This window comes from Aristolochia californica, unplaced genomic scaffold (genome assembly GCF_029961685.1).
Source record: "Aristolochia californica isolate CCGP_79_NKW_82.1479 unplaced genomic scaffold, dmAriCali1.0.hap1 SCAF_12, whole genome shotgun sequence".
Taxonomy (NCBI): Eukaryota; Viridiplantae; Streptophyta; class Magnoliopsida; order Piperales; family Aristolochiaceae; genus Aristolochia; species Aristolochia californica.
The window spans coordinates 27,897,497-28,158,325 of NW_027181793.1; the positions used below are offsets into that span (position 1 = coordinate 27,897,497).

Here is a 260,829-nt window from a genome sequence, read left to right on the forward strand (position 1 = left end):
AGGGTTTAGGGTTACCTTCTAAAATTTGGGAAAAAACCAAACCCATTGAAGAAATCAAAGCCAATTAGGGAAATGAAGGGAAATCGAAGTAGAATCGAAGAAATTGAAGAATATTGAAACTGAAATGGGTTAAATCGAAGGAAATCGAGAGGATTTTTAGGGTAAAAGAGAATAGCAAGAGGGAGAAGGGAGAGGGAGGCCAAGAGAGACAGGGAGAGGAGATGTGAAAGACAATGAAGGGAGAAGAGATGCGAAGATGTTGAAAAGGGAGAAGAGATACGAAGAAGACGAAGGGAGTGCGAATACGAGGGTAAGAATAGAGTGGGAGAAAAAAAAATTGGGGGAGGAAGGTTAAGAGGGAGAATAGAGCGTGAGACAGAAAAAAAATCAGGGAAGGAAAGACGCGTTCCAAACGATGGCTTCAAGTAGATGATTCGCAATTTTGGGCTAAATCCTGATTCTACAATTTTAGAGTGAGACAATTACCTACATTTTTCAGATGATGTTGGCTCATTGTTCAATTGCTTGCCCAAGCCATATGTTTTTCCCAAACATAGCTCAAGTGTCTGAGTCCAGGAAGATCTCAGGTCAGAAAACGGAATGAACGCTCTCGGCATACTGTATAAAGTTTGGAGGAGAGAAAATAATCCAATTACACAAGCACTAAACATTGACACCTCACATGCCTTCGAAAGCCAGAACCTCGTTTCATAAAGATGAAGAAGAGAAGGGGTACAGAAAAACCCTAATTTGATGTTATTTCTTTCCACTACATTTCACAGGTAGAAAATAGAGAAAAAAACGAAAAGAAGAAACCAGATAGCCTTTTATCCAACCCCCTCCCCCTCCAGATATCAAAACCCAAAACGATAATGATAGAAATTACAGTATGGGCTTAGTTAGAACACTTCTAAAAACAATCTTGCAACTTTAGCCCATTTTGTTCTTTCCATCTCGTACTCACGTTTTCTTTCTTCTAGCGTTCATCAGTTGCTTGTGTCTCACACTGTATAATGCTGCTGGATGGTATCGATGTCAAGCCCCTTTAGCTTCACAACTGATTCCACATGGCCTTTGAGTGTGTGCAGCTCCCGAAGCCTATACATATACGGCAAGTAGGTTTAATATACAGCTTCCTTGTGGAAATACACCCATTCAATCTTCATATGTATTTTAGGTGGGCAAAAGTTTTACCTTGCTACTTCAGCACGCCTCTTAGCCTGCTCAGCAATCTCTGAGAGCTCCCTGTAGCTGGTCTTCTCGTTGAAGAGAGAGGTGGTTTCAGGGGGCTGAAGACCATGCAACGTCCTCTGAGCGTGGGCCCATTGTGCTTCCCTTTCTTCTCGTCCATAATCCTTCTTGGTTGTGAAAGCAGTCTAGTTTATTCATCACAAAAACAACAGCCAATGCTACCATCAATATGTGCCACTATTTAAGACAAGAAAATTTTCTCCTCTATATGTAATTCTTAATTATTAGAAATCTTTGACCTAGAAAAAAACGAACCTTTCTCTCAAGGAGGTTGTCCCATGCCTTGCCACTCAGGATGTACCGCACGGCAAATTTGAGAAGATCAAGAGGGATGTAAAACACAATACTGTAAAGCCACACAACACCGGCCCAGCCCCAGCCAACTCCCTTGATTCTTGCAAAGCCCCAGTTGCAATAAACAGCTAGTACGGTCGCCACCTGGTTACCCAAGCAACACAAATTGTGAAGAAAAAATCAAGTCAAATAATATTGATCATTTTTAAAGCCAAAAGACATCCATTTAACAACTCAGGCATGTAATTCACAGACGAGAGGTTTGTCATGTTTCCTTACCAGCTGTGCGACCATGAATGCAGACACCAACAGGAGCCCTGGACGTTCAGCATAGGACCAGCTACGTGAGCGAGTGACAAATATAAGAGCCTGGCTCACAATACTAACTTGTAGGTATAATGCAGCCATCATTTCATGCTCACTCTCCCTAATTGATCTCACACCAAACTTATCCTGTGAAAATACAGAAACATGCACATCAGGGAATAGATAAAATAATATAACTTACCACTAATAAAAATAATTTTCATTTATTTCTTTAGAATAAATATTTCCCCCAGATAAAGTAGAAAAAGAAATCTGTAATTTATAACTTCTTGAGTATAGCAGATTCTTACAGAGAAAAAGTCGGTTTTATGCATTGCCCAAAAGAATACGACGGTCATGAGAGCCAAATAACTACCAAGCACCACTCCAGTTGTGAAAATCTCTTTGAGCTTCCAACTATCAGGCGTTGGAGATGCCTTCACTCTATCTTTGGAAATGGTCATTATAGTTCCTTTCATGCACCATAATACGTGTAAGAGCCAATTCATATTCACAGCAAAAAAACAGCATCATAACATAAATTCAGTGTCAAGCTTATTTTATATCAAACTCACCATCATTTAGTATGGCAATGATCAAAACCATGAAAGGAGAGAAATCAAACCTCCAAATCAGAGCAATAAGCAGAAACCCAAGCTACAAGCAACGTAAGTAAAATCATAAAACAAAAAAAAATTTAACAATAGAGAAAATAATGAAAAATAAAATATAAAACACAGTTCTGACAGGGCTCTTGGAACACTTACAACAATACGAATGGTAATGGATACTGCATATATCTGTACGTCCAAAAAAAAAGGGAAACACAGAGTCAGGTAGAAGCAAACACTTAAATGCTGTTTGTTCAAAATGCTAATAATAGAAGAGCTGATTCCTATGTCAACTAACAGAATTTATATCAACACCTAAAAGTAAAAGGAAACTCACTACCTTTTTTCTTTATTATTGATGTTAGTTATATATATGATATCTTTTCTTATACTAAATTATACAAATAAAAAGTACAAAATTATGTTGCTAATGCATGGAAGCTACACATACAGTATAGTTCTTCATTCTCTGGAAAATAGCCCTGCTTGTCAAGACAGCACTAATGATGACGCTAAGTCCAGGTTCAGTGAGGACTATGTCAGAAGCACCTCTAGCTGCATCAGTGGCATCAGCAACAGCTATACCAATATCAGCCTTCTTCAGAGCAGGTGCATCATTCACACCATCTCCAGTCATTCCACATATGTGTTTCCTCTCTTGTAGTTTTCTCACAATTTCATATTTGTGCTCTGTCACAAAAATAGATCACAATACCATCTCAATAAGGGTCAAATGCTAGTATGTCTTTCTTCCAGTTAGAAAATATTAAAAGAAAGTGTGCAGACAACCCCACCTGGAAACACTCCAGCAAACCCATCTGCCTTCTCAATTAGCTCATCAACAGGCAGCGAAGCAATAGAAGCATCCTTATCTTGACCTAGCAAAGACGATGAAGGATACATGTTTGTTCCCATTCCAAGTCTTCTCCCTGTCTCCTTAGCAATGGCCAGTTGATCACCTAAAAAAGTATAAGAAAGATAGAAAAAAGAGATACAGTTAGAACAAGAAACTATAAAGCCCAATATAAGAATAACAAATACAAAGAAGTGACTGATTACCAGTAATCATCTTCACATTAACTCCAAGATTGAGGGCTCTGCGAATGGTTTCAGCACTGTCATGCCGAGGAGGATCAAAGAGAGGTAATAAGCCAACAAACTGCCATGGAGCTCCAGGACTATCCTTTGACTTCTCTGGCACTTCCTGGAAAAAATAATGAAAATTGAAGAACTCCATTAGTAACAAAATTTGCAAAAAAAATTAAATGCATAAACATATTAAGAGACATTAAATATAAGAAACCTGTCGTGCAACACCCAATGATCGCAGCCCACGCTCTGCAAATTTGTCGATCACAGAATGCACTTTTTTGCGGACATCTTCCTTGCAGTTGCAAAGAGTAATTATCTGTTCCAGTAGTTCAAAAAGTAAAAGTATATAAGTCACAAGAAGATAAAGAAAACGGCACCTCTTCTTTTACTATCCAATGTAGCCCGTACATTGTAAAGAAAAGGAAAAAGGTTAAGTGGGCTACCTGCTCAGGGGCACCCTTGCTAGCACGATGCCAATTGCCATCTGCATCAATATAGGTGAGAGCAGTTCTCTTGTCAACAGGGTTGAAAGGGAGGAAATGCATCTCCCTGACACCAGCTCTCGCCTGGAAAGAGAGAAATATTAACACAGAGTCAGTTCATTTCCTTCAAAGAAAAGAAATTCAAGAAATAGAAAAAAACAGAGTTGAGAGATACATAAAGAGAGTAAATACCTCCTTTGGATCTGCAAGCATCCCAACAATGGCTGCATCGATGGCATCCTGATTTTCAGTCCTCGAAGCCCTTGCAGCGAGAAGAATCACATGCTCCTTATCCACACCCTTTGCAAAAACTTCAATAAGATTTTTGTCCACACTCAACTTGTTTAGTGTCAAAGTCCCCGTTTTATCACTACAGAGGACATCCATGCCAGCCATCTCTTCAATGGCCGTCATTCTCTTTGTGATAGCTCCCTGCTGTGAGAGCCTGTGGGATCCAATAGCCATGGTCACAGACAACACAGTAGGCATTGCAATTGGTATCCCACCAATCAAAAGGACCAATAGGTTGTCAATTCCATCCCTGTATTTGCGGTGTTGAATAGGGTACATAACAATAATCTCCACGACAATCCCAATCGCAATGGAACAGATGCAGAAGTTACCAATTGCTGTAAGCACCTTCTGGAAATGGCCAACTTGGTTCGTGCTATCCACAAGATGGGCAGCCTTACCGAAGAAGGTGTGAACACCAGTTGCAATGACAACAGCTTCAATTTCACCCTGCTTGCAAGTAGACCCTGAGAATACTTCATCACCTGGGTTCTTAGTAACGGGAAGAGATTCTCCAGTCAAAGCAGATTGGTCTATCTTTAATGGGTCACCCTCAAGGAGACGAGCATCTGCCGGGATAATATCTCCCAATTTGATGCTTATAATGTCTCCAGGAACGAGAATTGCTGCATCTTGCTCAGACCATCGACCATCACGGAGAACCTACATACAAAAGGCTAAACTTAGTAAAGCATGAAACGCCATTTTATATGTTGAAAACAATGGGAAAGAGAAGATAAGCTACAAAAGATAAAGTGCAAGATTTCAAATTCAGAGACTCATTTTACCTTAGTTTTAGGGGCAAGACCAGCCATGAGTGCGGCTGCTGCATTACCAGCATTGTTCTCTTCGATGAAACTGATAGTGGAGTTGATAACCAAGAGAACAGCAATACCCACAAAGTCTTGCCAATCCGGGGGCTTCCCACCCCCGTTTGCCAACGCAATGGCCATAATGGCAGCCATTTCCATCACCCATGATAAGGGGTTCCACATGAAACCCAGAAACTTCAGAAATTTGCTTTCCTGTAGGCGAGTTTGACCAAAATACAAAAGGTTAACTCGAAGCAAGAGATGAGAAAGGCAGTCGAATTATCAACTTTGATGACAAGTTACCGTTTTCTCTTCGAGTTTGTTGGGCCCAAAAATTTCGAGCCTCTGGACTCCTTCGTCCGCCGTCAGACCCTCCCTTGAACATTTCAATTGCTCAAAGACTTCTTCGATTGGAATTCTTTCCTGAATTCACCAGCACAGATGCAAACACCTTTCCGTTATAGTTGACCAGTCCAATTCCTAATTCATTGAAACGACTAGAAAGAGATCGACTGGAACAGTACTAGAAATGTCTTAACACTTGGAAAGGAACGTTCTCTTCATGAGAGACGTCAGAAAAGCACGAGCAGACAGTTTTATCAAACATGGACTACAGAGAAAAATCACCAAACAATTACTTTGCGAATTTTTATTCACACAGTCGAGTTTAAGAAATTTAGATCAATTGCTAAAGTAATATTGATCCAAAACCTCTTCTGAACCTGTTACATTTAATGGTTGCGGCAATCAAAATATGCCCAAATATTCTGATTCCGTAAAAAATGTGTACGGCTGACAGATTGTTAAGATATCGTACTGTTTATCTCGGATAATATATGAAGAAAGTTTTCAAAATTATATCGGATTAGACACTTTTTGTCTGATTTCAATTGTTTTGATCTCCGAAATGTAGAGATTAGGGTTGAAAATTGTCTTTTAGAGTAGAGACCATTGACTATAATCTCATATAATAATAACATAAGATTTTTCAGCCAAAATGAATAAATTAGTACATCAAGCTACGCCATGTGCACCGAGATCTGTCACATCCGCGGAAGCAGGAAGTCACTGGGCAGCCGAAAATCTCGTATATCACCACATGACACGGCGGGTCCGCAAACCCAAGGTACGTTTTTAAAGCAGCTCGAGAAATTGCGATTACCGATCATATCGCGCGTCCACGAGAAAATGGAACGTACCACGGAAGTACCCTTAAAACGGCCAAATCCCAAATCCCCCGAAATACCAAAACCCAAAAAACGTGGTACTTTTTTAAGGACGAAAAAGTGGCGGTAAAAGAAAGATGATGTTAAAGTAGAAAAAAACAGTCCTTTCCCAGAGCGTATCCTTGAACAAAATTTGACCAAAAAAAAAAAAAAAACAGAATTTAACATAAAATATTACCGGAATTACCGGAAAATATCATTGAGATTTAAATTGCAAGAGAATCACTTAGTTGTCATAGACAAAATAAGAAGGAGAATATTACGTAAACCAGATGAGGGGGAGTTCTCGCAAATTCATCTTTTAAGTATTAACAGACTAGCGTAAGGGTATCATGATTAACGCGAAAAAGATGGAAACTAAAAAGCTAAGTGTCTCGTATCGAATGGGAAGAGAAATAGGAAACCAATTGACAACTCCAGCCGAAGTCCAGGTGAAAACGGACTCTGCGATCTTCGGGGGAATCGATGAGTCTCTTTTCAACGAGGAGAACTCGGAGGCCGGAAGCGAGGAAAAAAGTGGAAAAATATAAACTGAAACAAATTTCCCACTTTGCCTGATCGTAAAGCAACTTCAAAGCAAAGAAAGATCCAAAAATACCAAGAACGAGCGAGAAGACAACTCAGCCATCAGATAAAATAATATATAAAAAACAAAGGCAGAAAGGCAACTCTCATACACCAAAAATTAATGTTTGAAAGGAAATTGAATGAGAAAGAGAGAAAAGCTAAAACGTAATGAACCGGGACACTTATACAACAGATCTCATACTATCGCTCCAGATGGAAAAGCAGAACAGGAAAGACTAGCTTTCTACTTCAGATCTCTCACAACATCGCTAAAGCCGAAAAACCAAAAGATAAAAGAGCTCTATTTCTCCAATACGGTTCATGAGTGAACCGAACAAGACTCCTATACAGGAAGCAGACATCAAGTTGAAAATCGCAAAGCATTAGAAGAAAGTAATCAGGAAAGCAAAAAATAATGGAAAGAAAAATTATTCCAGAACAGAACTACCGAGAATCAAAGAAATAATCACAGAAACTCGCAAAAAAAACTATCAAGTACACAATAGAGAACCCCAAAAAACCTAACAAAAGAGTGAAAAAAAGTAAAATAACAGAGAGGTTAGGCCAAACAGTACCACGATGATCAGGTAACTTACCAGATCGACGTTCTCATTCTTAATCTCCTCGAGACTGATCGCCATATTGTCAGGAAATCAAGAACCGAAACTCCTTTCAAACACAAAGAGCTGAAACGGGAATCAGAAACCCTAGAGAGCTAAAGAGCAATAGCGCAACTCATGGCTTCTCCTCTCCCACCCAAAACCAAAATGCAGAGACAGAAATCCCTGTTCCGCTACGCTTCTCTTCCTCCTTCCCCGATCCATTAAATAAATACCCAGCTCAACTGACCGGGCCCACTTCCTTCGGCCCCCACCATGCAGCGCATATATGCCTTCGGCCATTGTCCTTTTACCGGTGACGTGTCGGTCGCACTCCCTCCTCGAGAGGTGAACCTTCCCCTGCCCTCGCCGTCCCAAAGGCGATGTCCTCGAGTGGGCCCGATTCACACGTGTCGCACTCTTTTCTTAATTGTTTATTTTAGAGAAAGATTTTTTTTTTTTTGTTTTCTCGCTTTCTATCGACGTGATTGACTTCAAATAAACGGGACCCACCACAAGCCAAAGTCTTCTCTCGGCTGCTTAGTTACCGCGTCCCCCGAAATAATAGAATGGAACAAAACAGAGTTTCCCACACAAGTCTGGATACCCTTTTGACCGTTCGATCATTCCAAAGCTGTTCAGCAGTTAACAGTTTCTTTTTGTATTTTCCCAAATTCCCACAAAAAATTAAAAGGAAGTAACCTAACATCTTAAAAAAAAAACTCTCGATTCTTTCGTTCAAAGTAACGGTAGTATCTAGATTCCCGGATTTTATCTCAAATATTTTTACCTGTTAATTACAGCGAAAGTTCATTTTAACCCAAAAATTTACGGAACCCTCGAACGTCAACCTCCGGAATGATGGAGTCTTCGATTATGTTTTCATTTTCCACGAATTGAATCCCTCTTCTGTTCACCTCGTAAGTCTCTCTCCCACGCTTCCGGTCCCACCATCGCGACGCAAGCCTCAAAATTTCGAGAACGGAACGACGTCCTTTCTCAAGTCAAAGGAATAACGGAAACTAAACGGGAGTCGGATTTGACACGTTACAAGGGCACTTAACAGAGTAAGCGTACCATCATTATTAAAATAAAACTATCATTAACGTTAATATTATCCTATTTTAAATTGTGCATTATTCGAGTTTTTTTGGACTAAAAAAAGTCCGTACCTAACGCCCTCACTCTCTACAGTCTACGCTTGCATTATACCCCAAGGAAAAATTCGAGTTCATTGACTTTCATTTTTTTATTTCTTAAAAAAAAATATTAAACAAAATCTTTACTAATTACCCGAATTTTTAACCTAAGAATCGAGTCATTCAGTTACAGAGAAGAAAATAAATAGGTAGGCCGCGATCTAGTCGACTTCCGTGGTCTGCCCAAATAAATCGTAAAATAGATAGACGTGATGAGCAATACGTATAGTGCGAATCGGATGAATTTATATTGAACTGAGTTTAGTATTCGCTTTATTCAAGCATTTCATGTCATTGAACTAATCGATGACCCGGTGGAGCATGAGAAACCAGAATCTTAACGGAATAGAAAATTCGGCAGTTATTGTATACTTCCGGTGACGTCGAGAAATAAGCTAAAGTAAGAGAAAAGCTGGGTAGGCCTAGGTTGAGCATGTAGGCAGCGCAGAGGTCGTCTCTGAGGAAAATAATTGAAGCCCGTCTATAAATACACTCGCAAAACCCTATTTAATTACCTCGTTGAATTCCATTTTCGGGCCATGTGCCCGTGAAGTCGCCTGTGAGTAACTGCCACCGCCGTTACTGCTCGTTAGACCCCGTCAACCTCTCCCCCTTCCATCGTCTGCCACGTTTACCCTACCGTTTGAGACGTCACGGTCGATTTATTCGGCCTTTTACAGTTGCCTTTCCCCCGGGAACCTCACCTCCCCCCGCACTGTCGCTTTCGAGGCTCCGGCTTTTTCTAATCTCTGGTTAACAGTTAATAATCGTAGCCGATGGGACCCGAGGCGCAATCAAGGCCGTCAATGATGGCCCTATTGAATGAGATTTCCGCCCTTCTTTCTCAGTGCGGCGACGTGCTTCTCTTTCTATTTTTTTTTTTTTTATAAGATTGATTGATTGAAGTTGAAGGAATAGAATAATGGCGACACTCGGTGAATAATGGCCATTAAAGCAGTCTCCAGTATTGTTGTTTAAGGCTTTAAGCATGATATTATCACTACTTATTTCATCCCGAGACGTTACTGTTACAGTTTGTATCTTTGTACAAGATTGAATAGCGTAAGATTCGCGTGATTAAAGGAAGATAACAGTGATAGTGGGAAACAATATTAATCCTTGGATCAAAGTTTGGCCTCTCTTTGTGTGTGTTTTCCAAGGGTACGGTACGAAGACAGCCTAATCCGATTCGTTAATGATAATAAACAATTAGAAAGAGACAAGGGTTTGGACATGTCCCTTGCCCCATCTGCGTTGCCAAATCGTGGTTATTGACAAGTCAATGGTCCTTTGGCAACTCATGGTGGCACGCCATGTGCCACTTTTTATGAAACTAACGTTTTCTTGAGGATGATGGATGATAATTTAGGCAAATCAACGTGTTTAGACGATTATTTCTGATTCGTTGTCAGTTGATGACGAGCCGTAGTTTGGCTTCTCGTAATTGTCTGGCACGAAGGGGGAGTATTCACGTGTCAATTCTCATGCGCGTGGGAAGATTAAAAAGGTGCGGGTGCTCTTCTTCCGTGCCCCGTGGGGTTGCTTTCCGGGGTCTATTTCACGTTCCAACGGGCCAAAAGGGCGCTCTATCCCTTTCCAGTCTCTTTTTACCTCTCCGTAACGCAGAGAAGCTGCGTCCGCAGATTTGACTTGGCTTGGGAGAGACAGACGACAAATCCATCTGACTTTTTGAGTTTTTGTGGCGTGCACAGGTTATGTCATCCCCTCCGTATCTTATTTTCGTCCTATGGTTTAACGGTTACTCTTATGGTGGCTTATAGATTTTATTATTATTATTATTATTTTGTATTTACAAAGGATGTCAACTACCATAAGGACCCCATAGTGATCTAATCTTGTGCCAATTAGTCCTATTTTTTAATGGATTAGGACACATTCTTACCTATCCAAAAACCACTCGATTGGGTCAATTGAATTGAGGTCCTCGGACCATGAGAGCTGTTGGCTGTAGTGGACAGGGCAGATTCACGCATGTGGTTCCTTTTGCGCAAGCGAAGAACTCCGACCACCTCCCAATGCCCTCACATGGGATTGCCATTTGCCAACCGCAACAAGCAGGCCCTCCCCACCCTTAATATTCCCATTTATGAGCAACAGAGCAAGCCTTTGGCTGGCTTCACCCACCATGGATCTCACCCGCATCAGATTTACCGTGACCTGACCCATTTTCTTCGACTTGAACACTACTAGTCTAAGTTGATTTTGATCCATTGGCTGGGCCACGCAAAGCAGAAAAGGGCATTCCTTAGGATTTGCCCTGTCTTGTCAGCTTCATTGGCCTGTGGACATTGGACAGTCCTGTCAGCTTACACGATTCATGTGTACCTTCTCGTACAATATGCTTTCTTGTGGCAGCCTCACATGGGTGTGTTGTATACCGATGGTGCCCTTGAATCAAGACACCGACCAACATGTATATAAATGTTAACCACTCAAGACCAGCCAGCTCAATCAATATCGACAGTATACTCCACTAGTGAGAGAAAGTGGTGGTGACTATTGCACTAGTTGGGTTGAGTGGTTCATGATTCAGGTTCCATGGTCCCACCTGGAGCTGTTGTCAAGCCTCCATGGAGGCGCCTTTTGACCCTTTTGATGATACACAATGAAAGAAAAAAACCACGGAGAAGAAGAAAAAATAATAATAATAAGGGAATCATTTCCAACCATGACTCAACTAGTGCACCTTTTGTTTTTTATTTATGGTTTGCGATGGCTAGAACCATGCCCCGTTTACAAGATTCTTTAGACAGGCATGGGTGTGGCCTTTGTTGGTTCTGCGTTCGTTTGGAAGAAAGACCAAAAGGAGGTAGGCTTCTTTCTGTTTCAGTTGATCTTTCTTTGATTCCTTTTCTTGGTTGAAGAGATCTCCCTGATAGGGACTAGAGGGACTTAAAAAAATCTTAATGGGTGGGTTGAAGTGTGGAACTGTCAGGAGAAGGTATGTGTTAGGGGTGGGTGTCCGCATGGAACTCTTTCTATTCATCTCTTTCTCCCTCAAGTTCATCACAAACCGGCAGGGACCATTACGAAAAAGCCAGAAATCCGAATCCAAGTTGGATACAAACTCCCAGAGTTTATAAGGATAGTCCTGATTGAGAGTGGGTGGTTAGTGAATATGTTAGTAGTTACTGATTTTTAGGGATAACTATTATCCAGTTAGCAGTTCCAATTTTTCAGGGATGACTCAGTTACCGTTAGGTGTAGATAAAATAAACTCACCCTTTTGATGAAAAAGAAGAACTCAAAAGAAATTTGATCAAATTCTGTGCATAATAATCAAATAGTTTACTTGGAAAATTTTCTGTTTCCTCTGTAAACTGTCTACTAACATCACTGATTTTTCTTAATTTAAGATTTCATTTGTATTTAATAACAGTATCTTTCTTCTTGAAGCTCTTGAAGCTTTTTCAGTCACGTCTAACAACTTTTTACAGATGCGAAAAAAAGAACAAAACTTAAAAACGATAACATGATGAACAGTAGTTGATGTGAGGTTTTGGGTGTGAAGGCTCAACTGTTAACATACTGTAATGGAGATGAATAACAAAATGTGAAACCAGACAGCCGGTCGGAGAAACTGTCGGTGACTCGACGGCGTGAACGTAAATGGCGAAAGGGAGGCAGAAACAGGTCTGGCGGAGGGCCCCCTGGTTTTGGTTTGGTGGCAGCTTTTCTCATCTTTGGGAGGACATTCACATGGCGAAGCAGGTGGGTAAGCTCTGAACTGGGTGAATGCTCACCAACCCTCGGATCCCCTCCCACCAATCCCATCCAACGGCAGATAAGCCGTGACGGCCGTCCGGCATCACGACCTCCTCACTGTCAAAGCTTCACATGTCTGAAGCATCCGCAGACATGTCACAAGAGAGCTCCCAGAATTCAAACACCCTTATCTCAATCAGGAGATTAGCTGGTTTTAGTGGTTGAAGCTCATCTCATGTGAGCTCTTCACATCAACTCTCTTTCGCTTCTTTAGCTTTTGCATGGAGTCCATCCAAGATGGAGAAGGTCATCCAAGGCATGATTCGAGAGAGCTTCCACCACTAAAGAGAAAAGCTACTTTCGCTTTGGACTTTTTCTGGGTAGTGGGGAATCTGAGTTAAGAGGCAAAGGATGGGGAGGAGGTGGAGAGTACTGAAGGGCGGAGAAAATAGAGGAAAAAACCAATCCACGAGTCCATGTCTTGAGCAGTAAAAGCAAAAAATAACAAATCGAAAGAGCTGCTGGGAGTATGAAGGAATCACAGGTTTCATAGCATTATCATGTGATTCTGTCACATACTGGAAGATAAGGAGAGAAAACAACTGATTTTAGTCGATTAGGTAGTGTCTTTCTTCCACCCTTCAGGGGACTTTTTTTCCTTTTTCACACTAGTGGTGGATGCAGTAGCAGCCCTGGTTCTGTTTGCCCTTTCAAAGAGCAGGAAGAAAACCTTTTTCCTTTAAAAGATTTCATTAATGCGAACTAAACTTTACTTGATTATCAGTTTTTTTTCATTATTTTCTTTCCTATAACGACACGAATAGTCCCATTCATAAGACAAAGATTACTACATCAAACTTCAAAGGGATTAAAGACATTTTTAACCAAACGCATTTGTCTAACCAACATTAGTGAAAAAGGTAGACACATTCTTGGTCTAAACTTTTCTTTTTGTGTGGAGAACGGCAAACATTTTCTTTGTCTTCTGAAATATTAAGTACTTCAAAGTGACTATAAACAAATCCAGGACTGAAGAGAAAGAACTGTTCATCCCCATCTAACCACAGGCTATGTCAAGCCTATCTTTGATTGTGAGCAGGGTCAATCCACTCTCTTGTCTAGAATACCAGAGATGTCACCGGAAAATGACATTCTCCAGACTGAATGTCCCCCAAATTGTGCGGTGGAGAGAAATCATGATCATGGAGCATAAAAGTATGCTTGGGTTTGTAAGATTTAATTAAAATCTTTGTAATCACCACGAATTAATGGTGAGAGTTTACATTTTATTTATACAGTAAGATTTCAACGGTTTTTTCTGCCTCTGGGATAACCGGTCTTCGGTCTCTTATTCCGGTAACGGAAGCCTGGTCTTCAGGCTTATGTTACGGTGGGATATCCTATTGATATGGGTAAAGACGAGGGGGAAGGAGGCCTAAGTAGTCATTTACTTGTGTGCGGTGGGGATATTGCACCAAAAACCATAAAACAATCTACATCTATTAATGAAAAAATAGGGTAGAGTCACGGGTGGAACCACATTGGATCACGATGGCAGCTTACCCCTCCTTAAATTTGAGAAACCAAAGCATCTTTGTCCAATTTCTTAATGGAAGATCTGGAAAACGTGGGGCAGCTCCGAATTAATTCAACTGGAATACGAGTCAATGGAAAAGAACTCGGAAGCTGCAAAGTTCCATCTTGGTACGGTTTGGTACCTTGCTTGTACTGCTCGAGTTTTTTTTCTGCATGGAACAAATCCTTGTGAGGAATTTTGAAGAAATGTCGTATATCAATTTAGTTTTAGTCATCGAAGGAGAATTAGTTTGGTCATGCGTTCACATCTTTGACTAGAAAATTGGGTCTTGGCGAAAGTCTTTTGCACCATCATGGCAATATGACTCATCTTGTATCGGATGATATGACTCAAGTGGGAACACGTTGTGAACTTCCATTGCAGATTTTTTTTTTTTTTTATCGTTTTAAGTATCTTTAAAATTATAAAATTACCTTATCTTAGCATGATCAGATTATATTTAAATGGTTCAAGATGAGAATAATAATGTCAAAAAAAGAAATTTTGATCATTATCTAATTTTCACTTAAATTTTCATTTTTTTTCTTTTCTAAGGGTTCCAAACTGACCCCTAATTTTTTATTATTTCTTTGGGGACGTCACATGTCAATTCAAACTTGTGACAGTATTGAAAATCAAATTTCATTATTTCAATATCTCCAAGCAATTCCCTTCAGTTATTCCAATATTTTGGTTTTAGGCATAAATAATGTTTGCTTTCTTAACTTACCCTCGTTAAAATAAAATTCACTTTTTTTACAAAAATTTAACGTCCTTCCTAAAATATTCAAGAGCTAAATGGGAAGAACTATCCTCACCTAAAACCCAAACAAACCCCATCCACCAGCAAAGAGATGAGCTAATTTCCCGTTTAACCCACCCAATGTCCAACCCTCAATGTTATGTACATCCTCAAGGTCATTAAATAGGACATTGTGATAAAATTTAATGAAAGTCCTACATGACACAAGAAGTCTGCTTTACGCCAAGTTTTTCGGCAAGTAAGACCTATCATATATAGAAGACAGTTGACAAAAGCAAGAATGGCATAGACCCATTTGAATTTCAGAATTGAGAATGATCTGTCTACGGCAAACATCAAGATTTCCCCGTTATTTATCGCAAGAAACTAGATTTAATTGAATTTGGTTAGTTTGAAAAGTTTGGGATGGTACATAGGATTAAAGACCTTAAAAGACATCATCAGGGAAAAACCTTGCACAACATTTCGTGTGCTCTCGCTGACGCTTTGCAAAACACTCGTAGAGGACACGTTAACAAAGCATTTGCACTAGGAACATTTTAGTGGACACTCAAAATGCTTCAACAAGCACCCTTAAAGGATTCAAAAGAATAATAAAACTTTGCTAAAGCACTCAGAATATTTACAGAAACATTCATGATACAAGCTAATGAATTCATAGTTCAGGAAGTTATCCAACACTTTTGATAAGCAATCTAAACATTTCTTTAACTAGTTATAAAACTCATCAAAGCATGTGCAGACACAGCACGTGTGAATTCCAATGTGCAAAATTTTAACTATGATCTTTAATGATCTGTATATCAGAAAGTTAGGACCTTTTATTTCAACTCTGAGGTTTAAGCATCTGACAAACGAAATCCTTCAAGAAACTTGAACTCCTCTATCTAACAAGAAAATGTGAAATCAGTAGTACATAAAGACAGTGAACCACCCTTTCATTTCTTACAAAAGAGTTAACTTCACTTTCTTAAAACAATTTAAGAGAGATGAGGTGGAATGATGTCATCATACATATCAGCCTTAGATTTGAATTAGAAGATTAAATGTCCCACATTCAAAATTAATTAACAAATAAACATCCCAATACCTTATAATATATTTTTCTTATTCTCATACTAATGCAAAAAAAAAAAAAAAAAAACAAGGGTTCTAAGATAGTCGACACCTAAGAATTGAGAAACCATACTGCACTTACAACTCTTGGAGAAATAGGACAAATGGCCAGAAGTGGTAGCAAAGAACCATGGTCTTTGAAGCATCTAAAGTACTTGTGCCCACCCACAAAACCATCAAGGAGCATGTCTAAGAAACTTGATTTCTTATAACGTCAAGGACGTATGAACATTCTCAACCTAAGCTGGAACTGTCCAGATTCTTTCTCTGTCTTCATCCAAGAGACGAGAGAATACACAATGAGATGTTTCTAACATACATCAGTTGAACCAATGTTTTCAAGTACACAACTAGAATCTCATAAGTGAGATTGGAGAAACTAAATTAGATAGACAAAAATGACATGGATGATTATGATGGACAAATGATTTTTTTTAAAAACGCAATCGAGGAACCGAACAAGTAGATTAAAGGGTAAAATGGTTGAGGAGCCACACAGTTCAACAGAGTTGGTAAAAGGCTCTTGCACCATTGGAATAGACTATGAGCAGGGCGTAGCAGGAGGACAAACGGAAAGTAGAAAATAGGGAACAAGGTCTAAGCTAAATAAAAAGAAAAGCAACTAAAATAAGAAACAGATAGCAGTACCATTGGATAAAGATTGAAAATGAAAGTAGGAAACTTAAGCAATTTAAGTATGGGAAGAGCAGACGACTGATAGCAAACTTAGTTCAGTTACGCGCCAGACCGCTTGCGGAATGATGTGCGCAGACCCCCGAGTAGAGTAGCAAACCAAGAGTGGCCAGTACAAAGAAAATAAATAGACGAAAATCCCCCAAAAATTATCTTAACATTATCCAGAAACAACAGAGCAATTTGACAACGTGAACTAACAAAAATAAAATAAAAATAGAGCCACGGATTATCCATTCATTAAAGCCTTACAAACTCTTACTGCGGCATCAGGAATAGAACAAAACGAAAGCCCTATAACGACCTCAAAAGCCTAACTTCGTGCGGCGCCAGTGCCTACGCTTAGCATTGTACCTGAAACCAAATAAGCAGAATTCGATTTAGACAACGTCAAAACTAAAACCAAACAGCGAAGCAAATATTATTTGTACGGATTAAGAGAAAACAACAAACCTAATGGTGTTATCGGTCCTCATACGGATCCAGTGAGGAATAGGCCTGTTCTGCCTCATCTTCTTCGCCAGCTTCTTCTTGATTATGAAGGTCTTGTGGGACGGCTGGAGAGCACACAAGTACATAATCAGATCAGATCTAAACGTGAGAGAGAAAAAAGAAAAAGAAAAGACAAAGCAGAAGAAAGGGAGACAACAAACCATCTTCGCTGTGCTCCGCCACAAACCAGAAAAACCCTAACAATAGAGAAGCCCTACTGGCCGGACGACGTTTCCATTTTATACGAGTTAAAGTCGCACGAGTGAATGTGAGACAACCCTACTCGCCGGACGAAGTCCATTCTATATGACTCTGTCCACACGAGTGAGACAAGACAGTTGCGGCGCTCTAGCTCAGAAATAAACCTTCACCGTCAGATCAACATGTGTACCTTAGCACGGGGAAGATCTTTAGCTTGGCCAGCCTCTGGGTGCCTTTTCGTTATGACAAGAGGATTTAATGTTTTATATAGAGATCCTTTGGATCTGTATTAATAATATTGGATATTGTTGGAGATAGGATTTACATATAATAAATATATGTGGGTGCATATATTATTGTAAGCATTTCCAATTCATGGGTACGATGATCATTTGAAAATTCATATATCATGGTGCATCTAAAACTAGGAAAGAAAGGATATTGCAAAATTGATGTCAAAGTTCTTTGTGATCTTAAAATATGGGTCTTACTGTTATTCCCAATATCTTTTCGTTATAAATATCAGCATGACAAGTTGGTATCAGAGCAAAATATTTAACCTAGAGTCGTTAAGCCTTTCAAAAATTTGGAGCAAATAGGAAAAATTGGTTTATAAATAACCCTACACTAAACTAGGTTGATGTTCATTATGGGGGGGTTAGTGTACATGACTCAAGACATGATCGTTATGCGCATTACGTAGTTCATATCCTAGTGTCGTTAGGGAGCGTCGAAATTCATGTCATATACATGAACATACATGACTCAAAAGTTCATATCCCAAGAGTAAACAGCGAAAAATGTTTTTCGCCCAATTTTGAGAATCATCTACATGACTCTCGCGCGGGGCTGTCTCTCGGGGCTTTCTCAGCCGCACACCCTCTCTGCCATTTCATTCCCGCAACCCTCTCTCGTTCTCTGCTCCCTCTCTCGTCTCCACCGTCCCTCTTCGGTCTCCCTCTCTACGATGTCCATCTCGCTGCAAACGTCCTTTCGGCGTCTTGCTCTCTATCTCGGACTCGCTCTCCCTCTGAACCTCCTACTCGATTTTGATATTTGGGCTTCGATTTTTTAATTTCTAATTCGATTCATCATCGATTCCCCCATTCGGCTTTGATTTTAGCCATCAGTTTCGGTTTAACAGCCATCCTCCCTCTCCTCTCCCTCTTGACCTCCGTCGCAGAGCACGGGAGGTCGAGCATCTGTTGCAGAGCTTCTCAGCCTCCCTCTCTTCTCCCTCTCGGCGTACCATCGGAGCGCCGCCTTTGTTGTCATTGCCCGCCGCCGTCGCCTTTGCCTACTAGCCTGTCCCCGTCGCCATCGCCGTTGCCCGCTGGCTCGCTGCTGAGGAAGACGAAGATGGTTTAATTTTTCCTAAGTTAGGAAAAATTAAACTATCTTCATAAAAATCATTAATTTATAATTTTTATTTATAAAAATAATTATTTTTATTTTACAATTACTATATTAAAATAGTGATTTAATAGTCATAATTAAAATATTTTTAAAATAAATATTTGATAAATTATTTTGGCATAATTATCCGATTGCTATAATTAATTAAACCAATGGTTTTAAATTTTGTGATAATACATTATTAATTAATAATACATAAAATATATTATGTACAAATATATAGTGTGTTAAAGTTATGATTAGATCAATTTTTTCTCTTAAATTATTCATTTTTAGGTTATATCATATGTTATTAATAAATTAATAATTCAACGTATTACTTTCGTTTTTTATTTATAACGTTATTTATTTATTATTTGTAATTAATCATATACGTATTTCATTGGCTCATGTAATTACTATATTAATGCACAATAAAATATCTAATTCCATTAATAAATATATTAATATATTTAATTATATATTAAATAACTTGTTCGTGTAGTAATAATGGTTGTTTTACCTAATTTGGGGTTTAAGGATTATGTTGTAATTAAGTGCACTGTAAAAGTTTAGAGATTCTTTTATTTTTTATGTTTTTCTCATGTTGGGGCATTAATACTGGAAACTGTTTTCCAGTGCACATGAAGTTGTCAACACTAACACCAAGTGCGAAGATGATCTTCATGTACATGACTGACATGATCTTCATGTTGGATATGAACTTGAATTTGAAAAATCTATTTGGGGGACTAACCCCCCCTATGAGTTTCATGTCTCTTTACTCATAAAATACAAATCTAATGTGATACTCTTTGCTTAAAAAATATAAATCTAATGTATATCACATTACCGTCCATAAGCCGGTCAAACTTCAAGAATTACCTGACCTATGTGGAACGTCCCATCTACATATTGGACCCCAAAAAAAAAAAAATCCAAAGTAATTCCATTAGATGTGGGAGGTAAAATAGGAAATAGAAAAGCATAAAATTGACCTTTTTGGGAAAACGAAAAAGGGTTGTATATCTTGTTAAATTTAGAGGACAAAATTCTTCTTCTTTCTTTGGAGGGGAGGGTGTCATGCATGTTAGGGATACGAGTGGAATAAGGAAAAATAAAAAGGGTATTTAAGAAATTTGGTAAAAATAGTTGTTTTAAGGAGTTTGTGCAAGGGTAGTTAATGCATCCAGTAAAAGTGAATGAACTAGTTCATTCACTTTCACTCGCTTCAATGTAAAACGAGCGAAAGTAAAATCTGACTCTAAACCCAGTTCATTCACTTTCGCTCGCTCACTTAATGCTATCTATGTCCTCCTCTTTCTCAACTTTCTTTCCATCCTCCTCTCTGCTTCCCAACCCTTCTCGATTTATTTATTTCTTCCACCTTTCGCTCTCTAAACCCTCTTCCTCCTTTCAGTTCATTATTAAGCATTTTTTAAATAAATTATTTTATCATGACTTTAAAAGTATTAACATAAATACCCTCTATTAAAGTCTTCTTATTATTTATTCATTATAATTAATTAAACTAACAAATTTATTTTACTTCATAATTATATTATTAATTTATGCTACATTAAAATCTATCTTATGCTATTAATAAAATACCATATTTATTTATTTATAATATTTATTACTGTTAATATTAAATTAAATTATAAATTTAAGAGTGATAATTAAGATATTTCTAAAGTAAGAATTTGATCAAGTATCTAGATATTATAAAAGTAAATATTTTGTTTGAGTATTATATATTTTATAATTAAAAAAAGTATTAATTTAATTTCAGCTTGTAATTATTGTATTAGTTTAGACTAAACTACAATTTATCTTAATATTTTAATAAAATACCCTACTTAATTATTTATTATGACAATATATTTTAATATTACATAAAATTACTTATTATTAAAGTAACCATGTTTGTTTAGGTTTATTATTTATTTAGGTATATTATAATAAATAATTCATTCTCTAATTTCCACTATATTTTCTATTTTGGGCATTAACATAAAAAATATTTTCCAATACACTTTACATCAATAATACTTACACTTTGTATTTCATGCTCACTAGATAATTCAATTTCACGTTTTTACTTTCCCTTTCTCTTCTTAAATTTTAAGTGCAATAACCCCCAGGGGAGGTTTCGGAAAGAAAGAAAAAGAGAAAACGGGAGAGGGGGAAAGAAGCGTCGAAGAGCGGCGAGGAAGAGGGAAGAAGGAAGCGGTAGGGATAGAAGAGGTAAGTTCGAATCCGAAGTCACCACTTCCCATTTTCCCGTTTCGTCGTTGATTTTATACTTTCCATTCCATTTTCCGCTTCTCATAATTATTTTTTCAGAAAAATTGATTTTTAGTTCAAATCGAGATGTTTCGAGTTCAGATTTATGCTACTAGAGTTATGAAAATTTTATGCTTCGTTCGGTTTATGCGTGATTGATCGTGCATTGACTTCTGATTTCCCAAATGGATGGTTTTGGTTTAGATTAGGATGTTTAGCTTTTGGAATTTCATGCTCACTTCTTTTCACGCATGATTGGCCATGTATCGAATGAGAATTTTTGAAATCGGGGGTTCTGATTTAGATTAAGGGGGTTTAAGTTTCTAAAATTTCGTGTTTTTGTTCGATTTGTGGATGATTAGTTGAATGTCGAGTCTGGGTTTCTGAAATTGAGGGTCTGAGTTAGATGAGGGTGGTTTATGTTCTGAAATGTCATATTCCTTTTAAGTTTATGCATGATAGGTTGAATATTGGGTTTGAAATGCCGAAATCGAGGGTTTCGATTTAGAGTAGGGTTGCTTTAGTTCTGAAAATTTATGTTTCATTTCGGTTCAAGTGTAATTAGGGGCCTACTAGTGCACCACGAAGGAAAGTGAAAGTGAAAACAATTTGACTCTCACTTACCCAAAAGCATTAGTGCACGAACACGGTGGAAAGTGAAAGGGAATGAACTAGTTCATTCACTTTCACTCGCTCCAGTGTAACACAAGTGAAAGTGAATTCTGACCATAAGCCCAGTTCATTCACTTTCACTTGCTCACACGCTCTGCGTCTCCTCTCTCAACCTTCCTTCTATCCTCCTCTCCCTCAACCCTCTTTGCTTCCCAATCCTCATCACTCTCGTTTCTCTCTCTCTCTGCCGGTGAGATAGCCCTTGTTCATAATTGTATTAATTATCATAATTTTTTGTAATTATATTATTAATTTATACTATATTAAAATCTATCTTATGTTATTAATAAAATATTTTATTTATTTATTTATTATATTCATTACTGTTTATACTAGATTAAATTAGTTATTTAAGAGTGATAATTAAGATATTGTTAAAGTAAGAATTTGCTCAAGTATCTAGACATTATAAAAGTATAATTTTTTTAAGTAATTTATTTTTATAATTAATTAAAATAATAATTTTATTTTTTCGGATTTATATTATTAATTTATACTAATTAAAATCTATCTTATGTTTAATAAAATACTATATTTATTTATTTATTATAATCATTACTGTTAATACTATATTAAATCTGTGATTTAAGAGTGGTAATTTAGATATTGTTAAAGTAAGAATTTGATCAAGTATCTAGACATTATAAAAGTATACATTTTTGTTTAAGTATTCTATTTTATAATTAATTAAATTTATAATTTAATTAAACTCGTAATTATTGTATTAACTTAGGATAAACTACAATCTATCTTAATTTATTAAAAAATATCCTATTTATTTTATTATATTTATATAATTTAATATTACATTAAATTACTTATTATAAAAGTAACCATGTTTGTTTAGGTATATTATAAAAAGTAACTCATTCTCTTGTTTACACTATATTTTTCATTTTGACACAAGAAAGTACTTTCCAATGCAATTTTCATCGAGTACTCTAACACAAAAAAGTGATTCACTATCCATTTTACTTTCACTAGTTTGTTCAATTTTACTTTCACTTTCACTTTCCCTTCCCTGCTTTAAGATCACTATTGAGTTTGGATTCCTGAAATTGATAGTTATGATTTAAAATAGAAACAATTGAGCTCTGTAATTTTTTATTCCGGGGTAAGTAGGATTAGAGGTATACTTGGTTGAAGGATTCTGGAATTGAAGTTCGCAATTCAGACTTTGGTAATAGGGTTCTGAAATTTCATAATTAAGCTTTTTAAATTAATGTTTTAAGTCAGTTCAAGATATAAGGGTTTTGAAATTTCATGTAACTTGAGTTAAGACTTAAAACTTTACTCTATTGAAATATGCTTAAGGGAATATATGAAGTGAGACTTCATATATGGTGTAAGTAATTTGGAATGAGATTGTCAAGAGTCTGAAAACTACATGAATTAGACCAAAAGGTTTTATTTGGTCTTGTTTCGAGCATGAATTGAGGAATAATGAGTTGTTGTATTTTGTTTTAAGTACATATAGAGGAATAATTGAATGGCTGTATGAATGGTGGAAAAACCCCACATTGAGGATAAGCCTTTTGTTTGCTCTATTCTCTACGTGCTTCCTGATTTTATAACCTTCAGTGATCAGGATTAAATATATACAGAATTATACGTAACTTTTTCTGATACTATTTGTCTATGGATGAAGTTTCAGATTGTAGGAGCTCTTATATTTATCTTTAATTTCTTTCCTTCCTGCATAACGACCTTGGGTAGAGTTATTAATGATTCTAAACTGACACATGGAAGTAGCCTAGAGATTAATTGCACCTTTGGGCTAAATCTCCTTTTCAAAAAAAATGAAGGATTAGGGTTGTGTTACGTTACAGGGTTGAATTGTTATTCTTTAGCAAACTGAGGGTTGTCTAATTGCATATGAATGAAAGATACATGTATTGAAAACAAATATTGGTTATAAGAGTGTAGGATAATGTGTCAATAACTCGTTAGGTGACTAGATATAATTATGATTGAGTGGGGAAAGCGAACATCTTGCGGGACACTAATTGAGGGATGTGGACTGGGTATTATTATGATTGTGGACTTATTAAGTCAAATTGTGGTAATGTTGTGCCTCATCTCCAGTGAAGAGTAAGGACCTTGTTGGGAAAGCAACGAGGGTATGTGTGTCTGAGTAGAACAACCACTATATAAACTCTGGAAATATTGTGCCTCATTTGCAAGGGTATGTGTATGCAAAAGACAATTAGGATAAGTTTGTCTTACATGTAGTGAGGAGTAAGGACTCCCAACAAGGGTACATGTATGCAAAAGACTATTAGTATAAGTTTGTCTTACATGTAGTGAGGAGAGACTATTAGTATAAGTTTGTCTTACATGTAGTGAGGAGTAAGGACTCCCAACAAGGGTACGTGTATGCAAAAGACTATTAGTATAAGTTTGTCTTACATGTAGTGAGGAGTAAGGACTCCCAACAAGGGTACGTGTATGCAAAAGACTATTAGTATAAGTTTGTCTTACATGTAGTGAGAAGTAAAGACTTTGTTAAATAATTAACAGGCTATGTGTGTGTAATGGAATACAATACATGGGAAAGTGTTAATTGGGAATAAGGAATGGAAAGTTGACATAAGTCGTAAACACGTTTATATTAAAGACTGGTGGGATGCCAATATGCCCATTGGGCCCACCAATTATGGTTAAAATTATTTTATTTTATCTTTCTTGTTTTTATAGATTTGATCAGATAGTGATCTTATCTATTTTGAATTTAAAATTTCTATTCTAATTTTATTTTATCTCTTATGATTTTATTGGATTTGATCAGATAGTGATCTTATCTATTCTGTATTTTAAATTTTAATTTTAGTTATTTAATGGCTGTAATAAGATGTTAAAGTCAGCTTTTTTTTTTTAGAGGGGCGTGGTGCAATTCGAACTCGCGACCTAACGCACCTAATGTAAGAAGAATACCACTAGACCAAACGGCTATCGGTTGTTGAAGTCAACTTTGATGATGACTTTTTGAAATCTCCCTGTTTTTGGTCTCTCCCTCTTTCCATTCCCTTTCTTCTTCTTCTTCTCCTTCTTTCTTTTCTATTCTTCTTCTTGTAAATTATTCTTCTCGATTCTGCTATTTCTCATTCCCAATTTTTCTTTCTCTCTATTTTATTCCTTTCTCTTTCTAATTCCAGCAATTAATTGATATTTGCATAGGACAATTAAAATTTGCGCCTCGTCCCGCATCAGTTTGCTATCAAAGCCGAACAATCTGCTTCTCACATTGTTGAACAGTCCCCGTCCACCATTGAAGCTTCAATCTGTCTCTCCTCTTCCTGTATATATAGAAGTGGCTGATGGTTAAGGTATGCAGGACTTCCTAGTTGGTTTAAATGGTAAATTTTATAGAAGCATGTATAAGTTTTAGGTTTGAATATTTGCCATCTTCGATAGTGATAAATAATGGTTTGAGATTTCTATTTCGTTTCGAAGTTTTTCTGTGATTAGGAGTAGGAAGTAAAAATTCAAGAATAAGGAAGTTGCATGGTTGCTACTCTCTCTGACATTAAATATAAGGAGGCTTAGCCATAAGAGAATAGGGTAGGCAGTGTGTAGGGACTTATATTTTGTTCTATCATGTTGTTATTATGACATGTGAAAATTGTTAGTGCAGACATATAGAGTTATATATGTACATGTAACTATATGGAGGATGATTGTGTTTTGGTCTTCCCATGTCAGTTTAATTCCTACATGTTAGTAGGATTTAGGAAGAGTGGATAACGGTATGGATTCCTATGATGTTGTCTATGATTAGCACGATGTAAAAAAAATTGCTATAGTTTGATGACGTAAGTTCTTTTGCAGAAGCTCTCTACACTGTAAAACATGGTGCTCACAAACTTTGATGGTATGGGTGTGGGCCTTGGTATGCATATTCTATTCTTGTACCTAGCAGGTCATCCTTGAGTGTTGTCTTAAAGCTACAGATAAGAATCTTATGATAATCATTTTGATCCTTTAGGTTTTGGTGTTGGTTGTGGCTTTGGCATTGGATGGGGTTTTGGAGGTACGATACTTCTCTTACTTGCATTTTTGAGAAGTACACTAACCATTTATTTTGGAATTTATGGAAAGTGCACAATAGGAAGTATTTGAAAAATAAACAATGAAATATTGTGTCTGTGTGTGTAAGAAGAGGGGAGGGGGCGTGTTCTTCTTGAGATTTCTCCTCTCCTTAGCACAGTCATTTGGAGAAACTGGAAATCAATTGTTTATATGGCGCCTTAACATATCATAAATCTGGTGGCCTGGACACCTCCTTAAGAAGTATGGTTGAAACTCTATTTTGATGGTACCTCTAGGGGAAGTTTTGGGAGATGGGTGGTGGAAGAGTCTTCCAAAATTCAGGCAGTAGTGTTCTTCTTGTTTTCTCTGTTGCATTTGGGATGTTTGAGTTGAAAATGGTGGAGCTTAGGGCACTCTTCTAGGGTTTACAACTTTTCCATGATAGATTTTCTGCCCCTTTCATTGTTGAAGGAGACTCAATTATAGTCATTTGTTGGGCCCCAGGGGAGATTCTTGGTTTGTATTTGCATTCTATTCATTGGCAGCATGTTCCTAGATTTGCTTACAGTTTGGCACAGACTTGCAAGTGAAGGATCCTCTCACCAGCATCTTTCTATTGACAGTTCTCACCCCTGTGACTTGGGCTTCTGTATCTTAGTTTCTTTTTTGTTTTGTTTTTCTCTGTATACCTCTACACACTATTGCTCCTCTCACTGCTTATAAAAAAAGATGAACCAACCAAAAGTGACATTTTTATCCTATGCTTTCTTGTTATTTAGTGAAAACTGTGTTGCATGAAATGAAGGGTTTTATGATTTAATATATGGTCTGCTGATGACTTCCTGTTACATTGGCTGGGTCACTCAAGAGGAAGTGAAGTGAAGTGATGATTCTGTAGAAAGAAAACATTGTGTAGCTGAAATTGATCTTAGTGTCTAAGATGCTATGGACTTAGGTGCATATGCTGAAAAATCTGAAGCCAAAAGTTTACATGGTACTTGTTAGACAGTCATGCTTTAGAATTGTCAACTGAAGGAGCGCCAGTAGAATATGTGTTTAAGAGATGATTGCGTTGAGCAGGATGTCTGGTAAAAATGGGAAAGACAAAATCAGAAATGAACATATTATAGGGCACTTAAAACCAATAGATGAGAATATAGGATGAGACTTGTTTGAGGTGTTTTGAGCGTGTATGCCAAATACTTGATAGAGGAGCACTTTCTTATGTTGTGTCTAACATAATTTGGGACAAGGTTTTGATGCTGGTGACAATGATTCTTTAAATTTATTTTCTGATGTACTGGTATTGGAAACTAGGAAATCTGATGTAGCCTGTAGGGCAAACATAATTTACTTCAATGTCTGCTGACTAAGAAGATATCATTGTGTTTTTCTTAAATGATGGAAACATAAAATATCATCCTTACATTTTCCTTGTCTTTTTTCTACAGATAAAAACATTCTAATATGTCATGTATTTTGAATTTTTGTTCCTCTGGGTTGTGCTTGAATCCACCATTCTATTGCTGCTGTTAACATTTGAACTGTTACCAATAGCTCAAAATCTTGCATCTGGGAGGTCATTTTTTTTTAAACTGTTGACTTTGAACGTGAGTATCAAGTTGATGAATCCAAGTTCACATCCTAGGCTTAAGTTTATATCTCCTCACCTGTTTTTCTTATTCTACTGCCTACAGTTTCTTATCAACTGTTGTAAGTATATTGCTGATGTCCATTTAAAAAAAAGAAATTACTGAAGTCATATCTTCTCTTCGAGTGACGAGATCTATCTGAGGAACTTTTTACCGATTGTTGCTTTAACTGATTGCTTTATGTCTTTTTATTCCTATCAACAAGGACAACGAACGGTGGGAATTGGTCCTCAGATCTCACTGCTACTGCAGTTAGCGGATCAGTCTTCTCTGCAAGTTGTTGTAGAGTAGCTCTTATTGCATAACCATCTGTCTACCTTCCTGATATTCTGTATGAGATGATTTACTAATATTTCTCGTGTGACTCAGGTATGCCCTTGCATACCCTTGGACTTGGTGCAGGTATACTTTCGAACAAATTTAATTTTGTACTTCGTCTTATACCAGTATTTCTAGATATTAACACTGTTTTATCTGAAGGGGGAGGCTGTGGCATCGGTTTTGGCCTGGGATGGGGCTTTGGCACTGCTTTCGGTAGCCATTATCGAACTTCTGAGGTCAAATTCCAGGGTGTCGATTTCAGTCATAGCCAAAGCAGCGGAAAAACTAACCCAGACCTATCAAGGGACAATCAAATAGTTGAATCCTCTTAATAATTTTAACTGTTAAGATCTCTTTTATATCCAACTCTCGTGCTAAAACTTGTTCAATTTACGTCTAAAAGCTTTTGGAATGATTTTTTAATGCATTTATGTCTTTTTGTGTTTTTGGTTGTTCAGTATGCTAATTGATGTTTTATTTCTTGCAGCAGCAAATAGTCGTAAACTTGTAAAATTACTTCATATTGGCATTTGTATACAGAATTATCTTTTATTTACAAATAAAATTTCTTAATGAGCAGGTTCACATTTTCATTTTGTTTTCCTTTAATCCTTGAAGAGTAACCCTAATTTGGCCAGAAAATTAAAATAATATCATTTAAATAGCTATTGAGCTGTCTGAAATCATTTTCATGAACCTACATGGAATAACTTTCTTACTTCATATTGAACTGTCAAGTCCTTGCCAATGGTCAAAGTATCCTACCTCAAGTCTTTTTTTCCCCTCACGTAAAGTATTGCAACCGTCTTCATTTAACATTTCTTGCACCCGATATATTTACGCCAAATTCTTTGGGTACCACCATCTAATATAAACCTGCTTTCATATCATACTATCTCCATCGGTCATCTCACAAGTGGTATCAGTAGGTATTCAGCATAGAAAAGCTGCAAACAAACCAGAAAAAAGGTAAGGAAATAATCTGGAGATGGGAACGCTGCGAATGAGGTTGACAACTAGGGTGAATGCATAGGCATTTATTTAGTCTTTTCTTTCTAAATGCCAAGTGGGCATGGATCGGTTAATCACCTTCCAAATAAACATGTAGAAAGATGTTATTGCTGCTTTACTCTTCAGGTCAATTGCCTGAGCACGCGTCCAGAGAATCACGGCTAAGATGATATGGCCCAGAACCTAAGAAAGGCAAACCAGAGAATGTTACTTTCCAATAAAATAAGAATGTAATTGGCAACAGCAGCTACGGTGGCATACAGTAGCAACTTTGCTCCAAACGCAGGAGGAAGCTACACCCATCATAACCGCAACACAGTAGGCCATCTCAAGAAGGTAGATACACGTCCAGAACACCTGCTTACAGAAATTTGGAATCAATTTTAAAAAATGAAATGCTTGATAGATTTTCTTTTGTTCTCTGAGACATGAAGCAATCACATACCGACTTTTGACCAAGGCGAACACTGAAGGATTGAATACCAAATATCCTATCACCATCAATATCAGGTATATCCTGCTTGAGCGCCCAGCAAAAACAAAACAAGAATGTATAAATCATAATAATGGTTGAAGCCAGAACCAGTAAACCAATATTAACTTATTTATCACTTCTTCATTTTCCATAAAATCTCTCAGCCGTTTCCATCTTAAAAAATTCTTACAATCTTTTTTCTCTCTTGTACCCAGCGATCTAATCCATTTTACACCTGACGTGTAAATGCCCTCAGAATTTGTAAATCTGTCATACCAAGTCAAGCTGTTTGTTTTGTTTGAAACAGTGTCGAGCTGTATCTTGAACTCCAGAAAATTTACATTTTCTCCTTAGTCTTCTATTCGCACTGAATAAATAGTGAATATGCAACTTCCATAAGTGCTTTACACAGCTAGCTAGCTAACTGTATTTACCCAGTTGAATAATCGCTTATTATTCTGTCTAAAGGGATGTAGATTTGATACAAAATAGAGGACTGGGTTGATAAACTTTTTGTGCCTGTTCACTCAGCAAGTTTTTTAGTGTCACTAGCATGTGGTACTTATTTTTTTGTAACAGGTCACTAGTGGTTACTTTTGTAGGATGATAAGTTACCACAAGATCAATGTGGCTAGGGTTATGCAGAAGCAGAATATTTTAAATTGGTATTCAACAGTGGGGAGCCAGAAAGATTTGGAAGGGTGGGCAAACCATAAAATAAAAATGATTTATTAAAAAAACATTGTTCTCAAAATATAATGACAATTTCAAAAGCTTGTTTTGATAAACAATGTCTCATTAAATTATCTTCTTCTCTTTTTTTTCTTTTATTACAAAAATATGGTCTGTTAGGTGTAAAACTAGTGGAAACACTCATGAAAATTAGTCACAATCTTCATGATGATAGTAGTTATGAACTCAAGGACAAAACAGTATATCACAGACTAGTTGGAAAAGTGATTTATGCCATAGTCACACCTGTCCTGATATATCTTTTTCAAGTATGGTCAGCCCATTCATGGAATGTCCACCCAAGGTACATTTAAAGGTACACAAAAAATATCAAGGTATTTAAAAAGGCCACCTAGAAAGGAGTTGTTCTTTAAACCTCATGGTGCTTTGAAGATAGAAGCCTTTTTCCAGCGTAGACTACGTTGGCTTTAAACTTGACAATTGGCTATTTTGTGTTTGTAGGAGAAAATTGATAAGTTGAAAGAGCAAGAAGCAGAATTTTGTGGCCCGTTCTAGTACAGAAGCTAAGTATAGAGCTATGGCTCATACTATCAGTGAGTTGATGTAGGTGAAATCAATTATTCAAAAGTTAAACCTACATTTTTCTGTACTTATGACCATGTATTATGATAATCAGTCAGCTATATTCATTGTAGAAAATCCAGTGTTTCATGAGGGGACCAAACATAGAAAAGTTGATTGCCACTTTATTCAAGATACAGTAATGCAGAAAGTTGTTGTTACCCCCTATTTTCGGTCTAGTGATCAAGTTAGTGATATGTTTATTAAAGCATTGAGTAAACATGAAAATGTTTTATTCAAGATACAGTAATGCAGAAAGAAGTTGTTACCCCCTATTTTTTGGCACCGAGAGCGGGGGGTGCCAAAGTTTTACTAAATATGCCCAAAATATCCCTACTTTGGCCACATGAGACTATTCTTAAAGAAATAATGACTTCTATCAGAGAGGCAGAGAGATCAAACTACAGAACCAGTAACAAAAATACCCAAATGATTTAAAGTCTGCACATGAGTGCTAAATAATAAATGTGTTTAAAGACCTTTATGTTAAAGCATATTTATAAATCTTGAAAATGTTTGTCCCTTCACCTTTCCCTCCACTCTTTCCCCAAATCACTAGGTCAAGTTAGCAGTCTTCAAAAAGCTGCTAAGATTTCCAATCTTTTTTTCTAAATAATAGGATTTCCCAATCAAAATTTCCTATTTTTTAAATGAGCATTTAGATAATTACCTTAAATAATGCTATAACAACTGAGAAGAAGCTCATAAAACCAGTTGCAAACACCAGTGGCTTTGAAAAGTTTGCTGGCCTTTGGAAAACGAAGGTCTGCAAATTCATAAAAGCAAATATCAAGTACTGCTAACTCTGCAATGGTCAATCTTACAGAACTCTAAACTTTTACAGGTGTGATTAAATTGAACTAACCTGCATATGCAGAAAAAAAGCAAGCTGAACTATCACAGCTCGTACAGCCAAGATGCACATTGCTGCCACCAGAGCAAATCTCTTCCATCTCAAAAAGGGCAGCTGAAACAGATCAGACTATCCACTATTAGAAACTACTGTTTATTGTCATTTTTGCTGCAGTTCTTGCTCTTAATGTCATTAGTAGGTGAATAACTAAGAGAAAAAAGAGAAAGACAAAACAATTTAAGGACAGGAAGATCATAGTACAACTGTATGATCTGTTTTCAGGCATATCTTTATGCATATATTGGTTATGTCTGAGTCCTTTTGTATGAAGGCTCCATCTGGTCTAAGAAACCAACCTGAACTAATTACATAGCCACTTGATTTGGGAAAAGACTTAAATGTTAGTGATCTGTTCCTCCCTCTTCTCTTTAACGACAAAAATTTGTGACAGCTGGGAATCCATAGATGGCTAGGATTAAGAAGCAGTGGAGAAATTGGAAAGCTTCCATATCAAGTATAAACTAGTGCAAGCACGTTAGTGCTGGCTCTTTATGGGAGTGGTTATTGACTTCTAGGCGTTCACTCTAGATCCAAAACTAGATCTTGCCAAAAGGATCTTAAAACTTACTATGGAAGCAATCCGTTTTCTGCTTAGCTAAGTGACAGAGCAGAATAGTGAAAACTATCTACAAATACTACCTAAGCTGAAAATCACACTAAATTTGCCACAAAAGAGATTCATACAAAGGGAATTTGCTTCAATTTTCAGTTCCAACTAAAAAGTCAAAGAAGCAGGCATAATCATAGTTGCCTTGACGATTAACATGGTAATAAGTTTTTGGCAAGAGAATTAAATCTACATGGGTTGCCTTTGAATTAAAAAATAAATGAATAAATGAAAGACTTACATTGATGGAGTAAGCAGTTCCAAGTACAAAGCTGATAAAAAGGGCCCAAAACAATGGCCATGAATGAACAGCCCATGCAATGATAAAACTCTGCAATAAGAGCATATTGATCACATGACATGCTTACAGAACTTTTTGTAATTAAGTTCCTGAAGATGATGCACCGGTAAATCACTGAGCAGTAAGAATACATTGCATAAAAGATTTCTCCACAGAATTGTCTGCAGTTAGCAAGCTTCTCTTTCCATTTGATAAGAAAATCACATGTATCAATGCTTTGCAAGGTGGATATTTAGGTATACCAAAAAGTAGATGATAACGTAGAAGAGAAATAAAAGCTCCAGCCAAATCATTTTAGATGTGGTTGCAAAATTAGAACCCCTCTTGAAGTGTAAGTTGTTGGTTAAGATCCCCATGAGATTTTTTTTATGATAGTAAACACTTTGTTACAAATAATGTACAAGAAGTATGTCTTGCAGCTCAAAACCCCTAAAGGAAATTTTTAGCAGCATATCTATTCGACCGGCCAAAGACCATCTGAACAGCTCATACAAAGGGGACAAGCAACTCATGCTAGAAAGTACACCATCCATCTAGCTTAGCAGCACTGTCTGACAAGACATACACCATCCGATTGGATTAAGAAAGGAATGACTCAAGTTTAAATCTGTTTACCTAGACAATTTTTTTTTGAGAGGGGCGTGGCGCGATTCGAACTCACGATCTGACATACCTAATGTAAGAAGAATACCACTAGACTAAGCGGTCATCAGTTGTTTACCTAGAAAAGAAAAATGAGAAAACAAGGCCACGCAACAAAGGGTGTCTGATTGGACTACCCTCTTCTAATCGAAAAAAAAGAGAAAAGAGAAAATGAAGAAGGCAATTTACGAGGGCCATCCGATTGAACCAAGACCGCCTACTGGTCAGGAGAGAGAAAAGGTGCTAGAAGCATCCATTCAAAGACCTATTCAATTGGCTAGTCCAAAGAAGTTGAACACCCTGAAGAAAAAACAAAGAGGCATCCAAGGAAGACCGTCTAACCGGTCCACAACTGTTTGACTGACACATTCCAAAAAAGTTGCAAAACAAGATTGAAGGTTTTGATTTTGCCAAGATAGATTTCTAAAATGTGTAAGTAACCTATCTATGTGATTTGGCAGCTCTTCACAAAAAATATTGTATTTTTATTGTGATTTTTAATCGAGATGTCGTTGAGATTTGAAAAGGACAAAATGCTCCTTTCCCAGCTGAACGATTTAATTTTTTTAATGTTGAGAAGTGATTTATTTAGATCGATTTTTCCCCAAGATTTTTTTTCTCCCTCAACTTATAAGGCAAAAATGAACACTCCCAAGCACTCGCATACCTTGAAATTGAATTTTGAGAACAATTGCTATAAAGTTAAATATTTGTAAGCTCATACTTTAAAATCTTTATTTACTTAGCATCTCTTATGCTAGAATCTTTCCACTTGTATTTTGAAATCATTCATACATTCTAGCATATTGATTTGTCTGAGCATTAGAAGGGGCTTTCAAATAAAATTCAAAATTTGGGGGCGTATTACAAAATTCAACTCTCAACATGCTTGTATTTTGATATATTTTGATTGAACTTGGTCAAATACATTGAACTTGAATCATTGCACTTCGAAATTAAGTGTTTAAGTTCAAATTACTACTCGTAGACTTATACTTTGATATCAATTTCTATATTGAGTTGTCTTTACACGTTATCCCCTATTTTAAAACCAATACTATTTTCACTAGAGCTGTAACTTTTGAAATCAAGTCATTTAGGACTACTTGAATTGTGAAATTTGTCTATTTAAAGGCTATTGTTGTCCAAGTCATAAGTCCTTGTATAGGCAAGTAGTACTGACAATCTCATTCTTGAGTCTAGGCCTAGTGGGCCCAGTGAGCTACTATTTTAAATCCCTATGTAAGTCTAGGCAAGATTACCTAGTTAACTATTGAAAATCCATTTGTGGTCCAGGCTATGTGCCTAGTTTACAATATTAAACCAATGTGAGGGTGAGCTTATGTAAGTTAGCTATTGTGGTCAATTGAGAGGTGTAAGACCTACTTGGACAACCTTATAATTGGCCTTAAAAGCAATTTGTTGTAAGTACCGCTTGGCAATTTAAACATTGTAGAACTCCAAAGTGCAAAAACATCTTGGAGAGCGAACTAGCAATGCGAGGAAGGATTGTGACCCACTATAAATCATGTGTGTTCATTATATATTTGCTTTCCTGTGTACTTAATTGTTTGTACATATGCTTAGATTGTGATATTTGCATTACACATAAGAATAATAACGAGTGTGAACGCACATTGTATTAAAAACCAAAAGGAGTTGATAAATAGCAGCATAATTTAAAAAACCTATCAACAACAAACCCCCACCCGACTATACACACATTTAAAGAAATTAAAAAAAAAAAAACCCCACCCGACCTAACGTATATGGCATGACTAACTAAAAACTGCGAAGCAAGTATAGGCCAAAGGTGAAAATGGCAAAGGGAAAAAGAATAGAGTTCAATAGCTACAATTACCATCATTTTAAAAAAAAGGTAGCCCTTCGGATTAATTTTATTGTTCCACCAAGAAGTTGTCGCTTAGATACCAACATCTTGTTTAATTCCTAAAGAAAGTCTTAATTGAAATGAAAATACTTATCTTCCAGCACTCTCTCTTAACAAATGTTTATGAAGCAAACATATTTCAACATACCAAAACGCCAAAGGTAGAAACAATTGCCACACCAGTCCTCACTGCATATTCCCCCGATGCTAATGGAAGATTTGGCTTATTTACCTGAAATGACATATGAAGTTACTTGGAAAAGAATAAAGCCAGAGTATAAGACAACACATGGAATCATTATTGCAAGAGAACTAGAAGTTACTTTAGAGGTAAAATAGGGCTAGGCCCCATTGCAAGACAACACACATCAATTCAAGAGAGTCCCCAATCATATGATGCAATAATCGGATCACTGACTTCCAGAAGGGCAGTAAATTTAAGCAGCCATACAACATTTTAAAATCCATCAGATGACCAAGATACTGAATTGCTTTGACCAGTTCAACCTGTGAATCCTACAGGACCCAAATTACTCAATTTTCATGCATGAATTATTTGTCTCAATGTATTTGTTCAATCCAAAACTTGAGATAAAGGGCGTAGTCTGAAATCGTCGTTCCACGCCCATTCAATCTTCATTGGACTATCTTTATAGTACTGGAAATAGTTCAAGGAGCATTAAAAATTAAAAAGGACAAGATACAAGTAAAATAATCAATGATATTTACCTGGTCAATCTCTATGTCGAACAACTGATTTAACCCAACAATGTAAATATTCATGAAAAGGGCAGCCACCACGGCCTACATACAGAAACAAAAACAAAAATTCCTGAACTTTCAATAATATGATGATTTTTAAACAAGACGGATAGAATTTTTCAACAAGGAATGATTCAAAGAATACCTCCAGAAGCCCAACTAAAAATACTGGTGAAAGATCAGACAAGCTTTCAACAGCAAGCAAAGAAACAGAGATTATGCTCAGAGCCTGCTTGGACACAAATTTTGAAAAAAAAAACTGAATCAGCAATGTATCAGTTAATTATAAGGATCTATTTTGGATATGATCATCTAAATAATAAACTTACAGTGCCTATGATTGTATGGGGCCTTGTAAATCGATAGAAAACATCTAAAGAAGTTTGTATTTCTGTCCATGCACTTTTCGAACCACAAGCATCAGGTTCAGGTTCTAAAGTATGTTTGGAGATGGCATTTATACAAAATTTCTTCTGAGATAGGAAGAACACGGGCCCTCTAAAATTGCTTTCAATGTGGCGATTTAAGAGACGCCCTTGCAATGTTACACCATGGGAACCTCTTATAACTTTGCTTGATTGATGATTCGAATGTTGAAGTGATATGCAGCTGCCTGTCAATTCAAGAAATTGAGACAAAACCCTCAGAAGATTAAGATACCTTCTTTTTGGTAAACAGTGAGAAATGCATTCAGTGAGAAAAGGAGGATACAAGATCACACACATGTGGAAAATGTACAGGAAAAAGAAAAAAGGAAAAAACAACATATCTTCTGTAAATTAGATATGCAATCAAGACTTTAAGGAGTTCAGAAATATTACTTGGTTGTTCCAAACTCTTAATTCATAAAAAAAATTTGAAGCAATCATCGTGATGGAATTTTTCATGTGAGACTCAGATGACGAAAACTGTCAAATCTCCCTCTAGATGGAGGGGTTCTGAGAAAGGATCAGTGTATATCCTAATTCCCTTCTCCAAGGGCTTAAAAATTTGCTTCCATGGAGTTAAGGACACAACATCATGTACCATCATCTTCCTGTACTTTTGTACACCAGAAATTAATCTGTGCACCACATAATCTTCATTCCGGCAAGAGTACCTCAGTTGCTGTGAAAAAAGGAGTCTTCCGGCAGCATGTTGTTGTGGCCGATTCCTTCCCAATTGCTTCCTCAACCTCCCTTTTTGTATTCATTCTTGTTTCATGTAAAGCATTCCAAAATTTAAAAAGGAAAGAAAACTGAAAAATCAGCTCCACCTGATTGACAATTTATCAGTGACCCTATTCACTCTCCTTGTCGCAAACTGATTTGAGTGAATCTAGAAAAATCATCAAACGAAGAAGATGTGCAAAGATAACTTGATTTGGCCAACATAACTCATCATAGTTCTTGTCCGCAAATAAAAGCCATATATTATACAAGAGATAACAAAAACTAGTTTCTACAGGAAAGTGCAAATGTCGTTTTCCTTCGCATCCATATGACAAGCGGAAATAAACTTACACGCAACCACACAAACTGGACAAGCATGCAAAAGAATGAAGAAGAAGTAGAGAACTCCCCCCATTGAAAAATATCACATTTTAACCCCGCCAGAGCTGCCTCAACCTTCACGACATAGAAACCACACGCAGAATCATAGTTTTGAAACAAAATAGAAACGCCCATTTTTCACGAATGTTTCAAAAGGTTTGATTTTGAAAACATACCCGTAGCTCTCGAAGCAGATGAAGGAGCAAAGCATGCAGAAGGTGAAGCTCTGAGTGAAACCCTGAACAGAAGAGAATCCATCGAATTGAGCGCAAGAATGAATAGCTAATGCATTCGGAGTCACTCTATTCTCATTTTCAAGTCCAGAACTCAGAGAGACTGGGCGTTTGAAGCATTTTCAATGCCATGCAGATGCGGGTCTTGAAAAAACGAAACAAAAAAGAGGAAAACATAAAAAGGTGAACCGTTTGATTGGCCACCGGAAGCAATGACGAACCAAAAGGCCGCCCACCGTGAGTAGAAGCAGAACTAGTAAAAGACAAGAACCTTTGTCGCCACCGCCCATCTTTACTGTTTCTGCCGGGTAATTTATTAGTTTCAGGAGGAGGCGGTACTTACCAATTTATTATTCGATTTACTTCTCGATAAATAAAATTTAAGACTAAATTTCAAATAAAACTTGAAAAAATAATCAAAAATATAAAATAAGAGTTAAATTTCATATTGCTTATCTTTTTTATAATCAGAATATCAGATACAAAATAACCCGAAAAAGAAAAATACGTTGATTTACCAATTTCTCTAACTTACCGTCAACCTCCAGAAAACCATTTTGGACCTGACCAGTCTTCGCTGATAAACCGACAGGAGGAGGGATGAGGGGAAGCTTTCAGCCAAAGAGGAGGAAAAACTATGAATCTGCAAGGAAGATCAACTAGTCAAAGTGAAAAAGATGCTTGGCCGTAGAGTCCTTGTCAGTTGACAATTAGTACCCGATCAACTAGCTACAAGACGAAGAAGATGGGGACGCCTGTACGTTTGGACTTTAATTGCGAGGACGAAAATTTCATTGATCTGAGAACGAAGGCGAACTCAGGTTATTTTTTAATTTTTTAAATTAAGTATTATAATTTTGTATTTGTTATTTTAAGAAATTTTATTTTACTGTAGTAGGCTAGTTGGACCACAAGAGCACAACTATAACATGTGAAGACTGAAGCCTATCTGCACCCGAATCAGCGAACGGTTCGACCACGTGTCCTTTTCTGCGGAATTCGGCCCATCTCTTGATGTATGTGGCACATGAGCCCCCGGATCACATATTAAAAACGTTTCTCTAAGATGGAGAGTCCACAATCCTGCTCTCCTTTTTCCAATTTTCATCCGATATTCATCCCATCCGTATCTTTCTTGAACTTAATTCTGTATACTCACTGCGGATTTCTTCCATGTGACATGAATCATGAATGATGGACCCCACCACTACGATAATCAAGGATAGATGACCCACGGAAACGATATTGTCACCCCCCGTGACATTGATGTCGAGGGTCATGCTGTTGTTTCTGTAGTAGGAATCTGAACAGGTTCGACCTCAACTTTGAACGTACCCGGACTTGAAGCCACCCCTGCCTGTGACGAAAGCAAAACGCCTTGGTTAAGGTTCTCGTTTTCTTACCGGCCCCTGTTTTTTGGCCTTGTCACGACTCTTAAAAATCCCTGCACGATATCCGTCACTCGTTTTTGTTTGTAGGCACGTTAGGTTGTCCCCGCACGTGAGCGTGAACGACCTCCCCTCCCGTGCAGGTAAAAAACGTCGCCGGGGCCCACTACCCACTTCCATCACCTGCATGGATTCTTTGGCTTCCCCCCTTGTTGCATGGTCAGGGGAGAAGGGAGGGCGGCCACTTGTCCATGTGCGCGCAAAATGGGCGCATGTGACTGACTAGCCACTGCAGACCCTTTTGTTCCTTTTAGAGAGCCGTGGCAGGAGCCTTAAATTGGGCTCTCAACTCTACCTGGGTTTGCATTCAATCATGATAGTGATCCAACGTTCATCCATGCCATTTTCCCTCCAATCACTGCTCCCATTTTTTTACTCTTGGTGGGCCCTTCTCGAGATGAGTTCCACATGGGAGCAGAGGCAGAGACTCTTGGGGAAGGTTCTTTGTTGTAATGGTCAAGGCCTTATGAGGTTGATGGTCATCCATATCTTGGTCTTATATCACATGACTTGCCCGCTTCCCATCATCATTCTAAAATAATTTTTTAGTTTGTTAAAAACCATTAATTTATTTACTGAGACTTGTAGCATTTAATCTCCCTAGTTTTCAAAAATTTCAAAGAAATGGTTGTAATCTGATCACATCAATTACTATCAACAAGTAATGAGAGGGGTCTTATAGAGTGATAATGGCAGGAGGTCTTGATGATGCTAGTGAAGGGGATTTCCAGGAAAAAACACGAAAGAGTGACTGACACTGTGACACATACCCCTGAACCTTGTCATTTTGTAACCGACTCAATTTTAGATTGTAGCTGATGTTTCCTCCCCGCACAAACAAAACTCTTCTGATGTCACTCGCTTCAAGGTAGGACCCACTTCCCACAAGGGGCAAAAAATGATATCCCATGATAGCAGTCATATATAAAAAAAAAAAAAAAAAGCCCTTTTAAATAGTGGTATTTGGTCAGATCAAACGATATCATTCCTTGGGAGTTATCAAAACAACCAAATTCCCACATCAAATTACCTTGCAGGCTTGTTCATTCTTACACCAGAGGGACTGCGTTTGGATTTCGCAGTTTACCTCGTTAGAAGCTGGGTTCACTTAATATTATGGCGGGAAAGATGAGCTGATTGATCAGGCATCATTTGGCACAAATGCTGGTTTTAGATGGACATTAGTGAATATAGTAATGGTTGAGAATATTTGGAGATATTAGTATTTGTTTAATGTGTTTAATTATATTAGGAATCCACCACGGGAAGATCTACTCACAAATTTGGAGTAAACATGGTGAGTAGGGGCTGTTTGTAATTGAGAAGAACGACAGGGGCGGGGGTGTGTGTGCTTCTTTGCTTTAAAATAAGGAGGCAACAGGGTCTCTCCTCGCACTACATAAGGGCCATGTCTCCTTCATTCAAATCCATCAGTGCTTTGTGATACAACCTCAAAAAGGCAAAAGGCAATCAAGTTTCTTCAGCCATGGCCAGAACGCAAAGATTCAGAGGAGTGAGACAGAGGCACTGGGGTTCATGGGTCTCGGAAATCAGGCACCCATTATTGTAAGTTCTCTCCACCTCTCTTCCAAATCGTATCCTGTAACTACTCATGATTTCTTCTAGTTTCTGCTCTTCGGGTTTCCCAACTGACTCACAGTACTCGCCGTTGCACTTACTTGCAGGAAGACGAGAATCTGGCTGGGGACGTTCGAAACCGCGGAAGATGCAGCGAGGGCTTACGACGAGGCGGCGTGGCTGATGTGCGGGCCGAGAGCGAGGACCAATTTCCCCTACGATGCCAACACGGATAACTCTCGGATTCTCTCCGCCACCCTCAGAGCCAAGCTGCAAAAATGTTGCATGGCGTCTCGGCAAGAAACGGCGACGACGACGAAGGCAACTCCAGCCATAACGGCGGCGCCCGAGAGTGTGGAAGAACTCAAGCCGGTGGCGGACGAGGACATCGAGGAGATGATTGAGGAGCTCATTTATAATGGTTACATTGAAATCTCTTGCTCTTCTTCTTCGTCAATCTAAGCGGTAGGGATGTCTAACGTACATAAAAGTAGAAAGCATATGATAGGAGAATTTTTGGGGTAGTTTGTGTTCAGATTTTAAGGCAAATCAATGTAATATCTGTTTCATTTTTGCTTGTATCTCTTTCGAGCTAGATCTATGAGAGTATTGGTTTCTTTGGAGTTTGGGCATACGTGCAGGGTGTAGGGTACCCTCAAGTGGGACAATGGTCCTACAGCTCCAGCCAATAAGGGGGACCATTTTGCACCATTTCCCTACTGCTTTAAACACAAGTAGTGAACAAGTGTAACGATTCCACCACGTGCCTACACATGGAATGTATATAGAAAGTGAGGAAAACCAGCAAATGAGTAGGGTCCAATGAACAGGGTTTAAGAGCTTTCCCATAAGAGAACATCGATTTTGCCAGATTGAAGTTATAAGGTATGAGTGCCTAATGTTCATTCCACTGTAGAGCCAGAGAGTACCTAACCGGAGATCGAAATGACAAGGGAAAGGGGAAGTTGCTTTTGACAAGGTAAAAATTGATGAAAAGCTTGCTTTGCTGCTTCCCATTTGGATTTCATTATCATCAGAATAAGGATGTTGTGACTCCATATTTGCTGGTCAGGTGGGTGATACTGATGGTTTTTATGAGTTACTTTGTCAAATTTTATCCCACGGGAAGTAAATTGGGGTGGGCTCAAGTAACCAAAATATTTAACCTTGTCCATACCCTGTTCCCCTACTTTCCAATTATGTCACCCTCTCTGTCCCTCATCGACCATAACTCATTTCATCTTTAACAAATCTAATGAAAATTATTATAAAAAAAAATTCATGAGAGTGTTGATGAAATGTCATGGGTCTACCAAAACTTTTGCATTGAGTGAGCACATACTCGCGGCAGGCAACAGTGAAAGAACTGTGTATAAATATCACTCTTGAATCAATGAAAAAGGAAGTGGTTGGGTTTAATATCTAATATTTATTGATAAAAAGATGTTGGATAGGCCTAAAATGAATATGAAAGTTAGGGCATTTCACCTAAGAATACTGATGGTTTGTCCTTTGTGGGGAGAAATGGTTTATAATTGGGCTTATCAAGCATGGGGAACCGAATGATCAAGCCTCAGTATCATGTGGTGTCACATGACAAAGGATGGGAAAAAAATTTGAAATGAGTAACAAAATAATGATATTGTGAGCATGATGACCTTAGAAGAACCATGGTACCAATTTTTAAATAAGGAGAGCAGCCTATAGTTCCATCAATCGGTAATCCATTCCTTTGTCATTGTGACACTGGGAATCCTTACTTCTCATGGAAAATCCAAAAAACCAAATAAAAGCAGTCAAAAGGCTCATGCTCAATCATGACCTGTATCAAACTGATAGTCAAATACGAGGCCACGATGATCTTGGTTAGGGGGAGGTTTTTGCTTTTCTAACATGTAGGATTGATTGAAGGTGAACGAACGCATATTCAGCTAAGGACAAGATTCATCCCATCTTGTGGCATGATTTCATAGACGATGATTGTCTAATTAGCCAGTTTCTTTTCTCTAATTCAGGACTCCAATTCTAAATCAATTAATGCTTTGAACCAGCTAAGTTGATAAAAAAAAATTAGGAAAATTAAGTAGAAATAATCAAAAGTGATGTCGGAATGGGGGTGTAACGGAGAGACAAGATGGTAGTGTCACATCGTGGTCCGGATCAAAGTTTTATTTGTCAAAGGTATCTTGTCCAATTACCATCCCAGCTCAAAATATAGATTATAACAAGTTAGTTATAATCATTCTAGGTATTGAAGGATGAAGAATATAAATCCTAAGTGGGATGCTTAGTTAAGGAAGAACTGGGTGGGTCGGTGGTCTGTATGTGACATATCTCATCTCATTCTGTAAAAGCTAACGAGGCATAATTGCTTCATTAGATGTGATCCAGTGAGCAAAACTCCAAACAAATGATTCAGTTCTTTCACTTTTGTTAATGTCACCGAAATAAATAAAGCAGCTTAGAGTTGGAACTAATGATTTTGTTTAGCACCGATGGAACCCGATCCAAACATCATCAAAATTTCTGGCAACCATTGCTTGACTAAAACAAAAAAAGTGCAAAGCGCCGGCTGGGCGGCTGCTCTATCTCGTATGTGCCATCAAATCAAGCGATCCACTCACTGGGATTCTTCTTGTTCATTTCTTACACCTTACTTTAATACGGTATCCGAACTTTTTCGACTAGTATCAGATTCACAGATACTCTAATTCCTTTAATCTTATGTTTTTTTTTTTTTTTTTTTTGTTCTTCATGAGATTGGGCTTCTGGAACTGGCCGGTAAAGAGGCTGAGAACCGGGAATGGAACACCCGAGTGATGGCTTGGCCGTCAGCCGTTAGGGACGCCTTTGTCTGGTCCGTCTGCTCAAAGCTTGTAAATGAGAATAATAAACCAAATTGCATATTTCATTCCGTGTCATTTCTCCTTCTTTCTTTTCTTCACGCGGTAGCACTCCATTCCAACTATTTGTGTAATCTACCTCTGCAAAACCCCATTGCAAAACCCTAATTGTTGGTTTCTCTCTCTTCGGAGGTTTCCATGGATCTCTTTCCTTCCTCTTGCACGATCGCCCAGCAGAACTGGGAGCTCGAGAATAACATTGTGAGCATGGATACGCCGTCGTCAGACTCTGATGCCATCTACTTCTACGACGAAGTAGCTCAGTCCAAAGTTCAACAAGAGAAGCCCTGGACCAGCGATCCTCACTACTTCAAGCGAGTCAAGATATCGACGCTTGCGCTGCTCAAGATGGTCGTGCATGCGCGTTCCGGTGGGACCATCGAAGTCATGGGACTCATGCAGGGGAAGACAGACGGGGATACCATTATCGTGATGGATGCCTTTGCTTTGCCGGTTGAAGGTACCGAGACGAGGGTGAACGCGCAGGCAGATGCATACGAGTATATGGTGGATTATTCGCAGACTAATAAACAGGTGAAGCCTCTTTCTCCCTTGCTGGATGCTATTACATCTGTGAATTCGACAAATATCTAAAATCCGGTTAATTGGATTTGATTTGAATCTTATACTGTTGTCGACCGCCGACATGTTCTTTTATCGGAGTTCAGCATTACTTTACTTCTTTCTGATAATCATAAAGTCTTATTATTTTTATTTTTCTTTCGCTCTCTTTTCTATTTTTGGCATGTATAAACGAAATTCCTTCCATTTCCTCTAAAAATCCTAATTCTAGTCGAGTCAATTTTGTGACGTCTGGCTTCCTGGTTTTGACCAAATGTGAGACTATGAACAGTTCTCTTGGCTTCTGAGTGTGTGACTCAGGAAAAGGTTTGGATATGATAAAAAATTTCATTGTGAACCAATGAATTCTTTAGGCTGGGCGGTTGGAGAATGTGGTTGGTTGGTATCACTCACATCCTGGTTACGGATGCTGGCTATCGGGTATAGATGTGTCTACGCAGATGCTTAATCAGCAATTCCAGGAGCCATTTTTGGCAGTCGTTATCGATCCAACGGAGGACAGTCTCTGCTGGAAAAGTTGAGATTGGTGCCTTTCGAACGTACCCACAAGGTTAAGCCTCCTGATGAGCCTGTCTCTGAGTATCAAACTATCCCTCTTAATGAGATTGAAGATTTTGGTGTTCATTGCAAGCAGGTAACCCAAAACTGATCTCATGAAACGTTTTCCTTTAAGGGAGCTCTTCGGTTGACAGTATGGTGTTCTTTTTATGCAGTATTATGCATTGAACATTACGTATTTTAAATCATCTCTTGATAGTCACCTCTTGGATTTGCTGTGGAACAAGTATTGGGTTAATACACTGTCTTCTTCACCTCTTTTGGCAAATAGAGACTATGTTGCTGGGCAAATTTCTGATCTGGGTAAGACTTTTTTTTCCCTGTTTATGGTTTTTTTTTTTCCATGCTTTCTGTATTACTTTCTTTTTTGAACTGATCCCTTTATGTTGTTCATTTTCATGTCTTTCTTTTTGCTCATCTCAAAGTTATGCTGTTTACATTTTTTAATTTTAAAGTCTATTTTGATGAGTCTAGTCGTTACTGTTTTTCCTGTCCCTCAAGACTTGCTGTGGCCTTTTTATTTTCTGTTTTTTTATTATTATTATTTTTTTTTTTAGAAAAAGACCCGTAGGCAAAATAACAAAACAGAAAAAGGGGGGGTTCTAACAATGAGCGATTGAAGAGAAACTCCCTCCTTAGCAAGGGAATCGGCATACAATTAGCCGATCTATGGATGTGAGTCCAATTACAAACAATGCCAAGAGAAAGGTCTTGAACTTCAAAGAAGGTAGACCAATGCCACCAAGGAGGTTCTTTAGAGCCCGAGCACCCTACAAATGACATCACTTGATTCACCTTCAACATGAAGCGGGCCCTAGGATTTGCTGTGGCCTTTGTTAAATCTCTTTGTGAGAGAATTTTAGTGAACCTTCTTCATCAGGTCCCTTTGCCCCAACCATAGAGAGGTAGATGCTGTTCAAGGATGTCCAAGATTATTCATGCCTATCACTTTCATAAAAAAAAAAAAAAAAAAAAAAGAAGAAGATTATTCATGCCTTTAGATGGTCAATGAGCTAGCATACTATCAGTTTTGTGTGCAGTATTGGAGTCCAGGGAGCAGTTGAGTGTAAGTAGCTGTTGTAGGGGAAGTTTCCATGGCTTCACTGGTTACTTGCTTCCCTAGTTCCTGGGGTTGTGAACACAAAAAACATTTTCAAAATTGTCAAGATGCCCTTCACAAGTTCACCCATGAATGATAAGCCCAATGTTGTTTTGAGACCCCTTGCTTTCGTAGTTGTTTTGTTCATGGTATTGAGAAAAATTCTAAGGACAGTTTTAACCTAAAGCATTATCTGAATCCAAGATTCCTCAGTTTTTTTTTATGTATTTAATTTTTATTATTAAGTTTCTTGAGTCTGAATAACCAAATGATCTTCCCGTGGAATAAAAAAACCTTCTAAAGTTGCACAAGATGTGCGTTTTGTGCTCTTGTCCCTGATATTCTATGTCACTTCAGTACTGAGTACATCATCTGTAGTGATTTTGTGTTGATCATGTCTATCAAGTAGCCACATGATGATGGAAGTTGATTTTGCTCATCCATCCTTCTCTCCTTTATGTAGTTCTGGGCTGTTTTCCTTAGTGGCAATTCCAAAACGAAGAATCAAGCTCTTGCATTTGCTAAGCGCATGGTTCTGTAGACCCCCTGTTAAAGTCTTCCTCTGTGCTTAAAGAGTACTCCATTTCTAGCATGTGTATCATGAGTTTCTAGCTGCGATCTTGGTTATGTGCATCTAAGGAGTTCTATTGAAACCAATAAATGTAAGCCTGCCTGACATCCACACCAGAATAAATGGAGTTTTCCAAAAAAAACATGCTAGTGGAGGAAGACCTTCTAAAGATAAAGAGTCTAATGATGACACTTTTGCTCTAACAATTTTCATCAAAGGAAGAAATTTAATAAAACAATATCAAATGTTCTTATTTCTCATCATCTTAAAAAAAGTTGTTGTAGAAAAAATAAATGAAGATGAAATGTAGAGGTTGGCTGATATTTCCTTATGAACATGGTTGCCCATATCAGGGATATGTATTGTGTATCAGCTAAATGTGTATCGGCTAAATGTGTATTTTGGGCCTACTGATATGGTACATGCCCTATGTATCAGAATAAACATGTATATCTTGCAAAGAATTGTGTTTTGCATGACACACATGTTTTTATGGGATGTACGTGATGCATGTCAGCTCTCGTCCAATACCCCTTATAAAAGTGGGGCAAGAGGTGTGTCTTCCGAGAGAAACCCCTTGAAAACGCCAGATACTGTCAGGCCGATGGATGGAACAACTTTGTTCGTCAGGAATGACTGCCACTTGCATTTACTGTGCTGTCTGATTCCTATATCCCTTTTGTTCTCTCATTTTTTTACAAGATCAGAGCCATTTGGTTGTCTTCTGACTATATCAAAGACATAAGGAGGGGGTTTACATTGACATTTCATATCATCCACCCCATTCCAATGACAAGATATCATCTTTGTCATTTGCACCATCGTTTTGTGTGTGTGTGTTGTGTGTAAGGCATTGTCAAGGTGTTGGTTATTATGGTAGCAATGTGTAATAATAAGGTGGAGGTTCTTTTTTTTTACTTCCTTTTTTGTAGGCAGACTTGTAGGTCTAATTATCCAGATCACTTGTCATACTAGTTCCAATCCTCCTTCGAACTTGTCATATTGTTTACTTGATGTGCTTATAGACTATTATGTTTTTTTTGTTCACGATTGGATGCAATATATTTATTGACAACTTACATTTTTAAAATTAATTATATTTAGATAACATCTCTCATTTATGGTAGTCATTTTATTTTTTAACTTACCACCAAAAGGTTCAAGACCTTCAAATACCAGGTTTTCTTTCTTAACAAACAGGTACTTTTTTTTTGTTTTTTTGAATGGCCTTGCCCCAAACAGGTACTTACGTATATCTAGTGTGTGGTCATGGGGGTTAATGTCTCACTAGAATTTTAGGTTTCACATTCTTAAAAGCAAAACATTAAAGGATTCCTTTGTTTTAGAGAATTTCCATAACTTCGTACTTCTTTTGGGTGACTACTGTCACGGCCCATTTCGTTGTCTGCCTTGATGCCTGTTTTGTCTAGTTTATTGGTAGGCCTGTAATTGGGTTGGATCTGGGTCAGATCCCTATATCTAGGTCTTGTCCTGATGAATTTTCAACAATATTTTTTTTAAACATATAATATTTTTGCTCAAGTATGAACCATGAAGTTATGCTAAGAAACAACAATAGAAATTAAAACAATAATAAATACAAAATTACAGTATATTTGTTTTTATTGCTAATACAAAGTATGCTAAAGTATTAAAACTGTTAAGTTGTGGAGCCTAATTAACACTTTACGCTATGTCTCGTTCCACGATATATTGACTGATGTTTCATTAAGGGTAGTTTGGGGATTTCACTTGTAATTCGGTTGCCCTAATTTTCTCTTTATATTTGGGGGCACCGTTGTTAGGGTTTTATTATCACTGAAGGAGCATCACAAGTTGCGCCCGAGAGAGGTTAGAGAAAAACACTTGTAAGTGTGTGCGATTTCTCTTGTAAATTATTTCATTTTCATAGTGGATTACTACAACGGCAAAAAATAAGGACGTAGTCTCACCTTGAGGCGAACTTGTATAAATCTTGTTGTTTTTCCATGCTTGTTTTTTTCCTTCTTCTGTGATTATTATTGTTGCTCTCGTTAGTTTGGAATTTGGGCCAGGTCTTGGCTTATTGCCAGGCTTTATTTTTGGCATCCAGTATACTACATGATACCATGGTGCCCAACCTTGCTTATGTAGATATTCTTCTGCAAAGAGTCCACCAATAAATTTTTTGAGATGTCAATTTTTCCTACAATCTGTCATTGGATGTGTGGGTCCCACTGAAGACATTCCGCAATTGGTTCAGTAAAAAGCTTTTTTTCTTTCTGCCAGTTCTTCTACAATTCCATCTTTTCATCTGACTTTACATATTCTTTCATTTTTTTAATGAAAACTCCACAGATTCTTAAAAGGATATGAATTGATAGAAACCAACAAATAGACAACACAGTGGAAGTGTTTAACTTCTAGCAAAGTTCAAAGAATAAACTGGACCATTTTTTAAGTTTAGGAATATATCTTTACCTAGTTTCAGCTCATACTTGAGGATTTTACTGTTGTAATTTAATATTTTACAAGCGGTTGTTGGTTCTTGGTTAGTCTTTGTTGCAACCACCGTTTGTTATTGTTTAATGGGTCAGTACTCTAGTTTCAAAATGTAATTTGTTCCATTCATACCATGCAGCGGAGAAACTGGAGCAAGCAGAAAATCAACTAGCTCATTCAAGACTGGGATCTTTTCTGATACACCCACAAAGAAAGAAGGAGGTATGCTGGAATTTTGATGTTGTGAAAGTTGAAGAGCAATGACTACTGCAGCATAAAGCTAATAAAATTTCAGGATGTTGTTTATCAGAAATAATAACTACAGGGTTATTGACTGTACATGAATTTTGGGGTGTGTAGGAGGAGTCTCAGCTTGCAAAGATCACTCGTGATAGTTCAAAAATAACAGCTGAGCAGGTGCATGGTCTCATGTCACAGGTAGCCGCTGCATCTTATTACATTTCACACTGCCTAAGCTGCAAAAGTCATCAGTGTCAAAGTTATTGCTTGTTGACCATATTCTTGAGCCTAATCTGTTACATTTTGTACTGAAGTTCATCAAGGACATGCTTTTCAACTCTGTACATCCCTCTACCAGTGCCCGCTCAACCACCAGTGAACCATCTGGACCCAAACCTATGGTTGAAACTTGATCTGGGCTAATATCGGTAGCAAGATCCTGATACCATTGTTATTCTGAGATGTTTCAAGCTTGTGGCTGCATTCATTGGTTTTCTATGGCCGAAATCCTCGTTTCTGCTTTGGTCTCTTAGATCTAAAGCTGTGTTTTATCGGTTATAGGTGAATTCACTGAGCAACTGCATTTTGTTTGGAATTTATCTAACATCTGTAATTAGGTGCTCTTCAGTATGCCCCCAACAAGAATCTGGCTTACTCAGACAGACTGTCAAATTGCCTTTCTAACTTATAAATAGTCTAACAGCGATGGTATAGAGAGTAGACCACGATAACAGCAAAAGTGTACATATGACCAAAACATGCTTATTATCCAATAACTGTACATAAAACTTGGTGAGTTTTCTCTACCGAATGTCCCCCAGAAATTTGCCCTGAAATAGCTAACCGAAGACGCAATGTGACTTCTTGCCCTCAGTTGAGCTCCATACTTTTTGTTTCTACGCGAGGAACAGCTATCGCCCTGTGAACATTCGTGGCCGCTGTCTCTGTTCTATGGTCATTTGTTACTGAGAAAGCCTCTGTACTACGCTCCGTCTGCTCGTCAGCCAACAACTTCTGGATTAAAAACTGCAACTTATTTTGTTGCAGTTGTCTCTGCATCTCAGACAGTAACATTGGAGTTTGCCGTTACCTTTCAACTAAACCAACTAATTCAAATTAAGGTGAAAACCTGAAAAAATTCAGTACCAATTAAGTCAAGGAGAAGAGTAGCGTAGCCCAGGGGGAAAAAAGAGTAAGAAAACTTCAGTCTTTTCTGGTTCTTGTTTGCTCTCCTGCAAAATGATATCAATGTCCAGATATCCACTGGATGGAGATAATGCTGTAAAACAGATTCTGATCCACCCCGAAAAGCTGATATCAGCGACACAGAAGAACATGACACCAGTCATAGAAAATAAATTTAACCAGGCGATCAATAACTAATTCTTCCCAGCTAACGGCAGATCAACTGATCTTTTAAAATTTTGCCTCCAATCACGGATTCTGCTTCACCCCGGGAAGCTGATATAAGCGAGACAGAAGAACACAGCATCGGTTATAGAAAATAAATTTAACCAGGCGATCGTTAAATAATTCTTCCCAGATAACTGCAAAGAATTGACCTTTACAATTCATGCTCACCGCATTAAGGCCCAGTCTCCTACACATATTGTATTTAAGGAAATCATGGATATAGGTTGCAATTCAATGCAACCTGCACCTGTATATGCGTATATGCATCAACTACCAAGAACCAAAATATATAAAAAATCATTTTGACTGATGTACAAAAGTTGCTCTGCCAAGTCCTGCTCTCCCAAAAATACAATGTTATTAGACATGAAAGAATATATGGTGTAGTTAGGAGTGGCAATTCTCCCTGACACTTGCAACAAGCTTCCGTAGTGAATGGTCATCCAAAGAAGGATCAACCTTCCTTATGTTTGACACATAAATCACTGCCTCTTCGTACATTTTAGCTTTACAATAGCCATCCACCACAGTTTTGTAGGTTAGCTCATTTGGCATGCAATCATGCTGCACCATATAATTTATGACACCAGTCACCTCTGTAAACATTCCAAGGTTAGCATACCCGGATACAAAGGTATTAAAGGTGATTATGCACGGTCGAATTCCTGCCTCAATCATCTCCCCAAGTATCCTTAAAGCCTCTTGCATAAGCCCCTGCTTGCAAAATGCATTTATGACTGTATTGAAAGACACAATATCTGGTCTCACTCCAGTGCTCTGAAGTCGCTTGAGTATCTCTTCTGCTTTCCAACATTCACCATTTCTTGCATACATGTCCATCAAACTATTATATGTTACCAGATCAGGTTGGAGCCCACTTTCACGAATTTCAGAAAGTATTTCATGGGCTTGGTCATTTAGCCGGTTTTTAGCATAAATTGAAATCATTGAATTGAATATAACCATATCCGGTTTGAATTCATTTTTCTTAAGCTCCTCAAATGCTTTCTCCATACCTTTTAATTGTCTACACTTGAAATTGACAAGAACGAGAGTTCTCAACAGCATCCAACTTGGAAATATATGCCGACTATAGATTTTTGCCTCAATTTCCTCTATCCCTTCTCTGTGTCTTCCGTTTGCATAACAGTGAAGCATCAAAGAGTAGGAAGCTTCGTTGGGCCTAAAGCCCTTACTCTTCATGTCTGTCAGAACAGACTCTGCTGCTTTCCAATCACCTTTCCTGGCTATTGCATTTAAAAATGCATTATAAGTTGCAACAGATGGGCTGAAACCGGCTTTAACCATCTCCTCGTACATTTTTGAAACATCCACCTTGGATCCACATCGACCATATGCAGTAATCAAAGTATTAAATGTATCACGATCTGGCTCAAAGCCACTAGTCTTCATCTCCCTAAACACACGATTCACATACTTAAACATACCTCTCCTACCACACATGACCAACATTGTATTCCAAGTCACCCTATTAGGAACACATCCATCTGTTCTCATTTCAACTAGTATCTCCACCATCTCTTCAGACCTTGATCTCTTCCCAAGCATCCCGAGGATGGCATTATATGTACATACATTTGGAACACATCCTGCCTTCTTCATTTGTTTGAACAATTCCAAGGCCTTGTTCTCCTTTCCAGCCTTACCATAAGCATTAATCACAGTGGTGTAAGTCACAATATTAGGCATAATTCCTCTAGTAGTCATTAGATCTATAACAGCTGCTCCTTCCTCATACAATCCAGCTTTAGTGTAAGCCGCAACAAGCTCATTATATGTCACTGAGTCAGGTGTGCACCCATTTTCCTCCATTTCCCGTAAAACATTTAATGCCTCTGTGCAATTTCCCACCCTCCCAAACACATGGAGCAGAGAATTGTAAGTCACAATTCCCGCAGAGTAACACCTTGACTTCAATTTATTGAAGAATTTCAAAGCTTCGTCACACAATCCTTCCCTCCCGCAAGCTGATATAACAGTACTACAAGTGAACTCATCAAATTCAAATCCTTTAGTCTCCATTTCATCCAAAAGGGATAAAATGCTATTCCAAGACCTACCCTTCTTACCGTAAACATCAAGCATCACATTATAGGTGACAAGAGTCGGAGATAGACCCTTTTCCTTGATTTGCTCAAATAACTCAATGGCCCTTTCATACTTACCAGACCGAGCATAAGCATGAAGAATAGTTGTATAAGCTCGAACATCAAGCGAATACTCCTCTATAGGAATTGCATCGAACAACTTTGCTGCAATAGAATGTTGGGATTCCTTACCAAGAACTCTAACAATTGCCTCTATTGTCTGGTCATCCAGTTTGGGTTTTTCCTCATTGGAGTTCGCAGCAATCCACTCAAACAAGATAAGAGCTTTCTCCCAACCGCTCGTGAGCTCTAGCCCCTTCAAGATGCCTACGAGGTCCACTTTTACAATCTCACTTTTTGCAGAATCAAGGAACGCCCTCATTGTTGACGAAGGCTGCTTAATTATGTAATTGAGTATCGTCTTGCCACTTCCAGAGAGGAAATCAAGGTGGGAGTTTTCCGACCCATTATATTCTTCTCCTGAGTCGAATTGTGAGAAGAAATCTTCATTGGGTTTCTTGATGTGGTCTTCTCGGATTTGGGGACTGGAGGCAACGCGCACGGAAGGGTACCTGTGAGAACTTGGAATTTGGTCGTTGTCCGAAGAGATTTCGTGAAGATGTTGGAGCAGGGGATCGATGGGGAAGGAATGCGAGGGAGGAGGAGGAGGAGGTGCAGGAGGTTTGAATTTGAGGGAAGTACTCTGTTGTGCAGCTGTTTTGGCTTGTAAGTTAGGATGAGGCAAGGGTGGCCTATTTGGAAAGAGAGCTCCTTCCATGTAGAAGCAAAGACGTTCCAGGTGAAGTGAAGTTAATGGAGGGAAAGAGCTTAGAATTTAATCCTGCATGTTGTCTGCGGCGAGTTACAGCACCAGCAGACGAGCAGGTTCTAGGTGGATGGCGAGAAGAGAATAAGAGAGCATGAAATCTAATCTTAGATGGTTACGTAGAAGAATCACGGCAGAAGATTGATGGCGGAGAAGCGGATAGAAAGAAGAAGGGCTTATTTGAATTGAACGTCTCAGACCCCCACTTTCTTATCAGCACTACGACGAATCTTTATTTATCACTGTAGAAATCGTTAGCGTAGTCGAAAACTTGAAATGCGTGGAAACTGCTGTCATTCCGAGTCAGAGCAAAAGTTACAGTCACTCTTTGGATGTACAAACTCGTCTCTACCGCTACCAGAACCTTTTCCACATGATGTTCTTCAAACTTTTGGAGGGTAATCTATTATATCGTTATAAGGGTACCCTAAAAAAGTCCTGTTTTGATCTGTGGCATCAAAATGATTAGCGAAATTAAATTATTGTGGTAGATACTGCCTCTGATTGGGTTTATTTGGTGTGAGAATGTTTTGTTAGAAAATTCAAATCAGTCATTGATGATTTTAAGGCAAAAATCATTTTGGGAAGGATAATAATATCGCTGGTCTGTAGCCTATAAAATAATTTGCCTTTACACATCATGGTTACACCAGCGTAGCGTGGATATTGGTACAAATCGTTACTGCTTGTACTCTTAGATCAAATATATGTTACAGAAACAGTTTCAGACACAAAAATTCTTTGGAACTAATATACAAACAATGCTTACTAAAATACAACACAATGGCTTCGATCATTTCCCCCTTCCACGCCGTCTCTTATATCCCACTTCCTTTCGCCTATTTCCATTTGCATGGCCTTTGAACGCATTCGTGTGATTCCTAGTCCGACATCCAACCACAATATCATTACTTTCCAGATCGGGCGGGACTGCAATAAAAGCCTCACTCCCAAGCTCATGGACTTGTTGCGAGCTAGCAACACCTACAACTTCATGGCTCAAAGTGCTTGTCTTTTGGCTCTTCTTTGAACATTTTCCACCTGATTTCGCACTGATTGCATAAAAAAAAAAAAAAAAAAAAAAAAAGGAAAGAGTTGAGACTAAATAAACAAAAGTAATATAGATCGATTCTTGAAACAGATCTATTGGAACTTAATTTATCAATAATGCCATGGGAACAGTCTTTTTAAGATGGTCAAACCTGGACCGTGATGAGCTAGACTCTCCAGCCTCAGCTGTGTTACTCGAACCATTTTGCACTTGATCATATGCCTTTAAATCTGAAGCATTAAGTGAAATTGCTGTGAGTAGCTAGAAGAGAAACTAGAAAACAGAATCAGGAACAGTAATTAAATGAATTTCACAGTAGCAATTATGAAAAAGATCGTTCAAAATTATATCCTACTGGCCCCCAGGGTTTATTTTTTCAAATAATTGACCTGTATCCCACAAGAGACATCTAAAGATTATTTGAAATTTGAAATAAAACCTTCGAGAGAGTTGAAGCCGAGTGATGAACTGTACCAGGTAAAGAGGCTTGATGTGGTTCAATAGCATCATCAACTACTTTTTCTGCAGCAGAACACATCTCCGAGCTTGACTTAAAGAGATGAGCATCCTTATGATCATCAGGACGATCAGTATCACTGTAACAAAGAGCACAATTAAATCTATTTTCAATTACTTGCTACCACTTAAAAAGTTCCAGCCAATATAACACAGATAGAGCCCTTCACAGTGGGTCCTTAACAGTTTGCCCAACTAAGGATTTATTACCGTGGGTCCGTAACGGTTGGGCACTTATCCATCCTGAACATAGATAATAGCCTGTTAAAGTGACTCATACATCCACTTTCAAAACAACCGTGACTCATGTATCATAATAAATGCATACAAGGAATCACTAACAGCAAACATTTTTAATGTGAAAGACATTTTTTTTTGATAAAAATGTATTTATATTAACAAGAGAAAAATTATAAAGGAGGAGAGAGCAGATCCCTAACAATAAGCAATTGCAAGGTTGCTCCCTGCTTGGCATTTCTATATTGTGTTATATTGTGTATTTTGGAGTCAAAAAAGTATTAGTGAGAGAGCATTTCTGGAATTGTATCTCTTAAGAAAGAAATAAAGAAAATTAAGGGTAAAATTTTGCCCACTAATGAGACTTGCTGGACTGCCGCAAAAAGCCAGCTTCATCCCCTCTTTATTTCTTCTCTCTCTCAACTCTTCTCCTTTTCACACGATGCTTTCAACAAAAACAAGTTACCTTTTAGTTAAAACTTCTAACTACAACAAACTATCATTATTTTAGATTTTTTTATTTCAACTTTAATGAAATAGGAAATCGCAGCTAATAGACTTACCAATGTAAGGCTTTCTATTTTAGAAGCTTGAGCCAAAAATAGGAAAGTCAGGTCTCTATAAATTCAGCTTCCCTTTTTCAATTAAACCTCCTCTTGAAGTTGAGTCTACTTCTTCTTTCTTTTGATCAACATGAGTGACCTTGAGGCGATGTTTTGTCCTTAAGTAATCTTCAGCTAATTATTTAACATTATGATGTACTGCATCAGAGGCCCACTTCACCTTTTCTCCCATACCTGGGATAGAAGGGACAAGAAAGAAGGATGCCTCATCTCTCACTTTTTCCTCGTAAAAAAATTGTTCAAATTTAAAGGCATTAACTAGTCCATTATGCTCCTGAAAAAGACAGTTCTGTTCAGGTTATATTAGCTGCATTTGGAGTTAGGTGGTATTTCAAATTCAACACTAAACTGAATGTATTAGGAAGTATAACTTCAAAGAGGATCATATTTAGGGGAAATGGTTCTTTCTTGAATATCCAGAACCCATCTTTAGTGGTTTCGTCTGTTAAAACCACTACCTCAAAAAAACCATTGTGAGCCCTATTTGAAGATATTACTTAACGTTAGCACTTTTTTGTTAAGAAAAAGGAAAAGGGTATAAAAGCACATGAAACAAAAAAAAAAAAAAAAATGAAACAGATGCTCATGGCTTAATTGCCACATCCAAATGTCCTAGATATGAAGGAACTCTGGGTAAAATATATATAAGAAACCAAATAAATCACATTACTAGCTTTTAGTCAAAGTCAACAAAAAATAAGTGCCTGTTAAATAACTTTTGTACCCCTACTAGATTGGGAATGCCTATGAATTCAGCCATTGTGGCAAACTATCAATATTAGGTTGGGACAGTGGTGCTCGTGTTAAAATTTGATCTGAACACTTTATAGAAGAGTAATCACACAAAAAGTAGTTAACATCAGGTTGGCGTGATGATTGCAAAACAGTTCATATATGCAGGAGACTGGATCAAGTTTCAGTAGAAAAAAATCCAGAGAGAAAAGAGCTATAAACATCCTGAGGTGGGCTGATCCTAAAATTACTGTATAGCAGTACTTGATAACCACAAATTTGTTAACGAATAACAGCCGAAAAAACAGCTAACCTCGGCGTTGAACAGCAAATTTTCTGTGATACTAAAACTTCCCTATTAGAGGTAAGCTCCCCTACCGTATTTCCTGTTCATTGAATATGAGCAACAAATCAGTTCTATCAAAATATGAAAAAGATCTGATAATTGAATTGCAGATTTTAGGCCTATATGCTACAAAAAGTGCTAAATGTTGCTGGCAAGCAAAATCACAATAAGGCAAACAAAATGCGCATAAATTCTACCAATATTTTGAGTATGCACAGCAGTTGGAACTGTTGATTCATGAGAAGCTGTTCCACTTCCTACTTTTTGCTGACTCAAGCAAGCATCTCCCAAGTCCTTCATTCATAAAGAAGAATATAAGATTTAATTTCCTATATCAAATGTTTGAGAGATAAAACTATTTTTCAAGCGACACTAAATTTCAAGGGTGATATGGTTTTTTTACTTTTATTATACAAGTACTGTTTACCCCTTTCTCAGATCTGAAAATCAGCAATGTAAGCAATTGTATGTGTGTACTTTTAACAACTTAAGTGAAGTCATAAAAAACAGAAGTGGTGCAGACCAACCCTATGCTCAACTCTCCGTCTCTCCCTCTCAGTCTCCACACCCACCCACATACAATCTTCTCCTTTCTGTATGTTTATTCCTGACCTCTCTTTCTCCTTTTCTTATTCCCTTTCTTACACTCTTCCACTTTCACTCTCATCCCAATGTTAGTTATTCCAGTAAGAAGCCCCAGAATACCTACTTGAACAAAACAACATTAATGGTAATGGTATTTTATGGCCACAAATTTCAGAAAGAACCTTGATTAAAGGATAAACATTTGACAGCTCATTTAAATGATACTGCACATAATAGGTTCAGCTGACCTGATTGTTGTCCTGAAGAGACAAGGTCGGACATGCAGCACGGAGTTCATTCACATGCTTTGAGAAATCATGCTTTTCTGCAACAGCATCTTCTCCACAGTTAGATACAATTTTCAGGAATGATGGATTAGTAAGTGGACCATTGAAAACACCAGTCGCTACAAAGTTCCCTTCCACATCATGTTCATGAGATAAGTTAACTCTATCTTCAGTAGCAGCATTATCCACATCTAATTGTAGAGGCAAGTTCCCAGAGGGGGTCACAGTATTACCAACCTCTGCAAAATCCGTGTTTTGAGAAACACCAACTAATTCTGACCTTTCAAGAGCAACTAGAGTGGTTTCTCCAGACACATTTGCTAACAATCTGGAAGATGATTCATTTTGCTTGAATGGTGAAGGTTCTGATGTACTTTCTGCTAACTTAAGCTGGACTCTTTGAATCTCCTCATGGATATCACTTGAATCAAAACCAGAAGTCCTTTTTGCGGTCTGAACAGAAGGTATATAGAAATACGTGATATAAGTGACACACTTTTACTCATATCAGAAAGAAATAAATAAGTCACAGATTTCCTTTACAAAAAAAGAAAATGGATAGCACTTTTTTTTTCACTCACAACATTTTTGACTCTAAGTAACAAAGTCAAAAACCACTTTGAATAGATTAGGTCAACAGTAAGTCTCTTCCAGGCTCCAAATGATATACATCATGGACCTGCATGAATCCTCTAATGGTCCATTTGGCTAGGAGTACATGAACTTTTCAACCTTATTGAAAATTGTTCATGATACGGGCTTTTAGTAATTAGTATTGCTTTGGCTTTACAACATAAAATGGTTGTTTTCTGCAATTTATTTCCGTTTACATCTTTATCACTATTTAGTAACTTACATTTGGGGTTTATCTGTAATTTTTGTAACTCAAGTTATGTTATAAACAAAGTTATATAGAGGACGATCTGATCAATTGACCACACTAATTGTTTTACGTCCTCCACACAAACTCTTCTGTTTTCTCTTCTCCTTCCTCTCTCCTACCCTCGTCTCTTTTTGCATCAACTACTTTCTCATACTCTCTTCACTACAAATCCTTCTCCTAAGTTAAAGCTCAAAGATGTGTCATGATTAACAGAACCAATTTAGAGTATTAGACAATGATATGCAACAAGTTTGACAGACCGTAGTAGTAAAATTATTATGAAGGGGCCACTAACTTTGCCTGCCAAAAAACATTTTCTATAGACAAACAAGTTGGACAGCGAGAGATCTCTACAAGAAATGCCCAATGAAAATTTTGAAGTGCATTAGTCGGATGTATCATTCAAGATAAGCAAACATGGTCAAGAGTTTCCTACATGCAGTAGTTTACCAGATCAACTCTTTTTACCATAAGAAATGCAATACAGGTGAAGCTTCAAAATATTAACACCAAGAAGACAATATGAAACATTGACAAATCCCGTTCAAATGGTGCATTACTAGGTCTCCATTGAACATGCCAAAACAATATCTCTTTTAGTTTCCTGTTTATCTGTGTGACTTCTAGTGAATCTGTCTTATGCAAATTCTTAATTTGTTCAAGTAATTTTTTTTCCTCCCCACATGCTGATTACACACACTGCACTCAAAACCTCTGGTCAGAGACAATGAGCCAAAGACCAAATCCACAACATTTCACCTCATTGACATATCCAGTCTGAGACTGGCTACCTTTAAACCCTTCAATTCTAAGGCCCAAATCCCTATACACATGTTTATATTATCTCTAAATTTGTAAACCAAATACTAAACATACACCCAGAGAGTTCTTGAATAGGAAAAAAAAATATTTGTTGTCCCTGAAAATTTTCTAAAAACTTTTACACACCTGTATTATCTCAACAAGGGAATATCAAAATTCTTTCTAAGAAACAATATATCATCCAAGAAGCATGAGATACTAGAATCTTGTTCTGCCCAAGAAGTAAAGAAATATCCACCAAGTACATGATGTATACAAAATACTGAAGCTCACTGAACAACCTGACTTTTGGTTATTTCCATAGAAATGTGATAATAAAAGTCAGAAAAAAGGCGCACTGGAGATGTAGCTGAAAGTGTGGAAACAGACTTGATTCAATAAAAAATAAAGTCTTGGCAGAAATTCTGCAACAACTATGCCTCCTTAACAGAAGCAGAAAATAGCTGAAAATGTATTTTTACACCAGTACTCCCCCATGAGAGTCAGTTGCCCGTAGAAATCTTTGCCTGGTTAGATTCAACCTGATTTCCCAGTAAATAGGTATGGCAACAGGTAATAGATGGAATGGGTTAGGGGTATTACCATGGCCCGTTCCAATTACCCAAAACCAACTTCTTTACCTGCTTTGTTTGGAATGGATAAATGTTGTTTGGTTACATATTTATTTACCCAATTAACAATAGAAATCTTTGCTTGGTTAGATTCAACCTAATTTCCCAATAAATAAGGGTAGCAGCAGGTTACCCGTTCTAATTACCCAAATCCAATTCCTTTACCCGCTTTATTCTGAATAGGTAAAAGGCGTTTCTTTACCCATTTATTTACCCAATTACATGTGGGTAATCAGGTAAACAGGTAAATAAATGGATAATAAAACTTCTAAAATGTAATGCATAAAATCATAATAAAATTATAAAAACATAAAATAATTTTTAAATACTGTAAAACATATAGATACCAATTAAATATATAACTAATTTACTTGAAGCAAACATCTTTAATTAAAAATATCCTTGTTACAAAAAAGACGCTTTTTTTTACACTTGCACATGGATGGGTCAAAAATTTACAAAATTATCTCTCCTCATTCAGGTAATCGGGTCATCCTTTTTTTTTTTTTTTTTTGAAACAGTAATAATTTCATTTCAAAGAGAAAGTAAATACATCAAGGGAGGCCTCCCCTAACAACAAGAGATTGAAGAGGGAGGGGTGGGGAGACAATTTAGCACACAAGTAATCGGATCAACCTTCACAAAATAACATTTACCAATATCTATTCCATTTAATAACTGGTATGCAAGTAAATGGGTAAATCTTCTCATGGGTAAAGCTTTTTATTCTGTATCCTTTTTTATAAGTGGACGAGTAAAACAGTAGAACAGATATTCTTCTCCAGGGAATAAAAGGTAATACTGATACAGATGATTTTGGTTATTCACTGGAAAAGGCATTAACAGGATCCTCAAGTCTTTGAGACAATGCAGTGGGGCCTATTCGCCATACACATTCAAGGGTATCATTGGTCACACGTTTACTGAAATATTTAACAGTCATGGAGGCTTTTGAATGTCTAATTAGAAAAGATTATATGATTCGAAACCACATACATAAGCACAAATATCAGCTCCAAATTATTGAAGCTCCAGAAGCATGAACAAGAGTTCAGAAGTCACAAAAATTTAATTGAGATCAGGAATTGGAAATTACCTCCAGGAAAGGTGAATGATTAGACATCGCATGCTGAGCTTCATCGTCAGAAAATTTCAACCGAATAGGTGAAGGGCTTTTCAATGTGATGTTCAACAATGAAGGTGATGCCCAAGGTGGGCGAGATTGCATGTATGATTTTGCTAAATCCACAGGTGAGCCCATGTCCCCCTCATTACCCTACATCAAATGTCAACTAACACCTTCAACACAACCAATGACACTCTCGGTGGGGAAACTTCATCACTAAAAATACTATTTAAAAAAAAAAAAAAACACAACCAATGACATGACAAATGATACTAAACCAAAGCTACTTCTGCATGATCAATTAAATCAACATCATGAGGCTGTGTTAATATGAGCTATTCAATATCAACCGACCGCAGCTAAACATTTTTAAATCCTTGACTGGCTTAATAAGTATAAACAAGCATATAGCTGTTTCAAGCATGACCAACTTCATTATCATCGTTGTCATCATTATCACCATACTTGTCAGCATAAATTTAAATGCAGCTTCAATAATGAAACGATAGAGAGAGATGAGAGACAGAGACAGAGAGATAGTAACTAACATGTGAGGGAATGTCGGTGTTCAAAGTGCAAGGTCCATTGTCAAGATCTGATTTTGAATTCATTTCAGACTTCTTCTCTTGGAGCCATTTCTTCGCCTCCATGATTGCAGTCTTGTAGGCATCAGATGAAGAAGCATGAAGTACAGAAGATTTAGGAGAAAATATGCTCCATCTATTTGCTGAATAAGGAAATACATGAGGTGACTTTCTCGTCTGACTTAGTGATAGATGAGTTTCTGAAGGTGGAGTAGTATTTCCAACACTTGGATCATAGAGCCCTTTCAGCACAGCATCCTTACCATCTTTTATGATAACACCGTTGGTAGGATCGTCTACAACTCGTGATTGAATGATCTTTGTTAGTTTAATGCATTCTTCCCTGGTGATGGCATATTGAATACTATTTTCAGAAGTTTATCCGACATAATATCATGCATTGATACTGATAATATGTTATCTTCCAGAAAGTAGAATAGATGTACACCATGAGTACCCATAACAAGATGTTTGTTACAAAGAGGATTGACTTTTACTTCACTAACCAGGTAACCAAAAACAGTAATCAGTATATGTGTGTTTGAGTGTGGTGAGAGAGAAAAGAGAGCTGTAAAAAGGTTTGGATATCACAAAGACACTTCATCCTATATACCCAAGTAACTATAAAACGATAAAACAAAATTCCAAGTACCACGTGTCCCAGAACATGTGGACTGCAGAATAGATCCATTTCATAGGACTTTGTTCCTGTTAGCACAAGCAAAAAGGTCCCACATCAAAAAATGGTTTGGGATTTTATTGGTTCAAAAGATTGGGAAATAGGCCTCCTAAGTGGCTGGTTAATTTGAGATAGGACCCAACTTAACATGGTATTAGAGCTAGTTTGGAACCCAAACCTGTCAGTTTGCCTATTCTGAACACCATACGATCCATATTGAAGGCCCATCTGTCTATCTTTTCTATTGGGCCTGAACAATAAACCTCCTAAGTACCTCATCTTTTGGGGATGGGACAAGGGCCAACTTCAGAGTTCCCAATGAAAATTAATGCCAATATGAGAATGGAGATTCTCATAATTGTTCACCGGACACTACTTATTAGAGAATAAGAGGATGGAAAGACCAAATGGCCTGTTCAGAAAATCTGTAAGTCTCCTAGGAAAACTTCTTGAAACACATCTAAAATGGAAACCCTGAGCCCCATGCAGCAGTCTGTTGCAAAAACTAATTCATCTCTAACCAAAATATGGTTTTTCAGCATGAGAGATGCATACATAATGCACCTTGTCTCAAAAAAGCATATTTAATTAAAAAAACACCAAGATACTGTATGTTGGTTACCGTGTATATGTCTCTTGCAAGAGTAAGTACTCAATTGCAAGCTTGGTTCTACTCCTGTCCTGTGCAATGAACTGCGACTGCGACTCCTCCTCAGGACTCATCATAGCCACTGGGAGGATCCCGTTCTGGTATTTGCATAGATTATCAACAGCAACAATATCAGAGTCATTTCGACAGTTATTTTCCAAACAATACAGCAGGTAAAAATCCTAAGGATGCAACTGAAGTCTTTTAGCAATCAGACACGTGCATCAATCATGAAAGAGGGCTTTCTACTTGCCATATTTAAGTCGTCAGCCTTTTTAGAGCGGACACAGCAAAGACCATCAACATCTTCGTATTCATCATTTTCCCCATTTCCATCTGCAAAAAGGCAACCAATAAGCCGAGTGAATTAGTTTAATTTTTTCACATTAAGGTGACCACGTTGAAGTAACTAGAAACAACTGATAACTCATCAAACACAAGATTAAGCTGCTAGGGCAACCGTCCGCAAAACTATCACATAGTTCCAGAACCTGAAGTTAAGAAACAGAAAGTCGACTTTTTTTTTGCTGCGTTAAAAATGTAGAAGTAAGCTTACAACGACCCATTTTCATCACCTTAACCAAAATTAGAATGTTAAAGAAAAATCCATTAAACGGCTCACGTAACCCAATTCGAAACAATAGAAACTGAACAAATGGAGGGCAAATTTAAAGTTCAAACTTTAGAATACTATCACCCTCCTACCGACTCTAAAGAAAAAAAAAATAACAAATAGAAGTCAATATAATTTCTTTTTTTCTCGACCAACCCTAAGAATTCTACAACTAACAAAACCAAAAAAACGGAGAGGAAGAGTACCAGAACTTGAAGATGTGCTACTGCTAAGAGACGAAGAAGACGAGTTCTCAGAACGAATAAACGAGAGAAATTTTCCAGCAGCGAAAGCAACAGATCTCGAAGCCGTGAAAAGCCAGCCACGGTTCGGAGAGTCTGGAGAGGAATTGGGTCCCAGCGCCACCGCGGGCCTGAGATATGGAGAGGTTGCTGGAGGGAGGCGCCTAGCACGGCGAATTTTACCACCCGCCCCGGGTGGAGGGAGCGACCGGCGACTGGAAATGGCTGCCATGGAGACGGGGCGGAGGCAACTTTTTGGAATGAGAGAATTTTTATATGTTAGTTTTCAGATGCAGAGGAGTCGTGTAGACCGGCATCTCTAACCCCTATCAGCCGAATCGACCCGAATAAGCTACGATGGACTAGCTTTATTCTAAACCCATCCAACAGTGACCAGCCAGACTTTATATTAGAATCCTGGTTGTTTCATATATTCTCAGTTTTTATGTTGTTTGAATATCTTAATTTATATTATGATAATTAAAATTAATTTAGCCTGTAAATTTACTATTTATAATAATTAATTAATTAAAATTTTATGCGGTCCACTAGACCTGTTCTCTTTACTTGTTAAGTTGTTACTATAAATGATCTAATCTTTTTATTACTAATTATGAATTATTTAGGATTTTTTAAAGTTGATACCAATCCGAGACACACAGTAGAAAAATATTTCGGTACGTATCGGAATCGGAAACATAGGGGTGTGTAATTCCCTCTGAACTCACTTTCATTACCTCTCTCGAAGCTCTCTGCATCCCTCTCTCTGGACGTTCATCTCCCTGCTTCCCTTTCAACTCGCTCTCTCCTCTCACCGATGACTGGTTCTGAGCACCGAAGCCTTCCTCTCGCCCTCTCGCCTTCCTGTCTACTGCCCTCTCTTCACCTCAACCCCTTGGAAGCTTCTTATGCGCAAAACCATGAATTTCCCAATCAAGCAGCAGCTCCTCGATAGATCTCTGTTGTGGATCGCATAAGGGAAGGCAGCAATTGAAAGAAGATTGGGAAGATTTCTTTGTTTTTTAAAGAGAAAAGTGGTTTTGGTGTAAACGTGAACGACATCATCAAGGCTCGTGCTGGTTTGCATCAGAGGGAATTTGGATGTGTTGGTCGTGGGATTTTTTGATTCTTTTTTCGTTTGTTGATGAATGTGCTACTGATCGGGGTGAAGAGGTATTTTGGAGAATGATACGGATACATGAAATGGTTTCAAACAGCGACCTTGGAAGTTTGCTGAATATCGATGAGATGAAAATTATCTTTTGCAATCAGAAAGCTGCTGGTGAGACCTTTGGATGTGATAAGAATTTGCATCATTCTCATTTTCATGGCTTCGTTGAGTCGTGTGGAGGTCTTGGTGTTAGGGAGGGGTGGGGGGATTTTGGTTCTTCCTCTTATGCTTCCCTAGAGATAGATGAAGACATGGTTATGCCTTTTTCTTTCTTTAATTTTTTTAGTATTATTTTTCAAATTTATGTTACTATTTGTCATATAAAACTAACTTTTTAAGTATATTATTTTTTATATGTAATTTTAAAAAAAAATTGAACTTTTTTTAATTAAAAATGATTTTAAACTATCTTAATAAAAATAAATCTATCAAATTTTTTTTATTAATAATCTTATTCTTCACTTTCCACTACATTTTCACTCACAATTTTATTAATTTATTCGTTTTTTATTTCATTTTCCGTTTCACTGTCACTTTAAAACGAAACCCCAAGGCGAGTGGGAGGTGACCCTAGACGGCACGTCTGCCACCGCACTGGACGCATCACCCGCACGCAGATATTTTTTTATGCCTCGGAAGTAAACGAGGAGACCGCACCGTCTTTCGGTTCCTCTAACTCTGTCTCTTCCTTTGCTCTCACTCCCTCCTTATCTCAGTCCTCCGGAAAATTCCCCGCCCTCTGTTTCCTTAGCCCCTGGACCATTCGTGTCTACGTCGAGGTGTTCACAGTACCTTCTCCTTGTTTTATCTCCTGTCTAACATAAACGAAGAGCCTGTTTGGCCATTTTCCCGTTTCTTGATATTGCGCTTTTGCTAGCCAACGTCGTCCCGAGGGAGCGGCGGTAAAGGTCCTTTGATGGGTTGAATATGATGGAGTGGGATAGTGATTCGGAGCTGAGCGGCGAGGAGGAGGGCTTCCTGCTCAATGATGGTGGGCCTTTCGCCTTCTCCGTCGGGAGCTTGCTCCAGTCGGCTCCTTGCGGGTTTGTCGTGAGCGACGCCTTGGAGCCTGACCACCCTATCATTTACGTGAATACTGGGTTCGAGCTTGTCACGGGTTACCGGGCAGAAGATGTTCTCGGCCGAAATTGGTAGGTGGCTCTCGGCGCATTTGTTTATTTTTATGTTTTATCTTTTTTTAAATTTTGCTTCGAGAGTTTATGACCCGGTTCATGTTAGCTGAAGCATTCGTGTTTTATGATTTTTCGTTTCTTTGATCTGGTGAAAATTGTGAATGAAAAGGGGGAAGGGCGTTATATGTTAGGTCGTGCGGTTTCATCTTGATGGCTGCCTTGGTCCTCTTATTTAAGTGAGAGAGCGTATGCAACTAGAAGATGTCTTAAATAAACAATTCTTGAGTTTCGTCTCGGAATTGGGTTGTCTTATGAACCGGCAATTAGGTGCTGTCTGAGATTTCAAATAAGTTTTGTGAAATTTTTCTTGCAACTATAAGCGTCTAGTTGCTTCAGGTTGGTGTTTTGGTTTCCTCTGCGTTTTGCTAGAAAGAAATACATTGTCTGAAAGTATTGAGTTGTTGCTGAAAATTAATGGGCAACCAGTATTGGGATTACTTATTCTAGGAGCTGCGGGGTACAACTTGTCTTGCATGATTTATTGTAAGAACCGCATAATATATAAGCTAGTAAGCTAAATTTACTTTTAGCTGTAGCAGTTCTGTTTATTGTTTTATTTTTATGTTTTCCCTGAGAAATTTTATTGCAAAGTCCAAAGGCCAAGGACAACAAACAACTACACTAGGAAAGGGCCTCCATTACAACGAGGAATTGGAGGGAGATGCCTTTCTGAATCAGCAACTTGGTTAGCTGATCTCAGAACATGACTCAAATTACAAACAAAAGAACTAGAGATGTCCATTATCTCATGAAAAAATGTCAATGTTTCAAGGGGGATCAGTTGGCTTAGAGCACCAACCAATAGTCACACTAGAATCCCTTCAATCCAAATCTGCTGGCCAAACGAAGTCCTGAAAACGAGGAGTCCGTGCCTGAGGGCCAGAGTTTCAGCAGTGCTGTAATCTGAAGCTCCAAGGGGATCAGTTCTGTTTTCTGAATAAATTAATCGCACGAGTTTGAAAACCCATTCGGTACACATTTTTATGAGCATATGATTTGGAAGTAGGGGAGACAGGAGACAGGAGTCAGGAAATGTGACAGCCATTATCGAACCACCATCAATGCATCAGGAGTGAACATTGCTCGCAGAATGTTATCCAACAAGTTTACTGATTCCCAATGCATTATAATAAATCGAGGCTCTGTGGTTAGGCCAAAATGGACAACTGAGATGGTCTCTGCTGTATTATGAGAGTTAACCCTTTTTAGTGGTTAGGCCAAACCACTGTAATGCATCATTCTAACAAGGAATACTCACTTTATGAGGTGCATGCTATATGTTACTGCCCTACACTAGATTAGAAAAATTTAACTTGGAATTCTTTAGCTAGAAGTATATAAATTGGGGAAAGAAGAAGGTTAATTCCTGGGGACATTTTTGTGACAGCGGCTAGCGAATACAACCCAATAGACCGATCTGTTAGGTGCGGAAAGCTATCGCCTATAAGAGTGGATGGAACCACTCTGACACCCACCCCGCCCATTCTTGACCGCCTCTCACGGGATTCGAACGCGGGACGTGGCGTGCCTAGCTCTGATACCATGACTACGGCGAACCAATACAACCCAATAGACCAATCTGTTAGGTGCGGAAAGCTACCACCTACAAGAGTAGATGGAACCACTCTGACAGTTTGGAGGTCAAAAAGTGGATATGCCATTGTGGATTTTGTTTATTTGATTAGATGACATTGTAAGTGTTGCTTTTTAGATTTGTGAATTTGATATTGCATAAGTTCCTTCGGTTCTCTCATTTTCTAGCTTCTATAGCACATATATCAATATGTAGCATTTTCACAATCAGCACTTATGTTCCCGTCTCTTGGAATCGGTTGTTCATATTGCTTCTATTTTGAGAGGAACTTTTGTCAAGTGGGTAAATGATGAGCTAGGCAATCATTGAAGGTGGCTGAAGATTTTCTCTCTGAACTAGGGTTCGTTCTATGTCACACATTTATTTGTGTTGAGCTCACAAGAAAATTCTATATAAAATATCTAGTTTTGAGTATTGTAGGAGAAAAAGAGCATTCACATATTTACTTTTGTGGAAACCAGCGGGTTTCTGCCATGGTATTAGGATTTTCTTTTTTAGTTGATGTTTTGGTGATTCATACTTTTCAGTTTAAGCATACTGTTGTGATTCTTTCTCTAGTCTTGATGAAGGTTCAAGTGTCTCAATTGTCATGGGAGCACTGCTTTTGGTGGTGGTCAAACAAACTTGGTTAATTTTAGGGAGAAAAAAAAGTTTACCATGGACACTGGCTTAAGCTTGAATAAGCTCTCCGGAACAATTATTGGATTCCTACTTTAGGTGGTGGTTAAAATGGAAGAGCTCTGAATTGCATACCTAATGTAGATGATTATGCATTTTGTGTGTATAAGGTATCTTTTTGGTAGGTTTATGTGTATACAATCAAGTTCTATTTTTCTTGTGATAGTAAATAATTGTGCAACGACTCTCTGTTCTGGTAGCAATCCAACCATGATGTTTTTTTGTAAGCTATGCACAAATTGCTTGAGGTTGTTACTGATTGATCGTTTATCAATAGCTTGTATCATCTTTTTGTGTTCTTTGTAGTCATTTTATTGTGCGCATTATATAGCGTGGGGATCTTAACATTGAATCTTGTCCTTTCTTCTGCTGTATTACAAATGCTGTGTTATCTCAAGATGAAGTCACGTCTTCAGAAATATCATGCTGAACGTTATTATTTCTTGTCAGTTTTTTCATTCAGTTGTTAATACCTTTGTCTTTCAATTTCTAATGAAGTGCTGAAACATTTGATACTATGTATTTAATAATTTTTTGCTTGAGGTTGTATTGAATACCATAGTTCTACTGATGTAATGGTTTGTGAGATTTGTTTCAGCCGGTTCTTACAGTGCAGAGGACCATTTGCTCAAAGAAGACACCCATTGGTAGATTCTACTGTAGTTTCTGAGATACAAAGATGCCTTGAGGATGGCATTGAGTTTCGAGGTGAATTACTGAATTTCAGGAAAGATGGATCTCCATTGATGAATAGGTTGAGACTTACTTCAATTTATGGGGATGATGGCATAATTACCCATGTCATTGGCATCCAGTTCTTCACTGAAGCAAATGTTGATCTGGGTCCTCTACCAGGTTCTTTAGTAAAGGAGTCTGCCAGGTCAGCTGAGCGTTACATGTCTGATTTATCCTCCCACCGGCCTGTTACAGTTGGGCCTGGAAATATTTGCCGTGATTATTGTGGGATGTTGCAACTGAGTGATGAAGTCCTGTCTCTGAAAATTCTTTCTAGGTTAACACCCAGGGATATGGGGTCTGTCGGTTCTGTTTGTAAGCGTCTCTACCAGTTGACTAAGAATGAGGATTTGTGGAGAATGGTTTGTCAAAATGCATGGGGCAGTGAAACAACTAAAATGTTAGAGACTGTGCCTGGTGCGAGAAGATTGGGTTGGGCCAGGCTGGCTCGGGAACTCACTACCCTTGAAGCTGTAGGTTGGAGGAAGTTGACCGTTGGAGGTGCTGTGGAGCCGTCACGTTGCAACTTCAGTGCATGTGCTGTTGGGAATCGGGTTGTTTTGTTTGGTGGAGAAGGAGTTAATATGCAACCAATGAATGACACCTTTGTGTTAGACTTGAATGCAAGCAAGCCTGAGTGGCGACATGTGAAAGTTGGCTCTCCACCACCTGGGCGCTGGGGTCATACATTGTCCTGCTTAAATGGGTCTTGGTTAGTGGTTTTTGGAGGTTGTGGGAGGCAGGGTTTACTGAATGATGTTTTCATACTAGATTTGGATGCACAACATCCTACCTGGCGTGAGATCTCTGGAGTTGCACCGCCTTTACCTAGATCATGGCATAGCTCCTGTACACTAGATGGTACAAAATTGGTGGTTTCTGGTGGCTGTGCGGATTCTGGGGTACTTCTCAGTGACACCTTTCTGTTGGATCTCACCATGGAGAAACCTGTATGGAGAGAGCTTCCAATTTCCTGGACTCCACCTTCTAGGTTGGGCCACACACTTTCTGTTTATGGTGGTCGAAAGATACTGATGTTTGGTGGTCTAGCCAAGAGTGGGCCTCTTCGATTACGTTCAAGTGATGTGTTTACAATGGATTTGAGTGAAGATGAGCCATGTTGGAGATGCATAACAGGAAGTGGAATGCCTGGTGCTGGTAATCCAGCAGGAATAGCTCCACCACCACGACTAGACCATGTAGCCGTCAGTCTTCCAGGTGGCAGAATCTTGATATTTGGTGGCTCTGTTGCGGGTCTTCACTCTGCCTCACAGCTTTACCTTCTCGATCCAACTGAGGAAACACCAACTTGGAGGATATTAAATGTTCCAGGCCTGCCCCCACGGTTCGCTTGGGGCCACAGTACTTGTGTTGTTAGTGGAACTCGGGCCATAGTTCTTGGGGGTCAAACTGGAGAAGAGTGGATGTTGAGTGAGTTACATGAGTTATCATTGGTGAGCCAACTTATGTGATCTTATTGTATGAACTCATGCAACAAAGACCATGATCAAGCAATGATGCATGGTTATTTCTTGGGTTTTAGTGGCCCATTATGGCAGAGATGTCTCAGAGGTATTCCTCTGTTGAGGCTGATCTGTTTGTGCTTGCCGTGTGATGTAACTTTCTTGGGGCAGCCAGTTCTGGATGGATGAATCCATTGGTGTGCTTCTGAAGTCTCAACTGGCCCATGCACGACGTTTGTCCTTTTATTATCAGATTATTTGTGTTAAGGAGGTATGGTAGCTAGGGTACTTTTTAATTATTTATTATTGTTTCCACTTTTTTATTTAGTTTGTCTTCCTGTATTGCCTCCTCCACCCCCCCCAAAAAAAGAAGAAAAAATCAATGTTACCTGTATATAGTAAGTAGATTGCTAATAATACTCGCCGATGTGGTACAGAGCTTGTTCTTTTATTATGTTTTTTGTTCTTCTTCTTTGTTTTTGTAGATCTCATTTGGAAGAACTAATTCAGTTAGGGGGTGTTTGGCTGCAGGGACGCATGTTTCTGCATTTGAAAGTCCCCCTCTTTGTCTTGGATAAGTGAATAGACAGCCAGCTGTTGGTTCTGTGCTGTATTGGCTATGAGTGTAGAAAGTTTTTTAAGAGGCCTTAGCTCTGGGAACCAAGCGGCTGTTGAGTTCAAACAAATCCATCTTTCATAGTTTGCTCTCTTATAAACGATTGGCTTTGGACGCATTTGTCTTCTGCCAGGCTGGACCCTTTTCCTTTTATGGATCTTTCATTTCCTCGCGTACTTGTAATGTTCCTAAACTTGGAGATTGTAAGTGGGATGTGAAACTTTTACCTCTGGTTAGAGCTCATATTTGGTTTCATAATGTGCGTTTGGTTTCCTATCTCAGCTGGAGTGTGTTTCAAGTGTTTAATTTTTGCAGAAATATACGAGGGGAAATACCTTTCCCTACGGAGAATGTGGAAGAACATCAAACAAAAGGGGTGTATGAGACCTGTTCTTTTTGTGAGGAAGATTTTTAGTGAAACCAGTGAAAGAGTACCATTTTTACTGTTCCTTCTGGTAGTATAAACTTAGGGAAACCAGTTAAAGAGAACCATTTTCGTCAGGAAGATTTTTAGTGAAAATAATTTTCATTTTTAAGGTGTTCAAATGCTTCCCTTAGAAAGCCATTCTTCACTTGCATGTCTATCTTTAATGGAATGAAATATTTATTTAACGGTTGCAACCAACATTAAGCTTAAGTTTATAAATCAAGCATTTAAAGGGTAAGGATGGTTGTTTGCAAATAAACTTGATGAAAAGCATTGCAGTATACTAATCACATCTTTTTAATTTTAAGATTAAGTTCCCAAATTTTGTTTTATATGCCCTTAGTATTTGGATATATACATCTAATCCATATAAGTTTAAATGCAGCCAAATTTTAATTTAATCACTATATGATTTCTTATTTTTTTACATTTATTTACTAAGTCATGCATTTATATTAATGTCCTTTTGAATTTTATGTAATTTATTAATTTTTAAAATACTAGGTTCCATAACAGTTGCCAAAACTCAACTGGTGACCACACAGATGTAAGGCGCTCTGCATGGACCAGCTTCTCCAATGGTGGTGTTAAATTCTTTCACCATCCCCGTAGGATTCTCCTGTATTGATTTGCGAATCTGGGTGAGGGAAAACGGGATGAGATGCCAACCGCCCTTTTAATTGGCGCTTTTCCTTTTTCTGCAACTTGAAGCAGTCATCTAAATTCTCCACCTTTTGCCCACTTTTTTCTTCTCTGCTGCGGCTCTGCCAGCCAACACGCGGGTCCTATTTCTATGCACACATCGACTTGGTCTTCCCAACCACTGTTTGCTGTTGGGAGTTGGCACTTGGTTCCATGAAAGTATCTCGTCTCTGGGCACGCGGAATGATAAACGGAGCTTTTTATTTTACGAACCGTAACTGAGGCCACCGACGGCGAACGACGCTCGTCTTTTCAGTTGAACGGGAGTGCCCGTCACCGAACTGCCCCTCGCATGTCTTAGAATCATGAGGATGCCCTTTCACCACATGAGGATCGATAAAAACTCTTAATCCGCCTTACTTCCGAGAAGACGTTAAATAGGACTCCTTTACTCTCGTCAAGTTTGAAATAAAAAGACTGCGCATTCCATAGCTAGAGGGCATCATTTTTGGGCAAAATTCTGAAGGAAAGTAAGAGGGTAGGTAAAAGAAGAGACTAGGAGTAGGCACGATATAGTCTGATTTGCTTGACAGCGTTTTACATTTACCTGACTGACTTTTAATTAAACAAGAACAATATAAACATTGGGAAAAAGAATGACAGATGCATTTCTGCCCACCGGTCTATACCTCTGTTCTGTGGAGTGCGTTTAAGGATTGTTGAATGAGACCGGTAAAGGTATTTGCCGTAATTTCTTTGAAAGGCAGTACTCGCCAACACTCTAATGGCGACTGTTCGAAAGCCTTGAGCCCGTTTTCGTTCCACATCTGGAAAAAAGGGTTTTGAATTATCTGCTCAGAAGTGCTCGTTTCGTCTCGCTCTCACGGCTTCCTCTCGTCCGCTGTGATCTCCATTCTTGGCCTGTCTTCCATTTCTTTTCAAAGAAAAGCTTTTTCCTTTTCCGGAATTTCGGGTGTATCCTGCAATGGCTGCAGCGAAGGAAGACACCCCTCCGCCGGTGATCGGAAAGATCGGCCGGTATACTGTATTCATGACTCCCCCGTCGACTCCCTTGCCGGTCCAGAAGCAGGTGGACTCTCCCAAGGTTGTCACGCCCTCGTCGACTCCTAAAGCGGTTGAGAAGCACGCGGCCTCACCGAAGGTTATTGCTCCCTCGCCGGTTCAGCCACCGCCGCAGCAGTTTGATAAACCTGCTGCTCGATCTTCTGGGTCGGTGTTCGGTTTCTTCTGGGATGCCGTTTCCAAAGTGCAAGACGGTAACTTTATGATTATTTTCAGATTTCTGTGTGTTGTAGATGAGTTTGTTGGAGGGTCTAATGGGTTCTAGACTTGGGTCATTTTTGCAGTGCATTCTAGTTTGGACGAATACGTGGCGGACTGGTTGGGGTTGAATCACTCTAAGTATCAATGGGCCTTAAATGATTATTACGAGAGTAAAGGAATGGTGAGTTTGTTTTCGGATCTTTTTTACTGAATTTCGGATTTTGCATATTTGTGTTGAGATTCAAGTTTGTTTAGGAATAGGCGTCTGTGTTAATTTTCCAACTGTGGAAGACCGGACCTAGTATCATTTTGAGGCGAACCTGTATAAATATTGTGTTTTTGTGCTTGATTATTTCTTCTTCATCTAATTCCTAACACATTGCCTTTTTCTATTTGTTGTGTATATATTTTCTTTCATAACTCCCTACCTAATCAAGTATTTATGAATGTTGTGATTGTAAGAATTAGGATTATATTGTAGCTGAATACCTGGTTCATCATGAGTTGCAAATAGACAGCCATCCCTTTTCAGAATTTTCCAGTGTGAAAAAACTAGCTAATGCTTTTCCTCTACTTGGCCATATCGCTTCACTTTTAAGTGCATTAGTGCTTTACCCATGGGTTGCCTGTTTTATGGTAGTGAAATTGATCAAGCTTCTTGAAGGACACCTGCAGAGAGAACCACATTGAAACCTGTGGTAGTAAATTGCAGTTTTCTGTGATGATTGTTGATACTGGACGGAATAGTGAAAACCTTTTTGTTTCTGTTATTGTCTTGCTTTATGTTGAGACAGCCTAGCTTTTTGAACTGTTTTGAAGGTGTGGTTCCATATGGTTATTATTTTCAATTCTTTTCTTGTAAGCTCAAATTAAACCCCAATATGTTGATCATATAAATAGCACAGTAATTGTTGAGTGGGAAAGTTTCCCACATTTATAAGTGTTAAGAAATGGTACTATGTTATAAGGTCGAGTAATAGGCCTTCAAAGTGTTTGCACATTTTGGTATGGAACCGAGTTCAATTCAACCGTAATAAAGTGTTGTTATTTGGATTAGTTGTTACTTGCGAATTTCCGATTACCTAATTTCTTTTGTTTGTTTGATACATATCTTGAGGTAGAAGTATTGGGTCAGTTTCTGTTTAATTGTTCATCTGCTCTTTTTGTTTTTAAGGAAAATATCAAAGATGTTTCTTTAGGATAATTTACTTGAAAAAGTCCAGGATAGGAGTGCTTATAGAAATGAACTCTCTAACGAAATATAGCCATATCCTACATAAGTTGACTTTCATTTAAATGTGCTCAATGTACAATTAAAATGTTTCTCTACAAACTTTCATCGAGGCTTATAAGATTCTTGAGTGGTTTATTGCAAGGAGAGTGATATGCTACCCGAGATTAATAAGGCTGCATTCAAACATGGTAAAAAATTATTGGAGGAATTGTATGTATACAAGGGGCTATTTGGATCTTTTCCCAAAAAAATGAAGAATATGCATTTATGTCATGAAGGCGGCCGCCCCCCCTCTCTCCTCCCAAGACCCCAAAAGAAAAGGAAAGAGGAAAAAATAAAAGCATAGAAGTGTATTATGGCTTTTATTATCCCCCATCATTTTTATTTATTTATGATATTCTGATTAAAGCCAGGTATTTTTAATTGGATTGTCCGGGAACTGTTTGTGCTGCTAAAGAAGATAGATGTTGATAACACATTTTACAGTTTAGGGATTTCTGATAAAATATTTGAAGCAGGCCTGACCTTACTGTGACGACTGAGGAAGATTTTGTGTAGGTTTAGAACAAAATAGTTGGAGCAAGGCTTTGATAATGACGGCAACAATGTTCTGATAAGTTTCCTGTTATGCCATGCTGATGGTATTAGTAAATATTAAACTTACGATAGATGCCTCATGCTACTGCTGTTGTGGATGTGTATAATGGTTGGATATCTTGAGTGAATGTGGTTATCTTGTCCTGCTAACTGATTTGTGTTCACCAACTACACCTTTTTACAGTGCGAGTCTAGATTTTATGATGCTTTAACAATAGTAGTATTTGATATAGAAATATCATGGTGTGGCTTCAATATTTTTAACCACCAAAGAACCAACACTTGCTAACCGTGAAATCTACCTGCCATCAACACATCAGTGGTGATTTTTAAATAATTTCTGATGCTAACAGAGGAGCCAATACTATAAGATAGTGAGGCATGATTCTGTTTTTTCACGTTTAGTTGTCAAGGATTATCTTTTGCGTAATGATATCAACTGAGAAATTTTCTGATGCAGGACAAAGAAGCTGGTAAAACAAAAGAGCTGACAAACAAAGTGCAGGGAGTGTAATGTATACTAGAGACAGGTAGTTGTTCAATAAAGGCTATGTAGTGGCAATGAACCAGTGATCTTGTTTCCAACTTCTGAAGATGCCATCTCATGTATGTGCAGGATTGTTTATGTTGAGGGGGTGATGAAGCTTTTCTTTTTATAACTTGCGAGTTACATCTCTAAGGCTTAATGTTACAATGCATCATGACTTGGGATCAAGGAAGAAGTATGGCTTTGCATTCAGGCAGGAGGTTGGCTGTTTTGCTGCTACCAGCGAAGCCACAAAGGCTGATGGCTGCCCTAGTGATGTTGTCATGTAATTGCACATCATGTATCGGCTGTTGTTTGTTAGCATTTTGTGCTCATTTGGTATGTTGAATACTATTGAACTCTTGGTTGATCAAAAGCCAACAAAATGTTAAGGCGCTTTTCATGTTGGAAGATGCTTCCATGGATTCCATGACAAAATGTTACTGCACTTTTGAGTGAAAGCTTAGCATGGCCGCACTATTTGTTGGAGTATTTATGGTCATCTATCAGAGAATATCAGAAGTAGCTCCCGCTGCAGCAGCACTATCCACTGTGATCGGTTTAGGGCTTAGTCTTCATTAAGAAATACACGCATTTAATCCCAGAAACGCGCTTGGATTTTTCAGAATATCAGTTTCAAAACAAAAAGGGTCAAACAAGGCAAATATCGTATTTTCTCTCAGTCTATCCTTGGGCCTTCTCTTCTTTTACCTTCAGTTCAGATGGATTATGGCCTAATTTTCATATGATTATCTGCTACTGCAAGAGGAAGGCTCAAAGAGAACGTAGAGCTAGACCTCCAGACCCAAGGTTCCGGGCACTAGCTTTGGACTAGTTCATCGATGAGATAGAAAGAGAAGCCCTTAAGGTTCTCCTATTAGCAACTAAGGATCGCCACTGATAGTTTCACTCAATCGTTGGGCTCAGGAGCTTTTTGGTGCTGTTTGTAAAGGAATCTTCGCTAATGGGGTGCTGGTTTCAGTGACAGTTCTTCACGGCAACTCTGACAAGAGAATTGAAGAACAGGTCATCGCAGAACTAACACAATCGGGAGAACCCACCATTTTAATCTGGTCAGGCTGTATGGTTTTTGCTTTGAGAACAACTTACGGGCGCTGGAGAATGGTTCACTCGACAGTCTTCTGTTCCATAAGAAGAAACCATCGACTGGGAGAAGCTTCGTGAGATTGCCATTGGAACAGCTAAAGGGATCAATTATTTACACGAGGACTGCCCACGAGAATAATCCATGACTACATCACGCCTGCTAATACACTGATGGATGGCAATTACACTCCCAAAGTCGCCGAATTTGGACAGGCCAAGCTCAACCAGAAAGCCAAGTATAGTTACCTGGGTGGGCGTGGAAGGCCTATGAAAAAGAGGAGGATGGCGGATATTTGTGAACTAGAGGTGAAGGCAGGGAAAAAGCTGAGATAATGGTCACGGCTGCTCCGTGGTGTATGCAGTATCAGCCAAGAGTTGAGGACCTGCATGAGTACTGTGGTGAAGGTGTTGGAGGGAAAGAGATTCCAGGACCCTAGTTCGGATCTACTGCCCAGTTGAAGACTCTGGGATAGTCAATTCAGCTTGAGAGTCTTCGCTGTTGTCTTCACAGCCTCCTTTAATGTGAGAAATAGCGAATTCAACTTGATTACTTCTCGGGTCTCTTGGCATCTTGAAGGGGTTTTGTACACGTTTTTTCTGTAAAAACATGCGGATTTGTGTGCAATAGTTCTTTTAAACCGACGCCCCGTCTATTTAACAGGAGTCCAGATTTGCTTTTGATTCTGTCTCCTGGGTGCAATAGATTACGTTCCTGGATTGGATTATTTAAGGGGGGTTAGTCAACAAATTAGAAATTTGATCTTGATCTTCAACTTCGAAATAGGTGTTAGTGTAGACAAGTTCATCTTCAAAATCTTCGAAATAAGGTGTTAGTGTGGACAAGTTCATCTTCATCTTCATCTTCATCTTCGAAATTTAAAACCATTGATTTTATTAATTATAAAAATAAGTTAATTAAACCAAATGTTTGAGTTAACAATATTTTAATTACCACTATTAAATTACTAATATAATACAGTAAATAAAAAATAAATATGATTAATAATAAAAAGTATTATATTAATAACATAAGATAGATTTTTTACATGGTATTAATTAATAATATATTTTGACAAAATTAAAATTAATTAATTAATCAAATGCATACTTTAATTATATTTTATTTACCAGAGACTTAAATATAAAGTTTAATATAGTAATAAAATTGAAAAAAAGAATAAATAAATACATATACAACTTTATTAATAACCTAAAAAAAAGATTATTCTAATAATGAGTTCGTGCCTTTAATATTAAAATCATCAAGTTATAAGTTTAGTACATATAAACGACGCATGTTCAAAAGTAATAAGATACAACCATCATTTATCGTTCCACATTGAAGTCGATATGGCATCTCAAAATTGTGCGGCTCTTGTGGATTCTAATGCACTCTGCCTCCGAAAGCATGTTACTTGGCTACCCACATCCTCAAGACCATCGCAATCGTTGTTGTCTGTATACATATTACATAAAATTGGATATGACCTCTACATAAAATTAGGCATAACCTATATATATAATACATGTATAAGACTGGGCATAACTTCTTCTTAAAATTGAGCATAATCTATGTATATAATACCTGTATAAAATTCGGCATGACCTCTACTGAAAATTGGGCATAATCAATATACATAATACCTGCATAAACGCTCCATAAACACTCCATAAAATTGTCTATACATTCCATAAACACTCCATGGAATTGTTTATATACACTCCATAAAATAGTCTAAACACTCCATACACTACATAACATTAAACTCCATACAATAATCAAACACAACAAAATTAAATGAAATATCACTATCAATTTACAATCGCCCAAATAAAAACTATAAATCCATTATAAATTTACAAACTATAATTGTTTCTCTTCATGCTAGTTATTCCTCGCCCATTTCTCCCTATGAACTGATCTCCAAATCTTTCCCTTGATTGATCTTTCTCTTGTAGAGGAGGCAACTCCTTCAATACTGCAATTGTTACATCATCCGCATTGCCCTGACATGCAAGTAAGAACATCCAGAATAAATCCGTGATTATGGTAAAAAAAGGGTCAATTCTTTACTTCTTTACTTTTAACAATCTAAAAATTCTGAATAGGGATATAAATATTGCCCTGATGAGACATTCTCAAGCAGGCCTTCGGACTCAAAAGTCTCCTACTCCAAAAAAATAATATTGGAAAACAAAATCTTAGAACAATGGTTGAAATGGCATTGGTCAACAAGTTCTCAACAATATCAAAAGTAGGATATATCAATCACAAGTAGCTGTCGATAAGGCAAATCAAATACAACACTAAATTAATAATAAAAAAATAGAGTTTAGACTTACCTTATGAAATTTGAGAAAAATCAAAGCCGAAAGGGTTAAATCGAAACCACAAAAAAAAGAAAATACCATGTGGTGGATATGTATAACACCTGAATCTCCTCACCACATGGCAAAAACATTCCATAGCATTTCAAAAATCCTCAACAACATTCTAAAACATTTCAAAATTAATTAAACTATTTTAACTACTGCATATACACTAAACAATGAGAAAACACACACATCAAGTCCAAATTCACCGAACACCCTTGGTAGAGCCCCATATAACTTCGCAGTCACTACGAACTGTACCTCATCAGTGATGGGGGTCGGGTTTCATTGGCTAATGGACGCCAGTGTAGGCGACTCAGCCTTGTTTGGATTGGACTAAAAAACCCCTAATAAAACCTAAACCATAAACCATCAAACCCTAAAGTCAAACCCTATCACCTACTAAACTCTAAACCCTAAACACTAATTCCATAACACAGTACCCTAAACCTTAGAAGCCCTAAACCCTCAACCCTACACCATAATTCCAGACCCTAAACCCAAAAAACCCTAGAGCTTAAAAACACAAACCCCCCCCCCCCAAAACCTTAAAAACCCTATCACCTATTAAACTCTAAACCCTAAACACTAATTCCATAACTTAATACATTAAAAGCCCTAAACCCTAAACCCTACACCCTAATTCCAAACCCTAAACCCAAAAAACCTTATAGCTTAAAAACACAAAACTCCCAAAACCTTAAAAACCCTAAATCCCCTAAACCTTAAAAGCCCTAATCCCTAAAATACCCTAAATCCTTAACCATAAACCCTAAACCCTAATTACTGGACCCTTAAATACCGAGCAGCACACCCTAAAAATAATCCATACACGAATCAAGAATTTAGACTATAAACCGTAACCCCAAATCCCAAAATAATGCACAAATAACCCCCAACCATAACTACTCAACTTGGGGGAGATAGCACGTTGCTGACAAATATGACCTAATTTTGATATGCAAAAAGTGAAAACAACTTGTAGCAGGATACAGTTATGGTCATTACTCTTATACAGATCAAAACAACACTTGTTTCCCTCTCTGTTGACCACAATTTCGATGAATTTCTTTTGTTGGTCTCTACTTCCCCATTTCATTTCACTGTAAACCATCTCACAGCAAAATGGTTCTCCCATTATCTAAGTTTCTTTTTTTTTATTTTGTTTCTTGAGTGGTTAACTAATTTATTAAAGAAAAGAAAATCAAAGGCCTCCAAAATAGCAGAGAAGAAAGACAAATACATCCAATCGAGAAGTGGTCAAACAATAAAAATATGTAAGGAACTTCCAACAATGACATTACAGGTCCATGGGCTAACTACATTATGACTCAGACCTTCAATGTCAAAAGCAGTTACCTGAGTCTGCCTTTTACTTTTATGCCCAAAATGTAACAAGCAAACTGCTCTGCTTTCATAAGACATTGATCTTGATGGGCCCAGATTTTCCACATCAATAGTTGCACAGGAGCCGTGCAAACTTCCATGAATTTCTTTCGATCAGACATTCAATCCAATGATCTCCTCAAGTTTTGTATCAAAGCATTCTCTTATCTAGGAAAAAACAAGAATGGGAAAAGGCAGTATAACCGAAGTCTTGATTATAAACTTTTGAGAACCTCAACTGGAGTTCAGCATATCAACGAATAATGCAGGCAAGATAAAAATTAATTCCTAAGCAAAAACTGTAACTAGAGCTGCTGGTACTTCTTACAGTAATTCATCAAAACCCCAAAAGAGTAGCCAACTAAATCATCACAAAGAAACAAATATTAATTGTACATATTATCTATAGGGAACACAAACACTACATGTCAGCAGATCAAACCAAACAAAAGCAAGTAGCCAATTCTTCCAAAGAAAGTGATGCATCAAACATCAGCTTTGAATGATTAACAACTTACAGTGTAGGTGCTCCACCCTGGTTGTGCAGGGATCACACCTTGAGAAGAAGAAAGAACAACAGGCTGTATGCTGGAGGAACTTGCACATGAGTCCCAGATACATAGGGTGCCCTAGGTAAAGACCATGCAGGAAGCCCACCAGCATAAGGTAGACTAGAAGTAGTTGACGAGCCTGTAGAACCATAAGGAGCATTCCCTGTGACTGGTAACAAAGCTCCTAGTGTGGCAGGCTGTGGATGATTGAATTTGCAGGCAACTCCAAACTTACAAGAGCCAGTTCGCATGTAATATGAACATGATTTCTCTTCCTGAAAAAAGGGTGTAGTACAATATTACCATTGCCTAGCTGGTCTTTTAACTATTGAAAGGGGAGAATAATACACACCTCAGAGTGACACAACTAGCAGCTGCAAGCATATGTAACTCAAAAGAGAATACTAGCTGAAAAGTAGAGGAAAGCGACAAAATATGTGAAGTTCAAATCACCAGGTACCTGACGCATGGGTAGGCCAACTATATTGAGAGGAACCTGTCCGGCATCATGCCTGTCTCGTGGGTGATGATATTTACATGATACTCCAAACTTGCAAGTTCCGGTCTTGAGAACCTCTACAAATGAATACAAAACAAGCAATCCATCACATTTTTTCATAGCACACTTCAAGAAACACAACAACTAGAAGACCAGCTCCCTTGACTGGTAAACTCTAGAACACTAACTCGTCTCTCACAAGTGTCATCACTAAATAAAGTTATGAATCCAAGCCTTAAAGGAAGAACATTATTTGAGATCAGGTGTGATCAATTGCTCATACTTAAGGTTGTAATTCAACAAAATGATGTTGAAAGACTTGACATGCACTAATATCTGGGGAATACCCTAAAGTCACAGAGGAACTATAGCTGATTGTTGCAAGTAATAACAAAAGCATGCTTTTTATAGGGGGTTCCAATCACTCTATTGCTGTACCTTTACCTGATTCATAAAATTCCGGAAGATAGGAGCTGATGGTCCCACGAAGATAAAACAAAAATGTAACAAATACTCATAAAGAAAGCGGTTGGAACTTCATCTAAGTTTAAGAACTTCAAAAGTTTAAGACAATGAAAAACAAGAACCTGACAATTAGGTTGCCCAATTTTCTCCGGGAGTTCCCCTCTTGACTGAGTGGCCTGCAACGAAAACAGAATATGGCATTATTTATAAATTGCTAAGCCTGTCGAAATGGTAAAAAAAACAGTTCATTAGACACAATGGTTTGCCCACATGACCAGCCAATTAAAGAGGCAACTTCAAATCGAATAACAGAAAACGATCACCTGTCCTGCACCAGGTGGATGATGAAAGCGACAATTGTTTCCATAACCGCACTGTCTTGTTCTCACAAAGTATATGCAATCAGGTTCGCCTGGACGGATCGGATACAGGCTCCACCGTGAATCCGGTCCATGGCAGCAGCAACGTCGGGGGCGCAGGGAGATGAGAGAGGGAGTGCGGGAGAGAGGAAGAAAAAATGAGAAATGATGACGCAATGGGGGTGCGAGGAGAGAGAGGGGAAAAACCTAGCGTCGCCCGTCCTTCGATTCAAAGAAGATTAAACAAGGCCTTCTTCCACATAATCAAAATTAAACCGTGGAGACGAAGGACCCTTCATCCCCTGCATCGAGATGAAGCTTCGTATGCGCTCCACTAACGACTTCAACTGTTGAAGGGAATTATACAGTTGAAGATCATCTCGTCCTTCGAGTTGACTAACCCGAGGCTCTCACTGTTTTTATTTCAGCAAATCTCAACCCATCATCTCCTTTGATGGGACTCATCTTACTAAGAATGGTCACTTGTCTCTTTTTTATTTGATGCTTTGGAGTTCTCCTCTAATAGAAGAAGCCATAATTCCAGGAGATGCGAATACAAACACTCAGAAAGACAAGTTTACGTTATTTTCTGACTCACCATTTCTATCTCGAAGTTCTTCGTAACTGGTGTGACCGCTGTGGCTTTCTTCACTCCCTCCTGTTTCTGTAGCACACTGTCTTCCTTCTTTCCGAGATGCACGTTCTGATTTTTTAACCCTTTTCCGCTGTTTCTGTAGCATTTGTAGTTCCGCCGGTGCTGATGGCACATTCAGATTCTGTAACAACTTCCCCAGTTTCTGTAGTATTTGTAGATCCAGCACATTCATTTCAATGGATTCTGTAATTCCAGCACTTGCGCTCCAATCTATCCCGGGAGACGTTAAATGTTGAAATGGATTCAGGGGTGAGAAAAACTTCCGCTCCTCCTTCCAACATGTTGACTACACAACTCATTGAAGGCCTATTCTCCGGAAGCTTTCGAACATACGAGAGAGCAATCTTGCACACTCTCTCTGCCTTCTCAGCATCTTCTTTCCCGATGTCTAGGATCGTTGTCTATTCTTTCAGCTCTGCCTTCTCAAGAGTTCTCCATACCCACCTTGGAAACCATTCTTGGCTTCGGACCGACTATCTTCCATATTTCTCCGTCTTCCAACAATTTCAAACAGCAGCATCCCAAAGCTATGAACATCTCACTTGTGGGTCACAGGGAAGGGATTCCACATTTCTGGTGTAGCATACCCAGGGGTCCCCCAGAATCCTGTCATGGTCACATGGTTCTGGTCCTTTCTCCATAACTTCGCCAATCTAAAATCTGCCACTTTGGGATAGAGATTCGTATCCAGAAGAACGTTTTCTTGTTTGACGTCATAATGGATTACTCTCTGCTGGCATCCCACATGGAGGTAAGCCAGGCCTTTAGCTGTTACAGTGACAATCTCCTGCAGCGTTTGCCGCTCAACTGTCCGATTCTTGTCGAACAGGAATTTATAAAGTGAACCTTCTACATACTCGTACACAAGCGCCCTCACCATTGTACCAAAACAGAACCCATAGAGCCTGACCAGATTAATGTGGTTAGTCCTCCAATGGTGCTTACCTCAGCCATGAATTGCTCTTCTACTCTCATGTCGGAGCTTCTCCATTTCAGGACCTTTACTGCCAGGGAACATGGTTTGGTAGCTCTCCTTTATAAACTTCTCCATAAGCACCCGATCCTAGACTAGAGGCGTGATTGTGAGTGAAACCTGAGAGCTGTTCCGTTGAAAAACGGACAGGCTTCTCTCTCGCCATGTCAATGAAAGATCTCTTCATGGACCGCTTTCTGGCACCAAAATCACGAGTGTCAGAGAAAATTAAAGGGGCTACTACCGTCGTTTCGCTATCGACGCGACGTCTAGAGTAAGTGGAGTAGTTAAATCGACATTTTCATGGTTTCTTTTTTGAAACTTTGTTTCTATCAAATTTCCAGCCTTTGTGAGGCAGTTGATGAACTATAGCGCCACCCCCAGCGATGAGAACCCATTGAATAGCATTTTCTCCTGCTCAGACACCATTGAATAGGCCTGTTAAGAATTTAAGTTGTGACACGAGATTCGGTTTAGAACTTTACCCAGTGACTGCCGAAGTGCCTTTTGTTATACTTTGACTCTGGGATCTCATTATCTCAGCAAATGCATCACCTATGCTTGTCTGTTCTTTACTGAACCGGTAGTCTTTGTTCCAACAGGGTTTGATAATCTTCGAAGAGAACACAAAGTGTTAGAATTTAAGTGGAGTTGCGGATTCGTTTGTGAAATTCGCATGAACATCCTGAAAGGACAAAGATTGCTGAACTTCTGAATCTATTTCTATGTAAGAATCGTGTCGTGAGCTATATGAACCCCGTTATTTTTGAGAGCTGAGTTTCTCCTTTAAACTGGCAATTGGACTCAAAAGTTCCAACTCTTAAGTTTGCTTTAAAGCATAAATATAGTAATATTTCATATACTTTGTATCTATCCATTTACTCTAAAATTGCCTTCTATTATATCAGACCAATTAGTTTGAGATTTAAAAGTGACAGCTTCATAACAGAGCTTTCATTCATATGAAGACAATAAGAATCCTTGGCTTTTTATAGTTCAACAAATCTTCTTTGGTTCCAATTTGTTCCAAATGAAAATCTACTACACTGGGAGATCAGAGTTTACATAGCTTACCAATTTCCTAGGTGGGGATGGTGAGAAAGCGGTTTCCTCCAACATATTAAATTTGGGTCGAAGGCCCAATCCCAAAATAATTAGCCACTTAAGAAACATTTTCCCAACTAATCAATACAAGATTTTTATACTCATTAATGTATGTGAGACTATCCTTTCAACAGAAGATGTTGTGGTGTTAATGTAAGCAGCATGACGAAATGAATATGAAACAACATTTTGCTACTCTCCAAGCAAACCCACATATACTAGCAGAAGCCTCTAAAAACTAGCTTCTTCTGTAGTGGGACGTCTGAGGAAATATCGCAAACTGTTGGCCAAAACCTGTGAACATTATTTCCAAACATAATCAGAACTTCGCTCTAAGAAAAAAGCACCACAGACTTCATGCTGTTTACCTGTTGGAGAGGCTTGATGATGGCTTTGCCCTTGTAGCTAACATGGAATTTTGCTTTGGCCAATAGCCCCTGGATAGAAAAGCAAATTTTTGGAGCAGAAATATGGAAGGTACATTGCAGGTAATTGCATATGTTTAAACGTGTATCACCTCTGTGTCAAACTCCCCCGATTCCACTGAAACATTTATATCTGTAATGATCTTGACTAGATCTACAAGTAGTCCAGGGCGATCTGCAGACTCCACATATAATAAGCTGTGAAGCAAAACCAAATACATTAGTAAACCAGTGCAGAGTCCCAAGAGACAATGAGTCAATATGGATAATGGGTACCTTCGATCAGGACCATCATCGTAGACATGTATGTGTGTTGCAATATCCACGTCAACCTGAAGACAGAATACTGCACATGAGTAAAGTTTGAACAAATGTGTAAATTTTGAAAGATGAAGATACAAGTTAAATTATGGGAGATATAAGTAAGTTAACAATAATGGAAAATTTAATTTCCAATAACAAAGGTAACCACCAAAATGACAGTGTGGCAGATTTTCTTTTTCCTTTCATACATAATGCACCTCGTAGATCATGTAATCAAATTGTCATGATGCATCACTCCGCAAATATAAACATGTGTTGAATATTGAATATTAACCCAGACTGCCAGAAACAGAACATATAAAATAAAAATAACAGACCTCTTCTTTTGGTGGCTCAGCACCAAAGGCCACTCCCATTGCTAGTTGAGCACTAGACTCCTGGACCACCAATAATTACTATTCAGTAAAACATACATTGAAGGATGTAAGGGAAGAAAAGAAAACGCAGCTTCAAAACATAACTGGGTGATATTGGAGCAAATTATTGATGATTGTCAGCCGTATTGCTTCCAGCAACTCAGGGTCTTCAACTTTACGGCCAGTAGACCTGAAAATTTTACCACCACTTATGAACTCATGACTAAACTTCTAAAAGAAACACAACAGCAAGAAGCATTTCCCGTATTCATCAGGAAAAGCAGAAACCTAAGTAGCAATAGTCCACCACAAATATGCACTATAAAAATTTCGACAGTCAGTAAAGTACATACGCCTTGGTGATGGCAAATTTGTTATGCTTTCCAGAAGAGTCAAGGTACACATTTGCCTTGGCAACATTTAGTCCTAGGTTCTTAAGTGCGTGCATCTGTGACAGAGAAAAATAATTAAATATGGACATTAGAATCTGTTATAGAAAATGAAATTCTTCACGCATCATTTAACTCTCAATGACACTATTATGGCCTGCGTGTAAGGAGGTATTCCAATTAAGAAAGCTCAATTAACTTTTACATGGCACACATGCAAGCAAAGGGTAGAGCCACCACTTAAAGTATTACCCAAGAACGGACGGGGTATGGTCCAAACTCACTAACAGGGTAATTCTAGCCATATAAATAACAGAATGGCTGGCAAAACATCAAATGGTGTAAAAAATAAGAAAACCTACTCGTTTGATAAAATTCAAACCTTTCTTATTGGATTTCATGATACTTCCAAAAGATCCAAAATTCTTGATCAATGGAGGAACAATATTACCCTTTTTGTTCTATAAGATACCAAAGTGGATGATAGACTCATTCTATACTAGAAAAAATCGCAGAAAATCCTCTGATAACACAGATACCTATTTCTCAATGATATCTCATGATCGAGACAACTGACTGACTCCCATGAAACCATTTCATAGAAGTTCATTGATGTCTTCTTTTTATAAAGCAAATAGACTTAGATTCTTGAATAATCCACAACACTTATGGTTCTATTGTAACAAAGATACCCTTTTCATGTGGAAAAGACCCATACCCATATATGCGATGTTACATATGGACATTTTCTCAATATCTTATTCATTCGCAACAAAATATCTTCTTCATGCATTAGTAAAAAAATTGTTTTTTTTGGAGAGAGATACTATTTCGCCAATCAGGTCATAGGGACTATGGCTTTGTGCACAGCCAAGTCATTTGACAGCCTATGATAGATCCCAACTGCCTATACTCTATGGAATCAACCCTTTCACTTTAACATACAACTTCCAAAGAGAACTGTACCAATCTTCAATTCCAACAGATGAAGGAGAGAAACCAGGTTTGATACGGGAAAATAATATTTTGAGAATGAAGAGAACTTACTGTATCAAGAAGCGCCCCAAGGCGGTCACCAAAAGTTACCTCCACTATTGTTGCATCAGGATCCAAATCCTGGTCTATTATAACTTTGGGAGTAGGAACCACATCAGTCTCACTAGAATTCCCGCCCTGTTTCAACAAATAATTAAGAATGCCTACATGCAATGTAAATTAATCACAGGGAAGTAAATTGTTGTCAAATACCTCCATGGCAGTTGGAGCAGTAGCATGTGGAAATTTCACAGTGATGTGTGAAACTCTGATTAAGGAAATAGAACATCAAGAATGACTAAGTAAATACCAAATTCAAACAAGAGAATAAACCTTGAAAGTCAAAGATTTGAAGCAAAGGGACAAATGCTAAACAACACCAGACTTAAAAAGGGACTGATGTCTCATAACATGTAGATGTAGAGCTTGAACATTATGATTTTGGACCATCCAATATTTCGGCATTGGCATGTAGTTTGTACTAACTTCATCAAAATACATTACTTCACTATTGCACAAAGAAATGGCCGAACACTTCTAGAGACCCCAAAAGGATGGGTGATTAAACTAGTCACATTATCTCCAATTTAACAGTTTGTGTAGTCCTTTTTTTTCAAAATTAGAGCATCATTAATACACGAAAACATACAACTCCGCCACAAAAAAAAAGCATCTAATTCAATATTGATCTCTTGCTGAGTAGTGCATTTATGATTTCTCTGTTTCCAAAATTGAGCCTCAATAGAGCGTTGCAAACTATCTTAGCATAAGGAGTAGTTGGCTTCTTATAGGAAGTGCGCTGATCTTGAAGCATGAGTTCGAAAACAAACTGCAAATGAAATAAATTGTTGAACCAAATAAACCTTCAAAAAAGTGAAAACGGAAAGAACACAACAAAAAACCCGAGTCAAAAAACATATGTTGCCATTGCAATTCACTCGACCAAAGTGCTGATACTGATAAACATGAGGAAGAGCGAAAAATAAAAAAGTACATCGACTTGTTTGAAGGACATTATTCTGAAGCCTTTCCGCTATCTGATAAAAAGAGAGAAAACTGTTTATGCACTTTGACCACAATCTAGCAGGCAGAGAAGCAAAACTAGAGCTTAACAACCCAAGCACATATCCTTTTATTTTCAGAATCCATAGCGAATCCGATTAAATAAGTCAATTAGGGTAAAAAATAGCATACCGACAATTCAACGGCGAGAAAAAAATGAAAAGGGTCGAAAAAAGGTAATATTCCAGCCATCCGTTCTAATACGTCAAGCAAATCATAAGTTGCTGAAAAATAACACATCTAGATGCTAGCCTCTTAGTTTATACCTTCCCTTGGAATAAAACAGACACGGCCGCGCCTCGGAACAAAAGCGCCGAACTGACAATCCACCAGTGAAGCATTGATTTTCCACTGAGTTCGAAGAGAAAGAGGAGCCAGAAATCCTAGCAGCAGCCATTGACACCACCGCCATTTCCAGACCAAATAATAACACAACCTAAATTATGAAGGAGAAAAAGTCCCACTCTTATTCAGCTGGGTTCAAGCAAACACAAGATCTTAAAGCTGGGGTCTTCTTGCTCTAGAACATCTCCCGAGTAGCTCGTGAACGGCTATTTTCGCGAGATGGACATGCATTTGAAATCCGTGGAATTTGATCAACCACTTCGACTCTACCTCATCGCTCTCTGAAATATCCGCCATTGGAGCCATATCTGTTCATTATCTATCGGTTATCTGTCTGCAAGCTTGACAAAAAAGAGTCCCAAGCCAGTAAAAAGACGAAAATGAAATGTGGGGACCATGAAAATCCAACGGTAGGAGACCATCCCCCGTTTCTCGGGAATTCGGACAGTGCCAGTTGAAGCCGTATTATCGGGAGGAGTAGCGTTATGGTTTAAATTTCTTATTCTTCAAATAATTATTCTTATTCTTGAAACATGATTGATATCTTTAAAAAGATGTGTCAAGAATGGGATTCGAACCCATGCCCTTTTGGACCAGTACCTGAAACTGGCGCCTTAGACCAACTCGGCCATCTTGACTTACTTGTATGAACAAGCTTAACATTTTAAATTTCTACAATATTTATGACTTAGACACTTTAACTTGTCCTTCTGGTTTATCCTCTTCTCTTATCTTCTAGAAATGAAATGAGTCATGGCTACCCGAGGCCAGAACGTCCTCATCCAGTATTGGATGCCGAGATTTTTTTTCAACGATTTGCTGTGATAATTCCACCATCGTCCCTGCCAGATAATTCCAGAATTTCTGGTCGAGACTGGACCACTCTGGATTACTCCGGAACAGTCCTCAGAAAGCAAAGCTTCGGTAACCTAGACTCGGCAGTTCGTGAAGGCTATTCAGATGCACTCATGGTTATGTTATTGATTTATCCTTCAGACTTGTCTGTGGGTGCGGCTCCTTGAATCAATATCGTCCTCATTTTCCTGCTAGCTCTTAATTACTTCTCACTGGCTACTCATTATCTAATGTGAAATGTAAAGAGTCAAGTTCAATTAAGACGTGATTTGGTTCAAGGAAGAAAGCTCCTTCGGCAAGAGACCTCGTCACAAGCACTTTTGGAATGGATAACGATGAAGAGAGAAACAGGTGAACTGTTGCTATCCATTGCAGTTGTGCTACCTGTTTAAACTAATATTGCGTCTCATCAACGAATCGTTCAAGCTTCAACATTGTATAGGAAGAAGCACTAAATGTTCCAAAAGAAAATAAGAAATCAACAATTAAAGGGACAGTGATGATGTGATATTGCACACAGTGACAGTGAATTATTTTTTTTGTTATTATAAGAAAAAAATTGGGTTAGTGTTCATTAAAAAGTAAATAATGAGTTTATTAATAAAATACTCAGATAAATTTAACCTTATTAAAATAGTTTTATTTTAAGTTTTTAATTAATGAATAAGACAAATAATTAAAATTTTCAATAAATATATTAAATTAATTAAATATAAATAATAATATACTTAAATAAACATGATTACTTTTATAATGTCTATATACTTAATCAAATTCTTACTTTTATAATATCTAAATTATCATTCTTAAATTATAAATTTAATATATTATTAAAAGTCGTGAATATTAAAAAAAAAGGATCTTTTATTAATAAAATAAGATAATTTTTTGTTTAGTCTAAATCAATACAATAATTACAAAGTAAAATAAAAAATAATAATTTAATTAAATATAAAAATAATAGTTAAACAAAAATGTATACTCTAGATACTTTATCAAATTATTAATTTTACGATATCTTAATCATCATTAAATTAGTAATTTAATATAATTTAAAAATCATTAAAATAATAAATAAATAAGGTATTTTATTAATAAAATAATATGAATATTTTTATTAAAATCCAACTGAATTGGTTTGGTCTCAGCGTCAAGTGTTGAGTGAAAGTGAATTCACTAGTCTCGTGGAGTTAATTCATTTTCACTCGTTTTTTTACTTAAACGAGTGAAAAAAAATTACTTGTGTAATTCATTTCACCCTCCACTGGAAATATTGATTCAACATGAAAGCAAAAACAAATATGAAATGAAAATTTTGTATAAATAAGAGAAAATATATAAATTGATGGCACAAAAACTAATTAAATGGGAAAATATTAATCAAATAATATAATAAAACACTTAATAAACATAAAAATATCGTGAACCTGGAAATATAATGAACATACAAGACAATAAAACACTTAATAAACATAAAAATATCGTGAACCTGTAAATATAATGAAAATATAAAACAATCAAACATGCATTTTAATAATAAGGATAAAAATGGAAATATTAAATACAAATAATACGATGAAGGGAAAAATGATTACGTAAAAAATTACAAGCAAACATAAGATAAAAGAAATACACAAAGAGAAAGAAAAGTTTACTCAAGAAAACATTGAAAAGTATATTATAAATAATTAACAATGAAAGATTAAAAATAGATTAAACATAAAATTAAAAATAAACATGAAATGGAAGACATGGGAAGAAGGGGAAATGGGAAATAGAAAAAATAGAATATTAATTAAACATAATAAAACTAAAAAATATACTAAATCATATAGTAAAGATTACATCTTCACAAATAGTATAAACATGAAAAAGATTAATTTGAAAAAGAGAATAAGAATTAACATACGAAGAAGGAAAAGAGAAAAAATTTGGAAAAAAAAAAGATGGTAAGAGAAACGACAAAATTAACTTATTTATTAATTTAGTTTTTAGTTAACATAAAAAAAATTAAAAATTTTATTGAATTATTATTATATAAATATATGTAAGTTCAGTTAATATGGATACATGAAAGAAAACCATGAAAAGATTAAATACAAAAGATACAACGAAGACAAATTGATTAAATAGAAATTTAAAAGCAAGCACAAGATAAAAGAAACAAGATAAAGGAGAAACAAAAATTACTCAGGAAAACATTAAAAAGACATACAAGAGGAAAATAAAGATCATCAAAAACAAATTTCCAATAAAATATATCTTTATAACAACATCTTCTATTACAGCTTTCTTCATCATATGAAAGAGAAAAAAAGGGAAATCAAAACAAAATACTAGATAGAAAAAATCGAGTAAAATAAAAATATCGAACATAAAAAGAAAAACTAAACATAAAATATATTAAAAATGCAAAAAATAAAAATAAATAGTAAACACCAAAAAAAACAAAAAGTAATCATATAAAAAAAAATATAAAATTAAAAGTAAAGTTATATACATGTAAACAATAAAATATGTTAAAAATGAATTAAATAGAAAATTTAAAATAAACATGAAATTGAAATTATGGGTAAAAAAGATAATTAGGAATTAGAACAATTAGAAAAATAAACAATCTAAAATAAATTTTATAACACGATAAAATCTGAAAATAAAATAGATCATAAAATAAAATGTCATCTTCATAAATAAAAAAGGTAGGAAAAAATATTAAATGAAAAAGAACCAAAATAAAATTTCAATTAAATAAAATTTTAAAAGAAAATGTGAGGAAATATATAAAAAAAGGAGAACAAATGCATATGTTTTTTTAAAGAATGTGTTTGTATTTAGGGGGGGGGGGCGAGAAATGGGTCCCATGCACGATTCACGTGGATGATTCACAAAATAGGTATGAAACCTAATTCCCCCGTTTTTGCCTAAACACGTTCCATGACATTATTCAAATAAAGAGGAGATCATCTTGGACTAAGGGCCTTACATATGTGGGTGGGCCACTTGCATATATATATATAAGTTAAAGATTTTATGTGTTTTATCTATTTTTTGTGTGCATTCTTCTCATTCAATCTGTTGTTTATTTGTGGACTCACTTGGAAAGCTATTAAGTTTTACACGTCTTTTTCTTTTATTTTTTATTGCAACTCCACGACAACCATGTGCCGACGAAGTTTTATTATTTTAATCATTTAAAAAATATGAAACATGTGAAGAGCTCACTATAAATAAACGGAGGCGGCTTGGGTTGACGGTGTGCCCGAGTCCTCTGATACGTGGCCCTTTGTCCGGTGACAATCTTGGTGGGCCCCCTGCCTCCTTTTGTACATCAGTTATCGTCAGTTGCTCCTTTAACCTGGCCCCACGAATGAGTCCCGAATTTGTTTTTTATAATTCATTAAACTAAATTGGAGTTTTTTGTTTTAATTTAAACTTTAGATGCTTTATGTGGGCCCACTTACCTCACATCACCATCATCGTTCCGCTCTTTCTGCTGTCACCGAGTTTGGGTTCTTTGATTGGCTCAAGACGAAATCCGGGTCGGGTTGGAAAATCATTGCTAGGTCCACATGTCCGGGAGTTATTTCCCGTTTGGGGTCCGAAAAATCCACTTGTCATAGAAAATAGGACACGAGCAAAATGACCTCTCGATGCTTCTCAGTAAGACGCTGTATTATGGTAGCCCTACCAGGAAAAAGCTACCCAGCCTCTAAGCGGAAAAAGGGCGACACACAGGACACAGACTTCCAGAGGTAAGCGGTCTGCGGACCTCCGAGTCCAGATTAGCTGCTACCTCTTCCTCCCGGCAAAGCACTTTCTTTTCGGGATTTAGGGCTTCTATTCTTCTCTGGAAGGCAAGGTTAGTTTCTCAGATTCACATGCTTCTCTATATTAGTTTGAGTCTTGATTTGTAGCCTTGTTTTTTTTTTTTCTTTACTGTCTTATTTATTTGCGCCGATATTGAATTCAGCGGTGGTGATTCGTTATAGCGATACGCTTGATCTTTTTTATATTTCACCTTCTTTTTCTGTGGATGCTGTTGGGAAGCCCTATTTCTTGTGATCGATTCTAATACTAATCTTACTGCGTCCATATAATCGATGGTTGGTAAACTGATTTGTTTTGCATGGAAATGAGTCGTCTCTTCGGTCTGATATGGTTCAACAGGTTTATATGTGTTGAGTATTTTTTTTTTCTTTTTTGGTTGTCCGGCAATATTCTCGTTCACTATAAAGCAAATTGACTTTGGGGTTTCTGATGATGTTGGGTATTCTTTGACTGTTCTCGGGTTGTATTTCGTAAAGAAAATGCTATAGTAGCTGCCCAAAGGAAAATAGTTACAGTCCGAAAGAAGTAGGAATAGGAAGTAGTTTCTGACTTCATCAAATTGGACCTACCAATTGACGATAAGGTGTATACCGAATTCCTTGTCCTACCTACATGACCTTAAGCTACCGGTCACCAGTATTTGATTTCTTACTCATTTCTTGAGGGACATAACATGTGTCTTTTTTAAATAGCATATCACTTCCTCTTCGACTTTAGGCTAATATTTTGATACTCTTATACCAAGTTTGATTTTTGAACATTTTATTTTTCAGTTGCACTGTAAATTAAAAAAAATAATCTTAATGGCAGTTTCAAAAGAGTAGGAATCACAGGAGGCGTCTCTATTTGCCACTTTTCATTGGAAAAGTATGAAAATTAGTTCAGGTAACAACATCAAAAGGTTTTAGTAATGTGCTCCCCTTCAATCTGGCTAATTAAAATGGTGTGAACATAATTATTTCAAATCATCTGAAATATTGAAGTAATTGATAATTTGAACAGTCAAACATTTAATTGCAATCTCTGTCATTGTTTCTGAAATAGATGTCGAAGTAGGCAAAGTCATGTGAAGTGCCAAGATGATCTTAAAATGTGCTCAATGATTTTACTTAAAGTTAAAATTGTCATTTTGCGGAAATGGAGGTGCTTTAAAGCCAAACTAGGTTTCTATGTTATTCCAGGGAGATGTATCGAGTGGGTAGGCAGTGCCTTTCCTGTTGTCTTTTTTATGGGAAACAGCTTGTTCACTTCATCTAAATAAAGGTATGCTTAGTTCCTCCCTGTTTCGTATGCGAGTAGCTGATGTGGAGTCTTGTAGAGATGCAGTTGTGGATGTGACACTGTTCCACGGCCTGAATCGTGTCCAGAAATTGTTCCATGCAATCAGTGGATATTTATTGAATCTGGATCAGTGGTTGCTCTATTTCCATTGAAACCTGTCAGCTCTGTCACATTTCTCAGGTTTATTGGAGGCCAAGCTACTCAAGAATAAGACTGGAAAGTAACAGTGCTTGTTTAAGTTGACCATTTAAGTTATGAAGAAGACTTTACATTGGATCAATTATCATTGTTGCTTGATATAACCACATTTGAGAATCCTTTGTAGACATACTTTAATGGAAGTTTTTTTGCTTAAATTGTGTATTTAAGTTATGAAGGAGAAGGGAGGCTTTACATTGGATCCATCTTTCTAGTTCCCTGAAGTAACTAAATGCGGAAATTTTATTCTATTGCATGTCCTTCCTTTCACATATTTAATTACTAATTGAATCGTTGGATGTTATCAGACATTTGGGGGCTGGGCTTCCTCCCTCTCGCCCTCTTTTGTGATAATGTTTGGTGTTAACACTAAGCTAATCATCATATAAAAAGAATGCAGATATAGTCAAATGCCATCACCTTATGATGGTCTTGCCCTCCATATTGCAATGCATGTGACACGAATTACCCTTCAGTTGTTGTTTTGATATTTGAATTTTTCTCATAATTATGTAGTTAATATGTGAATATCCTACTTAATTGCATGCAGAGGCTTCTGGGTTTGACGTTTAAATAAAAAGGGGCTTCTGGGTTTGTGAAGCTGCCGAAGTATATAGATCCAATGGAACCAGACACATTTAAAGAGGTTGTACCCCATTTTGATTCCCAAATGTTGGAGCAAGGTAAATTGTGTGCCAATTGGGAAGACATCACTTGTCCCATTTGTTTGGATTCCCCACACAATAGTGTCCTCCTTCAATGCTCCTCGTATGAAAAAGGATGCCGGGCCTTCATGTGCAACACAGATCACATGCATTCGAACTGTTTAGATAGGTTTAAAATGGCAAATGGGATGTCCACTGGTTCAGATATACCTACTACATCTGATACAAAAGTACAACCAACATGCCCATTATGCAGAGGGGAAGTCACGGGATGGATAGAAATTGAAGAAGCTCAAGTGTACTTCAATGCAAAAAAAAGGTTTTGTCAAGGAGAAAATTGCAACTATTTTGGGACCTATTCTGAGCTTGAAAACCATGCGAAGCTAAAACATCCTAACGCCCGGCCTTCGGAAGTTGATCCAGCACGAAGACTTGACTGGGAAAATTTTCAGCAGTCCTCTGAAATCATTGATGTATTGAGCACTATACATTCAGAAGTGCCACGTGGTGTCGTGTTAGGCGACTATGTCATTGAATACGGGGATGAAGATACTGGAGATGAATATGAAGATTTCCCTGGGGATGACGGAAATTGGTGGACCTCCTGTATTTTATATCAAGTCTTTGATACGCTTAGAACATCAAGAAATCGGCGAAGGTCGAGAGTCAGTGAGACAAGAAGAGGGCATCCGCGTTCAAGTTATGATGCCTCAAATTCTGATGATGGCTCTGTGGGTTCTTTAGATATTGTAGAGTATAGGATAGATGAAACTGATGATGAGGATATAAGTAGAAGTACTGTTCGACGGGGAAGTTCTAGTCACCGAAGGTAATGTAAAACATTCTTATTTCTTTAGTCTATCACTTGTGGCCCGATCTTAATAGGATATGCATTTAGCATTTACCAATTTGGTAGAACGAGCATTTCTTTTCTTTTTTTTCCTCTAAAAAAATAAAAGGCAATGTTTTCCTTTTGAACTTTCTATGATATTTGTTTTGACCAAGAGACCCACAAAGCTGGGGAGCTAAAGAGGTCCTGTCTTTTGATGAATTCATTTAATTTGAAATTTAAAGTTTAGTTTGTTACTTATATTGCAGTTATCCTTTTCATTTTTTTGATTGTGTTTTTGTATTGCATAATGCAGTTCACGGAGGCGTCGTTCTCGTTTTTATGACAATTAGGTATATATTTTCTGGAAGAATTTATTTGTTAATATTATTTTTTATGGGGTTTGAGAGCTATAAGGAAATACATGATATATGCCAACTTTGTATGGGCCACCCGAAGTCTGGTGATTATTAATTGAATTTAGGCGGTAGATTAGTGTTATGGACTTCAGGTTGCAGAAATGGGCCTCATATTCCTTTCAGAGAGAGAATTTTAACGTAAGGATCAAGGAATATGATGGTCTTCTCTGTTGACTACATGAAGAGGCAATAGCCTGGCTCCCGATATTTTTTTTAGCCTTACATTTTCTTGCTCATGCTTTCAGTTGACACTTATTAGGGTCTGTTTGAAACCCCATGGAAAAAAAAAAGAAAATGAGAATTTGACTAATATTATTCCCAAAAATAGTTAGTGAAAAAGAGAATTTGATTAATATCTGATTTTCACTTACTACTTTTGGAAATAATAATGGTCAAATTTTCATTTCTTTTCTTTTCTATGGGTTCCAAACAAACCCTTAGAACCCATGTCATCATCCGGTGATATAGTTTTCATCTGGCTGTGTGAAGCTACACAATCTTCCAAAGAAAATGATGGGATTTCGCTGTGTGCTTGTGGAACAGGAACTTTAGAACGTTGTAGAGGAAACTGAGAGCATGCAAAGGACAGAAGTTTTGGGCTATCAAGGACTGAAAAAACTTGAAGTAAGTTTCAATGAAGCCCTAGAACACAAGTAATTTGTTCAAACAGGCGTCCATCCATTGGATATCTCAACTCGTTCATCTTCTGTGTCAACTGGAACTTGCCCACCGAGTTAAACTACCATTGAAACTCTGTTCTCCAGCCTGATATTGGTAGATAGTGTAATTATCTGGTTACTTTATTGGAGTTCTGTAGGTTCCATTAAGGTGTTTGTGGACTTTGTTGCCCATGGGACCTGATGAATGCCAATAAACTTGCCGAGTATTTCATGTTTTAGGCGTTCAGTTAGATTCTTATTTATTAATGTTGGAAGGGGCTGCCCAGGTTCAACTCGTTTGCAACTTAATCGGTGCAATAGTTTCTCTCACAAGAATCAGCCATCCTGCAATTCGCTGGTCATATTGTTTGGTCAGATTGCTTCATTTGATGCCCTACAGATTAAATGTTACTGGTCCAGGCGTATCTAGGGGTGTCCAGCAACTTCTTGTTATTTGTTTTGATTTGTTTTCTGATCCACGAACCATATGCAGGCAATTCATTTTCAAATTATTATTATTATTATTTATGATTTTTTCTTACTTTTTTTTAAATTTTTTATTATAAGAATCAAATTTATGTTTTAATTTTTTAAAAAAAAATTATGACTATTTTAGAATTAGAGTAGTCAATACCAGATTTATGTTAAAAATATTTATTATTTAAATGACTTATAAATAGTACGAATATTGTCTTTTTTTAGTTATTTTATCATAAATATATTTTATTAATAAAATTTCATCTACTTTAGCAAATTACTCATTTTAAGCATTTATCCACATAAATCATGTTAATAACTCATTTAATCAATATCGACTTTAGCGTATTACCCATTTCCGAATTTATTAATTCAGCAGGAAGCCAGAAAAGAAGTATTGCAACTGTAAACGAAATGGCGGGAAATACTTAATCTATCAGTGAAATTCACCTCCTTCCCCGCCATTTCAGCACTTCATCTAGCAAGCGTTGGCGCGAAAACGTTTTGCCTCTTCATCTTCAGATCGTGGGCATTTCGTTTCTATAGAGGGTTTCTCAAGAATTAGGGCACTGCGGAGATGTTCGGGGGCGAATATGACAGCGCATCGCTCTTTTCTGGTGGAGGATTTATGCCGTCTCAGGCAACTCAGACTACTGATTCTGGTTTTTCTCCCGCCAAAGTAAAAACTTTATCTTGTTTGAATCTTTCTAATTTTTCCTTATCTTCTTTTCCTTCTGAAGTTGTTGTTTCATATTTAATCCTTTTTTTTGTGGTAGAATCGCGAGAACCAGGCCTTGTTGCCTCTAACGGTTAAGCAAATCAGTGAAGCCCATCAAACAAGCGACGAAAAATCCAGTTTTGTTATTGACGGCGTCGACGTGAATAATGTAATGCATTTTAGAACTCTCGATCTACTTTTTTTAGCCGTTTTTAGGTCCATGCCCCCACTAAAAATGGCTATTGTTCGATATTTCGTTTTAATTATACGCCGTGCGTTCCAGCGGCTAGATCCTCATGTGATCGGTTGATGACATGCAGGACCTATAACGCGATTGTTTACACTTATTCCGATTATAATTTATATGCGTCATGCCACTTTACTTTTTTACAGATTACCCTTGTTGGAATGGTTACTGGCAAGCTGGAAAAGGTCACTGATGTATCTTTCCATCTTGATGACGGAACTGGGCGTATCGAAGTTCATAGATGGTAAGTCCTTTAGCGGAAGGAAGTAGGTCATTGATGTTTCTGCCCGATTCTTATTTGTCGTTGGTGCAGTTGTTGTTGTCACTATCGTTGCTGTTGTTGTTCTTGTTAGTATTATTATTACTGTTACTTTTTATTATTATTAGGATTATTAATTTTGGTGGCAGTAGTGATATCCAAATTTGTTCTTCTTACTAACTTCTTAAAGGCTGTCTGTGTATATTTTCACTTTGATTGTGCACTAAAATGTTTTTTTGGTGGATGTCTAGGGTGGATGATGCTATGGAGTCAAACGCAATGGCTGAACTTCAGTAAGTTTGCACTATTTCTTGCGTATATATTTGTGTTATAATTGTTTTGGTTTCTTCTTGTCCGTCAGCCTAATCATCCTTTCTGCAAATACTTTTGCATTATGACGTGTTAAATTGATTAGAGCTTAGCTTCTTTCTTCTCCTAGTACTTCCTCTTAAATCTATCATTACTATTCTTATCTCTTTTCCAGGTTTGCTGCATTTGTTTATCTATATTTTAGCCTCTGCCATCTTCTTGTTGATTCAATATGTTTTATACGTATGAACTAATAATTTGATAGGACAGTGTATTGAATTTTCCCTATGTCATGGTAGGAACGGCACTTATGTATGTGTTCATGGTCACCTGAAAGTATTTCAGGGGAAAAAACAAGTCTCTGCCTATTCCTGCAGGTATGTATGTTACTTTTTTCTCTTTTACAGAGTTTTATATCACTAATTTTTTGCTTATATTTTCATTTTTGTTGTTCAGTATCTGGTGGTGTATTTTTTTCATTGGTTTTTTTTTAGTTGTTCCGTAATGGTACTGCATTTTGTCATGCATTTATCATGATTGATGCTCTTTTACCAGTTCGTCTCTTGGCTCCTAAGGACAGATTTACTTCAGAATTGATTTTTTTTTTATATTTATCATTTGAGTCATTTAAGATAGACTCATGCTTCTTTGTTTTTTGGGCATGGAGTTTTCTTGCTTATCTTTTTTTTTTTTTTTTTTTTTTTTTTTTTTTTTTGGAAAACCTTATCCTGTATACCTTGTCTATCAAGAAAAGTAGTCTGGATATGTTGCTTTGTTTTCCATGACTGATGGTATACCGACGTGAAAATTGTATTTGAGAGATTTAAATGCATGATAATTGCTTGTACAGGTACAGACTGTCATTAATTGTACAAGAGGGAAGCAAAATTTAAATGATCGATATTGTAAAGTATGCGAGTGATAAGATTGGGGAGAAGTTCATCTACTTATTTTGTTGAGTTTTGACTTCTCACCAGCATTTTAGAGTTTTCTTATCATATAATTGCTTTGTCTTGTTTGGCTGTGAAGTTTGATGGAATTACTTTATTTGTTATATCCAGTTTCAAAGCAAGAGTTATTGAAGTGTAAAATAACAACTTCCACCAGAAGAACCTTGCTTTCTTGCTAGTAGAAAACTCTAGCCAATCTTGTATACCTTGGTCAACTCTATAAGTTGCTACACTGTTTTCTTTGAGAGGTAGCCATTGTTGGGTTTAACTAGTTTTAAGCAACTCATAAATCGCCTTGCCTTGAATAAGCATGAAACTGGCTTACAGAAAATTAAAAGCTTATGTTATTGCACGGATCTTCTTTGTTAGTTCATTTTGTGATAAATTCAAAATTGTCTTGATTAGTTAGCAAAGTTGTCCCTGTGTTCCATTCTGACAGTTCCTCTGAAATGGCTGCTATATACTTCTGACTGCCTTCTTGCGAATGATGATACCATAACTGTTTGACTGTGCAACTTTATAAAGTTTGGCCTCTTGGCAAAACTTGATAACACATTTGTGATTGTAATGATGTTTTATAGCAACTTTGAACCTGACAGGGTAGGAAAAACGACAATTATCTCAACACTTGTCTGTTAAGGGAGTTATGGTATATTCAGTTAACAGAAACAGGAAAAAGGAAATTTTTAATGTTTGTATCCATTTCAAGGAAAGTGTAAACTATGCAGTAATTTCTTGTGTAGCATTTAGTTGGATCTCTGGAAATAATGTTTCTCAGTCAATCTCTTTTCTCTCTGTCTCATGTGCATTGTATCTTTGTGGATATACCATTAATTGCATGAGCATAGCCATGAGTAGACTGTAAAGATTAATCTATAATTCACAAGAATGTGACTCCTGGAGACCTTTCTTGGGTGATTTGGGTGTGCCAATTGCATTCAATGGGCAATAAGTTTGGCCGTCATTAGGTAGGTTCAAAAGCTATTATAAATATAAACCGTTTTTTCTTATCTTTTTAAAACTTCTACTGTTTTTTATGTTTCATTTTAATTCGTTCTCTGCCTGTGTATGCCTGCTGCTATAGCTTGGATACTCCAGTGTGGGACTGCTTTGTTATGTTCTAGATGACATTTTTTCGTTTGCATTATGCTACTCAAAAACTTGTTTGTTTTTCACAGGGTTGTCACAGACTTTAATCAGATTGCTTACCATTTCCTTGAATGTATTTATGTCCATAAGTGCAACAAAATGGTGAAGGTACTTAATCAGTTTGTTTACCAGAGAAACTATTTCCCTTGTTGTATGTCACTTAGTCTCATGCCTCTTATCTACTTGTTGTGGATTACTCGCATTTGATGGCACAGGTTGGAAGTTCTGCCCCGTCTACTGTCACTACAGAGATAAATACTCCCAACAGGAATGGCCCAGCGGTTTATCAGTCTGCTGCTTCTAATCAAGTATGGCCTGAATCTTGTTTTCCTTTTTAACCAAATATAGAGTGCAACTACTGATGTGCTGTTTTTTTTTTTTTTTTGGTTTCTAATTGTTGCCATTTTCCAGTTCTCTTCGCATCCAGGTGTTAGTTCTGGGACTGATTTGCAGCAGAAGGTTATGGCAGTGTTTGATGAACCTAGAAGCCTGTGAGTTAATCTTGGGAGCTCTTGTTATCTTTTTTAAAACTGCTTCAATAATAATGGAATGACATGATGGTTATCTCAATCGTCTCACAAATGATTGAGACTGATTGAGACTAGTTGCTGGTGGAAGTTACTGTTTCTGTTTTATGTTATTTGTAGTAATTTATGATTTGTTTCAGTGATTTATTAATCACAATTTTAACTTTTTTGCCCTAATATACTAGTGTGGCAAGAATAGGAGTGATTTTGGGGCATACTCTGTACACCTTTGTGCTTCCTACAGTTGAAGCATTCTGGCCCACAACATAAGAGGTGTGAAATGGAGTTATCATATTCTAGGTTAAGATTCAAATTGATCAATTGATTTTTGAACTCTATCATTGTCATTGACCGCCAGTTGATGGTGAGTCTGCTCTTTAGTCGTAAGTTTGGTCTGGTCTTGCTTTTTGTTTGCCAATGGTCTGCAGTCTAAACCGTGGATGGTGCTTTACTCATCAGTTAGCTATGACGGAGAAACCATGCTATGCAGCCAAGATATTGTGCCTTTACCCATCTTTTTTTTGTTTGTGAATGAAACAGAGCTGACGAAAGTGGGGTACATGTGGATTATGTTGTCCAGAGGCTGGGTGTTCCGAAGAAGAAAGTCATGTGAGTTCTTCTCATGCTCCTTTCAGTTGGTGTGCCTGTGTGTGCGGGAGTTTGTGTGTTTATTCATATCTCATACAGTGCTTTCATTCGCTGAGACAGGGAAGCAATAGTTTACCATGTTGATGTGGGCAACATCTATTCAACAATTGATGACGACCACTACAAGTCAACACGGAATGGTTGACATGTCTAAACCCCCCTGAGGAAATGATAAGATCAATTCCTATGTTACAAAATTGCTCTTTTCTAGTGACTCTGTATTCAAGACACAACCTATGTATTTTTCTTTGCTTTTCTCACAGTGAATCAAAAGTAATCTTTCCTGCCTATGCGAGGACCTCTTTCTAGTTAAGCTTTGTATAGGCGCTGTGTTGGTGTCACTCAGATAACCTTGCCCTTCTGAGGTAACTACTGCTTGTCTCAGTCGTTTTGTTTAGACTCATATAAAGCCTATGTAATCCCAATAGAAATTGAAAATTGAATGGATTAGCTATATGGGATGTTACATGCATCTGAACTCGTAGTCTGACGATATCATACACGACTAGCCTATGAGTTTTCACAGGTCTTGATTTTCTTTTCTCTTGTCTTCTATTTGGAGTAGTTGCATACTGAGATTTGGTAGGCGAGCTGAAAACAATCGTTCTGGCTACGTTAAGACCATCCATCAAATTTAAACAACACTTCTTTAAGTCTTGCACTGTAATATAATGATGCGATTCTTTAAATATAAGAGCAGCTAACACTGGGAATAAGGTACAGAATTATTATAGAGAGTTGGGATAAATAAGCCTAGTAGCATGTCATGATTAGACACTTTACAAGTGGGTTTGGTGAGACGAGAATCCTGATAGTGTCTATGTTGATAGTTGTCACTTGGCAGGAGGCTTTTATGTGTATGCGAGGGATTTATTGATTATATTTGTAGAAGGTTGATCTGGACAAGACCAGGTGGTCCTCTCTTATATGGACCAGTGGCAGGTGGACATAGTTGTTGGCTTCTTTATGTGCATGAATCAACATTAAAGAACAAGGGGGCTTTGGTAACCTAAACCGGAACCAAAATAAAATTTCTTGGTAGGACTCTTGCTGTGGATATAAAGGCACATTCCCTTGATACATTTATTCTAACTTGTACAGTTGAACTTTTAAAGTGCAACTTTGTTCTTTATGACTTCGTTTTTCAATAGGTTAAGCTCGGAAGAAGTATTATCTCAGAGAAAACACGATTGATAAGAAATGGTGCATCCAATAATGATTTCCATTTAAAGAAAAAAAGTCTTGCGAAGACTCACCTCTCATCTCAAGCTGAATCGGGGAAAAGACAACTGACAGAGTGGAAAATTTGGATTGATCTTCTCACTTGCGTGGAGTGATCAAATGCAAAAGTCCCTTGTCATTCATATGCCTAACATGGAAGAAACTGGAACAAGAGCGACTCCCGGATTCAATTCTGTGTAAGAGCAGACTGGCGTAAAGTTGGAAACGGTACTCCATTTGATCTTCTGATCAACTTTAGTAGATTCTGGCAGGTTAATACGCTCAACTACCATTAAACCTGACAAGAAATATAAAATTGCAGAACAAACCGTATCTAACTTCTTACCATGAGACTTTGATTGAATTTGAATCTTAAACATGAGCAAAACGCATTCGTTGTCAATTTGGATTATGGATGAAATAGCGTTACAAAACTTGGATCGACTTGTTTGTTTTTTAGGTGGATTTAGTTTGATTCTGAGCTGGCGAAGAACAAACCACATAATGGGCACTTGAATAGATTAGCTACAGTGGTGGTCTTTGGCTCAGAATTCCGACACCTTAGCTTCTGTTGTGGCAGTTAAAAGGAGCAGTTGCCTTTGGGATTAGTTGGGTGCCTAAGACCATATTTTGGGTATCGCTGGTTTAGGGGAAAAAGGGATTATATATATATCAATTAAATATTCTCAATTTCAAAACATTCAAGCTTTAGGAATTATGGCTATCTGATACATACATGAATAGAGCAAAAGAAAGTAAAAAACGGAATTATAGTTGCCTCTTTATACAAGCCATTCGTATAAGTTTTGGCAGTTTTTTTAATATCCGACAGAGTGTCAAATTAACTTCCGAAATTCCCTGAAGAAGAGCCAACAGAAACGCCAGAAATCTAATAAAAGGCGGACAGGGGAGGTGACCTCTGGTTTTTTTTTTTATGTAAAGGGACCCTCAACCCTCTTGGCTGTTCCTTGAACTTGCACCTTGGCTGTATCTTTATTTGTCTCTTCCATAATATAACATGTGATGCAGAGATATTTAATCAATTCAGTTGCTTCAGTAGCCGGAAGAGTGCAATTACTGTTATCATATAATATAATCGTCATTGCTCTTGCTATGGAATCCATAACCAAGAAGAGATGCGTGCCTTTTGTTTTGTAAACGACATGAGATGGGCCAAAAACTTGCCTGTATCAACCACTACATTCCAAGGAGTATCAGGGAATGGATTAAACAAACTAGCTGTTCATATCTGAATGATCTGGCTAACACCAAGAACATAAAACTGGGTTCGATTTTTTAATGGTTATAACCTCCATTACTAGTTAATAAATCCAAACTCACCCGTATCTCTTCAAATAAAACAGAAAGCAAGACAGAATAGTTTTAAAATTAGCTCTGATTTCACATATTTTGGCTGCGAACAGCCGAGCTAGAAAATTCTTAAATGTACATCCACGAGATTGAGCTCATATCAAAAGCCTTTAGATACATACAACCTTCAACTCCTTCTCTGACAAGGGTTAGAAATTTCTCGCTTTTGTTTTGGGGGTTTTCGTTCGCTCTCTCTATGAACTGCTCGCGGAGTTAAGGGGTGAGCTTGATAAAGAACTATCGTATTCCAAGTCCTCAAATCCCCAAAATTCATCTTCTTCATCCTGCTCTGGAATCTTCCATCTCTCTCTGTCAATCGTTCCCTCCTCCAGAATCTCTATCACCTGCATTTGGAGAGGAATGAAACAGAAAAAGGTTATTGCCTTCCACGACATTATTACATCTTGCCACAAATTGAATAATGGGCGTCTTCGAGCTGTCCGATTTGACGGGCGAAAGTGAAAGCCATAAATTTAATGGCTGCGACTGCGCGATGTCCAGGAGACGTTTTAGGAGTTGAGCGCCGAGTCGACTCAGGTTGGCTAGTTTAGAAATACAATGACCTTTCATCTACCGCAACCTCCGTCAGCCAGCCCAGTTCGCAATTTCGCAAGAGGCTTTCAGATTATTCACTCGCAGGAAATTTCTATTCTCCATTACTTCAATCCCTTGTAAAATCTACCAATCTTAATACTCTTGATCAGTTCGGGTTCAAGTTTTTTCCAGAATTCAGAGAGTGGAAACGAAAAGAAGAAAATGCTGAGAGAGTCGTACGGTGTTGACTATTGTACAAAGCATTTAGTAGCCACAATTAATGAAGGTTTTGATTAGAGGACCGTAAGGAGGACTGTATACCTCGCTCATGGAGGGTCGCCACGCGGCAGAGGACCGGATGCAGAGAGAGGCAGCGAAGGCCAACCTTGTCAGCTGCTCCACATCGTACTCCTTCCCAAGCTTCTCGTCTACCACCATTTCTGTATCTTCCTCCAACCGTGACCTCGCCTGTTGAAGAAAAAACGAACAGTGGGTCACCACATCTACAGCAATAATTATTTGCTAGAGCTCCATAACCTTCTCCAGTGAATTACAAGATCATTCTGAAGAGAAATGGGTAATCCATGAATTACGAAAAATAATTAATAGATCGATTACCCAGTTGAGCAAGCTCTGATGGGACCCGTCGACGGGTTTCCTGCCGGAGATGATCTCAAGGAGGAATACCCCAAATGCAAAGACGTCTGTTTTTTCGTCAACTATCCCGTGCATGAAGTACTCTGGCGCTAAGTACCTGTAAAAATTTCAGTTTTCTTCTGAAGACGAGAAAGCAGAAATCATACATCTACTCTGCAACTTATCCAGGTCTCACTTACCCGAAAGTTCCTTCAATTGGCATGACAGAGTGATGTGTCCACTCAGACGGAAGCCATTTCGCCAGGCCGAAATCCGAAATCTTTCAAAGACAAGAAGAAATTAGTTAAGAGCATGGAACTTTTTCTTTCCTTCGAGAGGTGGTCTGAAACATGGACCTTGATGAACAAACACCTCCTGACATAATATGTTTTAAAGACAGAGGAGATAATTCATGAAATAAATCGGATCCACCTGGGGCTCAAAATCTTCAGTGAGGAGGATGTTAGATGCCTTTATATCTCTATGTATGATCCGTCTCTGGCAGCCTTTATGCAAGTAATGCAGACCCCGAGCTGTGCCCGTCGCAATCTTATACCTGATTTTCCAATCTATCGGCGGGGAATTGTCATCTACAGAACGATCCAGAGTCTGTTATAAGGGAACATCTTGAAGCCATGAATGGGTATGGATTCATCGAATAAAATAGAGTTTAATATCGGTTGTGTTACCATGGAGAACAGAGGACACGGAGCCTCGCAAAGAGAACTCGAAAATCAAATGAAGGCCGTTGTCTATACAGCAACCGAGCAGGGAAGATACGTTTGGATGTCGGACATGGCCTATTGTCCCGAGCTCCGTTAAGAATTCCTTTTCTTTCCTCTCGTCCGTAGAAGCTTTTGCGAGCCGTTTCACGGCTACCACTTGGCCGTCTTTAAGCACTCCCTTGTAGACCTCTGCATATCCACCTCTGCCCACCAAGTTATCTGACGAGGGAAAGAACTCGAAAAGTCAGAAACTTTTAGGCATGTAATAGGGGAAGAAAAAAAAAGGAGCAAATAGTGGTTCTTTTCCCAAAAATTTCAATGATACATCTCATGAGTGAGGGAAAGGAAAAAAGGAAATTTTGTTTCTTCTTCTAACATACCTGAATCAAAACCATCAGTTGCATCAAAGACCTCCTCGTATGAAAAACATCTCCAAGTGGGTCTAGGGGATGTCTCTTGAACAGGTAAAATCTCCAACGTTTGAGTATTTTCATTCACAGGCGAGACACACTCGGCGTTTTCTTCATCTACACCGCGACGGCCGATGGAAACAGAAAACAGCCGCTTGAAGCTGCTCGTCCGGAGGTATAAATGGCGCATCGTCTTGTCGAAGCAACTACTCTACCCTGGTCTCTCGGTTTTTTAGCTTTCACAGAGGACCTGGTGAGAAATTAGGTTTAGAGAAGCAACAGAGTCTCAAGACGGGGGAAGAGAAGAGAAGAAGTGCATAGTCTCTGCAAAGAGATAGAGAGCAATAGAGACGTCGGATACATTTGCTCAATTAGCAAGGGGAACTTTCTTGTTTGGTCTCAACGCGCCTGCGAAACACATATAACATTTTATCACCAACATATCCAAGTTGAGTACAGAAAAGGCGTGGTTCGTGGCGAAGAGAGTGAGATTCTGAGTTCTGATGTTCTCCTAACTGGGCTTGATTCCTATACCAAAAGAGAGGAGAATTGATTGCTCTGTCGGTGTGCGAGTCTGATGGTTTTCTAAGTCGTAACAACAGATGGGAGAAGAAGAGCATCCCACTCGTCGCTGATCTTATTTTCTGTTACTTTCACTGAATGGGTATGTTGAGTCAGAACTCGGAGAAGCCTCTTCCCTTTCCTCTCTGCAGAGTGGACACCACCCTCCTATTTAATAGTCTCTTCAGAAGGCCTCCTCTGGTTTATTTAATACAGACATGAATCTGAATTCCTGGAGACTCTTAATTAACTAACTTTGGCTGCTTCATTTTCTTCATTTCTTCATGAACAGCCAATCTCAACACAATGGTTTTTAATGTTTTTGGCAAGGGGAAGAAAAACAGGGTGTATTTTTTCAGATAAACAATTAGCTATTCCGCTTCATTCTTTTTCTTTTTCAAAAAATCATCTGTTCGTTGCTACAGCAATGGAAGCAGAAATCAAAGAACCCCTTTTTCTTTTTTTCACTTCTAAGTAAAAAAAAAAAAAAGAGAGAGAGAGAGAGAGAAAGCGGCTCAATGGAACAGCCAAACTCGACAAACACATCTCACCACTAGTACTTGAATGCATTCCACTATCCATGTACTTGTTCGTTGGAAGTATGAAGGGCCTTCCCTGGACCCTTACAATCTGATTAAGAATTACCAATAGAACAGATTTTTAAAGGCATTAAAGTACTTTCACAAACCTCAAGAACGATTCTTTTACGAAGCCAAGGACATTTCAATCAATGCAAACAGGGACCATTCCATGAGAGAATGAGCGGTCAAGATCATCGACTATTTATGGCGGCGGGGACCCCTTGGATGTTATTCAAATCAACTCCTCGCTCTCCTGCCAGTAAAGCAAAGAATTTTGGCGTTCAGACATGGTTGATTGCTTTTCCGGTCAACTAAATCAGTTCGTTCTACGAGGATCGATGGTAGTCGAATCGTCGCATGCAGACTGGATTGCTGTTTGCGCCTTCATGTGATCTCCGGTTATATACGTTTAATAATCGATAATCTTAAACAAAATTTACGTTTTCAGGAAGGTCATTAGTGATTAGAGATAATCTTAGTGACCGATCGATGTTTTTTTTAGTCACCATTGACTGATACTGATAACGGAAGCACGGAAATCAAAATCGGAGAAAAGGAAGAGCAGTATAACTCACATATGCTTCTCAAAATTGATGAAGAGCAGCACTGCAGCAGCGGCAACTCGACTTCCAAAGGAAGCTAGAGCATTTTCGTTGTCGGAGAAGAGTAGAGGAGCGTGGAGTACAATGAAGACCACAAAATGGGTGGATAAGTAGATTGCGGTGTTGTCTTGTATCTATTCCGGAGTCGTTTTAAACCAGAGATCTGCATGCACTGTCGGTCGGTCGGTCGGTGCGTCGCACTGGTTTTGAGGATTTCGATGGCGTGCTGCAGCGAGGAGGGGAATAAAGTAGGAGAGAGAGGGGGAAGAAGGAAGGGCGCAATGGTGGTTGGACGCGAGAAAGAAGAAGATTTTATAGCCGGGACGGTTTCCCGGTGGAGCCTCTTAAACTCGTAAAAGCTTTAAACGACCGGATAGCAATCTGCAGCTCCGAATCCGTTCCGACAACCGATCCGCTTATCATGGGCTAAAAAAGGCTTTAACAGCGTCGTCGGTTTCTTTAAAACATTAATTGAAATTGACCCACCCGACTTCTGGCTAACGAAAAACCAAAGTTGCAAGCTATGTATGCAAATTATACGTCAACTCCTGCTTAGTTTAGTTCAGTGGAAGAGAAACTGGTAAAGGTGGCGCGATGGGCCGTTGAAACGTTGGAGCTACTCTCTCTCTCTCTCACATTCCGAGAGGGTGAAAAGTAGTTCAACTTGTTTAATTTTCCACTCAATTTGTGCATCTTAGAATTTGAGACTTTCATGTGCATATTACACTTGAAAAAATCAACTTTGTCACTCAAAATCTGCTTATTTTATCTCTGTGTAGGACTCAATTCATAGAGACCAAAGAAAGAACAGACGAGTTTGAAGAAGATTTATCCAAAATGATTGAGGACTTTGAACTGAAACATCTTTGGGTCTCAGTGTATGTGAAAAAATGTCTTTTTGGGCAAGAATAATGTTCATAGAAACAACATATTTGAAGGAATTTTCTCATAAAAAGAGGTTTTATGGAACTTTTCCTTATTCCACAAAAGATCACCAATTGATATCGAATGTCCCTACGGAAGAACATGTTTGTAAAGTTTACATAAACAATATTTTTAAAAAAGATTTAAGGAGAAGATAAATTGCAATATTTCACTTATTAGAGGAGAAAGTTTTGTATCTGTGTATGGAGTGAAAAGAACGTGTGAGAATTTGATCACAATAAATATATCATTATGAACATATTTGAAGTAGTTTACAATGAAGGGAAAGTGAAAGTACGGCCCTGTTAGTACGCAGCATAAGTGAAATATGCTGGATAAATGGAGGCAAAACCCGTTAGTGCGCATCTTAAGTGCAGGGAGGAAGTGAAATACCCCCGTTTTAGGCATAAGTGATGGTAAGTGAATTCAGAGGGGTCAAACTCTGAATTCATTTTCCCTCGCTCAATTACATCTTGGGCTCGGGCTGTCGAGAAGGAAACTTTGTCGAACGAGGGTTTCAAAGAAAAAAAATTTTCTCTCTCACTTGCTCGCGACCTTCAGTGGTTTCAATCACCCTCTGTTGTACGACCTTGTCTTCGGCGCTTGACTTTCTTCCTCTCGCCGTCGCCAGTACCGACAACCTTTGGCAACATCTCTCCCTTCTATGCAACCTCTTCGGCTCCTACCTCGCTCCCGACCATCAGCGATTTCAATCGCCCCCTCCGTTACCTCTCCTCGGTGTTTGATTCTCTTCCTCTCGCCGTCCCCAACACCGATGACTGTCGGCGACTTATCTCCCTCTCTGCAACCTCTCTGACTCGATTTGGAAGACCTCCTTCTTTGCATACCTTATGATTTTCCTCATTTCCCGCACATTCAGATGTTTCCTTGTGTGATTTATTGGTATTATTTTCAAGGTAACCGGGTGGAATTTTCGGAGAAATCTGACATTACCATTGTTAATAGTAATTAACAACGAAGGGTTAATTAATATTTAATTTCTAGTAAGTAACTGAAGTAGTTTATAAAGTAATTAATAACTAATTAGTGGTTGATAGTAGACACCTAAATAATTCATTAATGAAATCATGGTAATTATTGGCTAAAAATAATGATTAATGATTGGTATAATAGTGAAATGTGTATTATAATTAATTTTGAATTATGGTAATAAAAATAAAACATAATAATTTTAATATAAATTACTAAAATATGTTTACTGATTAATACTTAAATAGTTAATAAATTATTTGAATAGTTAAAAATTAATAAATAACTATTATATTATGTAAACATTAATAGCTTAGATATTCCCACATGCAGCACAAGGGAGCAAGTGCAATTCCCTCGCACCTCCCAGCCCTGTTTGAGTTATATTTGTATTTTTTTATTATTACGATATTTGTTTAGTATGCTATGTCGTATAATATTTGTATAGTTATTTTATATTTAGATATTACAAAATTAAAATTTGATTACATTTTTAATAATATAAAATAAGTATTTTGTTTAATTATTATATTTAATATATTTTATTTATTAACTAATATTAATTTAAAAATTTGAAAGTCACATATATCAAAATATTTTATTTAATAAATAATTTATCTGCAATTTACACCACACTTTCCATTATGCACACTAATACAAATAAGTAATTTACACTATCCTTACATCGTGCACATAACCCAAACAAATAATTTACATTATACTTTTCATTGCACACACTCATGCAAAATACTTTACGTTCGATTTCACTTTCCCTGGGGAAAGTACCTTACTTTTCATTCCAGTTTCCCCCGGGACCTTACATTGTCCACTAACCCCCCCTCGAGTGCATTTGCCGTTCATTTGAGCATTACTGCGTTCGCGCGCGAGAATTACACATCAAGCCTCCGAGCTTGCTGATTGCTTCACTGAGAGCGGCAGGCCTCCGGCTGCCTACTGAGAAAATGGTCAAACGCGAGGGCTACCGGGACAGAGATCGTGACCGAGACAGAATAAAAGAGAACGAGAAAGATCGAGACCGAGACCTAGAACGTGCCAAAGACCGTGACCGAGACCGTCGTCGCTCCCGTTCGCGCTCACTGGAAAGAATTCGTTCCAAACTCACTAGGTCACCCGACCACCAATCCCGTTTCCGTTCCCGATCTGCCGAACGATCCCGCCGCCGCCATCATCGTCACCACCGCTCTCCGTCACCTGAGCATACCCGCAAGCACCACCGGCATCCCGATGAACCCGAGGACAACCGCCACCGGGCCACTGCCGACGCGGTCTCTGAGTTTGTTGATGACATTGCTCGTGAGCAGCAACAGCAGCAGAAACAGAATGATGCCCCTGACTCCGCTGCCGATGTTGAAACCGACGAGATGCAGATGATGATGAAGTTGGGGATTCCATCCGGATTCGATTCCACCAAGGGGAAGCCCGTGCCGGGGGCAAATGCGAGTGGCGTGAGGGATGTAACGAAGCGGCAGCCCAGACAGTATATGAACCGGAGAGGTGGATTTAATAGGCCTCTCTCTGCGGAACGCAACCGCTAATTGTTTGCTTTAAGGTTAGGGTCCTTGCGCTAGCAATGTATCTCTCTCTCTCTCTCTCTCTCCTTTTTTTTTTTTTTTTTTTTTCTACTCTTATGCTTAATTTTTGCGGTTGTGAATGCGTTCCCAAGATGGTGAATTTGGAGTTGAACTATTTGCATATTTTTGAGTGGCTAAGGCAGTAACTCAAACTTCGTAGTTGGCTTGAGGCGTGCTAGTGTATAGTCAAGTGTTGTGCTTTTGGTTGTGAGTTGGTATACCTTAGTTCTCGGATTATTCCTTTGAAGGCCTTCTTTTAGATTTCTGAGTTTATCACAGGATCTTCTGTTCTATCAGCTATTCAAGTTTAACTTCGGGAACTTTCTGGACTTTCTTATCGTATATTGCTAGTCCTTGTTCCTTCAACGGTAAATAGTTTTTTAAGTATTATGCATCATCCTCTTAGTAAAAATCCCAAAATCAGTAAATGATGCTACAGTTCACTGCTTGTGTCTTTGATCTAAAAACACCATGGCATACTGTATCTAGTATTGTTGAGGAAAATCAATTTCTTGAGGTAGCTTTTTACCTTTGGATGAGGAGTAGCGACTTCTTGAGGACATGGAAAACAATTCTTTAAGGATTATGTGCAAAATGTCTCTTTTTGCACATTGAAACTGCGTTACAATCAACATTCTGTAGAACTGAATCACTTTATATAGTGTTGTCGCATTAAAGGATTTCTTTAGGTGTCAATTCTCCATCTGTGGAGGGGTTGTGGATGGGAGGTGCTTGCTTTTAGATATAGCCTTGCAAACGACCTTTCTTGATGGCATCATTATTGGGAGATGTTTGGTGATTGAAAGACATGGGTTTGATAAACTTGAGGACATTATGGTTGGTTTTCAATAAGTTTTAGTGGCTATTTTGGGCTTGATCTTGTTGTACAACACAACAGATATTTGCGTGCACAAAGTGGCTCATGTGACAGTTTTTCCTTCTTTACCATCTTCAGGGGTTTATGTCTTCAAGCTAATGAATAGAGGAGTGTGTGTGTTAATTACAAATCTGAGTTTTGGACGGTGGAGACACAAATGAAATGGAAAAATTAGCACTTACCACCATGAGTAATCTTACTGGATGTCCTGCAGTGAAGATAAAATGTTTTTAACCATAGCTATTGTATAATTGGATGGCTGTAATCATCTGCATGTTGGAAGCAAAATTAGCGTCTAGCTGTTTTGGATGGTCTTATGTGGATTGATCTTTAGCTCCATGGTCTCATGGGGAAGCTTCTGGTGTGAAGTCTTAGAAGTTTCACCAAGGGAAAGGCATATAACATCCGCATGTTATTGTCCTACAATGAGAAGATAAGATGTTTTAACAGTCCCTATTTTTATAATTGGATGTTTGTATTCACTTGCATCTTCAAAGGCGGGATCATGAATCCTTTAATTTTACCAGGGCAAGATTTCAGACATAATTAGTTTGAATTTTTTTGATTGTTTCAGTTTGTTATAGTTAGGTCTAGGTTCATCCAAAATGACTAGCCTAAGTTAAGAGGTCTTTCCTGATTAATAACCATAGAATTCTTCCAGCACTAACCTATGTGGAATTACCTTTTGAAGTTGGATAGTTGTGTTGAAGCACCTGTCCTTCCAGTTTGACTTGATGCTCTTCCATACCCATATGCGGAGCTGTCGGCACCACTACCAGCAACATTCGAGCGAGCATCCTAGTAAACATCCCAAGCAGTTCTATTTTCCGATCGAAAGCCCGCTGAAAACCCACCGGCATTCCCCCTCACTTGTAAGCCAGCACAAATGGACAATGGCTTGAAATATGTTCGACACAAAATAGGGCATGAACTAGGTGTCTAGGTCCATAAATCGGACGTATTGCTCCTATTCCATGTTAAAGTTGGGTCTAGGTCTGTCAAAAAACGAGTAGTTGAAGTTAGGAGACCTTTTTCAAACTAGTCACTACAGGATATTTACTGAAATTAATTATTTGGGATTATTTACACTAATACAACTGAACGTTTTTAAGGTTTGAGGCATTTCCTATCTGTTGAGTTGTATGCGTAGGTGTTTAAAGTGCTGAAGTATTTCCTATTTGTAGAGTTATATGCATAAGGGTATTTAAGTCGTTTGTGTGATATAGTTTATATTTGTATTTAAGGTTTGTTTGTAGTCGTTTCACTTAAATTTAATCTAGAGAAGCTGGTAAATGAAAGTGTTTCATTACATCTAATACAACTTAAGTGAGTGGATGATGGGGGTCAACCTTTTACCCTGATCTCCATTTGATGCAAACCTATTCTCCTGGTTTCTCTACTCTCTTTCTACTCTGTCTCTGTCTCTTTCTATCTCAGTTCTCTCCTATGGTGCATCTGATTGACAACTTACATTATCAAAACCCGAGCAATTGAAATTGATCTTACTTTTAGACAATCTTCACAAAGTACTCTTTGATTCTGTTTGTGTTTTTCCTGGAAGTGTATTTTTGTCAACATACTGCTTCCAACTTAGATATATTTCTTTAAATATCACACAACATTTATTGCTGATCAGCAAGGCATGCCAGTTCAAATAATTTGTCATATTTACTTACACTATTTGAGGTGGTTGTGCAACAGTCTTACACGGTAGTTCTTGAATTGTAAGCTTAACTAAGTCAATTCTTATGAAATTTCCAATCAGAACAACTAGCCCCTTCCTTTCCCCACCCTTGTGGGGATGGTCTACAGGGTTCATAGCTACCTTCTTCTGGAAATCCTAGCTATTCTTAGTCTCCGATTCCTGGAGGTCAGAGTAAATAAGTTAAATTTTTTAAATTTGGAAACACTTACCTAAAGTTATTGTGACTGTACATTTTTGAAAAGCTCTTTTAGTTGTTCCTGGCTAACAAATTATGTCCTCTCTTAGTCACTACCGGAAATATACAAAATGGGAACAGTTAAGCAAGAAGGTGATGGTGTTCTTTCATGTTAAGGGTTCATTTTGTATGTTGAAGAACCTCACTCATAACATAATTCTCCTTGGATCAAGCATATATTGTTCTCCCATAACTTGCTTGGTTGACATCTTTATCCTAGCAATCTTGATACATGATATTGACCTTTGAAAGGTCTTGAAAGTATCTTCAGGCAAGTATGGTCATGTTAACATAATCAAAGGCTTTATCTTCTATGGAGTAACAAATGCACCCCACCCTTAATTTTTTGTGCACATTCATATATCTTTTATGGTTTATTTTGTGCGTTTTTGGACATTTGCTTAGTTTGCTTATATCAAAGTTTCGTGAATGTTGATTACACACACATAATGTAACCTTTTCCCCTGGTTAGACTTGAACCCAATACCTCTTATGGCCATTTGTATAGCTTGTTTATATCATTTAGTACCCAGAATGAGCCAATATTGAGGTCATTTTTTCATTTAACGTTTTCTTCAACTGAACCCATGTGTTTCACTAATGATAGTATCTAACTGGGATTCATTCGCTGGTAGCGGTAAACATCTCAGAACCCTGTAATGGATTCTAAATAGCTGCCAGATGTTTTGGACTATCCTAATCTTTTTATCTCCATGGCATTCAAGTGAATTACTGGAGTTCTGTTGGTCCCCTTGTTTCTCCTTTGGAGGAGTGGAAAATTGTCATTCCATAGTCTATTCAAAATTTTCTTGTAAGAAATCCTCTATTTTTATGTATTTATAGACTGTCATTCCATAGTCTATTTAAAATCTTTTTTTTTTATATACAATAGTCTATTTAAAATCTTGTTGTTGGAAATCCTCAATTTTTATCTATTTGTAGTCTAGTGTGTCAATGAGCAACCATATCGTAGGTTTTTGAAGACTATTTTACGCCCTTAAGATGTGAATGGGCGTGACTTGGAGTGAATCTTGGATATGAATTGGCATAGTATTTGTCACAATTGTGTTCTTAGACCCAAATAATAGTATAGGGATAAAAGGTTGCAATTGAATAGCCATTTCTATAACTACATAGACATGAACTTATTTAGTTAAAAAGGATCTCTATAGGTTTTTGTTTTCCTGCATCCTTGATTTATATAGCTTTTGTTTTTAAAATGACAAATAAGCCATCCTAAAGTAGTTTTTCTTTGGCTTTTGTTTTAAATTGACAAATGAACCATCCTTAAGTAGTTTTTCTATGGAGAAAGTGCCACTAGGAAAATAAATCATCATAGATGAAAAGGGTCAATCACATCCTCTCTGTAAGAGACCTTTACATCTGCTGCACTTTCTACTAGAGTTCAATGTAACTGTTTACATGATTCATGCCTTATCAGGTCCAATCCATTGATATATTTGGGGCTGATATTATGGATGTTTACTAGTCTGTGAACATTCTTCTATTGCCTTCTCATCTCATTTGCAATTTTCTGCATTTGATACTATAGCTGTTTGGCTTGAGAGGTCTTCATGGAAGCACGGATTGCTCATCCCTCTACAAATAAATCAGTATGGTCCTTCCATTGATGGATAGTTTGCATTACCACTGCTCAGAGTTCCTTTTGTGATTGGAAGATTTACCCAGTGGATATCATTAGCCAACAGATTCATGGGTGCTTCCTGACCCAATCATTCAAATGCCTTTTCCTGTGTAGAGCAACTTGCAAAATCAAGCCAGCCCTTATTCCCTGGTTGAGACTCAGAGGCTATTCTTGACTAAATATTAGATTGTGGATGGATGAAGCCTTTGCTCTACAACCTGGCCTCCAATCAATTCATATCGGGTACTGACTCTTGGCAAATTGATGATCAATACAGGAGCTGGAACTTCCATTTCTGGAGAGGGCTTAACAAGGATGAGACTTTGGAGGTCAGTAACCTCATTACCACCTACGAGAGCATCAGAATCAAGGAAAATGTGGAGGATAAGTTAATCTGGATGATTGATGAAAGCGGGAAATTCATGGTATCTTCAGTGTACAGACACTTACAATGGGTGGAACAATGTCCAGACTCATGATGCTGCTGCCTTCTCGAAGCTGTCCAAACCTCTTAAAGTTCTTTTCTTCATGTGGAGTGCAATTCTTAATAAGATTCTTGTTGCTGCCAATTTGCGAAGAAGAGGTTATGCAATTCAATATAGCCAATGCAATTTTCGTGGTCAGTTGGAGGAGAGTGTAGATCATATTCTCATTCACTGCCATCTCCCATGGCGCATTTGGGCTCACTTCTTTAGCAATCTTGGCCTCACCTTTTGTATACCAATCAGCCTTTCAGTGCTTTGCCACACCAAAAAGGGATTAAATCTACCACAACCGGGTAAGATCCTCCTATCCTCCTATGTAGGGGTGGCTTCAAACCGAGCCGGCTCAGTTCGACTTGTTATCTCTTGAGTTTGAGCTCCGAAATTGGCTCGTTTAAATTAACGAGCCGAGCTCAACCGAAGCCAGGTTCGGTTCGTCGGCTTGCGAGCCGGCTCGAGGTGAGTCGGGAGCAAGAGCGTGAGCGAGGGGGGGGGGGGGGGGGGGGGGGGGGGGATTTTTTCCTCCCCTCATCACCGTCGAGCCCCTCCCGTTGGTTGTTGTCGTCGCCTCTATTGCCGTCGACATCTGTTCACCGGTCGCCTCTATGGCCGTCCGTTCGATTTCTTTCTTTGATTTCCTCTTCTCCTCGTCGTCGCCTCTGTTTCCGTCACTGCTGTCATCCCCGACGACAGGTCGTCCCCGGCACTGTAACCCCCTTTCATTCGCGTCGTCTCGGCGGAAAACCAAAACCAGTAAGTTCAGGGGAGAAATAATCTCCCCCCTCCCCCAGCGAAGATGATTTCACACGTGCGAGATCATAAAGTAAAAAAAAAAAAAAAAAACTTTTTCCTTAAACTCTCCTTCCTCATAGCTCTTGAACAAATTAAAAATACATTTTATAGAAATAAGTTTCGATGAACTATTAATATCTTATGTTTTTTGTAAACATTTTTCTAATTGAAAATTCTTATTAAAAAATCATATAATTTTCTAAGTAAATCATAAAGTAAAAAAAAAAAAGAAAAACTTTTTCCTTAAACTCTCCTTCCTCATAGCTCTTGAACAAATTAAAAATACATTTTATAGAAATAAGTTTCGATGAACTATTAATATCTTATGTTTTTTGTAAACATTTTTCTAATTGAAAATTCTTATTAAAAAATCATATAATTTTCTAAGTAAGATTTTCTTGCCAATATGGGGTATAAAACTGTATAGAAAATTTTTAAATAAGTATGTAATAGTTGATGCCATAATATTTTTAGCATGAAGCAATTTTCATTGTAATTTTGTGTTTGACATTTTATTTGATTAAAAATGTATCGATAAATATAATAATATATTAGATTGATTATTAATTTTTATTTATTTCCCTAGAAGAGGCAATAAGAGGTCCATTTAACTTTCCTAAGAAAAATTTAAAATATTTCTTGTAATTTTCGAATAAGTCACTAATAGTAATAGGATTTTATTTAAAGGATTTATAATTTTTACTTGGGTGATTGTAAATTGATATTGATATTTTATTTAATTTTGTTGCGTTTGATTATTGTATGGAGTTTATTCATAATGTTATGCAGTGTATGGAGTGTATGGAGTGTATGGAGTGTATAAACAATTTCATGGAGTGTTTATGGAATGTATAGACAATTTTATGGAGTGTTTATATAAGTATTATGTATATATGCCCAATTTTAAGTAGAGGTCATACCTAATCTTATACATGTATTATATATATAGGTTATGTCCAATTTTATGTAAAGGTCATACCCAATTTTATATATAATTTATTTTATATATATTATTTGAAAAATTTTAAATGTATGTTGAAGCTCGAGTTTGGCTCAAAGCTCAGCTCGAATTCGGTTAAAATTTTTGGGCTCGAGTTCGATAACAATTTTAGGCTCGAGACAAGGTTCGGCTCGAACATAGGCAGGTTCGGGCTCGACTCTGCTCGATGCCACCCCTACTCCTGCGTTACTTACATTCGTTGGGGCCTCTAGCTTGAAAGAAACAACAGGCACTTTAATGGTAAAAACTCCACAGCTAAGGGAGTCATAATAAGATCTAGGGAGTCATCATCGCTTGGGTAAGTAATAGAGACAAATTTTCCGGTTTTTGCGGGGGCTCTCAAGGAGAATTGGAAACTCATCAACCAAATGTCCACCCCAGCGCAATGATTGAGTGGACCTCCCACCAGGTGTCCTAAAACACAACTTTGATGGTTGTGCCTTGGGCACCTGGGCCTTTTGGAATTGGGGGCATTTTCCAGAACTATGAAGCAGTTACTCTTGCCACTTTCTCTGGCCTCCTTTGCATCTTTGACTGTACAATGTTGAGCTTTATGCACGAAGGTTGATGTTAAATTGGGTCCAAAGCCTATCCCAAAATGAGTAGCCAACTTAGGAAACCTCTTTCCCAACTAATAAACTCAAGATCTTTGTACTCACTAATCCATGTGGGACTATTCCTTAATACTCCCCCTTATGTGTAGGCACGTGGATAATTTGGGTGGAGGCCCACATACGAGAACTTGTTCTGATACCATGTTAAATTGGGTCCAAGGCCCTATCCCAAAATGACTAGTCTTCCTTTTACGTAAGAACATAGAATGATCACAATGACTCTTATAGAACCCAAATTGTAGAACCACATCACTAAACTTTTCAAACCAGGTCCGTGGACTCTGTTTAGTCCATAAATAACCTTCTGCAGCTTACACTCCTTTTCAGTCCCACATGGATTAGTGAGTACAAAGATCTTAAGTTTATTAGTTGGGAAAGAGGTTTCCTAATTTGGCTAGCCATTTTGGGATAGGCCTTGGACCTAATTTAACAATTGACATTCTCATCTTAAAAAAAAACAAGAGAGGCACTCTATGGATTCAAGGAGATTCCAAAGTTATCATAGGCTGGTGTCCCAAAACTAAGACCATCCCTGGCGTCATTAGCAATGCTTTCATGATTTTATTGATGTTTCGTCCCAATTAGATTGTTTTTAGCTTCATGTTTTGAGATCAACCGATTCTTTGGCTGACTCCTTGGTTAACCAGCGGGTTTCTCTCATTGTAATGGGACCCCCTCTATTTAGCTTTTGTATTTTGTTCTTTGGCTCAGCCTTGAATAAATTTACCTTTCTTAAAAAAAAATTAAAATCGTGGACAGATACTTGGATTGGATTAGCATTGCTTTCTTGCCAAATCATTTTGTACTCATTAGGGTGGCTTGTGAGACCCCAGTCATGCATTTGTGAGACCCCAGTCATGCATCTGGATTTCCATAGATGACAATATTTTATTGGAATTTGAAGAGAAACCAAGAAGCAGTACTTTAGAATATATCTGTTGTAAGGGATCATGGAGGAGATAAGACTTTTGCTGACATGTTTCACGTCAAGAGAGTAAACAGTAGCATAGGTCAACACTATTATGCAAAATGATCCGAGTGAGGAAAGCTTTCCATTCACCTTCTGTTGGAAGTTAATTGGGATATCTTTAAGTCCTAGATGTGAATGAAAAGATTTTGATTGGGCATAAGCTCTCAAGCTTCAGTTTCTGCCTCCCAACCTCAAATATTTTTTTCTTGGACCTCAAATATAAATTATGCAATGGCCACTCTCTTTATTTGTCCTTTTGTTTCCTTGAAGTGGATCTATCTGACTAGGAGTTTTGGGTTTCTCCCGTATCGGATTTCTTGCAGCTTCATTAAATGGCTCATAGATAGTTGATGAGGGATGTTAATACTCTATATCCTGATTAATACAACATATTTCAACTGAAACTTAGATTTTGTTTTTGCTCCTTTCTTTCGAAGAAAGATATAACACATACAGTTATGAGTTTCAATTAACTGTTTGGTATAGATATCCTACAAAATGTTTCTTGAAGCTTTTAATAATGGTGAAACGTATCATCTTCTCTCATCCTTTTCTTAATTTCAGTGAAACTTTGTATGAAGTAACAGGTATGTTTTAATGGGGCAGTGAAACTTTGTATGGAGTAACTGGTATAAACTGTTCAGTGGACCACACTCAGTCACTGTTTTGTATTTTTAAAATGGACATTGTTCACAGTTCTGTTAAAAATTTAAAACTTGAGACCGAGTCTAATGAAATCTAGCAGCAATGGAACTGGTAATCAAATGACTTGAACTACGAATTTCACTAACCAGCTCTTGTAAATACATAAATGGTAGGGTTAGCCAGTGCATGCCTTGGGTGCAGATTGGTCGTTTTGGTCTACTGACCTACCTTTCTGTTCTGTAACCTGCTAAAACTGTTTCAAGTAAAACGTGGGCGGTGATGAAACCAAAGGCCAAAACCAGAACCCACCTTGGAGGGACCGTGACTGTCCCCTTCAAAACAGAATTCTCCTCAAACCAACATCACGCTGCCGTCTGTTGCTGTCCTTTTCTCTAACAGTCTCACTCTCTGCCCTACAAAACTCTTCATTGCCCACCTTCTCCGCGTGTGCGTCTAAGAAATGTCTACCGGAATTTTCTCTGCTTCCGTCACTGGATCCGGCCACCTTGGCCTGAAAACCACTTCAGAGAAGCTATTCCCGGCTAAAGACTCTGTCGGGTGGACCCGGAAAACCATCTCCAATGGCTCCAGGATTCATTGCATGAAGGTAGCACCAGCCCCTCTTTTGGAACTTGGAATTGAGGACTCCATTCAATCTCTCCCGTTCCGAGTACTTCTGCTTAACGTTGTCTTTTGCTTTGGCAGACGTGGAATCCGATCAACAACAAAAAGTTTGAAACGCTGTCTTACCTTCCACCTCTCTCCGATGAATCCATCATGAAGCAGATCGATTACATGACGGCGAATGGATGGATCCCTTGCTTGGAATTCGACGAGGTATGTTCCCCTTTTTTGTTTCACCATATTCTGCACCTTTTAAACTGGAGATCTCTAGTGCGAACTGTGGAAACCCAATTCTTCAAACATTCTGATCTTGTTCACCGTTTTCAGTTCATTGTTATCTGTTCGGGACAGAAAAGGATACTCTTTTTTTTTTTTTTTTTAAGTGTTTCTCTTTCTCCTACTATGATTGTCAGGGAATATGATCTGCCGATCATACTGGGAAGATTAAATAAAATAAATAAAAACACTAGATTTCTTTTTATTTTCCTCCGGCTTTGGCCTCTACAAGCAAACTGAACAATATCTGTCTAAGGTGGGGCAAGTCCATCGCACAAACAGCAGGATGCCGGGTTACTACGACGGCAGGTACTGGACTTTGTGGAAGCTGCCGATGTTCGGATGCATAGACTCCTCTCTGGTGCTCCAGGAGATCAGCGAATGCAAGAAAACCTACCCAAATGCTTACATTCGTTGTTTGGCATTCGACAACAAACACCAATGCCAGTGCATGTCTTTCGTCATCCAGAAGCCTGATCAGCCTTCCGCTTAGGCGGCCTCTCAGCAGCTTTTACGTACTTGAATCTCTTTAGGCGTTTCTTTTGTCTTTTTACTATGTTCAGAGAAAGAGCTTGTTGAAAGGGAAACCTTCAATGGGAAAGTAGAATAACAGAGTATGAGCATCGAGATGGGCAGTAGAACTGGTCGAATAAAGCAGAATACTCTTTCTGTATTTTTTTGTCTCTGGCCTGAGCTTTAATTTCATGGAATAGAACATGGTTTCGCTAATCCATCGGGTTTAAGAGGCAGGTTTGGTCGGTGAAGCTGACTGTAATATAATTACGGACTAGGGAATGATAGCGAGGACTAGATTTAAGCGTTGAAGTTTGATAATGATGCTAATCCTCCTCTCAGCCTTGGTGTTTATGGACGATCTCATATTCGTAATTTCAAATATCAAAGCCCAAATTATCGGATACGCACCTCAGACACGTAATTTCAATTTTGAAGATTAGTGTGTTAACATGAAGATTGTGAAATCACACTTTTACGATTCAGTAACGGTGGTATTTATACAATTTAAAATAGAGAAGATAAATTTTACAAGATAAAAGATAAAAACATTGAGAAGCTCAAATGCATCTTTCCAGTGATAGAAAGGTCTGGTTATTATGTGGCTTCGCCCAACCCATTCATGACCACCTCAACAATATAACAAACATCTGAAGCATAACTAAAGAGAATCAACGACAGAACCGAAAGCTACTGTTCTGTAAATGGATTGTTTCAATGACAATGAGTTGCAATGACAGCCAAAAGTCAAATGCCTTTGGCTGTTCAATAAAAGAAAATTTACCCAAGAATCCAAAGAATTACTGATTACATAAGACCCATTGGGTTGCTGAGAAGAATACCTCAGCCAAAAGGTTGCCAGTTTTGGCGGGACTGCTAATTTCACTAAGTGCCAAAGCTTAGGGCAGAATCCTGTTGGACTGCTAAAAGCCACTCAATGCCAAAGCTTTAGGCAAAACCCCGCTGGAGCTGCAGGTGTTTTTTTCCTGCAGACACCCTCTGAAAAAGTATCCACCAATTGCCCTGCTAGACTCGCTGGATCGTCGATCAAAGTGTCCACGTAAACACTTACTATCCTCCTCTCTTGCGGAGTTGCCCTCAGGCTAAACCAAGTCAGGAACTTCACTCTAAAGCTTTTTTCCATGTGCCCTTCACACTCTAGCCATCTGATTACTTTCACACAGTACTCATAGTCCCTCTCCAAAGACTCATCTTGGGCACAGGTCTCTTCGCACCTGACTGCACTTCTTTTTTTTGAAGAGCTTCCAGCTTGTGGCTCCTTCTCGGGCTCTGCGGTCCAGTTCTCACCATTCCTGGTTGGCCCATCTTTGACCTTTTCCTGCTTGCATGGAGTGACCAGTAGCACCGAGTCAGATTGTCCAAGTGTCATTTTCTCCATTTGATTTGCATTAAACTCGTTGTCTATACTCATCTCCTCAAGCAATTGAGATTCAGGATGGTTCTTGTTGTTGCATTTTGGGATGTTGGATGCCTGGTTCTCATCCGATGAATTTGTAGAATCTCTATGAGATTCTGTTTGAATAATCGAATTTGGAGCAGAGCCAGTGGCCCCAGTTACACCTTCCTCATCCAACACTGAAACTGAATCACCAGGCACTTCTGGATCAGAATGTTCAGATCTGTGCATCATGCTGTTTATATCATCACAGGCATATTCTGCCAATTTCCCCATGCTGGGAATTTCTGATTTATAGTCAGAGCTACTTTGAGGCGAATTATTCAGGTCTCCATATCCTGTATCATCAGACTCATCCCCATCTGAAGAAGGATTCGGCAAGGTCTTCATAACATCAGCTGTGGTTACCCTAGTTTCCCATTTTTCAAGCTCTCTCCCATTGCTAAAGGACACTACTTTGAATAAATAATCTGTACTGGGATCGAGATCCATCAACGGAAACTGTCTGTTTTGCTTTAAAAGTGTGCAGGTGGGTTCCACGGGGAAGTCCTCATTTTCAGCATTTCGATGCCACACACTGTAACTAATTAGCTCATTTGACAAGGAATCATCTCCTTTAGAACCCAAGACAATAGTGAGTGATGAAGGGGAAACATCTTCAAAGCTGATAATACATGGAGATACCACAGTTGTGTCTGCAGATTCTAAACAAATTCAAATGCTAAGAAGAAGCACATAAACATTTAAAAACATCCAAAAATTGCATGCATAACCTACTTTTTTCTAAACTGATGAGCTTTATTGAGAAAAGCACAAAAAAGATTAGGAGAGCGTTCCAGTCACGATAAGGGATTGCAGGGAAGCTCTCTTATTACAATAAGGCATGCATAACCTACTGAACAATTGGTTTGCACATATCTTGATAGTTGAATCACCGAGAAAAGACAGGTCAAAGCCCAGCATGTCATAATGCAGACCCTATCCGTCCAACTAAAATAGCTACTTGATAGAGAAGTCACCAACAAAAAATCCTGCTGGGATGTCAAGGATTCTGAGATTTCACAAATTTTGGAATAAAACCCTCCAATAAGCTATACAAACTGGCAGAGCGATGTAACATGCACAAAATAAAATTCATACAAACTCATGACTATTTGAATCAAAAGCACCATTCTTCAAAATAAAACATTATCCTGACTTTTTAAGTGGCAAAAAAAATTTATACCTTCAATCTTGTGAGCTACCATTTGTGGAGATGAATTGGAGAGCATCAAGTCTAACATCTCCACAGCAGAAGCACAGAGTTTTTGAATCTCAGGGCCACAAGAGAGTCTGTTTACAATGCCACGAGCCTTTTTGACTGGTAACCCATCAAGAGCCCCTACTTCTGCTTCAAGCCTTTCAGACACAGCATCCACAATTTCATGTAGGTATATGTATTTCTCTGTCCCAGTCAGAAGCCTGTGGCTTAAAAAGACTCGGTAACAGAGTGTGTCCACACGCCTAGTATCCTTAGCAATCATGAGCTGTTTCCTCCAACAACTGCATTGAAGGACAAAAAAGAAACTTCAGTTGACCACTTTCAGCATGGTGCCCATAAGAATATAGTAGTTTCCGTAGATGCTACTCCAGGCTCTACAAGAGACTCAGTGAATTTCAGGGACAGTAAATGGACCCTCAAGATTGCTACTTTCAGTATGTTGCAGACTCATTAAAGCCCTGTAGGCTACAGTACATAACAAGAGAATTTTACACCAAAAAAAAAAAAAAGATATCTCAACCTGATTTATTAAGTTAGCAGAAAATTGGATCTACAAATATATGTTGTACCTGATAAAGAATTAGTTTAACCAATCAATAAGGCCAGATGGCTCCTACGAACTTTTTCGCTGATGCAATAGATATCCCTTATATGAATTCTTTGTCATAGTACACAAACGCACGCATAGACACAAATATAGAGCTCATGAGAGATTTGGAAATACAAGTTTAGGCATTTTACATGAGAGAGATTAAATAAACTGTAGAATTGAAAACATAAAAGATCACAAATATTTTAAATAATCTTCAAAATAAATTAATATACAAGGTGAAAAATACAATATTTGGGAAGAAAAAAGGAGAGGAAAAAGGAGAAAAAGAGACCTGGGAGAAGAGCGGCCTTGCTGCCTTGGAGAACATGCCCACAAAACACGTCTCCACTCTTTTTAATCAGGGTTTAAGTGGTATTTTACAAAAGGCAGAAATGCCCCTCAATACTCAAAATTATAGATCTCCAAAAATACTTGTCTAAATTGAAAGAAAATTGAACCAAAGATAAACTAAGACATTGTCTATCTACCAGTCATAATAATATAAGAGAAAAATGTAATATAGAAAATGACCAAAATACTTCTGAACAAATATTTTAACACAAGGAATGCACATGATCTAAAATGTTACTCTTTTTTAAATGCCGAGATGAATTACATTAAGATGGGAAAATGCACAACTAAGCCTCTAGATGCAAGCATGTACAGGGAAAGGAAACCTAATATTTTAACAAGACTAGGGCAGGTAAAGGGGCCTCTCCAAGCCAAGGAATAAGCCTAATGATTGACTTCCCTTGGCAAGCAAATAATTATTGAAACTGTAACAAATGGTGTAATAGACAAACAAACAGAAACTACCCCAAAAAAGTGTGTACAGGGCAGGGAAACTAAATTTTAACAAGACTATCACAGGTAAAGGGCCCTCTCCTAGCCAGGGAATAAGCCTAATGATTGACTTCCCTTGGCAGGCAAATAAATTATTGAAACTGTAACATTGGTGTAAAGATAAACAAACAGAAACTACCCCAAAGAATTTGGTTCTATGAATCAAATAAATTTTGTTTAAGTGATAACTGGAAAAAAAATAATTCTATAAAAGAGGTAACAGCCTATGATTCCCAGAGGAACATGAGCTCATCAATGGCATGCAAAGAAGCAAAGCTATAAATCACCAATTTGGATTGAATGACCAAGATGTACCCTATACACCAAGTTAATTCTGTCTTGAATGAAAGAGAGGAAGCTGGAGTCAGCACATTGGTCCACTAAATGAACAAAAATGCACACACTTGATGGTCTTGATAGCCCATTTGCAAACCTTCCATTCTAATCTCAGAACTTTGGTATCAACTATTTTTATTTCTTCTCAATACAAAAAAAAATGAGATCACTAACGATACATAAAAAAAAGATAAAATCAGAAACTAAACTGCATCTCTTTGAAAAATAAGAGACCGATCAAGTATCAGAAACCAGATCAAGATGCAATACAATATTTTTCTCTCTCCCCCTCCCCTTTTTGGCTGTGGTGGTTAGGGGTGGGGGGCGTGGTGAGTTTGTGTTTTGGGGTTAGAGAGAGAAAAGATTGATGATTTGGTACCAAACCTTCTTTCAAGGACCAGATACTCTAAAACTTAATAGAAGAGCATGACACTGTTAGTTTTAAAATAATCTCTGTTGAAATTCTCTAATCAAAACTTTGGAAAATATGCAGGTATGCGCTTCCCATCACTTTAAAGACAAAAGCTGGGCTCTTACTAGCTAGCTTTATTTACTTTGGTATAACGAAATTACAAAACTAGTCAATATGGGGAATCTATGAATGAATTCTGAAATCCCTAGCGAATTCAAAAACAATAAAGCACTTAAAAAGTGAGGACAATGAGAGATCAATTTACCCAAGCAAGTCATTCACTTTCTGGCAAGAGACGCAATAAAAACTCCCGTCCAGCCTTGGGTAGGGTCCACCTATCAAAATGCCAGCTCTCTCATTTTTAAGAGCACATTCTAGATGACATGACATCCCACATGAGTTGCCTTCATTAGGGGGCTCTGAGGCACAGACCAACCAAAGACTTGGATCTTTGTTATCATCATATTTATAACAGATACAGCATGAGCATCTCTTACAAAACATAGCTCCAGACTTTAAGGCAGCCCTACAGGCTAAGTTTTGGCAGTATACAACATTGTCAAGATTTTCGTGTTCATTGCCATAACCGTTTGGTGGTATAACCACTCTTACTGGGTGATCAGTCTTTCTCTGCCTTTTTGAACAGGTTTGAATGTTTGGTGGAAGTAGTGTTGAGTCTGCATCACCAGTTTGATTGGATAAGTTCCTTTTTGACATGACTTTAAGAAGGTACTCAATCATTTTAATCTTTGTCAATCCAGTGTATTTCCTCTCTTTTCCCATCTCTGCACACAGAATCTGTAAAAGTTCCCGGCGGCTCCAAGACTGCAGCATTTTTGGGGCACTTTCTGAACATTTTGATATTTGATACACAAGCTCTCTCTTTTCCTCCATGGTTAACTTACTGCATTTGAATGGGTCTAGCACAAATCCTGTGAAGAAAATATTCTCTGTTAGTGTAGAATATGTTACTGCACTACATATATATATAGGAAATCACCATGCAATGGAGAGAATCCAAGTTGTTGGTTTATAAACGTGTCTAACTTCAGTACAGCTTTACGAATTACTGTATGCAGGAGATCCCCAGAACCAAGAAAAACCTCAGTATGGCATCTACACATAAAAGAAAATGTGATTTTCAAGGTTGTGCAAACAATTGTAATGTTTCCATATTTTACTAAAGCAAGGTCTTAAATTCAAAAATGAAGTTTGACGTAACAAAGCAAGTATATAACACATTCACTAAAAATTAACAACCCAAAGTGTTTACTTTAAAAAAAAAACTACTTAACCACGTTTAGTAACAGGAAAAGGATGATAGCTTTCCTTCAAAATGTTGTTTCTTGGGCTCGTTTTCCTCTGAAAATTTACCATATTTAGCTTAAAAAGGAAAAAAAACGCAGATAACATTGAAAAAGAAAACGCCGGCAACTTCATTGTCCCTTACCAATACAAAAAACAAATTGAAAAAACCAACATTGCATCCCAAGAAAACAAAGAAAGATTCTGCAACGTTATCTGCATTTTTCTCAAGTAATGTCTCATAGAATGTGTCCAAAAAAAAGGAGAAACGTGTCAACAAGGCTATATCCAAAGTTCAAAACAGCAGATATCAAGATAAAAATCATAAATTGTAAAGAAGTGATGACCTCGCAGCCAACATGCATCAGAGTAAATAATCAAAACAACGGAAAATCCAGAAAAGTTCAAACTGAAGGATTACAAAAATTAGTTTTCTGTCTTACTAAAACAGAAGATACGCACCAAGACGTTGTTGAAGTGTTACTGGAAAGCTAACATGCATCAAAGCGGCGAAATAGGAACAGATTAAACAATCAAAACAGCGGAAAAGCCAGAAAAGTTCAAACTGAAGGATTACAAAAATTAGTTTTTTGTCTTACTAAAACAGAAGATACGCACCAAGACGTTGTTGAAGTGTGACTGGAAAGCTGGCACACAAAATCCCAAGAATAACCAAATAATACTCACATGAAACAAAACCCAAAAGACAGCGGATCAAAATACTTCCAGCAAAAAAAAAAAAAAAAAAAGAGAAGAAGAAGAAATTCAAGACACATTAATCAATGAAGCGCAGATAGATAGAATAAAAGGAAACCCGTTAAAAAGAAGAAGAAAAAATACAGAAAAGACTAAACTCGAAAAATAAAAAATAAAAGACCCACCTGCAAAAGATGGCTCCATATCTAAAGCTCAGACCTGCCCGCCTCATTACCACCAAAGCCAGATCTTTCGCCCCCTGCATCGTTTAACATGGAGCACAATAAAACGAAGCGAAAATACAGACAGAAGCGTTACATAAACGGTTAAGAGAAGCGAAAATACAAAGTAGCTTGAACGGAGGCCGGAAATTCTGCGCCAAGGAAGGAATCCATGCCTGACCGGGTCCTCCTTGCGACCTTTTTTCAGGACCCAAGTCGCAAAAACGAGATGGATGTCCTTTCAAGGGCCTTTAAATACCAGGGAGAGGTTACAAGAGTGGAAGCAGAAAGCAGAGAGGGGCAGAAGGGGAAGAGGGCGGTAAAATCCGCAATAAAAACTAAAGATTACAATTCACGAAAAGGGCAAAAGCGGCTGCATGTTATCTACCTTTTTTCCCTCCCCTCGACGTCGTTTTCTATGAAAGAGGAAAAGAAAAGAGAAGGCAGGGAAGCAACTTCAGACCCGCCATTGCAATTCGCAAAAGCATCATCTCTCTGGTTGGTGGCTGCCCATGAACAGGTCCTTCAACAACAAATGTGCTTCCAAGACAAAGCCTCTCTCACTCTGGTCTGACAGAGTACAGATATAATAATTATCAATAACAGAATATTATTAATATCCTCCTCCGGACCCGCCTGCCCCTCTCCTGGACCCACCATTCATGACGCTGCCTTCCATCAGAGCCTTCTCATATCGGCGCTTAATAATTAATGATATCGTTCCCCATGCGCAACTCACCATACTTATATTCAATTCCACTGCTTCTCATAAAACCAGAGCCCCTCTTCTTCCCACTTCCTACTCTCCATTTACTCCAAATCATGTGAATATCAAAATGCAGATTTGCCTTGTAGGGATCAATTTTGATTCAGTACCAAGTCGTTGATGTAAATATGAAAACGCACGGCAATTGAAATGAGTTCCCAGGGCTTGTTTTCGAGTTCCTGGGACTGCAAATTACCACCGGAAACCTGCATGTAACAAGTAAAAAAGGAATACTTTTTTAGTTTTCTTTGGCCTCCGGATCAGGTTCGTGACCACAACAACAACTGCCACGTTCCTCCACAGTGCTCCTGCTGATGCTGCTGCTTCTCCACCGCTTTCCCTTCTGTGATTCTACTAAAGTCTCAATTATACCGGTGGGTGGGGTCCCTTTTGCTGAGGCAAAAGTGAGAATCAAGAATCTAGCTTGAAACAGTGTGGCCTACGCCATGAATAGGTTTCAATTTTTTCCAATTCCACCACAAGATGGACCCACCGTTCTCTTCCCCAGACCAGATTTTGAGTCCATCTCCGTTCCTTCTCCCTTGAAAAAGTTCGCTGGAAATTGACTAACGCCAGCAGGCAATTAGGCGTAGTCAATTACTCTGGTTTGTGATATTCAGTTCTGCTGAAAACGATAAAGAGGAAATGAAGAGGAAAATATAAAGAGTTACTAGTTAGAAAAGTGAGTAGAAAAGATCCTCAATCATTCACGTGGAGCATTTTGGCGAAGATGCTCCATTTCCTTTAATCCCCATCTTTCCCCCAAAAAAGGAGAGCATCTCTCATTCGGCGACATCGACTGATTCCCAATCCTCTCCATATCAGACTTTTTTTTTTTTTGTGCCACAGAAATAATCTGTCTGGGTCGATTCATATTTAGAGATGGGCAGATTAAGCAGGAGGCTCAGGCTCGATCCCTGAGAGAACTTGGATTGTGGGAAGGAGGAGGCATCAAGGAACTTGGCATTAAAGACTGAATTATGAAATAAAGAGAGAATTTGCCCCATAAATGAAGAGAGGCACTGAATATTTGGGGTATAAAAATATTATGCGTAGAGACAAGACTTTTTTGGATATTTTTCTAAGCTAGTGGGAGCAATTCTTCCATTAAAATAGGAAGCTCGATTATTTAAGTTAACAGAAAAGAGTGCGATGCAATCATTTGACATAATTTATCGCAAATTCAAAGGGAATCATCATGGAAAAAGGGCCAAGGATTAAAGAAATAATTTTTCAAGGGTTAAAAAACCCCACTCTTAAAATATTTTTACATATTTGACACTGATTGGAGTGTGTGGATGATTAGGATCTGGTAATGAAAGATACTCCCGTGACTTCTATCCGTAAAAGTGGACCCACATATGAAGCGTTGGATTATATATATATATCTATTTCAAGAAGAATGGAGGGGGTGACACGTTGTAGAAGCTCTTTTCTACTGGTCGGCAATTGGCATCACATTCTTCCAACTTTCTTAGGAATGGGAAGAAGTTGATGGATTGTCCCACAAATTCCAATCTTGTAAGATCTAACGAAACTCGCATATGAGCCTATCAGAGTTCCGTCCACCTCTGATGAGTTTGGTAATTTGCTTTTTGTACTTAATGGACCGGTCTTTTGACAGAGCCCAGACGCCTCTCCTAGTTTACGCAAATGTAGGTAGGGCTGGCATTGAACTGAGCCGGTTAGAAACCTGATCGAGCTCGGTTCGGCTCGATTCGATTCATCTGGATCATTCGAGGTCCAGATAAAGCTCATTTGTGTTAATGATTTGAGCTTGATCAAACCATGGTTCGATTCGATAGCTCGCAAGCTGGCTCGTTAATTGGCTCAAGAGTCGGGACTTGGGACTTGGGACTTGGGGGGGGGGGGGGGGGGGATTCTGCCTCCGTCCGCTACTGTCGCCGTCTATAGTTACTCGTCGGCCACCTTCGTCGCTGTTTGTTCCATTTTCTTCCTTCAATTTCTTCCTCCCCTCGTCTGCCTTCGCCTCTATTTCCATCGCCACCGTCATCCTCGACGACAAATCCTCCCCTCGTAGTCCCCCCCCCCCCCACACATGCGAAGACGATTGCGTACATGCGAGATAATAAGCAAGTGAACAAAAAAACTTTTCTTAAACTCCAATTGTCTCTTCCTCATGGCTCTTGAAGAAATAAAAAAGATATTTTAGTAAAAATGCGTTTCTATGGACTATTAGTGGTTTTTTTTAAAAATGTTGAAAATGTATTTTTAGTAGAAATACGTTTCTAGGGACTATTAGTGCCTCGTGTTATTTAAAAATATTTTTCTAATTACAAAATTTTATTAAAAAATCATATAATTTTCTAAGTAAGATTTTCCTGCCAAGATGGGCTATAAAACCATATAGAAAAATTTTAAATAAGTATTTGACAATTAATATTGTAATACTTTTAGCATGAGGCAATTTTCATAGCAATTTTGTGTTTGACATTTTATTTGATTCAAAATTTATCAATAAGTATAGTAATATATTAGATTGATTATTAATTTTCCTAGAATATGCAATAAGAGGTCCATTTAACTTTCCTAAGAAAATTTTAAAATATTTCTTGTAATTTTCTAGTAAGTCACTAATAGTAATAGGATTTTATTTAAAGGATTTTTTGGAGATATGTATAATAGGAAAAACATTTATAGTTTTTCTTATAATATAAATTTTCAACCAAGGGCACTATGGAGACCACAGTAAATTTATGGCCAGATTAAAAAATTATAAAATAAGATAGACAATATTTGGGGTAAAAAAGATTAATATTGGTGTTTTCTGATCCATTATAGAGATTCAATCCTGAACCTCCACTATCATTTTTTTTTTAAAATGTATTCATAATTTTATATATAATTTATTTGACATATATTTTATATAGAGTATTAAATGTAGGTTAAGCTCGAACTTGTATAAAATTATTAGGCTCGGGCTCGATTGCAATTTTAGGCTTGAGGTTAGGCTTGACTCGAGTTCGAGTTCGAAATATTTAAATCAAGTTCGGTTCGAACATAGGAAAGTTTGAACTCAGTTGAATTCGATGCACCCTTATGCCCAATTTTAATAAGAGGTCATGCCTAATTTTAAATATATGCATAATTTTATATACAATTAATTTGACATGTATTTTTTGAAAAAATTTAAATGTATGTTGGAGCTCAAACTTTGAGACATATATTTGTTGAAAAGTTTTAAATAAATGTTGGAGTTCAAGTTCAAGTTCGAAATATTTAAATCAAACTCGGTTCGAACATAGGCATGTTCCTGCTGCTCGATGCAACCCCTGGATATAAGAAAACTTTACAACCCTGCTTTTGGCAAATCAAATTGGCTATGTGAGAATGGATCGAACCAAGAACGATTTGTTAACAAGTTGGTTCAAAGCCCACCACTGCATTGAACGCAGCCAAGGGCCCAAGGGTGAAGCAAACCGTCTTCCTAATCCGACTTTGGCAGAAACACCCTTTCTTGCAAGGTTTAAAGGGATACGAATTTCAGCCCAACTGGTTGAAAATTTATGAGTGGACGAGACTCAAGCATAAAAGGATTTAACCCAATTCCGAGTTCAATGTGGATTGAACCCCATTTATTTGAGTCTGATCCAAATACCCAAGTTGAAACAGCAGAGTTGTGGATGAACGCGAGAAGAAGTTAAAAAATCACGGAATCTCTAATGTTGTGTTTGGAATACAAAAAATTGAGAGAAAAGAAGTTTTTTTTTCTTGTTTCGATTCTTATGAAAAATTGAGAGAAAATAGAAGATAAATATAATTTCTTTTGTTTGGATACATGTCGAAAAAAAATAAATAAATAAATAAATAATATTTAAAAAAAAAATGATTAAAATTTTATATAAATTTCCTGTTTCTGTTATTTTCTTCTTAAACATTTTTTATTTTGTGAGAGAAAAATTATTAACTAAGGGTTTGTTTGAAATTCTGTGGAAAATAAAAGAAAATAAAATAAAAATTTGATTATTATTATTCAAAAAAGAATTAGTAAAAAAGAATTTGATCATTATTTTATTTTTATTAACTATTATTTTTAAAATAATAATTTAATTATTTTTTTAAAATAATAATAATAATCAAATTAAAAAAGGAAGAAGAAAGAGACCGAAAGTGGAAATGAGGCCCATTGATTAGACATTAGACGGTCAAGAAAAACCAAATGATTTTGGAATCTTAGACCAAAACATTGTAAAAACAATCATTTCCTCTCTAATTTCCATTATCCCGCTCGTGCACTCACCCCCTGTCCTTCTCCCAAATCACCAGAGATGGGCACGTGAACGCTATCAGTATCAGCCGCTGCCCCTCACCCACCGGCCACCGCATGCTCCACGAATTACCCCAATCAAGAGTCACGTGCCCCTGTCCTTTTAATAATCTCCTCCTCATTATACAACCCCGGAGAAAGAGGGGGATAATCCCAGAGCAGAAAAAGACCACGCTCAAGGGTTCCCCCCCCCCCTTGATTCATGGCCGCTTGTTCACCAGCCGGACGGCAAACCAGGAAAAAACGAAAGAAAGACGATTTGGCTGTCAATTTAAGATATATCTAATGCCTCATATGAAGCAAGGTTTGTCCTTGGTCAAAATACCACTGTTGAGTGGAATACAAATATTAGCTGGCAAATGGGAGGCAGGTGATGTGGCCGACACAGACTTGTACATCAAGGGCTCAAAAGCTAGACATTTTAAGGGTGGTCCCGAAAAGAAGAGATAAGAGAGTGTTTCTACAGTCTCCCCATTTGACTATTATTTTCCCTGGGCTTTTAACTAGCTTGCCTTTGCAGGAAATGGCATGTGATTTGCAGTCATTTATCAGATTGGGTCTGAGAAGAAGGAGGAGCTGAGAGAAGCTTTAAGGCTGGGTTAGTGGGTGAAGACGGAGGATATTATAGTATCTTAATCTAGTCAAAAGTTTGGTCAAAGATTGGGGGGAGAGATGGTGGGGGCCCTTTGTGGGCGCCGAAAGCTACAAGACAGCCATCATCCAAAGCAAACACCAGGCCAATTTAAAATTTGAATTGCAGCGGATCAGGAAAAGACAATCTATAAAGTTTCGGGAAAAAAAAATGCTTTCCTGTATTATGTTCTTATATGTTAACGGTGGCCACTGCTACAAAACAACAAAAAACCATCTCTGAAACTGGTTGTCTCTTACCATCGACACAAAAGTTGCCTCTCTTTCAATTTCAATGGGTTTCGTCTTGCTCCTTTTTGTAATTTTCTCGAGCATGTAGTACACATTAAGTGAGACTGTTAAATCACAGACACAGTCTGCGACCGCCATTATTTAATATGATATCGGAGTCACCTTTGACGCGGCAACCACATCTCTCTGTATATATTCCTGTATCTCTTTTTCCTTGTTTTCTACCATGTGTCAAACAGTACAAAGTAGATGTTTTTTCTTACCAAAGATGAAATCAGGTGAGTGCCATTGTGCTGATAAAAGATGAGATTTAATCTGATCGGGGACTCTTTCAGATTGATAAAAAGTGAAACATAAAGACATGTTTGTCTTTCTTTGATCTTACGTTTTTTTTTTTTTTCCTCTCCTCCTAGGGTTTAATTTACCGATACAAATCGAGTCAGTAAATAGTAAAAGAACATGATAACAACCTAGTTTTTCTGTTAGTCTGTCAGTGCAGCTCCCTGTAGCGAGTCAGTTCATATCACCTGTTCACGTAAGTTGCAAATGGTCCAAACAATCATGTCCTCCTCCATACGCCCACATAAGATTCTCTTCCTCTTCCATCACTCCATACCGAAAATGGGTGTCTGGAAAAGATTGGGTTTTGCAGCTTGGAAGCCATGAATGGATGGCGCGACCCAACTGCCATAGCCGGAACTATCGTAACTACCTGGTATAGTGACGGGAGTGGCAAAAGAGATTGATGGGTTCTGCTGTTGAATGATCCCACCATTCAAGAAGTCACTGCTGGTTTGATTGAGGGACGAAGCCGTCGAGAAATCCATGTTGAGATTTGAGAGATTGTGAAAGGCAGACGCGTTAGAGGTGGAAAAGAAACCAGAGGTGGAGGTGGTTGTTGAAGTGTTTTTGCTATCGTTATGCGATGGATTTTGCACTGCCAGGAGGGACCAGTAGTCCTGGTGGTCTGTCTTAATGGGCAATGCAAAGTTGAGGGAAGAAGAATGAGACCCGAAACTGTCTTCGATCTGCTTCGTCTCTAACATCTTATTGTTTGATGTGGAAGAAGATGATTCAGAAGCTTTGGTTTTGCTGGTTATCCCTCCGATCGGGAGATTGCTGTTGGCAATGCTTTTCACGTCATAACGGCTCATGTCGAAGTTGGTTACAGCGTTTAAGCCTCGGAATTTGATAGCAGCAATATCATAGGCTTCTGCTGCTTCCTCTTGAGTGCCTAAATTAAAACAAGGCCAAAACCGAAAGCACGATTACCGAAAATCATTTAAAAAAACCATTAAATATAAATTTTAACATGTTGGATTTCAGTCTGCAACGTCAAGTTCTGCATGAAGCTTAAGTTACTTACTGAAAGTTCCCAGGTAGAGATCCTTATTCCCGGCAACTCTTCCAATGCGTGCCTGCCAGCGACCATGTTGGTGGTGTCTGCAACAAAGAACCCGGAAGATTTTTTCTAAGAATTCTAAACCAGAAACATAAGAAAGGAATTTTAAGATTCAAAAAGTAAAATAAGATAGAATTTCATACCTAGTCACTCCTCTATAAATTGATGCTCCTCTAGAAAAACCGCTACTTTTCCTGTCAAGCAGATAAAATTGCAGAAAATGGATCAAAATCTGCTGTAGAAAAGAGTCATTAGCAAGTAAACGGATAAACTAATAATAAAATAAAGATTCGAATTATGTTGTACCTTCTTAGAGATGCTACAAACTCTTGCCTGGTCATGTTCTTCATTTCTTCGAGTTCCTTCTCATAGTTGGAGATCTTCATCAAAATTACACCGCTTTTTAGCATATTTGCCTCCACAATGAAAAATTGAAAAGGAAAACAAACTCCTGGTGTTTTACGGACTCACCGGAAAATTGGTGGTGGTTGTAGAACCCCAGTACTTGAGAGCTGCAAGATCGTAAGCTCTTGCGGCCTTTTCTTCTTTATCATATCCACCTGAATATCAACACCATCTTACTTTAGACACGATTACAGTGCAACGAACACTCAAACATCGATTGTTCAAACAAATTTACTCAAAAAAAAAAAAAAAAATCTAGTTCTTTCAGAGAATAAGAAAGGAAAATGTTCAACTCACCCAAATATACTGAACAAAATGATGACAACAAGCATCCGTTAATCACATGCCATGAGGAAAACAAAAGAAAATGTCAGATACAGCTAGTAATCATTTTCCTGGCGCATACATAACAGAAATACCGTGTACGATGCAATGTTAAGCCACACACTGGATGTCAAAATTTACCTTGTCTTCCTTTCCGGCTCTGGCCTTCTCTCCGGCAGCTGTTATCCCACAAATGGGCTTCATATCTCCCCGTCCATCTGTGCCTGCACACGACCGATTGAAACCGCATTAGCCCCACCAAGAAAACCCTAGAAGAAAAAGAGACACTTGGATCGATAATTTACCTGGTAACTCCCCGATAGATCGATGTTCTCTGACCAAAAGTGTCGACGCTCTTCTTAGTCTCAGGCTGGGGCGCCGCGGCGGGCTTGTCAACGTCGCTGCAGAGGAAGCCAGCGGCGATGTTCTTCAACTCGGATTCGTACATGGCGGAGTCCGATTCGGAGGGCACCGTCACGGCGGATCCACCGCCAAGGAAGTCTTCAAGCTTGGGCCCCAGCTCCAGCATGGAGAGGTCGGTCGCGCCGACAGTCCCGCTTCTTTCTTCCACTCTCTCCATCAAGCCGCCAACTGAAGCAGAAGCAAACCGTCAATTATGAAGCAAAAAAAAGTTCAAAATTAGGGCGCGCGGGCGAGACGAGGAGAAACTTACTGAGGGGAGAGTTGAAGGCGTGGAGGAGGGAGAGGTTGGAGGGATGCTGATTGGAGAGCGAGAAGGAAAGCCATGGGAGCGAAGTATCCATTGTAGGAAAATTTGAGAGAATGCAGAGGGTAGTCGGGGAAGAAGAAGGGAGATCCAAAGCAGCAGAGATGAAAATGGAGACGGAGATGGGGAGAGAGATATAGAGGAGCAGAGGCGCGGAGATCGAGGCGGGGAGTGTTTTAAAAATAAATGAAGGGAGAGCGGGACTGTGGCAAGTGGAAGCTTTTCATCGGCTACCTTTGGCGGTCTTGACCAGATAGACATGTATTTCTCTGTAGAGAAAGAGAGTAGAGGGAGAAAGTCGATTGAAGGATGGACGGTGAGGGGTAGAGAGAATGAAGGAAAAGACAAGTATTTGGGGCGTAGAGAGAGTGGAGAGCGGTGTCTGGATAGGGGGAAGCAAGAGGGAAAGTCGGGGACACGTGGACCCACAGAAAAGGGTACAAATCATGACATGGCCGCTCCTACAGTACGGAGATAGAGTGACACGTAGTAACTGCGCGTCATTGTGGGGCCAGAGACTGCTCCAGCTAGAATACGCTCTAACGTGCGCTCACAAGCGGAGGATACCAGCGGATCAACATTTTCATTAATTTTTTTATTTTATTCTTTTGGGATCTTAATTATCTCAATTGCATTAACATATACTATATAGTTTTAGTTCTAAAGGTAAAATTAAAAACAGAAAAATTTTAAATTACCATTCATTCAACTTTAAACTTGAAATAACAAAAAAAAAATTTATTGTATTAATTTCGACAACATAGTTTTAAAAATTTTAGACCGATTTTTCGGGTTATATTGATTAAGCGTTTGATATAATATCAAAGCTGAATACCACTTTCCACGTTTGAATCCCGGGTGAATCCTACTTAGTTTTTCATGGCAAAAAATTAAAGTGGATAAGTTCACTACGTAACGCAACACGTCGAAGACATATCTCCCTCTGCATGGACATGTGTAACTTTTGAGTGTAAGGAAGAAGTCATGGCCACTTCCCTGTCATCAGAACTTTCAAGCTGCAACTTGTTTAATTTCTAATTGTCGTCTTCCTTTTCAATGCGTCTGCGTGGTCCTTTCACCCACCGGCCACCGCTCACTGAACCTATGCTCAGGTTTAGTTCCAAGCTCCAGTACTGTTAAATGAAAAAGAAAGAGAAGAAATGAAAGAAATCAAACGCAGGCGCCGGTATTAAGCTTTTACAGAGACCAGCTGGAAACAGAACCCAGTCAAAAAGACCATGTTGTCGATTACTTTAAGCACCAGTGGCAAGTAAAAATACAGCGTCTAACGCGCGCACAGGATGTGAACACTAAACACGGGTAGGAAAGACGAAAGAAGAAAGAAGAAATGGAGAAATCGGCGACGACGGGGAGCTGCTGTGTTGGCCTGGCCCTCGTAATTCAAGCGCCTTTGTCGACGGTCAAAGCCAGGACTCTAAAACCCAAAAGAGAAGAAAAAAAAGTTTGCCGTCATAGTCAGTAACGAATCATTTCTCACGTTCGCCTCCCAATTGTTTACAGCTTCTCAAGCTCATATTTTATACAGTCTCAAAGAAGACGATAATTGAAAGGCTTGAGAGGCTCACTATAAATGAATAGTAGTTGGCGTTCGGAAGGATCCTCCGCCATTTTTCTACGGGATATAGCGCATAGGGTCTCCCTGCGGTGCACGTGCCTAGGGAAAAGGGGCAGACAAAGAGAACGGCTTCCGGCCGCAATGCGTGGGAGACGGAGCCTACTCAGATTAGGATTCGGTGGAGTTTGGCTCCGGTGTTAGTTTGCACGTGTGGGTAGGGGAATGTGCTCAAACTGCACGTGCACTCGTGTGGGTTGGGGGGGGGATCCCCATTCTCTTCGTATAGAAAAGAGCATTAAAGATAATGCACCACCGTGTTCGTGCCGTCCTCCGCACCCGTCTTCAACCATCGAATACTTCCTTCGATTCCCCTCTCCTCCTCCTTTCTCTGTTTCTTCTTCTGCGGCCTCCATGGGGGTTTAACCTACTATAATACCCAGGCCTGCGTGACATTAAATGATCTTCTGAGACTGCCTAAATCTGGAAAGGATATGGAACTGAGGTGGGGAGGTGACCGAGGGTTATCTATCTCTTCAGCCCATGAATGGCGTGGACTGAAAATGCTCGTAGCTCGCAGTAAATTTCACTTCGTGTATCTGAAATGAGGTGGAGAGCACTTCTATTTTGCAACTTAATGCGAAAAGAGGATCCCAGAGACGTGAAAGGCAGATCCTCGTTGGAAAATTCAGACTGGAAGAAATTCCGGTGGTGATCCTTAGTTTTTCTTGTGATTAACAGAAGTAAAGTCCACAGGGTAGAGAGACTTGATAAGTAGTTTACACCTTTGGGTAGAAAATAGAGGTTCCCATGTAATCTAAAGTATACATACATTAACGTAATTGTGCAAATTGAAATCTCAATAATAAATACATAAAACAGATTTGAATGTTACCGATTTACAGAGATCTACATACAAGAAAAAACAATATTTTAGTTTGAAAAGAATACATATTACATGATACTACATCCAATCGCATTTCATGCCGCTAAGCCAACCCCTGCCAGTCTCCAAGGGGTGCAAGCCAGAACCCAGTCAAGCCCTTGAACTCGTGATCTCCTCTTCGAGTTTGCTGCATGTCCGACCACCATTCCGAACTCCGGCGGTGGGAACAGCTTTGTTACTGGAGAAAGGCACCCGGAGGAGAAAGAGGAGGAAGAGGAAGAAGAATCGCGAGGGGAGGAGAAAGAATCCCCTTCAGAGCCCCACAATCCGAAACTATCAGACCTCTCAACGACATCATATTCACTCCTCTTTTCACCTTGTTGGCCTTGCTGAGCCTTCCTGCCCTTCTTCCAAAACCGATTCTTCGACCGGTTCGAACACGGTTTTGGCAGAGAATGGCGCTCCTTGGCCAGGATGGAGCTCTGCACTGCCGGTGGAGGGTTCAGTGGTGGCAGTGGAGCACCTTCTGGCACGACCTTGGGCTGTCCGGGCTGAGCTTCCCATTCAAAAGGGACCTGCCCGGCGACATCCAGGTAGTAGACCCTAGAAGAGAAGCCCTTTGAATTGTCTCTGGAAAGAATCCTGTTAGCGAAAACTTCTTCCCCTTGAAGCAGAGACAAGGAGCGACGGCTGTTGCTAAAGTTCAAGAGCTTAGAACTACGGCTGGAGAAAACGTTGTCTGTCATCATTTCTCACAAGGAAAGCTGATGGGTTGTCTTGTAGATGATAGCACTAGTGGTGAAACTGTAAAAGAAACTTCAGAAAACAGAAAATTGATCTGTGTTGCGAATGGCTGTAGTACTGAAGTTTGAATTTGATGAGGGAAGAGGCTTCAACGGTGAATTATATAGACTTGGATGTAATCCGGGTCTGCAGGAGAGTGCCGGGGAGGACGGGCTGCATGATCCAGCAGAGCAGGCCCCTCAAGCTTTATTAAGTGGAGTGAATATAGAGAGAGAGAGAGCTCCTTCTTCCCCACGGCACTCTCCATTGATGGGAAGGCCACGCTAAGCACTTGAGCGGTATTAGTCGGTTGTATTTTCATGTGCGTTTGGCTAAATTTTTAAGAAAATTGGTGACACTTTTATAATTTTCCTTCTTTGCAACGATCTTTCTCTAATTTCTTGCATGTTCAGCAACTTCTACTTTCAGTTTTCTCATTTCTGAAAAATGTGTACGATACCATTAAAGGGTCATGAATAAACCTTTCACACAATGACTATTTTACTTGTCCCAAAATCTATAGTTCGATGTTCGGCTTTTCAATTTAAGAAGAGTATGAAGAAATCCAAGTCTGAGAGACGACTCTTGCAAGTCGTCCAACAATTTCTAGTTCAGAATGTCGGTCATGTTATTGCACTTGCTCTTCGTTTAAAATCAAGTTGATTGATTAGCAAGATTTTATGAACCTTGGGCATTGAAAAAGAAAATTTCCAATCTTTGCCTTGTTCTCTACGTGACGAACTTTGGGATAATCAAATGGCAGAACCAGGTCCAGTTGACCACGATCCAACCAATAGGCTGGGTCCAGGTCTAATGACATGAGTTAAAAGGAGTCATAAATCAGTTCGTCACTTCTAAGAACAAGCTCTTTGAACGGATTGTAGAACATTGAGTGGTTGATCATCATAGGGTATATAACAGATTACATCTTCATTCATTTGACAACAACAACTGGGAAGTAAAGATTACATTAGAAAATTGCAATGTGCCCACCACTACTCTGGCTGGCAAAGCCTGACTTGGGCCTAAGATGAGCCACAAACGTGTACAATAATTAGGATAACAAGTTGAAGTCGATCTCAGATTTCATACAGCCTGCACACGAAAAAACAAGGTTAGTAATAAACAAGGAACACGAGACCCCTCGGCTAAATTATGAGGATTGCCAATAATAAAGTTTGAGTTGGTCTGTTTGTAATAAAGTCAGAGATGGAATATCAGAAAGTATAGTTAATAAGATGGTTAGTACCTACCTCCGTTGCACCTGGAACAATTGAGTCCCTGTCAGGATCTAGATGGCCATTCACTCTTCTGAAAATTTAGTCACTTGGTCATTTATGGTCATCCCAAAATATTATTGCAAAACTAGAAAGAGTGTGGTGACATTACCTAGGTTTCTCAACCTTTGCCAGATGTTTAGACATTACAGAAGCCTGCATATAAAACTTGTATGAATATCCCTTCTGGTAGAAGATAATAAAGTGATAATGGGTTCTTCATACAGATGAAAGACAAATTCAATTGAAAAGTGTTGTCAAAAGGCTAAATACACGATTATAGTCTAACTCTATTCTCATAACCCTGGTTTTCTCACTTGGCCGGGTCGACTTAGATTTGGGACTGGGTGGGTCAGGTCTAGGGGTCCGATTCAACCCTTTTACAGTGGGTGAGTCCCCTGCGACTTGAACCAAGTCCAGGCCCAACTCGTCTGACCTAACCCAGAAAATCAGGATCCCAACTCGGTTCGCAATTCCTAGTTGGAAAACAATGCTAGTGGAACACTGCAATAAAGGAATAAAAACATTCCCAGATTGCATTGATTGCTTTGGTTTGGAGATAACTAATATGATTACCCAGAATCATCAACCAGGTTACTCCTCTACTCAAGATAGATGTGCAGATGATAGTGCTTTTGCTAAAACTTTAACTTACAATTGATGGACAATTGAAGTTTGTGGACTATGTCGTGACACTAAAATGATTAACTCAATTACTTATTATGTTTGATCAGTCACAAAGTTCAACCACAATCCAGCTCAAAAACTGTAAATTTTATACCAAATAGAAGTTTAAAATGCTTGCAAGCAACGTTGGCCATAAAATTCAGCATTCAGAACATAGTTACATTGATTGAACTTTAAAAAGTAGCATATAAAAGTATCCATTATATTTCATACGGAATTTTACTTGCTTTCACTATTGAATATAGAAAGATAGTTTGGAACAGTATTATAAAGGAAGTAATGACACATCAACCACAAGCTAAACTTTTTCTCTTACATGAATCTACGAAGCTCTTGGAGCTCCAGAGCTTTTCTTTTTCCTTCAACATTCCCTACACCATGATACTCGCATATTGCCTTCCCGAGAGCATAGGTAGGCACTCACAGATTTTCCTTTCATTTTTTTTGGATGTTGAACCCCACACCCTGGTTAGACTTAATCCCAAGGCCCCATTCACTTCCAGATGTATTAATCATCATAATATTTAGAAGACGAAGCTAAAAATAAAAGTCATAGCTGCAAATGCACCTAAAGGTAATATAATCGGCTACAAGAAAAAGAAAATAAAACTAGAAAAAATAATTTTATAATTAAATAAATCAATGAACAAAATACAAGACCTGCTCTTGGATGATGCTTTGCGCCTCGACAAGTTGAGCTTCAAGCTCAAGCTCTCTCTCAGTTGCCTCAGAAGTGACCTCTGCTCCCTTCTGCGAATCTTGAAGTTGCACCATTCTCTCCTTTAAACAGCAAGAAAACAAGTGAATATAATGGTGACAATTAACGAAAGATGGAACAAAAGTCCAACAACTTTATATTTCACGAGTGATGAGAAATGAAAATGATTACATAACAAAGTTCAAACAACTAGGAGCAAAAATTAGCTGTATAACAATTTAAGTTTGTCAATATATAAACTAAAAAAATATGAAGTAAATCAACTCAAGATAATTGGATGCAGAACCACTATGATAAACTATAGATGCAATTCAAAAGTGCGACTCCCGATCAGTAGCTAATACTCGATCACTACTACAATATATTATTAAAATCATTACATTTTAACACTGGTATATTTTGTGTAACACAGTAAATAGTATTTTTACATATTTAATACCTCTGGTATATTTTGTGTAACACAATAAATTGTATTTTTACATATTTAATACCTCTGGTATATTTTGTGTAACACAGTAAATAGTATTTTTACATAGCTATTAGAACCCTAATCAAGTAAAAATTGTCACAGTACATTTGCATCAGCTGCAGTTAAAACTTAAATTTAGACCATAATCTAATTACCTGTCAAATCCAAATCCCAAAACCTGTCGCTGAATCAGGCTTCCAAGTTGATTTGGATCAAGGTAAAACATTATGTGTTTCTAACCCAAATATCGACTCTCTCCTGACTCTTTCCCTCAATATAAACAATTTAATGCATCCTGGTAATTAAACAACCAAGGTATAATGCAACCCATGTTTACCTTTATGGAGACCATTTTAGTTCGAAGGCTTTCTTCTATTTGATCTCTAGCCATGTGAAAAGGTAGGTCAAAGACATCCTGCAGATGGTTCAAACAGTTAAAAGGGCCACCAAAATCTCAAGCAAAATGACTTCAGAAAACAATCAATGCAGTTTCATGCAGCAATAGAAGCAGTTTATCGCATAGCTTGTACCGTCCTGCCTCCCAATGGCGATTGAAGGGGCTCCATATCATGTTTTTCATTCATTGAAGAAATCAGCTTAGGTAGCCCGGATGGAGCATTTAGAAGGTCACGTACTTCCATCTGGAAGAATGCATCCAGAAAGATATTATAATGCTTGTTTGTATTTAACCACAGAGCAATTAAACCATAAGTGTAGTTTGACCAGAAAATTGCAACAATTCAAAAACCTTTTATCCCCTGCGACGTTAAGGGAAAAGAATCTTCAAAAAGATAGCCAAAGACAGGTGCTGATAGAATACTGCTCCACATAATGCCACATGCAGTAGGCACTGCATGAGTTCCAATCAGAAATATAACCCACTGAAGACCCTTCTAGACAAACTTCATTTCTTTTATTTTTCTTTTTGTGTGTTAGACAAACTCGATGGCCATTCTAAAACAAGTGCCAGAGACCACAATCTTTAACTCCATGCTTAATATCAAGCATAGGTAAAAGAGGGGCGTCTTTTCAGGTTTGCAGCAGGCGTGAAGCCTTTTGCACAACTCAAACGGGAAATCTTCATATAGGACAATGATTGGTCAGCAGACCAGCAGGACATGGAACACTGAAATAAGTAATGAAGACAGACTTACAGGAGAAGTTGGGTGGCAGATGATTCAGTGAAAAAGGGGGATTATGTAGGCCAAACCAACATAAATGAGACAAGGCTAAGATCAGGATGATCTTTATTTTTTTTGAAATGTGAGGGATGATCTTTATGATGATCAAAATTCACCTCTTCCAAAAAACCCATGCTACCACTTCTGCTGCTAATGTCACTACTATCTAAGATCCATCGCCACTTACATGATTTCTGGCATGTCAGATTTTATTTGAAACATTCCATTATCACAGCTCCCTCCGCAGTAGCAATGAATTTGCAGTAATAATCTTCTAGAACTAACAATACAACAAAAGGATAAATCTTCCCTAAACAACCGACTCCAAATGAAAATTATTCTTGAAAACTACCAAAAGATCATTTAAGACATTTGCATCAATTTCAAGGTATTTCATGCACTATTACATACGTCAAACGGGTGTTGATCAGATAAAAAATAGTTTCTAATTAAAATTTGAACTATGTAAACAGTTTAAATCACAAATTTCTCCACTTCCATGTAGTGCGGTTCAGATAATACTTGTGTAATTTGTGTTAATTATGTTTTAGTGTCTCTTTGAGGCTGTATGGAGTTCTCTTTTTTTTTTTTTCTTTGGTTTTTGAATGATCATTTTAGTTCCCCAAACGGCTAAATAATGTCTGTGTTTTGTCTCAGTACTTGTGATTGAAGCATGAAGATGGGAATTTGGTTACAAAAAACACTGTTCAGCATGATAGATTTTCATGAATCTCTAGGATGAACTTCAAAAGCTCCTCAACTGGAAACCACCAGAATGTCATTATAAAATCTTATTGCAACCACTGCTATCAGAGAACCCTTTCAATGCATATATCCACCTTCATTCAAACAGCACTCGCATGTATGTTAAGTAATAATTATATCAATATTATAATGCAACCTGTAAGGAACGCAATGAAGCCCTTAAATCAGCATTTTCCGCCATTAGCTCTTGCTTCTTTGCCTCATATGCATCTGCCTGCCAGTCAAACAGTTTTAGAAGTAACAGTTAAAAAATATTTGAGTACATATGCACGCTACACCTCTTTATCTGAATCTAAGACTTCATTTAAGAAACCCCCCCCCCCCCCCTCAATGCTGAGTTGCTGTCCTTTATGGGATGAAAATATTCTCTCAAGAATGCTCCTCTTCCCTGGCCAAAGAAGTAGATTCAGCTGACAAAACCAACATTTCTCAAGAAGACTCCTCTTCCCAATGCCATGAGCTGACGAAAAGCTTCTGATGCTCCCACCTCCCCTAGCCATTGGAGCATGTATACATAGCACTAGTTCGTGTTTATGGCCCCCTGTTTGTCTCATGGAATCATATTTTAAGGGAAGCCAACATTCTTGCAGATGCTTTAGCAAACAGGGATTTATCCATCACCATGTTGAAGTGTGTAACTACCTTCCTCATATATCATGAGGCTCAGTGTTTGTTTCTCCCTCTACTTGTTGTTTCTTGATGATAAAACCAAGAAAAATAATACTAATTTAGAAATGTTGGAAAGCCAAGAAAAAAATTATTTTCTAAAAAATCCCTCTTACAATCATTTTATAGAAATCGTTGTCAGCCTTCTTTCCATTCCAAGTTCCACGTTGTCGTCCTTCTTTCTGTTATAAATAGCACAGTAGACCTTAGCTACACAGAGTTAATCGGCCATTCTTATAAATGACTATTTCAAACTGTTCAGCACCTGAAGTAAATTCATTATCTCCATCCCTGATCTGGATTCCTTCTTTTTTTCCATTAACACTTGATTTAGTCTCTCCTGAAGAAAAACATATGTAATCCCTCTGTTAGTTCAACGCCTCACACCTTCTACCATAAATTGCCACCGCTGTTAATATACACTAACTATTTTGAATTTTCAAGGAGCAGAATGGGAACAAGAATCAAATTACCTGCAATTTTACATACTCCTTTTCTCTTTTCTTCATTTCATGTATTTGTTGAGTTCGGACTTGCTTTTAAAACACAAAGCAATATAAGTCGGTGATAAGATGTCACACAAAAGCCTAATATGGACATACAGTCCAAACCCATTAATGTGGGGAAATGTCCACTTCATTGAAAGAGAAGAGAAGCAATATCCATTCTCTGAATAAATTAGAGGTGTTCAACCTAATATGCACCTCTTCAGGATAGAAGATTCCATCAAAGCATGAGAGAAGCAAAGAGAGAAATAATAAATAGGTGTATAGCATCATCGCCATCCTTCTCATTACTTGATAGTCAGCTACATGAGCAATCATAATACAAGGAGGAAGAAACAGCATATGTGTAATCTAAAGTGCCAAATACATGATGTGTAATGAGAAGATCCATGCATGCAGAGGTAAAAGCCATACCTGGTTACCGATGACCATTTTCTGAAATTCATCCCTTTCCTGCTGGAGCTTTTCGATTTGAGACTTGAAAGCTGCTGTAGCTTTAGCCTCCTGTTAATATGAAATTTCACTGTAGCTATACTAAAGTCCATGAGCTGTAAAAGTGACTGTATTGGAAGCAGGAAATAAATAATTCATCAGACCGTGCGTGTCATGGATGCTATTTCTCGTCCTTTGGCAGCTATTTGAGCCTCGAGTCTCTCAATCTTGCCCTCTAATCTTGATATGTCCGATTGTAACCTACAATAAGAAAGAAAAGAGTAAAAAATGGCACAAAAACATGTATAATTTGTTAATTCTCTGTAAATTAGTTTGGATGTAGCAAAGGATTGCAAGAGACATCAAACAACAATAGTAATTTATTGTATACAAGAAAATTACTTAAGCATCAGTTGACATCTAAGTCCTGGAATTCTAGATCATAACTGAAAAACGAAAATTCACCTCTGCCTCTGTTCATTAGCTGAGTCCCTAAATTCGATATCTCGCTGCCGCTGTTGCAGCAATGAATAAATGCAGTTACAAGTACGTGCAATTGAGACCTTGCAACAGCAAAAAACAATAAATCATGAGTCACAAATTAAGAAGGCACACTGAAGCCCACTCCTGATCCGGCCGGAAAAAAAACATATAAACGAACAAATGCACTCTCAACCAAGTAGACGTATCGCCATCTCACCGGATCATTGGCAAAGAGATCAAGTGATGCCGGAAAACCATAGGTAACCAAAGTCTGGTTCAGATATTTAGTACAATGTTCTAGATTTCCCACATCGGCAAAAGCATACTCCCTGAGACAACCCAGAATCAAAATGCAGGAAAAGGAAACAATAGATGATACTACATTGAGACGGAGTCGACACAAAGTGTAGAGATTTCTCGACGAACAAAGACATTCTCACCCAATTCCGAGTCCGGAATGCGTAGTTGATGTCTGCATCGGTGGAAACTGAGTCATTATCACAAATGAAGAAGGAAAAAAGGCGAAGAGCAGAGGAGGAAGCTAACGGATATACAAATGCGGAATGCGCTGTGAAGAAAATACCGTACCGTTAAACTGAAGGTGAGATCTGTTGCAGACATTTCTGAGAAGTATGCAGTGAGCGATGAAAATGGAGGAAGACAGTTATTAAAAAAAAAAAATGGCGGAAGAGAGTGAGGGACGAGGGTTTGGGTAACTTTCGGTCCTGAGGGATATTGCGTTGGGAAATTTGAAATTTGGGAAGTTGAATAGGATGAGGGAGGCGCTTGAAAGGGAGGTAGCTAGAGTGCACCCTGTGGCGACGACGCGAGGTGGTGCCTATGCGTCGTTGGCATCGAGTCCGTCAGTTGAGTCATCGGTGAGTAGCGCTGCCGGCCCAGGCTAAATTTGTTCGGGAAGTAAGACGGGCATTAACAGCAAATGATGGCGGGATTTGGGTTGGCCATTAAGCGCGCGTACCGTATATGTTACGGCAGCCAAAGATGGAAAAAACCGAGAAGAGCGCCTCCTCCTTGTTATTCTACAATGTCTACAGAGGGGAGGCAACCGCGACCGGCCCGGCCCCCCAATGTGAGAGGTGTCTCACACTCCTTGCTATGGTGTGGAAACTCATCCTGTATATGTTAGCAACAAACAAGTCTGACTATAAAGTTGATGTATAATAATAATAGTAAAAATTATGATAGTTCACTTAGACGTTAATAATCACATGGTCTGACTATAAACGTGCAATGATTTAATGTCACATCATCATACAAATATTGCGTGTGTATAAAACATAAGAATGATCACTTCTTATCTCGCTTATGTTACTCATTGCTTTGTGTATAAGATGCTTGATTCGTTTAGAGTATAATCCATCACATAAATAATTTAGTTGATGTATTTAGTTACATTAAAAAATTCATATTTTCTATAGAGTTGGAAGTTTTGTGTTAAGTCCCTAATTAATATTATCCAAAATACTGTCATGTTAGAAGCAGAAGACATAGGTACTTAACCTAAGACCATAACATCACACTCCACCTTCGCGAACCGATGACCACGACGGCGCAACGACACTAGCCCAACTGCGATAATACCTAGATGCGACCTACCAGTATTTTAATCCAGCATTTGCGCTCGAGGTTTTCCTTTCCCTTTTTGCTCATCTTCTTACTGTGACTGTACTTTGGCGGGACTATTAATATCTATGTAACGACACTACCCCGATCTAGGGTTTATCATAAGGACCCACCAGTAATTTAATCTGGCTTTTGCGTGTCTTGGGACTCGAACTCGTGATGTGGGAACCCGCTCTCATACCAAATGTTAAGCACCTAACCAATACTACCCAAAGATCGCCTGTTAGGAGCGGAAAACAAAAATACTTAACCCAGGACCATAACATTTTGATTAAAAGAGAATATTATCTCATGGGTAAAATCATAATTTTGAGATAAAATTTATTTCTTGTATTGAAAAAGTATATATTTTAATTCTCATAAATGGTTTTTATAGATAATTATTTTAATATTATACTATATATATATTTTTTTTACAAAAAAATACTTAAAACATGACGATGATCCGGTGCAATGGATTCCACGTTGGAATCAAACTCAATTATTGGGGATGGATTAAGTAGTTAAAGTTTGAGTTTAAGTAAAATGTTCAGACGGAGAAAAATTATCTTTACAATCAAATAAATTTAAGTGTTGTTGAACTCAATATAAATATATACCAAAGAGGTCACACCATTCCTCTATACTCTACCCCTATGCCACAAAATATAACAATAATTTTGGTTTGTTTACAAAATAATAATTAAAAAAATTGTAATTTATTAGAATATTAATAAAAAAATATAAAGAATATAAATTATTTAGTTGATATTTCGGCAATTTAAAGCTAATAATGCCTTAGACGATGCTAGAAAGTCACGAATTATTCTTATAATTTTGTTCAGGACGTTCCTACAATTTACTTTTTTGAGACCCACCAAGAACACATGCAAATAATAATCACATGTTTAGGGGCAAATTTCCAGGTGTGGAACATGATCAAACTTGAACGGACCCTCACATTTTTTTACTAGCTGTAATCTTGTGCGAATTGACCACATCTTGTCACCAATGACCACTCGACCCTCTCGCTAGCTTTTGTTCATTCGTACTCGTTCCGCCTTCAATCCGACACTTGAGCTCTCCACCAATAACAAGCGACTCAAAATAATCAACGGTTCAAGATAAAAACACACCCTTTCTCCGGATCGAGGCCTAATCTAGCGGTTTACAAGCCGCTACGCTCTCTATAAAACACCTAAGATACATAGACGCAATGAAAAGCTGAATCTCTCTCTGAAGTCTGAAGCGGTACTTTACTTTCTAGCCGATTACCCTTGCGGCTGAGTTAGATTGCAGACAGGAGGCAAAGAATATGTCCGGCCGTGGAAAGGGTGGCAAGGGTTTGGGAAAGGGTGGCGCCAAGCGTCACAGGAAGGTTCTACGAGATAATATCCAGGGCATCACCAAGCCGGCTATTCGCCGTCTTGCTCGTCGTGGTGGCGTCAAGCGAATCAGCGGTCTCATTTACGAAGAGACCAGGGGCGTCCTCAAGATCTTCCTCGAGAACGTTATACGCGATGCTGTAACCTACACCGAGCACGCTAGGAGGAAGACTGTCACGGCGATGGATGTTGTCTATGCGCTGAAACGCCAGGGTAGGACCTTGTACGGTTTCGGTGGTTGATGTGATGGATCTAGGGTTTTTATGGCTCTGATGTTCTTGTATAGGAAGAAGAGATAACAGGCGAATCTGTAGTTTTTAGTCTACGAATTTCTTTGAATTTAGCGTTTTGTCGGTTCTTGTTCCTTTCCAGTTTCTTGATTTAGGTTTAGGGATGCCGATTCGCGGTATCTAGGGTTAGATCAGATTGCTGATCAATGGAATTGAATGGAAATTGTAATGCCTCGTTTCCATAATGTGAATTCACTTATGTATTTTGCTGTTTTTATTGATGAGTCCTGAGGTAATGAAGGAGGGTGATTGGGTTGAATTGCGTGTTTCGGTTCACCAGAATGGAGGTTTTGGTTTTCTAAACTCTTCCTAAACCTGTATGGCATTGTTTCAAGAAGTTAGGCGATTCTTATGAATCTTTCAATGGTCAATAAAAACAGCTACAAAATCATAATTTGGTTTTTCGATTGTGTTGTTTGTAGTGAAAGCTTCAATTGAACTACTAAATAACCCTGCGAGAAAATTGGTTGAATGGAGTATTTCTATTTCTATTTGGCGGAAGAATAATTTATGGGTCTGATTTTAATGAGCCCACTTTGTGCGTCTATGAACCTAGTGAGTAGTGAATAAACTGCAAATTTGTGCATTGCATTATCTAATGGGTCCAGCCCATACGGTGGGCTTTTCAAGCGTCACCAGTTGGACACAGTTGGGTGGGAGAGAAGTTTGGATTGGGCGGGAATCGGGATTTGTCTCAATTTTTTGCCCGGCGGGAAATGGAGATGTTAGTGGAAATCTTTGGACAGGCCACGTGGCTGCTACTTATTCCCCTTTGTTTGTAGGGAGTAGGCCTAATGGTCAAATTATTGTCAAATTATACTTTCAAAATGCCTAACGGTCACAACCCTGGTTTGCTAAGTAAAAGTGAATCATTTGTTTGTGTTAATGCGGTAGATGTAACAGGCACTAGAAAACACTTTCTTGTGGTAGTATTTAAAATAAAAAAATGTAGTGTAGAGAAGAAGAGAATGAGTTATTTTTGTAATATATTTAAATAGATTATATACCTAAACAGATAATTAACCTAAACAAACTTGGTTATTACCCTAATAAGTAATTTAATGTAATATTAAAATATATTAGTATATTCAACAAGATATTTTATTAATAAATTAAGATAGATTGAAGTTTAGTATAAATCAATACAATAATTACGTGAGATAATTAACTAGTGTACTAATTAATTATAAAAATAGAGAAATAAAAAGTAAAAATATATCATTTAATAAATGAATATAATAAATAAATAAAATATTTTATTAATGACATAAGATATATTTTATGTAGTATAAAATAATAATATATTTTCACAAAAAAAACATTAGTCTAATTAATGATAAAAATAGAATAATAAAAAAAAACTTGATCAATTGCTTAATTTAACAATATTTTAATTCCACTCTTAAATCAATAATTTAATTTATTAATAAAAATAATTAATATAATATTTTAGTAATAACGTAAAATAGATTTTTACATAGTATAATTTAATAATATATTTTCACAAAATGAAAATTCACGAGTTTAATTAATGATAAAAATAGAATAATTAAAAAAATACTTGATCAATGGCTTACGCTAACAATATTTTAATTACCACTCTGAAAACACTAATTTAATATAGTAATAAAAATAATGAATATAATAAATAAATAAATATATTATTTTATTAATAACATAAGATAGATTTTTAGTAGTATAATAATATATTTCCACAAAATAAAAAATTATTAGTTTAATTAATGATAAAAATAAAATAATTAAAAAAAAATATTTCTTCAATTGCTTAATTTAAGAATATTTTAATTACAACTGTTAAATCACTAAATTTAATATACTAATAAAATAATGAATAAAATAAATAAGTAAATAAATAAATATTTTATTAATAACATAAGATAGATTTTTATGTAGTATAAATTAATAATATATTTCCAAAAAATTAAAAATTAATAGTTTTTAAGTTTAATAAATAGAATAATTAAACTAAAATACTTGATCAAATGCTGACTTTAAAAATATTTTAATTACCACTCTTAAATCACTAATTAAATTGATTAATAAAAATAATAAATATGATATTTTGTTAATAACAAAAGATAGATTTTTAAGTAGTATAAATTAATAATATATTTCCATAAATTTTAAAACCATTAGTTTATTTAATTATAAAAAATAAAATAATTAAAAAAAATGTTTGGTAATGAACTAAATTAATAATGAACTAGAGTGAGATCTATTGTAGCGAGCTAAGACACTAGTTCAAGTGGATGAACTCGGATTTCGGTGGGAATCCTGATTCACCCACTTTACTCATGGGTGAGTTTAAGTGGATGAACTTGTTTATCTACTTGAAATGGCACCTGGTGTGTGCACTAACGCATCGGGGTCAAGTGACAGTGTAATTTAATTCACTTTCACAAAATAACGGATATGTTCGGAATTTAAGACAAATGATTTGAGACTGCTCAAATATTTTTTAGGCATTGAAGTACTACAATCCAAACATGAAATCATATCATCTTAAAGGAAGTATGTCCTTGACCTACTAAAGGAGACCAAATTGTTGGGATGGAGACTAGCAGAAACTCCCATGGACTCAAACACAAAATTATGTGCAGGTACCGGAGAAGAGGTAGATGTTGGCAAATATCAAAGATTGGTGGGAAGACTCATTTACCTCTGCAAAACGAGGCCAGATATTTCATATGCAGTCAATGTAGTAAGTCAATATATGCACAATGCATAACTCAGTCATTGGCAAGCACTAGAATGGATATTACGATATTTCAAAGGAGCACTAGGAAGAGGGGTTCTATATTAAAATCATGGACACTTCAACATCTAAGGTTTTTCAAATACAGACTGGACCGGATCCCAGGATGATAGAAAATCTACTTCAGGATATTGTACGATAGTTGGAGGAAACTTGGTTACATGGAGGAGCAAGAAACAGAATGTAGTTACATGATCTAGTGCAGAAGTAGAGTATAGAGCTGTGACACACATAATCAGTGAACTCCTATGGATCGAATATCTCCTTACTGAACTGGGATTTTACAAAGAACCTCCTATGAACCGCAATACACATCACATCAAATGCAATCTTCCATGAAAGAATAAAACATATAGAAATAGATTGCCACTTCATACGAGAAAAAACCACTACATGCATCTTATCTCTTAAGCATGTATCTTTACAAAACCAAGTTGCAGACATTCTCACTAAACCAGTCACTCATAAAACTTTGTCCACCGTTTACAACAAGCTAGACATCTACAATGTTATCTCATCCCTAGCTTGAGGGGGACTGTTACAATGTGGGACCCACTATGACTACACGAGTTGGTGGAACCGACCATGAGGTTGACATATGTCAACAAGGGCCCTCACAGAAGTTGGTTCGAGCTAGGAAATAAGGAATATGAGCTGGAGTTAAATAGATGATTTAAAGATCAAGTAGGACCCACAAAGATACCACGAGTTGGTATCTCTATCAACATGAGCTAGAAGATCATGTGAGACCCACAAAGATAAGACCATGATGTCATGGTCTTGGGGTTAAGTATCTATGCCTTCCGCTCCTAACAGGCCGGTCTTTTGGGTAGTATTGGCTAAGTGCTTAACATTTGGTATCAAAGCGGGCTCCCACGTCGCGAGTTCGAGTTTCGGGATACGCAAAGGTTGGATTAAAATTACTCGTACGTCATGTCTAGGTATTATTGAGGTTGGGCCAGTGTCGTTGCGCCGCCGTGGTCGTTGGTTCGCGAAGGTGGGGTGCGATGTTATGGACCTATGCTTAAAGAAGAGTTAGAAGTTAGTGAAATTAGTCTCTTATATTGATTATGTAATCTTATCATGATAGACTTATCTTAAAGAGTTTTAGTTAGAATATAATTAAGAGTCCTAAGATTACTTGTATATGGACTTTATAACATCCTCAACTATAAATAGAGTTGATTGTAACTCGAAAATTAATCAAGCAAGCCTCTTAGTTTCTCTTTTCTCGTGTGAAACTCTCTCTCCAAAACTCTTTTATTTTTTTTCTCTCTCAACCCGAGAGTCTTTCTTGTTTTTCTCCTTTTCTTTCTCTTTCCCCTAGCTTGAGGTATTATTCAAGGGGTCCTAAATTCAACATATCATAATCATAATAGTCTAATATAACATAATCATTAAAAAATATTAATGACCTAATTATTCATTAAACAACAATATGCCTCTTTGGACATGTGGTCCCCTCTTGAAAAAAAAAATCCCTTCTTTGCTGCCTTTTATCTCATAACTATTATGTGTATAATTAAGCATCAAAGGGAGCAGAAATAAACTATACTTTTGCCAGCAACCAGGTGACGTTGTTATGGCATAGAAATGATCGGAAACCTTGAAGGCCGATGGTAAAAACCAGGTTGGAAGTGAAGAAATGGAGGAAAGACAGCTGGAGGAGGGGAGAAGTTACTGGAATTGGTTGGATTAATGCATTGGAAGGGTCCAAGATCACTCAATCATCTTCTTTCTTCATGCATTTTAATTTTCAGAGTTAAAATTGTACAGATGAGAATTGTAACATCATTCTTTGGCTCAATTTCAAGGTCCAAAGGCAAAACAATGTTTAAAAGAAAGTCCAAAAGCCAAATCACCTATACTTCATTCGATGGAAGTTTGCATTTTGTATATGACTTCTTTCCCCACAATACAGATGATCTGAGACGAGACAAGAAGAATTCAGGCAGGCTGTTCGTAGAAATTCCCCACTATTCACATGTCACATGAGGATTCCTTCCTTTCATCGTCCCAAATCAGAAACGTTAAAGTCTTGCGACCGTTATTAGCCCATCGGAGGTCAACTCCGAATAGAGCTAGCTATCGACGATACAAAGACGGCACTCTTCCCTCACCACTTCTATCTTCCCGTTGAAACAAAACAATAACTTCACCGACAACGTAACACAGAAACCAGTCACGTCGCCATTAATGTCAAACACTTCTGTCTTCTTCTCTTGTATCTGATTTGTGGAGCAGGAGAAAGAAGACAACCGACGCTCATCTCTCCCAGAAAAACGCCGACACGCCCCGCACGACAGGTTCCGGAAGCATGAAAGAAAACCCCACACATGCCGGCCATCCCACCCTGTCACTAATGAAAAGCGGAACGGTTACGTTGGAAACGACGTTGGTTGCAATTCCGTTTCCGCCCGAAATCATTCATTCTTCTCGCGATTGGAGAGAGAAGGGGAATTGTTTGTCTCTTCTGTCTGGACTCTGGCCTGTGGGCTCTGGAACTCTGGAACTATTTTCACTTTTCTAATGAAAATTTCTTGTCCCGTGTCGGAGTTTTTCACATTCCCAAGATCGGATCTGGACCGTCCGTTTTAAATATGAATGAACCTTCTTCCTGTGGTACTCTCGAGTTTCCGACTACCGCCGTAATTTGTCAGACATTGAACGCACATCAGTAAAAATGGATTTTCGTAGAGTTTTCCATTTTTTCTCCGGCTTTTTGTCTTGGTTCTCGCTGTTTAGGTTTCCGCGGCGTCGTTCTCGTGCCCCGTGCGTGTGGCGGCGAAGCCCAACCACCGGCTGTTCACGGTCTTTTCCTCCTCCGCCCGGCGGAACCGGCTGAGGCCGGTGATTTCTGATACGCACCTTGATTTGATCACCTTGCTGTCAGTGTCTTCAGCGTTGTTCGGGTCGGTAGCCGAGCACGAGGCCCGGCGGTGTGCGAGCGAGCGCCGACCGCTCTCGCTGACGATCTTCGCGTAGGGAGGTAGAACAGTTCCGACGCCTTGAAATCGCTCCAACGTGGGTGATTGTTGACGGCGGCCGCCGAGTCTGAGATGACGATCCGATGTTCGAACCGGTCTCGGTCGGTTGCAAGAAGGGTGTCTCTTCGGAGCGTGCGGTCGAAGCAGCTGACGCTCACAGTCTCTACGCCCCGCGCTGTTGGCTTATTCAATCTGCCTATGTCGACAGACCTTCGACTATTGAGGACGAGTTGCAGAAACCCGCTCGATCTCTCCCCTGCCGAGGAGTGCCGACCCGAGACTCGGTGGTAACCGACTTCTAAATCGGTCTCTATTTCGTGCCCGGCCTTGTCTTCTGGCTTCGGTGGTACATCCATGGAGGGTGGCTCTTCTACCAGGAGGACGTCCTCAGGGTCGACCCTGCACCTGCAGAGCGGGCAGGTGGAGCGGGCGTCCAGCCACGTATCGACGCAGTCTATGTGGAAGGCGTGTTTGCACTTGGGCAGAAGCCGAAGCAGTTCGGTGAATTCGAACCGGCATAAACAGACGGCGCATTCCAGCCCGTCTTTCTCACCCTGGAGCGAACCGAACCGAAAAATCGGTAGCGACTCGATTACCACTCGATCAATCCCCGAGTTCCGACGGGCGGCATTGGTCTGGAACGTGGAGCTGGGATTGGAGCCCTCTCCATTGGTCCCACCACGCTTGCAGTGTTTAGCATAGAGAAGGAGAAGAAAAGTGATGGAGAACATGGTGGTCAAGACCCCAACGATTACAGCTATACTGGGCCGAAAAGGAGATATATTGGGTCTCGGACTGAAGGGGCTTCTGGGAGGAAACGAATCAAAAGGCAGCAACGGGGAGTCCACGTTGCGCGAGGCGTTGAGAGAGGGCTTCAAAGGGTCTTCCGCCATTAAAGGCAGAAAGAGGGCCGCAGAGAAGAAAAGGGAAACCCAGATGAAGCAACGTGGAGAAAAGGCCATCTCTGGTATCGGAAAGCGAGATTTCCGAACCAGAGGAGTAGAAAATAGTGGGGAGCTTTCAGAAAGAAGAAGGGTTTGAGAAAAAAAGACTCTGCTACGTTTGGCCCGTCTGTAACTACGACACAGAAGGTAGAAGACAAAGGCATCTAACTGATGCAGATGCGTTATATATATATAATATATATATTTCTAATGACAGGGAAGAGGAGGAACGATCGTTTTTAACCGATTTTCTTCACGGCTTCGTCATCTTTTCATCATTGGTACTGATCATACAGTAAAGAAGCTTCTCTCGATCTCCCTTTGCAGCCAGCCTCCCCGTCTCTCCTCCCCTTCCTTCTCCTTTCAGTTCGGCTACCGTTCGAGCCGCGACGCCACGGACCTCTCCTCCGCTCCCGAGTCAGTCACTACTCACCATCACCTAAAAAGACGCTCACCCAACAATCCGTGAACTCGGCAAACACAAGAAAAGCATCGCTATTGAACTAGTCGCACCACCAAACCGCAATAAACGAAATTACATGAGTGCCCTGCCCTCTTTTAGTTGGCTTTTTTTTTTTTTCAGCGAATCCGCTCAACCATCGTTGTGGGAATATCTTTTGGATTAATTGGTTACTTTAGTGCTGCCGCCTGTCCGATAGCCCGATCTTTCATCGCCATGAAACGTTATTTAAAGTGAAGTGGTCCAACTCACGGGATACCTGAGCAGTAGTTACCGTATTGACTCTCCATTGAAGCTCTATGCATGCTTATCAATCAATTATTGTAAGCGTTAGTTGATCCAAGTGATTGCCCAGAAAACGGTGACAGAGGTTAGCATCGCCGGCTCCATTTGGTGGAACCACAGAAGTCGTCATTCTTCTTATCCTAAATATGCGGTTTCATTGTCATTGTAGCTTAACTAGAATTAAATGCGACTAATTCTTTTTCTACAATCAGAAGTTTGATTCTTCTTGGCTCAGATTGGCTCATTAGAATCTGAAAAGGAAAACTTGCCTATTTCAATACCGGTCATCAGCTCTGTTTTGAAAAGAGAGAATTTTCCGTTTAATCCTTTGTACTTATCTCTCTGTATCTGCCGACAAGTAATAACATGGCGAACCACTTTCAGTTGAAACCAGAGAGGGGGTTTATTAGAATGTCGATAAAAGTCCTGTTGGCTTGTCGTTGAACGGAAGAAAATAAGAAGGCTAAGGCAATCTGGACGTTGTTGACGACGCAGACCCACAGTACTTGATATTCATGTAGGAAATCAACCCCATCATGACTTTTCACAGAATGAGTTCGTAAGGACGGGTAAGTGAAACAGGGTCAGATTTTCACCTTTCCCTTTTGCCATCTCTGCTCGTCGGTTCGTGGTCCTTAAAAATGACTTACTGATTTGGCAGATAGCTCCTTCAAGGGTTGGTTTCTGTCCCTCTCTTTCTCTTTCACTGCTCATTTTACATTTCTAGTAATGAATGGCACAACTGGTAGAGGAAGAGGTGAAAGGGCAAGTGTTCGTTGAAGTTTGGGTATTGGAATCGGACAGCAAATATTGATGATGCTTTATCCAAAAAGAAGGAACAGTTACTCAGTTCCATCTGGAGATGACGCATTTCTGCTATCCTGAGAACTAAGAGTACAGAAAAAAAATTGATAATAAGATTAGAAGAAGCTGTGCCGCTCTGGGAAAGCTTCTACAGTGGACAATCTTCTCGTAAATGTCAAGAGTAGTGACAAGTACAAATTAATCAGGGGTTTTCACTGTTTTTGCAGGTGGGTTAATGTGGTGCTTGTTTTATCCGCGAAAATGACGAGTCGGAGAGATCAACTGCACAGTTGCTTACCAATCCTATTTGCACAGACACTGCAGCGGTTGGAATCAGAGTGGATCCCATAAATTTACATCTGAGTTTTAAGATGAAACTCTAGATTTTGTATAAGATCTATTTTTTTTTTTTTTTGGCAATAACCGGTCTTGTAACTCTTAGCAAAACTTGGTTTAATCAATTCAAGTCGAGTTTTTGCATTGGTCAAATAATTTATATTGCCCAAATTCAAATAGAAGTCAATTCATTGATTTATTTCTAAGAAATCGATGATAGCGGGAAAGAATTGAATGAAGAATACATACAGCATTACATAAAAAATGAAATTGAAGTTCAACTTCCTCGGCAAATACTTTTTATAAGGAAGTTGGATGGGTTTTAATGGTGGAGGGTTTGAGGCTTATATCAAACATCAGTCAATTTAAGTTTCTTATGGTCTTCTTTGGCAATACCATGTTTCTTATTTGGAGCATCATGTGAAGCCTTGTGTCCATTTCAGCTGTTGCAAAAATCTACGCTCTGTCTAACCCTGGTTTTGTTTTTGATATTTTCCGGATTTGACCTTACTCTAATGGCCGGAATGAACTGCTAAAGTTTGATCTCGAGGGATTTCAATTTAGCTGGTCTTGTCTTTTACCACTGTACTAAAGAAAATTGAGGTTGGAAAGAAGTTGAGATTTTTTGTGTAGATAGAAGTTCATATTATAAGTTCAAATGTGTTGAGTGTTATGTATGCATTATGTATGCCCATGAGACCTTAGTGCCCGTTAGTGCACCCTGAGGGAAAATGCTCAGATGAGCTAATTGAAAGAGGAGGACGCATAGAACATCAAGTGAGTTATGCCTACATACTAGTTTGCAAGTTTACTAGGTGTTATGCCTACATACTAGTTTGCAAGTTTACTAGGTGTTATGCCTACATGCTAGTTTGCTCCATGTTCCATCGCGAGGAACCATGCTCAGATGAGCGAATTGAAAGAAACTGAATGTAGGCATTGGTACCAAAAGCTGGCGAAGCGCCATAACTAGAACATTTCTGAAGCTTAGGAATTCAATAAACCTTAAAACCTAGTAAAGACTAAATGTCACCTTCTTTATATTTGCCTTTTCTCCTCTATTCAGGGCAAGTTTGAGGTTTCAATAAGATTTCAGTGACTGCAGCAAAAGCAGGAAGTGTACATCAGCAAGAGGAGTATGAAACTTGCACGCACTTACTCATGCTTAGTTTACTTGTCTACTAGCCTTGATAGTTAAGACTCAAAAGTTGGGTGGTCATGCCACACAAAACTTCTACTATCAGGTATAACAGAATGAGAAATGAAAGTAGATAATTCAGTTTGTTAAAAATACGTGTTAGGATGGTCAGGACAAGTTCATAATTCACATGTTAGATTTATAGCTTCCACATTAAGTGGCTTACATGGATTTCAACATAATTGGTTTTCAATAAGAACAAACCTGATACTATTTTCTTTGTTGTTAATGAACTTATGTAGCCACTGTATCAAGGGTGGATGCGCATTTGGACTTGTTGACCCATATTCTTCCATATGAGATTGGCGTATTCAGGATGATCCACAAAGGGGTTCCTGTTGTGCTGATACAGTCTGCATATTCTGTCATTTCTCATTTTTTCTGCTCTTGATGGAGGATCCAGTTCATTCCATCTCAGTAACACAGACAGAAGTCCCATTTCTCTTTTTTCTACAGGACATAAGTTTGTCATATTAGGAAATAATGTTCCAGATGCTTGGATATGACATTTGCATTAACTTGTAATATCCTATGGGCTATATGTACTCTTACCTGTGTCATGGTTGCAGAGAACATCAATTTCCTTTAAATCACATTAAAGAAGTTGTGGTCAATTTGAATGCTAAATCCAAAGGGCAGCCTCAGATTCATATATGATGCCAAAACACCACACAGTTTTGATTCAAAATTCATAAAATAAAATTTAGGTATATAGGATTAAATGCAAAGGAAGAAGCCTAAAAAATAAGAAACTAAGAAAAAAGCTTCCCTATTATACCCAGAAGATGCCCCAATTTATTGAGGAGCTTGATAGGAGAAATTCATAGTGGATCTGAAAAAAGTACGAAGAAAGAAAGTTGAAGAGAGAAAATGAGAGGGAGAGAAAGTGGAGAAGAGTAAATTTGAGAAAAAAACTGAGATGGGGGACCTGTACGTCCCCCAGCTTCTATTTATAGCTTGGGGTTGAGTATAATTTACAATATTGCCCCTACTTCAAGTGAAAAACCCTAATTCTCTATATCTCCTATTCTACTTGTTCCCTTTACATGAAATTTAGTCCATAGACATAGTTTGACGTGTAGAACAAGATTACATCAAGAAATATAAATAACGCCATGATAAAATAACCAAAATGCTCATGTTCTTGTTTTTTCACACTCCCCCTCAAGTTGGAGAGTATATGTCGAACAATCCTAGTTTGTCACAGAAGTTCAGGAATTCACATTTTCCCAATGCTTTAGTTAGGATATCGCCAAAATTGATCACCAAACAGAACATATGGAGTAATTACCTCTTTCCTCATTATTGCATCTCAGATAAAGTGACAATCTACCTCTATATGTTTTGTTCTTTCATGAAAGACTAGATTGTTTGCAATGAAGATTGCCGCCTGCTTATCATAATACATAGTCATAGGATCCTTCTGATTGAGGCCAAATTCCTGGACAACATATTTTATCCACATTAGCTCACTGACAATGTGGGTCATTGCTCTATATTCAGCTTTTGCATTGGGCTGAGCAACGTCATTCTGCTTTTTTACTTTTGTAACTAACTAAATTTCCTCAAGAAAAGGCACAATATCCGGTCATTGATTTTCTATCAAACTTGGAGATTGCATAGTCATCAGAGAAAACCTCAATCCTCAAGTGATTATTAGGTTTGAAAAGTAGACCTTTTCTTGGTGTTCCCTTTAGATATCTCAAGATTCTTTGTGTAGCCTCTAGGTGAATCTTATGTGGATGCTCCATGAATTGGCTCACTACACTCACTACAAATGAAATATTTGGTCTAGTAACTGTAGCATTGATGAGTTTTGAGTCCTACCTCCATAGGTATATCCGCAGGTTTAGCCCCTAGAAGACCATATTCTTGAAGCATATCAGTAACATATTTCTTTTGAGTCAGCATTGTTCCTTCCTTGTTTCTCGCTACTCAATACCTAAAAAAATATTTTAGTTGACCTAGATCCATAGTCTGAAAGTGATTCATCAAATGGGATTTAACTGTTTCAATATCTGATTTGTCACTCCCAAATAGGATGAGATCATCTACATATACCAGTAAGATAATAATTCCAGATGGTCGTTTCAGAATAAATAATAAGTGATTACAATGTATTCTACAAAATCCCATGGATATAACCACTTGATTAAAATTTTCAAACCAAGTTTGCGAACTCTGTTTTAAGCCATAAAAAACTTTCTTGAGTTGACATACCTTATGTGTCTCCCCTTGAGCAACATACCCTGGAGGTTACTCCATATAGACTTCTTCCTCAAGGTCACCATATAAGAAGATATTTTTAATAACTAGTTGAAAAAGAGACTAACTTTGATGGACTACACTTGAATTAAGTATAAAAACAGAGGACAAACGAGCAACTGAAGAAAGTCTCAAAAAACATCCACCCCAAATATCTGTGTATACCCTTTGGCAACAAGACGAGCTTTATACCGTTTAACTGATCTATTCGAGTTATATTTAATAGTATAGACCCATTGACACCCGACTATAGCATCACCTAGAGGTAAGTCACATAACTCCCATCCCTCTATCAGTTAGTGCTTCGATCTCTACATCCATGACATTCTTCCAATGAGGTTGCAATAAAGCCTCTTGCACTGAAGAAGGAATAGTGCAAGTGGAGATGGACAAAGCAAACTTACGATAGTTATTAGACAAGGAATTAAAGGAGACAAAATGAGATAAAGGATGGTGGGTACTTTTACAAACACATTTCCGAAGAGCAATAGGAAGGTGTACATCACTTACCTCAGGATCAGGAGATGATGAAGAAATATGGTCAGATGTGATGAGGAGATCTGGATCAGAATGAAATGGTTGTTGTTGGTGCTGGTCTACCTACTATGGTTTTTCAGTAGGAGCATCTCGTGAGGCTAGAGCACATTCATCAATTGGAAGAGGAATAACCGGACTAGGTATAGAGGGTTCAGGTGGAACCGACTCAGATTTACAAGATTCAAAAAACGAAACATTCTTGAAAAAGGTAACATCAGCAGATACAAATGTTTTTCTCATAGATAGACAATAACGTTTATACCCTTTTTGTGTTCGAGAATACCCAAAAAATACACACTTGATAGACCGTAGAGATAACTTATCTTTTGACTGATCAAATACATGTGCAAAGCATACACACCCAAAGACCCAAGGTGACATTGGAAACAAAGGTTCAGTAGGTAAAACAATCTGAATAGGAATCTTGCCATCAAGAACAAAAGACGACATTCTATTTATCAGAAAGCATGTAGTAAGAACAACATCACCCCAATAAGTCTTAGGTACATTCGTGTAAATCAACATAGTGCGAGCTACCTCAAGTAAATGACAATTTTTTGCGTTTAGTAACTCAATTTTGTTGTGGAGTGAACACAAAAGAAGTCTGATGAATAATTCCTTGTGATTGACACAAATAACACATTTTACGATTCATAAACTCAAGACCGTTATTTGTATGCAAGATATGGATAGAAGTTGAAAATTGTTCTTTATTTCATTATAAAATAGTTGAAATACATCAAAAGCTTTAGATTTGTCTCACATGAGATAAATCCAAGTACATCAACTGAAATCATCTATAAAGGAAATAAAATACCTATGACCAAACTGACTAGTCACAGGACAAGGACCCCAAACATCTGAGTAGACAAGCTCAAAAAGTTTACTTGTCTTATGAGATGAAACAGGTGAATCAGCCGTGTAGTGCATGTAAAGTACTGTTTGGGTTGTGGCTGCCCAGATAGTATAATCCCCCTCTCTCACGAACGGAATTAATCATCTTCCTCATCACGGGATCCTAAAAGACACAATGAGTAGGGTAGAATGTTAAAGAAAAATTCATAGACTTAGCCACCGGATTGACAGACAACAGATTTAAAGGAATTTTGGAACTAATAGTCTAGATTCAGGGGAAAGAAAATGTGCAAAGGTAACATTTCCCATCATCAGCAAGATTAACATGCTTAACGAGAATAGACTCATTTAAGCCAAAAAATAGTGAGGACATACCTGACATGTGTGTTGTGGCACCGGAATCAAGAACCCAAGATGGGGAATGAAACACTGAGAGTGCAGAGATACCTGCAGGAGGAGTCTTATGTGCCAAGGATGCAGAGGGAGTAGCCAGCTATGCCATATGTTGGGAGATTTGTTGCTATTGCTATGAAATCTATTGTTGTTGTTGAATCAATTTCTGTAATTCACTTGGAGTACCAGGTAGGATTGTAGTTTCAGACTTTGGTGTTGTACCTTCATTTTTAATAGCATTTGCCCACACATGCTTCCCAAAATTTACCCAACATCTATCTGAATAGTGATTGGTACGTCCACAGTGAACACACTTGCGCTCAGATTTACCATCTCCTCGGCCTTGTCCTCTACCGGAATTATCTCTACCTTTGCCTCTACCAGTCCCTGTGCGTCCCTTGGACGTATCAATAGAATCAGATGTTGTAGCTGATGTATTAAGGGGTAGTAGCTTCACCCACTTTAGAATCTTTTTTAGCTCTAGTGAGATGGGGGAAGAACCCATGGTGTAGCCAAACACCAAGGCCGAAGACTGTGCAAGTCCAGTGCACAGCAATAGCACCGGCGGCCAAGGCCAAGTGCAAAGGCACGACCCAGAGGGGCGCACGCATATGGCCGGCCCGGAACCAGCTGCAACGGAAGAAGACACACTTGAGCTTGCCAAACGGATGGCCAAGCAACAAGGTGCACAACAACCCCAACAGCTAGCTCAGACAAAAGGCAGCACGCCAGCAGACACTTCTGGCAGGGCGAAATGGGGTTGGGCGCGACCGGGAATCCTGGCAGGGCGAAATGGGGTTGCTGGCGCACGGCCAGGACTCCAGGCGGGGCGAAATGGGGTTGCCCGCGCACGACCAGGCTTCCAAGCGGGGCAAAATGGGGTTTCCTCAGGACGCCAGGCGCCAACGCGCGCGCGGCAGGACTCCAAGCGCAGGCACGCGAAATGGGGTTTCCTGAGGCGCCAGGTGCCCGCGCGCGAAATGGGGTTTCCTGAGGCGCCAGGCGCCAGGCGCCCACGCGCGAAATGGGGTTTCCTGGCGACCAAGTCGCCAGGCGCCCGCCTGACCAGGGCGCCCTTGTTGCCAGAAACCGAATTTTCAGGATCTGGCGAATTTCTGGGCGTTTTTAGAAATTTCAAAGGGCCAGGACGAATTTTGAGCCTTTTAATGCCCAGGGGAGGATGCTATAAATAGGAGGGACCTCTCCCATTGTAAAAGGAGGAGGAATTTCGGATTCTTAGCATTCTTTGCTCTTCGAGTGTATAGAGAGAGTTTTTAGCCTTGGCCTTCAAGAGTGTTTGGCCACCCTTTGTATTCTCAATACAAAGTAGGCTTTTCTCTTCTATATCTTGGTCTTTTCGTTGTCCCTTTTGGCTTAAAACTTCTTGTGTGAAGCATCGGTGGGAAGATCTGAGGCTCAAGGAGGCTGACTAGTTCTTCGGAAGAGCTAGGCCGCACGGGGTAGATGTTCCGCTGGGCTAGACGGACTTAGCCCAAATCTAACCGCGTGACAACTGGTATCAGAGCAGCATTCCATCCATGACGTCCACAAGTGGAGAAGTAGCAGCAAGAGGTATGGAAACACTCTCTGAAAACGATTTAAGTTTTGGTGATTTCAAGTCCAGGCTTGTTAGCTTGAAAAATCAGCTTTCAAGACTGGAGGAGTTCGTACGTGACATTGTGCATGGCCTACACCCTGTCCCTAACTTGTCCCACAAGGTTTTTGGACAACGTACATAGTGCCATGGCAGTGATGCGAATTGAAATCCAGAGAGTGGACTGAGATGTTAAGACCATCGAAAAAGAAGTGGGGGCAAGACTCACTCTATGCGAGAGAGCCCTTGCGAATGGAGAAGGTTCACAAGGAGGTGCTAAGACCGGTTCTGCTGGGAGAGACAGCAGAGAGGCGCCAGATCCGGTGCTGATTTCTAGAAATTGCTGGGATAGGCAGCAAGGAGGCGCCAGTTCCGGTGCTGCTAGGAGAGACAGCAGCAAGGCGCCGGATCCAGTGCTGTTTTCCAGAAATTTCTGGGATAGGCAGCAGGGAGGCGCCAGATCCGGTGCTGCTGGGAGAGACAGCAACAAGGCGCCAGATCCGGTGCTGATTTCCAGAAACTGCTGGGAAAGGCAGCAAGGAGGTGCCAGTTCTTGTACTACTGGGAGAGACAGCAGCAAGGCGCCCGATCCAGTGCTGTTTTCTAGAAATTGCTGGGAAAGGCAGCAAGGAGGTGCCAGTTCCTGTACTACTGGGAGAGACAGCAGCAAGACGCCAGATCCGGTGCTGCTTTCTTGGAAATGCTGGGAGAGGCAGCATGGAGATGCCAGATCCGGTGCTGCTGGGAAAGACAGCAGAAAGGCGCCATATCCAGTGCTGCGTTCCAGAAACTGCTGGCAGAAGCAGCAAGCCAACCATGAGTGGGTGGCGTACGGTGATGGCGCGCAGACGAGGACGTCTGCATTATGGCGGTGGGAGTATGAGACGAGAAAATTCTGGCTCGACGACGGATACTTCCATGCTAGCAAGCTCAGCCCAAAGCAAGCTCGATGGCAAGTTTTCTTGGCCAAGTTTGAATTTCAGATGAGGTACAAGTTGGGGAAAGCCTATGCTGTTGCAGATACCTTAAGCAGAAAAACGAACTCTGCTATGCCTTTTGATGGAGAAAAGGGCACATGGGTATTGACGCATATACAGTGCACAACACCAGATTGCATTGCTGGAACACACTCAGAAACGGAATTCGTGCGTGCAGCAGAGGCAGAGGTGCGTGTGGCGCTATGCGAACAGCGCTTAGTAACCTCAAGGTGTGAAGCAGCAAGCGGCAGACCTTTCACGCGCATCATGCGCGATGCGGTAGCGGCTGCGCGAGACGGATATACGCGTAGCACATGCGTCGGCACTTGTTTCAACCGCACCACGTGCAGTACGGTAGCAGCAGAACCTGATGTGGCGCACGGCGCACACATAGACGCAGGAGACATGCGGTTTGTGCAAGGCGTGCTTGCGCACATGCAGGACCATCTTGTCGTAGAAACGGAAAATGCGACTTGGCGATTACGAGTTGTAGCAGCAATTACACATGTTAGTGCTTCGTTGCTAGACCGGATTCGCACTGGACTTCACCAAGATGCCCACACCTTCAGCATTGTGCAAGTTGCAACTTTGGGTGAGAGGAGAAGACTATGGCTTGACGACGGATTGCTCAAGACCAAAGGTAATCGACTTTATGTGCCTAAGTACTATTACCTACGGCATGACTGCTTGAGGGAATACCATGATTCCTTGTGGGGAGGACATCGAGGCCAAAGATGGACATTGGCCTTGCTCTTTGGCCAGTACTATTGGCTAGACATGGAGGAGTTTGTGTACACATGTTTTATCTATCAACAAGATAGGATGAAACAAAGAAAGCCCGGAGGCTTGTTACAGCCTTTGCCCATTCCAAAACGGCCGTGGGAGTCTACTTCAATGGACTTCCTTTCTGGTTTGCGCAAGAAAGAAGGGCTTGAGTCTATCATGGTAGTGGTGGACCAAGTTACGAAGCACGGAACATTCGTAACAGTGCCAAGTGATTGTACAGCAGAGGAGGCTGCTCAAGCTTTCATGGCACAAGTGGTGAAGCACTGGGGTGTGCCCACAACGATCATCAGTGATCGTAACCCCAGATTCACAAGAAAATTTTGGACCGAGTTAATTAAACTATTGGGAATTACTGAAAATTTTTCCACTAGTTTTCATCCTCATACTGACAGCCAAACGGAGCTTATAAAGACCGAGAGGAGCGCAAAAGGGGCAAGCCCCAAAAGACGCAATACTTGGCAAAGCGGCGGGGTCAACCGGAAAGTTAGGCAACATGGCAAGACACTGTCGAGTTGTAGCAATCCGAGAAGGAGGTGGCCCACTATCGCCAGGGGATGCAGACGAGGGCATCTGCCTTATGGCGGTGGGAGTATGAGATGAGGGAAGAAGCCATGGTGTAGCCAGACACCAAGGCCGAAGACTGTGCAAGTCCAGTGCACAGCAATAGCAGCGGCGGCCAAGGCCAAGTGCAAAGGCACGGCCCAGAGGGGCGCACGCATATGGCCGGCCCGGAACCAGCTGCAACGAAAGAAGACACTTGAGCTTGCCAAACGGATGGCCAAGCAACAAGGTGCACAACAACCCCAACAGCCAGCTCAGACACAAGGCAGCACGCCAGCAGACACTTCTGGCAGGGCGAAATGGGGTTGGGAGCGACCAGGAATCCTGGCGGGGCAAAATGGGGTTGCTGGCGCACGGCCAAGACTCCAAGCGGGGCGAAATAGGGTTGACCGCGCACGACCAGGCTTCCAGGCGGGGCGAAATGGGGTTTCCTCAGGACGCCAGGCGCCAACGCGCGCGCGGCTGGCAAGGTGCCTGCGCACGAAATGGGGTTTCCTGAGGCGCCCGCGCGCGAAATGGGGTTTCCTGGCGACCAGGTCGCCAGGCGCAGGCCTGACCAGGGCGCCCTTGACACCAAAAACCGAATTTTCAGGATATGGCGAATTTCTGGGCGTTTTTAGAAATTTCAAAGGGCCAGGACGGATTCTGAGCCTTTTAATGCCCAGGGGAGGAGGCTATAAATAGGAGGGGCCTCTCCCATTGTAAAAGGAGGAGGAATTTCGGATTCTTAGCATTCTTTGCTCTTCGAGTGTATAGAGACAGTTTTTAGCCTTGGCCTTCAAGAGTGTTTGGCCACCCTTTGTATTCTCAATACAAAGTAGGCTTTTCTCTTCTATATCTTGGTCTTTTCGTTGTCCCTTTTGGCTTAAAACTTCTTGTGTGAAGTATCGGTGGGAAAATCCGAGGCTCAAGGAGGCTGACTAGTTCTTCGGAAGAGCTAGGCTGCACGGGGTAGATGTTCCGCTGGGCTAGACGGACTTAGCCCAAATCTAACCGCGTGACATCTAGGCTCAATAGTCTATACCCTATTAAAGGTAGTAGAGAGGTTAGGTATTCACTTGAGGCCAAAATTTGTGCCTTTATGCTGTCAAATTCAGCACCAAATCTATTTAGAGATTTTGCCACAAGAAATTGACATTGCTGTTTTCGAAGTTCCCTAAAAGGATGAAAAACATTAATTTCTTGCCAGATACTTAGAAAAGAATTATAGTAATCTGTCATTGTTCTGTTATCCCTTTTTAAGCCAAAAAAATTTGTATATAATTCATAAACCTTGGAAAAAATGCTCTATTGATTCCATACTGTTGACAAGCCAAGTCATCATTTGACTATCTTCAGTCTCCCAATCATCATCCTAAGGAACAGAAGAATCATCTCTAATAAATTTTAGTTTTTTCCAGCCCTTCAAGTACATTCTAATAGATCTGGACCAAGTAATATAATTATCACCATTCAACCTATCAGAGATGATAGTAATAATATTTTTACTATCAAGATAATATGACTCATTCGTTGGAGTATAAACCTCACCAGAATCAACCATATTAAATATATAAGAATACTAAACAGATCAAATAAACCTTCTGAAAGTTCCAAATCAACTAGCTCAAGGGGGCCCCACAATGTAAAATCACAATTAGGGTAGATATAAGATGTGAGTAGATCAAACACTCTAAAAGATCCAACAAGGGGATCAAATTCAGAAGATAAAGATCACTGAAACCTGCACTAGGGCTGACATCAGTGCACAGATGACGTCAATAGTCACAGTTCTGGAACTTTGGCGCACACCCTTGGATCAGCATAAAAAAGCCTCTTTCAGCAGTTTAGAACATCAAAATCTGCTCTTAGAACAGAGAACCAGTAACCCAAGGGTTATGGCAGAAAGAACCAGTAGCCAAAAAACTGAAAAAAAAATTAATTCTTTTATGTAGACATCTGCCTCAAAAAGGAGAAAAACTTACAAAAATCTTCCCAGATGTGATCTACTGCTCTGATACAATGTCAAAAGTAAGAAGAAAGAAGGTTGAAGAGAGAATGAGAGGGAGAGAAAGTGAATAAGAGTAAATTGAGAAAGAAACTAAGATGGGGGACCTGCACGTCTCCCAACTTCTATTTATTTATAGCTTAGGGTCGAGTACAATTTACAAAATTGCACATACTTTAAGTGAAAAATCCTAATTCTCTATATCTCCTATTCTAAAGTGTCCCCATTTACATGAAATTTGGTCCATAGACATAGTTTGACATGTAGAACAAAATTACATCAAGAAATATAAATAAAGATAAGGTAAAATGACCAAAATGCTCATGTTCTTGTTTTTCAAGAGGATCTTTTGTTGTTCCATGCAGCTCACAACGCCAACTTAATGGGCACCATAACTCAAGGGTCTATCTGACATTTCCTAGCGGTGAATCATAAAGTTGGGTACTGAAATTTAATCTTTTGGCAATTACAATAAAGTTGAAACTTGCATGAAATTCAATAGTGGATAATCATTGTATTTACGTATTCATTTAACCTACCAATGTTTGGTGAATCAGAGAGGTGCAGTTGTGGGCCCTCATGTGATTGATGAAATCCATAGCGCACTGCCATGTACATTAATGACCTGGCTATATCCCCACGAACCTGTAGGTTGCAATTGATTCTAATTAAAAACATAATAAAGAAGGCACTCATAGACTAATACATCTCCATAACTTATAACATGTGAAGTAACCTGACAAGTTTGTGTAAAAATAACGTCAGGTAACAAGAAGCTCCAATCAGATCCCACAAGACAGTAGAAACATGTACCTGCATGGGTGGCGCCCATCTTTTATCGTCTGTCTCTGTGTCATAAGCAGCTTCCTTGTTTGCTGGCTTCATACATTCTCTCGAATAATTATCACATTCTCCATAATACTTGTTCCCACGTGATGAATTTACTGCAAGAAAGTGTTTCTACTATCAAAAGTGCAAATTCATGGTATGAATGGCAGCCCATCAAAAACATCTTCAAATAAAAAATACTATAAGAACACCATTTCCAGTAGTATCCTAATCTCATGACAGGATTCCTGTAACTTACCATTGGTGTCTGCTGGCCGAATATTATGTAAGTCAGTTAGTGATGGACCATTAGTTAGACCATAAGAACGTGGCCATAAATGTTCTCCTGTAAAGAAGATGAAATTACACCCAGATGATCATATAAGGCTCAATTACCCTAAGGAAAAAGTAAATGAAACTGCTATGGAAAAATTGTTGAGTTGTAGTGGAGGAAATAGCAGGAACCCACACTTTGTATGGATGGATTCCTGACACCTACGCCACCAGTTAGGCAAAGGCCTCAAATGGAGTAACGTCGACCTTTTTCAGTTGCTTAATGCATTGAATGATGGCAAGATGACAACTTACTACTCATAAGTTATAACTAGAGAAATTAAAAAAACTCACTATTCCATCCCACTAATTTTCCTGCCAACGACTTAGAGACTGCTTTCAGAGAATATATTTCAACTCTGCACAAACCATGAGCAAATCAAGACAAAGAAGATAGAAGGAAACAGCAGTATTGGTGAGTCAGAAGGAAACTAAATAAACACTGGAAGATGGGAAAAGGACAGTGTATATACGACCAGCGTCCAACAAGCTTACATCTTTGAGGATTTTTGTGGTTTGTCAATATCCGCTGCATCGAGAATCTTTAAAGCATCCCATACCTGCTTTATATCAAATTTACTTAGACATCCATTTCAATCGAGTACTATAGAAACATCTAATAGGATAAGAAACTACAGGAGCAAACAATGTACAATGAGAAACTATATGTTATGAACCTTGCAGGCACCTTTTTGTAAGGTATGGATCGATGGCCCGAAACAATATAATTGAGCTTTCTCATCAATGCGATGCCTTCCTCGTTCTCGAGATGGGAGTAATACAGTGAAACATCTTCGCAAAGATAACTGGATAAAGCAGCAGGATCACCGCAGGCAGCAACTAATACAGTGAGAGAACATAAGAAAACAACGGCGGTTTTGGGAGCCAAACTCCGCAAGAAATTGAAACATTTCGGTCCCCTGCAGTAAGCGAACCGAAGAAGAATTTGTCACAAACGAATGTAAATTTTTTGCTTTTACTTCGGACAAAACGCGGGCCACCGATAACAGGATAGGGTTAAAATTCAAAATGACAAGAAAGCAGTCAATAACAACAATTTTAACGGACGCCATTAAAATTTGGAATAAAGAAAAGGAGATTGTGCAACTGATAAATTCAAAATGTTAAAAAAGGAGGAAAGAAAAGTATCGAAGTGCAGCAAGGAGACGGAGACGATGGGTTCTAACCGCAAACAAAATCGAGAAGCTGGTCTATCTATGTGAACATTAAGCTTCAAGACTCTATTTTGGTTTCTGCGCTGAAGAAAAGAGACGGATGCATTGACTCTATGGGTGGCTGTAATGGGCTCTCTAATTTGACGTTGGCGGGAGATGAAGCCACCGTTTCGGGAGGGGCAGAAAAAGGTACAATTGAGGAGGAGCGACGATCGCATTTCAAGATTTGATCGTTTTATTTATAAAAAGAATTACAAACTGTTGCTTGGAGGCCTGGAGCTCTCCCGTCACACAGGGGATTTCGAGCTACACACATGCAAGCGGGGAGGGGGGCTCGGATAAGGTGATGGGCACCAGCGTGCAACGCTGCAACGTTAAATAAGCTATTGGCCGGCCGATCATTTTTTGGAAAAAAGTATTTAAACCTAACTCTACGAGTAGGGGTAGCTTCGAGCCGGCTTAAGCTCGGCTCAGTACCGGCTCAGTTCGATTCGGCATCTGGATTTCGAGTCAAGTTCGGCTCATTAACAGGTCCAATGGGAACCAGGAGCAGGGGAGCGTGAGTTAGGGGGGTGGGGAGTGGAGGGGGGGAATTCTTTTTCCCCTCGTCATCGTCGAGCCCCTCCCGTTTGCTATTGTCGTTGTTGACAGTTGCTCGTCGACCACCTCTGTAGTCGTCCGTTTGATTTCTTTCTTCCCTTGCCTTCGCCTCTGTTTCCATCGCCACCACTTCCGTCACCGTCACTTTTGTCGTAGTCGTCATCCCCGACGACAGATCCTCGCTGGTGGTCGTCTCAGCGTAACCCCCCCTGCGCGAAGATGATTTTCACACGTGCAAGATAATCTCCTTCCTCCTGGCTCTTGAAAAATTTGAATATATATTTTAGTAGAAATAAGTTTCTAGTGACTATTAGTGTCTCATGTTTTTTGTAAATATTTTTTAATTGAAAATTCTTATTAAAAAAATTATATAAATTTCTAGGTAAGATTTTCTTGCCAATATGGGCTAGAAAAACGTATAGAAAATTTTTGAATAAGTATTTGACAGTTGATGCTGTAAAACTTTTAGCATGAGACAAATTTTATTGCAATTTTGTGTTTGACATTTATTTGATTAAAAAAATATCGATATTAAGTATAATAATATATTATATTGATTATTAATTTTTATTTATTTCCCTATAAGAGGCAATAAGAGGTCCGTTTAACTTTCCTAATAAAATTTTAAAATATTTCTTGTAATTTTCTAATAAGTCACTAATAGTAATAGGATTTTATTTAACGATTTTTTTGGAAATATGTATCATAGAGGCACTAAGGATATAAATTTTCAACCAGGGGCACAATAGAGGCCATAGTAAATTTATGGCTAGATTCAAAAATTACAAAATAAGCTAGACAACATTTGGAGTAAAAAAGATTAATATTAGTGTGTTTTAATCCATTATTGACAATTAATCATGAATCTCCCCTATCATTTTTTTTAAATGTATGCACAATTTTAAATATAATTTATTCGACATATATTTTATATAGAGTATTAAATATAGGTTAAGCTTAAACTCGGCTAGAACTCGAGCTCGAACTTAGTTAAAATTATTAGGCTCGAGTTTGATTACAATTTCAAGTTTGAGGCTAGGGTCGGCTCGAGCTCAAATTCGAAGTATTTAAATCAAGCTCGACTTGAACAAGGTTCTTATGCCCAATTTTAAGTAAAGGTCATTCTCAATTTTATGTAAAATGTATGTATAATTTTATATACAATTTATTTGATATGTACTTTTTAAAAATTTAAAATATATATTTGTTTCAACATTCATTTAAAACTTTTTAAAAAAATACATGTTTTGAATTTGGGCTCGAGATCGAGCTCGGCTCGAATTCGGTTAAAATTATTAGGCTCGAGCTTGATAAAAATTTGAGGTTAGAGCCTAGGCTTGACGCGAACTCGAGTTCAAAATATTTAAATCAAGCTCGGCTCAAACATCGTAGATGCCAATAAGTTTTGTGTGACCAGGTTGGGTCAGTTTAGTTTTGACTAATTTTTGGGTCTATATAAACTATAAATCAGTTGGTCCGCTGAACCAAATTCAACTAGCCGGTCCCAGTCAAAACCCAATCGACATAAACCGCCCCGCTCTCTTTCTCACCCAATGCACCTCCAGCCTAGGGTTTTCTCTTCGCAAAAACACATGAACTGTTCACTCGTATGCTAATGTTCCCTCATTCGTTCCCGCCTTCGTAGACACGGCCAACCTCCCTGTGAAAACTCTAACCACTGATGGTTTACGCTATGTCTTTTTCTCTTTCGCTCCATCCATGTCTCCACGAAATTTAGGGTTTCTCTACCGTGTCTTTTCCTAACTTGATTGTCCGTATATCAGTATCGGCTTCGTTTGAAATTTATTCCTGCCTTGGGGCGCTTGATCCCTCGGATCTGTTTTAGGTTTTTATCTTTATCCATGGATGACGCCCTGCCCGGCTCGTCCATAGCTAGGCGCCTCGCCTCCTGCGACAAGCACGTTAGAGACAAAGCTCTTCGCTCTCTAGGCAAATGGCTCGCGTCACATCCGGACGTCAGGGACGAGGAGCTTTGCTGGATCTGGAAGGGGCTTTTCTACTGCATTTGGCATGCAGACAAACAGCACATACAGGTCGAACTCATAAATCGAGTTGCTTCTTTCGTAGTTAGTCTTGATAATTTCATTGCCATCCGTTATTTCGAGGTCTTTCTGTCCACAATGCGCCGTGAGTGGAGTGGGATCGATTTCCTAAGGTTAGATAAGTTCTATCTATTGATTAGAAGGTTTTTGAGTCATTACTTTCTTTTATTGAAGAAAAAATCTTGGGATTTTGAACTTTCAAATAAATTTGCGGAGATATTGGCAGACAAGACTCTTTTGGTAGTAGATAAATATCCAGCGCAGGGTGTTAATAATCACATTTCTGAAATTTTCTTGGAAGAGCTCACAAATTTTTTGCCAGTTCCGGTGGAAATCCTAGATATACTGATCAAACCTTTTCTGTCGGTTATGGAGAAGTTGCCAGATAAAGTTTTGTTGAATAAGATTAAATCGAATATGTTCAATTGTTTGCTTGAGAATGGCAGGATACTTTTGGATCAGAAAAAGAAGGGAAATTCTAATACTCAAGATGAAATTGCCAACCTTGGGAGTATCGCATTGAAGATGGGGTTCGCTAAGAAGTTCTTTGATCTCGCTTCTTCTCCTGATACTGTTCAGGGAAATAGAAAATTTCTGTTTTCTTTGCATGAGGACTATCTTAAGCTGGAGAAGGATTTTGAGAAGTTAGGAATTGAGGTAACAGAGCTAGCTGGAGAGGTTGTAGCTGATTCTAATATATCTTCGAACCAAGTTGAACCATATTTGGAGAATGGTAGTACTTTGGTCTATAAGGCTTCGAAGAAGAACAAAAAGAACAAGAAGGCCCCAAAAGACGCTGTTAAGGATTTTGGTTCAGATGAAAAGCTTGGAAATGGGTTTATCAAGTCTTCTGAGCAAGTTGAACAGACCTTGGAGAGTTGTATTGACTTGGCTGAAGGGCCATCAAAGAAGAGGAAGAAGGTAGAAAGAGCATCTAATGGAACCAGTGGAAAATCAAAGTCTAAAAAGAATGGGTTGTCTGGTTCTGCCACTGGTAAAGAACCAGTGCTGAAAAATGAAAGTGAGAAAGTTAATAATGGTGATGAATCATATGATTCTTTGACTGATAGTGGGCATCCTATTACTTTGGATGAATGTGTTATTTCAAATCTACAAAAGCAGTTTGAAAAGGCTGCAGCAGACGCTGGGATGGATGTGATTTTGTGTCCTATGCCTTCTGGCCCAGTCAATGGTGCCACATCAAAGAAGCGAAAAAAAGCCAAAAATGTGGTTGGGATGGATGAAAAGCAGGCTTCTGTTCAGCAATCTGATGATGAGGTTGAACCTGAGAAGGGGTTGGAAAAGAGTGGGGATAAGAGTTCCAAGAAGGTTAAATTTTCAATGAAAAATAACCTTGTGTGGAAGCCCCATAATCCTTTACCTCCACAGAGTTTGAGATTACCTCCATCGGCCACTCCCAGAGGCAGTGCACTTAAGAAGGGGATACCGCCAGGTCCCATTAATGAGACCCTGGCAGTGAAGAGAAAAGTGAAGAAGAAGGTTTGTTCTGTGAAGAAGGGGATGAAAACTCGCAAAAGTGTTTCCGCATCTATCAAACGTCTTCGGAAATTGCAAACTCTTTCTGTGTAGACAAGTTGGAACAGAACACAATTTTCACATGTTCTAGATTTCAGTTTCATGTATTGTACTTTCTACTTACCACAGATTATTTCTTCTGCAGATGGTGTTATTTATTTTGTATAAGCCACATTTTTAGTCAAATTGTGTTGGATATATGCGTGTCCAAGAAAATTTCTGTCATTCACTCATGAGAAACTATTCTTCTAAAAGTACATGATGCATCAGGTTATTCAATTTGCAAGAGTTTGGTATTTCAATTTGCATAATTTGAATTGTTTACAAAAATCATTATTCTTGTAGGTTTTTCAACACTTGAGAGGGATCTGTTTTTCTACGGTGCTAAAGTTTTTCATTTGCATATCATTTTATGGTCTTGATCAATCTAGATGTTCCATGCGAAGCATTTGATTCTTCTAACTTTTTAGTGTTTTTTATAGAATCTTTGGAGCAATAATTTTGTCTTTTTTTGGGTTACTGACTCTTTTGTATAACATTGCAATGTTGGGCTGGATTCAAAATACTAGATCTCTGACTTGAGCTATTATTTTAGATGGATCAGATGCTTTAAATTTTTTAATGTTTCATTTTTGTGATTGATAGTGATAGAAACTTTTAGTTCCGTCTCCATATCGCATGCTTTTGGTGCCTTTATGGTAAAATTCAAAAATTATGATCATTCTGTTGCTTCGGAATTTCTGTTGTTGTTGCAGTTCTGGAAAAAGATGAGTGGTTACTCAGTTTTCATTCCTCTTGGTGTTGGCTGTATACATATATTTTGTAATAATCTTTAAATTAGAGGGAAATTAGCCAATGCACATAATGATGAAAGAGGAAGGGGGTTTCTTTAGGAAATTAGCCAAAATACGCAATGATGTAAATGGATTGCAGGTTTTTTGTGGAATAGACATACTCATGCGTTTTGGTTTTCCTCGTTTGACCGGAAGAGTGGGTGGGAATAAGCTGAAATTTGGCAGGGGAGATTCATATTGTCTTGTTTTTCTAAATGTTCTTACTATATGTTGACCTTGCCCATTCATTTAATGAAATGAACTTTCTGATGCCCAGAGTTTCTATCATTTCGATGTAGCTTCTGGTCAGACATTTAGTGCATATCTTGGTTTGTTGTGTGTACACAGAGAGTAGGAAGATCCATTCTTCAGTACAGTGTTTATGAAAGGCTTATGAGATGAGGCTTAAGCAAAAACATCTGGAGTTATATCTCTAGTTTGGTTTAGGATCTCAAAATGGTGAATTAGGCTTCAGGGTGAGGTGTGACCATGATATCGTGAAGCAGTATTACTAGTAGAACAAGTTAATAGTTGTTGGTTGTTTTCTTGGAAACTTGATTGCGTGCACATAAGCAGCCATCCTAATACGCCCATCACAGGTGAGACCATTGTGCCAAAGGCTCAGGCTACAGCCTCCAGTTGGTCGAAGCTAGGAGATGCTTCTCGAGATCTGTAACCGTCAGGTAATAAATACTTGGAGTCTTTAGATTTAGAGCTTGCAGCGTTTCGAAACAAGCAATAGATGAAACTTCTCTACTCCCACCAAAGCTTCAGATAATACTATTATACTAGTGACTATTAAATAAACATAAAAAGAAAAAATTCTCTCTTGTTCAATATGAAATGTTTCTGTATTTTTTATGGGTGGCAGAACCGTCTTTGAGGGATGGGAACTAAAAGTTTGCAACAGATGGTGCAACCATTATTTCAGATAAACTGTACGTATGGCAATCATATTTGCTGAAATACAGTTTTTTTTTCTTTCTGAATGAACAAAGTCCTGCGTTTCGGAGGCACGCACTTTTTTTTCTTGTTTCAACAAGTGTCTCTCATCAAATCCCAGCCCTACATTCAGGTGGGGGAATCGGGTTCCTCAGCTTATCGGTACAGTAATCATAAACCATGTGGTTGAGTCGAACCCATCGGTACTTTCGAGCTTCAACGGAGCTGAGCTCTTGGTAAGACGGTCCATCCCACCAATTGTTGCCCATGGTGGTACAGCCGGCCGGTCCGGGACGTTGCAGCCTTCTATGTCGAACTCTTTGTAATAGGCGGTGAAGGGGGCTTTGCTCCAATTGATCTTCTCCAAACCACCACGCGTGGCCCAGTTGTCAGCATTCCATAAGGTGGAGTAGATGCCCATCGGCTGAGACTTGGGGTATGGGACCCCTCTTGCTTCATTGTTCTTGTACACCCTTATCGGTACATCATCCACATAAAACCTGTGACAAAGTGTACATTTATGATCTATAAAGCAATTCGTTGACGTAAATGCTATTAATTCGTTTACGATTAAACCCAGTTTATACTCCCGAGTCCTGACCCCACATCTCTCCCCCTCTCTATCTCTCTCTCTCTCTCTCTCTATCCACCGCCTTGGGCACCTCAGACTCGGAGACTAAAGTGGATGGAAGTGGACATGGAGATAAGACCAGGGAGACAGGGTTCATGTTACACTAAACCTTTCTAGACATGGAATGCTATCCAAGTCCGTGCTTACTTTTGGAATGATGTCTCATCATTTTCCAGGGAAACTCCCTTCTCCATTCTTTAGCTGCGGACTCATCTACAAGGAAAGAGACGCTAGGCTCAAAAGTTTGAACCGGTTGATGAGGACGAGAACTGGACCACATTCGCCGCTCAATTTTATGAAATTAAATGGAGCCATCGGTCTGTCTCTCTCTCTCTCTCTCCACCCATTAAATCGGTAAGGAAGAAGATCATGAATGCGGGTACTCTCTTCATCTCTCTCTTTATGAGCCTCTGTACTTAGGGAGGTTAGAGAATGCCCTTACAGTAGGGTAATGAATAATTCTGCTCTAAAATACTCACACCGTGTGGTGACGATTCCAAAGGAATGAGTAGCCGTGAAAGGCAGCAGACGGGTCGAACCAAAGGTTTACCCTCTGCTCCCTGTCACCCTTTCCTCGCGCAAAGACGTTAGTTTGCACTGTGTAGGGCTGACCTGACCGGTTCCCCAAAAATTCGAAGTCCAATTCATCTCGAACCGTGCTGTTGTCGGAACTCATCTGCGTTTAAACAAAATGGAAGGAATTTAGCAAAAATGCCAAGGGGAAGGAAAGGAGACAGGTAGGGGCCAGTGACTATTAGAGAAAAAGAAACTACAAAGATTTGGAAGGCACGTACATAAAATGCAGTGACTGTCCCGGCCGAATCCCCGGGAACGAGTTTGATCTTCATACTAACTCGTCCAAACATGTACTTTTGCTTGGAAGCGAAGCCAGAGCCTGTATTGATGGAGAATTCAAAACCAGTAAAATGACGGGAACGTAGAAGCATGTAGCAGGAGAAATTAAAATTATAGCAAAAAAATGGTGATGGTGGGTACCGGCAGATTGATCGAGCAGCAGCTGAACTGCAGACCCGTTTTCCATTTGCTTGATATGGTTCCGAGCCCATGTTACCTGGAAATCTTGATAGAAAGAGGCAGGCTTTGCCATGGAAGGGGAGAAGAAGGCAAGCAGAAGAGACACGCAGAGCGCCAAAAGAAGATCAGAAGCCATGCGCGCCATTCGTTAGTATGGGTTGTATAGTGTGAAGTGCTTTCGACGCTGGCATCTATTTATACATGGAAACACGATAGAGGTGCGGAGAACTTCAATGAACCATTAAAGAGATATTTATCGCCGTTTGATCAGAAGATCACAGGATGGCGAAAAAGTAGCCCACTTGCTTCAACTTTTTGAAAAAGTTGATGTTCATAATATAGACAATATTTACTGTTGATTATGTGGACATCACTGTATCTAAAATATGGTTGAGAAAACAAACCTTAATTGCGCGCTTTTTATAATTACGTTTTCGATATCAAGCAACCAAGCAGCTCTCTCCGTTCTAAAATTCACGAACAGTTTGATACCATCTCCTTCTGGTGGGGGTCTAAAAAATAAAGCAGCGGAAGAAATATTCCTTGATCGGCTGGCATTTTGATCTAACCAACGTTGGGCTTCCGTTGATTTAAAACATGCTTAACTGTTGTGTGGTGGAGCTCGGAATTCAATCTTGCGTCTTCTACCACTTCAGCCGCAGCTCCGGCGACAAGGCGGGGAAGGGGACAAATCGACCGACAGCGGAGGAAACGGACAGGACAAGAAGCTCCAGCTCAGTTGAAATTCCAAATTAGGCCCACAGATTTGTCCAGTAATTTTATAGGCGCAGGTTCACCTGGAAGTCACGTAGATGATTGAGACTAATGGACACGTGTCATTTACTGGTAGCTCAAGGTTTTTATAAAGTAAAGAAAAATGATGCCTCGAAAAGGGGTAAAAAAAGATAAATGTTGGACGGATAGCCAATTGTTGAGAGACACGTTTTGGTGTCGGTTGGTTTAATTCTGTCGGGGCCACCATTGGATAGCTCTTCTGTCGGGCCCACGTGTGTCTTCTCTCAAATGGGGTCGTTAGATCACGTGACTGCACGAACCTCACTTTAAATTCCGTCGGTTCGGTCCAGTATTTAAAACAACCCTCATACACATAATTTTATAAACTAAAATAATAACGCGTTAAATGAATAAAAAATCTTTTAAACTAAGCATATGCCAAAAGATATAATTATTACGTTTGTAACTTTTGACATTGATGTAACAAGGTGGCGTCCACTTTTTAGAAAGCAGGTTTCTTATTGTCATTAATTTTTTTTATTTCTTACAACTATGATCAAATTATTCTTAATGTAATTTTTAATAGAATTTTATACAAAATCTTTCTTTATCTTTAAAACGCAAATGAATCTACGGGCTGATCATGTCCAAAACTTCATTTATTACAGTGAAGGAAGAGGATGAATTGAATTGAATTGAATACAATGAATAAATTGTAATTTACAAGAACGAATGAAATGGAATATAATGACTGCATATGGACAAATGCATGGCTTATTTCCGTTTACACTCGAGTGGCAGACCTTGAGGAAAGCGGTTGGAATCAGCGCAGTAGTCGTAGATCATGTAATTCTTCCGCACCCATCTCAACCACTTTCGGTTGTTTGAATCTACTTCGTGGCTCATCCAGGCATTCTCAGAGGTTGAATCAGGAAGCACTGGAGCACAAGAAGATCCTCCAGCTGACCAAACGCAGGCGTTGGCATTGAAGTTTCTGTAAGAGGCTGTGAATGGCGCGTTATTCCAATCGGTTTTCACACGCCCGCCTTGCGTTGCCCAGTCATCTGCGTTCCACAGGCTCGAGTAGATCCTCATGGGCTGGTTCTTGGGGAAGGGAAGTCCCATATGCTCCATATTCTTGAACATCCTTATGGTGATACCATCCACGTAGAAACTGAAAGAAAGAGAATAAATAAATGTAAGAAAGAAATGAATGTGTAATCGTGTAAATGTGTCAAGAAAGTGAGTAAAGTACTTGGATTACTTACATTATGTGCTTTGGGTTCCACAGGATGGAGTAAGTATGGAACGCCTTAGTGGGATCGAACCACAAGTGAAACTGCTGTTCTCTGTTCCCCTTTCCTTGTGTGAACACATTGGTGTGGATTGTGTAAGGTTGTCCACTAATGTTTCCGAGGAACTCAAAGTCGATTTCGTCCCAGGTCGCCCCTTGAGAAGAAAGCTGCAACAGAAATATGTGAGCATCTAATTTCTTTCAAAGAATTAAACATGAGTTAACACCATCCACTCAAATCAGAGAGTATTAAGTTTCAAGGCAGTAATGATCAGAGTCGTCGCTTACATAGTAAGCAGTGACCGTGCCAGCCGAGTTTCCAGGGACAAGCTTCAGCTGCATGTCGATCCTGCCGAACAGATATTCTTTCTTGGATTTGAAGCCGGAGCCGGAGGCCTTGTCAAGGGAGAGAGTCAGCACCTGGCCTCCGTTTAAGATCTTGCCACGACCATCGCCCCATGTGATGTCGAAATCCTGATAGAAATTTCCGGCTGAGCCCAGGTGTAGACTCGTAGCAAGAAGCAGAAGAGAGAGCACCAGCGAGGAACGAAAAGCAGCAGATGGAGAAGACATCATCAATGACTAAAGTCTGTGGTGACAAGCTGGAACGTAGAACTGCAGAGAGAAGGTAGAGGTGAGAAGAGGATGTGTGGACTGATATAGGAAGATATGCGACGCCGAGCAAATATATAGAAAACACTGGAGAAGAAGGAAATATCCATGAAGGTGAGTATGGGCGCGGTGGGTTGAGCTGGAAAACGAGTAATGAAAGCTGGAATAATTGCCGCATCGAGAGGGGTTGACTTTGATGCAGTTCAAAGCATCGGTTAGGCATCATCCAAGTCAGGTGTCAACTGGTTGCACCGGATGATATTGCACTTGAACAGGGTTTGATTCAGGGAATGGTCGAGACGAGAGACTCTTCCGATTCAAAAAAAAAAAAAAAAATGGCTGAGTCGGATGGATTCGAGTTACAGCTTTCTGTTTATAACTTTATATATATTGCTGAAAAGATTACTAAAAACTTCTATTGGATCATTTAATTTAGGATTTACATATGGGGGGGTTAGTCAACAAAATAAAAATTCGATCTTCATCTTCATCTTATGCATCTGCATGATCTTCATCTTCGAAATGGGTGTTAGTGTGGACAACTTCATCTTCGAAATCTTCGAAATAGGGTGTTAGTGTGGACAACTTCATCTTCATCTTCATCTTAGAAATTTAAAACTATTGATTTTATTAATTATAAAAATAATTTAATTAAACCAAGTGTTTGTGTTAACAATATTTTAATTACTACTATTAAATCACTAATACAATAGAGTAAATAAAAAAATTATGATTAATGAATAAAAAGTATTATATTAATAACATAAGATAGATTTTTTACATGGTATTAATTAATAATATATTTTGACAAAATTAAATGTAATTAATTAATCAAATGCATACTTTAATTATATTTTATTTACCAAAGACTTAAATATGAAGTTTAATATACTAATAAAATTGAACAAAAATAATAAATAAATACATATACAACTTTATTAATAACCTAAAAAAAGATTATTCTAATAACGAGTTCGTGCCTTTAATATTAAAATCATCAAGTTACAAGTTTAGTACATATAAACGACGCATGTTCAAAAGTAATAAGATACAACCATCATTTATCGTTCCACATGGAAGTCGATATGGCATCTCGAAATTGTGTTGTTCTTGTTAATTCTAATACACTCTGCCTCCGAAAGCATGTTAATTGGCTACCCACATCCTTAAGACCATCGCAATTGTCGCTGTCTGTATACATTTTACATAAAATTGGATATGACCTCTACATAAAATTAGGCATAACCTATATATATAATACATGTATAAGATTGGGCATAACCTCTTCTTAAAATTGAGCATAATCTATGTCTATAATACCTGTATAAAATTCGGCATGACCTCTACTTAAAATTGGGCATAATCAATATACATAATACCTGCATAAATACTCTATAAATACTCCATAAAATTGTGTATACATTCCATAAACACTCTATGGAATTGTTTATATACACTTCATAAAATAGTCTAAACACTCCATACACTGCATAACATTATAAATAAACTCTATACAATAATCAAACACAAAAAAATTAAATGAAATATCACTATCAATTTACAATCGCCCAAATAAAAACTATAAATCCATTATAAATTTACAAACTATATTTGTTTCTCTTCATGCTAGTTGTTCCTCGCCCATTTCCCCCTATTAACTGATCTCCAAATCTTCCCCTTGATTGATCTTTCTCTTGTAGAGGAGGCAACTCCTTCAATACTGCAACTGTTACATCATCCGCATTGCCCTGACATGCAAGTAAGAACATCCAGAATAAATCTATGATTATGGTAAAAAAAAAAAGGTCCAATTATTTACTAGTTTACTTTTAACAATCTAAAAATTCTGAATAGGGATATAAATATTGCCCTGATGAGACATTCTCAAGCAGGCCTCCGGACTCAAAAGTCTCCTACTCCAAAAAAAAAAGATTGGAAAACAAAATCTTAGAACAATGGTTGAAATGGTATTGGTCAACAAGTTCTCAACAATATCAAAAGTAGGATATATCAATCACAAGTAGCTGTCTATAAGGCAAATCTAATACAAAACTAAATCAAAAAAAAAAAAAATAGAGTTTAGACTTACCTTATTAAATTTGAGAAAAATCAAAGCCGAAGGGTTAAATCGAAACAAAAATAAAATAAAAAATACCATGTGGTGGATATGTATAACACCAAAATCTCCTTACCACATGGCAAAAACATTCCATAGCACTTCAAAAATCATCAACAACATTCTAAAACATTTCAAAATTAATTAAACTATTATCACTACTGCATATGCACTAAACAATGAGAAAACACACACATCAAGTCCAAATTCACCGAACACCCCTGGTAGAGCCCCATATAACTTCACAATCACTACGAACTGTACCTCATCAATGATGGGGGTCGGGTTTCGTTGGCTAATGGACGCCCATGAAGGTGACTCAGCCTTGTTTGAATTGGACTAAAAACCCCTAAACACTAATTCCAGAACTTAATACCTTAAAAGCCCAAAACCCTAAACCCTAATTCCAAACCCAAAACCTAAAAAACCCTAGAGCTTAAAAACACAAAACCCCCAAAACCTTAAAAACCATAAACCCCCTAAACCTTAAAAATCCAAATCCCTAAAATACCCTAAACCCTTAGCCTAAACCTAAACCCGAAACACAAACCATAAAAAAAATACCCTAAACCCTTAGCCTAAACCTAAACCCGAAACACAAACCATAAAAAAAATACCATGTGGTGGATATGTATAATACCCGAATCTCCTCACTACATGGCAAAAATATTTCATAGCACTTCAAAAATTCTCAACAACATTTTCACACATTTTAAAATTAATTAAATTATTTTCACTAATGCATATGCACTAAACAATGAAAACACACACACATTAAATCCAAATTCACCGAAGACCCCTGGTAGAGCCCCATATAACTTCGCAGTCACTATGAACTGTATTTCGTCAGTGATGGGGGTCGGGTTTTGTTGGCTAATGGACGCCCGTGTAGGCGACTCAACCTTGTTTGAATCGGACTAAAAACCCCTAAACACTAATTCCAGAACTTAATACCTTAAAAGCCCAAAACCCTAAACCTTAAACCACCCCCCCCCCCCCCCCCCCCCCCCCCCCCCAAACCTAAAAAACCCTAGAACTTAAAAATACAAAACCCCCAAAACCTTAAAAACCATAAACCCCCTAAACCTTAAAAATCCTAATCCCTAAAATACCCTAAACCCTTAGCATAAATACTAAACCCGAAACACAAACCATAAAAATAAAAAAAAACTAAACCATCAAACCCTAAACCCTAAACACTAATTCCAGGACTTAACACATTAAAAGCCCTAAACCCTAAACCCCAAGCTCTAAACCCAAAAAACCTTATAGCTTAAAAACCCTAAACCCCCTAAACCTTAAAAACCCTAATCCCTAAAATACCCTAAATCCTTAACCATAAACCCTAAACCCTAATTACTTGAGCCTTAAATACCGAGCAACAAACCCTAAAAATAATCCATACACGAATCAAGAATTTAGACTATAAACCGTAATCCTAAATCCCAAAATAATGCACAAATAACCCCCAATTACGCACTAAAAATAAATTTAAATCAAATAAAACACTAATTTAATGAAAAAAAATTAGGGTTTAGGCATACCTTCTGAAATTTGGGGAAATCCGAAGCCGAAGGGTGAAATCGATGCCTAATCGAAGTAGATATTAAGCAATCGATGCCCAAATGTCCAAAATCGAAGAAAATCGAAATGGAAATGGGGAAATTGAACGAAATCGGAAGGTATTTTCTGGGGGAAAGAAGACTAGCCAGAGAGAGAAGGGAGTGGGAGGCCGAAAGGGAGAAGAGAGGGAGAAGACAGAGAAGAAAGGGAGGTCGGGAGGGAATAGAGAGAGAGAAGCGAAAGAGAGCGAGTCCGAGAGAAGAGAGGGAGTCACGAAGATGAGAGAGGGGGTGCGAGAGAGAGGGCGAGGCCGAAAGAAGACCGAGTGTTGAGGCCGGAGACGAGAGGGAACTGAGATGGTGGCTGAAGACAAAGGACGAGATCAACATCGGGGGCGCAGGAAGATGAAGGACGAGATCAACATCGGGGGCGCAGGAAGATGAAGGATGAGATCAACGTCGGGGGCGCAGGGAGACGAGAGAGGGAAGGGAGTGCGGGAGAGAGGAAGAAAAAAGAAAAATGATGACGCGCGATGGGGGGGGGGGGGGGGGGGGGGTGCAAGGAGAGAGAGGGAAAAATTTGAGCGTCGCCCGTCCTTCAATTCAAAGAAGATCAAAAAGGGCCTTCTTCCACATGATTGAAATTAAACCGTGGAGATGAAGGACCTCTTCGTCCCCTGCATCGAGATGAAGCTTCATCTGCGCTCCACTAATGACTTCAAGTGTTGAAGGGCGTTATGTGGTTGAAGATCATCTCGTCCTTCAAGTTGACTAACCCCCCCTATGTGTCTTGTTCTTTCTCTTAAAAACAGTCCAACATGAATTTTTGAGCTTAACTTTCAAATAGGCTATTCAATTGAGCCGCGTTTGCCGATTACTTTCGTATCTCAAATTGGTGTTCAACAAATTGAGTTTTTATATTCAAATCACTCATTACCTAAAGCTGTTTTTAAATCATTATTTGGGTTTGTAGAACTTATTCTAAGCTTCAGATAATCAATTTGCATTCCCGTGAGCTTCAATTGCAATTAAGAAATCTTTAATTTTGATCAATTGTATCTATGAACCTTTTCATCCTCTCTATCCTTCTATGTTTATGCTTTAGGGACCAATTAGCATGTAAATCATCCAGAAATTATACATAGTTAAGCTATTAATTTGCTAAATATAAGCCGTGAATTTGCCCATGGTAAATATGTTTGATCGAGCTGATGGAATTTTTATGTTCTATTTTGGCCTCAATCTGGAGTATAGACAATACCATTTACAATATTGAAGCCCAGGAGGGCAGAAGTCTTGCCTCCACATTTTTTAAGTTCCTAATTACATCCGTAAGTACAGAGGAAGAACTTTTCTTCTTACATGCTTTCATGAATAATTATGGGCAGATTTTTTTTCCTTTTAGTCGATCTTAATCAGAGAGTGAACATTCGGGAGGAAAGCCTTGAGGGAAACGCTTTGCGTCGTGGCAATAGTCGTAGATCATGTAGTTTTTCCGGACCCACTTCAGCCGCTGGGCGCCCCCGGAGTCCAGGGACTGGGTCCACCACCTCCCTTTCGATGCTGAGCAGGTTGACCGTCCAACAGACCAGACGCAGGCGTCGGCGGCGAAGTTCCGGTACGATGCCACGAACGGCACATGGGACCAATCAATCTTCACGAGGCCTCCACGGGTGGCCCAGTCGTCTGCATTCCAGAGGCTGGAGTAGAGTCGCATTGGTTGGCTCTTTGGGTATGGAACTCCCACCCCCTCGGCGTTCCTGAACACTCTGATCGGAGTTCCATCCACGTAGAATCTGTGGCAGAGCAAAGCAATTTACTGTTAATATTGGAGTTAGTGATCATTTGAGGTAATAAAAGTTTGGTATCTTTTGGAGGTTGAGACTGACAATATCCTACAAATTATTCAGGTTACGTAACTGTTTTATTTTTATTTTTTATCCTCTACTTTTCAATTGTGGTTGCTCTATTAATTTACGTCATTTTTCGTGTTTTTAGTATCAGAGTAAGAGGACGAGGCTGGCGAGCAGTCCTGTTCTGGTCAATTATTGTCGCAGTCGTGCGAATCTGCTCCTGTATTTTTTAATCACCAGATGAGTTAATGGAAGAAACAAAGAGAAGACAAAGTAGAAACTCAACAGTATTTGCTGCTGATTCCATAGAATCGAGTAGGTGTGAAAGTCGGCGCGGGGATCAAACCAGAGGTAGAACTGTTGCTCTCTGTTGCCTTTCCCTTGTGTGTAAACGTTTGTATGAAGGATGTAAGGCTCACCGGTGACGTTCCCCAGGAACTCGAAATCTATTTCGTCGTGTGTAGGTCCCATTGAAGATAACTGCACCACCGCCCACCACATAACTATATCAATCATAAAGTCGTTATATGCATAGACTTTCAACGAAGAAGTAAAATAACTTGTTCTCTTACATAGTAAGCGGTGACCGTTCCGGCAGAGTTTCCCGCTACCAATTTTATCTGCAAGTCTATCTTCCCATATAAATATTCCTGTCTGGACTGGAACCCAGAGCCGGAGGCCCTGTCAAGTGAAAGCTGGAGGAGCTGCCCGGCATTGGATATCTTCGCCCGCTCACCTCCCCACTCGATGTCGACGTTGGAATAGAAATTCCCCGCGGCGGCGAGGAAGAAGGGTGAGAGAAGGGTGTGCAGGAACAAAACAACTTTCAACATTTTCATAGTTCTGTTGCAGGATTGTTCCAAGAGGTCGGACTGATCGATAAGGATGTTTGAATTGCGGTCTCCCTGGTGAAGCAACTGGGATTATATAGGGGAAGGATTGGAAGCGAGAGGCAGAGAGTTGCTTGGGCAATGCGCTGCAGCTGGCTTATTATAGGAGTTGGTGGGGGGTTTGGTAGAACGATATTTTTTTTGGAAGGTACGTAGAGACTAGAAAAAGTAGAGAGATTAGAGAGAGACTGAAACTGATGATAATTCAGCGATGATGATGATTGTGATTGAAAGCGTGGGCAATGAGATTAATTGCAGTCGTAGATAAGCTTCAACCATTTGGGCTAGCTGGAACTTGTAATCCCGTCCTGGCCATCTTTTCTCTCTTTGTGCTTCAGTTTTTATTTCTTCCTGTTTGAGATGACGAACAACTTAATTATCAGCCTTTTTTTCCGTTCACCTGTTCAGTTTTTTTGTCATCGGAGAGCAACTCTGCAAGTCTATTCTTCTTTCTTCTTTAGTAGCCACCAATTTAAAGACATGAGAAAGAATGGATAATGCCTACAACCCATATTAAAGGATTTAATTTAAGGTGACTGGATGTGGACTCTGACAAGTGAAAACGAATCTTGTCCTTCCTTTTATTAATCTTCCCCTGTTTGTCTCTATCACTGAGCTGCAATCCATGGTGCAGTCATGGTGGTTCACTGGCAGCTACAACTGGCAAATTTTGTCACTTCAAAGCCTGTTAGCGTCCAGACGGAAAGTTTATCCAAGTTGTGGCACTCCCTGTTTCTATACCCTTCATGGAATTGAGAGACCGTCTCTAGTTTGGCTTCATGTCGCACTCGTCCTGTCCAGGAGGCCTCCACTAAGTTTCCTACTGCGACGGACGACTGTTTCAGTTAGTTACTAGTGTTATTATTATCAACTCTCTATTATCTCTCTATTAGGGAGATAAGGAAATGGGTCACTTTTGATTCTCTTACCTATATCTATCGTCTGATTCCTATCCTCCGTGGTGGCTGATGATAGAGGAATCAAACCCATATCATTCTATTCCATGAGAGAAGACGACGTTCTTCACGGGCGACTAGAGTTAGGCCATTCTCAACTTCTTCTGCACGGATGGCTTTGGTTGGTGAAAGTGAAATACCACTGTGAGTAGGCTGTCTACCGGAATTGGCTGCTCAAACCTGATCTCAATCGTACTTACACGAAGTCTTAATTCTGGACAACTGGTTTCCATACTTTTGATGTCCTGAACATGTCACCAGTACTGCACTAAGAGGTAGAATGTGATTATGTACAAAGAAGATTTAAAGAGATCTAACCAACCACAAAGAAGTTGTTGATTCTGATGTCAGTTGAGTTGATTGCAGAGGAGAGGCAGAAAAGAGAGTGATGCGATAGATAAAAATGATAATTACCAACTAACGAACCGACATCAGCAGGTATAGATAGGATATATATGAAAAGATGTAGATCTCTATTATTGAAGATTCCTTAGATGAATAAACACATTCAATGGATATCAATCCTCGATTCAAGAGCCCTTGAGCTCCTTACCAAACTCCACTTTAGCTGTCCCTATTTCCAGCCATCTCAATTCTCAGCTACTGCACTAGCTGTTGGCGTTCCTCCAAAGGACTTCTTCCTCTAGAATGGTCTTCTAGATCCTTAAAAACAGAGGAAGAAGTTCTCGGTAGTTACGGCCGCCGAGATGATATGAGAGACGGGTTAGGAGTAAATGCAATACTATGTATATAAATAGAGATGTAAGTATATGAAATAAGATGAGAAAGAAAGAAAGATTTTACGAATTTACATGGTATTAGAGTTGTTTGAACAATGTGGCGATTTTTCTCTCTGTAATACCATTTTGCTGAGGAGTTTAGGGGCACGAGGTTTTATGAATCAGTCCATGGTGTTGGAAATAATCACGGATCTGAAGATTCACTTATTCTCCACCATTATCAGATCGATGAATTTGAATGTTGGTAGAGAACTGTGTTTGGATCATCTTATGAAAGGATTGAAAGGTATGAAAGACCTCATCCTTGTGTTTCAACAAGTAAAATCAAGTCATTCGTGTGCAGTCATCAATAAATATGACAAACCAACGAACACTAGACCTAGCATCTTGAGGGGGGGGGGGGGGGGGGGGGGCTCACACATCAGAGTGAATTAAAGAAAAAAGATTATCGCTCTTATTCATACGTAACGGATAATTGACTCGATGACTTTTAGCTAAAATGCAAGTCTCACAGTTAAAAATCCAGAACTGATAAATTCAAAAATAGATCGGGAAACATATATTTCAGATACCTAAACGAAGGTAAGACTCCCCTACAAGTCTTATCAAACTGTGTTTCATTACCCTCGGTGCTCATGCTGCCCCCTCGAATTTTTGGCTGTGTTGTGTTCGTTAATCTCCACAAAAACCAACGCTCGAAGCTTGATCCGTGTGTCATTCGGTGTTTGTTTTTGGGATATGCGGTCTTTAAAAAAGGATATCGCTACTACGATCCAACTACTCGGCGCACATACGAAACTATGGATGTCACGTTTCTTAAATCTGAATCTTTCTACTTGTCCGCTACATCCAATTCCTCTCTTCAGGACGAGATACGAAAAAAAGAGCTAAATTGGATGACATTTGACTGGTTCAAGCACACTAGTATAGCGACCACTATGAAACCGAATCCATAGAAGACATCTTCAGAAATTGAAGATGAAGCAGTACCCCTCTTCTCTTCAATATCCAACGACCCATCTCCTGAGAATATCATTGAGGTAAGTAATCCTGTCACACCTCAAAATTCTAACGATATGGCTATTCCTATTGGTTATGAATTACCTGTCAGACGCAATAGGGGCAAACTACCAAACAGATATTCTCCTGGAGTGAACGAAAACAAATCAAAATACCCTATTGCCAATTATGTGTCTACAAAAGAACTGTCTGAACCCCTCAAGAAGTTTGTAAATGAACTCTCCTCATAACATGTCCCCACAAGTGTTGATGAAGTTCTGAAAGACATTCAATGGGTTCAAGTCATGAAGGAAGAAATGAAGGCATTACTAAAAAATGAGACCTCGAGTCTTGTTCCTTGACCTGAAGGTAAAAGAACAATGGGGTGTAAAAGAGTATTCTTCATCAAATAAAAATTCGATGGAGCAGTTGAACGGTACAAGGTAAGGCTATTAGCAAAAGGATATACACAAACATATGGCATGGATTATCAAGAGACATTCTCACCAGTGGCCAAATTGAATACCTTTAGAGTTTTGTTATCTCTTGCAGCTAATCTTGATTGGCCACTGCACCAATTTGACGTTAAACATGTGTTTTCTCCATGGAGATCTTGAAGAAGAAATCTACGTGGATATTCCTCCAAGATATATAATAAATTATGAAGCAAAGACAGTGTGCAAACTCCAACGAACTTTATATGGCTTGAAGCAATCTTTTAGAGCGTGGTTAGGGAGATTGAGTTTGGCAATGTGGAAATATGGTTTTAAACAAAGTAACTCATATCATACACTATTCTTAAAGCACCGATGAGGTAAAGTAACTGCTTTGATAGTGTATGTAGACGATATGATCATTATAGGAGATGATCTAGAAGAAATAGCAAGACTTCAAGAGCAATTGGTAACAAAATTTGAGATGAAAATTTTTGGATGACTCAAATATTTTTTGGGAATCGAAGTTGTTAGGTCCAAGCAAAGCATATTCCTTTCCCAATGAAAATATATCATAGATCTATTATTAGAAGTTGGACTACTGGAGTGTAAACCTGCAGATATCCCAATAATTCTAAATCATAAGCTTGGAGAATACCTAGACCAAGTGCCAACAGAAAAAGAAAGATACTAGAGATTGGTTGAAAAACTTATTTATCTCTCCCATACATGACCTGATATCGCCTATGCAGTAAGTGTAGTAAGTCCATTCATGCATTGTCCTAGTGAAGATCATATGAATGCAGTGAATCAAATTCTTCGATACCTAAAGTCCTCCCCTGGGAAAGGACTTATGTTCTCAAAAAACTATCACCTAAGGGTTGAAGGTTATACAGATGCTGACTGGGCAGGAAATATTTCACATAGAAGATCCATCTGAGGCTATTTTACGTTTGTTGGAGGAAACCTAATTACCTGGAGAAGTAAGAAATAGAAGGTAGTAGCGTTATCAAGTGCTGAAGCTGAGTTTCGCGGGATAGATAAGGGTCTTTGTGAGATTTTTTGGCTTCAGAGATTATTAACCAAAATTAGCTTTGGCCCAAACTATGAGATGAACTTATTATGCGATAATAAGGCGGCTATTGATATTTCACATAACCCGGTTCAGCATGATCGGACTAAACATGTGGAAGTAGATCGACACTTCATCAAGCAAAACCTTGAGGAAAAGATAATTCGATTTCCATTTGTTAAATCTGAAGGCTAGTTGGCAGACATACTTACAAAAGCAGTATGCAGTAAGAACTTCTACAACTCACTTGGCAAGTTGGGCATCAAATATATATACGCACCAACTTGAGGTGGACTATTGGCGTGAGTTTTTCCAGATGACTTTTTCCTTTGGAACGGTCTTCGAGATCCGTAAAAACAAAGGAAGAAGTCCTCTGTAGCTACGACCTCAGAGATGATCCAAAAGACGGGTTAGGAGTAACTGTAATACTATGTATATAAATAGAGATATAACTGTAAGAAATAAGATGAGAATGAAAGAAAGATTTTACGAATTTACACTAGCAGCGTCATTGGGAAAGTCCTAATTGCAATGTAGGTATGAAGGCTACTTTCTAAGTTTCAGTTTGCCAGAACCATAAAGCAAGGAATTGAGTTGGTGTTCTCACCAATTAATCAACAAAGATGTGAGTGTAGTTCCTTTTTTCATACGAATGAATCGCATTTAATTACCAAGAACGGCTGTCGCCCTATCCAAATTCCAGTTTAAAGCAAACAAGAGGACGAGTAAAGTTAGTCAATATTGTTCAATTCAAGAACATAAACAAAGCGATACCAAAACCCCTCTAACCCAAAATTAACGTAATTAATCTCTTATTTACACCTAATTAACCACTAGATAACACAACAATCACTAAGATAGACATAACTAAATAATAACCTAATTACATAATTGAATTTACTTAATTATTTACATTAACTTAACTACTTGACTAATAAGATACACATAAGTTCATGTCACATTAACCTAATTACCTACACTAACCAAATTAAATTCTAAACCACAAACGATTGATATAGTTGCACGAGTTATAGAAATGTATAAGTGATAAAAACAAAATAATTAATAGATATAATGTATATTATTGAGTACTGTAATAAGTATATAACCAATATGCAATATGCATAAATTAATATCACCATATAAATGACTAAATTTTCATTAATAATAACTTATTAAGAAATAAAATTATTTTTAGATAACAAATTTAAATACTAATTGTTATATCATTTTATTAATATAAACTTTGTTCATACATGTATCATTATTTTAAAATTAAGATAAATTAATTTTTATAATTGGATTTTTATTTATACGTGATAATATTTTTATTAACAGTATTAAATTTTAATTAAGTATTTTTTTATTAATTATCAACTTATTAATTTTAAATTTAAAAAAGAAAGTAATAAAAAATATTTTAAATTTTAAATTATTAAATAAAATTTGAATTCCTCCAACAACTATGTTTAAAACTAATAAGATACCCTTGAGATGTTTTCAAAATTACTTATAAATTTAATAAAATGTACAAATTTAAATAAAGTTATTTAGATTACTTAAAACATAACATACAAATAAGTGATTTTTTTTAAAAAAATTCAAATTACATTGACTATAAGCCACTAGGTTACACTTAATTAGTCACTAAGTTATAAATAGTTAATTAAATCAATGTAATTGTGTCATAGATTATACAATTACATACATTAACTTGAGTGCTTGATTAATAAGATACATATAAGGTCATATTCCATTAACCTAATTACTTACACTAACCAAATTAAAGTCTAAATTAAACTTAATTAATTAGTTTTATAAGTTATAAAAAAATAAAATAATAAAAAAGTATAATTAATAGATAATATATAGTATTAAATAATAATGTTGTAACTAGTATATAATCAATATATAATGTACATCAATAATTATCACCACACAAATTATTAAAGTTTTATTAACAATGAATTAATGGGAAACATAAACTTATTTTATATTAATATAAAATTTAGAAAACTATTATTTATAGCAATTTATTCAAATAAAATTTGCCTATACAAGTATTATTTTTCTAAATGACGAGTAACTAATTTTTATAATAATATTTTTAGCTATATTAATGTCCATAATAGATAGTGAAAACCCCTGTGTCAGTCTAAACAAAGTGTGCTTAGTAAATAAGCTCCTACGAATTCATGTACGAGATGCACTGTCATCAAGCACGGGATTTCTTACTGGCTGCAACCGACATTAAGTGGACGCATTAATCGGTATTGTGACGAGCTATCGGGTGAGCCGAAATTGTTAATATAGTTGAATGGAGGGCGAGACTCGCTGAGTCTCTCGGTTAAATACCGTTTAAACAGAGATAAATTGGACCCGTATGAAAGGAAAGCCAGTGAGTTGTGGAAGTCCGTTCAATACGTGTTGACAGTTGTATCTCACTCAGTTCTCCTAATTTTCAGTTTTTTTACCCGAAGCAGCAGGGAAATGACAATGACGCCGACGGAGGTCCAGCATTTTGCAGAGACCGTCACTTGCGTGACTCGGTGGCCAGAAAAGTTAGCCAAAAAGAAATTGAAAAAGAGCCACGACTCAACCACCCATGCGCTTACAATTTACTTTTGGTAAAATCTGTCGTCAGCTGAAATAATACTTCATAATCTGTCACCAACTCAGACACGGAGACCATTAAAACACGAGAGAGGAAGCTTCCACCAGTTCTTCCGAGTTCCTGCCCCAGTGTATATAAAGCAACCTTCTCTCCAATCTTTTCATCTGATATCCAGTTCCGCATCATCTACACTAACCATCTCTCGTTCCTCAATACTCTACTCATGGCTTCCCCTTTCTCGAATGCTTTTAGTCTTTTGCTGACTTTGGTATTTGCCGGCTCTTTGATGGTTGCCTCCTCTGCTGGCAATTTCTACTCCGACTTTGACATCACCTGGGGTGATGGCAGGGGAAAGATACTTAACAACGGAGAATTGCTTACCCTCTCTCTTGACAAGGCCTCTGGTTCCGGTTTTCAGTCCAAGAAGGAGTATCTCTTCGGAAAGATTGATATGCAATTGAAGCTTGTCCCTGGCAATTCTGCAGGCACTGTCACTGCCTACTATGTAAGTATAACTAGCATGTTTTTTTATGTTTCTTTCACTTCAGCGTATATCTTTACTTTTCCGTAGATAAACTATTATACAGAAACGTTTTGATTTTTGTCCAAATATCGCAGCTTTCATCGAAAGGGTCGACATGGGACGAGATTGATTTCGAATTCCTGGGTAACCTTAGTGGGCAACCTTATACCCTGCACACCAATGTGTTTTCGCAAGGGAAGGGAAACAGGGAGCAGCAGTTCCATCTCTGGTTCGATCCCACCGAAGACTTCCACACTTACTCCATCTTGTGGAACTCACAGCGAATCATGTAAGCCTCCTCCCATTTCTTTATCATTACATATTCACCTCCAATTCCATGCATATGTTTCTCACAAGGTTTTGCATCTCTGCAACAGATTCTCAGTCGACGGAACTCCCATTAGAGAATTCAAAAACGCAGAGTCGCTTGGCGTCTCCTTCCCCAAGAACCAGCCTATGAGGATTTACTCCAGCTTGTGGAACGCGGACGACTGGGCAACACAGGGTGGGCGTGTGAAAACAGATTGGAGTAACGCACCCTTCACCGCCTCCTACAGAAATTTCAATGCTAAAGCATGCGTCAGCTCTTCCGGTGGCACTTCTTGTGACTCGAAAAGCTCCTGGTTGACGGAAAAGCTGGACGAGACGAACCAGAACAAATTGAAATGGGTGCAGGAAAACTACATGATCTACAACTACTGCACGGACACCCAGCGTTTCCCACAAGGCCTTCCTCCTGAGTGTCAGCTATCTTAGAGGGAAATAATGTTCATTTAGCATACGTTAGTGTCTATATTCATTTGTCGATTGTTACCAAGATTTTTAACATGTTCGGATTCTTTTATCATTCTCATTGTATTCAACAAAACATTTGTTCCTTATAATAATATTGATAGATTCTATGATTCGTTTGCTTAGAACAAAGTTTCAGTCTTTTTTTTTTTTTTTTATTGATCAGACATGAGAAAATATGTTCAAGAAGGTCTCGAACTTGCCCCTGTTTTACGACATTTCCGAACACCCACAGCCTTTATTGGAAATATAGATAGCCGAAGGCCTCCAAAGTCCAATTCATAACTTCTACGTTCGTTGAACATCCGCGGCGGCTTCATCTTCAACCCTTCCGAAGACCAGGAATTCCAATTACTTGAAAGATATAAATGAATCCAAGAGCTCCATCCAGAAAAAAAAAAATCCAAATTCAAAGTGCTGAACATGACCGAGTGAAATAAAACCACAGAAATTTGTATTGGCCCGGCGTTTCTTCCGTCAAAACTAGCTTGCTCTGTGTGTCTCCTCGTAATAATTACTGATTTTACCGAATCCGGTCAAATTTTCATTTAGGGAATTTTCCTAAAATACTTATTTAAAATAAATTATTTTTAAAAAACGTCATCAAAATATTTCTAAAACTATCTAACTTTGACCCATCAAATACCTATGTGTGCAGTCAAAAGTGACCCGTAAGCTTTGACTGCTTATGTGTCACTATGTCATCAATACAGTAAACATAGATCGACACGTCGTCTGCCACATCATTATTTTACCACGCTATCTGCCATATAAGCTGACACGTCATTAAATAAATAAAAAAATTGAATAATTTAAAAAAAAAAATCAGATACATTTTTTATTACCTAATATCTACAATATTGGACATTTATCTTTGGGAAAAGTAATAAATTTTATGTCTCGAAGCCTAAAAATTATTTTAGAGTTTAAAAATATAATTTATTTGTATAATTTTTATCACATTATTTAAAAAATAATAAATTATTAAAAATATATATTAGTTAATTAAAAATCTTACAACACCTTTTTTATCAATTAAAAATATTTATTAATTGAAAAAATATCAAAATTTTACTTGAGTTTAAAAAATAAATGTGCCGGTACACTTTTTATTACCTTATATTTAAAATAATAAGTTATAAAAAATCTTACTCTTACCATTTTAACACCTTTTTATTATCAATTTAAAAATTATTTTAATAAAATTTTTTGAAAATTTTAGTTTTGAGTTTAAAAATCAAGTTTATCAATACGTTTTTTACAAATTTATTATTACCTTATATTTAAAATAATTAAAAATAAAAATAAATATTTAATTAATAAAAAATCTTACTCTTACTAATTTAACACATTTTATTATTGATTTAAAATATTTTTTAATTTTTTAATTGAGAGGGGGGGCGTTAAGGGCGAGGTCGAGGCTGAGGCCGAGTGGTGGGGAGTGATGACAGTAGGCACTGCGAAAAGGGAGAGGAGAGGGGGGGAGAAGAGAGGAGAGGAGAGGATAGGAGAGGAGGCCGAGGTTGAGCGACGACAGCGAGAGGAGAGAGGGCGAGGCCGAGTGGCTGCAGCAGGCAATGCGAGAGGGGAGAGGAGAGGAGGCCGAGGCTGAGCTGCGGTGAGGGGGCGAGAGGAGAGGGGGCAAGAGGAGAGGAGAGGAGAGGAGGTTGTGGCCAAGCGACGACAACAAGAGGAGAGAGGGCAAGGCCAGAAGAGGTCGAGGCTGAGTGGTGGCGAGAGGCTGAGAGGAGAGGGGGCGAGAGGACAAGAGAGGAGGCCGAGGCCGAACAGGGGTGAGAAGAGAGGAGAGGAGAAAGATGAGAGGGGACACATAAGGCATTTAAAATAACTTATTTTGAAAAGCAATGCCTATGGTGGAATATGGTGAGGATTATTTAATTTTTATTTAATGACGTGTCAGTTTATATAATAAATGACGTGGTAAAATAATGACATGGCAGATGACGTTGTGTCAATCTATGTTTACTGCACTGATGACATGGCGACACATAAGCAGTCAAAGCTTATGTGTTACTTTTGACTGCACACATAGGCATTTGACAGGTAGTTTTAAAAATATTTTGATGACTTCAGTATTTTTAAAAATAATTTATTTTAAATAGGTATTTTAGGAAAATTCGCTTTCATTTATTAGCTAACTGTATACGTAGGTAAAAGCAGAGAGAGCTCTGTTGTCACGCCACTCCCACAAACTGCAGTGGACTGGCAGAAACCGCGTTCGCTTATTTTTCAATGGAATCAGCGGCACTTTTACACGCTTCGGAGCATCTGCAGTGCAATCTGTCTCCAGCTCAGGAACGGATATCCAGAAACACGACCGAAGCTTCCAACAAGTCCTTCCTCCCTCTATTTAAGGCACCCAAATGCTAAATCATTTTCATCACAAACCCTGCTCTGCATATTCTACACGGCTACACCACTCATCTCTTCCCCCATCAGTCATGGCTCCCTTTTCCTCCAATGCCCTTAATCTTTTACTCGCGTTGGTGTTTGCTGGCTCTTTGATGGCTGCCTCCGCCGGCAATTTCCACTCCGACTTTGACATCACCTGGGGTGACGGCAGAGGCAAGATACTAAACGACGGAGATTTGCTCACTCTGTCTCTTGACAAGGCCTCTGGCTCCGGTTTTCGGTCCAAGAACGAGTATCTCTTCGGAAAGATTGATATGCAGTTGAAGCTTGTCCCGGGCAATTCTGCAGGCACTGTGACTGCTTACTATGTTAGTGTTTGCCTCTCTCTCTCTCTCTCTCTCTCTCGCTTTCAATTCAACGAGTATTTTTCCGCTAAAAATGTCTTAAGTTGTCACAATCCTCAAGTCTTATGATTTTGGTCCAAATATTACAGCTTTCATCGAAAGGATCGACATGGGACGAGATTGATTTCGAATTCCTGGGTAACCTCAGCGGGCAACCTTACACTATTCACACCAATGTTTTTGCGCAAGGAAAGGGAAACAGGGAGCAGCAGTTCCATCTCTGGTTCGACCCCACCGAAGACTTCCATACTTACTCCATCTTGTGGAACTCACGGCGCATTATGTAAGCCTCCTTATTATTTCTTTATCATTACATATTCACCTCCAATTCCATGTATATGTTTCTCACAAGGTTCTGCTTCTCTGCAACAGCTTCTCAGTCGATGGAACTCCCCTTAGAGAATTCAAAAACGCAGAGTCTCTTGGCGTCCCCTTCCCCAAGAACCAGCCCATGAGGATTTACTCCAGCTTGTGGAACGCGGACGACTGGGCAACACAGGGTGGGCGCGTGAAGACAGATTGGAGTAACGCACCCTTCACCGCCTCCTACAGAAAATTCAATGCCAATGCTTGCATCAAGTCTTCAGGGGCCTCTTCTTGCGACCCAAAAAGTTCGTGGTTGATGGAAGAGCTGGACGAGACTAACCAAAACAAGCTGAAATGGGTTCAAGAAAACTACATGATCTACAACTACTGCACTGACACCCAGCGTTTCCCCCAAGGTCTTCCTCCCGAGTGCCAGCTATCTTAAAGAGAAAGGAGATCATCTGCCCATCTGCATCTCTGTATATAAATTTTTTGTAATTTTCAATTGTTTTGCATCGTGCTCTAGTCCGATGTATTGTTTGATTCTTTATTCATTTTGTTTCTGTCAAATTTATTTCCAATAAAATTGAGAAAGGCAAATTAGAGAGTATTTGTGGGTTTCCACTTGTCTCTTTTAACTGATATAATGACAGTTAACTTGTTTAAAATAAATAAATTGGGTTTGCTGTTGTGAATATGAGATTAGGGGTGGGCACCAAATTGGGTTTTATGGAGAATTTGAATTGATCCGAACAAAAAGCCCTGGGTTTGTGTTTCAGGTTTCATTCCATGGATCAGGAATGGAGCAGGATCGGGCACGGGTTTCCTCGAATCTGGACGATGATGAATGGGCTTGGAGTGAAGATGTGGAGATGGAGTTAGATTTTCAGGTTATGGGGGTTTTTATGGGTGCAGGTTTGTGTTTTCAAAAACCTCTGTAATTTGACTCAATCCTCCTGTAGCCCTACAGAACTAAGGAAGTATTGTTATTATTTTTACTGCTTGTTTTAGCATTTAGTCAAGGGGCTAGTTTGTAATATTACTTCGCAAGTTCGTCTGCTTTCATAGCTCAGTTGGTTAGAGCACCCGTTTAGTAAGCGGGAGGTCTTGAGTTCAAATCTCAATGAAAGCAATAAATTTTTATTGTCTTCTAACCTTGTTGACATAATTCCTCTTTCATTTTCATATGTTGTCTCTCTTCCATTGATGTTGAAAACTTTCACTTCTTTGTTTTTTACACCCTCCTGTCTTCTAACCAACCATTATAATTTCGAGCCATTTTACATTACATTTTATGAAGGTTTTCGCTCCCCACTTCTCTTCCATCTCGTCCAGAATTCGGAACACATCCGTTCCATTCGATTACTCAAGCGTGTTTACTGTAAATATGATTGGTTTCTCGCAATTGAATGGATAGGAATGACGATTATCCCATGGAAATTATTTCTAAAAGACATTTTTAATACGAAAGCATGAATCCACACCTAACGAAAAATTTATTCATATGGAGAGCAGCAATAATCTAACAGCAACAAATAATACAATATTGAATGAACGCAGGCGGCGGGCCTCTTATTTTGCACCGAGGAACAGAAGTACATCAATACTGCCATCATTCCCAAGAACTACCGGAATTTGCATTCAGGTGGGAAACTCTGGACGAAGCGCTTCACGTCAGAGCAGTAGTTGTATACCCTGTAATTCTTTCTCACCCATCTCAACCACCTATCGCTGGTTGCGTCCAGCTCTTGGGTCATCCATGCATCCGACTGTGATTGTGGAGACTTTGAAGCACAAGAGGATTTACCAGAAGACCACACGCAGGCATTCGCGTTGAAGTTTCTGTACCAAGCGGTGAAAGGTGCATTGCTCCAATCCGTTTTTACGCGCCCACCCTGTGTTGCCCAATCATCTGCGTTCCATAGGCTGGAGTGGATTCTCATGGGTTGGCTGGTGGGGAAGTTGACGCCCTTGTTCTCCATGTTTCTAAAGACCCTGATGGGAATGTTATCCACATAGAAGCTGAATGAAAGAAAAGAAAGCAAAATGTGAACACTAAATTAAGCAGAATATGCACTAGGGCAAGTAAAGAGTTAAGATCAACATCTTCAGCCTTTAGCTAGGGTCTTACATTATGTGTTTTGGGTTCCACAGGATGGAATAGGTGTGAAAATTCTTCGTGGGGTCGAACCACAGATGAAACTGCTCCTCTCTATTACCCTTTCCTTGCGTAAAGACGTTAGTGTGGAGAGTATAGGGTTGTCCGCTAACATTTCCGAGGAATTCGTAATCAATCTCGTCCCAAGTCGGCCCTTCTGAAGAAAGCTGTTGTGTGAATACGAAGACAAGCAACATGAGATTTGAAAAGAAGGAAAATCATACCATGCTCACGAAACAACGATAACATTTATAGTAATGCAGTAAACTTACATAATAGGCCGTAACTGTTCCAGCAGAATTGCCGGGTACTAGCTTTAGTTGCATGTCAATCTTCCCGTAAAGATACTCGCTTTTAGACATGAACCCTGAGCCAGAGTTCTTGTCAAGGGAGAGAGAAAGCAGTTGTCCACGGCTTAGAATCTTACCACGACCATCACCCCATGTGATATCAAAATCTTGGTAGAAGTTAACAGCAGAAGCTAAAATCAAGTTAGAGCTCGCCAGCAGCAGCAGAAGCACGGCAGAAGTAGGAACGGAGACAAAGGAATCCACCATTTTTACTGATAAGAAAGTAGGGAGAGAACCAGAGCTGAGTTATAAAATGATGGAGGGGGAGCAAGCAATGGTACTTATATACACGAGGGAGGAATGATTAGAGAGGGAAGGGAAATAGTAAATCTCCCAATGAAGGTGTTTGTTAGATGTTCTAATAGAAGTTGTTGGTGCTGTTAAAAAGAAATCTCGACGTTTTTCCCCTCGTTTGGTGGGTTTGGCGGTAGGAAGGGTGGGCCTAGTCTCGCTTGACTGCTTTCGTTACCATAGCTGGCAAAGAATAAATTTCAGTTCCAGATTCTTTGTTTTTGAGGGGTTGTTCATGGCGATATGGATTTGGATTCGCTCTGGCCACTCAAACGCGTAGCTCACCGACGCAGAGTTTTGTCAGCCAAGGGATTGCGTGTTTGGCACTACAGCTAGCGTGCATGGGCAACTGCCAGACAGAAAAATCAAATCCTCATTTGCGATCTTAATCCTTATCTCTATCCGCGGATACAAATTTCCCCCCAGCCCCTGTTAATATAGCTTAAATATAGATATTAAGCACGAAGGTCAACAGTAACTATCCTTTATATTAGAAATCTAACGACGTTTCAAGAAGCTGGATATTAATTTCGAGCAATTGTTTTATCTGGAGCTACACGGGATCGGTTGGTTAAAATGCGTTCAATCAGTACCCGGTTATTGGAACCAATTGTGTTAAAAGGTCGACCTGTTAGAGAGAGGCGCAACGTGAATATTAAAGACAGACAGCCAATTTCAACACTGGTACCTTTGGTGCTGGATAAAACACTAATTAATTAGTAAATATTTATTCAATTTTGTTATTCATTTTTTTCTTATCATGTGTTCATAATTGATATTCATTTCAACTCATTAATAACTTTCCTTGGTTGAATATATGATTCATTAAATGTAACAAATGCAGGTGACGGTAGTTCCATGCCTCTCCACTTAGTATATAATAACCATACGTGCCAATAATATTTCTGTCATTCTGTAGTAACAGGGAATCTCAGGCTCTCGTTTTATAGTGGGTTTCTGCTCTTGGGGAGCTTCAGAGAATGAAAGAAGCTTGAGATACGCGTAGCCTTCGTTCGACCTTTTAGTCCTATTAAAGAGGATGAAACTTGTTACAAATCAACTGACGCGGCACCAAGTTCTGGCTTCCATGACCCGTCACCCAGTTCAATCAGACACTTAAACCCCACCTTCATGGGTTTTTCCTTGTGTCTCCAGGAACGGCATTAGATTTGTTCGACGTCACATCTCTTCTATAGCAGTCCAATCTTTCTCTTCTCACCTCTTCTGTCCACATTCAAACCGTATTTGTCACCATAGCCATTAGTTACTGAAGACGCCTCTTGAGCTGCTTTCTAGTTTTGTATTTCTGGGCTCTGGCGGAAATTTCTATCAGGATTTCGACATCATATGGGGTGATGGTCTTGCCAATATCATAACCGGAGGCGAGATGCTGACTCTTTCCCTTGACAAGGCTTCTAGCTCCCGCTTCAAATCCAAGAAAAATCTCTATGGGAAGATAGATATGCAGCTGAAGCTTGCCCTAGGCCACTCGGCCCACATGGTCCCACCTGGTCACTGCTTACTATGTGAGCGATGATCTGAGTCGACAGCGTTAACTTTTAACATCGTTGTGAAAAATTTACAGAAAGTGATAATCTTGTTGGAAAATAAATGACGCTCTTTTTATCTCTATTTAAAGTCTTTATAAATTTCTGAATTTTCTCACAGAGAGACGGAAGAAGAAAGAACATCATCTATAACTCTATCTGTATTCAATTTTATCTTCTTCTTATCATTTTACATAAATTACCGAGGTATTTATAGACATCAAGAGTAAATACACACCACATAAACCTCTGTTACATGGCAAATTCATTGCTATTCATTTTCTGGTTCTTCAAACATCTTTGCCAGCTCAACGACCTTATCTTTTGGAAACCAACTTAGCTACGTACTTAACTCTTAAACTTGATCCTCAACTCCAAATAGATTTCTGAATCTTCTAAACTTTTTCCTTCCTTTTGTGTTTTTTCTGCATAAGCTTGCAATATTCTTCTCACATCCTTTTAATTTTTTATCATTTCTTTAAAGACAATTATGTTATGCACCTAGCCAATACTACCTTAAAGACTGGCCTGTTAGGAGCGAAAGACATAGGTACTTAACCCAGGACCATAACATCACACCCCTCCTTCACGGGCCGACGTCTACAACGGCCCACTTGCGACGGCCCACTCCGCCAAGGTCGCCCCATCCGCACGTGTGATGGCCTACTCCGTCAAGGTCGCCCCCTCCGGGATTCAAACGCGCGATGAAGGAGCTAGCTCTGATACCAAATGTTATGCACCTACCCAATACCACCCAAAAGACTGGTCTGTTAGGAGCGGAAGACATAGGTACTTAACCCAAGACCATAACAAACTACTACTCCGAACTAGTCTCAAATGCCTACATATGTAAGGATTCGAACTCACCTCTAGGAGACAAACCTTCTTCACCTTCTCGACTCTTTCGTAAGAGGTTTGCAACTTCTTCTCCACCTCTCTCGCGAACGTTGCACTTGAGACCATCATCTAATCTTCAATAGATGAGGTAGAGAACCTTTTTTATCTCTCTTTCTTGAATCCTTCAAAGTTGTCTTTTGCTCTTATGTAAGAGCATCCTTTCATCCTCTCGTTCTGGCTTACTAAAGCCTTTTTTCAATGATGTATCAGACATCATGTGCTCCAAGAAGAGCCTTCTTGGAGGGGTGTCTGACATATTTCTCAATAAAGAAAACTTTTGTAATTTATTTCAAGGTTTACACATTATCATATCAAAGCTCTCGATGATACGAATCCAACGCCTCCAAAATCACCTCAATCGGACGTCAAACGAGCTGTCACGGGCCACAAGAAGATTGCTGAGGCAACTCACCGAATTCAACCGAACCAACAAAGTTGAGTGAGAACCAAAAGACGAACCAGACCGTTGTCTATTGAGCAGAACGGGTTGAACCGGAGTTGGGTTAAGCGTAACCAGACCGGGTTGGGTGGAACGAAACCGCGTTAAGTGAGACAAAACACTAGACCGGATTGAACCGAGTTAAACCGAACTAGGTTGGAATGAAAAGACAACCCAGACCATTGTCTTCTTCCCCGTGATGCAGTTTTTAACAGCGCGGGATGAAATTTTTGGGACCTTCTATGGCAACGGTAGTTGGGGAGCGCACGATGGCGTGAAACTGACCACTGCAACAGTGGGGGGATGCGCGGTGGCACGAAACTGGCGACGGACAAATTTTTTCCTATGTTCTGCAAAGAGAAAATAGAGACTGAGCTTCAGGTTCGACGAGGGCAATGACGTCAGTGACGGCGACGGAACCAAGCTCTAATACCATTGTTGGAAAATAAACGACGTTTTTTTTCTCTCTCTCTCTCTCTCTCTTTAACATTTTTGTAAAATTCTCAATTTTCTCACCGAGAGACGGAAGAAGAAGAACAACATCTATTACTCTCTCTGTATTCAATTCTATATTCTTGTTATCATTTTACATATAGTAAATACATACCACATAAACCTCTATTACATGGCAAATTCATTGTCATTCATTTTCTAGATTTTCAAACTTCTTTGCTAATTCAACATTCTTATCTCTTGGAAACAAACTTAGCTACTGACTTATCAGTTAATTTTGAAGTTTCCTTAAGTTGGGCTTGATCATGAATCATAGATCAAGTTTATGATTTAACAAATCTACTTGTGCTTGTTGCAACTTTCATCACAAGTACTGAGATGGGACGAAATCGACTTCGAGTTTCTTGGAAACGTTAGTGGACAACCTCACACAATCCACCTTCCTTGAGAGAACAGAGAAATCCAAATTCACTAGTGGTTCGACCCCTCTAAAGCATTCCATATTTGCTCCATCTCATGGAACTCAAACACACAATGTAAGTACTCTAACAACATATCGATGTTATTCTATATATATATATATGTGTGTGTGTCCCGTTCTCTCTCTCTCTCTCTTTCTTTATATATAGTTGATCCAATACTAAAAGTCATTTAGTGTAAAACATGCAAAACACTATCAGAATTATCCGATCATGATCAACAACTATCTCAACCATCCGAGCAACTGCTACCTCAGTCGTTTCGCATATTTCACACCAAATAGTTTTTTGTATCGGATCTGTTATGTGTATATATATATATACAAAGAGAGAGAGCGAGAGAGAGAGAGGCAAAAGGTTGCTCCCGTTCGCCTCCCCTTCCTCTTTTCTTTCCCTATCTTCTTCTTTCGAATAATCCCTTGCCTAACCCATCGCTCACCCCATTCCCATTCACACGCCATCGCCTTGCCGTCCCTAAGCTCCGCAGCCTTGCCTCGCGTCACCTCACCGTCGTCCAATCTCCCCTTCCATCAAGCATCACTATCATCCTCTTCCTCGGCGTCACCAGTCATTTCGAGAGGCGCCTAGTCCTTTCTTGGCTATTTCATTACGTTTTTCCTCTTCCACTAAAGCTTCTCTCAGAGTCTCTATCGTCGTCTGGTTGACATTCAATTGCAAGGTATGTATGAATCGGGCTTAATCAAACTTGCACCTTATCTATTTAGTTATTTATTTATTTATTTTTGCAAAGATCTGTTAGAGAACATGAAGATTATTCAGCTAGCTTACATTTTGATTTTACTTTGTCTGCTTAGAATAATTGTTTGTCTACTAACATTATTCTAAGCAGACAAAGCAAAATCAAATTTTAAGCTAGACGAATAATCTTCCTGTTCTCTAACAGAGCTTTACAAAAAATAAAAATAAATATACAAATTGATAAGGTGCAAATTTGATTATGCCTGGTTTGATTCTTGCAATGGAATGGCAACTCGACATCGATGGAGACTATGGGAGAAGTTTTGATAGAAGAGGAAAAATGTAATGAAAGAACAAAGAAAGGATTAGGCGCCGTTGGGAATGAGTGGTAACGGCAAGGAAGAGGACTACGGTGAGGCTCGGCGGAAGGGAATGAGGCAAGGCGAGGCTGCGGGGCTTAGGCGAGGGTGATGGCAATGGCGTGAGTACGGGAAAGGGACGAGCGATGGGTTAGGCGAGGGTGATGGCAATGGCGTGCGTACGGGAATGGGAAGAACGATGGGTTAGGCGAGCCATTAGGCGAGAAATGAAAAGAGAAAAAAAAAAAAAAAAAACACAGAGCGGGGAGTGCAACCTTTCGCCTCCGTGGTGGATCAAAGATGGGACAGCCAGAATAATCGATTCGTATTTTTTTCATGAAACCGGGTTTCGTATCCGATCATCCCTATATATATATATGTGTGTCTGTATTTGGGTTTTTTACCAAAATACTAGTTTTAAAAAACTTATTTATGACAACGACGACCTCAACTTATTTGCAAAACTACTGAACTTTTACCTGTCCACGGTACATGTGGACAGTCAAAGGCGATACGTAAGTTTTGACTGCTTACGTGTCAACACCTCATTAGTGCGGTATGGTAGTTGAACACATGGGCTGCCACGTCATTATTTTTACACTTTATCTGACATGTCATCTGACACAACATTATCAATTTCCTTCTTTGTTCCATCATCTCTCGCCACGTCAACTCACTCCACGTAAGCCCTCCTTTATATTTTTTTCGTTCTAATGTTTTTTCCTCGATCTATCTCCTCTCCTCCTTTCACCCTCGCTCCTGCTGCCGCCACTCGGCCACGACCACCGCCCTACTACCGCTGCTCGGCCTCGGCCTCGCCCTCAACACCCCCCTCTCAACCGCTCTCTCTTCGTCTCAGCCTCATCTCTCGTTCTTCTCCTCTGTTCCGCTCTGTTCATCCTCTCGCCACCCCCTCTCTTAATACCCTATCATTTCACTCTCTCGTAGCCCCTTCTCTCAAAACCGAAGCCCTACTCACCCTCCAAACCCGAATTTGAATTTCATAAACCGATTTAGGAGGGTAATTTTTTAAGGTTTTTGTTAATTGAATCTAATTATTGTATTTAATTATAATATTGATTTGAATTTAGGTGTTTATTTACTGATTTGATTTTTTGTGTTACTGTATAATTTTTTATTTTATGTTAATGAAATTTCAGCCAAATTAAAATTATGCAACACAGGGTGGGCGTGTCAAAACCGATTGGAATGATGCGCCCTTCATCCCCTCCTACAGAAACTTTAATGCTAACGCCTGCGTGTGGTCTTCTGGTGTGTTTTCTTGTGGCTCGAAATCTCCCGATTCAGTGCCTGATAATTCCTGGTTGAACTACGAGTCCGATTCAAACAACCGGAAATTGTTGAGATGGGTGCAGAAGAATTACATGGTCTATGACTACTGTGCCGATCTGAACCGTTTTCCTCTAGGTCTACCAGCCGAATGTAAATGACAGTAATTCCATTTGATAAAAAAGATATATCGTAGTACTTGTATCAATGTACAGCAGGAAATGATGTTCCTAGTATGCACTTTCAAAGGTAACACATAAGTTTTGACCCATGTAATCACCTCACATCAACACGTAAAGAGTTTAACCACGTGTCACCCGCCACATCATCAAGAAGCCACGTCATCCTCACATTGTGTTTTCCATCTCGTTATCTTTCTAAATCTTGCAAAGATTTTACCATTCTGGAATGCAAACTATCGTGTTCATACAGCGTCAGTTAATTAGTTTTTGCTTTAAGCTTACTAAGCCAAGTCGTTCCACTACACTCACCCCTGAGTAAATATTTTAAGAGTTGAAAGAATCATGGCATCCTTCAATAATTTCTCTGAACTGCAGAATGGTTTTATTGATCGGTATATAATACCATATACTAACAAATATGCATATTACAGATGGTATATCTCCCTAAGATAGGTGGCACTCAGGAGGGAGGCCCTGTGGGAAACGCCGGGTGTCAGTGCAGTAGTTGTAGATCATGTAGTTTTCCCTCACCCATTTCAATTTGTTTTTGTTCCTCTCGTCCAGCTCTTCCGTCAACCAGGAGCTTTTCGAGTCACAAGAAGAGGCCCCCGAAGACCAGACGCATGCATTTGCATTGAAATTTCTGTAGGAGGTGGTGAAGGGTGCTTTACTCCAATCTGTTTTCACACGACCACCCTGTGTTGCCCAGTCGTCTGCGTTCCACAAGCTGGAGTAAATCCTCATGGGCTGATTCTTGGGGAAGGGGACGCCAAGCGACTCTGCGTTTTTGAATTCTCTAATGGGAGTTCCATCGACTGAGAAGCTGTTGCACAGAAGCATAACCTTGTGAGAAACATATGCATGGAATTGGAGGTGAATATGTAATGATAAAGAAAAAGGGAAGGAGGCTTACATGATGCGCTGTGAGTTCCACAAGATGGAATAAGTATGGAATTCCTCGGTGGGATCGAACCAGAGATGGAACTGCTGCTCCCTGTTTCCCTTTCCTTGCGCAAACACATTGGTGTGTACGGTGTACGGTTGTCCACTGAGATTTCCCAGGAATTCGAAATCAATCTCATCCCATGTCGACCCTTTCGATGAAAGCTGCCGTATTTTGGACCAAAATCACGAGACTTCAGGATTATGACATTTTAAAGGAAAATGGAGTCTTTCTTAGCTCGAGTGAAATAAACACAGAGAGGCGTGCAAATACTTACATAGTAGGCAGTGACGGTGCCTGCAGAATTGCCAGGGACTAGCTTCAATTCCATATCGATCTTTCCTAAGAGATACTCTTTCTTGGACTGAAAACCAGAGCCAGAAGCTTTGTCAAGGGACAGGGTAAGCAACTTTCCGTTATTCAGTATCTTTCCTCTGCCTTCACCCCAGGTGATGTCAAAGTCGGAGTAGAAATTGCCAGCGGAGGCGGCCATCAAAGAGCCAGCAAACACCAACGCCAGCAAAACACTAGAGGAATCGGAGGAAAGGGGAGTCATATTAACTGAAGGGGAAAGAGATGACCACTTCTGTAGATGACACGGAACTGGATTTCTGATGACAAAGATTTGAGAGACGCGGGCGTTATATAGAGGCAGGAAGGAGTTGTTGTTGGAAGCTTCCGTCGGGTTTTGAGTGCTGGTCTCCGCGTTTGAGTTGGCGACAGGTTATAAGGCTCCTGGTTCATCTTTCAAAAGAAAAGACTGGAGCTCCCAATGATGGCTACGCAGATGGTAGTGGACCATCTGTTGGTAGTAGTTCAGTGGCGTGACGAAAGAGCCCGGTTCTTCTTCTAAGATAATGGCTCTATTACCCACCGACTCTTTACACTGCTGGTGCACCTTGATTGATTGACATTTTAATGCTCCTTAGGCACTTGGCAATTTCCAGCAACGGCTACATGTAAAACTGCGTTCCATCGGATGGAACGGAACCATCTCTTCTTTCCTCTTGATGGTCAACGTGGAGTGAAAACTCTGTTTTTTAAGGAAGAGAAGCTGTTTCCTTGTCGCTTATACTTTTCGATTTTAGAAGTATGTCTCAAGTGTACGAAAGTCTCAAACCTTTTTAACGAATATTAGGTAGAAATAGATTAAAATAATTGGTCGAGGTTCTTTGATCAATTGTCTCATTGAAAAAATTCCTGTGGATAATTGATGCATTTCCTCTGTAAAAAAACTACAGTAAAGTTTCCCTCTGATTCACGAGCTGCTCCACTCTGATATTCTTTTGGCATATACTGTGGTTGTCTACCAGAGATACTCAACTTGGTAGGTTAGAATTAGATTCGTTAATCACATAAATAATCTCTTAAGGTTTAGGGAAGACTAATAGGGTTTATACGTCACATCTCCTCCTGTTTTTGTGCCATTGCACTTCTTTTACTATTGCATGCTTCATCACTTGAATGGAGCATTGACTAATTTTTAATTTTTTTCTAGTTCTGCCACTAATGGGCGTTGAGTTTATCTGAAGTTTGTAATTAGTGTGAAACTAATGAAACCGCGTTTCTCACTAAATGCGGTTCATCCATTAAATGGTAGGTAGTTTTCAAGCGTGCAAGGAAGATTGCAAGCATTTTCGGTTGAAAATCAACCCCAGCATTTGGGGGGGCCCAGCCCGTGTGGGCCTACATGTGGATAATGCGTGACTGAAATAGAGTGAAAGAAAGAGGAGAAAAGGAAGGTAGAGGAAGGGCACCGAAGAGGAGAAACTTTGGTCCCACCAGAGATGCTGCGGTGAGAAGCAGCGTGAAGGCTCAAGCATCGCCGTTGCCGGAAAACAAGAGGCTCCTCACCGTTGTGAGAAGCGAAGTTGTTGCTGGGAGGGTAGCAGGTCGTCGTTGCCGGTGTTGTTGGTCACTGGTATTGCTGGAAGAATAGATCTCTCGGGCTTGGGCTTGCTGTAACAGTGCATCGTTGTGCGCTGTGTGAGTGGAAGAAGCAAGAGGTTGTTAAACCAGAAAGGAGGTTCTTTTCTCATATACTATTTCTGTTTAATACCTTGTTTATGTATTGTGCAGTGAGAATGTATATATGTCAAATTTTTTTATTTGTATTCAGTACGAGAACTGAGCAGAACAATAATTTTAGTGCTGTGATTGTGAAATTTATTCAACAATTGGTATTAGAGCGGAACGGTCAGGGACCATTGTTTGTTTTTGTGAAGCTATCTTGAGTTGTGAGCAGTAAGCTTGTCTAGTTTGAAAATTTGCTTTAGCTAAACAAATGGGAGAAGTCACCAACTTGTTTGTCAAAGCCAATGAAGGAAAACTAGTTATTGTGTTAGTGTATGTGGATGATTTGATCTTAACTGGTGATAATGAGGCAGAACTTCTTCAGACGAAGAAGAATCTATCAGTTCTTTTCCAGATGAAAGAACTTGGCCAGCTCAAGCATTTTCTTGGTCTAGTGGTTGATTGCACACAAGAAAGAATACTTCTATGTCAACAAAAATATGCCAAAGATCTGTTGAAGAAGTTTAGAATGCTTGAATGCAAGCTGAATTCAACGCCGATGGAGCCAAATGCCAAAATGTGTGCACATGAAGGAAAATTTTTTGAAGATGCGACGATGTATCGACAATTGGTAGGTAGTCTGATCTACTTAACCTTGACTCAACCAGACATATCCTATGCAGTTGGCGTGATGATTCGGTACATGCAAGATCCAAAGAAGCCTCATTTGGAAGCAGTTCGTCGAATTTTAAAATATGTGAAGAGTACAATTTGACTATAGTCTTTTGTACAACAAAGGTAAAGACTGCAAGTTAGTTGGCTACTGTGATGCTGACTATGTAGGAGATCATGACACCAGGAGGTCCACAACTGGGTATGTGTTTAAGCTTGGGTCTGGAACAATTTCTTGGTGTAGCAAGAGACAGCCGACGGTATCATTGTCAACCACTAAAGCTGAGTATCGAGCAGCAGCACTGGCAACTCAAGAGAGTACCTAGTTGATACAATTGATGAATAATCTACACCAACCAGTAAAGTATGCAGTCCCATTGTATTATGACAATCAGTCGGCAATTCGTTTGGCAGAGAATCCGGTATTTTATGCTAGAACTAAACATATTGAAGTGCACTATCATTTTATCAGAGAAAAGGTTCTGTAAGAAGAAATTGAGATGAGACAGATCAAGACGGATGATCGAGTTGCGGACTTGTTCACTAAGAATTCGAGTATAGGAAAGTTCAAAAATTTTCGAGATCATCTCGGCATAGTATCATTAGTGAGAGTTGGTGTTGAGGGGGAGTGTTGAAAATCAACCCTAGCCATTTGGGGGGCCCACATGTAGATAATGTGTCGGGAGAGAGATTCAGTAAGGTTGAAATAAGGTGAGGTAAGGGAAAAATAAGGAAGTAGTAGAAAACAGAAAAGTGAAAAAATTCGGGGCTGAAATAGAGTGAAAGAAAGAGGAGAAAAGGAAGGTAGGGGAAGAGTACTGAAGAGGAGAAACTTCGGTCCCACCAGAGACGCTACGGTGAGAAGCAACGTGAAGGCTCGAGTGTCGCCGATGCTGGAAGACAGGAGGTTCCTCACCGTTATGAGAAGCGAAGCTACTGCCGGGAGGGTAGTAGGTCGTCGTTGCCAGTGCTGTTGGTCGTTGGTGTTGCTGGAAGAACAGATTTCTCAGGCTTGGGCTTGCTGTAACAGTGCGTCGTTGTGCGCTATGTGAGCGGAAGAAGCAAGAGGCTGTCAAACGAGAAAGGAGGTTATTTTCTCATATATTGTTTCTGTTTAATACCTTGTTTATGTATTGTGCAATGATAATGTATGTGTCAAAAAAATTTATTTGTATTATGTACGAGAACTGTGCAGGACAGTAATTTTAGTGTTGTGATTGTGAAATTTATTCAACATTTTCATCCCTGTACTTGAGTCTTTTTTCAATAATTAGTGTAAGACGAGAACACCAACTATCTACTGTGGCGTTAGAAACCCTTGATATATATCGACACTGGCGTTTAGGACGGTTTCAACATCGTCGGCGCTACAGTTCTTCGGATTGTTCTTTTGTATTTCGTCTGGGCTGAGTGAGCCTTCCATCTTTTTCCAACACCCATTTGGTGCAGGCATCATCTCCAGGTGGTGAGCGATCACGAAGCTCCTCAGTTTGGTAGATCATCTTCGGGCCCTTTCCGTGAATAGAAAATTTCATTACTTTCTCTAACTGCTTTGTCTGGTATAGCAAACTACAAAAAGAAGAGGTGAAGCAAAAGAATGAAAGCAAATTATTGATGCGTGGAATGAACGACATATAGAGTCAAAGTGGAGTTTGGAATCGAGGAATCAAATCCACAGAATGCGTTTATGGGAACTAAGGACTCGGCAATAATAGAGAGATACACACAATCGATGGAACTAAGAACTAGTGACATGGTTAGTGTAAATAATTCACCACACTGTCTGGGGTGAGATTTCTCATTAATTTATAACAATTACAAAGATATACACTTGATTACAATTGATATGATTTGTATAGGAAAGAAATGATTGGAGCTTAATTGGCTCCTGAAAGGAAGGCCCTAAATGGGCAATGATCCTGAATTGATTCTCAATCAATTAGCCTTAATTGATTGAGAATCAGTATCTTCAATAGTATCTTCAACAGCCCCCCGCAAACTAAGCGTCGGGTTAGGACAGACGTGAAGCTTGAAGCGAAAAAACTGAAAGAGAGGTCGAGAGACGCTTTTGGTGAAGATATCCGCAATCTGTAAGTGAGAGGGCACATATTGAGTGCGAATCTTTCCGGCAACAATAAGTTCTCGCAAAAAATGAATGTCTAACTCCACATGTTTGGCCCGCTTGTGGACAACAGGGTTGGAGCTCAAGAAAAGAGCGTTTTTTTTATCGCATAAGAGAAGTGGCCGCTCGGGAATAGAAACTTGAAGATCTCGAAGAAGATGGGTGAGCCAAATAAGTTCGGCGGCCGTGAGTGCAAGAGCACGATATGCAGACTCACAACTGGAACGAGAAACTGTAGGTTGCTTCTTGGCACTCCAGGAGACTAAATTGTCACCAAGGTAAATAGAGTAACCCGAGGTGGAGCGACGAGTGTCAGGACATCCGGCCCAGTCAGCATCAGAATACGCAACTAAAGATCTCAGCGAAGCAAATGGACGAAAGGAGTTGACAGCATGAGCAAGATCGGGACGCGTGAAGGTCAAATATTGAAGAGCACCAACCAGGGATCGGTAAAGAGTAGGATCTGAAAATAATGGACTATCAGAAGATAGACGCAGAGAAACCACCATAGGAGTGTGCACAGGCTTGCTGTCAAGTAATTGAGCACGGGCAAGGATGTCGTGAGCATATTTCAATTGACTAAGAAAGAGTCCATCAGCGGTTGGTGTAGCTTCAAGACCAAGAAAATAGCTGAGGGAGCCTAAGTCCTTTGTGGCGAACTCTGAGTTAAGCTTGCTGGAAAAGCTATCAAGAAGAGAAAGATTGCTCGTAATAATGATATCATCTACATATAAGAGCAAATAAAGAGTATCAGAGTGCCGATGGGCAGGATTCTTGGCAGCGGATTTGAACCCTTTGGGCGTAGTAGATGTCAAGAGAGCACAAAGAAGACCAGAAGAGCCAGAGTAAGCAAGATCAGCCGAGTGACGAGGTTTGAAAATACCAGCCTTGGCACGTGTAAGCATAGGATGAGACCTCATTTGGATTGCGGCAACAGGAGGAGTGGATCCAGGTGGACCAGAATCTGTGGGCGAACCTGTAAGAGAACCAGTGGCCTGCAAGGACTTATCCAGAGGATCAGTACAAATAACACAAGGACGGGAGCCAGATGGAGTAATGTGCGGGGAAGGAGGCGCCTGAGGAAATGGGGACAGGACTGGAGGAGATTGAGCAGGTTCAAGAAAGTTGGAAATTTGGAGAGAGGAGAGGGGTTGAGCTTGAGAAGCGGCCATGGAGGGAAAAAAAGTCTCATCGAATTGAGCGTGTCTGGTGATATAAATTCTTGAAGTAAGGGGATCAAGACAACGAAAACCTTTATAAGATGAGCAATACCCCATAAAGATACATGGAAGACTGCGTGGAGGAAGTTTATTTGGCATGTAATCACGCAAACAAGGATGGACCCAACTACCAAAGGGATGAAAATGCGCATAATTTGGAAAATGACCATAGAGAAGTTCAAAAGGGGACTTACCTCTGAGAAGCGGTGTGGGCAAGCGGTTGATAATGTAGGCAGCAGTGCTAAAGGCATCAACCCAAAAACGAAGAGAAATATGGGAATGGAAAAGTAGAGCCAAACCAGTTTCAGTTATATGACGGTGTTTCCGTTCGGCACGACCGTTTTGAGCAGGAGTATATGGACAAGATAGTTGGTGATGGATGCCAGATTGACGAAGGTGGTTTTTAAAGCAATTGCTTGTAAATTCTGCACCACCATCACTCTGGAAAATTTTGATATGAGCAGAATGTTGATTTTCCACAAATTTTTGAAATTGAAGAAAAGTAGCATAGAAATCAGATTTCAATTTCAATGGATAAAGCCAAGTAAATCGAGAGTAATCATCAACAAATAAAACATAGTAAACAAACCCCAAAGTGGAATGTACAGGAGACGGACCCCATATATCACAGTGAATTAATTCTAAGACATGAGACGACCTTTTTTCATTACGAGAAAAAGGTAAGCGATGACTTTTGGAAAGTTGGCATGTGTCACATAATTTAGGGGATGGTAATAAAGAAGTAAAAGAAACTTGGCCTTGTTTATTTAATAAAAAAAGAACAGAATGATGCACATGACCTAGACGTGCATGCCATAATTCATAAGAGGCATGAAGAGTTTTGTTTTTCAAAACAGAAAGAAATGCGGAATTTCCACGCTCTAGCACATACAAGCCTCCATCACGTCTACCGGATGCCACCACCGTTCCCGTTTGGCGATTCTGAACAGTAAAAAGGTTATTAGTAAAGGTAACTGATAAAGGAAATCAGCTGTTAATTTACTGATAGACAAAAGATTTTTGGTAAGATGGGGAACAACTAAGACATTTAGCAGTTTTAGATTTGGTGAAGGAGAAATATGACCTGTATAGGTAATAGGTAGGGACGCACCATTCCCGACAATTACACGATCCTTACCCGTGTATAAGAAAGACCGATCCAGCGCTGACTAGGCAGGAGTCATGTGGGCCGAGGCGCCTGTGTCAACAAACCAGTCAGACACATTGGTTTGGTCGGATAGGGAAAGGGTCGAAAAATTTTCAGCGACGTGAGCGGAAGGCTCCTGCTACGCATATCATTGGCGACAGCGATCAACGTAATGGCCGTCTTGTCTGTAAATCTGACACTGTGGTGGTCGACGACGGTGGTTCTGGTCGGAACGTTGCTGTCCGTGAGCAGAATCGAAGGTTTTGCCGTGGCTGGAAAAGATGCGCGAGCCTTGACCGGAGTTACGACCGTCACGGTGTCCTCGGCCTCGATTCGGGCGAGAGGAGTGGCCGAAACGGGAGGAGGAAGCCTGGTTGGCGGTGAATGCAGCGGTGGGGGCGACGGGAAGCTCCATCGATTTCTGAAAAATTTTGAAACTCTCTGCTTTCGAAACCAAATCGGGAAAACAGGGCAAAGGAGTTTGAGCCATCTGCGCAGTGGAGAAACTCGAAAATTCAGAGCCTAATCCGCGAAGGAACCAGTGCACCTTGTCGGTGCCGTCGACAGGGCGCCCAATGGCGTGAAGCTGATCGCATAATGTTTTGAAAGCACGAGCGTAGGCAGAGACCAAACGGTTTCCGCGCTTCATCAGTTGGAGATCGTCCTTGAGACGAATCTCACGGGCTTTGGAGCGATGACTGAAGGAATTTTCGAGGGCAATCCATACCTCATGGGCGGTGGTCAAGCCAACGGCTTCTGCCATGGCCTCCTCGGATAGAGACGACAGCAGAAGGCTGAGAAGGCGTTGGTCTGTCGCCTTCCATGCCAGAAATTTTGGATTTGGCATCGTGGGAGGTTCAAACGAAGGTGGTGGCACAAGAGTGCCGTCCACATGGCCCAACAAACCATGGCTGTCAAGGAGGGGAATAAATTGACTCTTCCAGAGGAGGTAATTTGACGATGAAAGTTTGATGGTGATCATATGAATCAAGGTATTGAAAGGGAGAAGATCGGAAGAAAAATTTGACGCCATTGAGGATCAAGGGATGTTAATCCAGGTAGAGCTCTGATACCATGTAAATAATTCACCACACTGTTTGGGGTGAGATTTCTCATTAATTTATAACAATTACAAAGATATACACTTGATTACAATTGATATGATTTGTACAGGAAATGAATGATTGGAGCTTAATTGGCTCCTGAAAGGAAGACCCTAAATGGGCAATGATCCTGAATTGATTGAGAATCGGTATCTTCAATAGTATCTTCAACAGGACATCAAATGTATGGAAACCATTTGTCCAGAATTAAGACTTCGTGTATGTACGATTGAGATCAGGTTTGAGCAGCCAATTCCGGTAGACATCCTACTCACAGTGGTATTTCACTTTCACCAACCAAAGCCACCCGTGCAGAAGAAGTTGAGAATGGCCTAGCTCTAGTCGCCCGTGAAGAACGTCGTCTTCTCTCATGGAATAGAATTATATGGGTTTGATTCATCTATCATCAGCCATCACGAAGGATAGGTATCAGACGATCGATAAAGGTAAGAGAATTTATCTCCCTAATAATAGAGAGTTGATATTAATAATAATAACTCTAGTAACAAACCGAAACAGTCGTCCGTCGCAGTATGCAATGAACAAGTGGAGGCCTCCTGGACAGGACGAGTGCGACATGAAGCCAAACTAGAGACGGTCTCTCAATTCCATGAAAAGTATAGAAACAAGGAATGCCACAACTTGGATAAGCTTTCCGCCGAGACACTAACTGGCTTCGAAGTGACAAAACTTGCCAGTTGTAGCTGCCAATGAACCACCATGACTGCAGCTCAGTGATAGAGACAAACAGGGGAAGATTAATGAAAGGAAGGACAAGATTCGTTTTCACTTGTCAGAGTCCACATCCAGTCGACTTAAATAAATTCCTTTAATCTGGCTAGTATGCTTTATCCATTCTTTCTCGTATCTTTAAATTGGTGGCTACTAAAGAAGAAAGAAGAATAGATTTGCAGAAAGATTCAAACAACACGGCATTTTCCCCATCTCTTTCTTGTTTTTATACTTTTCCCATGCTTTAAATCAAAAATATCTAATTTTTAACCTTGTTGAAAACTGCCTATTTGATTTAATTAGTCGTAAATCAGATTCCTAGCTAGCTGTGTAGACCTTATTCATACAAAGGGATTGAGATTACAAAAATAGTTTGATCCAAAAGGCAGTCTACCAACCTCAGTATTGTTGACCACTTCGAACAAAAACTCAATAATAGTGGTTCAAATTTGTCTTTCTTCTACCGAAGATTTATGAATCAAGCAGTTACCAAAAGCTACCTTCTCCCAATCAAGCATTAATTTCTTAGTTGAAATCTTAATTTGCTCTCCGGAACAAAAAAAATTGCACAGGGAACGATGAATGCACCACTACTTTTTGGCTGATAATTATGTTGTTCGTCATCTAAAACAAGAAGAAATAAAAACTGAAGCAGAAAGAGAGAAAAGATGGTCCCGTCGGGATTACAAGTTTCCAGCTAGCCCAAATGGTTGGGTCTTCGCAGAAAGAAGCTTATCTACGACTGCAATTAATCTCATTGCCCACGCTTTCAATCCCAATCATCATCATCAGCTTCAGTCCTACTCTAATCTCACTAATTTCTCAAGTCTCTACTTGCCTTCCCAAATATATATATATATCGTTCTGTCAAACACCCACCAACCCCTGCAATAAGCCAGCTGCAGCGCATTGCCCCTAGCAACTCTCATTCTCTCTCTCTCTCTCTCTTCCAATCCTTCCCCTATATAATCCCAGTTGCTTCACCAGGGAGACCGCAATCCAAACATCCTTACAGATCAGTCCAACCTCTTTTCCCACCTCTTGGAACAATCCTGAGACAGAACTATGAAAACGTTGAAAGTTGTTTTGTTCCTGCACACCCTTCTCTCACCCTTCTTCCTCGCGGCCGCAGGGAATTTCTTTTCCAACGTCGACATCAAGTGGGGCGGTGAGCGGGCGAAGATTTCCAATGCCGGGCAGCTCCTCCAGCTTTCACTTGACAGGGCCTCCGGCTCAGGCTTCCAGTCCAAACAGGAATATTTATATGGGAAGATAGACATGCAGATCAAATTGGTAGCGGGAAACTCTGCCGGAACGGTCACCGCTTACTATGTAAGAGAACAAGTTATTTTACTTCTTCGTTGAAAGCCTGTGCATATAAACGACTTTATGATTGATATAGTTTTGTGGTGGGCGGTGGTGCAGTTATCTTCAATGGGACCTACACACGATGAAATAGATTTCGAGTTCCTGGGGAACGTCACCGGGGAGCCTTACATCCTTCATACAAACGTTTACACACAAGGGAAAGGCAACAGAGAGCAACAGTTCTCTCTCTGGTTTGATCCCCACGCCGACTTTCACACCTACTCGATTCTATGGAATCAGCAGCAAATACTGTTGAGTTTCTACTTTGTCTTCTCTTTGTTTCTTCCATTAACTCATCTGGTGATTTAAAAATACAGGAGCAGATTCGCACGACTGCGACAATAATCGACCAGAACAGGACTGCTCGCCAGCCTCGTCCTCTTACTCTGATACTAAAAGCACGAAAAATGACGTAAATTAATAGAGCAACCACAATTGAAAAGTAGAGGATAAAAAAAAAAAAAAAAAACAGTTACGTGACCTGAATAATTTGTAGGATATTGTCAGTCTCAACCTCCAAAAGATACCAAACTATTATTACCTCAAATGATCAACTAACTCCAATATTAACAGTTAATTGCTTTGCTCTGCCACAGATTCTACGTGGATGGAACTCCGATCAGAGTGTTCAGGAACGCCGAGGGGGTGGGAGTTCCATACCCAAAGAGCCAACCAATGCGACTCTACTCCAGCCTCTGGAATGCAGACGACTGGGCCACCCGTGGAGGCCTCGTGAAGATTGATTGGTCCCATGCGCCGTTCGTGGCATCGTACCGGAACTTCGCCGCCGACGCCTGCGTCTGGTCTGTTGGACGGTCAACCTGCTCAGCATCGAAAGGGAGGTGGTGGACCCAGTCCCTGGACTCCGGGGGCGCCCAGCGGCTGAAGTGGGTCCGGAAAAACTACATGATCTACGACTATTGCCACGACGCACAGCGTTTCCCTCAAGGCTTTCCTCTCGAATGTTCACTCTCTGATTAAGATCGACTAAAAGGAAAAAAAATCTGCCCATAATTATTCATGAAAGCGTGTAAGAAGAAAAGTTCTTCCTCTGTACTTACGGATGTAATTAGGAACTTAAAAAATGTGGAGGCAAGACTTCTGCACTCCTGGGCTTAAATATTGTAAATAGTATTGGGGGGTTAGTGCCCCAAATGGATTCTTGAAGATCAAATTCATGTCCAAGATGAAGATCATGTCAGTCATGTACATGAAGATCATCTTCGCACTTGGTGTTAGTGTTGACGACTTCATGTGCACTGGAAAACAGTTTCCAGTGTTAGTGTCCCAACATGAGAAAAACATAAAAAACAAGAGAATTTCTAAACCTTTATAGTGCACTTAGTTACAACATAATCCTTAAACCCCAAATTAGGTAAAACAACCATTATTACTACATGAATAAGTTATTTAATGTATAATTAAATATACTAATATATTTATTAATTGAATTAGATATTTTATTATACATTAATATGGTAATTACATGAGCCAATGAAAAACCTACATGATTAATTACAAATAATAAATAAATAAAATTATAAATAAAAAAACGAAAGTAATACGTTGAGTTATTAATTTATTAATAACATATGATATACTTTAACCTAAAAATGAATAATTTAAGAGAAAAAATTGATCTAATAATAACTTTAACAAACTATATATTTGTACATAATATATTTTATGTATTATTAATTATTAATAAATTATCACAAAATTTAAAACTATTGGTTTAATTAACTATAGCAATCGGATAATTATGCCAAAAATAATTTATCAAATATTTATTTTAACAATATTTTAATTATGACTATTAAATCAATATTTTAATATAGTAATTGTAAAATAAATATATTAAATAAATAAAAATAATTATTTTATAAATAAAAATTATAAATTAATAATTTTTATGAAGATAGTTTAATTTTTCCTAACTTAGGAAAAATTAAACCATCGTCGTCTTCCTTAGCTGCGAGCCAGAGGGCAACGACGATGGCGATGGGGACGGGCTAGTAGGCAACGGTGACGGCCAGCGACGGCGGCGGGCAACAATGATGGTGACGGGGACGGGCTAGTAGGCAACGGCGATGGCCGATGACGGAACGAGAGAGGGCTACGGGAACGAGAGAGGGTTGTAGAATGAGAGAGGGTTGCGGCAACACCAAGAGAGGGCTCCGGAACTAGAAAGGGATGCGGCAACACCGAGAGAGGGTTGTGGGAATGAAATGGCAGAGAGGGTGTGCGGCAGAGAGAGCCTCGAGAGACAGCCCCGCTCACCGAGAGAGAGCCCGCGCGAGAGTCATGTAGATGATTCTCAAAATCAGGCGGAAAGCACTTTCCGCCCGTTACTCTTGAGACATGAACTCTTGAGTGATGTATCTTCATGTACATGACATGAATTTCGGCGCTCCCTAACGACATCAGAACATGAACTGCGTAATGCGCATGAAGATCATGTCCTGAGTCATGTGCACTAACTCCCCCATTGTCTATACTCCAGATTGAGGCCAAAATAGAACATAAAATTTCCATCAGCTCGATCAAACATATTTACCATGGGCAAATTCACGGCTTATATTTAGCAAATTAATAGCTTAACTATGTATTATTTCTGGATGATTAATTGGTCCCTAATGCATAAACAGAGAAGGATAGAGAGGGTGATAGATACAATTGATCAAAATTAAAGATTTCTTAATTGCAATTGAAGCTCACGGGAATGCAAATTGATGATCTGAAGCTTAGAATAAGTTCTACAAACCCAAATAATATATATAAAGTTATAAACAGAAAGCTGTAACTCGAATCCATCCGACTCAGCCATTTTTATTTTTTTTGAATCAGTAGCGTCGCTCGTCTCGACCATTCCCTGAATCAAACCCTGTTCAAGTGCAATATCATCCGGTGCAACCAGTTGACACCTGACTTGGATGATGCCTAACCGATGCTTTGAACTGCATCAAAGTCAACCCCTCTCGACGCGGCAATTATTCCAGCTTTCATTACTCGTTTTCCAGCTCAACCCACCGCGCCCATACTCACCTTCATGGATATTTCCTTCTTCTCCAGTGTTTTCTATATATTTGCTCGGCGTCGCATATCTTCCTATATCAGTCCACACATCCTCTTCTCACCTCTACCTTCTCTCTGCAGTTCTACGTTCCAGCTTGTCACCACAGACTTTAGTCATTGATGATGTCTTCTCCATCTGCTGCTTTTCGTTCCTCGCTGGTGCTCTCTCTTCTGCTTCTTGCTACGAGTCTACACCTGGGCTCAGCCGGAAATTTCTATCAGGATTTCGACATCACATGGGGCGATGGTCGTGGCAAGATCTTAAACGGAGGCCAGGTGCTGACTCTCTCCCTTGACAAGGCCTCCGGCTCCGGCTTCAAATCCAAGAAAGAATATCTGTTCGGCAGGATCGACATGCAGCTGAAGCTTGTCCCTGGAAACTCGGCTGGCACGGTCACTGCTTACTATGTAAGCGACGACTCTGATCATTACTGCCTTGAAACTTAATACTCTCTGATTTGAGTGGATGGTGTTAACTCATGTTTAATTCTTTGAAAGAAATTAGATGCTCACATATTTCTGTTGCAGCTTTCTTCTCAAGGGGCGACCCGGGACGAAATCGACTTTGAGTTCCTCGGAAACATTAGTGGACAACCTTACACAATCCACACCAATGTGTTCACACAAGGAAAGGGGAACAGAGAACAGCAGTTTCACTTGTGGTTCGATCCCACTAAGGCGTTCCATACTTACTCCATCCTGTGGAACCCAAAGCACATAATGTAAGTAATCCAAGTACTTTACTCACTTTCTTGACACATTTACACGATTACACATTCATTTCTTTCTTACATTAATTTATTCTCTTTCTTTCAGTTTCTACGTGGATGGTATCACCATAAGGATGTTCAAGAATATGGAGCATATGGGACTTCCCTTCCCCAAGAACCAGCCCATGAGGATCTACTCGAGCCTGTGGAACGCAGATGACTGGGCAACGCAAGGCGGGCGTGTGAAAACCGATTGGAATAACGCGCCATTCACAGCCTCTTACAGAAACTTCAATGCCAACGCCTGCGTTTGGTCAGCTGGAGGATCTTCTTGTGCTCCAGTGCTTCCTGATTCAACCTCTGAGAATGCCTGGATGAGCCACGAAGTAGATTCAAACAACCGAAAGTGGCTGAGATGGGTGCGGAAGAATTACATGATCTACGACTACTGCGCTGATTCCAACCGCTTTCCTCAAGGTCTGCCACTCGAGTGTAAACGGAAATAAGCCATGCATTTGTCCATATGTAGTCGTTATATTCCATTTCATTCGTTCTTGTAAATTACAATTTATTCATTGCATTCAATTCAATTCATCCTCTTTAGTGTTGTGAGAAAGTTAGAGTGGAATATGAATTACGCTGAACATTTAAGTGAGAAAATGGCATTATATGTGTACATGGAATGTTTAGATTGAATTAACTTCACCAAGAGAAAGTTGATCATTACCTCATTTCTTTATAAAAGATAGAAAATCAAATTCCACCTCTTTAGGTGAAATTTCATTTTCTATAGGTAATTTGGGTGGAATGCCAATATACTGAGTAGTTGTTCTGATACCATGTTAAATTGGGTCTAAGGCTCAACCCAAAATGACTAGCCACTTATGAAACCTCTTCTTCCAACTAATAAACTCAAGATCTTTCATCTCACTAATTCATGTGGGACTATTCCTTAACAGATACTATTCTTTTAAATTTCTTACCAATTTGGATGGTTGCTCTCAATACCTATTGTTCTTGTTAGATGCCTTTATAAAGGAGAATATTGCAAACGTCGGTTTTGATTTTGTTATTATTCACTATCTCATAGTGGAGGCTTTGGCTGTAGAACTGGTTGAAGTGGCTTTTCAAAAGTTGGTTGGAGTGTAAACTACTTCCTCATACGGTTATTTATTATTATTATTTATTGCATGTTGTATTACTCCCAATTTTATACGATAATCGTATTGCATGGATGAAGAGATTGAAGGAGAGGAAGGATTACATTATTGGAGATGGTATATTTGGCCTAATAATAAAAAAATTAAAAAATTCTCTGTGAATGGTAATGACGTCATGACTAAAATTAAAAAAAAAAGAAAAGAAAACACCACCTAAATGCTACATAAGTGTCACACAAACAAATTATTTAACACATATGACACATGGCATTATAGTGACCAAAATATTCATTCAGTAATCTTTAGCATGTTGTGACACATGCCACTAAAACGACTCATAGTTAAAGATCTAAAGTATTGAATATCATACATAAAAGGATCTTACAGCTCAAATACTAATTTAATATGAAATCTGGAAAATCAAATTTAATGGGCTCAAAGAACGAACGTCTACTTGTACGAGAATGGACATCTGCCTCAGCAATTTATTAATCTAATTAATCACTAACCTCACTCCCGTAAATATCCGCCGGCGACGATCGAGGGGTCCCTCCCCTTTCCCTGCGGCATCGCCGAGTCCAAGTGGAGGAAGGAGCGGGCGCCCCTGGCAGGAGCTTCAGGCGAAGAAAACAAAGAGGGAAGTGAAAGGACCCTTATAAATTGGATGACCATGAAATCAGGAGAGAAGAAATTTGTAATAGCCAGACCAATTCGGCACAGCTGCTGCAGATTATAGTTTTCTGCTGTTAATGGCGAAGCATGCCCCACTTCTTCCTGCCATGAGTCTTCGCAGTTCACTGAATAATCTAATGCAGCACTTAGAAAAATATTCGCATCCGAGTACCTCTCCAAGTAGAAAGCCACCTCGGCGTCCTTGAGTTCAGAAAATGCGAACGAGTACATTTCTTTGCAATCCTCTAGTCTATTCTTGTCGTAAGAATCCGAAGCCTCAGCCTGCAACCCGTCGATTTTCTTCTCTGTTTCCGTAACGTTGGCCTCGGCTAGGTTGGTTGTGATGATCCCTAGCCCTCGGAGATCTGTAGAGGAGCTCCGTCGGTCAGCCTGAAGTGATGCAACACAGAAGTCATAGTCTAAATAGGGATTGGAGGAGGCAGCTCTTCTACAAGTCTGTCGGACTAATTGGCTGCTGGTGGCACTCCCAGAAGAGATGGTTTGGTGGGGAAGGAGAAGGAACAAAATGTGGAAAAAGAAATTCGATATACGGTTCCTCATGGTTTTTTTTTTTTTTTTTGCTTTCGCAACGTTTTCCTCTTCCCTTCCCCTCGATGGGTGAAAGACTCTGGCGTACAACTGTAGTTATATGCATCGAGAGCTGAAGCAGAGCTTGTTCCAAAATTCGATATACACGTATTCAGATTCATACTAAAGTTTTCGTTTAGACAAATATAAAACACACGTTCAGACCATTTTATGTGGTTGTGCAAACTTGGACAGCTTCCCATCCTTACTAGGACGAGTTCAAGTCCTCCAAATCAACCTCTACCAAAGGTGTCAATTTCATGATAAACAAAGAAAAAAAAATCGTAATTACACCAAACCCAATCGTTGTCAAGTCCGAGCCTACGACGGGAACAAGAATTAGGAGAGTGCTCTAGTTGATATTCTCGTCCACATTTATTCTAACTTAGTTTGTATTTAGTCGGGTTCATTGTGAGTATCCGTTTTAGAATTGTTAGTCCCTCAACGTATGGCCTATGTTACTTTCGGTAAAAAATAAGTCCGTCACTCTAAGCATGAATTTGAAACCTTATTCATAGGCCAAAGAGGGATAAACCTCATTTCACTTATTCAAATTCTAACCAATAAAAAATTATCAAATATTAACATTATCCCACGTGACTTATAATCAAAGCTTGTAGAAGTGAGTTTAGGGTTCTTTATTTTTTTTTTGTCAAATTTTTAAGACGCAATTTATTTCTATAGTTTTTAAATTTAAATTTCTATCTTATTTATTTATTACCATTTAAATTTTTTTAAGAAATTTTGTTTTTTTTCATTATATTCGTAATATTAAGCTCTGTTACATTTTCTTTCACTTTGGAAGGTAGAGGCCCGGCCCATCCACTTAAAGAGCCCAGGAAGAGAGGGCCTCGTCAAACCCGATTGAAAATGGCCTCGAATCTGGGTTCGTTTCACGTTCCCACAAACTCGTTATTTTCGGTGTTTTCTGCAATAAAACGCATGTATTGAATTATTCATATTTGATTCATGAATTAAAAAAATGAACTCGCTTGACTTCAAAATTTTAAAATTATAAAGAATCATAATTATTTAAATAATTAATAACAGATTAAATTATAGATGAACAATCATAATCTTAAATTTTATTTAAGCTCTGTTATAGCATGGAAGGACTCTCCCAAGATCAAAATCCAGATTTTATAATCTTCTTTTTCCTATGCAATATGTCTATTTGGGTGTTCTGATCCTAGAATTGAATGCTGAGAAACTGTAGTTGTTGTGGAAATGGGAAAAAGCTGCAAGTTGTGGCATTTTATTAATGTGCCAAGACAGGTCCGACTCGATAAAAGTAGCTCACCTGCAACTTTTATTATATAAAGCCGGGCAGCATCATTTGACCATGAATGAAACAGCAAATTCAGTTGGACTCCATTTAAGACTCTCAACGCACCAAAAGGAGGTATGGGTCGCCGTTCCCAAGTTCTACTTCGTCAACGATCCTCAACTGAAACCTAATTTCAATTTTATATTTCTCCCATGCAGCAACAGAAAAGGTTTTTCCTTCTTAACCTCAGACTGTTAATCTTACTGCGAACTTTGTTTGTTCCGTTTTTTCCATTACCTTTATCACGACACTTTCCAATGATAAGTACGTAGGACGTCCCTAGTTCAGAGGGAAGAAAGTAATCGGCCATTAATGGTTACGGCCTGACCTGGCTTTCTCGCTGAACAAAGTAGCGGAGGTCCGGAGGAGGATATATGGATATATAGAGGTGCAATAGCCGTTGGGATGTCATAAGAACCTGCAGCTTGAGAGGGTGGCTACAGGGACGATGACCTGCATTCAGCACGGACATGGAGGGATTGCAGAGGCCCTCAACGCGAGGATGTACGGCACAGGTACCCAAACCCTGGTCCTGGCTCATGGTTACGGGGCGGACCAGAGCGTGTGGCACTATCTTATTCCTTACCTCGTCTGTTACTTCAGGGTGGTTGTCTTCGACCTCGTCATCTCCGGTAACGTCCGCCCGGAGCTCTACGACCAGGACAAATACTCCACATTTGATGGGTACGCGCAGGACCTCAAGGGCGTGCTCGAGGAGCTCAACGTCACTGACTCCATCTATTTGGGTCATTCCATGTCCGCCATGGTCGGATGTCTAGCCTCTACCAGCAGCCCTCATCTCTTCAAACATCTCATTTTGTTGGGTGGCTCTCCTAGGTGATCTGCTTTTCTCCTTTCCTCTCTTGTAACTTTCTGGATGTCATTGCCTTATCATACTTCATGCTTGCCAGGTACTTGAACGCAAAGAATTACGTGGGCGGGTTTGACAGATCAGACATTAACGCCCTCTTCCACGACATAAAGCGGAATTTCAGCTCATGGGCCTCCGGCTTTGCTCCCAAGGCGATAGGCGTAAACGACACCAAATCGGTACAGGAGTTCAGAAGCAGCCTGGATAAGATGAACCCACGGATTGCCTTAGATGCTGCTGAAACTGTCTTTCGTAGCGACCTGAGAAAAATCTTGAAGCAAGTGAAGGTGCCTTGCACCATCATCCAATCGGCCAAGGACTTCGTCGTACCAAAATCAGTGGCTTCTTATATGGCCAGTAAGCTTGGCAGTAGGAGTAAGGTTAGAATCTTGAACGCACACGGCCATCTTCCGCAATTAACTGCTTACCCTTTGCTGTTGAAAGTCTTGAAAGATGTTGTAGCTGCTGATGACCGATAAGCTCTTTTTAATGTACTCTCACCGGTTACAGCAATGGAAAAGAGAACTAATTGTCTGAAATTATTGAAGAAATTCTCTCGAAATAATTAAGTTCCTTGGGAGACGATCACTTGCTTACGATTTCAGGTGACTCCGGTTGATGACAAATTCCGCTTCATCTCCCTTCTCTTAAATTTCTCCAAAAATTAATTCTAGGAAAGACATCGTTGACATATCTCGTGGTAAAAAAACATTCAGAACAATAATGGACAACAAATAACAAACCAAGAAATAGTCGGTTGTAGCTTAGAACTTGCATATGTCTTGGTGGGGTTTGATTTGAATACTTCAAACTTGAGTTCAATTTCAAACTCAGCCTTAAACCTAAAATTGGAATCAAGATGAACCCAAATTTTTTAACTTAGATTTAGCTCAAACTAACTTATATTTAAAATTTTACATAAAATATATGTCAAATAAACTACACATAAAATTATATAAAATTTTTACTTAAAACTGGGTATAACTTATGCATATAATTGTATATAAATACTGTACATAAACCCTACATAAAATTGTTTATATACTTTGCATAAAATTGTTCATAAACACTGTATAATATTATGTATAATTTTATTCAATAATCAAACGCAAAAAATAAAATAAAATATTAATATCAAATTTACAATCACTCAAACAAAAACTATAAATCTAGTATAAATTTATAAACTTTAGCTCTTTATCTTTGTGCTAGAAAACAATATGCTAAGTCTCTGTTTGCATGAGCAAAATCTCCACTTATGACAAAAATAACAAAATAAAACCTATTATTGTTTGATAAAAAAAAACTTCCACTAATAATTACTTAATTTAAAAATATATATTAAAAATTACCAAGATGAGCAAAATATGAAAAATCAAGTAACTGGTAGCATTATCTCTATAGGCTCCTTTTTAAGCCGCAATCATCAAACAAAATTTTAATAAATAAAACTAAAAAATTCACTAAAATATAAAAATAAATAATTATTCAATAGTAGTTCATCTTTTGATTTTTCTTGATGCCGTGAAGAGCTCGAACCCAATCACTGCCACAAATCAAAGCTTGAACTGTATTTGGTACCAAGGAAGCGTGATATGGGTCAATTAATCTACCACTTCCATCAACGAGTGATATTTATCTGATGGAAATATATACATGTCAAGAGGTGTACGAGTAATTTAAAGGTCATTTTCATAATTTCACAAGAAAAATAATTATCTAATTAGTTTTGCCAAAGTAATTCCCCAAAAAATAAATATGGTAGAATTACAAAACCCTAATGAATGAAAACACATTATTGCAATAGATCATAATCATGGATAGCACAAACAAAGAGATCCCAAATAGAAATTCAATGGAACCGAAAACTCGGCTAGAGATATTGCTCTGATTCCAAATGATAGCAATATATCATCATGAATTTCAATAAATTTGAAAGCGGAAGCCCAAAAACACATACCTCCAACTATAGTAAACAAAATCCATTTGTGAGAAAATACAAACACCAAAATTGTAGGAAAGAATTGAGAAATCCTTGTCTAGTCTATCCAATAATTTAATCCATGTAATTGATGGAGATATCAGACTTTCTTAGTAGACCAGAGATACTCTTTTTCTTTGTGAAATTTTCCACATATGTATTTTCGAAAACCTTTTTCCCATAAAAAGAGGATGAGTTATAACTGATGGGTAATTACATAACTATCCCAACATCTAAGGGAAAACTAACTTAACTGTTTTTAAATATTAAATAAATAATAATTTACCGAAATAAAAAAAAGTGACTAACATTCTCCCACTTGCCCCATTCAACACCTAATATGTACCAATTCAAATTGAAGTGAATTAAGCTAGATTGAATCCGATTCGGTCTCTTGACCAGTCTATGACTAAAGGGTTTATTTGGAACTGACAAAAAAATAAAATTAAAGAAAAAAAGGGAGAAAAAACTATTTTCTATTGCTTGGTAGCAGATAATCATTAAAAATAAATAAAATAAGAGAGGAAATCATTCTCTCTTATAAAATGATGGAATTTGGGGAGAAAATAAATAAATACAAACTTGAGAGAAAATATTAATCATCAAAATTTTTAAATATTATTATTTTTTCATTTTCCACACGTATCCAAACAAGATAAACAATATTTCTCTTCCATTTTCTTTCTCATTTTCTATGGACATCTGAACAAGAAAAAAAAACTCTTTTATTTTATTTTTTCTCTTTATCTTTGTATTTTTATCTCCGTTTTCTATGTTCCAAACACAACCTAAATCAATTTTAACATAAGCTCAACAACAAAGAAATTAAGAAGATCCATAAAATAGCATGTCATTAAACTTACACCAATAGTATTCTAATGTGCCTATTTGTATACTATAATTTATATTTTGTTTTTAAATAATTTATTATACTAACTTAAAGAATCGTTGTAGATACGTCATATTAATTGCATAAATTGTCGAAGTCATATCTTATTCTACATTAGGATGTAATAAGTTTTGAGTATTGCACTCTTGTTACTAAAAAGGTAATTTTAATCTCTTCGTCCTGTTCTTTTGTATTTAGGACGGGTGAACACCGGATCTTATATCTTATATCTCGGAAGTTACCCGTTTGCATCACCGTGATTAAAGGGAAGCTTCTGGAACTAGAATCGCGAAGGAAGACAAGACAAAGAACGCGTTTGCTGGAGAGTCGGAATTCTCTCTCGTGGTTCCTGATCTGGTATCTGTTTCTTTGAAGGTACTTTTCAGTTAAAAGTCCCCGTTGTCCATACTCTCCACATTTTGTTTTGTCGAACTTGCTAGGGTTTTGCCTGGACGCATCACTCTCGGTCGAAGCCATTTGTATGTTATTCCTTGTTACCGCCTGTAAACGTTTTATTGTTTATAGTGGATAAGTTCTAATTTTGTTTTCAGGTTTCCATGTGTCAAATCGACCTTTTGATTGGAATATCAGTTTGGTTTGATTCTTTCTTCTATAAACTAAAATGGATTCCGCTGAGAATTATTCTTTTTGAGATAATGAGTATTTTCTCTCCCGGAAAAGATTAATCTCAATACTAAACTGGAACACTTGTGACACTGTCTAGAGTAAGCTTACTATTTGTGTTCAAATATGACTTTGAGGAATCGACAGAAGGAGCATGGGATGCATTTTTTTTCTCTCCATTATATCTTTTAGTACGATCACGTTGATTCAATATTCAAATACCAAAATTTTAATGCTAAAATGGTCCAGAATCATCTTTGTAGCCCTGAACTTCAGATGTGTTCGACATTACTGCCTTTGTTTTTTTTTTTATTACAGTTTTTGCTTGTATGTCTTAATCTTTACTAATATATATGTGTTAGATTTCACAAAAAGAAAATGTTAGAGTTTTTCACAAACGAAGAGTCTTACCAAAATAACTTTCTTCTAAATATGTGGAGAAAACTACATTATCATTCTCTTTACCCTAAAGATGTCCCATTGTAATCAAATGATACTTGTGTTCTCTCAAGCGCCTCTCTTTTTCTCGGGCAGTAATCGCATCCTTTTTCGGAGCTATGGACAAAAAATTGAGTTGGTCAGTTATGATCCATAAGTTTTTGCATCTGGGATGAAGGGCTTTAGTTCACTCCAAAAGTGCCACGGCCACTTAGCTAAGGGAGCTTGAAACAGGAATTTCATCCTTTATATACCTAGGCCCAATTCTTCTTTAGCAAACAAACATCTTCTCATCCCACCAAATGGCTTTAAAATGTGTTGTAGGAGTCTCTCCAGGTGTCTCTTCATAGTTTCAATTCTTGCAAGCACACTAGAAGGAAAAGAGAGGAGGATCAGGAATTACCAACAAGGGTGGATTTTACGAGGGTGAGTTACCCTGTTTTTTATTGGAGCTTGCTTTTTCTTGTTGGCTACAGTTTTTTGAATTTTCCAGAATGGTGAACCAGAGAGTTTTGCAGGGCAATAGGAAATGAGAGAAAGACCAAGATAGGAGGAAGGAAATAGGGAGATTTGGCACCCAATTTTGTCATGTCTGCAAGAGTTTTAGGAATGGTGTCTTACCACATACTAGTGCATTTCCGCTGTTGGCATTTTTTCCTTGAAATAGTTTCACAGGCTTAACAAGACTTTTATGTAACTATGGTCTCATAGAAGCATATGGTGTTATTAGCATGCGGAAGGATATAAATATCTAGGTTAGGGCTATTAGAGGTGGGTGAAGCTATCTGATTGTTTTTCATTGAAATATAGCTTAAATATGCTTTCCAACAAGATGCAATGAAAAAGGGGATAGAGAACCACTTTGATGGTTTGTAAGACTGTTTTAATAGAAGCCACTAGTTGCACCCTTGACACAAATTAAAGAGGTTGAAGATATACACCTCTTGGCCTAAAAGCACAATCTTTGGCTAAAACCTTGTCAAGAATATAGCCAAGAGAATCACAATTGACTTTATTTGTCACTTTCTTCATGTCTAGTTTCACAACAACATGTTAGAGGTTTTTCTTTCCCTTTGTTTGAGGTCAACGAACTCTCAAGCATCTAGCACAAAATCTGTTATCTTGCTTTCCCTTATCAAATTTGCTCTTACTTGGGGCTAAAGACATTAGGATGGGAGGGACACAACTTTTGTTGGCCAACACCTTATTGTTTGAACATGAAACCTTGTTGATTGGTCTGAAGACAATAGTGTTGGATTGAGTCTGGTTCCATCCCAATATGACTAGCCACTTAGAGGTATATTGCTCAACCTTACAAACCGATAACACTTTTAGTACTTATAAACCAATAACACTTCTTAATACGTAAAAACCAATGACATTTCTTAGTACTTATCAATGTCCGACTATTTCCACTCAACACTCCTTCTTGCATCCAACCTTAATTATAATGGGTTTGAGATGTGGATAACACACACGAAGCACTAGGGATGGCTTCGAACCGAGCCGGCTTGCAAGCGGCTTGAGTTCGGCTCGGTTCGATTCGTTATCTATCGAGCTCGAGCTCTAAAATCGGCTCGTTTACCTTAACGAGCCGAGGTCAACCGAAGTCAGGTTCGGTTCGTCGGCTCGAGGTGAGTCGGTATCGGGTCGGGAGCGTGAGCGGGGGGGGAGGGGATTTTCCTCCCCTCGTCACCGTCGAGCCCCTCCTGTCAGCTATTGTCGTCGCTTGTACCGCCGTCGACAGCTGCTCGCCGGCCGCCTCTGTGGCCGTCCGTTCGATTTCTTCCTCTCCTCGCCGTTGCCTCTGTTTCCGTCGTCGCCGCTTCCGTCACCGCTGCTTCCGTTGCAACCGTCTTCCCCGACGACAAGTCCTCCCCGATGTTGTAACCCCCTTCCCTCCACGTCGTCTCGGCAGAAAACCTGAACCAGTAAGTTCAGGGGAGCCCGCGCGAAGATGATTTCTCAAGTGAGAGATCATAAAGTAAAAAAAAAAAAAAAAAAAAAAAAAAAAAACCTTTTTCCTTAAACTCTCCCTCCTCATAGCTCTTGAAAAAATTAAAAATACATTTTATAGAAATAAGTTTCTATGAACTATTAGTGTCTCATTTTTTTTAAAACATTTTTCTAATTGAAAATTCTTATTAAAAATCATATAATTTTCTAAGTAAGATTTTCCTACCAAGATGGGGTAGAAAACTGTATAGAAATTTTTTGAATAAGTATTTAACAGTTGATGCTATAATACTTTTAGCATGAAGCAATTTTCATTGTAATTTTGTGTTTGATATTTTATTTGATTAAAAAATTATCGATAAGTATAATAATATATTAGATTGATTATTAATTCTTATTTATTTCCCTAGAAGAGGCAATAAAAGGTCCATTAACTTTCCTAAGAAAATTTTAAAATATTTCTTGTAATTTTCTAATAAGTCACTAATACTAATAAGATTTTATTTAAAGGTTTTTTTGGAATATGTATCATAGGAAAAATATTTTTATTTTTTCCTAGAATATAAATTTTCATCTAGGGGCACTAAGGAGGCTATAGTAAATTTATGGTCACATTCAAAAATTACAAAACAAGCTAGACAAAAATTGGAGTAAAAAAGATTAATATTGGTGCATTTTAATCCATTATTGAAATTCAATCCTAAACCTCCCCTATCATTATTATTTTAAAATTTATGCATAATTTTATATATAATTTATTCGAAGTCACCCCTACGTGCGAGATCATAAACAAGGAAAAAAAAAAACTCTTTGTCCCTTCCTCATGGCTCTTGAAGAAATTGAAAAGATATTTTAGTAGAAATATGTTTCTAGAGACTATTAGTGGTTTTTTGAAAATATTTTTTTAATTATAAATTATTGGTTAAAAATCATATAATTTTCTAAGTAAGATTTTCTTGCCAAGATGGGCTAGAAAACCGTATAGAAAAAATTTGAATAAGTATCTGATAGTTGATGATATAATCCTTTTAGCATGAGGCAATTTTCGTTGCAATTTTGTGTTTGACATTTTATTTGATTAAAAATTTATCGATAAGTATAATAATATATTAGATTAATTATTAATTTTTATTTATTTCTTTAGAAAAGGTAATAAGAGGTCCATTTAACTTTCCTAAGAAAAATTTAAAATATTTCTTGTAATTTTCTAGTAAGTCTCTAATAGTAATAGGATTTTATTTAAAGGATTTATAGTTTTTATTTGGGTGATTGTAAATTGATAGTGATATTTCATTTAATTTTGTTGTGTTTGATTATTGTATGGAGTTTATTCATAATGTTATTCATTGTATGGAGTGTTTAGACTATTTTATGGAGTGTATGGAGTGTATAAAAAATTTCATGGAGTGTTTATGGAATGTATAGACAATTTTATGGAGTGTTTATAGAGTGTTTATGCAGTTATTATGTACATAGATTATGCCCAATTTTAAGTAGAGGTTATGCCGAATTTTATATAAGTATTATATACATAGATTATGCTCAATTTTAAGTAGAGGTCATACCCAATCTTATACATGTATTATATATATAGGTTATGCCCAATTTTATGTAGAGGTCATACCCAATTTTATGTAAAATATATGCATAATTTTATATACAATTTATTTTATATATATTTTTTGAATTTTTTAAAAATGTATCTTGAAGCTCGAGCTCGGTTAAAATTTTTGGGCTCGAGCTCGATAACAATTTTAGGCTCGAGACGAGGTTCGGCTCAAAATATTTAAATCAAGTTCAGCTCGAACATAGGTAGGTTCGGGTTCGGCTTAGCTCGATGCCACCCTTACGAAGCACATACTCAAAGAAGCACACTTAACGGAAAACAAACTAGGCCTATGTCCAATAAACATCTTGCTTTAGTACCATTGTTGGATTGAACCTGGTTTTATTCCTATATGAGTAGTCACTTAGGAAACCTAACCTTATAAGCCAATAACACTTCTTAAAATTTATTGGTGTGAAACAATTTCCACTCAATAATTGGGATTCTCATCTATTTCTTTCTTGGAGATCCTAACAACGAAGGAAGCTTTCCTAGCCTTATTGAGATAGTTTCTCGTGAAATTAAGAATAAAAAAAGGTGGAGACTTTTTTGTTGGTGAAGTCCAACTGAACCTTGTGAAATTCAAACGGACGTCCTTAGTGAAAGTGGCGCCCCATAACTTCATCAACTCATCATTGGTCCAAGAGTTGGAGCTCCAGGTGGTGCCTAGCAAACCTTTCAGAGTCACCCTGACTGATGGGTATTGTATTCAAGAGAAGGACTGTGCCCCAACCTCAAGATTGAAATTCAGGGACTAACAATCAATCAACACTTCTATCTTTTTTGCCATGGTGAGCGCTGAAGTAGTCTTGGGGGTGGCATTTCAACTCTTGGGTAATGTTTTTCTAAATTAGAGGAATCTCTCAAAGACATTCAAGATCAATGGAAGAAGGGTAAAGTTTCAAGTAGAGCTTGCTGTAGCCAAGGTAGAGGTGTCTCTGAAGTGATGATCTTAATTATGGAGTATGAGGGACAAGGGTGCCTATTAGAGTATCATGGGATTCTAGAGGTGGACGAGGTAATCACATAGGAGGTTTCCCTAGAGATTGCCGGACCGATCACTGAGTTCCCGCAAGTGTTTGAAACCCCAATAGGGCTACCACCAATTTGTTCATGTGACCATTCCATACCCTTAAAGGCATGCGAACGACCTTCAAGTATTGGGCCCTACCGATACCCATTCTATCAAAAGACTGAAATACAACGGATTATGAGGGAGATGTTGTGAGCTGAAATTATAAGACCAGTAGCAACCTCTTTTCTAGTCCAATGCTATTGGTTAAAAAAAAGATGGGGGATGGCATTTTTGTGTTGATTATAGGACACACAACAAGATTATAATAACCAACAAATTCCTATCCAAACCATCAAAGATCTCTTGGATGAATTGGGGGGACGCCAAGGTGTTTACCAATTTGGACCTGACATCAGGGTATCACCAAATCAGGGTCAATGAAGAGGACATGAGTAGACAGCTTTCAAAACTCACTATGGGCATTATGAGTTCTTGGTGAGGCTATTTGGCTTCACTAATGCCCCCTCAATGTTCCAAGTGTTGATGAATCGGATTTTGCAGCTACACTTGTGTAAGTTCATCCTAGTTTTCTTTGATGACATTCTGATTTACAGTTTTGATTTTGTTGCCCACTTAGTCTAGTTGAGGTTAACCCTCCAAATACTTGGAGCTAATCACCTAGTTATTAACTGCAAGAAGTGCTTTTTTTGCAAGCAACAGTTAGAATACCTGGGACATTTAATTTCTGACCAGGGTGTCTTGGTTGACCCTTCCAAGGTCGAGGGAATGCTCAAGTGGGGAGCTCCTGACGCTGTAAAACGGCTCCATGGATACCTTGGGCTTACTAGTTATTATTGTCGATTTGTGGATGGTTATGGTAAGATTGCAGAACCCTCACAAGGTTACTCAAGAAAGAAGAAGCCTTCCGATGGGATGAGGAGGCTCATACAACATTTGATAGATTGACTAAGTACAACCATTTTCTACTCCTCAGCTTTTCATACATTGCAAAGCAAATAGCTGACTTGTTTGTCAATGAAATCATACAGTTACATGGGTTTCCACGGTCTATTGGGTCCGATAGGGACCAGGTGTTATTAGCTATTTCTGGAAATAATTTTTCAAGTACTCAACTCCGAATGAGCTCCACATATCTTCCTCAAACAGATGAACAAACCAAAGTAGTGAACCAATGTTTAGTGACCTATCTATGTTGTTTTGTGGGAGAACATCCTAAGCCTTGGTCCAAATGGACCCCTTGGGCTGAGTTTTGGTAGTGGGGATGACACACCATTCAGGGCTCTATACAGAAGGGACCCACCTTCCTTTTTCATGTATTCTGATTCCACATCTGGTGGATGAAGTCGATCAGCAGCTACAGGAACGAGATAAAAATTCTGCTGGAACTTAAAGCCAATTTAGACAAGGCTCAATCAAGAACGAAGAACTATGCTGATGGCAAACGCTGAGAGGTTCAATTTCAGAATGGTGACTTAGTCTATTTGAAACTACAGCCCTATCGCTGAAGTCTTTGACTCACAAACCGAATGAAAAACTTAGTCCTAGATTATGTGGACCCTACCCTATAAGGTGCTGGAAAAGATCGGAGTAGCTTACCGGCTGGACCTATCAGCATACTCCAGAATCCACCCGGTCTTCAACTTGAGCCAGCTAAAAAATCAGCAAATGCCCCACTTTCTTGCGAGCCATTGCCATCATGTTTAACAGATGATTTGATATTCTCTGTTCAGCCCATACAAATCCTCAGTACTCAACAACTTCCTGGTAGGAACTTCGAGGTATTGGTCCAGTAGAAGGACCTTCCAGATTTTGAAGCAACATGGAAACTTATGACACTATCCAATCTCAATTTCCTTCCTTCCACCTTGAGGATAAGGTGGCACTGAAAAGGGGGCGGGGGTAGACCTAACTCAAGTCTACAGCAGGAGAGGTAGAAAAGGAAACAAAGTTGGAGAAAGTAGGAAAGGGGTTCAAGAGCCCATTGAGGAAGCTCCACCTGGCATCACCAGTACTATCCTCTAAGAGACAGTTAGTTATGGGCAGAGAACAAAGAGAATAAGAGACGTGAGGGATGGGGAGGATGACAAGAAGGACATCTGGGAGGTTTTAGAACCTTGAAGTCTGGTGAGGCACTGAAGATCGGAAGATGGTGGGAGGAAGGAGGTCCGCTGGAGTTCTAGGAGCTATCAGCCAACTTAAATTTTGTTCGTGGTGCCAACATAGTCCAAGAGGATCTGGCAGTGGAGTAGGTTGGGGAGGTACACCCAGTGGCATTTGGAAATTTCTCTAACTACTCTGTGGTGGAGAGGAATCTATCTAACTTTTACATAATTTGGTTTGGAGGGGGGAGTGATTATTAGTCCTTGTAAAAGTACCCCTACAAAAGAAATATCTTGAAGAAGGCAGCATGCTCCGATGAAGTCAGCAAAACCTGTCATTACTGAATTTTGTGGCCTTCCAATCGTCCACAATGAGCCAAGAACTAGGCCACCTCACTATCATTTCCTGAAGTTAATCCCAGAACCTGTGTTGAGCTGCTGCTCCGTGTGCTCTTAAACCCTGCAATCAGGCAAGTGAGCCGTCAGACTTATCTTTAAATGTGATCCAGTGAGAGTGAAGGTCATTAGAGGAGTAGAGAAGCTCTGCAGGTCATCATCTGTTATTACCAAAGACCACAGCACTGCCAGATGCAGTGATACTCAATTATTAACCTACAAGTCCTAAAGCAGGGTCCTTTGGCTTAATGGTCTCATTGGGGGAGGGTTGCTATTATGATATCTTGGTTTCAAGTCTCACTATGGCAAAGGGTTTCTTCTTTGCCAGCGACTTAACAACTTGGGGGATAGAAATACAAATAACAGCAACTAAAGGCTAGCTAACAAACTGAAAGCAAACAATGATGAAAATAAGATTTGAATGATGAACCAACAAAAGAGATCTGAGGCAAATGGTAAGCTCCATGAGGGTGGTTTCTTCCCTTGCTAAGGAGTCAGCAGCCCCTTTTGCAAATCTCGGAGTTTGGGCCCAAGTAATGGAGAGGTGTTGGGCAATGTTCAGGATCTCCTTGAATTGATTCCATTCTTGCACTATGAGATAACAAACAAAGAATCCCCTTCAATTATGAGAGGGAGGAGTTGGCAACAATCTCAAGCGATACGGATACCATTAAGGAGAGCGTGGTTTTCGGCTGAGAGAGTCAGAGTTTTCAAGTGGCCCAACATGGGATGAGAGGGTGTTACCAAATTTATCTCTGAAAACTCCTCCAAAGCCTGCAAGGCCTGGGTTTCCTTTTGCACTACCATCAAAGTTGGCTTGAAGGAGCCAGTTGGAGGACAGGTCCATTTAACAATTGTCACACGCTTAGGATGACTCATGACAGCGACCAGGGACCAATTCTCCTTGACAAAGGAGCCAGATAATTGAGCAAAATCCTTGTGACTTTGAATCCAAACCAGAGAGCTGCAAATAATTGTTCAGTAACCTGGATAGAAGTCTCCTATTTCCCATTGAACGCCCTGCTATTCCTTTCAGACTAGATGGCCAAAGGGGTGGTTGCTGCACTTTTTTCTGTAGAAATTTCCCATAGTGATGGAGGGGCCAGAAGGCACATTGAATTAGGAAATCAATGAACCAAGGTAAACAGAGACTGGTGTGGAATAGCGGGAAAATTGAATACCAGATTTGGGAGGAGAAGGGGCAGGAAAGCAAGAGGCGATCAACAGTTTCAAGAGTGTTCATTTCAAAAAAAAAAAAAAAAAAAACAGTTTCAAGAGTGTCACCACAGATCCTACAGCTGGTATTGATAATCAACACACCTCTGCTCATCAGGCTGTCACAGGTGAGGATCTTGTTCTTAAAGGCACACCAACCAAAAAACAGAACTTCAGGAGGCCCCAAAAACTTCCAAGCTAGTCATACTGCAGGATTTGGATGCAGAGATCCAGCTACACCGTGCCTGTGAAATGAGGCAGTAGTGAATGAGCCATTTGGTTCCCATTTCCAGATGTCAAGATCATCTCCAAAGTTCTTCTCAGGTACTGAGTCCATCCTGAATACCCTGTAACCTACTGACATTTAGGGCTTCAGTATCTCAGAGGTTATTTCTTAGTCTAAGGTCCCAGTTTTCATTAAAACTAGCATGAGTGTTGAAAAATATGTAAGGGGTATTCTGGTCATGTACCTTCTTTGTATTATCTCTGTAAAGTAGGAAAGTACTGCATGTGGTAGTTTGGTGGTTCAATTTTCAACTTTTTATGATGTATAATTAGGAAGTTATGGTGAGTTTAGTATAGAGAGGTAGTTCTGTCATTGTACTTTAGTTTTATTTAAGTGAATATTTAAGCGACTTAGAGGTCAATTTCCAGACCTCTAATGTGTGCTGCAGACAACACAACTTTCTTCCCTCCCTCGTGCTTTCTTCTCTTCCTCTCATCTCTGTTTCTCCTCTCAATTTCTAACTTTTCATTGAACAAGCTTCATGCCTTTACACTGGGTAGGGTGAATAGCTCTGAAAATTTAAACAGCTGGCAGAGTCTCGCCGAAAAAAGCAAACAATAAAAAAGAGAGGAAAGCTTCATTTCATGAGTGATTCTTCATATTTGTGGGACAGACAGACATGCAAAAAATAATGTGCTCATATTGTTTATATTTACATAAAATTGATGAGATATATTAAGCTTTAGAATATAATTTAATATAAGTGGGCATAATAATTTTTTTGAATGTTGATTACACATATACACACATCCTTTACCCTCTTGGTGCTCCCTATGTGACCATTGAGCTAAAGGTCCAATACATAAGTCAGTAAGGTAATCAAAGTCAAAGTTTCTGTATAGCTGAAGAATTGGATTTCTTTCATTAGATGTACAAATGAATTTGAAGTTTATTCCAACCAAAGAATACCTTAAAAGAATGGGGGGTGTTACAAAACTGTCAATGTATTTATTACTTTTCATGAATTACGTGAAATTCAAAAGTACAAATAAGGACATGTTAAAAGTATTAAAATTTGGTGTATTTTATTAAGAACAAAGGGTATGACTAGAGAGAGGAGTTGCTGTTGTAGTTTTTCAGTGAGATGCTTCTTTTGTTCCAGCTAAAAATTCTCATGAAGGAGATCAAGTGCATTAGTGCATCTTATTTAAGTTACTTGGTAAAATGTTTCTCAATGTAAATCTGTTTTGTTAAAGTTGGCTGTGTATGAACTAGAAAGAACTACTTTATGTGAGAGTGGGTATTTTTTGTAACTTGTACTGTTGGATTTGTCTGTGGCTTCTCTCTTATCTTTTTTGTTTCAAAAACATAATGAGGAAGGAATACATTGGTAAACTTTTATTCAAGATGTGTTCCAAAACAACTTGATGTGAAGCATATAAGTTGTATTCTTTTAGGTGGCATAAGTTTTTTAATTTTAATTCATGTCTTTAGCCTATTTGTATCATATACAGGTCACCAGTGTTCAAGATGAGGGGCAGAAGCTACAGCTACAGTCCATCACCTCCTAGGAGCTATGGAAGAAGGGGTAGGAGTCCTAGCCCAAGAGGTCATGGTAGAGATCCTTCCACCAGCCTATTGGTTCGCAACCTTCGCCATGATTGTAGGTCTGTACTGAATGCTCTTTCCTCTGGAGTCGAGACCTGAACCTTTTCTTTTCATCCTTTTAATGGACACAGTTGCTTTACATAGAGCTATAAAGAAAGGAAAGACTGTTTTTCTCTTTGTATTGTCGTCAATTTATTTAGCACTACCATTTGGACGTGTTTCGACTGCAAAGGGGTTATTAGTGCATCCTATTACTGACTTATTGAAGCTATTTGATTACCCATTATATAATGGTTGTACTTTTTTTTCTTATAGCTCATTTTTTCTTGGACAATTATGTGTACAAAAGGCTGTAACATTTTAGGCTTTTATCTTTTTGGACTTACATGTGGATATTCTTGAGTATTTTTATCATATTATGTGTGGACTCCAGCAATAAACAAGTTTATGCATAATGTTCTCTAGATCAGAGAGCTGATGATGCTTTCTTCAGAATCGATCTGTTGGTTTTATTGGAATCAACATTCAAGAGCAACTGTCCTGTTGGCCTTCATAAGTTATTATGCATATTGATATTGAGTGTAGTTGTCCGGACCATGGATGGAGAGTTTATGGTAGCCTATACTCCCAATTTCAGTTCAACATCATGTGCATGATGAGAATTTATTTTTACAAGTTAGTGGTCATGCAAATCTTACCATGTCTTTCTTGAGGTAGTGTACAACCATCTGTTGTCATATGGGTCAAATTGGCCACTAAAGAATGTGAAAGAATTGCTTGTGTTCTAAGTCATACAACAATATCACTTCTTTTGTTTGGTTCACACACACTCGAAATGCAAGTAAGAGATTATAGAAATTCATATCCTGAATGTGTTATTCCCTTTTAAGGAAGAAAAACTTATATGTTTCCAGATGATAGAAATTCATTTGTATGTGGGTTGGTCAGCATGAGGGTTTCAATGAGGTCATCAGCTTTGTCAACTTGTTCTGATGTAACTGGTTAGTAGATGGTAGTGTTGCAGTCTTACTCTCTTTGTAAATTATTTCAGTAATTATAAGAGATTTCCAAGGAGAATGAAGTGGTGCAATCTGAAACATGGATGTAGAAAGCTGGGTAAGGATGGTACATGGTGACAGAAAATAGGTGAATCAAACAAAACTAAGAAGAAAAGAAAGTGGGTTAAAGAGAGAAGATAGGAGTTATACTAAATAGATGGGCACTGACCTACTTGTTCTTCTCTATTTTAGATGGATCAGTCTGCTTGAAATTATAGCATACGGACACTAAACGATAACCCAGAGGAAATGCTATTAAAAACAAATAGAGAAAATACTATCCGGTCTTGATAGGAAATCTAGTTAAAGTGGTATCAAAAGATACTCTTACTAACATGAATGATGAAATCAAATAAACTACTTTAAATTAGCACTTGGAGCCCTATGAGAGGAATTGAAATTTAAGATCCAGAAGAAAGATGGTAACTTTTAATTACTGCCAGAATTCTACGTGGCGTAATGTTAGAACTAGTGTATTTAAAAAGTAAAGACAGATTTATGAGACTTTCAATCCTAAATACTACCCTTGTGATGGGTAAAAATAAGTTTGCATCTGTTCTCCAGCATTTGTGCATGTGAAAAGCATTTGTGAAATACAGTCATACCTATTTTACTTACATTAATGAATTTAGCCGTGACAAGCATTCTAAATACAGACATACCTATTTTACTTCCATTAATGAATTTTCTTTTTTCTTTTAATTTATTATTGTTCTGTTGGACTTGCATTGTAAAAAAATATCATTGTTTTACTCTGGGGTGCCTTGAATTGCTTGACTTTATCTTAGCAGGGCTAGCTTTTTTCTTTGCAACCTAGCTTTGACTCCAGTAGTTTTCCATGGTTTCCTCAATAGAGAAACTTCTTTTTGTATTTTCGTTACCACATCACACAAGGGTTATAATCTGTAAGACAAATCCTCAAGGTTCCATGAGATTGGATAGCTTTGTGCTAAAATCTTCATATGATAGTCAACACTATGCTACTATTGTTACTTGGTATTTCATCCTGTTTTTGTGGCTGCCCTGTTTAGTTGGATTAATTTGCATAAAGTACCTGGAAATGTTGGTAGCTAGTGTACCGAATCTGATTTTCATTTCCTTTTGTTTAAGTATTCTTTCTGGCATGGACGTCATCTGACCAATCTTGATGGTTTACATAATCACAGGGTGGAGGATCTTCGGAGGCCATTTGGTCAATTTGGTCCTCTTAAAGATGTCTATTTGCCCAGGGATTATTACACGAGGTAAGCATTATCTTCTGGACAGTCCATTTGGAACTATTCCATTTGATGAAAACAGGAATTCCCTCTTAGCCTTATGAAACAACTTTGTATTTACCATGACATGTTCTGCATCTGTACTATTTTGTCTACTTAAATTTTAGAATTAAGAAGATCGCTAAAGGCTCAATAGTGAGACATATTCTTCTTTATCTACCTTTCTTATTGAAAATTGGATGTTTTGTTGAAGTTGTTGAGATTTAACAGTGAAAGTAAAGTTTTGAAGACGTCAATCAAATCTTAAGAGTTCTCTTGAAGAGGATGTTAGTGTTTATGAAGATAGTGGCTGGTGAGAATGGAAGAGAGATTGAGAGTTTGAAGTAGTACATTGTGAAGATATTGAAGTCTTGAAGAATTTGAAGTCATCTTTAAACTCTGAAGTGGTCAAGGTCGTCGGCCTTTGTGCTTGCCCTTAAGTGAAGTACCAAAACAGTTCTGCTTCTGACTCTCCTATACTTTTTCATCATTATTTTCTCTGCAGTCTTGTGGTTAGTGATATATCTTTTATTTTCAGTGTGTCCAGCTAGTCTGATGGATAAAACTGTTTTGTTGCAGAGAACCACGTGGATTTGGTTTTGTCCAGTATGTGGATCCTGCTGATGCTGCTGAAGCAAAATATCAAATGGATGGGCAAATTCTTCTAGGACGGGAACTTACTGTTGTGTTTGCAGAGGAAAATAGAAAGAAGCCAGCAGACATGAGAGCCAGAGACCGTGTGAGGTGCGTGTTTATTTCTAGATTCCATATGTTTGGGATGACACTAAAAGGTGAAGATGGCCAGTTTTTGTTTTGCTGGAGGAATTTAGGCTGTTGTTCAGTAATCAAAGATTTCATTTCTCTTTCACCTGATCTTTCTGCTATTTCCGAGTCTTGGCAGGGGCCGAGCAGTGGCAATAGGAGATCTCCACGCACATCCAGGTCTCCTCCACCACGCTATAGGTCAAGGTCCCGGAGTCTCAGCTACTATTCTCCTTCACCTCGTAGGAAGCATTATTCGAGGTACAATTAATTTCTATTTGGTATGTTGCTCATAACTGGTTTTCAGCTTGCACAGTTTGGCTTTTGTTATTAATAAGTGTTTAGAAGGATTCAAACAAATTTTTTTATCTCTTTGACTGCATAGGTCGGTTTCACCTCGAGCAGAGTATGAGCGAGGGCTGTCTTATTCCTTATCTCCACCTTATAATGGATCCGGGAGTCGGAGCCTTGAGGAAGATTATGCGAGAAGAACCCACAGAGAAAGATCTGCATCTTTTAGTAACTAGGGAGGTTGTCTCTAATGATGATTGTGGAGTTGGTACTTGGTCTTGGGTGTTTAGACAGGATAGTCCTGCTCTGTTATGAATTAAGACTGGATGATAGTTTCTATAACCCCCCCTGTAAGCCACGGGTTGTCTCCAGTAGATGGTGAAAAAGAAGCAGGTTAACATGACTGAGCCGTGTAGATTAGGACTGGTGTTGACGAGTAGCAACCCTACTTAAAATACTGCCCATTCTGAAGTTGCTCAGCTTCAACATCTCCAACTCATGTTGCAGCTTTTGTTGAATCTAGGTATAAATAACTAGAAATTGAGGCGAGAGTTGGTAAATTAATTGCATTTAATCATTTAATCTTTTCACATTGTATTTTTTCTGCAGATGAAACTTGTAGCCTTTCCTTAGTTTTAGGTAATGTGAGCAAACGCGTTAAATTGCGATGGTCCTCTCTTTATGTGAATTTTTTAAGAAAGTCTACCGCCGCATTATTATCTTATGATGAGGCGGTTATACCCAATGGCCAGCTTCTTGGACCAAGACAGTGGACCACCAAACGGGTTGACTTGATGCATGATACAGTCACTTCGCATCCGGGGTTTAAGGTGGATTTTTGTACAGATCAATGGCAAGATTTGTGCTTTATTCCTTTCCGAAAAAAATAATATTTTTTCTGATTCTTTCATTCTCGCAGGCTTACTTGAGTTGACGGCAAGAAGTCACTGAAAATAATTCTTATTCTCCGTTCTTACTGTTGTCGTCGGACGTCTCTCTGTTGTTTACACTTGTGATATGTATCAAGCTAAAATCTTTCAATTCTATGAGAGTTGAAATGGTTTAGCTAGGAAAACAAAGAAATTGAGTCGACTTCTACGAATATAAGTGTGTGCAATTATTTTTTCAATTTCGAAATTTCATGACATATCTCTTATTTGATCTTGGGTGAAACATTGGATTTTCCTATTGAGGAAAATGTGGAACATAGGCTTGATTAACGGAGAGCTTGACGACGCGCCGGAGGAGCCAGTCGCAGGCAAGACCAATAGTGAAAGGAAGTTGAGGATCCTGTTTGCCAAATTGCCTGCCGGCTGCCAGATATGGGTTGGCTCGGAGCCAATCGATTAACCCAATTTGAGAATAAATGGATTAAACGTTTAGTTACCTGTAAGTAATTTGTTGATTAATCAGATCTGAATCGCACCCATTTCCTTCTTATAATTGAGACGCTTTTGGCGGGAAAGGGTGAAAGCGTGTCCAAAAAGGAAAAAGGCAATCGCAAAAGGACATTCTCCCTAAATGAAAGCTCCCTTTGAAACGAGATGACTTTTCATGTCACAGCTCCGGTTCTTCTCGCTGGATACCATTCTCCCTTGCCTGTTGTAAATTTGTCTCGACGTGTGACTCGTGGCCCACATTTTAATGTCTTCGTCAGTCTGTCCTTTGCTCGCCTGGAATGGACGTGTGATTTACGAACATAATCCTGTGTTATATTTCCTCCAAGAATCGCACAGTGTCACGTGGCATTCACGTGTCAGATATCAACGAAGAAGGCGCCACGAGTGAAATGAAAACATCAGCCTTCCTTCATTTCGTGGCGGATGCTTCGGGCAAGAAAAGGCGAATCTTCCAGAAAAAAAAAAAAAAATCGTTTTTTAAGCTCTTTATAGAGGAAAAAGAAGTCCTTTCACCGGACCTAGTATCCAACCAATGGTTACAGCCGGCGGTGATTACATCAGCTCTTCAAAGGATTGTTTCTTCTAAACTAACCCATCGATTTCGAAGAAAAACAAAAGTCTGACCGCTTTCAGCGAAGCCTCAAACGTCCTGCAGGAGTTCTGGTTAGTGTCTAGAGAAGAGAGTCGCCACTCGCCAGGCCGGCCCTCCCCCTGCTTTTGCTTTTTACAGAACATTTTTTAAAAGACATTCAAGGCTCCAAGCCTCTGTTCCTTCCACACTTGAACAGCTTCGCTTTTTCTTAGGTTCTACGACATTTCCAGATTTCCCATCTACTTAATACTCTCAACCACTATTATGGGTCTTTGAAGGGTTTTTTTGGAGCTTGGTTGTCTCTGTCTTTGCCGCCTCGGAAAGTTTGTCTGGCGCTTTTGCTGTCATTTACTTATTTTTCTTCTTTCCTGCGTTTTGGGTATGTTTCCTTAGATGGACTCTTTTTGTATTTGCTGTCTTTTTGGTGGGTGTTTGTTGTTTTGGTTCTTTGTTGATTGGAGTTTGTGTGCCGTCAGTTCGTCTGTGAGAAATAAAAAGGGACGCTTGAGTTTCTCTCTATAGCTTTTGATCGTAAGCCTTTGCCTGCGATTTTGTTGTTTGATGCGAAGGTGGAAAAGCGGTGACTCCGGTGAGTGTCTTATGTTCGCTAGATCTGTTTTACATGTTTGTGAATAGCTATGCTACTGAATCTTATCTTCCAAACTTCTTAACTTCGTGTCTTGATAAAATTTTACACCCGAAATCAATAGTTTCTGATATTGGAAATCCGCGTTATCTTTATGTGGGATGCTTAGTATGAATTTTGCGTGAGCAATGGGAAAATATAAAGCATTTTGTGGATGAGGGACTTGATGAGAAAATAAAGGGATGTTAAAATCTTTGCAGCAGAGCTTAAATTAAAACACTGTGAACTTTTGCCTTCGCAGAAAAACAAAACTAAATTGTAAATATGAAACGAAATTCTGAGCAGCTCTTTCTATATGTTATGAGTGATCCATGTGTACGCTCTGCCCAGGGGAGTAAGGGGAAAAGGGATAAGATGTATTTGTTTCGTTATCTTCTGTGCATCATTTGTTCTTTAGAAGGGTTGGTGAACTGGCATGTCTCGGTGCAACATAATGCTGCATGTGAAACTCACTCTGTTGAAATCAGAAAATTGGGTTGGCAGTCTTTCCTGTGCTGGGAAAATTAGTCGAATTAATCCAATTTGTTTAAATTTAAATGTCATGTCCAGGTTGTAGTATTTTCAACCACATTGCCTGACATGCTTTGATGTACTAATTTTTTCCCATGACAAATATGGTAGGTTATGTTATGCTTGGCATGGTTTTCACTTTCCTGCGATCGTAGAACTTAAAGCTCTGATATACGGTGTTGACTGTGTTTTCCTCTAAACTGCTAATAAATGCTTCTGGTGCAGAGAGTATCTTTAGGTGTGAAGGCATTGCCTGGAGTTGCTTGGAGGCCTGATGTCTCCTGGAAAATGGCGAAGCAACATTATCTTTATAATGATTTTCTTGTTCTCAAATGTGTCTGGTAACCATCTTTTCTCTTCTATGTTAGATTTCTGCTTGTCCCTCAATTTCTTGCCATTGTCATACTCCATTTTGTGTTTTGCTTAAAACAGTATTCCTATTTCTGTAGGTGCATTTGTTGGAATGAACATTGGCACTGACATGTCTAATTCGCCTCCAGCCACAGATGTGGTGAAGATCCTGAAAACGCTAAATATCACTCATGTTCGTCTATTTGATGCAGACCACCGTATGCTAAATGCTCTTGCAAGTACAGGAATTGAGGTTATGGTGGGTATCCCTAACGACGAGCTTCTAGGCATTGGACAGTCGCAAGCAAAAGCTGCCGAGTGGGTCAACCAGAATGTTGGGACTTTCTTGCCTGCTACCAATATTACAGCCATTGCTGTAGGAAGCGAAGTCCTGACTTCTATCCCAAATGCTGCCCTTGTTCTTGTTCCTGCCATTAAAAATCTTCAGTCAGCTCTTCTGGCCTCTAACATTAATTATCACGTCAAAATCTCAACCCCACTAGGGATGGACATAATCCCAAAGCCTTTTCCACCTTCCACAGCAACCTTCAACTCTACATGGAATGACATCATGAAGCAGCTTCTTCAGTTCTTGAAAAATACTGATTCTTACCTTATGTTAAATGTCCACCCCTATTATGGATATGTGCAGGGAAATGGTATCTTCCCTATTGAGTATACTCTCTTCCGTCCGCTACCTTCTACTAAACAAATAGTGGATGCCAATACATTATTTCACTACAATAGCATGTTTGATGCCATGGTGGATGCGGCTTATTATTCCATCAAGGCTCTTAATTTTTCTGGTGTCCCAGTTTTAGTGACTGAAACAGGTTGGCCTTGGTCTGGTGGGGCCAATGAACCTGATGCTAATGAGGATAATGCTCAGGCATACAACAATAACCTCATACAGCGGGTGCTTAATGGGTCAGGTACTCCAAGCCAGCCCAATATTCCTATCAGCGCTTACATATATGAACTTTTCAATGAAGATCTTCGTCCAGGGCCCATATCTGAGAAGAACTGGGGGGTGTTCTTTACAAATGGATCTGCAGTGTATTCGTTTAGCCTCAGTAATAGAGTAAGCCAAATCGGTGGGAACTCATCGACTGGCGTTGGAGTTTTTTGTGTGGCTAATGGTAATACCTCATCTGATGCATTATTGGCGGGTTTGAATTGGGCTTGTGGGCTTGGGAATGCAAACTGCAGTGCGATTCAAGATGGTCAGCCATGTTATGATCCAAACACTGTTGACAACCATGCTTCCTATGCTTATAATGACTACTACCACAGAACAGTGGCAACTGGTGGGACCTGCGATTTTGGTGGCACCGCAATGATTACCTCAAATGATCCTAGTAAGTCCTAAATCATTGAATGCTTATTTGCATTTTGCTCTTGGAATGTTTTGATTACTCGTAGATATACCCTTTAAGACCATAGCCACCAAGATGAGTTTCCGGATATGAGGTCTTGGGCTCAAATCTATTGGGGATGGGGTAATTTCAGGGTGTGTATACATGACGTATATTCAAAAATATATTCTGATTCACTTAGATTGAAATTTGCATCAGAGTGTTGAATAAGCAAGCTGCCAAGTTCAGGTTTTGATCTCGTTTCGTAATAATATTGTCAAAGTAGAGTTGCCTGGTGGTTTTATTAAAAAAATGAGTAGCTTATTGGCATGAAAATAATTCCTCGTTTTGAGCCTCACATATGAACCTGATGAGATGTTCTTGCCTGTCAAAACAAAGAACTCCATTTGCTTGAGTATTTTAACTAAATAAGATATTCTGATGTTCTTGTGTGAGTTAAGACTTCGTACTGGATGGGACAGTCTCACCTTAGAGAATATACTGGAAATGATCATAGTCTTAACCCTTGCAGGGAAGATGCTGGAAGCTAACTTTTTGGAATTTCATGTAGGTACTGAGGATAAAAAATGAGAGCTTATATGATTGAGCTTGCTATATCTTCATTATGTATAATTATTACGTTTTGTAGTTTTCTCTTACATTACATAAGGCACCTCTCTTATTTTGTATTGAATGGTCTCAATGTTTGTCGCTCAGCCAATTGTCTTGCTGATAAGCTTGGGAAAGAGGGGGTGAGCCTTTCAACATCTTCTTGTGAATGTTGCCTCACACTGCTAGCTCCTTGTTCGGTTTCGTTTTTCTCAACAAGTGCTTATCACCTTAAAAAAAGAATTACATTAGGCACCCAAGGGCTTTCATGTTAAAATAGAATTAAGCAACATGCAAAATGCTGACAAATTAAGCAGAACTCCCTTAGGTGCCTAATGTAATTTTATAAGAAAGAATTTGATGAGCATACACCATTTGTTTTGTACCAGTTTTGGTGGTCAAGAAAAAAAAAGTTGCATGGATCTTTGTGATATTTTAATTATTTTTATCAGATTTTTATACTCATTGTTGTGATTTCCATTTCAGGTTACGGGTCTTGCATTTTTTCTGGGAGGTTAGTGTTTTCTTTAAAATATCCAATATTTCCAAGACAAATCTTTATTCACAGGTTCATATATGTTATGATGTAGCCACTTACTAAGACCGTTGGCTGCACTAATAAAGTATACTGTCAAGCAAGATACCGACTCTTATGATGCAAATTCTTTAATTTCTTCTCCATGCAATGCTTCTCCATGATCAGATTTGCGGACACATTGCTCCTGTAAATGGGACCCATTTACTTGGGGTGAATGGGTTCATTTTCAGGGCCAATTTTGGTATTCTGCTTCAGAGGCATGCACATTTCTGTTTCAATTGATCCTAACCCCTTCTTTTCTCATCTTCTTCTAAAACTAATTATCTATATGCTTCTGACAGCTTGAAGTCGAACACAAGTAGTGGTGGTTCAACTGATCCACTGGCCCCTTCAGACAGTTTTCCCAATGGGGCTTCAGCCACCAAACTTTGTAAATTTCTGATTCTGAGTCTGATTCCAGCCATGAGTCTCTCTCTTTTATAGTGGAAGGGCAGATACAATTTTGCACTGAACAGCAGTTGGAATACGGCTGAGAATGCCGCGGTGTAGAGAATTTATTGAGTCGCTTGAGATAGCCAATCGTGTAACTTTGGTTGAATGGTGGTTTTGTTTTGTTTTACTAGCATTCTTATCTGTAACCTTTCTTCTTGAGCAGTAGATGTGTCTAGTCTTGAAGTATACATGTAAGCCAGAGTAACAGACATTGTCAATGGGTTGATTGTTTGAGTTTATAAATTGAGAATAGAGTTTCTTATGCTTATATTCAGTTCATCAAAACTCAATCGATGTTAACAATTTTCTTATGTTTAGATGATCGCTCTTGGGTTTTATTTTTTAATTTTTAATATTTGGTATTAGAGCGAGACGATCAGGGGCCACCTTTTGCTTAGTTTCAAAATCTAAACTCTCTTGTAATGCTGTTCCGAAACTATGAACTATATAAATTTCTTAGTTTAGGTAAAATTTATTTTATGATATGCTTAGTTTAAGGTAAGCTATTAGAAATCTAATAAAACCAAGCACTTACCTAATTATGGGTTTCCTAGAGATTTTGGGTGATTGGGAGATGGAGTCTTGTTACAAGATGAGTTTTTTTTTTTTTTTTTTAGAAAAGTTTAGTTGCTTAAGTTTTGGAGTTTAGTATCAATTAGACTGTGAAACATGTATGCCTTTTTGGAGCGTTGTAGTTGTACAACATGAGAAGTAGGGTGGCATCGAGCCGAGTCGAGTCCGAACCTGCTTATGTTCGAGTCGAGCTTGATTTAAATATTTCGAGCCAAGCTTCGAGCCGAGCCTCGTCTCGAGCCTAAAATTGTTATCGAGCTCGAGCTTCAACATACATTTAAAACTTTTCAAAAAATATATATTGAATAAAATGTATATAAAATTATGCATAACTTATATATATAATATGTGTATAAGATTGGGTATAACCTCTACTTAAAATTGAGCATAATCTATATATATAATACTTGTATGAAATTCGGCCTGACCTCTACTTAAAATTGGGTATAATCAATATACATAATACCTGCATAAATACTCCATAAACACTCTATAAAATTGTCTATATATTCCATAAATACTTTATTAAATTGTTTATACACTCCATAAAATAATCTAAACACTCCATACACTGCATAACATTATAAATAAACTCCATACAATAATCAAACACAACAAAATTAAATAAAATATCACTATCAATTTACAATCACCCAAATAAAAACTATAAATCCTTTAAATAAAATCCTATTACTATTACAGACTTACTAGAAAATTACAAGAAATATTTTAAATTTTTCTTAAGAAAGTTAAATGGACCTCTTATTGCCTTTTGTAAGGAAATAAATAAAAATTAATAATTAATCTAATATATTATTATACTTATCGATAAATTTTTAATCACATAAAATGTCAAATACAAAATTACGATGAAAATTGCCTCATGCTCAAAGTATTATATCATCAACTGTCAAATACTTATTCAAAATTTTTCTATATGGTTTTCTTAGCCATCTTGGCAAGAAAATCTTACTTGAAAAATTATATGATTTTTTAAAAAGAATTTATAATTAGAAAAATATTTTGAAAAAATACGAGCACTAATGGTCCCTATATTTCTATTAAAAATGTTTTTTCAATATTTATTGAAAAAACTGCTAATAGTCTTTGGAAATGTATTTCTACTAAAATATCTTTTCAATTTATTTAAGAGCCATGAGGAAGGGACAAAGAGTTTTTTTTTTCCTTGTTTATGATCTCACACGTAGGGGTGGCTTTGAATAAATTATATATAAAATTATGCATACATTTAAAAAAAATATAATGATAGGGGAGGTTCAGGATTGAATTTCAATAATGGATTAAAATGCACCAATATTAATATTTTTCACTCCAATTGTTGTCTATCTTGTTTTGTAATTTTTGAATTTGGCCATAATTTATTATGGCCTCCTTAGTGCCCCTAGATAAAAATTTATATTCTAGGAAAAACTAAAAATATTTTTCCTATGATACATATTCCCAAAAAACCTTAAATAAAATCTTATTACTATTAGTGACTTATTAGAAAATTACAGGAAATATTTTAAAATTTTCTTAGGAAAGTTAAATGGACCTTTTATTGTCTCTTCTAGGGAAATAAATAAAAATTAATAATAATCTAATATATTATTATACTTATCGATAAATTTTTAATTAAATAAAATATCAAACACAAAATTGCAATGAAAATTGTTTCATGCTAAAAGTATTACAACATCAACTGTTAAATACTTATTCAAAAATTTTCTATATAGTTTTCTACCCCATCTTGGTACGAAAAATCTTACTTAGAAAATTATATAATTTTTAATAAAAAAATTCAATTAGAAAAGTGTTTAAAAAACATGAGACACTAATAGTTTATAGAAAATTATTTCTATAAAATTTATTTTTAATTTTTTCCAGAGGAAAAAGTTTTTTTTTTTATTTTATGATCTCGCACGTGCGAGATCATCTTCTCGCGAGGAAGGGGGAGATTATTTCTCCCTTGTTTTGGTTTTTTGCCGAGATGACGCGGAGGGAAGGGGCTTATGGTGCCGAGGAGGATTTATCGTCGGAGATGACGGCCGATACCGAGCCGGCTCGCGAACCGGCTTGGTTCGAAGCTTGGTTTCTCATCTACATCGCTCTACTACTGTTTTGTTGGCCCAAGTTTCCTTGGGATATATTCACAGTGAACACAGCCTGTTAACATTTTAAAGAAGACAGAAAGAGAACACCACCCAAATGGGTTGTAAATTTTATTTTTAGTACGATAATAATTGCCACAAGGAAGAAAAAGAAGTGGAAAGGCTATCAGTGCTTGTTCTTGGTGACAAAGTGGGCTAAAACCTTCATTATGGACACTAGTTGCTTGACGTTGTTGTTTTCATTTGTCAGAAGTCCACTAGCGTCCACTCCAGCGGCCGTTGCTCCTTGTAAAGCCTCCTCACACTTCAAACTGCATTCAATGATACTCGCCAACTTTTCTGCGCCAAGATATGTCTTGATTTCACATTCTTTAGCGAAGAATCCAAGTGAAATGGCAGCCATGTTGTACTGGGTTTCACAAACCAACAATTGCCCCTTGAGTAAGTCATCACATGTTATGCCATTCAACTTTCTGATTATGTTGCTGGTGTCGGTTAGATTTTGCAGGGCCAGATGGGTAGTGATCTCCAACAGCCCCGGAATCTCAACCTTGTAGCTTTCTGGGATGGCTTGGAGAGAGTTGAGGCAAAAGTCGTAGTTGATGAGGTTATTGTATTTAACAGCTCTTTTTCAGACCTTTTCTATGTAGGAAAGGCCGTGGGCATCTGTTGTAGAGAAGTTGATGCTACATAGGACAAAACAAATGAGTGGCAACACAGAAGCAAAAGATTTCACCATTTTCCTATAGAGTTTCTTCCCGCTTATTTTTTTTTTCTATTTCTTCCCTTGGCTGAACTTACCTTTGTGCGCTCTTTATTTATGTACTTCCTCACAGAAGTCAGTTCTGAAATGTAGGAGTTGGTTTCCCAGATTTGCGTTCGATTAAGTTTGTTGTAGGAACCTGTTTTTGCGGGTATTACAAACCCAACATTACTTTCTTATAATAGCACTATTAGGGAATTATAAAAACTAAATTTTAACTAAAAAAAGAAAAAGAAAACTGAAAGTAGTTGCTATCAATTGGAGAGGGCGAACTAGGAGGTGCAACAAATTTTCTTCATATTTAGACAAAATCGTGGTCGTTTGGCTTTTTCTTCACATATTAAGTGTCAATTTAGCAATTTGGGTTAGACAATATTCGAGATGAATCAAAAGGGTTGGGCTCGGATATAACATAAATTTGTAGATAGAATTCCGCTAGTGAAAAGACCTCAACCATGGATGATGATGTAAGACTAAAATATATATGAATTTCTAACGTCATGAATTCATCATATAAATTTAAACGGAAGCAAAGATCATACCTCCCTCCGTACTCTTCAGATTCTGTAAGTGTTTGTTATCTCTGTTTGGCGCTTCCAATTTCCTTGTTCAGTTTCATTTTTCTCAACAAGTGATTATCACCTTAAAAAAGAATTACATTAGGCACCTAAGAACTTTCATGTTAAAATAGAATTAAGCAACATGCAAAATGCAGACAAATTAAGCAGAACTCCCTTAGGACGAGGAAGAATTTGATGAGCATACACCATTTGTTTTGTACCGGTTTTGGTGGTCGAGAAAAAAAAAGTTGCATGGATCTTTGTGATATTTTGATTATTTTTATCAGATTCTTATACTCATTGTTGTGATTTCCATTTCAGGTTACGGGTCTTGCATTTTTTTTGGGAGATTAATGTTTTCTTTAAAATATCTAATATTTCCAAGACAAATCTTTATTCACAGGTTCATATATGTTATGGTGTAACCACTCACTAAGACCGTTGGCTGTACTAATAAAGTACACTGTCAAGCAAGACACTGACCCTTGTGATACAAATTCTTTAATTTCTTCTCCATGCAAAGCTCATCACAATAAGATCAGATTTGCGGACACATTGCTCCTGTAAATGGGACGTATTTACTTGGG

The 260,829-nt window shown here is 38.7% G+C and overlaps 35 protein-coding genes, 2 non-coding genes and 2 pseudogenes across 61 annotated transcripts; 19 read left to right on the forward strand and 20 right to left on the reverse strand.

Annotated features, from left to right (window-relative positions):
- Window positions 1–683: 683 nt before the first annotated feature.
- Window positions 684–7,719, reverse strand: LOC137945208 (plasma membrane ATPase). Its single transcript, XM_068790986.1, has 16 exons — window positions 7,529–7,719; window positions 5,443–5,562; window positions 5,116–5,352; window positions 4,229–4,990; window positions 3,998–4,120; window positions 3,766–3,870; window positions 3,522–3,666; window positions 3,257–3,421; window positions 2,914–3,152; window positions 2,619–2,651; window positions 2,427–2,508; window positions 2,163–2,323; window positions 1,825–1,998; window positions 1,507–1,689; window positions 1,195–1,376; window positions 684–1,098 (listed from the first exon to the last, which is right to left on the reverse strand). Exons 1-16 carry the CDS (start codon window positions 7,571–7,573, stop codon window positions 1,002–1,004), a joined length of 2,853 nt encoding a protein of 950 aa, XP_068647087.1. The 5' UTR covers window positions 7,574–7,719; the 3' UTR covers window positions 684–1,001.
- A 9,013-nt stretch (window positions 7,720–16,732) lies between these two features.
- LOC137946271 (large ribosomal subunit protein eL39) lies at window positions 16,733–17,365 on the reverse strand. The gene is made up of 3 exons (XM_068792497.1): window positions 17,258–17,365; window positions 17,058–17,161; window positions 16,733–16,958 (listed from the first exon to the last, which is right to left on the reverse strand). The coding sequence occupies exons 1-3, from the start codon at window positions 17,258–17,260 to the stop codon at window positions 16,910–16,912; spliced, it is 156 nt and encodes a 51-aa protein (XP_068648598.1). The 5' UTR covers window positions 17,261–17,365; the 3' UTR covers window positions 16,733–16,909.
- A 3,469-nt stretch (window positions 17,366–20,834) lies between these two features.
- On the forward strand, window positions 20,835–28,097 carry LOC137945750 (protein TRIGALACTOSYLDIACYLGLYCEROL 5, chloroplastic). 5 transcript variants are annotated; one of them, XM_068791749.1, is made up of 7 exons: window positions 20,836–20,939; window positions 24,529–24,655; window positions 24,828–24,976; window positions 25,479–25,539; window positions 25,636–25,680; window positions 27,701–27,733; window positions 27,812–28,097. In XM_068791749.1, the coding sequence occupies exons 4-7, from the start codon at window positions 25,500–25,502 to the stop codon at window positions 27,982–27,984; spliced, it is 291 nt and encodes a 96-aa protein (XP_068647850.1). In that variant the 5' UTR covers window positions 20,836–20,939; window positions 24,529–24,655; window positions 24,828–24,976; window positions 25,479–25,499; the 3' UTR covers window positions 27,985–28,097. The 5 variants fall into 5 exon arrangements, with proteins under 5 accessions (XP_068647851.1, XP_068647853.1, XP_068647850.1 ...); XM_068791751.1 differs by lacking the exon at window positions 24,529–24,655 and having other exon boundaries at window positions 25,479–25,521; XM_068791748.1 differs by lacking the exon at window positions 24,529–24,655 and having other exon boundaries at window positions 20,837–20,939.
- Window positions 28,098–28,261: 164 nt separating this feature from the next.
- Window positions 28,262–37,542, reverse strand: LOC137945771 (probable homogentisate phytyltransferase 1, chloroplastic). 2 transcript variants are annotated; one of them, XM_068791788.1, is made up of 12 exons: window positions 37,277–37,542; window positions 35,898–36,181; window positions 35,714–35,797; window positions 35,536–35,610; window positions 34,955–35,038; window positions 32,214–32,303; window positions 31,318–31,419; window positions 31,123–31,218; window positions 29,109–29,180; window positions 28,925–29,020; window positions 28,742–28,846; window positions 28,262–28,599 (listed from the first exon to the last, which is right to left on the reverse strand). In XM_068791788.1, exons 1-12 carry the CDS (start codon window positions 37,356–37,358, stop codon window positions 28,558–28,560), a joined length of 1,212 nt encoding a protein of 403 aa, XP_068647889.1. In that variant the 5' UTR covers window positions 37,359–37,542; the 3' UTR covers window positions 28,262–28,557. The 2 variants fall into 2 exon arrangements, with proteins under 2 accessions (XP_068647889.1, XP_068647890.1); XM_068791789.1 differs by lacking the exon at window positions 34,955–35,038.
- Window positions 37,543–40,267: 2,725 nt separating this feature from the next.
- Window positions 40,268–40,978, forward strand: LOC137946978 (ethylene-responsive transcription factor ERF003-like). The gene is made up of 2 exons (XM_068793267.1): window positions 40,268–40,347; window positions 40,467–40,978. Exons 1-2 carry the CDS (start codon window positions 40,268–40,270, stop codon window positions 40,819–40,821), a joined length of 435 nt encoding a protein of 144 aa, XP_068649368.1. The 3' UTR covers window positions 40,822–40,978.
- Window positions 40,979–43,319: 2,341 nt separating this feature from the next.
- LOC137946218 (COP9 signalosome complex subunit 5-like) lies at window positions 43,320–49,648 on the forward strand. The gene is given in 8 exon segments (XM_068792435.1): window positions 43,320–43,796; window positions 44,198–44,338; window positions 44,340–44,395; window positions 44,397–44,478; window positions 44,558–44,705; window positions 48,693–48,775; window positions 48,914–48,991; window positions 49,108–49,648. Coding segments are annotated over 8 exon segments (1,083 nt in total). The 5' UTR covers window positions 43,320–43,400; the 3' UTR covers window positions 49,207–49,648.
- An 846-nt stretch (window positions 49,649–50,494) lies between these two features.
- Window positions 50,495–53,278, reverse strand: LOC137946209 (pentatricopeptide repeat-containing protein At2g18940, chloroplastic-like). The gene has a single exon (XM_068792426.1). It carries the CDS (start codon window positions 53,090–53,092, stop codon window positions 50,594–50,596), a length of 2,499 nt encoding a protein of 832 aa, XP_068648527.1. The 5' UTR covers window positions 53,093–53,278; the 3' UTR covers window positions 50,495–50,593.
- Window positions 53,279–53,747: 469 nt separating this feature from the next.
- Window positions 53,748–65,078, reverse strand: LOC137946452 (uncharacterized). Of its 4 annotated transcripts, none has more exons than XM_068792751.1 (12): window positions 64,464–65,078; window positions 63,125–63,207; window positions 62,845–62,969; window positions 61,508–61,886; window positions 60,930–61,109; window positions 57,479–57,970; window positions 56,843–56,939; window positions 56,613–56,685; window positions 54,918–54,950; window positions 54,666–54,787; window positions 54,343–54,421; window positions 53,748–54,192 (listed from the first exon to the last, which is right to left on the reverse strand). In XM_068792751.1, exons 2-12 carry the CDS (start codon window positions 63,125–63,127, stop codon window positions 53,934–53,936), a joined length of 1,842 nt encoding a protein of 613 aa, XP_068648852.1. In that variant the 5' UTR covers window positions 63,128–63,207; window positions 64,464–65,078; the 3' UTR covers window positions 53,748–53,933. The 4 variants fall into 4 exon arrangements, with proteins under 4 accessions (XP_068648852.1, XP_068648850.1, XP_068648853.1 ...); XM_068792749.1 differs by lacking the exon at window positions 64,464–65,078 and adding an exon at window positions 63,691–64,042; XM_068792752.1 differs by lacking the exons at window positions 57,479–57,970; window positions 64,464–65,078 and adding an exon at window positions 63,691–64,042.
- Window positions 65,079–65,444: 366 nt separating this feature from the next.
- Window positions 65,445–71,604, forward strand: LOC137945506 (adagio protein 1-like). Of its 2 annotated transcripts, XR_011111004.1 has the most exons (3): window positions 65,445–66,048; window positions 68,961–70,831; window positions 71,092–71,604. XR_011111004.1 is itself a non-coding variant. In XM_068791430.1 (2 exons), the coding sequence occupies exons 1-2, from the start codon at window positions 65,825–65,827 to the stop codon at window positions 70,567–70,569; spliced, it is 1,833 nt and encodes a 610-aa protein (XP_068647531.1). In that variant the 5' UTR covers window positions 65,445–65,824; the 3' UTR covers window positions 70,570–71,069. The 2 variants fall into 2 exon arrangements, 1 of the variants encoding a protein (XP_068647531.1); XM_068791430.1 differs by lacking the exon at window positions 71,092–71,604 and having other exon boundaries at window positions 68,961–71,069.
- A 1,307-nt stretch (window positions 71,605–72,911) lies between these two features.
- On the forward strand, window positions 72,912–76,358 carry LOC137946376 (uncharacterized). Its single transcript, XM_068792642.1, has 4 exons — window positions 72,912–73,522; window positions 73,613–73,710; window positions 75,821–75,890; window positions 75,977–76,358. The coding sequence occupies exons 1-3, from the start codon at window positions 73,231–73,233 to the stop codon at window positions 75,872–75,874; spliced, it is 444 nt and encodes a 147-aa protein (XP_068648743.1). The 5' UTR covers window positions 72,912–73,230; the 3' UTR covers window positions 75,875–75,890; window positions 75,977–76,358.
- A 2,365-nt stretch (window positions 76,359–78,723) lies between these two features.
- LOC137946823 (uncharacterized) lies at window positions 78,724–84,161 on the reverse strand (annotated as a pseudogene).
- Window positions 84,162–85,207: 1,046 nt separating this feature from the next.
- Window positions 85,208–89,668, reverse strand: LOC137945734 (ACT domain-containing protein ACR11-like). Its single transcript, XM_068791729.1, has 10 exons — window positions 89,216–89,668; window positions 88,101–88,155; window positions 87,900–88,025; window positions 86,817–86,911; window positions 86,569–86,653; window positions 86,425–86,484; window positions 86,060–86,115; window positions 85,876–85,981; window positions 85,727–85,795; window positions 85,208–85,652 (listed from the first exon to the last, which is right to left on the reverse strand). The coding sequence occupies exons 1-10, from the start codon at window positions 89,359–89,361 to the stop codon at window positions 85,590–85,592; spliced, it is 861 nt and encodes a 286-aa protein (XP_068647830.1). The 5' UTR covers window positions 89,362–89,668; the 3' UTR covers window positions 85,208–85,589.
- Window positions 89,669–89,851: 183 nt separating this feature from the next.
- On the reverse strand, window positions 89,852–89,932 carry TRNAL-CAG (transfer RNA leucine (anticodon CAG)). Its single transcript has one exon. It is a non-coding gene; the product is annotated as a tRNA-Leu (tRNA).
- Window positions 89,933–93,860: 3,928 nt separating this feature from the next.
- Window positions 93,861–98,337, forward strand: LOC137946119 (uncharacterized). Of its 2 annotated transcripts, none has more exons than XM_068792309.1 (4): window positions 93,861–94,008; window positions 96,007–96,950; window positions 97,267–97,303; window positions 97,913–98,337. In XM_068792309.1, the coding sequence occupies exons 2-3, from the start codon at window positions 96,079–96,081 to the stop codon at window positions 97,301–97,303; spliced, it is 909 nt and encodes a 302-aa protein (XP_068648410.1). In that variant the 5' UTR covers window positions 93,861–94,008; window positions 96,007–96,078; the 3' UTR covers window positions 97,913–98,337. The 2 variants fall into 2 exon arrangements, with proteins under 2 accessions (XP_068648410.1, XP_068648411.1); XM_068792310.1 differs by lacking the exon at window positions 93,861–94,008 and adding an exon at window positions 94,192–94,560.
- Window positions 98,338–98,917: 580 nt separating this feature from the next.
- Window positions 98,918–103,778, forward strand: LOC137946054 (replication protein A 32 kDa subunit B-like). Of its 2 annotated transcripts, XM_068792224.1 has the most exons (10): window positions 98,926–99,184; window positions 99,282–99,392; window positions 99,617–99,714; window positions 99,981–100,022; window positions 100,338–100,415; window positions 102,167–102,245; window positions 102,353–102,445; window positions 102,549–102,628; window positions 103,205–103,273; window positions 103,373–103,778. In XM_068792224.1, exons 1-10 carry the CDS (start codon window positions 99,083–99,085, stop codon window positions 103,455–103,457), a joined length of 837 nt encoding a protein of 278 aa, XP_068648325.1. In that variant the 5' UTR covers window positions 98,926–99,082; the 3' UTR covers window positions 103,458–103,778. The 2 variants fall into 2 exon arrangements, with proteins under 2 accessions (XP_068648326.1, XP_068648325.1); XM_068792225.1 differs by lacking the exons at window positions 103,205–103,273; window positions 103,373–103,778 and adding an exon at window positions 102,850–102,958 and having other exon boundaries at window positions 98,918–99,184.
- A 2,051-nt stretch (window positions 103,779–105,829) lies between these two features.
- Window positions 105,830–108,884, reverse strand: LOC137945645 (probable receptor-like serine/threonine-protein kinase At5g57670). Of its 2 annotated transcripts, XM_068791603.1 has the most exons (8): window positions 108,571–108,884; window positions 108,180–108,459; window positions 107,764–108,018; window positions 107,507–107,664; window positions 107,275–107,354; window positions 107,057–107,192; window positions 106,760–106,906; window positions 105,830–106,248 (listed from the first exon to the last, which is right to left on the reverse strand). In XM_068791603.1, exons 2-8 carry the CDS (start codon window positions 108,397–108,399, stop codon window positions 106,099–106,101), a joined length of 1,146 nt encoding a protein of 381 aa, XP_068647704.1. In that variant the 5' UTR covers window positions 108,400–108,459; window positions 108,571–108,884; the 3' UTR covers window positions 105,830–106,098. The 2 variants fall into 2 exon arrangements, with proteins under 2 accessions (XP_068647704.1, XP_068647703.1); XM_068791602.1 differs by having other exon boundaries at window positions 108,180–108,884.
- Window positions 108,885–122,791: 13,907 nt separating this feature from the next.
- LOC137945933 (ribulose bisphosphate carboxylase small subunit, chloroplastic-like) lies at window positions 122,792–124,053 on the forward strand. Its single transcript, XM_068792037.1, has 3 exons — window positions 122,792–123,031; window positions 123,130–123,261; window positions 123,581–124,053. Exons 1-3 carry the CDS (start codon window positions 122,885–122,887, stop codon window positions 123,815–123,817), a joined length of 516 nt encoding a protein of 171 aa, XP_068648138.1. The 5' UTR covers window positions 122,792–122,884; the 3' UTR covers window positions 123,818–124,053.
- A 401-nt stretch (window positions 124,054–124,454) lies between these two features.
- LOC137946061 (VIN3-like protein 2) lies at window positions 124,455–131,152 on the reverse strand. 3 transcript variants are annotated; one of them, XM_068792237.1, is made up of 5 exons: window positions 130,885–131,152; window positions 129,746–129,814; window positions 128,964–129,630; window positions 126,480–126,796; window positions 124,455–125,958 (listed from the first exon to the last, which is right to left on the reverse strand). In XM_068792237.1, exons 3-5 carry the CDS (start codon window positions 129,590–129,592, stop codon window positions 124,772–124,774), a joined length of 2,133 nt encoding a protein of 710 aa, XP_068648338.1. In that variant the 5' UTR covers window positions 129,593–129,630; window positions 129,746–129,814; window positions 130,885–131,152; the 3' UTR covers window positions 124,455–124,771. The 3 variants fall into 3 exon arrangements, with proteins under 3 accessions (XP_068648338.1, XP_068648337.1, XP_068648336.1); XM_068792236.1 differs by lacking the exon at window positions 129,746–129,814 and having other exon boundaries at window positions 124,455–125,949; window positions 130,885–130,958; window positions 131,045–131,148; XM_068792235.1 differs by lacking the exon at window positions 129,746–129,814 and having other exon boundaries at window positions 130,885–130,958; window positions 131,045–131,148.
- Window positions 131,153–137,182: 6,030 nt separating this feature from the next.
- LOC137945492 (AP2-like ethylene-responsive transcription factor AIL5) lies at window positions 137,183–139,793 on the reverse strand. Its single transcript, XM_068791403.1, has 9 exons — window positions 139,661–139,793; window positions 139,293–139,578; window positions 139,129–139,211; window positions 138,961–138,969; window positions 138,730–138,818; window positions 138,565–138,638; window positions 138,402–138,452; window positions 138,223–138,299; window positions 137,183–138,090 (listed from the first exon to the last, which is right to left on the reverse strand). The coding sequence occupies exons 1-9, from the start codon at window positions 139,749–139,751 to the stop codon at window positions 137,462–137,464; spliced, it is 1,389 nt and encodes a 462-aa protein (XP_068647504.1). The 5' UTR covers window positions 139,752–139,793; the 3' UTR covers window positions 137,183–137,461.
- A 4,032-nt stretch (window positions 139,794–143,825) lies between these two features.
- On the reverse strand, window positions 143,826–151,055 carry LOC137946442 (uncharacterized). 3 transcript variants are annotated; one of them, XM_068792730.1, is made up of 16 exons: window positions 150,729–151,055; window positions 150,581–150,612; window positions 150,358–150,469; window positions 150,123–150,220; window positions 149,822–149,918; window positions 149,640–149,729; window positions 149,193–149,255; window positions 148,985–149,059; window positions 148,836–148,901; window positions 148,190–148,267; window positions 146,638–146,748; window positions 146,445–146,522; window positions 145,581–145,700; window positions 144,346–144,389; window positions 144,206–144,267; window positions 143,826–144,051 (listed from the first exon to the last, which is right to left on the reverse strand). In XM_068792730.1, exons 1-16 carry the CDS (start codon window positions 150,759–150,761, stop codon window positions 144,011–144,013), a joined length of 1,200 nt encoding a protein of 399 aa, XP_068648831.1. In that variant the 5' UTR covers window positions 150,762–151,055; the 3' UTR covers window positions 143,826–144,010. The 3 variants fall into 3 exon arrangements, with proteins under 3 accessions (XP_068648831.1, XP_068648832.1, XP_068648833.1); XM_068792731.1 differs by having other exon boundaries at window positions 144,210–144,267; window positions 150,729–151,054; XM_068792732.1 differs by having other exon boundaries at window positions 150,567–150,612; window positions 150,729–150,759.
- Window positions 151,056–152,993: 1,938 nt separating this feature from the next.
- On the forward strand, window positions 152,994–153,697 carry LOC137945539 (histone H4). The gene has a single exon (XM_068791474.1). It carries the CDS (start codon window positions 153,079–153,081, stop codon window positions 153,388–153,390), a length of 312 nt encoding a protein of 103 aa, XP_068647575.1. The 5' UTR covers window positions 152,994–153,078; the 3' UTR covers window positions 153,391–153,697.
- Window positions 153,698–157,976: 4,279 nt separating this feature from the next.
- LOC137945807 (RING-H2 finger protein ATL43-like) lies at window positions 157,977–160,599 on the reverse strand. The gene has a single exon (XM_068791841.1). It carries the CDS (start codon window positions 160,161–160,163, stop codon window positions 159,093–159,095), a length of 1,071 nt encoding a protein of 356 aa, XP_068647942.1. The 5' UTR covers window positions 160,164–160,599; the 3' UTR covers window positions 157,977–159,092.
- A 2,374-nt stretch (window positions 160,600–162,973) lies between these two features.
- LOC137946453 (uncharacterized) lies at window positions 162,974–175,745 on the reverse strand. 4 transcript variants are annotated; one of them, XM_068792753.1, is made up of 9 exons: window positions 175,532–175,745; window positions 175,033–175,264; window positions 174,840–174,904; window positions 174,639–174,703; window positions 174,271–174,357; window positions 173,997–174,127; window positions 173,723–173,828; window positions 163,433–163,678; window positions 162,974–163,129 (listed from the first exon to the last, which is right to left on the reverse strand). In XM_068792753.1, the coding sequence occupies exons 1-8, from the start codon at window positions 175,735–175,737 to the stop codon at window positions 163,479–163,481; spliced, it is 1,092 nt and encodes a 363-aa protein (XP_068648854.1). In that variant the 5' UTR covers window positions 175,738–175,745; the 3' UTR covers window positions 162,974–163,129; window positions 163,433–163,478. The 4 variants fall into 4 exon arrangements, with proteins under 4 accessions (XP_068648854.1, XP_068648855.1, XP_068648857.1 ...); XM_068792754.1 differs by lacking the exon at window positions 163,433–163,678; XM_068792756.1 differs by lacking the exons at window positions 162,974–163,129; window positions 163,433–163,678 and adding an exon at window positions 167,003–167,048.
- A 1,941-nt stretch (window positions 175,746–177,686) lies between these two features.
- LOC137946949 (uncharacterized) lies at window positions 177,687–179,934 on the forward strand. Of its 2 annotated transcripts, XM_068793237.1 has the most exons (2): window positions 177,687–178,295; window positions 178,629–179,934. In XM_068793237.1, exons 1-2 carry the CDS (start codon window positions 177,982–177,984, stop codon window positions 179,770–179,772), a joined length of 1,458 nt encoding a protein of 485 aa, XP_068649338.1. In that variant the 5' UTR covers window positions 177,687–177,981; the 3' UTR covers window positions 179,773–179,934. The 2 variants fall into 2 exon arrangements, with proteins under 2 accessions (XP_068649338.1, XP_068649337.1); XM_068793236.1 differs by having other exon boundaries at window positions 177,687–179,934.
- A 1,495-nt stretch (window positions 179,935–181,429) lies between these two features.
- On the reverse strand, window positions 181,430–183,334 carry LOC137945216 (probable xyloglucan endotransglucosylase/hydrolase protein 6; annotated as a pseudogene).
- A 1,334-nt stretch (window positions 183,335–184,668) lies between these two features.
- Window positions 184,669–185,764, reverse strand: LOC137945232 (xyloglucan endotransglucosylase protein 1-like). Its single transcript, XM_068791008.1, has 3 exons — window positions 185,477–185,764; window positions 185,163–185,356; window positions 184,669–185,068 (listed from the first exon to the last, which is right to left on the reverse strand). Exons 1-3 carry the CDS (start codon window positions 185,762–185,764, stop codon window positions 184,669–184,671), a joined length of 882 nt encoding a protein of 293 aa, XP_068647109.1.
- A 4,893-nt stretch (window positions 185,765–190,657) lies between these two features.
- Window positions 190,658–192,290, reverse strand: LOC137945267 (xyloglucan endotransglucosylase protein 1-like). The gene is made up of 3 exons (XM_068791070.1): window positions 191,904–192,290; window positions 191,618–191,811; window positions 190,658–191,274 (listed from the first exon to the last, which is right to left on the reverse strand). The coding sequence occupies exons 1-3, from the start codon at window positions 192,168–192,170 to the stop codon at window positions 190,890–190,892; spliced, it is 846 nt and encodes a 281-aa protein (XP_068647171.1). The 5' UTR covers window positions 192,171–192,290; the 3' UTR covers window positions 190,658–190,889.
- Window positions 192,291–199,240: 6,950 nt separating this feature from the next.
- Window positions 199,241–200,390, forward strand: LOC137945185 (probable xyloglucan endotransglucosylase/hydrolase protein 23). Its single transcript, XM_068790957.1, has 3 exons — window positions 199,241–199,541; window positions 199,655–199,848; window positions 199,937–200,390. Exons 1-3 carry the CDS (start codon window positions 199,260–199,262, stop codon window positions 200,313–200,315), a joined length of 855 nt encoding a protein of 284 aa, XP_068647058.1. The 5' UTR covers window positions 199,241–199,259; the 3' UTR covers window positions 200,316–200,390.
- A 2,414-nt stretch (window positions 200,391–202,804) lies between these two features.
- Window positions 202,805–204,024, forward strand: LOC137945198 (probable xyloglucan endotransglucosylase/hydrolase protein 23). Its single transcript, XM_068790975.1, has 3 exons — window positions 202,805–203,092; window positions 203,218–203,411; window positions 203,501–204,024. The coding sequence occupies exons 1-3, from the start codon at window positions 202,814–202,816 to the stop codon at window positions 203,877–203,879; spliced, it is 852 nt and encodes a 283-aa protein (XP_068647076.1). The 5' UTR covers window positions 202,805–202,813; the 3' UTR covers window positions 203,880–204,024.
- A 468-nt stretch (window positions 204,025–204,492) lies between these two features.
- On the forward strand, window positions 204,493–204,566 carry TRNAT-AGU (transfer RNA threonine (anticodon AGU)). Its single transcript has one exon. It is a non-coding gene; the product is annotated as a tRNA-Thr (tRNA).
- Window positions 204,567–204,915: 349 nt separating this feature from the next.
- LOC137947041 (xyloglucan endotransglucosylase protein 1-like) lies at window positions 204,916–206,173 on the reverse strand. The gene is made up of 3 exons (XM_068793334.1): window positions 205,865–206,173; window positions 205,566–205,759; window positions 204,916–205,456 (listed from the first exon to the last, which is right to left on the reverse strand). The coding sequence occupies exons 1-3, from the start codon at window positions 206,147–206,149 to the stop codon at window positions 205,060–205,062; spliced, it is 876 nt and encodes a 291-aa protein (XP_068649435.1). The 5' UTR covers window positions 206,150–206,173; the 3' UTR covers window positions 204,916–205,059.
- Window positions 206,174–213,022: 6,849 nt separating this feature from the next.
- Window positions 213,023–214,077, reverse strand: LOC137945206 (probable xyloglucan endotransglucosylase/hydrolase protein 23). Its single transcript, XM_068790985.1, has 3 exons — window positions 213,799–214,077; window positions 213,492–213,685; window positions 213,023–213,401 (listed from the first exon to the last, which is right to left on the reverse strand). The coding sequence occupies exons 1-3, from the start codon at window positions 214,075–214,077 to the stop codon at window positions 213,023–213,025; spliced, it is 852 nt and encodes a 283-aa protein (XP_068647086.1).
- Window positions 214,078–215,805: 1,728 nt separating this feature from the next.
- LOC137946824 (uncharacterized mitochondrial protein AtMg00810-like) lies at window positions 215,806–216,309 on the forward strand. The gene has a single exon (XM_068793118.1). The coding sequence runs from the start codon at window positions 215,806–215,808 to the stop codon at window positions 216,307–216,309; it is 504 nt and encodes a 167-aa protein (XP_068649219.1).
- Window positions 216,310–223,544: 7,235 nt separating this feature from the next.
- On the forward strand, window positions 223,545–225,028 carry LOC137946995 (xyloglucan endotransglucosylase protein 1-like). Its single transcript, XM_068793289.1, has 3 exons — window positions 223,545–223,862; window positions 223,956–224,149; window positions 224,495–225,028. Exons 1-3 carry the CDS (start codon window positions 223,596–223,598, stop codon window positions 224,877–224,879), a joined length of 846 nt encoding a protein of 281 aa, XP_068649390.1. The 5' UTR covers window positions 223,545–223,595; the 3' UTR covers window positions 224,880–225,028.
- Window positions 225,029–227,093: 2,065 nt separating this feature from the next.
- On the forward strand, window positions 227,094–228,189 carry LOC137945203 (xyloglucan endotransglucosylase protein 1-like). Its single transcript, XM_068790979.1, has 3 exons — window positions 227,094–227,381; window positions 227,502–227,695; window positions 227,790–228,189. Exons 1-3 carry the CDS (start codon window positions 227,094–227,096, stop codon window positions 228,187–228,189), a joined length of 882 nt encoding a protein of 293 aa, XP_068647080.1.
- Window positions 228,190–229,353: 1,164 nt separating this feature from the next.
- LOC137946825 (putative invertase inhibitor) lies at window positions 229,354–230,076 on the reverse strand. Its single transcript, XM_068793119.1, has one exon. It carries the CDS (start codon window positions 230,074–230,076, stop codon window positions 229,354–229,356), a length of 723 nt encoding a protein of 240 aa, XP_068649220.1.
- A 1,802-nt stretch (window positions 230,077–231,878) lies between these two features.
- LOC137946826 (strigolactone esterase D14-like) lies at window positions 231,879–232,797 on the forward strand. Its single transcript, XM_068793120.1, has 2 exons — window positions 231,879–232,267; window positions 232,342–232,797. The coding sequence occupies exons 1-2, from the start codon at window positions 231,879–231,881 to the stop codon at window positions 232,778–232,780; spliced, it is 828 nt and encodes a 275-aa protein (XP_068649221.1). The 3' UTR covers window positions 232,781–232,797.
- A 2,611-nt stretch (window positions 232,798–235,408) lies between these two features.
- Window positions 235,409–250,140, forward strand: LOC137946002 (serine/arginine-rich SC35-like splicing factor SCL30A). 3 transcript variants are annotated; one of them, XM_068792138.1, is made up of 6 exons: window positions 235,409–235,546; window positions 246,282–246,434; window positions 248,600–248,677; window positions 249,269–249,433; window positions 249,591–249,712; window positions 249,837–250,140. In XM_068792138.1, exons 2-6 carry the CDS (start codon window positions 246,298–246,300, stop codon window positions 250,055–250,057), a joined length of 723 nt encoding a protein of 240 aa, XP_068648239.1. In that variant the 5' UTR covers window positions 235,409–235,546; window positions 246,282–246,297; the 3' UTR covers window positions 250,058–250,140. The 3 variants fall into 3 exon arrangements, with proteins under 3 accessions (XP_068648239.1, XP_068648241.1, XP_068648240.1); XM_068792140.1 differs by having other exon boundaries at window positions 249,591–249,732; window positions 249,837–249,958; XM_068792139.1 differs by lacking the exon at window positions 235,409–235,546 and adding an exon at window positions 244,329–244,865.
- A 1,510-nt stretch (window positions 250,141–251,650) lies between these two features.
- LOC137945263 (glucan endo-1,3-beta-glucosidase 4-like) lies at window positions 251,651–256,503 on the forward strand. 3 transcript variants are annotated; one of them, XM_068791064.1, is made up of 6 exons: window positions 251,656–252,113; window positions 252,211–252,323; window positions 253,116–253,231; window positions 253,340–254,599; window positions 255,692–255,719; window positions 256,085–256,503. In XM_068791064.1, the coding sequence occupies exons 3-6, from the start codon at window positions 253,165–253,167 to the stop codon at window positions 256,224–256,226; spliced, it is 1,497 nt and encodes a 498-aa protein (XP_068647165.1). In that variant the 5' UTR covers window positions 251,656–252,113; window positions 252,211–252,323; window positions 253,116–253,164; the 3' UTR covers window positions 256,227–256,503. The 3 variants fall into 3 exon arrangements, with proteins under 3 accessions (XP_068647166.1, XP_068647165.1, XP_068647164.1); XM_068791063.1 differs by having other exon boundaries at window positions 251,656–252,323; XM_068791065.1 differs by lacking the exons at window positions 255,692–255,719; window positions 256,085–256,503 and adding an exon at window positions 255,314–255,660 and having other exon boundaries at window positions 251,651–252,323.
- Window positions 256,504–260,829: the final 4,326 nt, after the last annotated feature.

Bases quoted from the DNA above. Each gene is read 5' to 3' on its own strand.
- LOC137945208 (XM_068790986.1), bottom strand. From the start codon at position 7,573: ATGGCGATCAGTCTCGAGGAGATTAAGAATGAGAACGTCGATCTG. The intron at 3,871-3,997 runs GTAGCCCACTTA...CTACTGGAACAG, and splicing joins GCAAGGGTGCCCCTGAGCAG to ATAATTACTCTTTGCAACTG. The intron at 3,422-3,521 runs GTAATCAGTCAC...ATACTTTTTTAG, and splicing joins TAATGTGAAGATGATTACTG to GTGATCAACTGGCCATTGCT.
- LOC137946271 (XM_068792497.1), bottom strand. The intron at 16,959-17,057 runs GTTTGTTGTTTT...ATTTGGTTTCAG, and splicing joins AGGACCGATAACACCATTAG to GTACAATGCTAAGCGTAGGC.
- LOC137945750 (XM_068791750.1), top strand. From the start codon at position 25,500: ATGGTGCTCACAAACTTTGATGGTATGGGTGTGGGCCTTG. The intron at 25,681-27,700 runs GTACGATACTTC...CGTGTGACTCAG, and splicing joins CATTGGATGGGGTTTTGGAG to GTATGCCCTTGCATACCCTT. The intron at 27,734-27,811 runs GTATACTTTCGA...TTTTATCTGAAG, and splicing joins TACCCTTGGACTTGGTGCAG to GGGGAGGCTGTGGCATCGGT.
- LOC137945771 (XM_068791788.1), bottom strand. From the start codon at position 37,358: ATGGATTCTCTTCTGTTCAGGGTTTCACTCAGAGCTTCACCTTCTGCA. The intron at 35,798-35,897 runs GTAAGTTTATTA...GTGTCCAAGCAG, and splicing joins CCCATACAATCATAGGCACT to GCTCTGAGCATAATCTCTGT. The intron at 35,039-35,535 runs GTAAATATCATT...ATGTCATTTCAG, and splicing joins TCGACATAGAGATTGACCAG to GTAAATAAGCCAAATCTTCC.
- LOC137946978 (XM_068793267.1), top strand. From the start codon at position 40,268: ATGGCCAGAACGCAAAGATTCAGAGGAGTGAGACAGAGGCACTGGGGT. The intron at 40,348-40,466 runs GTAAGTTCTCTC...ACTTACTTGCAG, and splicing joins GAAATCAGGCACCCATTATT to GAAGACGAGAATCTGGCTGG.
- LOC137946209 (XM_068792426.1), bottom strand. From the start codon at position 53,092: ATGGAAGGAGCTCTCTTTCCAAATAGGCCACCCTTGCCTCATCCTAAC.
- LOC137946452 (XM_068792749.1), bottom strand. From the start codon at position 63,958: ATGGCAGCCATTTCCAGTCGCCGGTCGCTCCCTCCACCCGGGGCGGGT. The intron at 62,970-63,124 runs GCAAGTAGAAAG...TGCAAATACCAG, and splicing joins AGGCTGACGACTTAAATATG to AACGGGATCCTCCCAGTGGC. The intron at 56,686-56,842 runs GTAGAATTTATG...TTCAATGAACAG, and splicing joins TGTGCATACTCAAAATATTG to GAAATACGGTAGGGGAGCTT.
- LOC137945506 (XM_068791430.1), top strand. From the start codon at position 65,825: ATGATGGAGTGGGATAGTGATTCGGAGCTGAGCGGCGAGGAGGAGGGC. The intron at 66,049-68,960 runs GTAGGTGGCTCT...GATTTGTTTCAG, and splicing joins GATGTTCTCGGCCGAAATTG to CCGGTTCTTACAGTGCAGAG.
- LOC137946376 (XM_068792642.1), top strand. From the start codon at position 73,231: ATGGCTGCAGCGAAGGAAGACACCCCTCCGCCGGTGATCGGAAAGATC. The intron at 73,523-73,612 runs GTAACTTTATGA...TCATTTTTGCAG, and splicing joins CGTTTCCAAAGTGCAAGACG to TGCATTCTAGTTTGGACGAA. The intron at 73,711-75,820 runs GTGAGTTTGTTT...TTTCTGATGCAG, and splicing joins ATTACGAGAGTAAAGGAATG to GACAAAGAAGCTGGTAAAAC.
- LOC137945734 (XM_068791729.1), bottom strand. From the start codon at position 89,361: ATGGCGGTGGTGTCAATGGCTGCTGCTAGGATTTCTGGCTCCTCTTTC. The intron at 86,912-87,899 runs GTAAGTTCTCTT...TCTCTGTCACAG, and splicing joins TTGGGGCGCTTCTTGATACA to ATGCACGCACTTAAGAACCT. The intron at 85,653-85,726 runs GTAAACAGCATG...TAATGTTCACAG, and splicing joins TCATCAAGCCTCTCCAACAG to GTTTTGGCCAACAGTTTGCG.
- LOC137946119 (XM_068792309.1), top strand. From the start codon at position 96,079: ATGGAACCAGACACATTTAAAGAGGTTGTACCCCATTTTGATTCCCAA. The intron at 96,951-97,266 runs GTAATGTAAAAC...TGCATAATGCAG, and splicing joins GGAAGTTCTAGTCACCGAAG to TTCACGGAGGCGTCGTTCTC.
- LOC137946054 (XM_068792224.1), top strand. From the start codon at position 99,083: ATGTTCGGGGGCGAATATGACAGCGCATCGCTCTTTTCTGGTGGAGGA. The intron at 102,246-102,352 runs GTACTTAATCAG...TTGATGGCACAG, and splicing joins AGTGCAACAAAATGGTGAAG to GTTGGAAGTTCTGCCCCGTC. The intron at 103,274-103,372 runs GTGAGTTCTTCT...TCGCTGAGACAG, and splicing joins GTTCCGAAGAAGAAAGTCAT to GGAAGCAATAGTTTACCATG.
- LOC137945645 (XM_068791603.1), bottom strand. From the start codon at position 108,399: ATGCGCCATTTATACCTCCGGACGAGCAGCTTCAAGCGGCTGTTTTCT. The intron at 108,019-108,179 runs GTATGTTAGAAG...TTCCCTCGTCAG, and splicing joins AACTGATGGTTTTGATTCAG to ATAACTTGGTGGGCAGAGGT. The intron at 107,665-107,763 runs GTAACACAACCG...ATCGTTCTGTAG, and splicing joins CGTGTCCTCTGTTCTCCATG to ATGACAATTCCCCGCCGATA.
- LOC137945933 (XM_068792037.1), top strand. From the start codon at position 122,885: ATGTCTACCGGAATTTTCTCTGCTTCCGTCACTGGATCCGGCCACCTT. The intron at 123,032-123,129 runs GTAGCACCAGCC...TTGCTTTGGCAG, and splicing joins CCAGGATTCATTGCATGAAG to ACGTGGAATCCGATCAACAA. The intron at 123,262-123,580 runs GTATGTTCCCCT...TATCTGTCTAAG, and splicing joins CTTGCTTGGAATTCGACGAG to GTGGGGCAAGTCCATCGCAC.
- LOC137946061 (XM_068792235.1), bottom strand. The intron at 126,797-128,963 runs GTAAATTGATCT...CCTTCAATGCAG, and splicing joins AAAGTGAATGACTTGCTTGG to TTGTTGGAGGAAACAGCTCA. The intron at 125,959-126,479 runs GTATAAATTTTT...GAATTTGTTTAG, and splicing joins GGTAGCTCACAAGATTGAAG to AATCTGCAGACACAACTGTG.
- LOC137945492 (XM_068791403.1), bottom strand. From the start codon at position 139,751: ATGGATACTTCGCTCCCATGGCTTTCCTTCTCGCTCTCCAATCAGCAT. The intron at 139,212-139,292 runs GTAAATTATCGA...GGTCGTGTGCAG, and splicing joins ATCTATCGGGGAGTTACCAG to GCACAGATGGACGGGGAGAT. The intron at 138,091-138,222 runs GTAAGTAACTTA...GTTTTAATTTAG, and splicing joins TCTCTACCTGGGAACTTTCA to GCACTCAAGAGGAAGCAGCA.
- LOC137946442 (XM_068792730.1), bottom strand. From the start codon at position 150,761: ATGTCTGCAACAGATCTCACCTTCAGTTTAACG. The intron at 150,221-150,357 runs GTGAGATGGCGA...TGCTGTTGCAAG, and splicing joins ATCTCTTTGCCAATGATCCG to GTCTCAATTGCACGTACTTG. The intron at 144,268-144,345 runs GTAATGTCACCA...CTAAATTTTCAG, and splicing joins GCAAAGGTTGAGAAACCTAG to AAGAGTGAATGGCCATCTAG.
- LOC137945539 (XM_068791474.1), top strand. From the start codon at position 153,079: ATGTCCGGCCGTGGAAAGGGTGGCAAGGGTTTGGGAAAGGGTGGCGCC.
- LOC137945807 (XM_068791841.1), bottom strand. From the start codon at position 160,163: ATGGCCTTTTCTCCACGTTGCTTCATCTGGGTTTCCCTTTTCTTCTCT.
- LOC137946453 (XM_068792753.1), bottom strand. From the start codon at position 175,737: ATGCGATCGTCGCTCCTCCTCAATTGTACCTTTTTCTGCCCCTCCCGA. The intron at 175,265-175,531 runs GTTAGAACCCAT...CGCTTACTGCAG, and splicing joins GCTTCTCGATTTTGTTTGCG to GGGACCGAAATGTTTCAATT. The intron at 173,829-173,996 runs GTACATGTTTCT...TGCAACCTACAG, and splicing joins GATGGGCGCCACCCATGCAG to GTTCGTGGGGATATAGCCAG.
- LOC137946949 (XM_068793236.1), top strand. From the start codon at position 177,982: ATGGATGACGCCCTGCCCGGCTCGTCCATAGCTAGGCGCCTCGCCTCC.
- LOC137945232 (XM_068791008.1), bottom strand. From the start codon at position 185,764: ATGATGTCTTCTCCATCTGCTGCTTTTCGTTCCTCGCTGGTGCTCTCT. The intron at 185,357-185,476 runs GTAAGCGACGAC...TTTCTGTTGCAG, and splicing joins GCACGGTCACTGCTTACTAT to CTTTCTTCTCAAGGGGCGAC. The intron at 185,069-185,162 runs GTAAGTAATCCA...TCTTTCTTTCAG, and splicing joins TGGAACCCAAAGCACATAAT to TTTCTACGTGGATGGTATCA.
- LOC137945267 (XM_068791070.1), bottom strand. From the start codon at position 192,170: ATGAAAATGTTGAAAGTTGTTTTGTTCCTGCACACCCTTCTCTCACCC. The intron at 191,812-191,903 runs GTAAGAGAACAA...GCGGTGGTGCAG, and splicing joins GAACGGTCACCGCTTACTAT to TTATCTTCAATGGGACCTAC. The intron at 191,275-191,617 runs GTTGAGTTTCTA...GCTCTGCCACAG, and splicing joins TGGAATCAGCAGCAAATACT to ATTCTACGTGGATGGAACTC.
- LOC137945185 (XM_068790957.1), top strand. From the start codon at position 199,260: ATGGCTTCCCCTTTCTCGAATGCTTTTAGTCTTTTGCTGACTTTGGTA. The intron at 199,542-199,654 runs GTAAGTATAACT...CAAATATCGCAG, and splicing joins GCACTGTCACTGCCTACTAT to CTTTCATCGAAAGGGTCGAC. The intron at 199,849-199,936 runs GTAAGCCTCCTC...TCTCTGCAACAG, and splicing joins TGGAACTCACAGCGAATCAT to ATTCTCAGTCGACGGAACTC.
- LOC137945198 (XM_068790975.1), top strand. From the start codon at position 202,814: ATGGCTCCCTTTTCCTCCAATGCCCTTAATCTTTTACTCGCGTTGGTG. The intron at 203,093-203,217 runs GTTAGTGTTTGC...CAAATATTACAG, and splicing joins GCACTGTGACTGCTTACTAT to CTTTCATCGAAAGGATCGAC. The intron at 203,412-203,500 runs GTAAGCCTCCTT...TCTCTGCAACAG, and splicing joins TGGAACTCACGGCGCATTAT to CTTCTCAGTCGATGGAACTC.
- LOC137947041 (XM_068793334.1), bottom strand. From the start codon at position 206,149: ATGGTGGATTCCTTTGTCTCCGTTCCTACTTCTGCCGTGCTTCTGCTG. The intron at 205,760-205,864 runs GTAAGTTTACTG...TTCACACAACAG, and splicing joins GAACAGTTACGGCCTATTAT to CTTTCTTCAGAAGGGCCGAC. The intron at 205,457-205,565 runs GTAAGACCCTAG...TCTTTCATTCAG, and splicing joins TGGAACCCAAAACACATAAT to CTTCTATGTGGATAACATTC.
- LOC137945206 (XM_068790985.1), bottom strand. From the start codon at position 214,077: ATGACTCCCCTTTCCTCCGATTCCTCTAGTGTTTTGCTGGCGTTGGTG. The intron at 213,686-213,798 runs GTAAGTATTTGC...AAAATACGGCAG, and splicing joins GCACCGTCACTGCCTACTAT to CTTTCATCGAAAGGGTCGAC. The intron at 213,402-213,491 runs GTAAGCCTCCTT...TCTGTGCAACAG, and splicing joins TGGAACTCACAGCGCATCAT to CTTCTCAGTCGATGGAACTC.
- LOC137946824 (XM_068793118.1), top strand. From the start codon at position 215,806: ATGGGAGAAGTCACCAACTTGTTTGTCAAAGCCAATGAAGGAAAACTA.
- LOC137946995 (XM_068793289.1), top strand. From the start codon at position 223,596: ATGAAAACGTTGAAAGTTGTTTTGTTCCTGCACACCCTTCTCTCACCC. The intron at 223,863-223,955 runs GTAAGAGAACAA...GCGGTGGTGCAG, and splicing joins GAACGGTCACCGCTTACTAT to TTATCTTCAATGGGACCTAC. The intron at 224,150-224,494 runs GTTGAGTTTCTA...GCTCTGCCACAG, and splicing joins TGGAATCAGCAGCAAATACT to ATTCTACGTGGATGGAACTC.
- LOC137945203 (XM_068790979.1), top strand. From the start codon at position 227,094: ATGATGTCTTCTCCATCTGCTGCTTTTCGTTCCTCGCTGGTGCTCTCT. The intron at 227,382-227,501 runs GTAAGCGACGAC...TTTCTGTTGCAG, and splicing joins GCACGGTCACTGCTTACTAT to CTTTCTTCTCAAGGGGCGAC. The intron at 227,696-227,789 runs GTAAGTAATCCA...TCTTTCTTTCAG, and splicing joins TGGAACCCAAAGCACATAAT to TTTCTACGTGGATGGTATCA.
- LOC137946825 (XM_068793119.1), bottom strand. From the start codon at position 230,076: ATGAGGAACCGTATATCGAATTTCTTTTTCCACATTTTGTTCCTTCTC.
- LOC137946826 (XM_068793120.1), top strand. From the start codon at position 231,879: ATGACCTGCATTCAGCACGGACATGGAGGGATTGCAGAGGCCCTCAAC. The intron at 232,268-232,341 runs GTGATCTGCTTT...CATGCTTGCCAG, and splicing joins TTGTTGGGTGGCTCTCCTAG to GTACTTGAACGCAAAGAATT.
- LOC137946002 (XM_068792138.1), top strand. From the start codon at position 246,298: ATGAGGGGCAGAAGCTACAGCTACAGTCCATCACCTCCTAGGAGCTAT. The intron at 246,435-248,599 runs GTCTGTACTGAA...ACATAATCACAG, and splicing joins AACCTTCGCCATGATTGTAG to GGTGGAGGATCTTCGGAGGC. The intron at 249,713-249,836 runs GTACAATTAATT...TTGACTGCATAG, and splicing joins CGTAGGAAGCATTATTCGAG to GTCGGTTTCACCTCGAGCAG.
- LOC137945263 (XM_068791063.1), top strand. From the start codon at position 253,165: ATGTCTCCTGGAAAATGGCGAAGCAACATTATCTTTATAATGATTTTC. The intron at 253,232-253,339 runs GTAACCATCTTT...CTATTTCTGTAG, and splicing joins CTTGTTCTCAAATGTGTCTG to GTGCATTTGTTGGAATGAAC. The intron at 255,720-256,084 runs GTTAGTGTTTTC...TGCTTCTGACAG, and splicing joins TCTTGCATTTTTTCTGGGAG to CTTGAAGTCGAACACAAGTA.